The sequence below is a fragment of the Esox lucius genome, chromosome 12, assembly GCF_011004845.1.
Source record: "Esox lucius isolate fEsoLuc1 chromosome 12, fEsoLuc1.pri, whole genome shotgun sequence".
Lineage (NCBI taxonomy): Eukaryota > Metazoa > Chordata > Actinopteri > Esociformes > Esocidae > Esox > Esox lucius.
Window position 1 is genome coordinate 29,720,930 of NC_047580.1, and position 235,337 is coordinate 29,956,266.

The following is a 235,337-nucleotide window of genomic DNA, read 5'->3' on the forward strand; positions in this document are numbered from 1 at the left end:
TTTCTCTAAGTACTTCCCTTTGGATATTCCTGAGTGTGCTCCCGCCACAGTTTTCTTCTCGCCACCTCTTTTCAAACCGTGACCCTGGACAGATGGCTGCAAGCCCCTCCCTCGCAATACCAACTGTTGCCCTGATAGCATCTGTCACGTATAGGGGTATGCTTAGCGAAGAGAGGTGTATCTCGCTGGGGTGCAATGAGCCACAGAACAGGGTGCAGAGGGACACCGGGGTACTCCAGAAGTACAAACTGAGGGAGGCGGGAGGCTAGGGTAACGGTTGGAGTTATAGCTGGTTTGGCAGTTGGTTGTCATGGCACTGTTGCTGTGCGTCTGTCAGGAAGTGTTCAATCGCCGTCCCAGTGCAGGGAATGGGACATGTATCGTAAGCTTTTGTAATTTGCTTGTTGTGTTGCTCTGACAAAGTTTGTGTGTTGGGGGACGGGGTGGCATTAGAGATGTAATCCCATGTCCTTCTGCCTTCCATTTTAGTGAATTAATCATGTTTAATGCAACACAGCCACTGAGCTCGGATCATCTGCTTAATGTTTCTTCATCCACTTGCTATTGACACATTCTCTTCAAAGAAGGGAGGATATCTGTAACGTTAAAACGAATTAATGTTGATAAATGTCATATGTTATACCTAATGGACTGTTCTCTCGGCCTAATGATGGACAAATCTGGCTTTTCCCAAACTATATATTACAGTACCTTCCCTCCTTGGTAAAGACATGTAAACATTTTGACTAGGTGTTTTTATGTTACGTTATTGTTTCTAGGCTTATAAGATCACACACTCAAAATGAATACTCCAACATTTAATTGATCACATCTATTAAGTATATATTTTCAAGCTAATTTGAGTCAGTACTACTGAAGAGGTCACATACTGTTATTATGGCCACATGAAATTAAACATAAGGCCGTTACTCATCTTCTGTATTGTGGCAATTACTAAGACGTTGCAATAAAGTAGATCTGTGATAAACCTGCCTAGAAAAGGACACGTTCATTTGACACTTAGTCACAGCATGGAAGCTGGTTTGAGAGGTGAATGGTTTGCTTTCACCTCAACCCTGACTGGACCTGGATTCTGTAGTCGGATGAGTCAAGGCAGTTCTTGAGGTGGGTTTGAGTTAAAACAACGGATGGTCACGCATGACATAACCCAATCCCCAATGGGATGTATGGTGGCGTGCATGAATGTTTCTGGGTCTTTTGTGAGGCAAAAGGCCCTGGGAACCTTGTAAGGATACATCATGGTTTCCAGTAACAAGAGAGCAGGGTCTGTGTGCTTCTGCCAGATGGCTAAAACCGGGTTGTCATTGGATCTTTCAGCAGGATAATGATCCAAAGCATTTCCACAGATCCGCAAAAAAATGGCTCACAGACCAAAGAATCCGGATTTTGCAATGTCCATCCCCTGACCTAAACCCATTGAAAACATGTGGGGTGAGCTAAAGAGCAGAGTCCTCAAGTGAGGACGAACATAAACAATCTGGAGATACTATGAGTGAAAAGTAAAATATTGGGGAGTGTGCACAACGTACTAAAGGCAGAGGTGCCAACAACAGTGAAACGTTTTGTGAGAATGTTTAGATCTTAAGAATTCCCTTTTTCTCTAAACAATTATACTTCAAATTATGGTTATACTTGACTGTATAATCAAACTGATACACAACAATGCCCTTTCTCCTTGTCAATAATTTTTCAGGGGGTATTTCTGTATATCCAAACAAATTGTATATTTAATTATTTGGTTGTCAATGCAACCTAATATGAAAATGTTTTGCTTTGAAAACTGAAGACATTTCTATACCACATTTGCAATCCAGAAGAAATAATCAATTTACTTGTGAAAGTTAACAAATAACTGTAATGTACCATACCAGTCAAAACTTTGGACGCACCTACTCAGTTAAGAGTACATCTTTATTTTTACAATTTTCCCCATTGTAGAATAATAGATGTTATCAAAACTACGAAATAACACAAGAAAACAAAATAGCAAACAAAATAACAGTTTTTTTCCTAATGGAATCATATAAAGCAAACAAATCTGAATCAGCATTGACCCCTAGTATTAGCCTAGGCTTGTACTTCAAGTGTAACATCAAGGGCAACCCAGGTAATTCACATCTATTGCCTCAGTGATAAAACAATAGTTGTATTTCAATTTGAACTTGTGATTTTAAACGGTTTAAAATATGCTTCACATTGTGATGGCAACTTTTTTTTTTTAAATCCACTGGAATTTCTTTGTGCTTTTAGACATATAGTGATAACAAAAAGATTTTGATAAATCAAGGCTAAAGTCTCAGCCAAGTATTATCCACACTGAAATGACTGTGTGCACAGCTGGCAGACTCCATTGACTTGCATATACTATAGGAATGTGAGTGAAGATGTCTTTACATTGTAGATTTATTAAATGCTCTAAATATTTGTTTGTCTGGGTTATTATCTGTAATAAACAAACAATCTATATAGGCTACCAACAAATATTAAGATCTGATCATTTGAAATGTATTAATTTAAGTTGTGTAAAAATACAATTAAGAAAAATACATCAAGTCATAAATTAAGGAATGGCTGTGCGCTAGTTCACATGCAAGCCCCACTGAATCATAAAGGTGCATTTGAGTTTACAGGGAAAGGTCAAGAACAGCAGGCCTACATTATTTTCAACTAAGTTATTCTGAAACGTTTATCAAAATCATAGGCCAACACATCTGCTAATGCATTTTGTAAACATAGTATTCTCAAAACAAATGTAGGTCTCCTTTGATGGACACAGAGGTTTGACAATCATAAAATATCTGAGGCTTGTCCAGACAATACCATAGTAACACAATGTCACGCATTATCATAGTGAATATGTTTTACTAAATATAGGCCAAATGCAATGACGTGAATGGAGATGAAAGTGTCCACAAATAATTTAATTATAGTATCTGTAGCGAACAGCCAATTTGAAGCTCTTTTGAAAAGTTGTAACAAATGAGTTGGTCAGCTTGTTGTGTTTTGGGTGTGATTTAGCATAGAAAAAGCATTCCCCACATTTTATACTGTCGCAACCTCATTATAGCCACTCTGTCCTAGCATTTGCAATTAATTCTGTTCAGAATTGCTACTTTTACTAACACAAAGAGCAACGGCCGATTCATCCTGAGATTTACTACCTCTTAGCGTCTCACCCGCTCTCCCAATAATCGATGCCCTCCACCCCTCAATGGATTTTCAGCGAAATCCATCGCGCGCTCAATGGGCCTTGAAATCACCGTTTATGTGCCTCAAGTGCCAGAACAATAGCGACATACGACCCTCGCTGTGAGACCAACGGCACTTCTGGCGCTTTAAGCAGATAAAATTGGCATAATTAAGAAAAACGACCACATAAATGAGGCGCGCCTGAACTGTATTTTTTTTCAAACCAAACACAAATATTTAATTCTCGATTTGAAATGTATTTTGATTTAATAGAAATATCACAGATTCCTTTCTTATTCTGTAAATGCATGTGTGGTCCCTGCACGAGACCAGCTGGGGAGGGGTGATGCTTAGATGACGGATAAGGCCGAGTTTGGCGAGCAGTCACTGGGCTCAGACCGTAAGAGATTAGTTCCTCTATTCCCAAACCCAATTAGGAGTAGCTTTGCCATAACCTGTCTGGCAAGTTTATGCTAAACGAAAACTGAAATAAGTTGAAACGAACATTGGAATTGTTTAGTGTAAAAAACATCTTCTGGAAAATCATATTTGAACGCAAAACTAAAATACATTTTTAAAAGATTATTTTCCGTTATTTCACTTTCTGTCCTTGGTCCAGTAATTGTGTTTTTAGTTTTTTCTTTCTTGAAACTGTGAAGGAAGCCTTATTAACACCTGCAACATGTCATTCTGCATCACAAGGTTGCTAAATAAAGACTTCCAGTATGGTTTCCCATCTTTCCAAAAGTATCTTACGAACTGCCTCGCTTTCCACCCATGCTCACATTTCCAACCAGTCCACCCACCCACTACACTACACCTAACCCTAACTGAATAGTTCATAATATCAATACTCTGATATGCTAGTGCTCTATAGTTTGGGGGAACCAGGGCCGGCTCTAACGTTTTGGGGGCCCTAAGCAAAATCTGATTTGTCGCTCATGCCTAAAACAGGCCCTATTCTAGTTCATTCTCCATTTTACAGAGGTAAACATTTTCGAAAAGCCAGGTTAAATGAGTAGAAAACATCCTTTGACGCAATGAGCAATACGTTAGTGTTTAGACCTCGAACTACATGGAGTATCTGTGAGGGAAAAACATCCTCAACACACTAATCTGAACAACACACACAAATTATGAACATCTAAGGACCAAACGATATGAAACAGCCTCCCTCTACCAGCTGCACATCAACCCGAACCAGTGGCCTATTCAAACCTTGAGCACACTTTCAGCCAGCTCCTGTTGCAAAAATAGCTGGCACAGGTCATCCGAAGTCACTGAGAGATTTCCATGCATACCCCATCCTGCCAACTTGGAAGCCAACTTTTATCCAACCCAATTTTGATCCTGGCACATCGCTCAGCAAAGAGCATCATTACCATAGTGCTTCTAACATATTGCTTACTTGTGTTGACGACTGTGTCTGTTGACCTTGCGGGACATCAAACGTAATACCTGGAAAGTGTAAATTGGGGCATCTTTACAGAGTCACTTCTCCGATTCTGCCAAGAAAGCTCGGTTGGTGGAGTGTGATACTTGCAACACCAGGATTGCGTATTGGATTATCACAGGGGCCAAAACTAAAATGTACCCGCACCCAAAGAAAACCGGTAAGAGTGTCTGCCGAATTATTTACATGTAAATACTGTAAGCAACAGATGTGGCATCTGGGTTGCTGCCCTGAATCCCCAGTGTTCATGGAAGGAATATTCTCGTCTTTGAGAAACGTCCACCTCTCTGGAGGTTATTGCTTGTTTTTGTAACAGCTACCTCTTTAATGAGGTTAGTCAGTCATACATGTTGTTTGTCTTAACAACAGGCTTATGTGTCAATTTATTTACATTACAAAACCACTTATTTGCGTGATATTTACACTGCATCCCAAACATTCATTGTGGCCGAAAAAAAATATAATATGCATGTACGGACTGTTGACGTATTATCTCCTCAAACTGTTGAATTTCACTGTAACAATCATTCAAAAAGCACCTGGCAACATCTACAAACGAATATCATTTTTTCCCCCAAGATTAAACAAAAAACAAGCAAATCGAGTCTAAAAAATCTTTTAAATAACCTAGTTGCCTAATTGTTTATGCTAGTACTGAACCCCCTGAAATGAATAGTCAGTCTTTCAGATCATTCAATTGTAAAAACAAACTCCATTCATTTTATTTTCCTTTTCAGAGGCCTGCATGTGGTGTGAGAATAAATTGAATTATTCGAAACTTAGAGGACATTTTTGAACGGTTCCTTGGGGTCCCGTATAAATAATGAAATTAGACCAATTCCCCCAAACGAATGTCGTACCAAATCCCTCCCTGTCATGCTGAATGTCCCCGCCACCTGATTTATTTTTAATGATATTACACCCCTCCCTTTCTCTGTCAGCACTATCATGGTAATCATCGGGCATGTGTCCAAAAGGGCATCCTATTCCCTAAATGGTGCACTTCTATTTTAATAGAGCCCTGGTCAAAAATGGTGCACTACATAGAGAAGAGGGCGACATTTAGGAGGAAGACCCCAACTCCTCCATGCAGCTGCCTCTAGATCACATTAGCCAAGCTTAATATTGACTGTGTGTACACCGAGATGCCAGGGCCAACTGAACAATGAGACAAGAGGACCGAGAGCTTAGAAGGCTTGAGGCAGAACAGGCCCAGCCAATAGTTAGACTGCAGGAGGTAGAGGAGGTGTTTAATCCATGATGCTCAAGTTTTTTTTTTCTGCCCTGGAGGATCAGTTCAGTTCCATCGTTAAAGGGGAATTTCACTTTATTTCGATTTGATGTTAGACCCTGACATAAGTCTATGGGCAAAGGGACATTTCAGCTGACGGTTTTGTTGTCTTTAAACAGACATTACAAACTTAACTGAAACTTCTTCCACAGCTAACTGATAAACTATGAAAGAAACAGGGAACAGTTGAGAAGTAATTCAATTATCTTCAAATCATCAGAAATTAACTCCATATTTGGTTTGATGTAACTTAAAGGTGATTTGTTCATTACAATACAAAATCTCATATTCCCCCATTACTTTCAAATTTTAACATAGCAAAGAAAATTGAACCATGAATTATAGTTATTTCATGTAATATACTGTCTTCAAGGTGAAGAACAATCTAGCATCAAGTTGGAAAACACAAGTGAAATTCTCCTTTAAGTATCCCATCCATAAGGGTTTGTACAGCTTTACCCTCTGAGTTTCCATCCAGATTTAGTCAGTCTCCCCAACATCAAAACCAACATGACAAGAGACCATGAAACAAGAGGCAACTTCGTTCCTTTACTATGCATTGGTTGTCTTTTTTCAGTTTAACACACTTCTAGCTTTCTCCATTAGATCAGACACTGCAGCTGCATTGTGGTGCCAGCTGTAGTGTGACAGAGTGAGTTTAGAAAAAGCAGGGAAAAGTAGTTATTGTGTGAGGAGAATACATAATTCTTGAGAACAATAAAATAAATGTGTGGAAATCCACAGGAAGTAAAATATTTACATGCTACACTTTATTTAGTTCTGTTTTGTATGTTTTTGTTCCTTTTTTGTAACTTATTAATTCACAGTAATTTCAGTATGTATACAGCTCTGGAAAGATTTAAGAGACCACTGCACCTTTTTCTTTCCTTTCCAAAAAAGTTTTGAGTGAGGAACAGAAGCATTCAATTTGCAGTGGTCTCTAAATTTTAACCCTTCTGTTCCTCACTCAAAACCTTCCTTTCCAACTTTTTTGGAAAAGAAAGAAAAAGGTGCAGTGGTCTCTTAATTTCTTCCAGAGCTGTACAGTATGTACTATCAATTTTGCCCATGTACTTAACCAATAATACAATAAAATCAATATAGTCATCTAATTTGTGTGGAAATCTTTTTTTATTGGTCGTAGTTTTGCAGGTAGTTTTCACATAACTGTCCCACAGGGTGGAAGCTGGAAAAGGGGCACTTGTAGGACAAAATATCACTGACACAATATGGCTGCTGTCCCATCACACCAACTCAATAACCTTAATTAAAAAACAAACATTGTCAGAAGAAATCTGGCGCTTTATTTGATCTGTTGTTAGCATGCTTTAAAAAAAAAAGTTAATACCTGGATTTCTCTATTCCTCCCTATTCATCTGCTTTAAAGCTTTGCCCAGTCTGGGCCAGTGGGAATGTTCCTCCTAACCCTTTTTTTAGAGAGAGAGAGAGAGACACAGATTACAGGCCTTGATTAGTGGATGGGTGTAATCTATTCAGCCCCCCCATATCCCCCCAACCTCCGTTCCCTTGCTCCCAAAACCCCCCATGGGATATGCCCGTCTCCCCCATGACTGCTGCCATGGCAGATGGAACCCCCCCCCCCCCCCACACCCCTCTCCCCATAACAGTGTTGATGCTCCCATGGTAGATGGGAGACGTGATGGAGGTTGTGTTGTCTATAGAGATGGACATTGACTGCCACCTTTGTTTTAATGGCTCGCTTCCCTCCACTCTCAGACGTGGAAGCCTTAGGCGGAATCCGCATTCTGTTCACTTCTGGTCACTTAAGGGTGATTCACGTCCCCTCACTGGCCTTTAAGGGATTGCAAAAGGCATTGCGCGTAAACAGACTTCCGCTCTTGCCGACGGAATCCGACTTGGTATGTAGGACAATTCACGTAAAACAGTGTCAACTTCACTTGCCTAATAACTTTTTTGTTCTTTAAACATTTGGTTGGTTTGAGACGCACTGAATAGCACAGAACGTGAATGTCCATTTTGTACGTGTCATCAGACCATCTTGTCTGGCACGGCGCGCTGCGGAGTGGCTGCAAGTCCCCCGGCTGCAGGTGGAAGTGTGGAAATGGCAGTAACGTACTAAATGTGCCTGGTCCCTAATATGAAGCAGTAAAGTAGCAGACAGGAGGCAGGACACGGGCTTAACGTGCCTGGACCTGGTATGAAGCAGTAACACCATTCTAATTTTTGCTTTTTTTTTATTGTACAAAGAGATACAGATTTTAATGATGACAGCAACACGCAGCGGTCAAATGTCCTTGGTCCTACACTGTGTGTGTGTGTGTGGGGGTCTGTGTGTGTGTGTTCGTCCCTAGTGTAGGGCAGATTCACTGAGACAATCCCCCAGGATAGCCAGTATGTAACTATAGTTGGCCTCAGTGAACAGCTAATGGAGAGAGCCGAGTCCTGGGACTGTGGTTTTTGAAAGAGACACACACAGACACAAACTGACAAAAGACAGACACACACACAGATGATGCAGACTGACAGAGACTGAGACACACAGACTGACATGCAGACATGGACTGACAATAGACAGACACACACAGACACAGAATGACAACAGACCGACACACAGACAAGGACTGGCCACAGACTGATAACAGACAAACACTGACTGATAACAGACTGACAAATATCAATCAGACAGCCAGTGAGTGAGTGAGAGGCTGAAACTTTTTTTTGATACTTTTGCAAAATCAGATTAGCAAAATCTGACGGCTATCTTGAATGGGAAATAAAGATTCAACATGTGAATAAGTTAATTTCAGTTAAAAACAATAACACACCCCCATTTTCCCTGGCATAAAAACACCCTCCCCTTCACACAAATCCACGCTCCCTCCAACCTTTCATGGTGACTACAAGGGGCTCAGCTTTCAGGCCGGCCGAGGGAGCATGTGTGCAAGGCTTTAATTCCTATTGTATTCGTGCAGACTCAGTGTGCCTGCGTGTATGTGTGTCTGTGTTTTAGGGAGGGAAAGAAGGAGAGAGAGACAGGAACAAGGACCCATCTGTCAGAGTAGCGTAGAATCCCCCTGTTGCCCTCTAAATCCGTCCCATGGGGCCAGAGCGAGAGACAACTCACTTGTGGCAGGTTTTTTTTTTGGGGGGGGGGGAGAAGGGGGGAGCCCCGATAACAACAACCAAAACTACAGCAGTCCTCAAAAAATGTAAAATTAAAAAAATCAAATAATCTAAGCTCCTTGCCTATGTGAATTTGAAATGTGTTACCATTAGCAGATACATTTAATACAATTCTTTGACAATGTGATATTTGTCAAACTGTATATTTTTCAGAGTAAATGGCAGCAGGGGAGACACAATCCCAATTTCCCCCTCAGGCTGTCATTCCAGACACTGTGAGGGAGACTGCTCCACACAGTGCCACTCAGCACTCCCAGAGCTGCCACTATTCCCAGATCAGGCTGCAGGTGTGATGGGACTGGCATGGACTCTGGGGAGGAGGAGGTTGTGGGAGATTGGGGTCACCTGGGGACTGTGGAGGTTAGTGGGAGCATTGGGGTGCATCGTGGCAGACACTGGGTCTGGGTGCATGCATACTGTTAAAACGCACACATGTAACTTATGGTTTTCACTTGGGTCAATGCCACACAAGAACTCGCGCACGCCGCGCGCACACACTGCCTCATATGCGCGGCACGATGCATGCCAATAACTAAACAAAATCTCACCCACTTCATCCACGCGCCCCCATGTGCTATGCGCGCTGATGAGGAATGAAAAGGGCACGCGGGTGTGGACGTTATTCTATTATGTCAGGGTGCTGTTTCAGCACGAGATATCCTGTGAGGCAGGCGAGAGACGCGTGAACACCCAAGCAACAGATGCACCCCTCTATCGCTTCCTATATTTGACCATCTGTTCATCCAATGAGTTGGCGTTCTCAACAGCTTAGCCCAGCAATTTAGTGTCATAGTAATTTTTTATCTAAATGCAAATTTTACTCATGATGTTGCAATAGGTTATGTTTAGCCTACATTTGTTTTACAAGATCATGCAATGTTTAAATCTTTAGGCCTACATGTACACAGCGTCTACATGTATGTCTAACCATTTTTTTTATAGGGTGTTACTTTTGCATGTGGAAAATAAACTCAACACCAAAACAAAAATGGAACTTAAATATTATGCTGAAGTTTTCATGAGAGAAACAGTGATTAAGGTGCAAAAATGCCCAAGAGCGCAAACGCAAAAGCATGCACAGATGTGAGTCTCGCACAGCATAATGCGATCAATGCGGGGGCACGTGCGACACACAAGCTTCAGTTGTCAATAGCGTCCGACTACAATAGAGCCCCTACTGAGTCGCGGCTCGCCACGAACGAGGACATCCCAAACCTTGCGTTTGTTACGCCTCGGCATTTGCAACGAAATTAGGAAACTGAACGGATCTTGTACTAAGTTAATAATACGTGTAGACAGTTTTAATTGTTTAGTAGCCTATGGTTTAATATTGTTTTTAATTGTTTAGTAGCCTATGGTTTAATATTGTTTTGTTAATATGTGTTTCTAAACTTCACAAATTGAACTACAAATTTAACTAACATTTAAAATAATGACCACTGTAACACTAGACCAATTTAAAAATGTAAGTTGGTTTGTTGGACCTTAATGACTTCAGTCCCAGTATTTTTAGCTGTTATTTACTCCTGCGTTAAAGGCTAATATCTCAAATGTAGGCTAATTCTTTTTGTTTTACAACTTTTATAAATAGGCATTTATGATTAATTCACCTAACTTTGTTTTCGTTTTACTACTTTATTTGTAAATACGATTATGATGATTTATATACAACCATATATCAGATAACATTTTATTGCTGCATGACTCATCCAACTGTTCTTGTGCTCAAAGACGCAGGGTAGGCTACTAGTGGGGTACGGGCTAATATGCGGCAGAAGCAAATTAATGGACGGGTGAACAACGAATACACCTGCTCTTACCACACCAAGCTGTCAAAATCACTTACACACACGCAACCATGAAGCGTCCCTTCTTCAAACCGTTGGTAATTAAAATATCCAAATCGGGCGGTTTGGAACATGATTCCAAACCAATCACACAAGCCTTCTACGTTAATAATTAATATTTGGAGTAGGCTATTGTACATAATTACAACCACTAACCCTTTAGGAAAAGTTGCTGCAAGCATTGGTTGTAGATTTGGAAATACATATTTTGCTAATTACTTTTAGAGAGCAAATTCCGGTATTTTAGTATAGATTAAAATTGCTTTGAATAATAATGAGTAATTGTGGATATTTTCCCAAATCTCAGACACACACACAGACACACACACGCGCGCCTGCTATTGGCGACCCTTGTGCGGTTGTTTGAACGCGATACTTGGCCACGAGCCCGCCACGCGCGTTTGGATCAGCTGTGTGTTCTGGGTGGGGTGTTTGTGGGAGGGGCCAGTCCACCTCGTAAAGGCTAAACTCAGACATATTCATGCCATTCGGAGATGAAAGTCACACGCGCACTGATGGATAACTGAGGGAACGAAGAGTAACTTGGAAAGGACAGATAGCGCAACACAGAAACCGCAGTTTAGGAGTTAAACTACATTTTGGTTCGTTGTTGGACTCTTTAGCAAAATATGACAAATTTGGTAAGAATATTTTATTTTTGTCAATACAATACATGCCTTTCATATGGTCCTTTAGCAGATACTGTAGTATTTATTAGGGGATATCTGAAATGCGTGTAAACTGTATCAAAATGTAACTAGCCGATATATTCGAAGTTGGCCTATATATATATCGGCTAGTATGTATAACTGTACATATATAACACTTTATATGTAACACTTTTCTATAAGAGTAAAATAAATAAATGAAGATGGAAATCTTCCCAATGAGTCTATTGCCATGTCACCAAATAGGTTCAACTTGGTTTTGTAGTATCAAATGGTGAAATAAACTATCAATATAGATACATCTTTATTCGTTGACCTAATATTAACGGCATGTTATGGTTGGTATTTGGTCATATGCAGTACTATTGTAGTTTCAAATACAGTTACTTTTCTTGTTCATCTGAAAACGCGGTTAATGTGTGCGTATACTTTTGTTATTCGTGGTTTATACAGCAGGCCCAGTAAACTGTCCCGCTTTTACGCACGGCTACACAATCATTAAGTAGGACAATTTCGTTTTGGAACAATACTGTTTGTCCTTAGGAAGCATATTGAGGCTATTTTGTAGTGTGCTGGGTTGGAATGTTCGCCCGCCCTTGCTGCCCACAACAAACCTTTTCTCCTTTGGACTCAAAAGTAATTAAGGTTAAGTGTTAAGGCTTTTCCGAAATAAAAAAGAAAATCATCGCAAAATTGCGTATCCAAACGGTAGCCAAATAATTCTGCTCAGCAAATTAAATTCAACAGTTGATGAACGAGATATTTTGCCAAATTGTTCCCGTTTCTGTTTGTCGTTTCTGCAGACTACCCTCAATTTAATCGGAGGATTTTATATGCCGGCTTAATCCCTTCGTGTCCCAGATTGATAGGCGTCTCCAAAACCAAAACACCAACAGTAGACACTGAGTTTATCCCCAAATTGTCTCATACTAGGTCGTCAGACAAAGGACCAGGGATGCCGCTATCTTTTTGAATAAGTTGTTTTTGCTGTCAGAGTCTGAAGTATTTCTGAATCTGTTCATCAATTCCATGAGCAAAGTAAATAACCAGCCCCTATAGGGTCTCCACAAAGTTCTGATACTATTCTGTTTTGTAACAAGGCAACCAGTTTACTTGGAACAGAGATAAAGAGATTTGTCTCCTAAAATCGATCAATCACAAAATGCATGTCTACTCATGAGAGCTCTGCCTTGACTACATGTGTGTAGTCAACAGTAAAAAAAAAGATGCACGCCTAACCAAACTCATGCTTTAAATTTCCCAGATCACAATGATGTCCAAACGAGGAGACATGTCTGAGCTGGTAAGTTCCTTGGGCTGGCTAGAGGAAGACCTGAGCTCCCAGGATGGAGAAGAAGGTCCTGACATGGGAAGCAACAGGAGCATCGGTCAAGGCAGTGAGGACATGGAGGATCCAGAGGAAGATGATGATGAAGATGACAAGGCTGGAATTGACGGAGAGAACAAGGCGCCCAAACGGAGGGGTCCCAAGAAGAAGAAGATGACCAGGGCCAGACAGGAGAGGTTCAAGGCCAGACGCTCCAAGGCCAATGCCCGTGAGCGGTCACGAATGCACGGGCTGAACGACGCGCTGGACGTGTTGCGCAAGGTCATGCCCTGCTACTCCAAGACCCAGAAACTGTCGAAAATAGAGACCCTGCGGCTGGCCCGCAACTACATCTGGGCCCTGTCTGAGGTGCTGGAGAATGGCCAGTCCCCAGAGAGCCATGGCTTTGTGGAGATGCTGTGCAAAGGCCTGTCCCAGCCCACCTCTAACCTGGTGGCCGGCTGCCTCCAGTTGGGCCCTTCCGCCCCCATGCTGATCAACAAGCTGGATGAGAAGCCCTGCGGAGCTCCAGCGATGGGGGGCCAGTCTGGCCATCCCTTAGTCTACCCCTCCCCAGGCCTGCCCAGCCCCCCGTATGGTTCCCTGGAGGCCTCCCACCTCCTCCACATGAAGAGCTTCAAGGCATCGGTCTACGAGCAGCACCCATCCCCTAACGAGTGCGGCAGCAACAGCACCCCGCCTTACGACGGGCCCCTCACGCCGCCCCTCAGCATCAGTGGCAACTACGCCCTGAAGCAAGAGCCGTCCCCGCACGAGGCCGAAAGGAGCTACCCCTCCCATCCGCCCCACTACCTCTCTTCCCTGCCCCACTATGCCCCGTCGGCCGTGGGCGGCCTGCCAGGGCCCCAGGGCCACCTCTTTCAGGCCTCGCGCTACGAACTGCCCCTGGACATCCAGGCCTTCGACTCCTTTCCTCCCCCACACATGGTGGCCTCGCAGATGGGCAGCATCTACAGCGAGTGAGGGCGACCGGGTCGGACTTCGTGGCCCAGGGCGAGATCGGCGCACCGCCTTGCCTCCAGTCCTCCATCCTGCTGCCAGCACCGTGGCTCTATGAACTACTGTAGAGAGACAATGACTTGTAATTTATATTGTCTGGCGTCCAACTCTGGGGAGCATTGGATGCTCTAGAGAGAGACTCACAACTCGACCTACCTGATCACTATGAACTATACTATAAGAGAAAAACAGGCAGCATTTGTTTTATTATTCATTTATACAAGTGTTTGTTTGCTATTTATTGTTTATTATCATTTATTATTTGTTCTCGTTATGTGTTCTGTCATGATCTATTTCTATGTCCGGATATTTCCTCTCTCACTTCCTGTTAGCACTGCTGTTTGTTTTGTTTTTTTGTTTGTTGACCAAATCAGATATCCAGGTATATAACCGCTGCAAACTGTCTCAGTCCTCCGTGGCCAGGCATCTCCATGGAAACACAAGTACCTGGGTGAGAAGACATTCCTCTGCGTGTCGGTGGACGGAGAAGAAATGTCATGTCGTTGTTTTACACTCGTTCACTGTGACGTCTGCACTGAGATCCATACTGTAACCATAGTAACAGAAATGCATTTTATTTATATCCGTATTTAATATTTATTTTAATAACCATTGATTATGTTCTTTTTTTTTTGCATTTTCTCCGCACTGTTTTTGTGTAAATGTCTTCTCTGTCTTCATTTGTCAGTTTCTGACAGCTTTACCGATGAAGTATTTAAAATATTATTTATTCATAGTATGTTTCAGGAATTTGTGTCTTGGTGTCGATCACTATTTATCACACCGTTTTTGTAAATATTTGGCTCTTTCGCACTTAATTCAATAAATATTCTTATATTATATACTATTTCTGTAGCAAACCATTTTGCCATGGTCGTTTATCTTTTCCGCTTGAGTGGACACAGTTCGACAGACATAAGCTGCCAGAGACAGAATGTGAGTTTCAGCAGCGCAATGGTAATGGATAGAAATTGGCTGTTATATTACCGTCTGAGTCTAAAAAAAACTCTTATATGGTCCCATATTAGGACAGAATATGGGACAGTCTCTTCCTCGGTAACCATGACAATACCAGAATAACAAACACACTCAGGAACCACCACCATCATTCAGTCTGTTTAGCATTATAATTTACAGTAGGTAATTGACATCACATCCTCTTCTGCTGAAAATCAAAAAGGGCTGTGCTTGTTTTGGTGCTGGGGTGGTTGATGGAGATCTGGGACATCAACCCTGGGATCGGCCGGGCTGCAGGTTTTCCCACACGTCTGGCCACGCATCTGCCAAGTCAGGAAAGGGCCCAGCGGGCCACTGGGCCATGGGAAAAGAGTCCGGGGAAACAGGTGATTGTGTCATGGATTGTGTCTCTCTACTTTCTCCCTTTCTCTCTCGGCTTTCACTCTCTCTAACCCCCTGACACATTCTCATATACACGGATACCTCACACCAAAACAGGTTTGGACTGAAACAAACGTAGTTAACATTTCAATCATAACATAACCGAATGTGTATTTCTAATTAAAACATGAAAGCTACTCAATCACCACTCTTGAATCCACAGGATCATATTGGAGAATAAAAAAGAAACAATTCACAGTATCTTTATGATATATGAATAACTAAACAAAATACACGTCAAACAAAGCTCAACTGAAAAAAGATTCAGACAATCACAACCAGCACCGCCGCTCTAAAGAAGGCAACGTTCCATTACTCAATTAACTTTGACAAACAACAAAAGTCCCGGTTGCGACTCATTGACTCACTGAAATTTGTTTGGGCGCCGTGTTCACATTGTGGAATAGGATGGATCTTGAGACGGACAAAGACCACGGTGTCAGAGAGCAAAGATGGAGTGCTGACTGCTGAAAGCTAAAGAGAGAGTGTGTGTGTGTGTGTGTTTTGACCATTGTGGTCCTCCTCCAAGCGATGTAAATAAAGAGCAAGGCGTCTCTGTGGCTCGAAGACCCCCCTCCACACGCACACATATAGGTTTAGGTCTTTTTCTGTCTTCCAGTCCCCGGCAACACCAGAGAAAAGCCATAGAGAAAAATGGAGCGGTTGTTCTAGTGGGTACCACTGGTCCATTGTAAGTGCAGCCTGTTCTTTCTCTTGACCTCTGACATGTATTGTTGCTGCGCTTCTCGTCTCCCGAGAGGAAAGACAGCTGGGAGAACCACAGGGGGTTGACAGACAGCTGGGGCCAAATCAGAGCGATGGAAAGAAAGTGGGAGAGAGAGAGAAGCGAGCGCGAGGAAGCGAGATTGGAAGGGAGATGGAGAGAGAAACAAGGAGGGCGGCATGTGAGCCAGTAGACGTGAATTAGGTCCTCGCTCTACCCATTCACAAGCATTTTGTTTGCCTCCTCTCCTCTGCTGTGAGCCAGGACATAGGAATGACACATAGCTCCACACCGGCACAGACAAAATGACTGACTGAATAACTGACCGAATGATTGACTGAACAGACAGGTGGCATGGAGGGTGGATGGACAGTCTGTTAGACGTTTGGCCGTGATAGAAAAGAAAGTGCTGGGAGACTTGATGCCTCTAGTGTCTTTCTTGTGTTGCTATTGTCTGTGTCTTTGTGGCATTTACATATTTCCATGTTGCTGCTTTATGTTCATAAAGTGGTTGGGGGAAGGATTGGGAGATTATCCTTCTAAACTAAAATGAAATGTTGGAGATGGAGATGGGCTTAAGCATTACGAAATATCGAGCAGAAATTTCTGGAACACTATAACATTTTATAAAAGATTATAAAAAGAGTTTGTGGTCAGATTTGAGGGAGGCAGAACAAAAGACAAAAAGAAGCATGTAAAAAAAAAAGGAGGTTAGAAGAACGCCTGCTTACAACCGTCATCGTGGACAGAATGCAGGCAGGCAGGCAGGCAGGCAGCAACCTGTAGCCAGTCACATCAGTCCCAGGGGAGAGCTCACGTCATTGTCATGTGTGACACAACTTAATCCACAAGGCCTGACGTGCCCTTGACCCTGACCAAATACATCTCGTAGATCGCTGGTCCTGACAGAAATCTGTCCTGTGTCTTGTTTTACCATGCCTGGTTAAAAAAAAGAAATGGCACATAAGTAAAAAGCCCCATTTACGATGAAAATCGGAGGTCTTTCTTATACTGAAGTCATATCAATAAGTGAACCTCAGTCCAGTTGCTGAACCTAAATGAGGGATTGAAAAAGGCCGGATGACGGAGCGAATGGAGCAGCCAAGGGCAATCCAACCCACTCTCTTCTTTTGTCTGTCAGGACGGCAACCGCTAATCCACTGGTCAAACAACAACGTCTCCACCTAAAGTGAGGGGTCCTGATCCGCAGGGGCCACAGAGATGAAGGGATGGATGGAGGAAAGAAGGGTGGGGGGGTGGGTGGATGAAGCATTCTGATTAAGATGGTATTAATGGGCCCACAGGAACTGCTGGAAGGCTTTAATCAGCGTCTGCACTATAGTTAATCCCCAGCCTGGCTGCCTTTAAGCCGGGGCTAACAGTGGGATCCTCCTCCCTCTCCTCTCCTTGCCTCCTCTCCATGCCTGCTGGATCATCACATGCAACGCAGGTAGAAGAGAGGAAAGGAGATGGAGATGGAGGGAGGAAGATGAGGAGGGGAGGACCGGGAGAAAAAATAGGAGAGAGACAAGGAGTGCAGAGGTAGAAGACGTGGAGCAGGTCCTAAACCTGAGGCAGCTGGGGCAGAGGGGAGGTGCTGGGGGGAGAAGGAAGGAGGGAGAGTTGGTGGAAGAGATCTGGGCCACAGAAAGACGGAAACAATCAAGGAAATGAGGAGGCGGGACGGGGAGGTTGGCCTGGGGAGGAGGTGAGGTGTGGGGAGGAGAGGAGGCTTTAGGAGGATAGGAGGTGTGAAGAGGAGAGGAGGCGCAAGGATGAGAGGTGTGAGAAGTAGACGAGGTGTGTGGAGGAGGAGTTGTGGGGGAGGCGGGGATGGGACGGGACAAATAGAATTAAAAGCAATGACTGATTAGTGGAAGAGGCAGGCCTTAACTCCATGCCGGAAATAGTTAATCATGAACTTGGCCTGGCACCACCAAGTTCTACATTAGTCAACTGTGTGCCACTATGTCACCACCACCAGACCCAACACTAACAGCACTTCTGTTCCCACAACCTTTGAAACTAGATTCAGCATTGGTAAACTCGTCCTGGAAGAGTGTTCTCCACTTACCACGCGTAAGCACAACACCATCAATGCACTGGGCCCTGGGGGTGGGGGGGGGCTACCGAGAATCAACGTTGGAAAGGAATAATGGAATAAACCGACACCAAAGGGAACGTCAAAAAAGAAGGTTGGAATGGCACAGGGGTTGGTGGGGTTTGGAAAGAGATTTGGAATGGGGGAGGGTAGACTGAGAGAAAGCAGGCAGATCTGCGGACTTAATACGTGTGTGATTGGATATAAAAGGTGATATTGTGAGTTCGGGACAAGAGGGTGTGTCCCTACCCCTCCCAGAACTGCGTGAGAGGTACTAGGGTGTCAGAGTTAAAGAGCTTCTAATGGGCAATGGGTGCTGTCCTGTTTACCCGGGGGCCCCCCTCCTCACGCCCACTGCTTTGTGGAAGTTGCCCGGCTTTGAGGCTCCCACAATGGGGCGAGGAGAGGGACAGATGGGGGTCTCTTTGGAAGGGCCAGGTCACAAAAAGAAGGCAAGGTAGGAGGGCCCAAGGCAGAGACAGCGCGTCTGAGAGAGAAGAGAGCGCTGACGGCTAACAGCATGCACGACTGCCATCGGACGCCTGAGAGAGAGGGAGAAAGAGAGACAGAGATTGAGAGAGAGAGAGTGGAAAGATGAAGGTAAAGCAAGATGGAGAGACACAGAAGTAAAAGGAAATGGAGACAGTGAGGGAAAGTTGAATGATGAATAGTTGATAGATGGAGCGAAAGAGATGAACGTGATGAGAAGAAAGATGGAGGGATGACCGCAATAGAGGGGGGGGGGGATTAGAGGACAGACACTTTAGCAGATTTAGCAAAGTCTAAATATTTATGTAAGCTTGTTGAAGGGAGTCCTGTCTAGTCCTGTCCAAAACAAAAAGGTAATTGAGGTTATGAAGCTATCCTACAGGGTCAAGGTCACTGTGTCTCTGTGACCTTTCTTTGTGTAAAAGCTGCTGAACGTCTCTGGACAATCAATGTTAGTCTCTGAGAAGCATTTAAAGAATGAATCCAGCTTGGTGGAGGCAATGTGCACTTTCAGGAGCCAAAATTTCTAAGAGAATGATGGTTTGAAAGGTCTGCAACATATAGATTTGAGTTCAATTTTACCGAGCTCTACTAAACATAACCAATGGGATTCAAGTGTGTGTTTTATGAATGAAACCAGAGAACGGGGCCCCAAGGGACCCAACCGAACGAAGAGGGGAGGAAGGAAGAGAGGAGCAGGTTAAGGGACGAGGGAGGACTGGAGGAGAGTGATTGAGACAGGGTTGGCGGAGGAGAGAAGAGAAGGGGGTGAAAGGAGAAAGGGAGGGACTAGGAACAGGAGCAACAGATGGACTAATGTGTTCAGCACCTCAGGTTGTAAACTTGCTGTTGGTAACATCTGTCTGTCTGTCTGTCGGACTGTCTGTCCATCTGCCACTTTCAGAACACCGTTGTCCGGCTGAAACTCGATACTTAAGACACTCTGGGAGAAGCTAATTGTGGATAACCTTTTGAACTCATTAATTAATTTTGAATATAGCGTAACCAACTTTTTTGCTCACCATCCACTGTGGCTAGTGGTTTTACAAAGTTATTAGCCACTCAGTATTTTCACTAGCCATATTTTTGTTGTTGGGAAATTACGTTTTATTTGATTAAAGTTGACTATGGTGTCCTTTATGGTTTCGAATTTTAAATTGCTTGTCCCAACCACAAAAGAGACCCCTTCACCTTTTCCCTGGCATACGAGCTACAATCGGTGCAGTAGCCTACATGATTTTCTTGGCTGGATCATACACCAGAAATTCTCAACCGGACCTCGACTTCTCGGAGAACAGTCAGTTTTCCTCTTGGGTGTTGTTGTCTGCTCTCCAGGTTTTCTTACACCTGTTATGTGCCATCACATCGTAGCCTGTCTGGTTCACACTGTCGGTTACTGATGCGCAAGGCAATTGCCTCTAAATCTATGAATGTGTTAAATGGTGTGCCACAGGGATCAGTTCTGGGACCACTCCTCTTTACAATTTACATAAATAACATAGGCATAGATGTACCCCAAGCTAACTTTCATTTCAATGCAGAAAATACTATGATTTATTGTTTGGCACACTCTCAAATGCTGGCCCTTTCTCAGTTACAGCTTGCTTTTGATATTGTTCAGCAAAGAGTTCATCAGCTGAAACTTCTAAATGCCGATAAAACAAAATACATGTTGTTTTCAAACTCAAAGAAAAAATCGATATATCTTCCATTTCTTACTACATGTCCGGGTAATGTAATTGAGTCTTCAGGGTAATGTAACCTTGTATACAAATCTATTGGGATTTTGGTTAATGACACTATCTCCTTAAGACACATATTTTACACTTGGTAAAAAAAAAACTGAGATTAAAGTTGTACATACATGCCTCTATGTCCTCATTATGTATGGTTAATACTGTATACCATGGGGCTTTGAGGTTTGTTACAAACTGCAAATCTCTCACCAAATCACTGTACCCTATATGTGAGAGTGGGCTGGCCATCACTAGCTCTATCGCAGATTATCCCATTGGTCCATTTTTATTTACAAGGCCATTCTTGGAAAGCTCCTAGTTTATTTATGCTATTACATTGTCCAACATACTAATGATAAATATTGCTTGCTCTCTCATAACTGTATTTTATTGATGGTTCCTAGGACACATACTGGAGTAGGGAAAGAAGCGTTCCAGTGCTGTGCACCTTCCACCTGGAATGAGATACAAAATATTTTAAAACTAAATTGTTTAGTGACTCTGATTGATTTTAAGTCCAAAATTGAAATATTGAAATGGGTTGCTGTAAATGTTTTGAATCTTAATCTTAATTGGAACAATGTTAATCTATTTTTATGTTGCGATTATAACTTCTGTGTGCAGCTATTCTTGGCCAGGTCCCTCTTGAGTTTAAAACGAGATTGTTAAACTCAGTCTGTCTAACCTGCTTAAATAAATGTTACATAAATAATTTATACAAGATCGGCTTAACACAAATGGACCAGAATCAAACACTGTATGCAGGTAGTGCTCATTAGAGTTGTAGGGCCGTAGCTCGCATTGTTACTCACACTGCAATGAGATCATTATTTCAGATGTATTTTGAGAAGAGTAAAATAAAAAAATAAAAATATATAGATAGATATATAGGATGCCACCCGCCAAAGTGGCTAGATGGAATTCTACCCACATTTGGCGGGTGAGCGGGTGCTAATGACAAGCCCTGACCGTAACTACTGAGTCAAATGTTGTGGAAACTGCTTTGCTGTTAACTTATTAAAGTCACATCATCTGTCACTGTTCCCTGCACCACACAATAATCAATAACTGTATTGGTTTATAAATGGGAAGGCTTAAGTCCTGATTAAGGCCATAAGGTTCACCAACGTATATGATTTCTATGATCCATTTATGTTATTTTCAGCAACATAGCATTCTGCATCTAATTGCTGACTAGCCCCCGAAGCTAATCACGGTCTGTCCTGTTGGGTTACCAGATGGAAGAAGCACTGTTGCTGGTGTGGGTGTCGGTGAGCACCTCTGGCCAAAAGATCAAATCTCAAACCACGTGTGGCACCTCATTTGGTATGAGCATTGAGCTTGTGGGGTTTGATTCCCACTGGGACCAGTATGAAAATGTATGCACTCACAACAGCACATTGCTCTGGATCAGAGTGTCTGCTAAATAATGTCAAACGTTACCATCTCACGGACATCAATCGAAGGGGCTGCTGTGGTCACCTAAGATCCCATGGCACTTATTGTACGAGTAGAGGGGCTCACCGACGACGGCCTGATAATCATCCCCAGACACAAATCATTCTACCTCCATTCCAATGTAATATTCTCTTCAATATTATAGGTACTCAATTAAATGCAGTCTATGATGTGAGTATGTTGCCGTGTTTTAGAGTGTCAGCAAAACCAATGAAAATACTGAACTCTCAGTGCAGGGCAATGCGTACTGGTTGAGCAACATTGACATCTAGCGGTATGTTCAGGTAACAGCAACTCTGGTGTGTGCCCTGAATCAAATACACCCATAACCAGAGCCGCAATCTCACAAAAGACAGACTTGCGGTCCCCTTCACAATGTGCCACTAAGGCAACTTTGTGTCACGGAAAATAATGTTTTAGTTGGATGACCCTTTTTTTCTGAAAAGGCTGTATTTCCAACTAATACAGCCTTTTCAGAAAGTGAAATATTCAAGTTATATAGCATTATTTGGCGTATTGAACATATTGATGCAAACTAACTATTTTACCATATTCATGTTTGATAAATAATCTGCTTTGGCCATGGAAATAATACATGGCCAGGTTAAGGATAAATCTGAGAGAGAGACAATGTGTGTCCTCCATTTTTTTCTACATGGCTTTGAAGCAGGAGCAAGAGAATATCCGGAGAATAAAGAGAACTTCCGGTATTCCAGATTCCAAAATAGAAATCTATTATTATCTGACTGGTTGTGTGTGTTATTTTCTACACAGACACAAACACAGGCAACCCTCTTCAAAATAGAATTAGTAGAACGTGTATTGGTAATGTGCGGTATAGTAACATTTGAATATTGAGCTCACTCACACAAACGAGCGCTCTCAATGAGACTCCCACAGACGTGTCTGCCTTCCTGCAAGTGTTCGCAGTCATGCAACTTGGCGTTCACTCTCTGGTTGCTCCCCCCACACTCCCCCCATCCTCCTCTCCCTCTCATCGCTCTCCTCCTACGCCTCTGCTTCAGCCTTGCTCACACGCTCCTCTCTTCAGCCTCCTCTCTCATCCACCTGCCTGTCTGTCCCCCAGGCAACTACTCATCACTTTCTCCATAGATATCCCACTCCCCCCTCCATCTTTTTCTCCATTGCTTTCTCTCTCCTGTTCTTCCTCTCTCTCTCTCTCTCTCTCTCATATTACTCTTGTTCTTTGTTGTATTACCCTTTCCGTTCCATCACACACTTCCACACACTCTCTGACACGCTTCCTCTCTGTCCTTCTTCTCTCAGCCTCCACATACCAGGAACTGGTTCCGTTCTGGACTCTGGGAATGGCCCCTAAAAGAGAACCGTCCATTAAGAAGTCACCATCGCCAGTGGCACAGCAGCCCAGACTGGGGCCTCCATTCCCTTGCCTGCCCTCAGCTAACCCAGCCCAGCCAAGGTCAACTCCGGAGCAGAAACCCAGGATGCTGCGACCCTCTGACTCTCCTTTTGACCCCAGCACCATGGAGGTAAGTGGAGGTGTCTACCACACCACCAAACTGTACGTGTATGTTTTTTATGTATGTATGTATGTATGTATGTTTTTTCTGTGCACAGCAATGACATAGCTAATGTGGGCTACTGCTATATATATATATATATATTAGCTACTGCATCTATTGTATACATAACCGAAGGACAAACATTATAATCAATCGGCCATGCTTCAAGGAATCTGTTTGTCGCAGTTTTTATCTCAGGAAATGTTAAAACTACCAAGCAACTCAAATTAGGTTTACCCATGTCATGATGTGAAACAGATTTCACATATTTCTTTAAATATAATGTAATTAGACTAACCAAACTGCAGGTATCATTCAGAGAACATTTTTTATTGAAAACTAGGGCACTTAGAAGCAGTCTATGCCTTATTTCCTCCTCTGGGAAGTGTTCTATTTTCCCTCCAGGAGACACTCAGATGTAACCTTCAACCATCTGCATCACCCATTTTCCTATTTATATTCAGAGCAAAAGGTTTTTAGAAAAAGATTCCAACAATACTTTCCTCTGTCCATTATTTAAATATTCTGTATTAAATGTCTCTGACATCATAAAGACATAATATTTGGCCCATGGACCCCCCCCCCCCCCACACACATTAGGCTTGTCAATCTGTCAGAAAAAATCTATAGCTTTGCTCTCATCCACGCCTTCTGTGTTACTTTGTTAATCCGTGCTCTACATGTCTGTGTTGCAAGAGTTTAGAAAGGGGTCATTATACCCTTATAATGTACATACACCCAGTGCCGGCTCTAGCCTTTTGGGGGCCCTAAGCAAAATTACATTCTGGACCCCCTCTCCACTATCGGTCGAGGGCTCCCTAGCAGTCGAAGGCCCCTTAGTGGTCGGGGGCCCTAAACGCTTATGCCTAGAGCCGGCCCTGCATACACCTCTTGTGCACTGTGCCCACATTGATCAGGCGACAGGTTGCGGCCATAGATAAGGTTTGAGGCCTGTAGTGTCCAAAAGGATGTTTTTTGACGTCGCCATTGATGGGATTCACCATTTTAATGTTGTTCAGTTAGTGGAACTTTCAACTTCGTCCTTCCTTATAAACTCACATTAAATAGGGTGGGATTTCACTGGCTGAACGTTCTTGATGACCTGGTTAGAGTCGTGTCAAATTATTGTTACTATCAGGAAGGATGAAGTTGGAAGTCCAATCCATTTCACTGCGCTAAAAGCACAAGTAACAAACGTGTCCTGGAATACGCTTGGGAGACACCGGGAGGCACTGCTGTCTCACAGGCTGATGTTAAAGCAACTCATCGCGTAGGCAAGAAACTCCACCCATTCCACAGCAACAGCCAATCAAATTCAAATATCATACCTACAAGCCCCAATAAGGTATATCTGCAGACCGCAAGTCAGGGGCGTTACTGAATATTAAGTTGCACCCATTGATGTTCGTCATTGGTCAGTTTGGGGAGATCCTGGTTTGACTTTAAATGTTTTGGTTACAGACAAGATTGAGATACTGGTGGTTTAGAAAGCTGCTGAGTGCAGTTATAATACATGAACATGCACAGTCATACCCACTATGCCTGCCATGGTCAGTTTTTCTTTGAGTAGCTATTGTTTGGTTATATGTGATACAGTAGAGGGCCATAATTAGGAGGTTGATGGTTGAGAATGTTGCTAATTGGAGTTACAATAGATTTATCTGAGCTCTACATGTTACAAAGTGAAACAGGCCTCCCTTTTGCACAAGTTTATACAGGATTACCATGTATGCATTTTCCATAGATTCAACATATAACACAAATGTGAACATGCTGTGTAAGGTACATTGTGTGGTGGACCTGTGAGCAACAACTTCAGTGTCAGCTAAACTGTTCTGAAGATCCATTGCAGAGACCTGTGGTTTCTGCTGTGTAGATCTGACCAGTTTTCATACAAATCATTGTAATGGTTTCTCCTTCCTTGCACTGTTCAATTTAATAGCATTGTTCTAGAAAGTTGAAATTGTTAACTGGAAGTGTTGAATTATTTATAGCCTGTTGCAGAAATAAGTCAAGTTTCAATTTGCATCATGTAGTGGCCAGGTCAACATCTGTTTACAGAAATATAAATTTTTACGGGGGTGCCTGGAACAAGCACATTTGTAATTCTAGAGTAATGACGTGGTTATGGACTTAAAACATTGTTAAGAGGAATATACATGTTACATGTCTTGGAATTGATTATCTGGGGTCTAATTTAACCCTTATCCTAAAAGTTGATTCAATAACAAATTACAAGTAGAACAGGTCCAAAAGAGCACAACAGACATTACTGAAAGTCAACTAATGTAGTCCAAAAGCATGAAGTTAATGGCATAACCTAAAAATACAAAATTAAATGATATGCCAGTTAGACAATTACATTCCAACACTGATCGTTCAGGGGTGAGGTCTCAGAAGAGGCCCGTGTTGGCATTTACCAAGGCAATAGCATCCCCCAGGTCAACAAACTTATCTTGTTTAGTTATGAACTCTGTTTAGGTAATTTAGCTCATCCTTAGCAACTTCCCAAAACTGGTGAAAACAGCCAAATACCTTTTACACCACTGCATAGAAGATGGCCATGACAACTTATTATTATGTTTACTTTTCTAAATAATGATAACATTGTATATGAAGCTAAAACATAAATGGATCTTGCCTGCTTGCATATAGTGACAAGTGCATCATGTATCTTTAGCTAGTTATAACTAGTAGTAGCAGTAGCTATTTTAATCTGAGATTCAGGGAATTTAGTAGATAAGCGATCTAGGTGAACACATTAACTATCCCTAAATATATAGCCAGGGGTTGTCATATGGAAGCACTTACCGAAATCCTCGTAATATACCCTGTAATTCTTCCTTCATAAACGCATGCACTAAATCAAAAACACCAATGGAAACCGTGAATGGGCGTAACTTAATATTAAGGAACCCCCCATATTAAGTAAAGCCCCCGACTTGCGGTCTGCAGATATACCCTACTCTACAAGCCTGCTCCAGAAAGAATCAGAAATAATCACAACTGTGGCATAGGGTGGTCCAGCGATCTTAGCTGCTTTGCTGTTTAGTTATGTTTTCTATCATATTAGCTGACTTTGGTTTAGTTGTAATTGAATTTAACTGGCTGATGCGGAAGAATCGGTGGAATTGCTTACGTTATGGTAAACATTAGCCTAAATATTGGGCAGCAGTAGCTTACCTGCATGCTGAATTACAGAGAAACGTGGTCACTTGTTCTTGGTAGACAAGGTTGCTTGCACTGCTGGGCTGACCATCATCAGCGTAGTGGGTTAACTTTCGATGCGGGACCACTATTGAAATGTATGCACTTTCATACTGTACGTAGCTTTAGTCAAATTAACCCATTAGATATATGTCTGCTAAATTACTAAAATTAAGACGTGCTGGCAAACAGCGCTTGACATGAACTTTTTTGCTCACCAGCCACTGTGGCTAGTGGTTTTCCAAATTTACTAGCCACTCAACATTTTCACTAGCCACAATTTTGTTGTTGGGGAATTACGTTTTATTTGATACAATTTGACTGGTGTGCTACATCTTAGCCTGTCTTGTTCACTGGTTCAGTATTAGGTACCCCACTCTACCGGACACCCCTCTGTGAACTACTATATATGTGTCTACACACTTGAAAAAGACAACTATTACAGTATTAAATCTGCCCTGTTGTCCATGTCAACTTGTGCAGCTAATGCACGCTACAATGTCCTCCCTAATATCAACAAAAACATGCAAGCAATGTATATATATTCTTAACATAACCTAGAAATATCAACATGTCATTTAAAAATACATTTGAAATCACCCATCAGCTTTATAATTAATCGCAGTCAATATTATTGTTGTCTATTTTTGTTATGCTATGTTCTTGTTAATATAGACTTGCATAAAAAACGAAACTGCTTTGTCAAATCCCCCCCCCCCCATCTTTGCCTTGACGCCACATCGTTAATCTCCCTCGATTTTCTTCAAACGTACTAGGCTCTGATGCTGTCGCTGATCCAGCGTCTTCACGTTCATATATTTATAGTTAGTAACTTAAATACGTTTTTTTTTAAACTCTATATATTGCATATACACTCACCTAAAGGATTATTAGGAACATCATACTAATACTGTGTTTGACACCCTTTCGCCTTCAGAACTGTCTTAATTCTACGTGGCATTGATTCAACAAGGTGCTGAAAGCATTCTTTAGAAATGTTGGCCCATATTGATAGGATAGCATCTTGCAGTTGATGGAGATTTGTGGGATGCACATCCAGGGCACGAAGCTCTCGTTCCACCACATCCCAAAGATGCTCTATTGGGTTGAGATCTGGTGATTGTGGGGGCCATTTCAGTACAGTGAACTCATTGTCATGTTCAAGAAACCAATTTGAAATGATTTGAGCTTTGTGACATGGTGCATTATCCTGCTGGAAGTAGCCATGATGGGATGGGTACATGGTGGTCATAAAGGGATGGACATGGTCAGAAACAATGCTCAGGTAGGCCGTGGCATTTAAACGATGCCCAATTGGCACTAAGGGGCCTAAAGTATGCCAAGAAAACATCCCCCACACCATTACACCACCACCACCAGCCTGCACAGTGGTAACAAGGCATGATGGATCCATGTTCTCATTTTGTTTACGCCAAATTCTGACTCTACTATCTGAATGTCTCAACAGAAATCGAGACTCATCAGACCAGGCAACATTCTTACAGTCTTCAACTGTCCAATTTTGGTGAGCTTGTGCAAATTGTAGCCTCTTTTTCCTATTTGTAGTGGAGATGAGTGGTACCCGGTGGGGTCTTCTGCTGTTGTTGCCCATCCGCCTCAAGGTTGTGCGTGTTGTGGCTTCACAAATGCTTTGCTGCATACCTCGAGTTATAACGAGTGGTTATTTCAGTCAAAGTTGCTCTTCTATCAGCTTGAATCAGTCGGCCCATTCTCCTGTGACCTCTAGCATCAACAAGGCATTTTCGCCCACAGGACTGCCGCATACTGGATGTTTTTCCCTTTTCACACCATTCTTTGTAAACCCTAGAAGTGGTTGTGCATGAAAATCCCAGTAACTGAGCAGATTGTGAAATACTCAGACCATGCCACGCTCAAAATTGCTTAAATCACCTTTCTTTCCCATTCTGACATTCAGTTTGGAGTTCAGGAGATTGTCTTGACCAGGACCACACCCCTAAATGCATTGAAGCAACTGCCATGTGATTGGTTGATTAGATAATTGCATTAATGAGAAATTGAACAGGTGTTCCTAATAATCCTTTAGGTGAGTGCATAGCCTAAGGCTTTTGGTCATACCACATACCCTAATCTGATGGTCTTTTCACCTGTTATCTTCGTCGATCTCTCTTTAAAAACAAATCTGTAATTTTAGGTTATTGAAGTCACCTGAAAAGTTTAAAATAATGTTTTGCGGATTATATGTAGTTTGTGGTTATTACATTCTAATTGAATATTTTGACATGCTTGGGTGTGAAAGAAAACTAGGATCCACTTATTTTCCCGACATTACTCATCTTCGCGTAATCTGGACCCGAGAGGCCCTGCATGCAAGGTTGACAGATTTCATTGACCATAACTGTATTCTGCCGCTGTCTCCAGAAAACATATTGACTCGCTAATCTTAGGAAAAATCAAGCCGACGTTTAGTAGTATGCAATGTAGCTATGCTGAAAACAGCTCACCAAACATGAAGGAAGGACAACGGTCTGTTATTGCATTATAATATTTGGATTTAACGTTGCAGGGGCCAGAGCCATGTTTTATGTCTATATATGACTTGTAGGGGCCACTTTGCCCCGGCCACTCCTACACAGAGCTATGACGCGCAAGTAAACACTATTGGGCTATTTAGCTACTACAAGTTGGGCATTCTCTTCCTGTCCATCCGTCACATTTCTCTAGCTCCCGACCAGACCTCTTCGACATACTCGAACAGCTACAGATATGGTGGGTTCCTCAGTAACATGGATTAACCAACTAATCAAGCAAGCTATTCTAAATATATTTGTTTAATCAGAAGTGTGTTCACCAAGTGCTTAATTAACTACCTAGCGGTTAAGTTAATCTACTCTAGCTAAGGAAGCTTGCTAACACGGAACTGTAGTTTTGCTTATTCGCTAGTTTAGCAAACCTAATGACTGTTAGATGGAAAATAACATACGTGTAGCATTCATCTTGATTTAATGCCAATATGTTTCAGGTGTTACTTTCTATCGCTTACTTGTTGCTTTACCTAACTTGTTGGTAGCAAACGCCTTAGTTACTAGCCTAGCTAGCCAGGTAACAACGTCTGGGTGTGATAGACACTAGCTATCTGACCAGCCACTAGTCCTAACAGTGTTTAAAAACATAATGGCTAATTCAATCTTTCTTTGAACAGTCTGACTTCTCAGAAGACCAAATCATGGGTGAGTTACAAACTAGCTTACAACATTAGCTAGCAAATTTACGAACACTTACCCAACCTTTGCATACTACTGTGCTTCAACTCCGAAAGGGTTTTTCTTCCTCGATTTCCTTACTCCCTTACTAGTAGCTATCATCTGCTTCATGCCGTGTTTGTCATTCCTCTTAGTAGTAAATATAGCTACCCCCTTTCCTTTCTGTTTTCTCAAACTCCACATGAAACTGCTTGTTCTTTCCAGATTGAGTTTAACCTGGATCAGATACACGGTGAGTGATTGATGTAAGACCCAAACACTTGGCCAGTGTTGAAAGGCATGTTGTTGGTCTGTTAGCTGAAGGTTGTGAAAGACCCACCATGAATATCAGGGTACATGGTGTAGCTGGTGTCTTTCAAGACTGAGTATAGCCTGTTATTTCAACACATTGTGTCTTGTTTTGTTTCCTCTTTTTGTCAATGTAAAGTCTATTTATCATCCTACGTTATTAATGTTACGATTGGGTCTGGTATTTGAGGTAGTTAACAGGTTTTCGGTGTGTGCGTTGGTGCATTTCCGTAGGTGGAAAAATCCACGTTTTGTAATGTTTTATTGCTCCACTTTGTTTGCATCAAACTGCATGTATTCCCATGTCCCATAAAAGTTTGCATGTTTTCTGAACCAGCTTGTCATCTCTCCCGGAGTGTTCCCTACCCTTTTTTGGAATTAGGCAGACCGTGGTGGATGTCTTCTCTCCTCCCTGGCTTGTTTAAACATGGTTGACACAGTACAATTCTCCCCCCCTGCTCTCCTCCACTACCAAATATGGTGTTGGGAAATGGAACTCAGTGAGCCAGGAGGGAAGAGGGAAGCACATTCCTGAGATCAGGAAAAAGCTGCATAACACACTAGTGGTGTTTAGCTTAGTGTTATACCACAGCAAGGACTGGCGTTAAACATTGCCCTATTGCTCTGTTGACTTGCACCAAGCAGTAGCCCTAGTTAAGCCTGCTTTGAGATTGTCCCATTGGGCTAGTATTTGCACCATTATCTATGCTGAAACTGAAAAGAATTCCAGTTGGTTTAACCGATCTTTCTGGTTCCTGCCCATTTAAGTGAAGAACGACAGTTTCAGGCAGGTACTTCTTCCACAGTGATCGGAATTTACTCATCACCACCACATTTATTTTCAGTATTGTCAGTTTGAGATGTAAGTTTTGTTTCACAGAATTTAACAGTAATGTATCCCGAGTCTATATATTCTAAACAGTGGGACCACCACTATTATCTAGTTGATAATGGTTTCTTGTAGTTAGGGCATCTATGTGCTTCTTTATAAGACATCTGCCACAAAATGGCATATTTTGGGACAAGTCTAGGATCTAGGTCATTTTCAGTGTTTCTGCAACATCTGCGATGGATTTAGTGTTACCTATGCGCTTTAAAGTTTTACTCTGAGATCTGTATGTATCCTTGGACAGCTTAAATAACCTCTCATTACCTTCTTACACAGATCTATTTAAAGGTCATCAAATATTCAGATGGAAGTGAATGAACAAAGGACAAGATCCTGGAATTCAAGATCTCAGTGGCTTAGTGTTGATTACATAGTTCGTATCAGATTAGATTCCATAATTGTTTACATATATTAACTGAACTCATTTTTGTAAATAGTGAGCCTTTGTACAGGACAGCATCTTTTAAGGCAAATTTCCACAATGGAATTTTGACACAGTGAATCATTTACTATTGGTCACAAACTGGTCATAAGTACTGTATAAACTACAAGAGCTTCAATCTTTTTGACAAGGATTTCTTTGTGGGGACGCAGTGGATATTGTGAATAACAGCACTGTATAGAAATAATGATGTGGTGGGTTTGGAATAAATCTCAGCCTCAGTGAGGATGCAGTTTAGACCTAATGTACTTTTGTGAGTTGTTAGGTGGCATCCTCATCAGCGAATCATCCTGATGGCTTTGTAGTTTTACATTGTGTGGCTGCTATTCTCCTCAGATTGAACATTGTCCCTATGTACTACACTCTTTCTGACCAGACACACTGCCAATGAACCCTGTTTGAAAGGAGTACACTACAGGGACACGCAGGTGTTGTTCCCCCCCCACACACAGCTCTGAACTCAATTAATCTAGACAATGGACCCAGTTATCCTGGGTGGACAAATGAGTGTAAGGGGAGATGACTTAGGTCAGTGACACTGTCCAGTGTAACAATGGCGTGTCTGGGTTTACTCCCTCGGTGTTGAGCCCACTTCGAGGGAACTGATACCATGATTTGTTAACGGAGTAGTCTGGTGTTATGAAACAATACCCCGCTGTTGTTTTAGAGAAAAATCGGAGCTGACAGGCATGGTCAGTCTTTTGGACTGAATAGTGCTTCTCTCTTAATCCAGAACTTTCCAGCTTGTTTGCTGCCCCTCCCCCACCCCGCCTGTTTTTCTTCATCTATGCCATTAAACATGCTCTTTTACATACTTCCACTGTCCCTCGAATCCTTGTCCCCCTTTCAAAGCACATTGGAGAACAGGATCCTTGGTCCCCTGGGGTCTTCCTCCAAGATAGCGCTTTGAGAGCCTGATGAGGAATTAAAGGAACAGGGCTGGACATGCGGTAAGGCGGACATTTACTTCATTGTCTCTCTCACCCCCATCCAGAGTTTAAGGAGGCCTTCCTCCTCTTCGACCGGACAGGTGATGGGAAGATCAGCTATAGTCAGTGTGGTGATGTCATGAGGGCATTGGGACAGAACCCCGTCAATGCCGAGGTCCTAAAGGTTTTGGGCAACCCCAAGGCTGAAGGTGAGTGGGATGGATAAGACAGGCTTGACAAGACAGGCTTCTTTTCAAATGCAAATCTTTTTTGCCAGACCGCGTAAGCAGTGCCGGCCAAGAAGAGCGAATGTCTCTTACTGAGTGAGTGACTTTCTGACTACCCATTGTTAAGTAGTGTTGTGGTTAGAGATGCGGACTGCCATTTAGGTGACCAGTGTTTGATCCTCGCCACAGGCAAGACAAATTATGCATTAGGATTTGTTCAGGATAGACTAAAACTTTGCTGGCTACAAGCTTCAGCAGCTATGTTACATCAAGCCTAAAATAAAACAGTTTACAGTTATATTGCAATGGATGTGGGTTTTTGAAGTACGCATGCATGCTTTTTGGGGTAATATAGACCTCAAGCCCTTGCACAGTAAATGAGAAGGGATTTCCATGATTCTCGTCTTTTCACTTGACAAAAAAGTCCGTAATCGTCACCTATATTGATAGTTATTGTATTAATGTCATTCACGAATGAAAGAAAAGCGAACGTTGTTGTGCCATGAAATAGCTTTGGCAGTGTAAAGTTTGTCTTCAGTCTCTCTAGCAGTTGGTAAATTCTTATGACTATTCCAAGAGGTAAGTAGATACTAGTAGGCCTAATACTGGCTAATAAGCTTTTAAAACTGCCAGTGGCAAAAGCCATACAGTTCATAGATGCTATTTATGGTGGAAGTTAACTTAATAAGAAACGTTAGTCAGTGTAGCACAATGCTTAATGGTGTTTAGCTAAATATTCAAATTTGGCCTGATGTTAATGCGTGACAAAATTATCTAATGTAGAGCCAATTTTGTGATGAGGTAGTATGTCCCAATCAGTCCCAGTACTGGCATAGCCTACTAGCTTACTATATAAAAAAAACAGTATGTACAGTACTTGTAGAATGCGATTTGAGATTTCTTTTGATTTACATAGTAGTTCACATAACGTTGTTGTTGGCTATTCAACTGTCATTGTTTTCAAAAGAAATAAACCAGTCATGGAGTGATTAGAGGGATTATTTTCATTCCTCTGTAGCTATTAGCTAGCCATCTATATATAATCTCTTATTTAATGTGTTGAATGTAGTGTAGCAGCCTGTTATACCTGGTGTTTGTTTGGATGTTAACTAATGTAGGGAACTGGTTTCAAGATCTGTGGAGTTTCGACTAATTGGTTTAACAATGCAGAAGTAAACAGACACCATATCTTTGGACACGTTTCATGTGCAACAACACCCACTATTTAAATAGCATATTGGTTAAAGTTTGCTTAAATTCATTTAAAATAATATTGTTAATAGTATGATTAGTAATAATATTGGTGTTATGTTTGTTTCAAACTGCATTTGGATCTGCTAGCACTTTATAGAAATGTGAGCATGATAAAGTTCTTGCAAGGTGTAGTGATTATTAAATAGAATTGTTATTCGGCATGTGTGTCTTAGCACTGCTTAAAATACTGCTCAGCAGCCACACAACCAGTGCTATGTACTTTATTGGAATAATCTGAAAATGTTTTGAAGGATGCTGCAATTTTTGGCATAATTTCTGTAACAACTTGTGTTCAGATTAGTTGGCAGAAAACACATTGTTATGGGAGTTCTGCCTAAATTATAACAGTGAGATTCCACACTTAATTGTTGGATGGTTGTGTATAGTCACTGCAATGACAATTTACAGTTATCCATTGTGGAATCTCAATGTCATCCAATGTAACAACGCCATGTTCTCGTGGCGTAATTTAGTTTTTTTGACTCTATTCATTTGAAGTGATAATCTGAAATCCTCTGACAAGCTTCCTTTTCTACATTTCTCCAGAGATGAACCACAAGATGCTTGACTTTGAGCAGTTTCTGCCTATGCTGCAAGCCATAGCTAAGAATAAGGACCAGGGCTCCTTTGAGGATTTCGTTGAGGGACTGCGTGTCTTCGATAAGGAGGGCAACGGAACCGTAATGGGGGCAGAGCTACGTCATGTCCTGACCACGCTGGGTGGGTTAAAAATACTGTTACCCTTTTAGATCATTGGGGAAAATTGTTTTTTTTTTTAATAAAATATACATTTTGATGGATTTTTATCAAAATATGTTTTAATACAAAAACTATGAAAACAATCCGGATCTTGAACAGTATCTGGTCAAGGTCTTCCTTGGCTCTGTTTTAAGAGCATGTCTCTTGCAATGCCAGCGTAAGTGGGTTTGATGCCGTTCCCCACCCATACCTTAAAAAAAGAAATATATAGCCACTCATTACTGTAAGTTGATTGTGGTAAAAGCATCTGCTAATTAGCATACAGAGGTCTTTATTTATATATATTTTTTAACTTTTCTAACTTTATATTTGCGTGTCTTTCAGGGGAGAAGATGACAGAGGAGGAGGTAGAGACACTTCTTGCCGGACACGAGGATGCTAATGGATGTATCAACTATGAAGGTGAGGTGGGGAGATGGTGGCGGAGAGAGGGTGAGAGTTAAAGTAGAAACATACATAATAATTTAAGATGGAGGTGTAGCAAAAACCATCGGGTGTTTGTTGTGTTGGTCCCAGTCCAGCTCTTCAAACGCTTCCACACTTGTACACCTCTAACTGATATGCCTTTCTCAGAAGAATAGAGAGATGGAAAAAAATATTTCGGTAACCTTTTATGTTTGCCCCAGTGTTTGTGGTGCACACATTTTCTATAGGGAATAGTGGCCAGATTCTGTGAGGCTGTGTGGAGGTTTTACGGTCAGTTCAGTGATTCAGAGTTGAAGAGTGGTTGCTAGCACAGGATGAAATATTTGGCACCCAAAAACGTAAAGTCTTAATGTTTACCTTGTTTGATGAGGAAATCTTATTCATGACATTTTACTTCAAGCTACAGTGTCTTGTTTCCCGGCAAAGTCGGGAAATTATTAATTTTGACAATATTCCGTTATAGCTGCTAGCTAATATAACGTTATAAGTTCCCACAAAGTCAGTTGCCTCGTGTGGCACGAATCCTTTATCTGCTGCTGCGCTCCACGGTGATTATAGTTTTTGTAACATCACAGAGAAACATTTCGATTTACAGGCTTGAATTACAAAGCCCTCACTAAGCACAGCGTGTCTACAACATAACGCAAACCAGTGTCCGGTGTATGTGACTCAAATGTATTGAAATTTGTAGCATTGGCGGATGCAATGTGCTAGCATTAGTTAGACACAAACTACACTTCAGACTATGGAAACATTAAAGTTTTCCTATTGGAGAAAGTCAATAAGATAGCTGGACGTGTGTCATTTCTGTGAAATTTTGTGATTGGTTCCCCCAAGTGGGCATCCTGCATATAAGGACCTAAAAAATTATTTCATTTTCAATAATCTCACTAGTTGTGCTTCATTGCCGCCATATGTTTTGTGTACCTTTTTGATATATGTAAAGGAAAGTTTGTATATAACAGAACACTGAGAGTCTGCCAGCACACCTGGCAAAGCAAGCCCACTGCTCTGACATGACATGATTCCACACGTTTCCTCGCTGTGTGGGGACACGCTATGTGCTGTGTTGTGAACGCTGTTGGGTTCATTGTGAGTGAAATGAGGATTCCGACGTTGCTCTTTAAGTGGCTTCTTAAATGCAGAACTAACAAAGTGCCCGTGTGGACGAATGGGTAGTCAAAGGAACTGGTATTGTTTGCTTATGAAGCTGTGGGTTATGCAAGCCGCTTCACCATGACAGGCGTGTTGGTGACAGGATGTGAACGCAATGTTTTACTTTTCTCCCTCCACAGCCTTAGTGCGTCACATCATGTCAGGCTGAGAGGTCAGGCTGAGAGGTCAGGCTACACGGAGTTGAGAACGGGGACAGACTCTGCCCACGCTCTCCTGCTTAGCCCTGATAAATACGCCCCAGTCAACTAACCTGTGGAATTTTAGCTCATAGTACCGAGAACACCAAAGCTCATAGCACTCGGCAGTCCAACAGAAAACAACAGTCATAACATTAGGTCTCCCAATCTAGGGTGTCTTTTGGTAGCACCGAGACATTTCTGGTCATTAGCCTGACATAAATGCATTGTATGTTTCAGTGGGAACGCGTGGTGACAGAGCCCTGTTGTGAAGTCTTAATTTTTATTTAAATGTTTTATTTTTTACTCTTTCCGTCCCTGGCTTTCATGGGGGGCGTCTCAATGGTGTCTCCTTGATTCCTTGCTTCCTCCAACCATCTCCTGAAATTTGATTTGAGCAGGAGGCAGGAAGAGGACACAAGGAAATTGAGTAAATACAATTGAGATTCCATCTATGGGGGGTGGTTCGTACATGCTCAGCAGGCGGGGTGGTTGTTTTACATTCCAGAGTTGACAAGATATTGCTAATGTTTTGTCACATTCTTTGCCTCTGGTAATTAATTACCCACAATTTGGGCATGTGCATGAATGCCATGCTGAGCTGCACCTAATTAAGCCTTTTACACAGTATGTAGTTGTACAATTTTAAAACATTTGATTTGTACCATTCATTTCTCCAGTTCTACCAATGTAGACCAGTCGCTCAATCCTTCAACAGTACTATCCACAGAATTGCCATGAATTGCTATTTGGCTGTTAGAATCTGTGGCTGGACGCTAAGATCTTTTAATTGTACAGTAGCTGCCCCAAATGTCTTTCCTCCTGATTTTGGATCTGGCTTGACTTCTCCTGAATTTGATTCCGCTGAAACTACATGGCACACAGTCTGATCCTGCCACCCTGGTAGTATTTAGTTCAGACGTCAAATCAAGTGTTGTACAAAACTAATTCCTCAGTGATTAGATTGGGTGTAATTGGTATCAAAGCTAATAAGGTGAATTATGTTTTGTGTGGGCCCAACTTCTTTGCATGCTTCTTCTCAGGCTCCCGAACTCCATCCTAACTAATGTTTCTCTCACTGTGGTGAAGAAATGCTAGTGGGTTTGGCTTTGGCCATAGTGAAGTGGGTGGGCTGTCTGGCTAATCAGCACCTATCTTTTCTTTTAGAGAAAAGGGTGCTGGGTGTGTTTTTTTCTCATTTTTTTTAATCATAGACCTGGGGTATGTTCATTCAACCAAACAAAACGTTTTGGTTCAGAATATTTCTTCAGCATTATGATACAATATTTTCTGTTGGACAACAGGCTGATGGTTCCCTCCAGTTTTCTTTTCCGTTTCATTTTGTTGAAGAAATGTTTGGCAACTGAAATGTTATTTTTATGCTAAATGAACAAACGTTTGTCCCCCCCCTGGCCAATTTAAGAAGAGACTGGAGTAGAACTGATTGTCTCAGCCTCTTTTACTCATACATTTTTCTGATGAAGGGATCTCCTCCCACAGTGTCACAGTTAAAGACAAGTCAGTTGTAAAAATATGTTTAATGTTTTGCTCAAGATGCTGTAGTTGAAGTTAGTTCCCAAATACCAGTGTTTTTCTAAAGATTTCTCTCTCTCTACCTCTGTCATAGAGCTCGTCCGGATGGTCATGAGCGGATGAAGATTAAGAACAATCCTTCCTCGTCTCTGTTTGATTTAACCTGTTTATTTGTAAGATGTTTACTCTCCATTTGGCAACTGGCTTCCAACCTGTTCCTTAATCTTATTGTATTCTTGAAATGTCTTTTATTTTAAAAAGTGCCTTTATATTCAGTCCATTATGACCCCCAGATATTTTGACCTGGTGTTAACTGCAATAACATTCCATGTTCCAGCACTTCATGTCAACCTAGCCTGTGTCCCTGACTGTTTGTGCTCTCTTGGGACCAGGCTAATTAATACCTGTGCATGCACAATGATTATCTTCATTCCAATACATCCACAGGCTGGTCTCTCAGTAGGGAAGGAATGTATTGTTATGGTGGCTCATGTCCTGATACATATATGCACGTGTGTGTGTGTGTGTGTGTGTGTGTGTATAATTTTATACACACATGCCAGGTTTGTTTCAGCTTTTCTTGGCATGACAATGGCAACCAAAAACAACAGGCTGGCTTGACCTTGCTTTTCCTGGGATGTCTCCATTCCTATTGGTTCCAAGAGATATGCAGTTCGCTATTTAACCAACATAAGAAGCCATACAATCATGACACTGTAGAAAAATTATTCACAGTTCTGGGGATTTTTGTTTTATTTGTTGCACCATTCAAATAAATACTTTCCGACAACTGAAAGTTATCTTTTAATAATTCTGTTTAATTTTAATCTATGAACAAGATGAACTTGTAAAAAAAAAAAATACAATAAAAAGGGAACTTTTGCAAATGTTGCTTGAAAATTAAGATCTCATTAACTGCTTTTTTTAAAAATTGCATTTCATTAATTCGACACAGGATGGCAGTGCTGTGTCTATTGAGCCCTAAAGACAACTCATATTCAACACATCCAAGTAACTGGTGCTGTATGTTTAGTGAAGAATAAGCAGTAACCACAATTAAACCATTTTAACAGTCTGCTTTTTATTTAATAGTTTTAGATTATGACTTCACTCCAGGCAAAGGCATGCTGTAAATAACGAGATTTGTTTTCAACAATTTTTTTTCTATTGTCACAGTTTTGTTGTGACCGATAACGGAATTTTTAAATCATCTTTGCATTGAGATTCTACATTCAGTGTGACCCAGTATGCTGGATTAGAAAATTAAACTACGACAGTGTATGACCGTGTTCTGAATTAGAACTTGGATTGTTTGATAAGGTTCTAGAAGAACACTCGGGCTATATTATGATTTTCAGTGTGCCGTTGAGACGGATTCCTAACCACACTAGAGCTACCTGACCTTTTCCTTATTCTCCTCAACCAGTCGCATCTATTTCCTCTCATCAGTTACTACCAGAGGGGGATGTGCGCGTGTGCGAGCGAGCGCGTTCGTGTGAGACATTTTTGGTTTTATAGCCAAGTGGTGAATAGGTTTTCCACTAATTACTGTGGGTGTGTTTGTGTTGGATGGAAGTGTATTGATTATTTTAATCCTGCTATTTGTGAGTGTGTGATCCTTGTGGCTTTGCATTCGACAGGGGAATCTCTAATGACCTCCTCGCAACCTGCCTCACGCCCTCTCCTCCGCCAATTAACTTTGCACTGGAATCTATCTGCCTCAACTGCTGGAGAGAGCCAGTGAGGGAGGGGGCTCTTTCCCCCTCCTTTCCCTCTTGCTCCAACACATACACAGAGCACCCTCACACGAACAGATTTATCGAAAAACATCTGGAAAGCCACTAACTCTCCTGTAAACAAAGAACTCCCTCACCTGGTTTCTGATACAGGTACTATTTTGGAACAAATCGAACTGCCTTTTGATAAGTAAATGATATCTCCCTCTGGATGGCTAAATATTTATAGGAGATGGAAAAGACTAGATTCAACATACACAACATTTTCACATGTAAGGTTGGTGCTAAGTATCTGTGAGAAATGGTGATAGGACATCCCAGAGATTGATGTGTCATTGTCCACAATTGCTATATTGCAGTGACTATTGATCCCTTAGCTGGAGAATGGAAGATCGATCATTGAAGCCAGTCAGGATGTTTGTCATTTTAAAGCTAAATTGAGGATCTCGATTAAATTGCTGCATTAACACTATTTACAGTGTGCAAAATTATGGTGTGAGGTAAATTCTCCATGCATATAATTCATGAACATTTAACTTCTAATTGCCCTTCATTATGAGGCTTAGTATTGATTTAAAGTGACTGTTTCATGGGGTTGACTATTGATAGAAAACCAGTTCAATAAACGCCATATAATGGTGTACATTTCAACCCTGACCAATCTTGCTATTGACATTCACTTGTTATTCCAACCGAAATAAAGATCACACTTTATCCCTTCCAATATAATTAACTGGCATGCTGTTTTTAATTAACCATTCACTTTCGACATAGACCTACCATCTAGCGACAAATCAACACTGGGGGTACACTTTGGACATACAGTCAAGTGCATAAAACTATAATCCTGTTTGTACATGTACATTAAGGGGATGTTTGGGGGCTTAAGTGTATGATTCATGACATGAATCAATGTATTTAAGTTCCTTATAAAAGAATGTTCTACACTACGCCAATTGGAAGTCCATTAACGGTTGCTCTGAGTTACGGTTACATCAGCGCTGATTGGGTTCAAGCCCTCATCCTAGGAAGCTCCGCACTCTTAGGTCTAGGTTGAGTCCTAAGCAGCATCCTACTGTCTTTGGCCCCCATAGTACACTACATAGGAAATAGTGTGCCAGATAGCTGGGAAGACTAAACCTGAAATGGCCTGTCACCCCCATCGTAAGATCAGTTGCATTGCACAAGTAGGGTCCTTACATTAACAACGTGTGCTATATATACTTATTCAGGTTAAACGGTATAAGATGCATTAGGATTCAGTCATTGAGCCAAGGGACGTCACCTGAATGATGTAGTAATGGTGACAACACTGTTGTAACGGGTATTTTAATCAACGGCATCGCTGTATCTTGTAGGTAGCATATTGTCATGTGGTGTACGGTTCTACACGGTACGGTTCTACATAAGACAGTCGACCTCAGCTCCCGGAGCAAACGCCTTGAGACCACAGGTGTCAGACTGATGCCACTGAGGGCCTAGCGTGTGCTGGTTTTAGTTTTTTCCCTCTCGACCAGTGCTTAATGAAGATCAACCCCGATGAAAGGAGATCCTGACTAATTAGTGACCTAATTAATCAGGTGACAGTGACCACCTGCAGATGGGTGTTACTCAGTGGAACGGGTTTGACACCTGTGCGCTTAGACTCCAGGTCAGCAGGCTGACACCACACTCATTCACACTGCAGATTTAATATGTAGTTCAAGCTGTTGAATGGGTGTGAGCGATGGTCATGGTTGTACAGTTCAATTCACAATGCAAGACAACATGGGATTCTTCAATGGTACCGAAGTGCAACTGCGGGCAAATTCTGCATACTGTCTGTTTCTCATATCCTCACACACACTCTTAAAAGGTGACACAGACGAGGGGTTGGGAAACAATTGATTCAAAGTTCACTACACACACTTCCATACTGCACCTTGAACCCGCAGTTTTTTTTTTTTCATTTTGAAGTGGGGGGGGGCTTTTATGTAGAAAACATCTGGGGGATCATTTTGGGACAAATACAGTTGTTTGTGGACTGACCGGGGTTAGAAAATAATGAAGTTCAACAGCTAAGAGATGTGAGTTGGCTCCTGTTGCTAATGATTTGGCTTTATCTGCTTGGTTCAACCCAATCATTTATTTCACACATTTACAACCTCTGGTCCCTCTCTTAATGGGTAGGACCAATGGTCTTGATTTAGCTGTAAGTAAACTCAGTAAAAGTAAACATGATCTATGGAATACAGTATGCTATATATTGTCATGCAACCCTTTATAATACCTACAACATTCACGTTCAAATGTTCGTGTTTCCACACAAGCGGGGGAGAAGTTGACACTCAGTCAAAACTCCCATGAAACACTTCAAAAACCACACTATCAGTCGATCCACAACCTGACCTCAGTTTCCTGTTGTGTGTGTGTGTGTGTGTGAGAGAGTCAGTCAGTGAAACTGAGAAAAAGTGAGAATGAGCATCAGTAGGGTGTGTGCGTGTGCGTGCGTGTGCGCGCATCTGACTGCTGCTTTGCATTCAGCTCCTCCAGTCAGCCCCCAGCGGTGATGTCTAGAAGGGATGGCCGCCAGTGGCAAATTGATGTCGAAAGTGGATTTGATTTGCGTTTAAGGTTAAACCCTAATGTTTTTTTCCCCTAATTGTACTGACCTGTTACGTTAATTCTTCAAACCTGCTGCTATGTTTTAAACTTCTAACGAGGGTCCATTCCGACATCCCAACTAGCCAAAACCGCCTACAGCCTGTCCTGCCAGTTCCAGAGACGGTCGTGGCGGTGGGGTTGGTCGGGGTCAGTCAGTGTAGATCAGGAACCCAGAGAAGGTGCTGTATTTGTTGGTGTTTCCTCCATGGACCTTCCCCCCGTCCAGCTGGACACACACCTCGTCCCCGACGTCCAGGTGCAGGATGACGCTGTTGGAAGCGTAGTCGTAGTTCTGGTCTGCATCCTGGGCTATGGCGCTGGCCCTCACCTGTCCACACACGCACAGAACAGACACGGTTAATACACTGCGACTCCCAACAGTCCGTGTCCTGCAGCAAACAATGGAAGGAAACAGCGCTCCGCTTCTCAACCACGCCACAGACACTTGTCGAGACAGACGCGGGGGTCAAGTCCCAGCACATCACCCCGTGGGGGGGTGAGCGTGTTCCTGGATGAAGGTGCCTCAGCGCGTCGCCCCTGGATGGAGAGCGTGTTGAGGCGTTAGTGTCTTTTCTCAAGGACCCGGCAGTAGGGGGGATGTTTTGATGGTGTGATCACAGTAGCCCGACAGTAGGCTTATCAACCATGCCTTCATCAACTACTCCCGAGTCAAACCTAACACCGATCTGCCTCGACTGGCTTTTTGCATTAAGTCCAAATACTTAGCCCCTGGGCTTATAGTTGTTTGTTTATTTATATTTCTTACATTATTTACATGGTGCTGCGGGTTTTCCAGTCCTTTTGCGATTGTATGCCTTTGGCTAGGTCATAATAAAAAATGTAAATTGATTTTCAACTGTCATAATTGGTTAAATAATGGTAATGTAAAAATAACTAGCGAACCTAATGTTGTGCGTTGGAAAAAAAAAACTTTAAAAACATCAAGGCTAGAGTTTTGCGATCAGCAAGTCTTTCTCCTCCTCTGCAGTGGTGTCTTAATTCATGCATGTGTCTACGTGTCCACACGAGTAAACCCAATTAAATGTGTTAACAAACAAGTAAAGATCCACTGCCTCCGGGTCGATACGCGCTGAGCTCCCAAACAGCATGAAAATGGGAATGTGTCTGAGGCACACGCCTGTCTGGACACAGCGGACCCGTCCTGGATGGAGCCCTATGCCCCTTCAAGTGAACCACTTTTGACCAGCGCCCAATGGGCCCTAGTATGAGTGGTTGACATATAAGCCTGAAAAAAAGTGTTTGTTTTGTTAACTTTCAATATTATGCATGAAAATGTTTCAGTTGTGTTGTACAGACTCTTAGATTTCCAAAAATATAAATGGTCTTTAAGATTCTGTATCGGAATCTGAATCTATTCATCAATTTGTTGTATTAGTGCCTAAAATTGTTATATGGAAGTGACATGAAATTTATTGTATATAAAATTAAAATGGGGTATACTTTTCTTAAGAAACTCACTTTGTCATAATTCTTTATCATTACTGTCTTGAGATACAATATTTCCTTGTGAAGATTCATTACATTATGTATTATTTTCCCTAATCATCATGCAAAATCATCTGTTCTCAATCTTTCAATATATTTAAGATTAATTCCGACAAATCCTGTTATAAATCTAACAAAATGCTTGTGTCTCTGGCAGATACTATTTTACTTGTGTTCCATTGCGATTTTTATGATTCATCACACCTTTTTTTTCCAAAATTATATAGTGCTTCACCATAGGATGAACCACACGGTGCTACAATTTGTCAATGAAAAAACTTGTGTTATATGCATTTAACATTCAAACAAAAACTGTTTAAGAACAATCACACAAAGGTATGAAACATTATGCCATATCATATCCATTTCTGGGACAAAATCTTTTTGATCAGAACCGACTCAGAATATCATGCCCGGTCTTTGAAAATATCAGACTCACAAACAGACATCTGTGTTATTCTGTGCTCTTCTGAGAGTTGCATTTATTTACCTTAGTTTTATTCAAGTTTAAACTTTGTGATACATGCTTGGGACAGACACACCATACGAGCCTTTTTATGTTGAACAGTTTTGAAAACGTAAGTGATGTTTTGCATGAATGTTCAGTGTGTTCACATAAAGCTGCATGTTCTGAACAATATAAAAAAAACTTTTTGATAAATTGTCACATCAACCGCCCATATTCATCATCGGCCAATCAGCCTGACCTAAGAGCCCTGTGTACAGCTACAGCGGCTCTGTGGTGGTCGATGACGGACAGTTTGGGTGTGTTCTTGATAGAGGAAGAGGTTTAAGGTTTAGATTCGAATCCATCTGTTTGTCCAGTGTAGCTCGTAGGAGGCATGGTTGAACAAATTTGATTGGACAGCCTGTCTTTGACTTACAGTCATCTGGGATTTTCTTCATTTGTACAGTGGTATGATTGACCTCAAACAGCTTGGAAATGGTTCTATAAAACCCTCCCAAAGATATGGACATCAGCATTCTTTCTTCTGAGGGCCTCAGTGAGACATTTAGATTTTGGAATGACATTTTACCAAGAGCCTGTGTGGGTAAGACAAAACACATTTTTAAGTTACCTTTATCTGTTGAAGATCAAAGGTCAAATATATCCATGTAGAAAAGTTCAAATATGCTTTCAGGGGGTGTAGCACTTCCTTATAGCACTGTACATGACAAATGTATTTATGTATTATTTACATCTCAACTCCACACACATGCTGTATGTCCATCAGAGGCCTAACTTGTCGTGTGTCCTCGTTCAGGTAGCCTCGGTGTGAGCACTGAGCGTAGACCACTCAATCACTGTCAGCCGCCCAGACAATGGACACCCGTTTCTAAGAAACAGTACACGACAGTCTCAGAATAATATTAGCAGCTCAGCTAATGCCGTTTCACTCAAACCCGCCACTTAACTCTGTCATCAGTAACAGCTACAGCATTATTTGTTTCATTCTCCCTAACAAAGTCCATATAGATATCTGATTCATAGGCTAAAGACGTACATACAAAACTGATAGTCAGCAGCCCTTGTTTAAGCCAGACTGGCCCACAGAGCCTTAACCCCATTACTACTGATTACCCTTTTAATTAGTGATGATCAGTGAGGCCACTGGATACATGTTTCGAGTTTTTGGTATGACTCAACCAGGGTTTGAACCACCAACCTTCCGATCCCCGGTCAGGTACCTAAAAGTGGAATTGGCTGAATGACTTGGTCAAAAGAAGAAGCAAGATGCGAGATTTCCTTCCATCACTGTGACACACAGTCTTGGCATGGGTTTAACATGCCACGCTAGGTGCACGGCACTGCGACTCACCGTTCAACGCTTTTAGATTTGGCGGTTAAGTTTACTCACTATTGTATCGATGTCACCTTTAAACAGCACACTTATTCCATGGCACAGTATTTTCAAAGTTACCAACAGGTGAATAGTCATGTATTGCAAGGGCTTTTTTCCCATTGATCGCTAACATTACTAACCTGTTCTCTCCATTGATTATAGTCACGGAATTTGAATAGATAGATAAAATGAGATGAATAAAGACCGACTTACCTGTGGTGATTGAGCAGAATGGAGGACACAACAAAACTATCATGACCATGGCGCACCACTTAAAACAGAGGTGTCACATTAATCTCGCCTCAGGGGACCACATTCTGTCTTCAGTGAGGTCCGGAGGGCCACACAGGAAAGAGGTTATATTTCTTTGCAGTCAAAACATGCACAACATGGACCTCAAATGTGTGTATAGAGAGAGAAGGGGAGGAAAAATGAGGGATCCAGGGATGAGAGGAAAGGAAGACGGATGTGTAATGGACGCTGGTTGACAGTTTGAGGGACGATTGTTCTGACAGCCAGACTGAGACAGATGTGTGGACACCCACACACTGAACAACATGTCGCCACGGCCAGACGACCGAATAAGAGGACAGACCAAGACGTTGCATTTAAATGCTAATTAAGGACGTCTGTTTGAATTAGGTCAAATCAGTACATGCCAAAAACTGTCACGTCACGCGATTCCTCCAAGGGAAATGTCTTATGTTACCTTGCTGAATGTGATACGGCTGGATCTCCGTTCGATAGTCCCTCTGGCAATGTAAACGTGTTTCCCAGACACGGATCAAGACAAATATTAAAAATAAATTCCCATGGCCATTTTTCATTGATCTTGATTTTTAGTCCTGGACTAGTCTTAGTCTGTGACTGGGGAATCTAGAGGGTAGCGTATTCAAGGTTTCAAAATGCTACCAAAGGTTGTAATTTCCGTTAAAATTACAAACTTGATTTCCCCAAATGAATATGCATCAACCCCTATGAAATCGGTCCATTCATTATCATCCTGATTACCATCTGGATAACATCAGATTTTCTGATTCTGCAGGACTATGTATTCAGTTGTAGCAATCTGGCTAAAATCTGGATACTGCTCCTGCAGTGGTAGTTTTCCTTTTTTCTGTTGGAGAATTATATCACATGATTATAATGGTGAAATAATGATAGCAGAATCCCCTGCTGTTGCCATTAAAATAAATAGAGGTTTGATATTTAACATTTACACCACATTTGCGATTTTCTTCATCTATGCTAATGGAGCTATGTTTAGCAATATATCATGGAGGGGTGATATTTCATCATGTACTTCTTAATCGCATTTCCCACATCCCTTCATTAATGGTTTTACTATTTATCTATCTAGCGATCCACTCTGGTCACATGATCGCCCCACTGAAATGGGCCTCGCTCCTAAAATCAAAACTGTCTGATTGCCTATCTCATCAGCGTCGATGAACTAAAATCTTTGTCTTTGACTTTTCAAATTGAACAATATTTCTGATGGATTATGTGATGGGATTAGACGTTCAATTTATTTGCCCTTGAAGAGAAGGTCTGGCTATTGGATGAAACACCATAAAGCAGGCATGGGAAACTGGTGGCCCGCGGGCCGCATGCGGTCTCCAGCCACTCTTTGTGCGGCCCTCAGATTAATTTAGAAACTAATAAAAGGATATATACACAAATAATAATTGGAATAAATATATATATACATGTATATCATGTTTGACCTGAAATGTGTTGTAAAGTTAGTATTGGAACCAAAATCTATGCTGGAAACACAGATTTTTATTTCAATAGACTTGAAATAATATTTTGCGTATTTACACATAAAACAGTAATTTCAGGGTCTCAGAAAGCTGTTAAGTGTAGCTGAGAGTGTGCTGATGTTTGAGCCATAAAACACTAGATGATACCTATTACAGAAGTCTCTGCACAAGTCAAAATATCTAAGTAGTGAAAACAGCCAAAGAACCTTTAAAGTTCAAAGGATTAATGCCTTTAATAACATGGCAGGGAACGTGCTGAATACCGGTAGAGATGAGCAGTGCGGGAAAACGGCACGTTGACCAATATTTTAAAATTGCCCAGAAAGACGCTAACTAGCATCAGACCTAGTGTACTTTCAATGCATTTGTTAATAATTGTATACAATACACAGACGTGTGTGTGTGTTCCAAGTTAATCTGCGCCCCCCTGATGACCATTAAATACATTTGGCAGCCCCCACCACCATCCAAGTTGCCATCCCTGCCTTAAAGGGATGTTTCAGTGTTTATCATGTTAGAGCCCATTTTTGCTGACTTTTAGTGTTGAAGCATCATCTAGTTGTTTTGGTCAAAGTCCCATCCTCAGAACTGGAACTTCGACCAAAACAACCGTCTAGATTATTATTCAGTGCTAGTGTGGAAAATTACATATAACATTAAAAAACGAAATATCCCTTCAATCCCAGCATTTACCCCTCTAAACTTGGGTACCATCACAGAAATATCTAATTTAGCCAATAACAGGGGCCTTGGAGCAACAGAACAGGGCAGTGTGCGAGCTGTGAGGATGAAAACTTTGTTTATGTCCGGGAGGATTTTCAGTCCTAGTCCATCTCACCGGTCCCTCAGGAACAGTCAACAAAGGACACCAATTATATCTCTGTTACATCATCATCATCCCTTGAGTGCTCAGTCAGGTTTGCGGCTGTGTATAGGTGTGTGCAGTCAATCAGAGATGGGCAGCAAACTGTTAATCGTTAATTAACTAAGTTAACATTTTCTCTAACGATTTAACGTTTAAGTTAACTGTGAAAATCATTATTGGACTAATTAAATTCTGTTAATGTCCGCTAACCCAAAAACTTCTTAAATATACTTTTAAAACCCTCTAGAGTCTAAGCCAATTTTTGCTTCAGTCCGGATCAAATCCAATGCTTGCTGTGATTAATATTTTGATGCTATTTTCAAAGTCAAAAATGTATATCTCTGAAGTAAGACTGCGCGCTATTTGGCAGAATGTGCAGATTGGATAAATAGAGCTTACATTTCCTTCACTCTGCTACATAATCTAGCTCTTGGTCTTTTTAAACTGTCACATATACTCTTTAAATAGATCACCTGGTGAAGGTCAAGTGTTTCCACCCGGTCGTGTTAAAAGGTCAGGCCCACTTTGTAATTACCAGAACCTGTATTAACTCCAGATAAAAGGGACACGGTTGCATCTCAAATAGCACGGCATGCCCTTCACAGTACACTACTTTTATATAGAGCCCTGTGGGCCCTGCTCAAAGGTAGTGCACTAAATTGGGGAATAGGGCACCATTTGGGTGTGACCTGGCTGTAGCAGAGCGTCTGAAATGTGGTCTAATTAGCCTTTGGGGTTCTGTGGGTGAGGATGTTCTTAATTACTATTCACTGTGATCCTCTCTGCACACTGGACCTGAATTAGTGAGTTGAAAACGAGGGAATTACTGTAGAATTTGAAGACACAGGGTAACGTGTATTTGAGAGTCAGAGGCAGCTATTTTCTGAGCAACTAATGGAAATCGCTCAAAGTGGGATTTCTTTTGATGTTTCCGGCCGCTGTCAATGCCTAAGCTGACCTTATAGGTCATGGCTCCAGAGCGTTAGCCTGTAAAACAAAGCCAACTATGAGCAGTCCAAATCCTTGCCACACGATATGATATAAAGTGGCATTATCAAGATGAATTAGCCCAAAGTAAAATAACTTGCAGATTTAAATGTTTTGAATGTGGCAATAATGAAATAGTAAACTGTATTTATAATTCAGGGAAATGCATTGTAGTGGGCCCCTCAGCTGTGAGTCTAGCGGATAGAGAACACCTTGGGGTAGAGAATACCTATTTAATAAATATTATATTTCCACTGCTTTTGGCTTCTCTCTCCCTCAACCCCGTCTCTCTCTCTCCACATCTCACTCCGCCTGTCTTTCTCTCTGTCCCCGCTCGCCTTGTCTTGCCATGTGCCGCAGAAGCAGAGTCCCCTAGGTAAGTTTAAGAGCTACTTTTGTATTGTCTTCACTCTAAGAGGCCAGTATATCACAGCCAATGAATCCTGTCAGTTTTATTACCACTGGACCACAGCAGCATGGATAGAAAACAAGAGTTCGTATCCCCTCACGACTCCCTGCAGGTTTCAGAGAATAGCTGTGCTTGATCAGTTTTTTTGCCCCCACCCCTGCCCCCTTCACCACCCTCGTCCTCTCAACCCTCTGGCCCTTCTTTAGTCCATTTCTCTTTTCGTCTACACTTGTCTGTCTCTTCAGACACACGTTCACACATCTCAGGTTGTATATAAAATGACAGCGCAGCTGCTGCCCCTCTCCCTCCCTCCCTCCCTCACTCCCTCCATCTCTCTCTCTCTCCCACCTCTGTCTCCTTCCCTCTCTCTCTCACTCTCCCCCTACCCCTTTTTCCATCCCCCCTCTCTCTCCCTCACTCCCCCCTTCTCCCTGCCTCCCTCCCTCATTCTCCCCCACTCTCTCTCCCCCCTCTTTCTTGCTTCCTCTCCCTCCCTCCATCCTCCCTCTCCCCCCCCCCTTTCTCTCCCTCTCTCCTCTGTCCCACTCTCCCTCTCTCCACCCCTCTCCCTTCCACTGTCCCCTCCTACTCCTTCCCTTCCAGGTCTGTTTACTAGAGGTCCTATTATAAAAGGACCAGGCCGAGCCAGAGAGACAGCCTCAGGCTCTAGTCTGGCCCCCAGGGGCCCCCTGGCTCCTCACAGCCCCAGATCAGCTCAGTGAGGTGGCCACACATAGAGCAGCTCTCTGCCACTTCCCTCTTCTTCATCCCCCTGTCCCCCTTCTTTCTTTCTCACTCAGTCTGTCCCCCTGGCTCTTTATCACTCTATGCACCTCACTATCTGTTCATTTCTCACCCCCCCTCTCTTTTTCACTCTCTCTCTCTCTCTCTCTGTCCCTATCTTTTTCTCTGTCCCTCTCTCTCCCCTCTCTTTTTGTCGCTCTCTCTTTCCTCTTTCTCTCTCTCTTATTCTGTCTCTATCTCTCTCTCTCTCTCTGTCCACCCTCTCTTTTTTCCCCATCTGTCTGTATGTGTCTCTCACTGTGTCTTGTTTCCTCTATCCCAGCCTTCACTATGATCTCCTTCATAATCCCACCAAACCTCCCTCATTTCCTCGCCGCTATTCCCCTATCTTCATCTCTTGTTTTGAAAACACCATAAATCATAGCAGACTTATATTAATAATCCTTCAACATATTGGAGGGATATTTCTACAATAATAGCCCCTGCACCAGAATCTTAATATAATAAATAATAGGTACATACACATATTTGTAAATGCATTTGTTAACATCTATCTAAATGATATAGCGGTTTTCAATGCAAATCTAAAGTGGTCCACACGACAGTGTTTCTAACGGGAGCCTCCCTCCAACTCTGCCTGAGGGGAAACGCACCCCTTCACAGTCTGACCAAAATAATGAGAAACGAGGCAGATGACATATGCTGTGTGTCAATGGGAAGTCGGAGCAACACAGCATCACTGACCAGCAACACCAGGTACTAATGTCACATCTTGTCGCTACAGACGTCTAGCAGAATGACAAGATAACCTTTACAGCTGTCAATCAATCATTGTCATTGTTTCATGTTTAGGTTGTTTGCTAGTATATTTGTTTTAAACAGTAAGCATATTTAACCTAGATTCATTTGTTAATTGCCAATACCTTGGGCAGACCCGTGGTGTTAGAATAACACAACATATTACCACAAACAGCGCGGGGGAGTGGATAAATGGATCGATTCATCTGACTGTTCTTTAAAACTGTTAACCACCACACATTTATGAATTGTGTCGGCAAGAGCTGTCCCTTTGACTTTTATCACCGTGCATAAACTGTAGCTGTACAGGTTACGGGCCACGGCTCAGGTAGCTCCATAGATACACGAACACACACGCACACCCACCCACACAGAGCCTTAATCAATCTGCTTTAGAGTGGACACTGGCCAGCCACACAGGGCTTAACTGATCCTCTGGCTGACTGACTGCCTGTAGGCATGCCTCATGTTCCGATGTGGACTCCGTGACCTGCATCTCATTGAGAAACAACTGCCAGTGCAGAGTCAATGGTGTAACGACTCCCTCCAAGCTGCCCCCCCCCCCCCTCCGAGCTGCCCCCCCCCCCACCCGTGTCGGGATAGTCTAGCGGTAATGGCTGAGGTAACTCATACCCACCCATGTATAACTTTAAAGTTCACACTGTACACAGTGAACCCTTCAGCTCTAACTGTTCCTGTCGTGGCTCCAACCTGTCAGTTCTAACTGTTCCTGTCACTGATCCAACGCTTCATTCAAACTCTTCCTCCCACAGCTCTAACCTGGTCACTACCTGGTAACTGTAAAAAAATAAATGCTCCCCAAATGAAAACAAATATATATATATATATATATATATACAGCCTTACGCATGCATTTAAAAAATACTACTATACTGAGTACCTGACTGGAGCATGGAAAATAACTGATGAAAATTATACACAAGCAAGAGTCTGGAAACAAAGTGAAACAATGTTAATGATGAGATTGGAGTCATCAATTCGAATGCAGCACCACAAACAAGAAAGGCACAGGGGGATCGTGGGTGTTCACCTGTCATTTTTAAGGATGACTAAGGAGAACACATTCTCACCAAGTTATTTAGCCAGCCCAACTCTGTAGCCTGGTGGTTATGGACTACGAACGTGAGGTACAGTACCGCGCGGGGTCTTTGTTGAAAGAATGGCCGGCCGGATTTGAACCCATGCTGCACCGGTGGCCATTGACCAACCCTGTCATTTATAGTAACGACCCCAACCGTTACAGGGAGGAGGGCGGATGAACGAGCCAACTGGAAGCTGGCCGGCGAGGAGCTGTCCGGGACGCTGTCAGGGCCGGACCGGTAACGTAGACAGGAAACCGGCTCTCCGTATCCCTTCTCCCACAACAGGCAACGTGGGATCCTCAGAGAGCAAACCGTTTCAGGACACCGATTCAACGTCCCATCTGGAAGGGGCCGACCGGGATCTAGCCGGCAATGGGACGCGGGGTGGCGTGTGTCCGGCGTGTGTCATACGGCAAATACGTCGTCAACCAATTGACTGAGAGCGGTGTAGCCAGGTGCAAAGTGAACCATCGCCTCGGGTGTTCAAAACACTTGATGCAAGACAAGACGCAAAGCTCCACAGGACGGGGTTTATTCGAGGGCCGGGGCCAACGGCATTTTCAGTCGGTTCACGTCAGGCGTACACATAAATGCACGCCAGGCATGACTACTCCATTTCTGACCCCTCAGAATAAGTCTGTGCAACAAGAGTGTGGACTTACTGACGCTCCTACCAGATCTACTAAAACGAATCTGCTGTGAACAGATGCACGTAACACAGATGCCGTTGCAGGTGTTAGCGTGTAGTTCTTGTATCTTTGATAATACCCCCTTGCCCTTTCCCCCAACCCCACCAGAATTTAATTGAGTATCTTACATCATACTTATACTCATTCTGTCCTGGGTTTCTGTAATTGACTAGGCTGAAGTTAAGGTAACTAGAAACATTTTCTCAGGTGATTGCATCAGAACCTGCAGTGCTTTCAACAAATTTCCAAGCGAACATAGACACCGATATGCTGGGAGAGATCTTGAGTAAGAGGGTCAAAAGTGGTAGACTGTCCCTACAAACCAATTTCTGATATCAGATCTCATCTTTATAGAGACTCTTAAAGGGAACCACCTGAGGGAGTGAGATGAACCAAGGTCACTGAGATGCTAAATAATTGAGTTGAGTGAAAACCCTAATTAATTGACAATCAATGGACAAGGAGGACAGGAGGTGGAGGTGGGTAGAGAGGTGGGGCAGGGGTGTTAAACGGGGTCGGGTGGTTGAGCAGGGGCGCGAGGTGGTAGGGAATGGGCAGGGGTGGGGTTTCAGCCAGGAATCTAATCTAGAGTAATGAATGATTTAACAGGGTAATAAGATGACTGGAATGACAATACAGATTGACACTAGGAAGAGGCAAGGTAGGTCCCCTAAATACAAAGATGGGTCTACAGCACTGAACAATCCGGAGCTTCCTGAAGCTTCTGTACATGCTTATTGTCTACGCATGCTCTAGTGAATCACATTGGCTGATGATCACATCACTCTACCTCACAGAAATGTGTATAATAGAATGGTATTTAATTTGTGTAAGACAAAACACCACAGCATTTTTAAATAGCAGGTAGGCTATGCCCCAATTAGGTGTACAATTAATTAGACTAAATTTGTTGGAGAGATTCATTCGGTTTTGATAAAAATGTATTAAAAAAGCACCACTGGCTAACTATGAAAAACACTCTCAACCACGCTTAGTTTGATCACTTTTAAAGGACTGAATCGTACATGAGTGCAATAATGTTAAAAAAGAAAGACTATGGTGACTGTGATTTATCCCACACGTTCCTCTCCTCTCCACCTCTTCCTGTCTCTTCCCCCATCAGCCCCCCTGTCTTTAATTAGCACCAGGGGAACGCGGGAATGAGGAATGAGTGGCCTATCTGTCAGTTACATTTTAAATATTTATTTTTCTGAAATGTAAACTGACTGGTTCGCTCAGTGACAGTTTGTGTCCAGAATGGCGCCCTATTCTCTGTATAGGTACACTATTCCTGACCAAGGCTAGAGCTGCCTGTAGAGATCTGGTCAAATGCTGTGCACTATTTAGGGAATAGGGGTCCATTTGGTCACACCCGTGATGGAGGCATTTCTCCTGCGCTCCTTAGTGATTTCATGTGTGTTATAATGAAGTCCTGGAGTAAAATACCAAATGCCATCCTATTTCCTGCGTAATGCACTAGTTTTGACCAACACACTACACTAGGAACAGGGTGCCTGTTGGGACAGATCTGGTGCGTGATATCCACTAATTGGCGACGGCTGACACTGTCAAACTGCCACTTGTCATTTGCTATGCAAATAGTAGCTGTGATTTTAAAGTGTAAAGACTTACTTGTCTTTAATGAGGGATAATATTTCCATTGTATGTTATGAGGCAGTGGTGCCGCCACGGCACACAGATGTACAGAAATGTGTTGTGATGGAAAGTGCCAACTGCGTTGTGAAGAGTGAAAGGAAAACTCTGAGGTTATGGTCAATGGAGTGGTGCTGCTTGCGTGCGCACGCATGCACGCATGCACAAAGACAACCGCACACACACACTCTTAGACACACACCTAGGGCAAACACACACACAACCACAACCACACACACACACACATACACATAAACACATAGCCAAACATATACAGAGACCGCCAACAAACACACACACACACACACACACACACACACACGCTCCATCCAACCTACCTGTCCATTTTTCTTCAGGTCAGCCCACATGCTGGTACCGTCCCCGCCCCTCATCAAGACGTGGTAGGTGAAGAAGTAGATCCCAGGCAGGGGACAGGTGAACTTGCCCGTACTGGGCTCGTAGTAGTTCCCCACATTGGTGACCACATCGTCAAACCTCAACACCTCGCTCCCCTCGTGCTGCTTCCTCAGCCCGGCATAGAAGGCGATCTTGGGGCTGTAGAAGGAAGGGACGTAGCCGTTGGGTCCAGGGCCTGGGGGGCCCTGTGGACCTGGTTTGCCGGGCTCCCCGGGGGGTCCCCGGGGGCCTGGAGGACCAGAGATCCCGGGTGGGCCGCGGTACCCCGTTTTCTTCCGTCCAGGGTAGTCTGGCTGGGGGGACGCGGCGGTCGGCTCCTGGCCCGGTTGTGCGGTACTGTACGGGTCACAGACCATTCTGCAGCTCCCCAGCATCTCATAATGGGTCTCGCTGCTGCCAATCCCAGGGTTAGCCCCTCCCCCTTTGGTGGTGTGGACCAATAGGGGGATGGCGATCAGTAGGAGTAGGACCATGACCACGCCCACGCCGGCTCCGATGACACGCTTCCTGTGGCTGAGTCGAGAGGCGGCCAGGGTCAGAAAGTCTTCCTCCCCTTTCGACGGAATAGTTCCGGGTGCCAGGGTTGGACTGTGGATGGACAGAATGTGAAAGGGGGGAGGAAGGACGAGCCAATGAAAAACTGGACGGTCTGGAGAGATTTGGCTGCCGTATGGATGTGTTGGGTCTCGGACTAGGCAAACAGGTGACAGTCAGCAGGCAGAGGAGTTGTTCCGTTGAGAGACCATGGGAAGAATGTAGGTGTGAAAAGGAAGATGGCGGACAGAGAGAGAGATCAATAAGGAAGGTAACAGAGGAACAACAGTGGAGATGCGAGGTGACAGAGGGAAAGAGATTTAAAACTGGCAGTCAGTATTTAGAAACATGAATATTGGTAGTTGATCTGATTGAGGGTACAATGGATTATGACATCAAATCGTATTCAGAGGTTACCATTCAGAAGTCAGCTGCCAAATTCAGCTAACTATTCACTACAGCAGGCAAATCGTGTTTTGTTTAATAGGCTAATTCCCATGACTCTTCAAGAAAATGCTTCTGGGTCATCCCAGGTCAAAATCTCCCCTCACGGAGGGATCTCTCCTCCGAATGTTCCAAGGCTGAGAGGCAAAAGATGAAAAGAAGAGGTAGAAGACAATCGATGGATTCAGAGTTCACTTCCTGTCAGAATCATTTTAGTCCTCTGTGTTTATCGGGTGGTGGTATTATAGGGTGTCCAGGTCTAAATGGGGTGTGTCGAGGCAAGAAACCAATAACATCTTTATTTTGTGATCCAAGGTCTCTCTCTCCCCCTTCTCTTCTATGGCTCACAAAGTCTGTGATAAAATGAAGAAGAATAAAAAATTAATATACTGTAGGTTATTTATTGTTTGAGATTTTTTTTCTTACCATTATCTAACCATTAACATAAATAGGCTATCTAAGCAAAACATGTCATGCTTATTGAGGCTTGGGACCAGTCCCATTTTAAACAACTGTTAATTCTAGATAAAATATTAGGTTGCATTTTATTAATAGATGTACAAAAGAAACATCTTTTACATTTGTTAGAGGTCCTCCTGGGTCAATATCCAGCAAAACAGACAACAGCATTTAGATTAATCTGAAGCAATCTCTAAATATTTTATTAACTGCATTTTATTGATTTACAATTATTAATAAAGGTTATTTGTTATGTACTTCTCTAATTCTTATTATCGTATAGGTACCCGGCATTTCTATTCGTTATTCTCATCACTGTTAAAACATGTCTCTCCAAAATAAATGAGAGAAATCTACACACACAAACGAGAAGGACGCATGCACAGTCATTTTACTCACTCTGTTCGTCCTAAAACAGTGTAACTGAAGTCAGGAGGATTTCTTCATAAGCATCTCGGACTCGAGTCTATCCAGGTATCATCCTACAACCGCACGAGGAACTTCGCGTGCCAAATGAATAGCCGAGAGGCGCGCGCACTTTTTAAGCAGTAGGTGCCAGGGAAGTGAGGAAAGGAAAGGAGACGTATCAGAAATCATGTCTCACCACCACCGGCTGATGGATAGCGTGCGGGAAATTCCCTTCTCGGCTGAGTTTAGTTGCTAGACCATAATAAAGTTTCAAATAAATAAGCTAATGTTAAGCGTCATCGGTTGAGTGGAACCCTTATTAGCCCAACAGATTTGTCTCCTCTTCCCACAAACCGTTTGAAAAATAACCCACACCCACATGTACAACACCTGTAGGATTACCCCACCGTCATTTTGTTATAAAAGCGGTCTGACTCTAACTCGACAATAAATGGTTGAAATGATATACATTTAAAATGCTCATAATTTATATAATGCTAATAATGGTTAAATCGCCTGGCACGCTCCAACGAGAGACAAACAACAAGCTTGGATGCATCAACCACCTCACTTTGTTCCACATATACCGAGATTTCTGAGTCAAAATCCTTAGATGTTAGACACATACCTGCAGGAAAGGAGGGTGGAGGAATTGAGAAGCTAGGCGAGGATGACTTGTCACAATTCTTGCAGTGCTGATGGGAGAGTTATGGAGAGCACATTCATACTATACACACAAACGCTTTGACTACCGGCTGTCTGTGAGTCACTTTCCCTCTCTATCAGGCCTCATTTGGAAGATACGCTGAACCATCAAGAGAGCTGTTTTTTTCCCCCTCTTATACACAAAGAATTTTGTTTTGTTTAAACTTGCTCTGCTAACAGGTATTATTAAAGCTATACAAATAGGTTGCATGTTACTTAAAATAATTGAAATGATAGTAATTTAAAGTTTAAGTCTAATTAATTTACTCACCAGTTGTGGTTAAAACAGTAAGGAAGCATTGCTGTAAAATACATGTATGCACAATCATTGAGGTGTTAAAATGTAATAGCCCTCAATTATTCTAATAAGGTGTTTTAAATGCTGGTTTATCGCTGTCTCCTCTGAGAGTTGTCTCATCTCTCTCAATGACAGGCTATTCACACATCTGCGTGTTGAAAGTTTAATGGCTGAAGAGGGAACTGGGGGACACTCTTAGGGAATACATATTGATGATGACGCTTTGTCATCAATTGCCCCTCGTTTCTCCCTCTCTCCTCTCTCTCGCTCTCGCTCTCTCTCTCTCTCTCTCTCTCTCTAGATTGTGGGTGAACGTGAGGAGAAGTTAAAGAGTGGGTGTGGGGCCGAGCTAGATTAGGAAACTCAAGCTGCATTGGGTTATGTTTGATGACTTAAATGGGCAATCATCTGTTGTAGAATATGTATTTATATTTTTCTGTTGGTGCTGGGGAAGCTTAGAAGTGAGTATGCCCTGTTATCACAAATAGTTACTCATCTCATCCATAGCTTCCTCAATTCATGTGAAATTGGTACAATTTCCAATTTCATAATAAAAACAGTGAGTATGCTTTAGTATTGTTTCAACTGCTGATTGACACTTTAACTAGTACATGTCTGTCCTATACAACCCAAGGGTGTGCCCAAGAACCATTCCTGGTTGAGCTCTGTTCTCTGAAGTAGCTTGTCCCGATTTTCAACACCCTCAAGCCTTTTAGGAGTCGCTGCGATGAGACAAGGTCTTAAGTACAATATAATGTCATGAAATTGGGGTAAAATTGGTCAGTCTGGAACTATTATAACCATTACAACGCTACAACATCAGAACATAAAAGAACACTGCTTTGAGCTCTAAAAGCACCCTCACCAACAGGATGTCAGAGAACCAGTCTGAAACAATATATTCAGAATTAGATTTTTAGTGGCTGTTAAAATATTACTGAGCTGATTAATATTAAAATATGCGCATGTCTTGGAGCTGTCTCTCTCTCTGTCTCTCTCTTCCTCTCTTGCTCTACCCTTACCTGTCCCTGTTAGCAGATATTTCATTGTTTGTATTTGGGAACCAGGTTTCGTCTTATTTCCGTTACTGAGCAGTTTGTTTCCATGCTCCCATTAGCTTCTCAGGAAGCAGAGGTGTGAGCAGGATCTGTAAAATTTACTGCATCTAGGGGCAGGAGACTGGTTTTGAATTGTTTGTTTATTGTGTCTCATATATCGTGATGCAATACAGATAAATCTCTCTCTTTCTTTTTTTACCAGGATTTAGGCAAAGTCGTTTGTCTCCTCTTTGATTAAAGCAAATGAGAAGTTATGGACATGAACCACAGTTTCTCATGGAAATGTACCTCAATGTCCCAGTGTGTGTGTGTGTTTTGTAGTGCGCAAGAAGTAATGCTGCGCTTTGCATTCAGTTATAGTCAGAACTCAAGGCTCATTTAAAGGGTCAATCCACAATTGAAACAACAACAAAGCATCCTGCACTGATTCACCAAAAAGCTGGGGAAGGAGGCTAGAGGGGGGGGAAAACAAACCTTTTCAGGATTTTCTGTATTGGTTGAAATAGGACAGTGACAAGGTGACAGGAGAGATGGTGAGGTAGATTCAAAGCCATGCCTATTACCCTGGTGTCCAGATGGTGAGGCAGATCCAATCCCATGCCTACTACCCTGGTGTCCAGATGATGAGGCAGATCCAATCCCATGCCTACTACCCTGGTGTCCAGATGGTGAGGCAGATCCAATCCCATGCCTACTACCCTGGTGTCCAGATGATGAGGCAGATCCAATCCCATGCCTACTACCCTGGTGTCCAGATGATGAGGCAGATCCAATCCCATGCCTACTACCCTGGTGTCCAGATGGTGAGGCAGATCCAATCCCATGCCTACTACCCTGGTGTCCAGATGATGAGGCAGATCCAATCCCATGCCTACTACGCTGGTGTCCAGATGGTGAGGCAGATCCAATCCCGTGCCTACTACGCTGGTGTCCAGATGATGAGGCAGATCCAATCCCATGCCTACTACGCTGGTGTCCAGATGGTGAGGCAGATCCAATCCCGTGCCTACTACCCTGGTGTCCAGATGGTGAGGCAGATCCAATCCCGTGCCTACTACCCTGGTGTCCAGATGGTGAGGCAGATCCAATCCCGTGCCTACTACCCTGGTGTCCAGATGGTGAGGCAGATCCAATCCCGTGCCTACTACCCTGGTGTCCAACTGCGCTAGTGGTGGTGATACTAACCACTGGACCACACGGACCACAGGGATGGAGAGGCCCATAGACACCGACTGACCGTCCATTACATCAACATTGAAGTTGAAACAATGTTTCCAGAAAACACTGTGCAGTATATTACCAGACTAGCATTTTCATTTGCAACCGGATATTAACGAATATTTTGTGTATCCGTTTTCTTTTATGCATAATGATTAATTCAGTAATTTTATTAGGTTGTATGTTTAGGCTGCTGTCCCTTACATATGTGATTAGGCTACTAGCACAGAGACATTAGTCTCTATGTTTTTTGTTAATGAAGAAACACCTGCACCGAACAGTGCATTCTTTTATGTTATTTTATCAGGTAAGTAGGCCCAGAACACATCGTTATTTACAACAACTACCTTGGGTTGACTTAACTACTATAGTCTCACTAATAAATAGTGAAGAAAATTGTTGAGTCTTTCACTGAAATTATTCAATTAATTTGAGTCAGTAACACCCAGACCACCAAATGACCCACTGATGGCAAAAACAATTAACGGAATACTCATTTCATGATTTTTCGTACGACCTCTTGTTCAGAGTCAGGGGGTGTTGCTGATATGTTTAAGACTGGTAAAGTGTGGTTTGGATGAAGTACATTTATAACTACTAGGCATACAAAAACAGTATTTCTTACTGCATATGAAACTGCTCTAGGTCTAGTTGCATTTTCAGCAAGATTAGAGGCTGTGAAGGTGTTCAAACTTCAGAGCATTTCTAAAAATAAACAAATTGTTCACTATCCACACATCACTAATATGGCAATTGAGACCAAATCATGAAATTTTGAATAAATAAAAAATTGTTTGTTTTCGAAGGTCACGCAAGTGCAACCAATTAAAAATGTAACTCGAAAAGCCAAGATAAAAGGTCACAAAATGCGACCATTTGGTTTCAGTCTGGAGCCCTGTTGCCTTTGTTTTTGCAAACATTACCATCCAAGTTTATGTTTTGGGCACTAATAGGGTATGACTTTTGAACTCATTTCATGAAGCATTCATAAGTAGTTATTTTCAGTTACCTTTATATAATTAATTGATAAGCCCCAATATTGATGTAGCAACTGCAGATAGCTCCTTTTAGGTGTAATTGGAAAGTATTTAAAAACCATAACGGGCCTAATTGGCCAATGAGCAACAGAAGGTAAACATTCTATAAAACATTCTATAAAAAAAGGTCTGGAACAGTTTCCTCAATTTGTGGAATTTCTTTTATTTAGGCATATCATTCCTATGTATAGATGAGAGATGTGAATTAATGTGAGCTCCTCCAGTGTAAAAGACGGTGATGGAGGGACCATGTCATAATGTTGGAATGATGTAGGATTGAGTGATGGAGAGCGGATGATGACAACGTTGGAATAGTGTAGGATTGAGTGATGGAGAGCGGATGATGACAATGTTGGAATAATGTAGGATTGAGTGATAAAGAGCAGATGATGACAATGTTGGAATAATGTAGATTTGAGTGATGGAGAGCGGATGATGACAACGTTGGAATAATGTAGGATTGAGTGATGAAGAGCGGATGATGACAATGTTGGAATAATGTAGGATGAGTGATAAAGGGCAGATGATGACAATGTTGGAATAATGTAGGATTGCGTGATGGAGAGCGGATGATGACATAATGTGGGGATAATGTAGGATTGAGTGATAAAGAGCAGATGATGACAATGTTGGAATAATGTAAGATTGAGTGATAAAGAGCAGATGATGACAATGTTGGAATAATGTAGGATTGCGTGATGGAGAGCGGATGATGACATAATATCAAATGTTATCCAAAAAAGTTTGGATGCTTTGTAAAATGTAAAGAAAAAACAGAATGCAATGATGTGCAAATCATTTAAACCCTATATTCAATCGAAAATAGTACAAAGACAATATATCAAATGTTGACACTGAGATTTTTATTTTTTTAATATATGCCCACCTAGAGTTTGATACCAGTAACACGTTTCAAAAAGCTGGGACAGGAGCAATAAGACTGTAAAAGTTGTGTAATGCAAAAAAGAACACCTGGTGGAACATCTCACAACTAATTAGGTTAATTGGCAACACATCAGTAACATCACTGGGTATAAAAAGAGCATGCCAGAGAGGATGAGTCTTCCAGAAGTAAAGATATGGACGGGTTCAAAACTCTGTGAAAGATTCATAGAATCTGGAGAAATCTCTGTATGCAAGGGACAAGGCCAAAAACCAATATTGGATGGTGATCTTCAGGCCCTCAGGTGGCACTGCAGTAAAAACAGACACGATTCTGTAGTGGAAATCACTGGATGGGCTCAGGAACACTTTCCAAAATCCATTGTCTGTGAACACAGTACATCGCTGCAATCTGCAAAGAAAAAAAGTTTTTCTAGACAAGATCCATAACCGCCACCGAGCTCATTTAAGATGGACTAAAACTGTCCTGTGGTCAGACAAATCAAAATTTGAAATTATTTTCAGAAATCATGGACGCCGCATCCCCTGGGTTAAAGAGGTGAGGGACCATTCCAGCTTGTTATCAGCGCACTGTTTAAAAGACAGCTTTCGTGATGGGATGGGGGGCATTAGTGTACAGACCATGGGTGACTTACACCATTAATGCTGCACAATATATACAGGTTTTGGAGCAACATATGTTGCCATTCAGACGATGTCCTTTTCAGGGAAGGCCTCGCTTATTTCAGCAAGACAATGCCAAACCACATTCTGCATGTATTCCAACAGCATGGCTCCATAGTAAAAGAGTCTGGGTGCTAAACTGGCCAGCCTGCAGTCCAGACCTGTCAACAATTGAAATCATTTGGCTCATTATGTAATGACAAATACTGCAAAGGAGATTCCCAACTGTTGAGCAGCTGAAATCCTGTATCAAGCAAGGATGGGAAAATATTTTACTTTAAAAACTACAGCAATTGGTCTCCTCGGTTCCCAAACACGTATAGAGTGTTGTTAAAAGAAGAGGTGATGCAACACAGTGTTAAACATGCCCCTGTCCCAACTTTTTTGTAACGTGTTACTGGCATGAAATTCAAAATGGGTGTGTTTATTTCCGAAAAGCAATAACATTTCTGGGTTTAAAAATTTGATATGCTATCTTTGAACCTTTTTCAAATAAATACGGGGACAAATGATTGGCACGTCATCGCGTTCTGTTTTTTATTTGCATCTTACGCAGCGTCCCCCACTTCTTTGGAAACGGGGTTGTGAGATGGAACGGCCGAGAGGGGACCGTGACATAATGTTGTTATTGTGCGGGATGCGGGGATGCAGAGGGGATGATGATATATTGTTGGAACGATGTGGGATGGCACAAAGGAGAGGCGTGTGTTGGATCTCTTGGTCACACCAAGACTCCCTGGAGTCTCCACACAGCTACAGACTATCAAATCCCCATTCAGTGTCTGAGGGACAGATAACCACACACACACACACACACACACACACACACACAATGTAAATATATCTAAAGGGCATTGGATGAAGAGAACATACAGGCTTCAACAGGATTATTTCGGGCCAGGCCAGAACGATGCACGTGTGTACGCAAAACTGAATTATACAAACGGGGGCATCAAAATGGATTCTGCCTACATTTGTATTTAAACAGATTTTAAGTAATGCTAACCATAACCCTGACCTAACCCCAACTGTTAACGCCCCCCCCCCCCCCCAAAAAAACAAAGCTGTAGCCTAAACCTAACCATAACTCTAACGTTTAAACCTAAAGCTTATGGCCAGTTTTGCAGACACAGATTTAACCTAGACATGGACTACAAAATCAAACTTACTGTTTATTTGCCATTGAGTGTCTAGGACTGGACTTAATCTCTTTTTGCGAAACCACCTCCCAGTGTCTAACTCTGGAACTTTTACCCAAAACCTAACATTTAAGCAAAATGGGCAATCGTATGTTCCTGATCGTGCCAGAGTTTGAGGAAATGTGTGTCCCCATTTGTGCAATTAAACCCAAGTACACACACACATACACACAACCGATCTTGGACAGGAGAGACTTACTACTCAGGATGACGATTCTGGGTCTGCAGATGGAACAAAAATAAGAGGAGGCGTCTGCTCTACAAGTGGTGGTCGGAGACACGTGAAAGAAAGAATACCATGGCCTCCAAATAAAGATGGCGAGGATCATGGATGAAGATTTTAGAGATCAGCTGCTCACAGTGCACTCTCAACCATTAAATCAAGAGAAGGAAAGAGAAAGGTTTGAGACCGTTATAGGGGATTATGGATAGTTTGTTTTTAAATGCAGCTCATCTCCATTTGTGTGCAAGTACACTATGCCTGCCTACACAGCAAACGGGTGTTTGCAAGTGTGTGAGCGTGTGTGTGTACAACATGGTTGTGCTGTGCTGTTCCATTAGGCACTGATTAGAAGGACTGATGCAGAGTGACAGTGTACAGATTGAGTTGCACAGCCAGTCTCATTCTCCCTATTAATAATTCCAACTACACACAATCTTTAACCAGTCTCTGGGTTTCTAACACTGTCTCTTTCTGTCTCACTGTCTGTCTCATTGTCTGTCTCGCCATCTCTATCTGTCTCACTGTCTGTGTCTCACTGTCTGTCTCGCTGACTCTCTCTGTCTCACTGTCTCTGTCTGTCTCTTTGTCTGTCTCACTGTCTCTTTCTGTCTCGCTTTCTCTCTCTCTGGCTCACTGTGTCTGTCTGTCTGTCTCGTTCTGTCTCATGGTCTCTTTATATTTCTCTCTCTGTGTGTCTCACTGTGTGTCTCACTGTCTCTTTCTGTCTCCCAAAATTCCTTCTGTAAGGAAATGACTGGAGGGGAAAGCTAATGCTTGTTTTTATGTGTTTGTCCCCCTGGGTTTCTGAGGTGTCTGTATCTTCTCCAGTCCAGGCATTTAGATCCACACAGGTCAGTACATTTCCCTGGGCTTGATAGTTACTGATCTCCTCTTCTAGAATGGAGAAGCTATTTTCCTTGTAGTAAGTAGATTCTAAAGGGGTTAGAGAGGTAGCACACAGAAATACTTCACAATCTGTGGAGATCCTTTTAGATTTTTAGCCAAATAAAAAATGTTTCTCGTTCAAATTTGTGTGCTTGCTATGTTTTGAAAGAAATCAACATTCCTCGTTCTACCCTGGGTAACTCCTCTTAATTTGGTAGATGGGACAATGTCCCCATATTCTAATAGACAGCCAGTGGGCCCATCTCCTCTACTCCATGTTCCCTGTAAAAACAATATTATCTGAATCTTTTACTTGTCTAACCAAATCTTGCTCTCTTAAGACCAAGAACAAATCTTAAACCTTGGATGTTCCAGCACAAGATGGTGAATCATTTAGAATTCATAGGTTTCATATTTGCAGTATTCAAGAAGAGACAGACATTCAGAACATCTCAATCACCATAAAATAGATGAAAGTAAGATTTTACAAAAAGGAAAGACTCTCTCTCTGTTTCTCTCTGTCTCTCTGTCTTATTTTATGTGTCTCTCTTTCTGTCTTACTGTTTCTGTTTGTCTCACTATCTCTTCTTTTCTTTCTCTCTGTTTCCCTCTGTCACTCCTTGTCTTTCTCTCTTTCTGTCTCCCTCTCTCTCTGTGTGTCTCTCCTTTTGTCTCCCTCTCTCTCTATGTGTGTTTCTCTTTCTGTCTCCCTCTCTCTCTATGTGTCTCTCTTTCTTTCTCCCTCTCTCTCTCTATGTGTGTCTCTCTCTCTGTCTCCCTCTCTCTCTATGTGTGTCTCTCTCTCTGTCTCCCCCATTCCCCCCTCACTACACAATTCAATACCGGTACACATTTATTAATCACTATTTGTCAAATGTCCAGTGCTCCTCCCTCTCTCTCTTGCTCTGTCTCTTGTTCTCTTCCTTTTATTTTTTCCTTGCTGCCTCTCTCTCTCTTCACATCTCCCTCTCTCTGTCTCTCTTCACATCTCCCTCTCTCTGTCTCTCTTTACATCTCCCTCTCTCTCTCTCTCTTCTCATCTCCCTCTCTCTGTCTCTCTTCACATCTCACTCTCTCCGTCTCTCTTCACATCTCCCTCTCACATTTTCTTCTCATCTCTGCTCTTTCCTCTCTTAGTCCTTGTCTACCTCCCGCTGTCCAGTTGTCTGATGCTGAACCCATCTTCTCAGACATATTGAGAGATGTTTTACTCGTTTAGTCTTTATCTCTCTCACTTTCCCTTACTTAAATTACTCTCATTCAGCACACATTATTTTTCTGAGAGGACACATGTTGTTAGCGGTCATTTTGTGGCTTATTTTGAACCTTGGGGCAACGTTGACTTAACTTAATAAAGCCAGCAGGTATCATTCTTAATAACGAGCTTATGACATATTTTACATAACATCTTAATCCAAAACTAACACATAATGTAGGTATAATGTCTAGAACATTGTGATTTAGTTGAACTGACATTTTCTTTAATTAACCAAGGTCCATGTTGTCTTAATAAATGAAAGACTAAACACTAAAACAACATTTTGTGATTGTCAAGCAAAAAATAAACGTGCCCTAAGCTGATCAGATTTCTACTCATGTCTCAGTAAGTCGACCTCTGGTCCTGTTCGGAAGAAGATTTATGACTGGATGTCCCCTGTGCCCTGCTCAGACATTTCAATCATCAAGCAGAATTTAGAACCACCCTTAACGTTACTAATACCACCATCTATTGACATTTTTAGGATGTCCATTTTGAAAAAAACTTTTAATTCAAATAAGTCTATTAGGACAAAGGATTAGGCTCAGGTTGGAGAAATGGACGGGCACAATAAGAAGCGTATGGTTACAGAAGGAAAAGCAAAGAGATGCGTGACTGGATGGGAATTTAGATCTTGATAAATTGCTTAAATTTTCCATGCTCTAATTTATAATAATTTCAACTCTGCCCGCACGGGGAGAAAGGTTTTCTCATGTAACTGAAATCTTCAGTGCGAAGGATCATGAAATCCTTGTAGCATGTTAGATGGAAAGAAACGGACAGACAGGAAGAAAGACAGACTGATAGACAGACAAACATCCACATATACCTCACACCACCACACAGGAGTCTGAGGGAGAGAAGGCTAGAGAGAGAGAGGAAAACCGTCGAAAACAATAGAGAGAAATGAAAGGAGGCCTAGATTGAGAGGTGGTGATAGCTGGAGGGGAGAATGGGACTTTGTTGTTGGAATAAAAGGATGGTATGTAAGCTTTGGTCTCCAGTGAGACCTGCCAGTAGGTTTAACACACACACACACACAGGCTGAGGAGTGTGGTGGCTTCCTGACATGTCGCTTACTGCTGAGGTGCTGTGCTGCAAGGTGTTCTGGAGCGCCCTGGAGCTGCAGTGCCGGACCCAGCTGCGGCCCCCTAAACTGCGGACGTCTGCAGGCCGGCTGGTCTCCACCGGCCCCCCCCCCCCCCCACTGAAATGTCACCCTCCTCTGTCAGTCCTCACGCAGCAACATGCTATTGAACCTGGCAGCTCTGAAAGCGCTTTACGCTGGCCTGCCTCTCCGAACACTCACGGAGGAACACTGCCCCTGTTCTGTGGCTGTTAGTGATGGTTCTGAGGTTAGGATGTCCAATACCCACTGGACTTCATGTTTCATATAAAACGTAAGGAGCCAGTTTCAACAACAGCTTTGGACCAGACAGAGACAAACCTCTCATGTAAATAATACATATAGTATATACATTATATATATATATATATATATATATATACATACATATATTATTAAAATTAAGAGACCACTTCAACTTTTTATTTGCTTTCCAAAAAAGTTGAATAGGAACGTTTTGAGTGAGGAACAGAAGCTTTCAATTTGCAGCGGTTTCTTAATTTAACCCTTCTTTTCCTCACTCAAATCATTCCTTTTCGAAATTTTTGGTAAGGAAAGAAAAAGGTGCTGTGGTCTTTAAAGAAAAATCCGGAAGCTGTTTATGTAAAAACACACACTGTTTACTCTCCCACACACACACAGGGGTTCACACACACACACACACACACACACACACAATCTTTCTTTGAGAGCAGAAACAAAGACTTGCTGTGAATCAACTGTAAACAAGCAGAGTGATCTGAGACCAGGATTGTCATCTCACAGCCCCTGAAATCAATATGGCCTCCCTATCACTCCCTAATCCCGCCAACGTGCGGGGAGTGATCTGGGAGTGGCTGGAGCCTGTGGAGAGGCCTGGGCAGGAGGGAGGGAGGGAGGGATGAGAGGTGCGGAGGGCTTGAAAACATACACTGCACCTGCCTTTTCCATCCACTGATGTACCACATTTCATGTAGCAAACCTGTTGCTTCTCTCCTGTGTTATCCTCTCTCGGCCTCAGTCCTGGTCTCTCTATTGCCCTTTGGTCTCATTTGTTATTCTGTACAACATTTGCCTTTTCTTTTTAGGAAGCGTCTCCTTGGTAGCGATGAACCAACCCACACTTCTCTGCATCTAAGTGGTACACAGCTGCCACCGCCCTGTTATAGCATTCATCATGTCTCACTCACAGCCAGCTGTCTCCCTGCCTTATTGACTTCATCAGGCTCCTTTCAAACTAATGGAAGTCTGAAGGCAGTTTGAAGCAGAGGCAGAAAGAGCGAAAGAAGGGACAAAGAGAGGGTGGGAGAGAGATGGAGACATCTATAGTGAACGAGAGGGAGAGAAAGAGGTAGAAAACAGGACCAGAGAGGTGCCTTGAGTTGGGGGGTTTGGAGGGGAGACGCTCCACTGCTTGTCTGACAAACAGAAGGTCCCACCCGGGCAGAGCATATGCGAAGCGAGAGGACCGGGAGAAACAAGTAATAGAAAATAAAAGGAGAGCTTGATGTGGCCAGTCAAAGCCCCTTCACCCGCTTCTCTCTCTTTCCCCCGGCAGAAAGAAAATCTATGCCTGCTTTCTTAGTATTCCTCTCATCCCCTTCTGAAGGCTCTGCGGAGGGAGCGACGCAGACAACTGGAGGGCTGAGGTCCGGGGCAGCCGTGTGTGTGTGTTGCTGCCGCTGGGAGGTGTGTGTACAGGTGTGTGTTTGTGTGTGACAGGGTGTTTGTTCAGGCCTGACAGGACGGACAGGACGGCTAGTGACTTGAAAGGCCTTCACCGGGGACTTGGCCCTGCTCGAGTCCTCCCTCTTTCTTCCCCTCCTCTCACCTCCTACCTGGCCCTGCTCGAGTCCTCCCTCTTTCTACCCCTCCTCTCACCTCCTACCTGGCCCTGCTCGAGTCCTCCCTCTTTCTTCCCCTCCTCTCACCTCCTACCTGGCCCTGCTCGAGTCCTCCCTCTTTCTACCCCTCCTCTCACCTCCTACCTGGCCCTGCTCGAGTCCTCCCTCTTTCTTCCCCTCCTCTCACCTCCTACCTGGCCCTGCTCGAGTCCTCCCTCTTTCTACCCCTCCTCTCACCTCCTACCTGGCCCTGCTCGAGTCCTCCCTCTTTCTACCACTCCTCTCACCTCCTACCTGGCCCTGCTCGAGTCCTCCCTCTTTCTACCCCTCCTCTCACCTCCTACCTGGCCCTGCTCGAGTCCTCCCTCTTTCTACCACTCCTCTCACCTCCTACCTGGCCCTGCTCGAGTCCTCCCTCTTTCTACCCCTCCTCTCACCTCCTACCTGGCCCTGCTCGAGTCCTTCGCTCGACTCTCTCTCATGCCAATCTGCCTGAGCCACAGGCACAGTCAACATCAAACCTCATCTAAGTCTGTGATACGTTTTTTGGAGCAGCAGATGGTAAGAGCATTTGACCGGTAACCATAAAATGGTTGGTTCAAATCCCTGAGCCAAAAGCAGCCAAAACCTGCCTTTGTACCCTTAATCAAGGCACTGAACACTATTTGCTTTTAAACGTCACTCTGAATAGATTTTAGACGTCACTCTTCTAAATTACACAAATTATTTATTATGTATCAGTTATTATATATTTATTAGAGTAATTATTAACCCTACATGTCATTTTTATCAGATGAAGAGAGGATTAGATTAGTTTTACCAAAGGTTTTAAGCAACCAAACACTTTATTCATGAGTTCTGTTATAGGAGTGAAAATATTTTGATTTATTATAGGAAATCCAGGTATGGCCTTTTTTCTTTCAGTTCCGAAGAAGTCAAAACAATATCAGGGAGGTTCAGCTCAACATTTACAGCTTGTTTAAATGAATGAGTGGCCAAACTTATGTTTGTTGGTAGTAGGTAATGCCCTGGTTTACATTGTGAATGTTTTACATTTTTCAATGTACTTTATTCTCTTCTTTTCCTGAGTGCTTGCCTTGTCATAGGAAAATACAGTTATTGTAGGCTACAACTGGAAACTACAGTCTTTATGTTCCATCCAAAAGACGGCATTTCAAACAGAGTAGAGCGCCTCCTACTGGCCTGCCTGCACCACTTCCATCAGTGCTTGGGGGTCCATTCAGGTACCGACAAGAATCAATCATGCTTACCTTCTGCGGCAAGCCAGCAGCATGATGCAGGGTGGTTTAAGGATTAACTAGCAATCATGCCACACAAAATATTTAAAATCTACAAAAAATCATATCTACAATAAAGATAGAGGAATTTAAAGGTAGAGGAATTTACTAATAGGCAGTGACAGTAAACAGTGACAGTAAACAGTGACAGTAATAGGCCAGTTACAGTAAACAGTGACCGTAATAGGCCAGTTACAGTAAACAGTGACAGTAATAGGCCAGTTACAGAAAACCTATTGTGTTAACCCTATTTTCCCAGGTATTCATTCAGGAAAGCTTAACAACCCTTTTGCTTGCTTTTCTGCTTTTCCTCGATACAGCCTAAATACAAGTCCTTTTACTTTTTAATGTATTACATTCTTATGTATTGCACAGACACAAACCGTTGAAACATTCAGTTTGTGAAGTGCACGTTTGTCAACTCCAACCACAATTGTAACTCCATCTACTGAGCACCGGTCATTCAAGTACTGTAAAGACACTTAAAAAAATAAAGAAATATATTTATATTACAATTAGGAAGCAGTACTGAAGTCCATTGTGCTATTATGGACACAGTAAGTGAAGTAAGCTGTACACAAACTGAACTCTAACTACAATATTTATATGTGATGGAGAGAAATTAACCCCTCCCCCCAGTGTTTCAGATATTTTAACATCACATGATTTTACTAACATACATTGCACAACTTTCCCCTCATAAAACAACCATAGTTACCAATACCTTTAGCCACCCTAGCAAAATGGATTTCATTTGGAATAATGCAATTATATTGTCAAACTGACAAATAAAATCTTCCAATTGTTCTAAACAAATTTAAGACTGAAAAATATATATTCAGTGCTAAATGTTCTTATGTCCTACCACTGATCATGCCCCTCCTTTGTCTTCAAGATATAGTTTTCTTTAGGAATTTTACTAACCAACTTTTGACCTCACAATGATAGGTATTTTTAACCTAAAATCATGTGAAACACCTTAACTGCTCACAGGTGGACTCGATCCAACTACTTATTTAAATTCTAAAGACTTATAGCAAAGAGGTTGAATGACCTCAGGAAGTCTTTGGTAGAACGTGGGAAAGTGCATTTAAAATAAATACTATTCCAATATTTATAAAATGGCTGTGATTGGTAGATATTTCTCGGGGTTATCGCATCAGAATCAAATCCTTGGTTCTCCTAGACCTCTCCTTAAGATAAAATGTTCATATTTGTTAGACTGAAGAAAGGTCATACTGATTGGTACAAGCCTTGAAATACAACAAACAGAACATCAGGTAAAGAGACAATGTTGAAACTATGTTTATCAATTCATTTTGCTAATTGGATTTAGATGTGATTAACAGGTTAGTGGAAGGATAGATGGATGTTGTCATAGACGTACAATGAAAAAAATGTATCTCCCAAAGTGGATGTCTCCGGATATATATTTACTGTTATATATAGTCCACATTATATGAAGTCCACATTGCGTCACTCAAGACCAGTATGGATGTGTCGAAACTTCTAAGTTCAGGTTTAGAAAAGTGACTTCTAATGCTACCTCCTGTATCTAAGCTGGTGGCAGAGCTAGCATACAGATATTTGGGGTAGTAATCAATCCTTTCTACAGTGCAGTTGATTGGTGACGATCATGAACATCAATTGGTAGTGACATTGGTAAAGCGTCATACCTCTACACACATTGAATTGCACTTAGAGACAATAGCCTAGATTCTGGATCATATTGTTAGGAAGCAATTAGGAGATTCTGGATCTTTTTCCCATTGCATCATTCCCCCCAGCGTTTCCATGGCATTTTCATTGTTTTGGTCGAGTTTTATTGGCCTCTTTACCGCATCGATGGTCGTCAGGCTTCTCTGATCATTCCAAAGGTCACAGCTTGTAGCCACTGTCATTACCTGTCACTCTTTCCACAGTCCTTCCCTCTCACCATCTCTCCATCTCTTCCTCCTCAAGAAGCTCTCTGTCATGCATTTCATTCCTCTGCTCTGGAAGACCGATCAAAGTGACATCCTTCGTTGGGCTTTGAAGGTTACGAGCAGAAAGAGGAGAGACAGAGAAGTGATCCTACTGCAAAATGAGCAGTGTGTGGTGTGTGTACGTGCGTGCGTGCGTGCACGTGTGTTGAGTTTGGACATGGAGATGAATGGAGAACACGGGGAGGAGAGTTAAGCTGATCAAGGTTACGCTTAACAGAACCTTATTAAAGTTTCCATTTAAGTGTTTCAGTGTATCAGATAGTCTGCCAGTCACAATTACTCTTGTATTGGATGCTTAGTCTATGGTAATCTCAGGATTCATTCATTCTGAAGCTTTTGAATTAAAACAGGCAGTGGCAGAGTCTTAAGTTGACCTATATGTCACATGCAAAGTAATCCTACAGCAGCAGGATTGAAAAGTGCAGTTCACAATGTGACTGCTGGATAGGCTTTTAGCAGTCCAGCTACATGAAAGTGAAACAGCGTTATTACCACTGAGCACCAGGGTTACATCGCAAAGCTGCTAAATCAAAAATCTGAATTTCCTGCAGTTCAGGAAAATGATCAGAGAAAAAAAAAAGATCAAATTCAAATCCCACACCTGTAGTTGTTTGTCAGCGCTCAAGCAGACCGGACTAGTTAGGGCTTTGTGTCGGACTGAATGTTGTTACTGCAGGAGGAAGTATATGTCCTGTATTACTAGCCCTGTCCGACATATATCTAGCCCTGTCCTGCATATAACTAGCCCTGCATATAACTAGCCCTGTCCGACATATAACTAGCCCTGTCCTGCATATAACTTGCCCTGTCATGCATATAACTAGCCCTGTCCTGCATATAACTAGCCCTATTCTGCATATAACTAGCCCTGTCCAGCATATAACTAGCCCTATTCTGCATATAACTAGCCCTGTCCTGCATATAACCAGCCCTGTCCTGCATATAACTAGCCCTGTCCTGCATATAACTAGCCCTGTCATGCATATAACTAGCCCTGTCCTGCATATAACTAGCCCTATTCTGCATATAACTAGCCCTGTCCTGCATATAACTAGCCCTGTCATGCATATAACTAGCCCTGTCCTGCATATAACCAGCCCTGTCCTGCATATAACCAGCCCTGTCCTGCATATAACTAGCCCTGTCCTGCATGTAACTAGCCCTGTCCGGCATATAAATTGCCCTGCATATAACTAGCCCTGTCCGGCATATAACTAGCCCTGTCCGACATATAACTAGCCCTGTCCGGCATATAACTAGCCCTGCATATAACTAGCCCTGTCCGACATATAACTAGCCCTGTCCGGCATATAACTAGCCCTGCATATAACTAGCCCTGTCCGACATATAACTAGCCCTGTCCGGCATATAAATTGCCCTGCATATAACTAGCCCTGTCCGGCATATAACTAGCCCTGCATATAACTAGCCCTGTCCGACATATAACTAGCCCTGTCCGGCATATAACTAGCCCTGTCATGCATATAACTAGCCCTGTCCTGCATATAACTAGCCCTATTCTGCATATAACTAGCCCTGTCATGCATATAACTAGCCCTGTCCTGCATATAACTAGCCCTATTCTGCATATAACTAGCCCTGTCCTGCATATAACTAGCCCTATTCTGCATATAACTAGCCCTGTCCTGCATATAACTAGCCCTGTCATGCATATAACTAGCCCTGTCCTGCATATAACCAGCCCTGTCCTGCATATAACCAGCCCTGTCCTGCATATAACTAGCCCTGTCCTGCATGTAACTAGCCCTGTCCGGCATATAAATTGCCCTGCATATAACTAGCCCTGTCCTGTGAGCCGCCTAATCCTACAATCTTACATGAAGGGTTTTCTACACGGATATCATATAATTTATGATAACACAGCAGTTATCAATCCGGGGCACTATACAAGGCTACCATCTAACCTCTAAACCGCTAGGAAAACAAAGACACTGCAACAGCCTTGTTCGAATTAACTATATTGACGTGAGAAGATGACTGCCTTTCGCAGGCAGGTGTGGTGTCATTTCATCAACCAGGAGTGGAGGTAGAGTAATCATGGGAAAACTTTAATCAAATCAGATAAATTATTAATGCTGAGGGGCCTGGTGGCACACACACACGCATGCACATACCTGAGACAGAGAGACGGACATGAATAATGCAAGCAACATTTACACTGGAAAGTCCATCTCTGATCCTTGCTCTGACAGTGAGAAACATTATGCAACAACAGGGAATGACAATTAGAGGGGAAATGTGTCCTGATAGGAACAGGATAAAAGACAACCCCCACAAAGAAAACGTGCGTCTGAAATTAGTATTTCTAACTTCTTAGTGTGCTGCTTTTGACATTGGTCAATCAATCAAAAAAGTACTTAGGCAAAACTAAGGCATCTGGGAATAGGATGTCAGTTCAGAAGTCTTCAGAGGGGAGGAAAGCAACATTGTAACATATAAGGTTCTGTGGTAACTACTTGAAGGGCTGTCTCTGCAAACAACAATAAGCCAGAACGTCAAAAGGTGGTGGCATAATCCCCTGTTCTCCGAGTACAGTGGGCACGGTCGTAAGTTTATTCCTTTACACAACAGAGAGAAATTACAAAGACAGAATGAAACAACAGCCATTCAAACACAGCCGCTGAGTTTTTAAAGGCACTCCATTATGACGTCTGGGGACTTAAAACTACAAGGGTCATTCCAACAGGGAGCTGGGGAAAAAATACAAAGAGTGGAATGCAGAGGACAATTTCTTGGTAGGATTGGGAAACATGGAGACAGTGGATGTAGAGAAGGGGAGTGAATAAAGGAGGTATAGGGACCGGGTGGGGGGAAAAAGAGTTAGGGGGTGGGAGGAGGGGTACAGAAAGGGGGTGGGGTGGTATAGAGAGGAGAGAGGGGTAGATGGAGGGGGTATAGAAAGATGGGGTAGTAGAAGGGGGTATAGAAAGATGGGGTAGTAGGAGGGGGTATAGAAAGATGGGGTAGTAGAAGGGGGTATAGAAAGATGGGGTAGTAGAAGGGGGTATAGAAAGAGGGGGTAGCAGGAGGGGGTATAGAAAGATGGGGTAGTAGGAGGGGGTATAGAAAGATGGGGTAGTAGGAGGGGGTATAGAAAGATGGGGTAGTAGAAGGGGGTATAGAAAGATGGGGTAGTAGGAGGGGGTATAGAAAGATGGGGTAGTAGAAGGGGGTATAGAAAGATGGGGTAGCAGGAGGGGGTATAGAAAGATGGGGTAGTAGAAGGGGGTATAGAAAGATGGGGTAGTAGAAGGGGGTATAGAAAGATGGGGTAGTAGGAGGGGGTATAGAAAGATGGGGTAGTAGGAGGGGGTATAGAAAGATGGGGTAGTAGGAGGGGGTATAGAAAGATGGGGTAGTAGGAGGGGGTATAGAAAGATGGGGTAGTAGGAGGGGGTATAGAAAGGGGCTGGGTGGTGTAGAGATGAAGGAGGTAATTTGCGACTGCCACCATTTATCGTTACATTCCTGACAGACACCAACCATAAGTCACCAAATAATTGCTCTCAATAATTCATAGGATCCATCACGTCCTCCGTGGTCCTCCGTGATGCCCTTGGTAAAACTGCAGTGTCGGGTCAAGCCTCTGAGAATTGACTGTATGTCCACAATTGGCCAGAAGAACCGAACCAAAATCCCTCCAGCGCACTGTCGTGGGCATGACTTTTGGCCGAGAAAAGATATTTGGGTAGCCAGGCAAGTCTGAAATTGTGTTTCGGGATCTGATTTTATAGTCAGGAGTTGGGTTGAATCTGATATGATTAATAATGTCATAGTAATTTATTATAGGGTTTTGGGATCTGATTTCATAGGAGCTGGGTTGGATCTGCAAACGATCAAAAATGGCAGGGCAATTTATTGTATGTGCATGGTGCCTTTCATTCTACAAGAATGATCTGTGAAATGAAACAAAAGTTTGCTTTCAAACTTGGAATTGAATGCCCGACTGAGGTATGATAGTTATTCTAGTTGTAGATAATGCGCATCTAAACATATTAGACATTCAGGCCAGTATTGGAAATTGAAAAGAAAGTTGGTCATTTGCAAAAGTCCCAGAATGCATCTTTAAACAACGCCAATATGGGAGAACAATATAGTTTGTGATATTATTTTGCATTGTATAGTAATGATGGGTTAGCAAACAAATCTGGTGCTTAAATTTGTTGAGACTCAAGTCAAAAACAAAACCCACAATGCAATGATGCCAACCCAAAGCTGACATATGGTAACATGTAATGCTTTGTGAACACATATGATAATCGGATGTGCAGCAAATACACCAAAGAAAAATTAAAACGAAGCATGAGAAATGTTGATCATATGTTTCATAAACTGATATAAGAGTTTAAAGAAATGTTCCTTCAGCGGGCAGATGCAGACGAAACCCTTTCTATTTCAAGACAATCTAGTTCTGAGGTTCAAAAACTGCCCCATAAACATTTCTTTGAGTTTATGTTTTCTAACTGTTTTTCCTTTTTTCATGAATCATGTGGAACAGTGCACGCAGTCCTTGTTTACAAAATAATGACTAGACTAGGATTTAGATCTAGCCCCCTGCTCATTCAGGAAAAATATCCTCCCTATATGTCTCTACAGTGTCTGTCTGATAAAGCATTACAATGCCCCAACAATATATTTCATATTTTACAGGAAAACAGACTATATAGAAGGGTAAAAGACCACAAGCTGGACAGATAAGACGATGGAATACAGCAGGACCCAGTTTACGACAAGTCACCAGATAGTGATCCCTAGTTCCGGAACTCTCATTAACGAGCCAGCACTGTATTGACATCTCCATGGAAACGTTACTTTGCATTACTAATATTCAATTCACCTGTGTTCTCATCTTACATCCCACTGACGCCTCATGATGTTTGAGGAAAGTATCCTGTTTTCGAAAACATACGTGATACATTTACTTTACAGACACATTGTAGATATTACAAATACACACCAAATGTTACAGTGTACATGATGGTGTCATCCGTTAGTAAGCAGAACAATCAATTCTTAATATGAATCTTATGTAAAGGATGAAAGGTTCCTTTATGGAATCTTTAAAATGATAATCAAACTGTAATTGAACAACACAGTTACTGTAATATATTTGGAACGGCAGAGGCACTGAGCTTTACAATTGTAAGGAGCTGTCGGAGAGTGTCATGTTTATGTCTTGAGTTGTCTTGTAAAGGTGTTGATTGTGTTTCTTGGACAGCACCATGTATCCGTGTAATGTCCCTTTCACAGCTGAGCTTGTGGAGGAGTGATGAGCGGGCTGTTAGGATCACCTACGTGTGCTGTCTCCTTTTGAAACTGATAGAAAGGTAGAGAGCGTCTGACTGTCAGTACGGACAGAGAGATGGATCAATTCTTCCCACAGTCCTCTACCTCGCCGCTTCTCTCATCGATGATCTCCATCTCCCTGCTGAAATGGGATATTTGTAATCTCTCTCTGTGTCTCTGTGTGTGTTTGTTTATGTCCCAGTCTACAGGCAAGGATTAGTATTATCTTGAGGGACGTCTATGAAAATGTCATTGTTTTCCTGTGTTTTGATTTTATGAGACAATTTATAAATAATTTTTGCTCTAGAGAGATACAAAGACATTGTTTTTCAAGGCAATGTGTATGTTTAGGTGTGTGTGTGTGTACAGTACATGTGTATGTTTAGGTGTTTTTGTGTTCATACAGTTAATGTGTATGTGTGTGCACGTGTCTGTTTGTGTGTCTGATATAGATCTATGTGGACCTGTGGGGACCACATGTCATCACAAACATAGTGAAACTGAAAAATCTGTCCCCACAAGGTTTTATTGACCAGTCCTCACAGGTAAGACATTTTTTCCGGCTTATGGCATTACCTTTAGGGTAAAACTTACAATTAGTTAAAGTTTTACAATTGGGGCTATACACTCACCTAAAGGATTATTAGGAACACCTGTTCAATTTCTCATTAATGCAATTATCTAATCAACCAATCACATGGCTGTTGCTTCAATGCATTTAGGGGTGTGGTCCTGGTCAAGACAATCTCCTGAACTCCAAACTGAATTTTCAGAATGGGAAAGAAAGGTGATTTAAGCAATTTTGAGTGTGGCATGGTTGTTGGTGCCAGACGGGCCGGTCTGAGTATTTCACAATCTACTCAGTAACTGGAATTTTCACACACAACCATTTCTAGGGTTTACAAAGAATGGTGTGAAAAGGGAAAAACATCCAGTATGCGGCAGTCCTGGGGGCGAAAATGCCTTGTTGATGCTAGAGGTCAGAGGAGAATGGGCCGACTGATTCAAGCTAATAGAAGAGCAACTTTGACTGAAATAACCACTTGTTACAACCGAGGTATGCAGCAAGGCATTTGTGAAGCCACAACACACACAACCTTGAGACGGATGGGCTACAACAGCAGAAGACTCCACCGGGTACCACTCATCTCCACTACAAATTGGAAAAAGAGGCAATTTGCACAAGCTCACCAAAATTGGACAGTTGAAGACTGGAAGAATGTTGCCTGGTCTGATGAGTCTCGATTTCTGTTGAGACATTCAGAAGGTAGACTCGAATTTGGCGTAAACAGAATGAGAACATGGATCCATAATGCCTTGTTACCACTGTGCAGGCTGGTGGTGGTGGTGTAATGGTGTGGGCTATGTTTTCTTGGCACACTTTAGGCCCCTTAGTGCCAATTGGGCATTGTTTAAATGCCACAGCCTACCAGAGCATTGTTTCTGACCATGTCCATCCCTTTATGACCACCAGGTACCCATCCTCTGATGGCTACTTCCAGCAGGATAATACACCATGTCACAAAGCTCGAATCATTTCAAATTGGTTTCTTGAACATGACAATGAGTTCAATGTACTGAAATGGCCCCCACAGTCACCAGATCTCAACCCAATAGAGCATCTTTGGGATGTGGTGGAACGGGAGCTTCGTGCCCTGGATGTGCATCCCACAAATCTCCATCAACTGCAAGATGATATCCTATCAATATGGGCCAACATTTCTAAAGAATGCTTTCAGCACCTTGTTGAATCAATGCCACGTAGAATTAAGGCAATTCTGAAGGCGAAAGGGGGTCAAACACAGTATTAGTATGGTGTTCCTCATAATCCTTTAGGTGAGTGTATATAGGTTAGGCATTTATTGAGTTAGACATTAAGGCTAGGTTACATTTAGGCAATACATATTAGGTTGTTTAGGATAGGTTTAAGGTTCAAGTTTAGGTTTAGGGCTAGAGGACAGGCAACATGTTGAGTTTCTGGCTTTCCCTTCCCCATAAAGATGGGAAAAAAAACAAATATATTTACCATTACCATTTTCCTCATATTGCAAAAGAACTTGAAATATCACTAATAAAACCAAAACTGTTTTACGCTTTGAAAGGTGCAATTCTGAAGTGTTTTGATGAATAAATAAAACTATGTAAAATAGTGTGCTCCCACAAAATACTTGTTTGAGTTCACCCTGCAGTAAGGAGGATTAAGGAAAGGTTACACATTGCTTAGGGTCTAATAACTGGCATCTTTTTAAATAGCTCAAGTATAGCCTGATGAATAGAGAAAACGTCCCTATAATTAATTGAGATCGACTGGGGATGAATTTTGCTGCAAGTTTATATGACACTGGTGGCATGATCCATCACATTAGTAACGTGGGGAATGCTTAGTTAGCACGCTCGACTGCAAACCAACTGCACGCAAACAAAATAGCCCACTAGTTTGGTGGCGCTAAGTAGCAGTACTGCGAGCACTATATTAGCTTAGCAAAGAATTTCACGTAAGAAAGCGAGTGGTTTTGATGATATAGGGCACGACGTGGCTCTTCCACAACCAGATTCCAAACACTGCGGACTGTATCTTTTAAGGTGTTTGCGCTGCTTCCTAATTGCACACAGTTACCAGTTAGCTCTTAGCACCTACAGTAACCAGTAGGCACCAAGGGGGCAGGGTCCAAGATGGCGCCTATTCATTCTTAATGTAATCTATTCACTGTCGCATACGCCAATCGGTAGCACCAACATGCTCCCGCCCCTTTTTGGGGGTAAGCAGACCATGTAATTTGACTCGCGGTGAATACAAAATCCGACGTTTTGGCCATTCATTAATATAAAATAAGAACACCATATTGCTTTTTAGCTATTAGGAGCACAAACACTAAGGCCATTTAGGCAACAAAATATGTTATATCGTTGCGTTGCCAACGTTATATAGAACGAACGACCCAATCCAGCGGCCGGAGGTGATAGACTTTATAAGTACGTCATTGAATCTCCAGGTAATTTATTTATATCTGTCACTTAATTTTGTTGTTTTGGTAGTCTGTCCAATGTGACGTCACTGTAAATTAATTACACCGCTAACACGTTTTGCACGCTAACTAGCTAGCACCCTGCAACTACAAATGAATGATGTGTATTGCTACAATAGTTTGCAAAGAACAGTTACATCTGTTGCTTAATTACATTTTTGAAGATTAAATTCCCTATCATTTTCTAATCATGGCATTAATGCAGCATTTGGACACATTTTGAATTAAGATTATGATGACGACAGAATGTTCTATGTACTGTTCAATGTACTGCCTTTTCAATGCAGCATCAACATTCACTTCTTTGACCTGTGATGGAGTGTTTGCCACAGACATACACGTGTTGACAGGACGGGTCCCTCTCTGCGGATGGCCTGAAGCCACAGATCTCTTCTTTTGCTGTCCTTCGCTTTTTGGGGGGAAGTAAAGAAAAGCGTACACTAACGTTTTTTCTGTCTTTCTGTTATTCGACGCACCAAACACAAGCGCAGCAGCTTTTAGGCATGGTACCAGTAATATTTCCAATTTTGCGCGGTTGACTTCTACAAGGGGGCGTGTTCGTTCGGACGAGAGGAAAGTGAAGTTTAGCTGCTCTCATCTATTGATGAGTAGTGCGCAGAGGTAACATCACATGACTATGTAGCTGGTAGCTGGCTGGCTGGTATTTACGTAAGCTAAGATGATGATTGGCTACTGAAATAAGTGATCAAATAAAAACAAGGTAGTATACAAATTAGATTATTTTAGATAATTTGATAAAATTATGTCTGATTAACACGGCAGTAATGACCAAAAACAAAACCAAAAAATCATATAATGTCGTTATTTCATAATGCATTTAATGCTATTTTGTTTATAAAAACAGTAATAAAAAAATTCAATTATTTTGTAATAATCAAACCAATATCTAATCAACCTTGAGAAGCTCAAATCGCTCAGCACTATTCCCTGCCCTATAGCAAAAGCAATTGACTTTCATGAAAATCTATAAAATGTTAATAGGAATTTACAAAGTTAAAATGTTCCCTTCATGCCACAACGATTTGCCACAACCAAATTTTGCAAAAGACCCCAAGAAGGCTGGGACCGGCCCTGTGTGCACCTATGCACATGTGCGTTTCGGGCGTCCATGTGTTTGTGCTCGTTGGGGTTTGTTTTCTGTCATCTCTTTGGACGACTGTGACCCCAGAAACACGTTGGCACAGAGCTGCTGTATTATTCAGGCACTGTCTAACCACCCATACTCTGGAGAAGGCCCTACTGTGATTGCTGGGAGCTGACTGACTGACATTTGCACATGAAAATCTCCCCCTTTCTCCAAACACCTACGCTACTTAAGGAAAACAGTGAAGGGACCCAGGTCTGTGTGTGGGGGTGGGGGGGTGGGGGGGAGGGTAATTATGTGATGCAGGTCTGTGTGGTGGTGGGGGTGTGGGGGGGGAATATAACAGGACGTAGCGTTAGATTTGGGGTTTGGTTTCAAGCATTAGCAGTTTGTTTTAGGGTTAAGTGTTAGGGAAAGGTTATGTTTCTGCATTACAGTTTGGGTATAACCTTTCATAGGGTTAGGTCAGGGTTAAGTTTAGGGAACATGGATTTCTGGGTTAAGGTTAGGTCTTAGGTCCCCACATGGATAGAAAGACAAACGTGTGTGTGTGTGTTCATCATGTGTCATGGTAGCTTCTAGGCTTTCATGTTGTCAGACTGAATCTTTGCTCTGCATCGGCAGTCAGTCTCCCCTCTGTTTCCTCAATGAGTATCTCTGTCCCTTAGAGGCAGACCAGGCCTCCTTTAGCACTCTGAATTCATTTCAGATCTCCTCTTCTCACCAGACACCACATTCTATCCTCCTCCTCTCCTCACCAGACACCACATTCTGTCCTCCTCCTTTCCTCAACAGACACCACATTCTGTCCTCCTCCTTTCCTCAACAGACACCACATTCTGTCCTCCTCCTTTCCTCACCAGACACCACATTCTATCCTCCTCCTCTCCTCACCAGACACCACATTCTGTCCTCCTCCTCTCCTCACCAGACACCACATCCATCCTCCTCCTCTCCTCACCAGACACCACATTCTGTCCTCCTCCTCTCCTCACCAGACACCACATCCATCCTCCTCCTCTCCTACTCCTCCGTTGCAGACGCCCCCATAGGGCTCAGGTGTGTGATTGACAGCTGCCTGCCCGGATGATGCAGGAGAACACCAACAGACGGTCTAAACAACACAACAGTAGTTCTGAAACCGAACCAGGTTCAGGTCCTTTTTTTGGTTTTTATATTTTCATAGGCAGTACTTAGATTTGTGAAGATTTCTTACTAACCTCTATATTTGAAGCTTCTGCACAATGATCCATCAAGTTTTTATTGTTACACTCCTTAACGGTGTATATACCACTGCTGTAAATAATTCATTGAATCCATGGGGTTTCACACGACAGCGTTTTGGGACCGTCCTGGGCTCGGGAAGCCTTTAGCCATTTCAATCAAATTAATCTTTTAAAAGTTTTTGTTTTCTAGTAGGGTAGGAAATGAAATGCTCCTTTTAGTGCTCCATGGTAGAACGTTTTGCTGTGAACAAGGTCAACAGCTGCGGTTAAAAAAAGTCACTCCGTGTTTGATTACCATGGGAACAGGCAGCAAATTTAGTCCGGCCCAAAACAACACTACTAGCTGATGAAGACAAATGTGCAAACCCAAGTTGGCAGGATTGCTTTCTCGCTAAGCGTGATCGGCTGCGGTCGGGAGGGCGGAACCAAGGTTGTGGCCAAATTGGCAGCGTATTCCCTCCATTGGGCCCTCCTTTTGACAAGAGCCCGTTGGGCATGAGTGCACTATATGTAGGGAATAGTGTGCCATTTGGGACAGGACCCAAGAGCTGTGATTTATAGTGTTGTGTTGTTGTGTTGTCCATGGATGGTGGATCACCACTGTCTGTTGCTTCCCACTCGACATCCTAATTACAGTGGTTGTCTATTAGAATAAGCATGTCAGGAAGCACAAACACACACACGCGCACACACACCTCTGATTCACCAACCACCATAATTACCGTGTCTGCCTATTAGAATAGTGATAGTCATAGGGGAGAGGAGGGGAGAGGAGGGGAGTGGAGGGGAGGGGCAATTTGTGGGGAAATGGTACTTCCCATTGTTGTTGTACAGTCATTCAAAAATAGATATTTTTTGCAATAATGTGATTGAGGGGATAGGAGGGCACTGCGGGTGATTGAAAGCCAAAGGTCAAAAACCAGAATGGTTTAAAGTGGTATGACTGGAGGGAAAGGTGGAGGGAGAGGGTGAGGGAGAGGGTGAGGGAGAGGGTGAGGGAGAGGTGGAGTGAAGAGAAACTATGGGAGGGAAATCAAATATTACCAAGCTGATACAAGGCAAGTGGGTACAAACTTTGAAAAAGTCCTTTGGAATGCGGTTGCATGGTGCCCGTCGATGCCTCGGAAGTTCAGACAAGCTCAACACGTTCTGTGCTCGTTTGAGAATGCTGTTCTTTATTCAAAACTTTTATTCCTTTAAAACCCGTCACCAATTCCTGGGTCTGGACACCCAGGAATTCCTGATGGATAGATTTCTGGCTCTGAGGATTGGCAACAACACGTTCACACTGACCCTTAATACAGGGTGGATCCTGAGTTCTCTGCCATACTCCCTGTTCCCTGAATGGCTGCTTTACAGTCTGGTACAGGGAATTCTCTGTCCAGCAATGCAGCACAACACCTCCACCAATCCAGGACATGGACTCCATCGTATGCTGTGATGCAATGATTTCACACTTTCATGCAGAAATTGTGCAGTGGTTGATCAACTGGGCATGCTCATGTGTGAAATGGGAAGTTGACAGATTTTGCTGTGGGAACCTGCAAATTAGCATTTCATTCCTATACTGTGTTTCCAGTACATTTGAAAAATAAAACTTGCACTAATTCCTTGGTAATCATATGCAAGCATTCAGAATTGCTGTCTACCAATGATTCCCAAGCACATGCACTGCAAGTGAGCAATTTTGACTATAGCATTGAATACATTTTGCAGTACATCAGTTGTATCTACCAGAGATGGTTTTATTAGTATTAACTCAACCAAAACTATCATTTTATTTTACAGTGAAATTGTGGGGTTGGATGTGCAGATCGGTAGAGGGAAAAATGCAATTACATGTTTTAGATTTAATTTCAGTGCGGCAAAAGGTGAAAGACTCAGCAGTCAGTGATCAGGATCAGCCTCGATCACTGACCATGGAATCTTTTAGCATCACCCAGTGGTCAAAGGGACTATTGTTGACTTTTTCAAAACTCTAATAACAGTGTTCTGGGGTTAACACCTATACCATTAAAGGGCCAGAGACTGTGAAGCAGGTAGAGGTCAGTGCCATCAATACTAATAGGACACTAATTAGCCTGTAGGTGTAGGGCCCCTCACTGTGAAACCAGAGGTGTTTTGAGGAGAAGCAGCTAATAGTGACAGAAAAGTGCTGATGAGAGGATCTGGAAGTGTTTCTGCGTTACATAATATGTCGAGAATATATGAGACCAACACAGGAGTAGTGAATGTCATCCACTTTACTCGGTCTGTACCCAGCACATGCATGGCATAGCAAAGGTGAAGGAGGAAATTGGACTCCTGAACCATTTCCCAACATTCCCCAACATTTTGACCTTGTGACCTGTTTGGTCTTCATCTCTGGTCTATAGCATTCATTATTTCATCAACTCTGACCAGGGCCGCTACAACGCTGACTGAAACGCACTCCCAGACCAGGCCATGCTTCACAGGAGGCTGCAGCCAAGCATCAGTGTACCTCACACAAACATTTCTTTCAAAATACTGGGAGCTAAAATAAAATTTGAAACTTGGACTCATCGCGCTGTTAGATGTTCTGCAACTGGTTGTCGCCTCATCAATCAATCGATTTAAGTTATAAAAAGCTCTTTTTACATCAGCAGTTGTCACCAAGTGCTTTTACAAAACACCCGGCCTGAAACCCCAAGGAGCAAGCAACTTTGTGTGTTATGGTCTTTTGCATATTGCCTTTCTTCTGCTTGCTGCCTTTCCATAATAAGGGTTTCTTAGCTGCACCACACCTTACAAGGCCATATCTTGAAAGGCGTCTTATTACAGTCGAAACATCTACCTTGGTGCCAGATGACTCTGTCAGATCCTGAGCAACCCCCACTGGATTTATTTCTGTCCCTTAAGTGACCTTTATGTACGGCTCATCAGATTTAGATCGCTTTTTTCCTCCTCCACTATGTTTTATGACTTCAACTTGTCGATTTTCTTCATTTCTTTTACTCATCTCTTAAGATATCAATTACCCTTCGGACAAAACAAAACATTATTTTGATTTTTTATTGTATTGGTTTTTATTGTTTTTATTTATTATGTGTTTACAAGAAATGAACACTTACTGCCAAGATGGATAGCTTAAAACAATTTTCCCAGGTGGCCTTATGCATAGTACTGTATACATATAAGGTGAGTAGGTCACATTATAACAATATGAATCTATACAATTTTATTATCAGAAAATAGATTTATTGATCTGTTCGAGAAGAAAAAGCAGGGGTTTGAATTACATTGCACCAGGGAGAGGATTTGGTATATGCACATCGTCAGATGGCGCTATATACAGTATTTTTCATTAGCCGGCCTTCAGTTGAATCTAAGTATGTAAAAGAAAATGTATTCCATGTTTCCTAAACACTGCTTTCAGAAGACTTGCATTACGGTATATCATGAAAAATATTAGGTCATGTTCATTTGTTTCCGCTTGCACCACTTATTTACAGGTCTGTTTTATGCATCTCCGTGGTTTTGTGTGTGTGTGTGTGGATGGGTGGGTAGGCTACAGTTCTTCGATTAAGATTATATGCTGAGGTCGTTTAATATTCCAGCCAGAAGGTGGCAAGAAAGCACTCCTTGATGGAAGAACAACCACAGATAAACTCCACTAAAGAAAAAGGAAAACCGAAAATATAATATTGGATGTGGGATAACTGACACTTTATAAGGCTTCTTTATACCCTAGTGAGTAATTCTCGACTGCCATGTTCCACTTCACAAAGTATTATTTTTTTTTCTTTTAAGGCAGTATATTATACAAAAGGGCCTGTGCATTGTATTCTACGGAAGAGTTAGTGCCAAGCAATAATAAAAAAATAAAACCATCTCGACATTAAACTCGTTACATTCCGAGAAAAAAAGTCGAAATGCAATCTTGAGAATAAACTCATTAAATATCGAGAATAAAGTCGTTGTGTTTCGAGAAAAAACTCGTTATATTTCGAGAAAAAAGTCGAAATACAATCTTGAGAATAAACTCATTAAATATCGAGAATAAAAGTCGAAATTAAATGTAGAGAATAACGCCTTCGATCAGTGTGCATTGCATAGCCTACTGATAGAGGACATGGCAGTTGGATAATTTAGTCAAGCTATATTATAGACTTTCTTTCAATAACAAAGAAATACTATCAACTTTAGCTAATTATGACAGAATTATAATTAGCATACGAACTTTAAAGAGAATTTGCAGGCGGCTAGGTCTTTTTAGAAGAAAAAATCAATCCAATTTGCGCGATGTACTGACAACATGAATTGACAACCAGTGGACAAATGCAAGGTTATCGCTGGCTTCACCTACGCGCGATTCATCGTGGTTTCCCAGGATACCATAAGACGGATTATTAAACTTTATTCTCGATATTTAATGAGTTTTTTCTCAAAATGTATCGAGTTTAATCTCGTATTATAATGACTTTAATCTCGAGATAGTTTTTTTTATTTTTTATTATTGCTTGGCACTAATCCTCTTCTGTAGTATTCTTTACTATTGTTGTTTAAATTATTTTATTTAAAACCTGTTCCATTATTCCATTCATTGTTGCATTCATTAGAAAACAACATAAAAAATGGTCTGTCTTTACACTTACAGTACCCTTTCGAACGAATTATACCAATGAAATATTTTTACACTGGCGCTTGTGTTTTGAAGGTTTCCTCATTATAATACGGTTATGACGTCTTCGTTAGTTCTACTGGCATAATACTTGTCGGTACCAGTGGGTCCGAAATCAAATTTTAACGTACATCTAAGTTAATACATTTGTATTCCCTTTTGTGGAATTTAAATATATATTTTTTTTTTTTTACCACGTACGTATATATATATATGTACACACGGATAACACTACGACTGAGCCTTCAAAGAAGTCCATGTTGACATCATGCTAACAGATCTAGCCAGCGATTCTACAGTAGCCTAGGTAACGTTAACTAGCTAGCTACTGTATGACATTATTGGTCTTGTTCTGTGGACAGTAGTTGTAATTTGTTTATTTCAATATGTAGCTATAACAAACCCGTGGGACAAAAATGACTGATTTGTATGTAAGAATAGCTATCCTTGTTAACAACGTGCTATTAGAGATGTTATGTGTCTGTGTCCTCTTCCTCAGAGGAATCTGGTACTACCGGGCCGTGGTTTACTACCTCCAGAACACGTTGAGGTTTATACCGGTCTGTTTACCATGTCATCCAGGAAAGAAAATGGTTTCAGGTCCCTGTTATCTGGTCTACTGTTTATTCTGCTCTGCGAAGTAGTTTTCTTTGCTAGCGCTAGTAAGGTACGTCAATATTTGGACCGTCGCCTTAGATGTTCCCCATCCTGAGTTCCAGATACAGTATATTTGAGCTGTTTTGCCACATTGTTGCAATTGCCTAAAGCATTTGACCTGACCAAAATGAAAAACCAAGACTAATGAATCAACAGCGTAAATACACTGTACAAAATTATAAACGCAACACTTTTGTTTTTGCCCCCATTTATCATGAGCTGAACTCAAAGATCTAAGACTTTCTCTATGTACACAAAAGGCCTATTTCTATCAAATACTGTCCACAAATCTGTCTAAATCTGTGTTAGCGAGCACTTCTCCTTTGCAGAGATAATCTGTCCACCTCACAGATGCGGCATATCAAGATGCTGATTAGATGGCCTCCACATCCAGCATCTTCACCTCCCAGATCCTCTGAGACCAGCCACCCGGACAGCTGCTGCAAAAATTGGTTTGCATAACCAAAGAATTTCTGCACAAACTGTCAGAAACCGTCTCAGGGAAGCTCATCTGCATACTCTTTGTCCTCATCGGGGTCTCGACCTGACTGCAGTTCGTTGTCGTCGTAACCGACTTGAATGGGCAAATGCTCTCATTCGATGGCGTCTGGCACTTTGGAGAGGTGTTCTCTTGACAAATGAATCCCGGTTTTCACTTTACAGGGCGTCGTGTGGGTGAGTAGTTTGCTGATGTCAACGTTGTGGATCGAGTGGCCCATGGGGGTGGTGGGGTTATGGTATGGGCGGGCGTGTGTTATGGACAACGAACAAGGGTGCATTTTATTGATGGCATTTTGAATGCCGTGACGAGATCCTGAGGCCCTTTGTTGTGCCGTTCTTCCACGACCATCACCTCATGTTACAGCATGATAATGCACGGCCCCATGTTGCAAGGATCTGTACACAATTCCTGGAAGCAGAAAACATCCCAGTTCTTGCGTGGCCAGCATACTCACCGGACATGTCACCCATTGAGCATGTTTGGGATGCTCTGGATCGGCGTATACGTCTGTGTGTTCCAGGTCCTGCCAATATCCAGCAACTTCGCACAGCCATTGAAGAGGAGTGGACCAACAATCCACAGGCCACATTCAACAACCTGATCAACTATGCATCCCTCCAATACAGTGAAACAGCACATTTTAGAGTGGCCATTTATTGTGGCCAGCCAAAGGCACACCTGTGCAATAATCATGTTGTCTAATCAGCATCTTCATATGCCGCATCTGTGAGGTGGATGGGTTATCTCGGGAAAGGAGAAGTGCTCACTAACACAGATTTAGACAGATTTGTGCACAATATTTGAGAGAAATAGGCCTTTTGTGTACATAGAGAAAGTCTTAGATCTTTGAGTTCAGCTCATGATAAATGGGGGCAAAAACAAAAGTGTGTTTATAGTTTTATTCAGTGTAGGAACTGCTGCTTTATTTTATTGACTGTAATGTTCTGATGAATGTCAACAATGGTATGTTTTAAAGAAGTCTGTAGAAACAAGTCATTTTAATTCACAGAGTTTTGAAGATGTTCGCTGTAAGTGTATCTGTCCGTCATACAGAAACATAACTGGACACATCTACAACAGGAATGTCACTCAAAAAGATTGGTGAGGGACTTTCCAGTGCATAAGTTTTACATTTAGTGCCCTATATATATATATTTATTTATTTTTATTGTCATGCAATACAACATTTTCCAGGCAATGTATTTGTTACCTCCTTAACCAATTATAATATTTCATCCATCTGTCCCAAGTAACTGTCTTCATGTGGTGGATCCTATGCCAGTACCAGGCCATGACATTGAAGCCTACTGTCTGCTGTGTGAGTGCAAGTACGAGGAACGCAGTAGCAACACGATTAAGGTACTTCACAGTGTTTCACAGTGAGGTTTTCCACTGGTACCTCCGCTTCAGAACTCCCCACCAGCAATGCAGAACCGGAAATGGTACAGGGAAGGAGCAAAGTGTTCAACACTTTAGGGAAGGGAACAGATTCAATAACGATCCGTTGAGCGTAGACGGGCCAAAAGAGTGGAACGTTTTTGACTGGACGAGTCCATCTCCAGATTTTTATCAGATTTATGATAACAACATGCCTTTCAGTTGGCCTTTAATTTGCTGCTAATGAGGCCAGATGAAGGCAAAAAGACACACAAACTGTGGATGTTTCATCTGTATACTCCTTTCCCAGCTAACAACCGTGACTAAGCTCGCAAGCGCTCTACTGACCACAAGGTGTCGCTGCAGCGCTGCGTGATGAGGCAGCCCAGTCCAACATCCAACTAGAACAATGCTCAATCTAATTGGGCTGCCCTCTGTTGAACCCCTTCGCATTGTCTCTATATTGTGCCTCCAGGACTTGAACGCCTGGCCATAAAAACACTGCTTTACAGCAACGGTTGTCATTTCTGAATGGTGAAACCAGTATGTACATAATTACCCTCAAATATAAGCTGTGAATCTGTACTTTAACCAAATTACATCAGTTTGATTTCAAATAAAATGTCACAAGTATTTAGGCCAAAAAAATTACAATTCTTTGCTGTCCCAATACTTGACTTTCCAAGTGACACATATTAACACCCAAAGCCAAAAAAAACTGTCAGTATTAAAGTGCTATGTTTGAGCTTTTTAGACCAAACAACATTATTGATGACATTTGATTTATTTTGTAGCTGTTTCACATTAATAAGTTGTATGTTAAAGGGAATGTCATTTATGAATGGTGAAAACAGTATGTACACAAAAAAACTAAAATAATGAATCTATACTTCAGCCTAACTGTATTTGTTTGATTTTAAATCAAATGTCACTACTATTCAGCCCAATAAAGTACAATTCCTTTGCTGTCCCAATACTTACAGCAGACACTGTATACAGTGGGGAGAACAAGTATTTGATACACTGCCGATTTTGCAGGTTTTCCTACTTACAAAGCATGTAGAGGTCTGTAATTTGTATTATAGGTACACTTCAACTGTGAGATACGGAATCTAAAACAAAAAATTGCCCAGCGACAGCCCCGAAACCTGAAGGATCTGGAGAAGTTCTGTATGGAGGAGTGGGGCTAAATCCCTGCTGCAGTGTGTGCAAACCTGGTCAAGAACTACAGGAAACGTATGATCTCTGTGATTGCAAACGAAGGTTTCTGTACCAAATATTAAGTTCTGCTTTTCTGATGTATCAAATACTTATGTCATGCAATAAAATGCAAATTAATTACTTAAAAATCATACAATATGATTTTCTGCATTTTTGTTTTAGATCCCGTCACTCACAGTTGAAATGTACCTATGATAAAAATTACATTTTCATAGGTCCAGTAACCACAATACAAGCATCAGGTCTTATGGAATGGTTCTTTGCTGTTGTTCTGTTATATAGCACCTAAATTGGCGGAGTTGAGGAGGAAGTGGCAGAGTTGAGGGGGAAGTGGCGGAGTTGAGGAGGAAGTGGCGGAGTTGAGGAGGAAGTGGCGGAGTTGAGGAGGAAGTGGCAGAGTTGAGGAGGAAGTGGCAGAGTTGAGGAGGAAGTGGCGGAGTTGAGGAGGAAGTGGCAGAGTTGAAGTGGCAGAGTTGAGGAGGAAGTGGCGGAGTTGAGGAGGAAGTGGCAGAGTTGAGGAGGAAGTGGCGGAGTTGAGGAGGAAGTGGCGGAGTTGAGGAGGAAGTGGCAGAGTTGAGGAGGAAGTGGCAGAGTTGAGGAGGAAGTGGCGGAGTTGAGGAGGAAGTGGCAGAGTTGAGGAGGAAGTGGCAGAGTTGAGGAGGAAGTGGCGGAGTTGAGGAGGAAGTGGCAGAGTTGAGGAGGAAGTGGCAGAGTTGAGGAGGAAGTGGCGGAGTTGAGGAGGAAGTGGCGGAGTTGAGGAGGAAGTGGCAGAGTTGAGGAGGAAGTGGCAGAGTTGAGGAGGAAGTGGCAGAGGATGTCAGCAGCAGATTGAATCAAAGCTATCTCCATTCCAGCAGTCATTGCTTGCTAACATCACTTGGCCGGCCTCGTCTGGCTTTCATCCCCAGGATATCCCCAACTTAAAGCTCTCCAGTGACCCCACTCACACCCCCATGTTTGTAATGGATGTTTAAGGAAACTGAACCATTGATTACAGTTTTGCTTGGCCCTTGTAAATAATGATTTATTGGCTATGTATAGTGTATATTCACAAATGGATGTGGGGATATTTCAGTTTATTTCAGAATAAATGACAACAAGAAATGAGTCTTTAGGATGGACTTTTGTCTAACCCCTGTTGTTTCATAACTCTAGTGAAATTGTCAGTTTCCAGGCATCACTAATATTTTGAAATGAGTATTAAATTGTTTCTTGCCTTTCTTCCATAAGCTTGTTAGCTGTCAATCCATTTACCATATTGCAGCCACTGATCTGGCCTAGAAATGTAAGGTATATGCTCTGCTAATATGGATAGACTGGTTTTGTCCAGTAACTTAACGTGCAGATTGTTTATTTGTTTCTATGTTGTTTTAATCCAAGCTGCCATGTCCAATGTTTCCCAGGTGACCATCATCATCTACCTGTCAGTTGTGGGTTCTCTGCTACTCTACATGTTATTCTTGCTGCTGGTTGACCCTCTCATCCGTAAACATGACCCCTACATCCAGCCCCTTCACAACGAGGACGACTCAGAGGTAGAGACACATTAAAATGCTCATGGGCTCAGTTGAATTGATCACGTGTGAATTTGGAAGGACATGAAATTTAAAAAAATCCTATATGTTACTTTCTGTGTGTGTTCTGTTCCAGGACTTGCAGCCTCAGCCTGAAGGAGGCGCTGTTGCACAGGGCAGAGGTAACACCGTACTGGAGAGAGTAGATGGGGCACAGCAGCGTTGGAAGAAACAGGTCCAAGAACAGCGCAAGACTGTCTTTGACCGACACAAGATGCTTAGTTAAACCCAAATGGCTGACTTCAGATCAGTCTTCAGAAGAGACCCCCCCAAGCTTTGTCCACCTCAACTGTTTTAATGTTATTAACCAGCTCCATCGTTGTTCAGGTTTTCTGCCCCTTTTTTCATTTCAATGAATACCATGGGGACAGCCAGGTTAGTTTATGTACCAGTCTTATGGGGAGATTGTTAGGAATGATAGCACACAATGATGCTGTAATGACTCAGCAGCATATGAATATAGATGGGATAGATGTGTACGAGAAGCATAACCAAACTAAGCTTAATGGAAGTTTGTATTGAATGATCATCTCTGCGTCATCTGCATGCAATGGTACCATGAAACTGGATGTTTAAAAATTTATCTTACAAGAATGTAACTGGTTCTGAGTTCCAAACCTTTTTTGGATAGTCATTCACAATTGCAGCACTAATGTTTTTCAACAAGCTCTCTCAGCGGTATAGATCTCGTATGTAGACTTAACAGCTGTGAATTGTAAAATCACTAAAAACAGGCTTCATTGTTTTTCTTCGTTAGCTAGTGCCAAGCAATGGTCATTCTCTAGTTTTAGCATGGTACAGCAGAACCAGTTATTAGTTTGCATCACACTCCATGGAAAGGGATGTTTATGCACTTGAAGACACAAAATGAATATATATTTGCATATTATGATTGGGATTTGTTGGGATGGGATTTGTTGTCTTTGAGAGAGAAGTCTTCAGAGGCTGTTTCTTCCGGCAGTACAGGTAAGTCTATGGATCTTTGAGTATGGTGAATGGCTTATAATGTTTTTGATGATGTAGTAGTACACTGTTAAGTCACTCCTGTGGAACTACAGGGATTCCAATCGCTAATGGATTTACATGATTCCAGAGAAATATGAAATATGCAGTCAGTGTTTCACATCCCATTAGCTTTGCACTGAGATAGTCTGCACTGGACATTTCCAGTCACAATATATTAAGCCATGCTGGTGAGTGTTTTTTGAGTGAACATACTTTGAGAATTGATTAAATTATATGCATTTTATGCTTTGTAAATCTATGTTTTAGCTTGTGTACTTTAACTCGTACAGTAAGTTTTCTTTGAGAACAGGTTTTATTACATTGTTTCTCATTCACACTGTCTTTGGAAAACAATAAAATGTTCTATTGGTTCAGCTTATCCATCCTCTTCATGTGATTCGGTGAAATCAATGTATCGTGGGTTGATTGATTCCGCTTTTGTTTTTACTGACATAATAAACCTCCTGTTGCCTGCTTCTTTAGTCCTTAGCTTTGGATTCGTTCTTAATGTTCATGACCACCAGATGGTGACACAGTACATAATTCGGTCATGTGTATAGGCCTAATAGTGACACTGTTTTAGGTAGAACTGGGATCCATTGATTATAATAGAACACTGGCTGTCAATGGGTAACTGAAACAATGCATGTAGAAAGTCAACACCCGCCTTAAGCTTTCAACACCCATGTAAAGAAAATCTATCTAGAAAGCATACTTCACGCCTTTTTTTGGAAAATGAATATGCAGATGTGCTCATAGGTTTGCATACCCAGGCAGAATTTGTGAAATTTTGGCAATGATTTAAAAAATATGACTGATCATGCAAAAAAAAAAAAACGGTCTTTTATTTAAGGAGAGTGATCATATGAGGCCATTTATTATCACATAGTTATTTAGCTCCTTTTTAAATCATAATGATAACAGAAATCCCCCAAATGGCCCTGATCAAAAGTTTACATACCCATGAATGTTTGGCCTTGTTACAGACACACAAGGTTACACACAGGTTAAAATGGCTATTAAAGGTCAATTTGTCACACCTGTGGCTTTTTAAATTGCAATTAGTGTCTGTGTATAAATAGTCAATGAATTTGGCAACTCTCCCGTGAATGCACTGAGCAGGCTAGATACGGGGCCATGGGGAGCAGGAAAGAACTGCATAACAAGGTAATGGAACTTCATAAAGATGGAAAGGGATATAAAAAGATATCCAAAGCCTTGCAAATGCCAATCAATCAAATGTATTTATAAAGCCCTTTTTACAACAGCAGTTGTCACAAAGTGCTTTTACAGAAACACCCGGCCTTAAACCCCAAGGAGCAAACAACAGTAGTGTTGAATTTCACTGGCTAGGAAAAACTCCATAAGAAGGCCAAATTTTAGGAAGAAACCTAGAGAGGATCCAGGCTCAGAGGGGTGACAAGTCATCATCTGGCTGTGCCGGGTGAGATATTAAGACTCCAATTGGAATAATGAATACATGCATGTGGGCTATATCCAGAGTCTATTTAAATTTAGACTAGGTCAGAAGTATGACCAGATGGACAGGGACAGCAACAGGCCCCCAAACCAGGTACTCCACAGGTGTGAACCAGGACTTCATGTCCTCCTAAAGTTTAAAACGGGAGGAGACTGGGAAAATTCAGAAAATGCATTCCTCATATCCACAACAATTTATAGTGGAGAAGGAGAACTGACCCAATCCCCCAGCACAATAGTATAGCAGCGTAAGACCTTGGAACTGAGACGAGGGGGTCCGGTGACACTGTGGCCATACCCGGGGGAGGACCAGACAGGGCCCAACAGGCAGGAAATCCACCCACATTGCCAGGTATCAACCAAAGGGACACACCCACCAACCGCAACCACCCTGAATGAGGGCCGAGTATTGCCAGCAGAGTACAGCCCAATTGCACAAGTGCGCAATAGTGAGACAACAACAAGCCAGTGACTCTTCCCCTGAAAGGCATTGGAGGGAGGGCATCAGTGGCAATGAGAGCCCACCTGGCAAGAACGCAATACTCAATACAGCAATACAGACATACTCAATGTACACTCACCTAAAGGATTATTAGGAACACCTGGTCAATTTCTCATTAATGCAATTATCTAATCAACCAATCACCTGGCAGTTGCTTCAATGCATTTAGGGGTGTGGTCCTGGTCAAGACAATCTCCTGAACTCCAAACTGAATGTCAGAATGGGAAAGAAAGTTGATTTAAACAATTCTGAGCGTGGCATAGTTGTTGGTGCCAGACGGGCCGGTATTTCACAATCTGCTCAGTTACTGGGAATTTCACGCACAACCATTTGTAGGGTTTACAAATAATGGTGTGAAAAGGGAAAAACATCCAGTATGCGGCAGTCCTGTGGGCGAAAATGCCTTGTTGATGGCTGTGCCGAGTTTCAATTTCTGTTGAGACATTCAGATGGTAGAGTCAGAATTTGGCGTAAACAGAATGAGAACATGGATCCATCATGCCTTGTTACCACTGTGCAGGCTGGTGGTGGTGGTGTAATGGTGTGGGGGATGTTTTCTTGGCACACTTTAGGCCCCTTAGTGCCAATTGGGCATCGTTTAAATTCCACGGCCTACCTGAGCATTGTTTCTGACCATGTCCATCCCTTTATGACCACCATGTGCCCATCCTCTGATGGCTACTTCCAGCAGGATAATGCACCATGTCACAAAGCTCGAATCATTTCAAATTGGTTTCTTGAACATGACAATGAGTTCACTGTACTGAAATGGCCCCCACAGTCACCAGATCTCAACCCAGTAGAGAATCTTTTGGATGTGGTGGAACGGGAGCTTCGTGCTCTGGATGTGCATCCCACAAATCTCCATCAACTGCAAGATGCTATCCTATCAATATGGCCCAACATTTCTAAAGAATGCTTTCAGCACCTTGTTGGGGTCAAACACAGTATTAGTATGGTGTTCCTAATAATCCTTTAGGTGAGTGTATAAAGATTTCTCCACTTGTCCAGTTCTACAAAAACAAAATGCAAAATAGACATTTTAATCCATCTGGCATTTTATTCAAAACATGTTTTGAACAAATAAGGCCCTTGTAAATAATGATTCTTGGCTATGTATACTGTATATTCACAAATGGATGTGGGTCAATCTAGTCACAGAACTGCCCTAGAAATATAAGGTATATGATCTGCTAATATGGATAGACTAGATTGATTTGTTTTACAAACCTGCTTCCTGGTTTCCCAAGATGACATTTCTGGTTTTGTCCAGTAACTTAACGTGCAGATTGTTTATTTGTTTCTATGTTGTTTTAATCCAAGCTGCCATGTCCAATGTTTCCCAGGTGACCATCATCATCTACCTGTCAGTTGTGGGTTCTCTGCTACTCTACATGTTATTCTTGCTGCTGGTTGACCCTCTCATCCGTAAACATGACCCCTACATCCAGCCCCTTCACAACGAGGACGACTCAGAGGTAGAGACACGTTAAAATGCTCATGGGCTCACTTGAATTGATCACGTGTGAATTTGGAAGGACATGAAATTAAAAAAAATCCTATATATCAATGATAGTGTGCTAGCTGTGTGTGTGTGTGTGTGTCTTGTGTAACGAGCTGTGTGTTACTTTCTGTGTGTGTTCTGTTCCAGGACTTGCAGCCTCAGCCTGAAGGAGGCGCTGTTGCACAGGGCAGAGGTAACACCGTACTGGAGAGAGTAGATGGGGCACAGCAGCGTTGGAAGAAACAGGTCCAAGAACAGCGCAAGACTGTCTTTGACCGACACAAGATGCTTAGTTAAACCCAAATGGCTGACTTCAGATCAGTCTTCAGAAGAGACCCCCTAAGCTTTGTCCACCTCAACTGTTTTAATGTTATTATCCAGCTCCATCGTTGTTCAGGTTTTCTGCCCCTTTTTCATTTCAATGAATACCATGGGGACAGCCAGGTTAGTTTATGTACCAGTCTTATGGGAAGATTGTTAGGAATAATAGCCCACAATGATGCTGTAATGACTCAGCAGCATATTAATACAGATGTCCACACCGATCCCTCTTCTTCTTCACTCTCAAAAACCCCTTCAGAAAAGCCTGCATCAACATCGTGGAGTGGAATTATCCTTTATACAGCCATGCCAGTACACACACGCACATATAAGCTACACACACTAACACACACACACACGTGAAAGAAAATGCTCTTTGACAAAAATCTGTCTCTTCGTTTCGGCTGAAAATACTTTCTGTGTAGCTTATACAGAGAAACCTTTTACTTAATTTCTACTGAACAAAGAAAGTGTCCTTGCATGTTCTATTTCACAGTAATGCAGTAGTTTTTGGAGTGAAATGTGTAATTGATATCAAATTGCATAATTTGCCTGCCATGCTAACTGTGTTAACATGAATACAGATGGGATAGATGTGTACGAGTAGCAAAACCAAACTAAGCTTAATGGAAGTTTTTGAATGATCATGTCTGCATTATACAATGAATTGTCAATGTTATTCACTTCACCTGTCAGTGGTAATAATATTATGGCTGATCGGTGTATATAAGCCTATAGTGACACTGTATTAGGTAGGACAGGGTCTCGTTGATTATAATAGATTACAAAGTCTTTGACCATAACAAACAGATGTCCTTTCAAAGCAATTTTTACAACAACCTTTGTTGATCAGCCCTAAAACTACTTTCAATTTAAGTGTTGTGTTCAATAGTGCTCTTTTCATTTGGTTGAACAGGTAACAAGCGCAGTTGAATGAATGGATATAGGGCAACCTGAATGATACTGTTTCAGTGCACTTTATTTATGCTACGTCCCTGACTTCTCTGTGGAATGATAGTAAACCCGTCTCTGGTGACTGACGACGCTAGACAGACCAGTGCGTGGGCACTATTTGATCCTGGGCGCCAAGTAGCTCTGGTGCAGGGCTTTGGCGCAGCCTTCCTACGCTAACCCAGTAAATGGGGGAACTGATCAGACGGTATGTGCTGGGACACAGCTAGAGAGAGATCTCCAACGGCGCCCTATTCCTTATCCATGCACTCCTTTTGACCAGTTCCCACAGGCAGCGTAGGCCTTTGGGATGTGGCCTCTGGCTATCCAGTTGCTGTGCCGTTTCAATGTTATTTATTACGCTGTGGAGAAGTTGGCCGTCTACGGTATAAACAGTGTCCTTCCTCTGCACTGTGTCACAGAAACACAGCAAGTCAGCTGGAACATCTGCATGTCTTTCCCCTCCCGCTCTCCCGCTCTCCCCCTCTTTTCTTCTTCACGAGGGCTGCAGTTGAATCTCCTTTCTTAAATTCCGTTCTTTTCTCCTCCCTCCTCCTGTATTTCGGTAGAGGCCCCCAAAGTGTCGGCCCCACCGACGTTCTTCACCGTCTCCCTCCTCCTCTTCCCTGTTTTTTTCGTTTTCATGTGTTCCAACATGTTGCTAGGGGAGTCTGAAAAATATCCTGTTAGCCATCTCCACCCACACCTCCACCCATCCCTTATCCCCACCTCCACCCCCACATCCACACATCCCTTATCCCCCATCCCCACCTCCACCCCCAGCCTGTCAGTTATCCCCTATCCCCACCTCCGCCCATCCCCTATCCCCACCTCCACCCCCAGCCTGTCAGCTATCCCCTATCCCCACATCCGCCCATCCCCTATCCCCACCTCCACCCCCAGCCTGTCAGCTATCCCCTATCCCCACATCCACCCATCCCCCATCCCCACATCCGCCCATCCCCTATCCCCACCCCCACCTCCACCCATCCCCTATCCCCACCTCCACCCATCCCCCATCCCCACCTCCACCCATCCCCTATCCCCACCTCTACGCCCAGCCTGTCAGCCATCCCCTAGTGTGGATACAGCCAGTCCGTCATTAGTCTATATTTAAACCATGGAGGCAGTGGGGCCAAATGCTGCTCCACATGCAGTTCACAGGCTTTTCCACTGAGTTTCCCCCCTCCTGGTCTCGTATGGGTTTATCTTCCAACCGGATCACTCATCCCTGTTCCTGTTGCTCTCGGTGACAGCGAGTGAGAGAGAGAGAGGCAGGAAGACGGAAAGACTCTGAGCAAGGCGGAGGCAGTGGTGCACAGAGGATTCAGGAACTGTGAAAGGGAGTAGCAGCTGGGATATTCTGTGGTGAGAAGAGGACGTTTCTTTCCAGAATAGAGTCTTTCTCGCGGGCGGGACAGCGCAGAAGGACAGTATGGCAGCCAAAGGTGAGCCTGCAATGGCCGCACTGACATCGTTCATCATGAACGAAGAGGAGCTGAAGAGGAAGCAAAGGGAGAAGTTAAAGAAGTTGCAGGCGACGGGGGGTAACCCTCGTCCACCCCGATCCCTCTTCTTCTTCACTCTCAAAAACCCCTTCAGAAAAGCCTGCATCAACATCGTGGAGTGGAAGTATCCTTTATACAGCCATGCCAGTACACACACGCACATATAAGCTACACACACTAACACACACACACACACGTGAAAGAAAATGCTCTCTGACAAAAATCAGTCTCTCCGTTTCGGCTGAAAATATTTTCTGTGTAGCTTATACAGAGAAACCTTCTACTTACTTTCTACTGAACAAAGAAAGTGTCCTTGCATGTTCTATTTCACAGCAATGCAGTAATTTTATGGAGTGAAATGTGTAATTTATATCAAATTGCATAAGGTATAAAGGCTACCTTCATGCCTGCCATGCTAACAGTGCACAAGTAGCTGAACGAGGAACTCTGCAGCTGTTCCATTTAGCACTCAAGCACAGCAGCTTTCTAAATCCTCTCAAACTCTCTGTTAAGGAACTGTTAGACGTGTTAAGATCTCAGTTATGTGCCCTACCCAGGTTGCCCACTCAAAAGTCAATGTGAAATATGTAACCATAGTCTTTTCACCTTCCGTCATGCTTATCCAAGGATTAAAAATAACAGGTAATGAAGCCAGTTAATTCCATGATACGTGTTATTAAATATATTTATATATATACACACAGTGTGTATATGTGTGTGTATATATATATATATATATATATATATATATATATCTACAATCATTTCACCATTAAGTACCCATGAGTGTTACAATATTAAAATAGCTGATAGTCAGAGCTTAGGGGCTTTCCCACATTCTAGTAGATCTATTTCTATGATAGCTTGATCCTGAAAACAGGCTGTTAAAAGGCTCTGTCCTCCTGTTGGTTTCTACAGACTATTCCTGCCTGCTGATGAACGCTATCTACATTTCATCTACATTTCATCTACATTATCTATTCAACACTAGTTCTTTTTTTATTATTAATTCAACAAAGGCAAAGGCTGGTCAGCCGTGACAGAAATAATATTTTCTTATATTATGAACTCGTTGCTTTGTGTGAACTAAGCCCATGTCTCAGGTAGGCCTACTCAGAGGACTATTATATTTTTCAGAAAAAGAAAAACCTCTTCTCGATTCTTACTGTCCTATCCTGAGTGCACCCCTCCTTCACACTCTTTCACCACGTCTCTTCAATGAAAAGCAACGGAGTTGCACCTGTCCTCATGTGTTCAACTGAGATGACAGTGGATTTTTGGCCGACCAGCTCCCCCTGGAGGTGGGAATTAGCAGGGCAGGGATACTTGTGGGATTTAAGATCAGTCAAGCAAATGTCCTTTGTGAAAAAGTTATCATTTACATTAGTATTTACGTTAATCAGCGTAATATATAGTGTATATTTGTTTAAACTATCCTTTTTCAAAACAGCCAATTTACTTTAGTTAGTGGAGGTTAACATTTTGCAGTTTCAATAATAATTTCTGGTAGTGAGCTGTCCATATTATTCCCCCTCTGGGTGCAGATCTGGCCTGCGATGCTTGTTGCAGTGGAGCCCTTGTGGCAGATTATTGGTTTGTTTGAAGGGCACCGTCAAAGAGGGTCAAATGGTTAAATGGGGATTCTACTACAAACCCGATTCCAAAAAAGTTGGGACACTGTACAGATTGTGAGTAAAAAAGGAATGGAATAATTTACGAATCTCATAAACTTATTTTTAATTCACAATAGAATATAGATAACATATCGAATGTTGAAAGTGAGACATTTTGTAATGTCATGCCAAATATTGTCTCAGTTTGGATATCATGAGAGTTGGGACATTCGAAAAAAGTTGGGACAGGTAGCAATAAGAGGCCAGAAAAGTTAAATATACAGATAAGAAACAGCTGGAGGACCAATTTGCAACTTATTATTTAAATTGGCAACATGATTGGGTATAAAAAGAGCCTCTCAGAGAGGCGGTGTCTCTCAGAAGTCAAGATGGACAGAGGATCACCAATTCCCCCAATGCTGCAGCGAAAAATAGTGGAGCAATATCAGAAAGGAGTTTCTCAGAGAAAAATTGCAAAGAGTTTGAAGTTATCATCATCTACAGTGCATAATATCATCCAAAGATTCAGAGAATCTGGAACAATCTCTGTGCGTAAGGGTCAAGGCCGGAAAACCTTACTGGATGCCCATCACATACAGGAATGATACTGTAATGGAAATCACAACATGGGCTCAGGAATACTTCCAGAAACATTGTTGGTGAACACAATCCACCGTGCCATTCGCCGTTGCCGGCTAAAACTCTATAGGTCAAAAAAGAAGCTGTATCTAAACAGGATCCAGAAGCACAGGTGTTTTCTCTGGGCCAAGGATCATTTAAAATGGGCTGTGGCAAAGTGGAAAAGTGTTCTGTGGTCAGACGAATCAAAATCTTTTCCAAAAAAAATAGTTCATTTCGGAAAACTGGGACGCCATGTCATCTGGACTAAAGAGGACAAGGACAACCCATGTTGTTATCAGTGCTCAGTTCAGAAGCCTGCATCTCTGATGGTATAGGGTTGCATGAGTGCGTGTGGCATGGGCAGCCTACACATCTGGAAAGGCACCATCAATGCTGACAGTTAGATCCAAGTTCTAGAACAACATATGCTCCCATCCAGACGTCGTCTCTTTCAGGGAAGACCTTGCAATTTCCAACATTACAATGCCAGACCACATACTGCATCAATTAAAATGTCATGGCTGCATAGAAGAAGGATCCGGGTCCTGAAATGGCCAGCCTGCAGTCCAGATCTTTCACCCATGGAAAACATTTGGCGCATCATAAAGAGGAAGGTGCGACAAAGAAGACCTAAGACGGTTGAGCAACTAGAAGGCTGTATTAGACAAGAATGGGACAACATTCCTATTCATAAACTTGAGCAACTTGTCTCCTCAGTCTCCAGACGTTTGCAGTCCGTTATAAAAAGAAGAGGGGATGCCACACAGTGGTAAACATGGCCTTGTCCCAACTTTTTTGAGATGTGTTGATGCCATGAAATTTAAAATCAACTTATTTTTCCCTTAAGGTGATACATTTTCTCAGTTAAAACATTTGATATGTCATCTATGTAGTATTCTGAATGAATTTGAAACTTCCACATCATTGCATTCTGTTGTTATTCACAATTGTACAGTGTCCCAACTTTTTTGGAATCGGGTTTGTCTGATACTGTCTGGGACAGACAATGTTCCAAACTCGCTTTTCACGAGCGGTTACCTGTTGGACTGAGAGGTGATTATTTTGCCATTAGGTCCTCAGTGATGATCAAAGTAATCATGTGGATTTAAATAGCAGTACCAATTACACACGGAGACAGAAAACATTTGAGAATCCACCTATTCTTTTAACCTGGAGTAAGTCAGAGAACATCACATTCAAATCCAGTGTTTTATACGTTTTCTTTGACTTTTATAAAAAAAAAAAGATTGACCCTTATTTAACCATTTCAGCTGACTGAGAACACATTAATTTAGAGCAACTACCTGGGAGCAATTTAGGCTAACTGCCTTGCTCAAGGACAGAAAAACATGTTGTTCACCTTGTCTGGGATATGATTTAGCAACTTTTCAGTTGCTGATCAGGTGCGCTTAACCACAACAAAACCATAACATACCTCTAAACAGCTTACAAATACCTGCCTGTTAACATGTTATATCTGTCTATATTTCTCTAGTTTGTTAGGCGACAAATGCCTGGCAATATTCCCCCAAATTCCAAGGTTTTCCAGAAATCCCAATTCCCCTAACATGGATTTAAGGAAAACCGTGTGAACTCATAGAAGGTTCCTAGGAACTTTGCCACCCTGTCTGTCTGGATGTACCAGTTAACTGTCTTCCTGAGCTGCCTGTTCAGGCCTTTTGAGATTATCATCCTCCTGACCATCTTTGCCAACTGCGTGGCCCTGGCCGTGTTCCTGCCCATGCCTGAAGATGACAACAACGCCACCAACACCAGCTTGGTGAGACCCTACCGACACTCTCACTCTGGTGATACGGTTATAACTGTAGCTATAATTCATTGGTCATGACCATGATTACAACTTGACTGTGACATGTTCACAACATCAGGAGACCCTTAAATGATTTTGTTTTGCTAGTGCACGTTGGGAAGTTACTGTGCCGTGTCTGGAGATATTTCAGATTACGGTTGATGGGAGTATTCTGATGATGTGTAATGATGGCATCAGTAATATGACACTTTGAATGGCTGATGACAACAGGCAAATTGGCCTGATGGAAAGTCTACTGTGTGTTTGGTCTGATGGGAAGTCAACTGTGTGTTTAGTCTGATGGGAGGTCTACTGTGTGTTTGGTCTGATGGGAAGTCAACTGTGTGTTTAGTCTGATGGGAAGTCTACTGTGTGTTTGGTCTGATGGGAGGTCTACTGTGTATTTGGTCTGATGGGAGGTCTACTGTGTGTTCGTTCTGATGGGAGGTCTACTGTGTGTTTGGTCTGATGGGAGGTCTACTGTGTGTTTGGTCTGATGGGAGGTCTACTGTGTGTTTGGTCTGATGGGAGGTCTACTGTGTGTTTGGTCTGATGGGAGGTCTACTGTATGTTTGGTCTGATGGGAGGTCTACTGTATGTTTGGTCTGATGGGAGGTCTACTGTGTGTTTGGTCTGATGGGAGGTCTACTGTGTGTTTGGTCTGATGGGAGGTCTACTGTGTGTTTGGTCTGATGGGAGGTCTACTGTATGTTTGGTCTGATGGGAGGTCTACTGTGTGTTTGGTCTGATGGGAGGTCTACTGTGTGTTTGGTCTGATGGGAGGTCTACTGTGTGTTTGGTCTGATGGGAGGTCTACTGTGTATTTGGTCTGATGGGAGGTCTACTGTATGTTTGGTTGGATGGAAGGTCTACTGTGTGTTTGGTCGGATGGGAGGTCTACTGTGTGTTTGGTCTGATGGGAGGTCTACTGTGTGTTTGGTCTGATGGGAGGTCTACTGTGTGTTTGGTCTGATGGGAGGTCTACTGTGTGTTTGGTCTGATGGGAGGTCTACTGTGTATTTGGTCTGATGGGAGGTCTACTGTATGTTTGGTTGGATGGAAGGTCTACTGTGTGTTTGGTCTGATGGGAGGTCTACTGTGTGTTTGGTCTGATGGGAGGTCTACTGTGTGTTTGGTCTGATGGGAGGTCTACTGTGTGTTTGGTCGGATGGGAGGTCTACTGTGTGTTTGGTCTGATGGGAGGTCTACTGTGTGTTTGGTCTGATGGGAGGTCTACTGTGTGTTTGGTCTGATGGGAGGTCTACTGTGTGTTTGGTCTGATGGGAAGTCTACTGGATCACTAAGTCAGAATGTGTCCAGCATTAATCACAGCTAGTGCAAGACAAATGTTAGGCAGGTGTTTGGGCCCTCAGACTGATCTAAGGAGCTGAGTATCATCCAGAGGTTTTATATTTAGATCTGTTGTAAGTGGTCTGTGTTCAGTCAGTGGGTTATACTCATACTCCAGCAAACAACTTAGGGGCTTTCAGAAAGTATATCGGAAAGTGTCCTGGGATAGCTCTTGTTGCTTGCTGTGAAGCTCATGTGATCTTTGGTACCTTTATAAATATTCATTTGTTGATTTTGTGCATAGTCCTGGATTCTATTTGAAGCAACAAAACAAATGAACGATTAGAAATATAGACTGAAGGGATTTTGCTGATTATGTTACATGAAAACAAAACAAACAAAGAAAATGGAATATAGACCCCAGTTGGAGTGCTGAGAACTGGATGGTCGGCTCCATAAGATGAGCGGTAGTCCTTTCACAGTAGTGGGGAGTGGAAATGTAAACATAGCTGGTGTTATAAACGCAATAATGTTTGAGTGGTTGTCTTCCATCATTATATTCCCCAAAAAGGACATCTATTTAAAACAGATATCATCTTAGTGAGGAGTTTGAACTGGCCGGTCAACCCACACGCACGCACAAACAATTCCCACACAAAATGCTGCTTTAAGCACGTCATTAACATTTTTGAATGATGATATTTCATATTACTCAGGACGTTTTGGACCTATTACCACAGGACAGACTATACTCTGGACATAATACTACAGGACAGACTATACTCTGGACATAATACTACAGGACAGACTATACTCTGGACATAATACAACAGGACAGACTATACTCTGGACATAATACTACAGGACAGACTATACTCTGGACATAATACTACAGGACAGACTATACTCTGGACATAATATTACAGGACAGACTATACTCTGGACATAATACTACAGGACAGACTATACTCTGGACATAATACAACAGGACAGACTATACTCTGGACATAATACTACAGGACAGACTATACTCTGGACATAATACTACAGGACAGACTATACTCTGGACATAATATTACAGGACAGACTATACTCTGGACATAATACTACAGGACAGACTATACTCTGGACATAATACTACAGGACAGACTATACTCTGGACATAATACTACAGGACAGACTATACTCTGGACATAAAACTACAGGACAGACTATACTCTGGACATAATACTACAGGACAGACTATACTCTGGACATAATACTACAGGACAGACCTTCTGTTGGATGTTTTACCGTTAGTTTTATTGGCCCAGATGTGTAATAATTCTAAGATGCAAAATATGTTATTCATGTGAAATTTGAATGAGACTTCAACAGTGCCGGTATACTGTAAACAAACTGTGTTGGTGAGTTGGCCTAGAATCACTTCCGCTTCCTGACATTTCTCTTTTAAACTGTTTATAGGAAGCTGTCATGACAGACGAAGCTCAGGCATTTGAACTTTAATGGCACACACTCTCTCCATTCTTTCCCATCACCACGTCACAGTCAACTATTTAACGCTCTGTCTAGTTCTTCTAACTGAGGCTGTAGCTAATCAGAGAACACACTTCCCAAAATTAACCATTAAAGCTTTCCCAGAGAGACCTTTTGTATTTCATTCTACAGCAAATTACATATGAACAGTTTCAGTAGCCCAAAATATATTTGTGTTATCTCATCTTCTACTGATGTATTTTCTTAGTTTGTTTTCCTTGTGTACTTGCATTTTACCGTTAAAACATAAAACTTTAAACAAGATGTAATCAATGTTGTTGAAACCAGGTAGCAAATCTTGTAGAAGCCGAAAGTCAGTTTTATTTCCGGGACCTTCGGGTTGTATCTTGATGTTCGGGTTCTATCAGTTAAATAAATGTGGAAAAATTCAATTCTCAATTGGGCCTTTTGTGTTTTCTTTGTTTTCAGGAGAGTCTGGAGTATATCTTCCTGGTAATCTTCACGTTAGAGTGCTTTCTGAAGATAATAGCTTATGGCTTTATATTCCACGAGGGAGCCTATCTACGGAATGCTTGGAACATACTAGACTTTGTCATCGTCTTCATGGGGTAAGATGAGCCCCAAAAAAATGGATCCCAGGGTGGAAAACTCCCTGTACTATGAGACACTGAACTACTCTGGGTCAATATATGTTTTTAATATACTTAAATTGTAGTAAAAAAATAAAGTCAACCTTAAATAAATACAGTTAAAATGTATTTAGATTTGTTAGCTAAATGTTTTCACTTGGATATTCACTCACCTAAAGGATTATTAGGAACACCTGTTCAATTTCTCATTAATGCAATTATCTAATCAACCAATCACATGGCAGTTGCTTCAATGCATTTACGGGTGTGGTCCTGGTCAAGACAATCTCCTGAACTCCAAACTGAATGTCAGAATGGGAAAGAAAGGTGATTAAAGCAATTTGAGCGTGGCATGGTTGTTGGTGCCAGACGGGCCAGTCTGAGTATTTCACAATCTGCTCAGTTACTGGGAATTTCACGCACAACCATTTCTAGGGTTTACAAAGAATGGTGTGAAAAGGGAAAAACATCCAGTATGCGGCAGTCCTGTGGGCGAAAATGCCTTGTTGATGCTAGAGGTCAGAGGAGAATGGGCTGACTGATTCAAGCTAATAGAAGAGCAACTTTGACTGAAATAACCACTCGTTACAACCGAGGTATGCAGCAAGGAATTTGTGAAGTCACAACACACACAACCTTGAGACGGATGGGCTACAACAGCAGAAGACCCCACCGGGTACCACTCATCTCCACTACAAATAGGAAAAAGAGCCTACAATTTGCACGAGCTCACCAAAATTGGACAGTTGAAGACTGGAAGAATGTTGCCTGGTCTGATGAGTCTCAATTTCTGTTGAGACATTCAGATGGTAGAATCAGAATTTGGCGTAAACAGAAAGATCCATCATGCCTTGTTACCACTGTGCAGGCTGGTGGTGGTGGTGTAATGGTGTGGGGGATGTTTTCTTGGCACACTTTAGGCACCTTAGTGCCAATTGGGCATCGTTTAAATGCCACAGCCTACCTGAGCATTGTTTCTGACCATGTCCATCCCTTTATGACCACCATGTACCCATCCTCTGATGGCTACTTCCAGCAGGATAATGCACCATGTCACAAAGCTCGAATCATTTCAAATTGGTTTCTTGAACATGACAATGAGTTCACTGTACTGAAATGGCCCCCACAGTCACCAGATCTCAACCCAATAGAGCATCTTTGGGATGTGGTGGAACGGGAGCTTCGTGCTCTGGATGTGCATCCCACAAATCTCCATCAACTGCAAGATGCTATCCTATCAATATGGCCCAACATTTCTAAAGAATGCTTTGAGCACCTTGTTGAATCAATGCCACGTAGAATTAAGGCAGTTCTGAAGGCGAAAGGTCACACATTCTTCATTTCAGCTGCAAGTGATTAATAAGGGTTGGAGGATGTTCAGGGTTGGAGGATGTTCAGGGTTGGAGGATGTTCAGGGTTGGAGGATGTTCAGACGCTGTGACTTGTTTTCCCCACCAGCCTCTTCACCATCGCCCTGGACACCATCAACCATCTAGCAGGCATTCAGATGGAGAAGGGTGGAGGGTTTGATATGAAGGCCTTGAGAGCATTCAGGGTGCTCAGACCTCTACGCCTTGTCACTGGAGTCCCCAGTAAGGAGCAGCTCACACATCCACACGTTATCTGGCACCGTCGGTCTTCTGTTCCCCATTACAAAGTATTGGGACAAAACGTCTTTGTCATGCTAAGAGAAACATTCACGAAGGGGGGGTCACAGTATCATATCAGTCTACGATGTTTTCTGTCTGGGTTTTTTGTAAACAGTATGCTTTTTCTGTTGCTCCATAAGTCGTGCTCTATGTAAAGTGGGTCCCGGTTGTTTTCCTTCAGGCCTGCAGGTGGTAATGAATTCTATTCTGAAGGCCATGTTGCCTCTGTTACACATCGGCCTGCTTGTCTTCTTCATGGTCACCATCTACGCCATCGTGGGTCTGGAGCTATTCAAGTGTAAAATGCACAAGACCTGCTACTGGGCTGGTACAGGTATGTCACCGGTATTGGTCAGTCTAAACTGTTAACCACTACCGGATGCCTAATGAAGCCGGCATGGCACAGCCTTGTCACCAAGAAATGCACTTTATCGTCTCCCTCTGTTCTCCAGACATCCTGGCCACGATGGAGAACGAGAAGCCCGCCCCCTGCGCCCAGGCCGGCAACGGGCGCCGCTGCCTCCTCAACGGGACAGAGTGTCGCGCTGGCTGGGTCGGGCCAAACTTCGGCATCACCCACTTTGACAACTTTGGCTTTGCCATGCTCACCGTGTTCCAGTCTATAACCATGGAGGGATGGACAGACGTCCTCTACTGGGTAATTGGTATAACGGGCGCACGACTACTGACTCGCAGTCTGTGACGTGACGTGGTAATGATGTTGTAGTGTTGTGGTGACGTTGCATTTGCGTTGCCTCGTGTTGCAATGACGTTGTAGCAAGTTGGACGTAGTTTCGTTATATTCCAAATATATTTACATTGTTATAATGTTGTACTGACATTGTATTACCATTGGTGATTAAGCCCCACTGTACTTACATGTTAGTAATTTTGTAGTTACGCTGCAGTGACGTTGCAGTGATGTTGTAGCGATGCTGTCGTGACATGAAATTGTGCTAGTGTTCTGGGAAGGAATGTCTGTTTCTGCACACAAAGACTGTGACGTCGTTGTGTTGTCCGGCAGGTGAATGATGCCATTGGGAACGAGTGGCCCTGGCTCTACTTTGTGACCCTGATCCTAATCGGATCCTTCTTCGTGCTCAACCTGGTCCTGGGTGTTCTCAGCGGGTATGATCATGTCCTCCTCCCCCACTCTACCCCCACCCTACTGCACACTTCCCCCAGCCGTCTCACTGGGTGAGTTCCTTTGGGAATGTTACACCTTTTACCCCTGTGTCATCTTGCCGGCACCCAGAGAATTCACCAAGGAGAGAGAGAAGGCCAAGTCCCGAGGAGAGTTCCAGAAGTTGAGAGAGACCCAGCAGTTGGACGAGGACCTGAAGGGTTATATGGAGTGGATCACTCAGGCCGAGGTCCTGGAAAACGACCCGGAGGGAAAAGGTAGCTGCTGACACTGGTCCAATTGTACACTGACTCCTGAGCATGCTGGGCATCTCTCGGAGCTGTACATCAAGGGCGTCTGATTTTTTTCCTGGGTGGGGGTGGAGAGAGGATTTGAGCAATATCTAATGTATACAAGTGCCCCCCTCATTTTCTTTTTTCACATGACAGGAATCCTGCCTTTGACAGAATCAGATACGGACAGTCTGATCGGTGTCGAGGGAAAGAGTCACTTGGTCTACTACTAGTGAGTACCGAGATGAACACGGAAACAATGCCATATTGAGATGTGGAGTTGAAAGAAAACAGTGATTGTCTCCTGGAGACATTGTCTGCCCCATCCTCTCTAATCCATGCTCCTCCTCTGTCCCCAGCCACCTGGCTCGTCGCTGGAACCGTTATTTTAGGATGAAATGCCTTGTCTTGGTGAAATCCAAGGAGTTCTACTGGTCTGTGATTCTGTTGGTCTTCCTGAACACTATTGCCATCGCCACTGAACATCATCACCAGTCACACACTCTTACTGCTCTACAAGGTACACACACACACACACACGCACACACTCGCTCGCACACACACATACACTACTCAAAAAGGTTTGTCTTCTAGGAAGCCATTACTGCAGTCCCCAATCAGAGCTGGGGCCAACCACATAAATCACGAATCATTCAATCACAGATCTCAAGTGAGAATGTCACCCAGCATTAATGTATACCAGTATATCATATGTACATGTGATACCTTTTATTCTAGGCGCTCACTCCTCTTTATGTTCTCTGTTTATACTGATTGGGACCTCTTTATAGTCACTTTTTTGTATTATTTTTTAAATATACTTTTAGCATTTTATTTAAGAGTTAAAATAACGACTGGTTCACACCTAATAAAGAGTGCAGACTAGTAAATACCCAATATTTCACTGTACTGTCACTTTAAGAGCATTAAATGACATATCACATTAAAGAAACCAATCTATCTGGCAAAGCCAACATCACAGCATATGAGAGCAGTGGAGAAGGGGGGGGGGGGGGTGAAGAACTACAGAACAGCCGGACAACTCTGCAAGTAGGGCGGACTATGTTTAGGGCGGACTATGTTTAGGGCGGACTATGTTTAGGGCGGACTATGTTTAGGACAGATGCTCCAACTAGAGCTCTAGGATTCAGAACTTTGTAGACTGGATCAACCGCTTGCGTCGGATAGTTCAGCTCCGCTGCGGCACTTCTATTTTCCGGCACTGCTTCTATTTTCCGGCGCTTCTATTTTCCGGGCACTGCTTCTATTTTCCAGTGCTGCCTGCACAGAGCAATGTCAATGACACAGCTGCACCAAAGGGTTGGAAAGGCAGCAGGTGGCTGTGAACTCCAGTAAATGACCACGGCTTAGGGGATGCTCCATCCAAGTCACAGCTAGTCTATCCTACTGTACATGCAGTGTTTACACTGTATATAGGACATACAAACGTACATACATATGCACATAAAAACCCATACATACATCTGGTTTTTGGGACACACAGGGAGCTAATCTTTCAAGAAACTCACAAAGTTGTATATATGAATCTCTCTGGTGTCAGAAATGATTCGACCAATCCTTGGATTCATTTCTAGTAACTTTTGTGCCCATTGGCTCCTTTGTTCTTTTCCAGATAACGCCAACAAGTTCCTGCTGACGATGTTTGCCCTGGAGATGTTTGTGAAGATGTACGCCCTGGGCCTGCCGCAGTACTTCCTGTCTCTGTTCAACCGCTACGACTGCTTTGTGGTGACTGTGGGCGTCCTGGAGATCATCCTGGTCACGGCGGACATCATATCCCCCCTCGGGATTTCCGTCCTCCGCTGCATACGCCTGCTCCGACTGTTCAAGGTCACCAGGTAGGTGGAATACATGGCTCTGACTCTAAATACTGGAGGACATACAAATGGCTCTGACTCTAAATACAGGAAGACATACAGATGGGTATTAATGAAATACATGGCTCTGACTCTAAATACAGGAAGACATACAGATGGGTATTAATGGAATACATGGCTCTGACTCTAAATACAGAGCCATATATTCCATTAATAACCATCTGTATGTCTTCCTGTATTTAGAGTCAGAGCCATGTATTCCATTAAATACAGGAAGACATGTAATCCATTGCTCTCCCCACTCAGGTATTGGACATCCCTCAGTAACCTGGTCGCATCCTTACTCAACTCAGTCCGCTCCATCGCCTCCCTGCTCCTCCTCCTCTTCCTCTTCATCGTCATCTTCTCCCTGTTGGGAATGCAGGTGTTTGGGGGGAAGTTCAACTTCCCAGACCAGGAGATCAGACGGAGCAACTTTGACAACTTCCCCCAGGCTCTGATCAGTGTCTTCCAGGTAACTGCAGGGTTCTTAGCAACAGACGGAACGATGCATAGACACCCTTTCATTGGATGTATGAAAGGGTGAATAAATGGATGGATGAATTGGTGGACCAGTGGATGGATGAATGTGTGGTTAAATGGATGGGTGAATGCATGAACCAATGGATGGATGAATGCATGAACCATTGGATGGATGAATGCGTGGACAAACAGGTGGAAGAATGGGTGGACACACAGATGGATGAATTGGTGGACAGTCAGATGGATGGGATCAGGTTAACTTCATCCTTCCGTCAGGTGCTGACAGGAGAGGACTGGAACACCATCATGTATAATGGTATAATGGCGTACGGTGGGCCGTCCTTCCCTGGAATCCTTGTCTGTATCTACTTCATCATCCTCTTCACCTGTGGAAACTGTATCCTTCACTATGTTTAAAGCAATGTGATGTCAATGCCCGAGGCAGCGTGGCAAGTCAGGGAACTTTCCTGAAATTCCAGAGTTTTCCAGATATCCTGGTTGGAGGGTTCTGGATTTCCCTCTCGCCTGGATTTCTGGAAATCCTTATGGACTTTTGATGATAGGTAGCTAGTTCATTAGATTATGGTTATATAGTATTGTATGTTAGCATCTATGTAGTTGTATAACTATAACTAAAGTTGACTGGAGTTTGTAAAAAGGTTTCCTGAGTGGACTGTCTCCAGACATCCTCCTCAATGTATTCCTGGCCATCGCTGTGGACAACCTGGCAGAGGCAGAGAGCCTGACGGCAGCGCAGAAAGACAAAGCAGAGGAGAAGAAGAGGAGGAAACTGCTACGGTAAACATAACAGAGATGGTAAACATAACAGAGATGGTAAACACAACAGGGATGGTAAACATAACAGAGATGGTAAACATAACAGAGATGGTAAACATAACAGAGATGGTCAGTCGCGTCATAAGGCCTGGGCGTCTGGGGCTATAGCCCCAGATCTTTTATGAATAGCCCTGGATCTCAAATTGACCCCAAAAATCAGATCTATTCATTTATAATTCCAATCGCGCATGACATTGTAGACGTGTAGGCCGCTAGCGTGTACATAGAAATTTTCCACATGTAAATTCAAAACCTTGTACTTTCTGTCCCGGGTGGGACGGGAGGGTGGGCTAAGCCCTGAATGTATTGAGATCTTAGCAACGCCTCTGGAGATGGTAAACATAACGGAGATGGTAAACATAATGGAGATGGTTAACATAACGGAGATGGTTAACATAATGGAGATGGTAAACATAATGGAGATGGTAAACACAACGGAGATGCTAAACATAACAGAGACCGTAAATTTAACAGAAATTAAATTGTTAAGATGAAAAGCCTGAGTTTATCTGTTTTCATTTCAGGCTGTACGGCAACAAAAGGTGAACATTCTGAAAGGCGGTGGTGACTCCCTATGCCCACCTGTATATTACACCTGTATGTGTTTTAACCTACTCTATCCTTCCCTGTCCCAACCAGGGCCAGTTTACCAGATAAGGCCGAGGAAGAGAAGGCTGCTTTGGCCAAGAAGCTGGCTGAGCAGAGGGCCAAGATAGAGGGGATTCCCACCACTGCCAAGGTCAGTCAGCTAAGAGGATCTAACACTGTGTGTATCGGTGCTAGGTTGCACTTCACTATTTCAGTCGTGCAGCAGACAGTGAAATATACCGACCCTGACACTGTGGCGTTCACTAATATAAATTGTCAGCGAGTGGTTTTTAGCAGGGTGCGTCTTTTGCACTCTGAAATCTTCAACTACTGTGTTAGGTTGTGGGTGTCACAGACATTTTCTCGTCACTTATGCGATGGTTTCTTCCCCAGCTGAAAGTAGATGAGTTTGAGTCCAACGTGAAAGAAGTAAAAGATCCTTTCCCACCTGCGGACTTCCCAGGTTGGTACGGCCCTTTAAGGACACCCGCCCGTCTGTCAGCCCCGGGCCATGTCCCATTTATCTCAAAAACACACACAGAAGTCCACTTAACCTGCCTAACAAACAGGGAACAACCTAGAACAAAGAGACTGTGTTGAATCTCACGGCAAATTGCTGTTGTAACTGCTGCTGGATGTTGAAGTCATAATTGGATTGAATGACTTAGCAGGGTTGTTCTCCTGGCTGTGGTACAGTATACTTTTTGTAGCCTCTATTTATTATTAGCCTCTAATTCCAAAGATCATCATCTTTCGGTCTATTCCCGTACACTGTCTACTGCCTTAAAAAGGCACTGAAGCCACACATGTTTTCTGTGTTATCTATCTAATTATAATTTTGTGTGTATCTGAAATATGTACAGTGATGATTCTAGACAGAGAAATAATGTCTCTTATCATGGCAATATGGATAGGTAGAGTGTCAGGATTGACAGGGTTTACTTTATATGAAATCAACACAACTGATCAGTAACATCAGTCTGCTAACCCTACTGCTCGTTTGCCAGGTGATGACGAGGAGGAGGAGCCGGACATCCCTCAGAGCCCTAGACCTCGACCAATGGCTGACCTCCAGCTGAAAGAGGAAGTGGTTCCTATGCCTCAGACCTACTCTTTCTTTATCTTCGGACCTGAGAACAAGTGAGTCCCACAGATCAACTGACATGACCGGCTAAGTCCCAAACGAAATTTGAAACATTCTTCTCACAGCCTCGTGTCAACATCCACCGTGGCAATGTTCCAGATATGCATCATGTCTTAGAGAGGTCTTGGAGAGGTCATCAGGATAGAGAGCAAGCCAGCTGGAGAGAGTCATTTGTCATTATGGAGTATTGTGTGTAGATTGATGAGCAAAAAACATTGAATACATTTTAGAATAAGGCTGTAAGATATCAAAATGTATAAAAAGCAAAGGGGTCTCAGTTTTTCTCCGAATGCAATGCATATTGCTATTACACAATTACTGACAGTGTTACAGCATCGGATGATAGCTGCTATTTAAGTTCACGATGTGGGCTTTGTGTTGCGTGTCTGTATCCCACCGAGTTTAGGTTTCGTAAGGTGTGTCATAAGATCATCAACGCCACCCCCTTCACCAACTTCATCCTGGCGTTCATCCTCCTCAGTAGCATCTCTCTGGCCGCCGAGGACCCCATTGACCCAAGGTCCTTCAGGAATAAGGTGCTCGAGTTCCATTTCATTATACCATCTAACGTTGAATATTCATCCCAGATTCATCCCAGTGTTTTACCCAAAAACACTGAAAGGCTCAGTTTCCAGCCGAACGCTCCGGCACCTGTCACGCTTTGTCACTGCTGCAGGGGTTTGGTTCCTACTGGGGGATGTGTACACATGGCTGAGCTTAGAGCTTCAAACGCCTTCTCTTAAATCTGTTGTTGCTGCTGAAAGTGTTGATCTACTCGGGTCTTTAGGGTCACAATCATGATGGTAACACGTTTAAACTCTGGATATTCTATGGACGCCAAGGTAGACGTGCTGCATTACTGATGTCTTCCATTGGGTTTAAACCAGACACATAAAAAAACTAGCAATTGCATTCAGAAAACATGAGTAGGGACATAAAATAATTTTACATGAATGACGTCACTAGTGCTATGATGATGACGAAGACTTAACCGTGTGTCCTGCAGGTATTGGCTTACGCTGATATCGTCTTCACAACTGTGTTCACCATTGAGATTGTGTTGAAGGTAAAGTGGTCTTAACTGTCCCTTTGGTTAAAATGCTCAAATTGCCCATGAGAGTCAGTATGCAGGTCAACCTCCGTGTCCAACCCTGTGCCCTCCCCTCGTCGTGTCCCTCCCCCCTCATGTCCCCCCAGATGACGGTATACGGCGCCTTCCTGCATCCGGGCTCTTTCTGCCGGAACTCCTTCAACATGCTGGACCTGCTGGTGGTGGGCGTGTCCCTGCTGTCCATGGGGATGGAGTGAGTGAGGCCACGTTGAAACCAAGTCGATGCCGACTGCTTAGTTAACCACGGGTGTATTTAACAGGGAAATGACTTCCCTATTAAATACACCCGGGCTCTTGTCCCATCGACGTGCCATATCTTCAATAAAACGTTTAAAGATGCACCGCTTCTCTGTTCAGCAATGTGTACCAAGGCATATCCCAGCAGGCTAAGATGTTGTTTCATACGCGTATTGTTGTGTTTATTGTTGTTGACTGTTGTGGTTCTGTTGGTTGTCTTAAGGTCCAGTGCCATCTCATAATGTTGTGGTTCTGTTGGTTCTCTAAAGGTCCAGTGCCATCTCATAATGTTGTGGTTCTGTTGGTTCTCTAAAGGTCCAGTGCCATCTCATAATGTTGTGGTTCTGTTGGTTCTCTAAAGGTCCAGTGCCATCTCATAATGTTGTGGTTCTGTTGGTTCTCTAAAGGTCCAGTGCCATCTCATAATGTTGTGGTTCTGTTGGTTCTCTAAAGGTCCAGTGCCATCTCATAATGTTGTGGTTCTGTTGGTTCTCTAAAGGTCCAGTGCCATCTCATAATGTTGTGGTTCTGTTGGTTCTCTAAAGGTCCAGTGCCATTTCTGTGGTGAAGATTCTCAGGGTGTTGAGAGTTCTAAGGCCACTAAGGGCAATTAACAGAGCCAAAGGGCTAAAGGTACACACACACACACACACACACACACACACACACACACACACACACACACACACACACACACACACACACACACACACACACTACAGTGATGATTATAGTGACGTGTACATAAATGTGGGTGATCTGACCCCTCACATCCCCTTGTTTGCAGCACGTGGTCCAGTGCGTGTTTGTAGCCATCAAAACCATCGGAAACATCGTCCTGGTCACCATGTTGCTCGACTTTATATTCGCCTGCATTGGGGTTCAGCTCTTCAAGGTCTGATTCACCCATTATTTTTAATTATTTTACTAATGATAAAATATTTCCCTGTATAAGAACATCTCTTATGTATTAATGAATATAATTTATATTTATAGTGATGCACAGCAAGACTGGTCATTCTCTTGCATACTTCACTTGAGGCCTTCTTGATGCGAGATTAAGAAATGCAGCCTTGTAGCCTGATGTCCTAACACGTTGAGAAATAGAAACGCCATAGCTAACCCAGTGATTAGGGCTGAGGTTACGCTTCGGTACCCCAGACCCTGTGAAGTGTTTTATTCATGTACCTTTGGCTTATGATTCGGAGGTGTTATTTCTAGGGGAAATTCTACTCGTGCTCAGACCCCTCCAAAGTGACAGAGGATGAGTGCAAGTAAGAAACCTTTACTATCAGTCTCTTTAACTGCCCCTTGTGTATTATACAGTACCCCCCCACACACATACACACACATCTCTTTCTCAGTTTCAATGTTTTAATTACCACACTGGCTGCAGTATGAATTCCCAGTAGGGACCATAAAGTTGATTGATTGATTGATTCCGTTGCCTGCGTGCCTCTCTCCCCCCAGGGGTATGTTCCTGAAGCACCAGCAGAACAGTCTTCAGGAGCTGGTGACGGCACCCAGGGAATGGGTCAACGGTGACTTTAACTTCGACAACGTCCTGAACGGCATGATGGCTCTGTTCACCGTGTCCACGTTCGAGGGGTGGCCACAGTGAGTCACCCAGCCTGGGAGCCAGACTGCCCCAAACCGGCCCAGAGGTCACCTCCATTTCAGCTCAGGAAATGAAACAGAATATCCGGTTTTTATATTATTAAAGTGTAAAAAATCCGGAAATACTGTTTACTTTCAGAATTTCATTGACTTGGAATTGAACTCTGGTATGTCGTTCTGTTTCACTGCTGTTTCCGTAATTCAGCCTGGAGATTCATTGTACTGACTTCTTCTAGGCTTGATGTGTAGACTGAATGAGTAGTGAGACAGAGTGATATTCAGTTTGGATTCCAGGCTAGGTACTGCAAGACATACAGCCATGATTAAATGTATTCTTCTGTCGTATTCCACTAAGTTGGAAGTACAGTATTTATTTAACTCTCTCCTTTTATTGCCTCCTTTTATCGCCTCCTCTACCCGATTTATTTTTCCTGCGCTCTATCCATCCTTTTCCCTCCCTCTATATCTCTTTCTCTCCATCCATCCTTCTCCCTTTTTCTCTCCCTCCTGTCCTTCCCTCTCACACTCCCAGGCTCCTGTATAGAGCGATAGACTCCGACAGGGAGGACATGGGCCCGGTCTACAACAACCGTGTGGATATCGCCATCTTCTTCATCATCTACCTCATCCTCATCGCCTTCTTCATGATGAACATCTTCGTCGGCTTCGTCATCGTCACCTTCCAGGAGCAGGGAGAGTCTGAGTACAAGAACTGTGAGCTGGACAAGAACCAGGTGATCCCTCCGAGCAAACGTCCCATATTACCCAATCAGATTCGTATGTATGACATTGATCCGCCATCACACTTGCTTCTACACTGATCATTCTGTTCTCGGCATGTGCATCGGTTCAACACCATCTCCTCGTCTTCCCTCGCAGCGTCAGTGCGTGCAGTACGCTCTGAAGGCCAAGCCTCTGATGTGCTACATTCCCAAGAACACCTACCAGTACAACGTGTGGTACATTGTGACCTCCTGCTACTTCGAGTATGCCATGTTCTTCCTCATCATGCTCAACACGCTGTGTCTCGGCATGCAGGTAAAAAATGAACACGCGTGTTTTCTCCTGCACTGGTCTGTACGGCGGGATATTACCTCAGTTCCTGGGCTGTTGTGTTTCGTTCCCGCAGCACTGTAACCAGTCGGATCATGTGACCAAGCTGTCGGACACCCTGAACATGATCTTCACCGTCCTCTTCACTTTGGAGATGATCCTGAAACTCATGGCTTTTAAAGCTAAGGTGGGGCTACAATCTGGGCTGGTAGGAATGTATAGCGGACCTCTGAGTACGCTGGAGTTCCTGTCCTTTTCTAACGCAGTTGTCCTCCACTCATCTGTCCACTCTGTGCATCCCAGGGTTACTTCGGAGACCCGTGGAACGTGTTTGACTTCCTCATCGTCATCGGCAGCATCGTTGACGTCATCCTGAGCGAGGTTGATGTGAGTATGTGGAACCACGGTGGCCATGTTTCTACACAAGTAAACGGATCCTGTTCAGAAGGGCACCTCGGTAGCCAAACGGATGGTTGAGATATCGGTGTGGTGGTACCTCCCATGTTTGTCCTGTTTTCTCCCTGGAGACGATGAACCCAAAATGTATCTTAATAAGACATTCTTAGACTTCTGAAGTGATTTTTTAATGTACTCATAACTGTGACCCAGAGGCTCGAACTCCTGGTTCAGCAGCAGGAGCGGGTCAGTACCGCTTTCAGTTAGCTATACTTTCTATTGACATTTTCAACAAATAGTCCTCTGTCATATTTTTTTTTTTTTTACCATGTCCCGTGTTTGCTGACTGTTTAACTTTTGTTTATGTCCTCTACCTGTCTTCCCTGTGCTGATTCGGATGCCCCCTTGAGTCACACGCTTGACCCCCCCCCCCCCCCCCCCCCCCACCCCCCCACCCCAAACTAGTCCATCTCCCCGCACCATCTACCAGAATGTTCCGTCAGTGTTCTGATGTGATGTTAAACCAGTAAATGCATCATCGCCCCAGGACCAGTTTTAAGTCTTCAGAGGAAATATGAATGGTTTATATGCTTTCCCGCGTGGATCTCTGCTCCTCTTCCCTACACTTGGTTGAAGGGCACCGTTTCTCTTCTTTGGAAACACGCTCCTCCATTCTCTCTGACCCGGCACCTCCTACACAACACCTCGTGTTTACCCTCACTTTCATCCCCACTCACCCCCCCCCCCCACCCCTGTCTCCTGTCTCTCGTCCTCTCCCCAGACGGCCCTGGCCTCCAGCGGTGGGTTGTACTGTCTCCATGGATGTGTTGTAAATATCACCCTAATCTGAATCTGCATGGGCCTTGCTGTGTGCTGATCACTGGGCACTGTGAGCATGGTTACTAAACTCCACCCTCGCTGTGACCCTCGCTGTGACCCTGAAGGCGTGGCCCAAGCTTTTGCCGCGTTTACAAAGAGAAGAGGGGACACCCAGTTGTACTGGAAGCTACTTGAACATTGGATTAGTTAGTATGTTACGTAGACATTGGCTTAACATGACGTACATACGTCAGACTGGCTCAGTGTTGTCTTATTGTCTGTTTGTAACTGAATGGTAATTCTCTGAACAATTCTCTCTGCTAACTGATTAATGTCATCAACACAGTAAGTAGTGATGTTTGTGTCTCAGTTTATAAAATGCATTGAAGTATGGATTTCCATTTGGTATTTTTGCATGATTCCCCAAGTGTTGCTGTAACTTCCCAAACTTTAAACTTTGTGTTGAACAAAATGCATGACTTGTCTATTCTAAATCCGAGAAATGACAGTAATATGTCAGTTTGCCATTCATAGAAATGCATGAGTTAGACTAATATGAGTCATCTCTGATTATATTGCAGGCGATAAACCCTATGCAGGCTATCGCGGTAAGATTGTTTTTATTAAGAAATACATTTCTTGTTCAACAAAAAGACTCTGTAATTATACCATTGTAATAAACTGACAAACATGAACGCAGACCTGTCCATTACAAACACCTGTAGGATTCGGAGAATGCCAGAGTCTCCATCACCTTCTTCCGTCTGTTCCGCGTGATGCGTCTTGTGAAACTGCTGAACAGGTCGGAGGGCATCCGGAACCTGCTCTGGACCTTCATCAAGTCCTTCCAGGTCAGTACCGTATCTGTGTTCCTCTAATGTCCGTTTCCACTGTGATGTTTGAGTTGAGTGGCGATAGAGACTTCAGGTATGACATCATCGGTGTTTCCTAAACAGAGGGTTGTCGGACAGCGATGGTGGTTGAGTTAGGTGTCCCAGGTTGTGGTGACCCTGAACGTTTCTCCTCTGCAGGCTCTGCCGTATGTAGCGCTCCTGATCGTCATGCTCTTCTTCATCTACGCTGTCATTGGGATGCAGGTGAATGTGACCTCCGCTCCTGTCAGTCCTCGGACTGTGGATAACACTGTGCAGTGTAACACTGTGCAGAGTAACACAGGCGAAGTGGCCGACTTTCAGGCAAAGTGACCGACAGTTCATTTATGTAATGGGTGTCTATGTGAAACACAATGAGAATCTGTTTCCATTGCAGGTGTTTGGGAAGATAGCCTTAGTGGACGGCACGCAGATCAACCGCAACAACAACTTCCAGACATTCCCCCAAGCAGTCCTGTTGCTCTTCCGGTCAGTCTGTCAGTGATAGGCTTTGTACATTTTGAGAACTTCCCAAGTAAATTCCATGGTTTTCCTGAAATCATTGTGGAAAGATTCCTAGAATCAGGAGATCATTAGCACGGAATGTGGAATCATACAGGATTTCCAGGAAATCAGGGACTTCATTGCAAGTTCATGGAATTTAGAAACCCTAGTCAGTAATCTGGCCAGCTTGTGTGAAAGGTCAGAGTTTACAGGTCAGAAGTGATGCCGGTTCCTCCATCCAGCAGTAAGGAGCATGTATGTCGTTCTATGGGCAGGTGTTCTGTTTCGGCGTGTGCAGTGTTTTCTTCCTGTTGCTCAACTATTCTAAGATGTTCAAGACGCTGTGTCCCTGAGTTTTCTGTGTTTTGTATGTGAACAAGTGTAAGTGTATGCTTTTTTACAGGTGTGCTACAGGAGAGGCGTGGCAGGAAGTGATGGTGGCCTGTATGTACGGGAAGAAGTGTGATCCCAAGTCTGACTTCCTACCCGGGGAGGAGAATACCTGTGGATCCGGCTTTGCTGTCTTCTACTTCATCAGCTTCTACATGATCTGTGCCTTCCTGGTTAGCTTTCACTTCTTATCTCCTCCCCCTCCTCTTTTCCTCTTATCCTCCTGTAATCCTCCTCTCTTGTAATTGTCTTGTTCTCCCCTCATCTTATCCTCCTCTCCTCTTATCTTCCTCCTCTCCATTTATCCTCATATCCTCCTTCTCTCCTGTTATCCTCATATCCTCCTTCTCTCCTGCTATCCTCCTCCTTTCATGTTATCTCCTCCTCTCTCCTGCCCTCTCTTTCCCTTTGAAGTTACCATCTTTCTCACCCACCTCAGATCATCAACTTATTCGTGGCTGTGATAATGGACAACTTCGACTACCTGACGCGTGATTGGTCCATCTTGGGTCCCCATCACTTAGATGAGTTTAAAAAGATTTGGGCCGAATACGACCCAGGGGCCACGTGAGTCAGCCAATGATTTTGGTTCATGTCAGAAGAGACTACTCTTCTTTTAACCATGTTTGGACAGTGCCCCCTGGCATCCACCTTAAATTCCTTGCATGTATTCTAGGTGATGTTTTAAGTCTTGGTCCACAAAGCTGATCCTTTGATCATCTCCATGTATCAGTGTATCTCAGTGATTTTTTTCATGCTGTTCTGCAGAGGGCGTATTAAACATCTGGATGTGGTAACTCTACTACGAAGGATCCAGCCTCCCCTGGGCTTTGGCAAGTTCTGTCCACACCGTTCAGCCTGCAAGGTTAGCCACGTGTTATTTTCAACGTCCTTGCCATGTGAAAACTTACACAGAGAACATACAACGCAAGAACACAATCACCTGTGATGATGGATGCGGTTCTATGTCATGCCTGCCTCTAAGCGGTTCTGTGTGTCCTCACGCTGACCCCGTCCTGATCTTGGCCAGATGTTTACACTTGATGGTCACAGGCAGATCGTAATAACCATTTGAATCATCCAACCCACATCTAAAAGTGTGACCACAATCAGAATGTGGAAAAGATCAGGACTAATAACACATGGTGTGGAACCAGGTGTTAGCGGGGGCCTTTGTGTGGGCTTACAGTATTTTCCCATAAGACAGGCTGATCTGCACTGTCCCACTGTCATTCCCTTCCTCTTCTGCCCGACAACAGCGTTTAATATCCATGAACATGCCTCTGAACAGCGACGGTACCGTCACCTTCAATGCCACCCTGTTTGCCTTGGTCAGAACGGCCCTCAGCATCAAAACTGAAGGTGTCTTATATTTTAATCTTTACCACAAATGACATTCAAAGTTTTTGTCTCATATTTCCGTGAAGCCTGCTTCAATACTTCCAATTCTAGCCTGAATAACAATGTGTCTTGAATAACAGTAATCTTAAGTAAGATTCCGTATTCGTATTTGCGTGTGTTTATTCTGATGTCGTACCGATGTTATTCCGTTGGTCCTCTCTTTTCGGGACTTTTAGGTAACTTTGAGCAGTCCAATGAAGAGTTGAGGGCCATTATAAAAAAGATCTGGAAACGCACCAGTATGAAACTGCTGGACCAGGTCATTCCACCAATCGGAGGTGAGCATTGTTTGTGACCCCGTAAATCGACCCACTTGTACATAGGTACAAGTAGATTGGGCAGTAGAATGGAGCAGCGTGCTGAGAAAAACCCTGATCAAATAACTGAATCCAAACATATTAACCCTCTCTAAATCCTTGTTCCACCAAGCTACATAAACCATAGGTTCCTTCAGATGTTCTCTATGGTCCTCATGGCCTCCTGGTAGCTCTGCTCAGGTTTTGACGGTTTATTTTACTGTGGTCTGTTCTCAGAGGACGAGGTGACAGTGGGAAAGTTCTATGCAACCTTCCTGATCCAGGATCATTTCCGCAAGTTTATGAAACGTCAAGAAGAATACTACGGCTACCGGCCGTCGAAGAAGAACGCTGCTGGCAGGTCTCCGGAGATTCAGGTTAGGCCAGTGTTAAATCTGAAGTAGAGCTACCTGTCCACGGTCTTTAAGCCACTCCCCCACAATGCCATTTCCAACAGCTATGACCTCGTCCACACCTTCATGTTAACTAGTCATACCTATGAGGTGGGGGTCAACCTACTCATAGTCGTAGGTGATTATTACAGTACCAGTGTGACCTTTGACCAGTGTGTAAATGCTGCAGTGCAGTTGTCATTACATTTTTATCCCATCCTTGAGATTCCTCCTCTCTGTTACCCTGGCTTCCTCTCTCCCTCCGCTTCCTCTCTGTTACCCTGGCTTCCTCTCTCCCTCCTCCTGCACTGTTACGCTTCCCCTCTCCAGGCAGGTTTGAGGAGTATAGAGGAGGAGGCAGCTCCACAGCTCCATAGGGCCATCTCAGGAGACCTGATGAATGAGGAGGAGATGCAAAGAGCAATGGAAGATGCTCTGGAAGAGGGCATCTTCAGGGTAATCTCACTTATTTTTTAAACCTATTTTATAACATCAGTCCCCACCAGGTACATTTTGCGATAACTTGGTCTGAAGTGACCTGACGTGACAGGAATAACGCCTATGCTTGTGTTTGCCTGTCCAGCGTCATGGCGGTCTGTTTGGGGACACCACAAACCTGTTCTCCACAGAGACCAGCAGTCCCGCTCCCTCCCAAGTGACAAGGCAGCGCCCGCTCAAGTTCTCAGAGAGCAGCCAGGAGGCGGAGTCACCTGTCAGTCCCTCAGACTCAGTCTTTCTCCCAAATACAGAGTTCTTCCCTGAGACCCCCACTAAAGACAACATCAACAACAACGCGTGGGTAACCAGATGACCAAGCGACAAAATGATAATATTAAAATGAGCTTAATGACCTAATAATTATTTGAATTATTAATTGCATATACACATTTTACTTGTGTAATATCAGCTTTATTAATGTTTAATAAACATTTGTGTATTAAATATTAAAAAATACGACGTGAGTAATGTAACTATAACATGTGTGTAATGTCAATAAAATGTGTAGGTAATTTAAATATAACATGTGGGTGATGTAACGAGAGTGTGGATAATTTAACTATAACGTGGGTTATGTAACTATAACATCTGGGCAATGTTACTAGAGTATGGGTAATGCAACTATAACATCTGGACAACATTACTAGAGTGTAGGTAATGCAACTATAACAACTGGGCAATGTTACTAGAGTATGGGTAATGTAACTATAACATCTGGGCAATGTTACTAGAGTGTGTGGGTAGTATTGCACTAGATGGTCACTTTGCTTGCTGGTATTGATAAGGTGCATTGCTTACATATTGTTCTACTTCTGTACAGGTTTTTCTTCGAGACAGATGACAGTCCAAAAGTGAGCAGGTACCATTCCAGAGACGAAAACTCTGCAGGTCAGTTAAAAATAATCCTCAGTCTGGATTTAATTACACCTGTGTACTGTCCATTTTATAGTAGAACCGACATTGAAAGGGATTTCCAAATGAGTGGAATTAGATCTCCACATCTGAATAAAAATCCTTTAAAAACTTTTCCGGGTCACTGCACTATAAATCCAATCCAGTTCCCTTGAACATTACCTCTTAATCATTACTTGCATGGCCTTTTACATTCAGTTTGTTTCTCTTCTTTCAAGGTCTTTAGTACCTGTGTTTTTCTCTCTCTGTCCCTTGTAGACAATAGACACGTCAGTCAGAATACAATCAGAACTGACATCACTCAGGTAAAGTGATACACCACAGAGTGAAGACCCCCATCCAACCCTCATGAATACTGTATTCTAGAGCTGCCAGATAGGAACATCCACAAGGGATATTTTATATTTTTCATACCTAGTAAGCGTGTGTCTTCCTCGCAGGTCCCGGTGGTCAGCGGTCTCGGTTCGTCTGCAGCTGCGACTTGTAATGAGAGGGCAGAGGCGATGCATATGCCCATATCCCATTTTGAAGACGTGGCCCTGGGCCTACTGAATGAGCACAGCGGCCACAGCAACTCTGACAAGGAAAAGAAGCTCCCGATCCCTGCTACATGCCCCGCCCGCTCCGCAGGGCCCAAACCGAAACCCCAGGAGCGTAGGAAGAGACGGCCCGTTCCCTTGCCTCCCTCTGAACGCCGCCGGGAGGAGGCGGAGCCAGACACCAAAGTGTAGAGGGCCTGTCTTCAGTGCCAAGGCTGTGTGGTAGTTGGTAACATCACACGCTCGCAATGTCAACAAAGCCTGATAAGTTGACATGGAGTTTTATATCAATTGGCTAAATGTAGTTTCCTGTGGAGACCAGAGGAAGTAGAGAAGCACTACTACAGGAAGATGGCCTAGTGTCTGGCCTCTAGCTGGTTGGCTGTTCAGTTTTTACCGTGGTTGATTGTTGTCAAATCTGACTGAATTTGTAAATCGGATTCAGGAGTCTCATGGAAATCTAACCAAAATGGGAAAAGCAATATACTGCTACAGTATCTTCTCAGTTCAGACATATTTAAGCATTTCAACAACAAAAATGTATCAGAATATTTACAGACCTCTTTATTAGCCATACTGTTTGTGGACATAATAATCCATTCCAGAACAGCAATATTTAGTGTTTCTGACTACAGCTCTGACAGATTACAGTGTTTCTGACTACAGCTCTGACAGAGTCCAGTGTTTCTGACTACAGCTCTGACAGAGTCCAATGTTTCTGACTACAGCTCTGACAGAGTCCAATGTTTCTGACTACAGCTCTGACAGAGTCCAATGTTTCTGACTACAGCTCTGACAGAGTCCAATGTTTCTGACTACAGCTCTGACAGAGTCCAGTGTTTCTGACTACAGCTCTGACAGAGTCCAATGTTTCTGACTACAGCTCTGACAGAGTCCAGTGTTTCTGACTACAGCTCTGACAGAGTCCAATGTTTCTGACTACAGCTCTGACAGAGTCCAGTGTTTCTGACTACAGCTCTGACAGAGTCCAATGTTTCTGACTACAGCTCTGACAGAGTCCAATGTTTCTGACTACAGCTCTGACAGAGTCCAATGTTTCTGACTACAGCTCTGACAGAGTCCAATGTTTCTGACTACAGCTCTGACAGAGTCCAATGTTTCTGACTACAGCTCTGACAGAGTCCAATGTTTCTGACTACAGCTCTGACAGAGTCCAGTGTTTCTGACTACAGCTCTGACAGAGTCCAGTGTTTCTGACTACAGCTCTGACAGAGTCCAGTGTTTCTGACTACAGCTCTGACAGAGTCCAATGTTTCTGACTACAGCTCTGACAGAGTCCAATGTTTCTGACTACAGCTCTGACAGAGTCCAATGTTTCTGACTACAGCTCTGACAGAGTCCAGTGTTTCTGACTACAGCTCTGACTGAGTCCAGTGTTTCTGACTACAGCTCTGACTGTGACAACTTTGTGTCCCTGTACACATTCAGAATGTACACCGTATGTGACAGTGGTTGTGATACAAAATATATTTATTTTGATAAGTGTGTGCAGCAGAAGCACAACACATTTGACAAAACTGGTTGTGATACATCAGGAAGTTCTAATAAGGCCACTCATTGTTTTCATTTACAATAGATTTATTTTAAAGCAACATCCTCCAATTTTGTGTTAAAATGCAATGCTTTACATGTTTATATTTAAATCTATTTTAAATATTTCATTCAATCTAGAATTGTGCTACAGTTCTTATCCAGTTTTCACTGAGGGTTTGTGCACTTTAAGTTTCTATTTTTGTATTTTATTTGTTTTACATGTATGATGGTTGAAATGCTGTACGAAATCTGGTTTATACTAGTATTTATTGAAGTAATGACCATCATAATGCCTTATAAAAAAAAAAGGTTTTAGAGGTAAATTATGATTAAGATGATTTCTGTGGAGCTGAACTGAGTAAATTGTTTTATGAATGCAGGTGGATATAGTCATTAGTTACATGAACACAACATACCTGGAGTATGGTAGCTTTAACCTGCAAGTCATAGACATTGGAGAAATGGTACATACCTGGGGCCTCATGCATCAATCGTGCCTACGCACAAACGTGCGTAAACCATGAGTACGCCGGTTTTGACGCAAATGTAGGTGCGTATGCACAGCATAGCGGTTGAATTGGACAAATACCATGCTATTTCGGAAAGCTGGTAGAGGAATGTCAACTGAAACACATGGCAAAAATCTTATCAATAGAAATATGAATAGCCTACATGAATGCGCAAACTGTTTCCTGCAACATCGTAGGCTTATAGGCTACGGATGTAGCAAGCGTCAAAACCCTACAGCCTGTAGATGATCCAAAAACAGTTAAAACTAATAGGTTGTAAAACGTAGCCCTTTCAGTGGACATATTCATCCAGTTTGAAAACAATACGAACAATAGCCCACCGTGCATGTGCGTAAAGCAACACATTCGATATAACATATTTTACCATACACCCGATTTATTTACAGGTGCTCACTTTTACAACCTAGAGGTTCTTTGGTCTCGGCTGTAACGTCACGACCCGGTACAGTCCTCACTCGAAACCATACGGAACGCGGCCAAACTGCAGAGCCCCGCAACCCCACTCTGGTATGCTACTGCCGATCCTTGTTCTGTTGCGAAAATCACGGCTAAGTCCTAGGCCCACATGATTTGAACTGGGCTTGAGCAATTCGCTTTGATTTTATGTCTTTATTGATGTTTCTTGAATGTTACGTTTAAATGTTATGATTAGCCTCATGTCAAATGATCACTTACCGCAACCCTCCCACAGCGACAAGTCGTTGTACCCATCTAGGACTTTTCCACTCAGATCTCCCCAATGATGCCAACGATTTGCTAGTCAATGGGAGAAATATCTGTCACAATTTGCCCACCTCTGTAGTTTGGACTCCGGTTAGGAATGCAGCAAATCGCTTTCACGCGTCCACCTTGATTGATCTCTGACCACTTAATCTTATTTACATATTTATGACTGCTTGTCGGGCTACTTGATACGTTTGGAAAAACGAAAAGTTCCAATTATGTGAAATGTATTTTCTTGTAATATTTTTCTGACCGGTCTCAACCTTGCTTCATGTATCGACTGAAATTAGTCAATAGGGCTCATTGAGATACCTTATATGGGTAATTGTAGGCGTTGTTTGGGCGGAGACCGTAAACTCGTTCACGTACGCTGAAGTATAGCACGGGTCTGCTTTATCAACAGAAGCATGCGTATGTGTTGCGTACGCCAGTTTAAAAATCCCAATGATTTTGTGCGCAAGGAAATCATAGGATTTCCACATACGGCAGACTTTTGTTGGAAACGCACGCAAGATGATACATGAGGCCCCTGGATTAGTATAGAATATACCTGGAGTAGTATGGCAGCTTTAACCTGAAAGTTACCGTCATTGGAGATACCGTTGCTCTTCTAGTCTAGGGAAGACTCTCAAAAGGATTTTCCTTGATTCCGTGTCTTGTTTTCTCGCAGTCTTCCAGCATGTCTGTAATGAGCAAGGAGGGCACTGGAGGTGACATGACATTTGAAAGACACAAGGAAAATAAAGAGATATGAGATATACCCCAGGTACATCTACAGTTAGTCTAGCAGTGGTTTAGGTAGATCCTTTTCACTGTTTTTACAGACATTTCTGCTGTATTACCTTGTGTTATGTTTCTAATGAGACCATGTCCGGTTTTCCCAGTTTGTAGGGTGAGGAGCCGCACAGCGTCTAACCCTGTTATAGAGAGTATATAGTACACCCATTTTCTAACTTGTGCCTTTTGACAACTGCGTTTGTGTCAGTCAGATCAGCTACACAAATAAGAAAATAAAACATCCAAAACATGAATCAATGTAATTCCATTTTTGAAAATGTATTTTACACAGAAAATGTATCAAAAAAGCAATGAGGAGAGAACTGATTGGCACATTTGCTGCATAACATGACATGGCTTGGCGTAACAGCTGAAATCCGCTTAGTGGTGAGTGACAGAACAGCGATGCAACGGTCCGTGTAGGGGAGCCTTACTGAGACTTGTAAATTGAGACTGGTCTCCTTGGGTTGCTGTCCCTCCTTATGGCTGCTGCATTGCGGTGTAAAAACTGAGGGGACGCCTGTTAGGGCTATAAATACGGTGACAGGTCATAGCGAGAGAGAGAACACACACACACACACACACACACACACACACACACACACACACACACACACACACACACACACACACACACACACACACACACACACACACACACACACACACTCTTCCTTTTATGGGCTGGAAACACCTCCTGCCAAACACATCCTTGTTTTTCCTCTTCTAAAATACTTTGCCATACAAAAAAAATTATAATCACATAATTAAACCTAATACAACTTCTAAATACTAAATTTAATCCTGATCCTAGCCTAAAGGATTTGTCAGAATTGGCCAAATCACTTCCCCAAAAAAGAAAATACCAAAAACTTGGAATAATCACTAAACCCACCACTACTAACACACAACTAGCAGGCAAGGTAAAACAGTATAGTTTATTAACTGAAAATAAGCAATACAATGTCACATTAGAAAACATCTTATTCTGAAGTGACCAATAAATGAAAAAGGTTTTCCATCAGCCATGGACAGATTTAAAACAAATGCGGGAGGGGGGGGGGGCATTGTAAAAGCTACTATCAAAAGGCATACTCCTTACCCAAGTGATGGGGCATATAACATCAACTCAAACTGACATTGCATTTGTGAAGTACTAAATAAAAACATGTTCCTAAGAATACAACCAGTGAAAAATAATTGCTTTTCATCATGGTCATGTTTACAAATCACTTTAAGAAGCTCCAAATCACACAAAATAGAGTTTCATGATCTTAACCACTTTCAATCCAATAGGATCACTGAACAGTTATAGTTTATCTAGGTAATGGTCTAGACTCTCAGAAAGCCAACAGGTTGTTTGGTTGAAAGCCGGGATTCGTTCCTCTCCACAGATTTTAGAGTGTCTCAACTCTGGACCACGCACAGGTACATGAACTTCCTTTAGGTTCAAGGACCCATTTGTCTTTGTTCACATCTTTGAACACAGGTTAGCTAGACACCTGATCAAAGCCAAAAGCCAGAGAAACAACAGCCATCAGTGACACTGAACCAATGCGAAGATGTGGAAAAAAAGGCCAATTCAGATAGAGAAAAACAGGGTAGTTGTACTAGGTTTGAAATAAGCAGATGATATCATAGGGAAGGAGGTTGGTCACCAACTAGTTACTATGGGTTCTCCCAATCCTGACAAATCAGACAAAAATACAAAAGTAACACAATAGGATAAGATCAGGATTTAAGATACATAAGTACATTGACCAGTGAAATGAAAAGGAAGAATTCGGAGAAAAGGAGATCAGTAAAAAATGTTTATCACAGACCAAAAGCATGAAGGCGTAATGCATGATCATATCAGCAGTTTCCATAGGAGCCGAAACACCTGATACAATAACAAACATCTTTTTCAAAAATTATTTTTACAATTATTTCCTAAGCCTAATAGCCTTGCTTGCAATTAAAGATTTCTTCCAAGTTAATTAGAAAAAAATGAAATAAAATTGTATAAATGAACATTATATTCACGTTGTAGCTGTATCTAGAGTAGTCTAGAAATACCAACTTTCAGCTGCTTTAACTGTAATCCTCACACCTCCCTACCCCCCCCCCACTCTGTTCAAAAACACACTAAGACCCTAAGCTAACTATAGACTAAAAACAAAATACAGAAATCATACAAATAAAATAAATGACGGCAAAACAACATTTACGCGGTATGTTGGATTCATCACACTACAGAATAATACATTAGATACATTATCCGCCCAGAGACAGTAGAAACATAAGTCATATTCATCAGGCACAATATGTACGAAAACGTCCAGAAAAAGGAGTCCCTAGTTGGATTTGTCCTATTAGAAACAGCCATCTCCATTGTCGGTTACAAAATGTTTTCTATCGCCTGCCCGACTGAACATGACCAAACAGAATGTCACCATGCCAACGTTGCTCGTCGTTGCTCCTCAGTGTCAGTACCATTAAAAGATCTACTCGTTGGGGTTCGGGTTGGCGTCGGGGTACACAGACAGGTCAAAGGTCAGCACTTTACTGATGACGCAATCTCCTTGCTGTTAAGGGGAAGAAAAAAGAAATAAAACCCTGCTGTCAATTTCACCCTGATGGTACTGTACATGGTCAAGAAACGTAAGACATAGCCATTCACCTAAATTAATCAACTAAAACGTTGAAAGTGCGAACACGTAACAGACAAGTTTGTATTTAAAAGCACAGCGGTTTTACGATAGGGGGGGTGTTTCATAGCGTGTGGGTACCTCTGGATAGACTCCGATGAGAGAGTCGGCCTTGGTGTAGAACTCCTCCTTCAGGGAGATCACAATGGCCTGGGTGTTCACTGACTGGTCCTTGATGTAGTTGGCCACCTGCAGAGCAGAACATTCAGAACGTTAGGACGCACTAACATCGCCCTCGCATCGCCGCGACGCACTAACATCGCCCTCGCATCGCCGCGACGCACTAACATCGCCCTCGCATCGCCGCGACTAGTTAGTTACATAGTGAGATTTCATGACAAAAGACAAAGTGAACGCAACAGTATTGAGCGCAATAACTGCTTCACACAGCAGGCTTTTCAGCACAGACCTTGCCAATGTTGGTGTTGTCTAGCGCGGCGTCGATCTCGTCCAGGACAAAGAAAGGTGCGGGCTTGTAGCTGTGGATGGCAAACAGCAGAGCCAGGGCCGCCACGGTCTTCTCCCCCCCAGAGAGGTTGTCCATGGGCCTGAACCTCTTGCCAGGGGCAACACAGTTATAGTTGATCCCGTCCAGGTAGGGTTCCTCCGGGTTCTCCGGCCCCAGAAAGGCCTGTCAGGGAGAGGGAGGTAGGCAGCATTTAACCAGAGTGCAGAAGTGCAGCCAAGTATCCCAGAAAAAATAAAAAATAAAATATATATATCATTTTCCAATTTAATAAAGTGAATGAGCGAAATGAAAACAATGAGCAGGACTTTTAATTGTTCCAGTATATGTATATGTATACTGGAACAATTAAAAGTCCTGCTCATTGTTGTTCTCATTTCGCTCATTCACTTTATTAAATTGGAAAATGATCTGAGAACACTGTCAAAGCACTGCCGATGACACTCCACTAAAACCCAGTAAGACCGAAAATACTCCAACAGTCTCATTCATTTTCATGTACCCCCGTGGATAGACAGAGGGACCCCCCCCCACCGGGTTGTGGACCAGGGTTGAGTATTACCGACCAACAAGGTTCTAGTCAGACCTACCTGGGCACTGCTGTTACGGGACAAGGCTTTGTAGATCTCATCGATGTTGGTGGCTACAGACTCAAAACAGGCGTTGAAGCGGTCAAACCTCTCCTTTTTGATCTGCTCAAAAGCCTGCTTGGCCTTCTTCGCCCTCTTACGGGCCGCCTCAAACTCTGCGACAAACAACGGATTGAAAAAACATGAAGAAATCACGTGACGATGAGGCAGCCACATTTCTGTCAGTAACATTTTCATCATTAGGTAAGGAAGAGGCTACAGGTTTCAACTCAGGCCTCCTCTTCCTCTGGGGTCCAGACAGGTTTCTTCATGGCTTCCATGTTAGATTCTACCCTCCCACCACATCCTTTGGACTCTTTAATATCTCACCCGGCACATCCAGAAGAGGACTGTTCACCCCTCTGAGCCTGGGTCCTCTCTAGGTTTCTTCCTAAATTTTGGCCTTCTTAGGGAGTTTTTCCTAGCCACTGAAATTCAACACTACTGTTTGCTCCTTGGGGTTTAAGGCCGGGTGTTTCTGTAAAAGCACTTTGTGACAACTGCTGATGTAAAAAGGGCTTTATAAATTCAGTTGATTGATTTCCCCATCTCTCCGCTCCCCCCTCACCGTCACTGGTCTCCTGAAACTTGTCCCTGACAGACTCCAGTTTCTCCATGGCCTTCATGTTGGGAGCGCTGATCCTCTGCAGGATGGACTGCTGCTCGTTGAGACGCTGCTGTAGCGTGTTGATCTCAGCCTTGATCTCATCCTCTGCCAGGGCGTCCTGAGGACAGACACACACGTCAGGTGACTCGTACACACACACACACACACACAAAAACACACACGGCTGACCACTGGTACCACGGAAAGCGGCACAACCCGGTGAAACAGAACGGGCAAGAGGCGGACAGTGCCGACAACTAATGCCAAGCAATATAAACTTTAAACAAACGTGAGGCGACGTCAGAGCGCAGCCAAATGGAAACTCATCGTAGCGTCCGACATCTACTGGACGAGGTGATGCTGACCGGTCCATAACCAGCCTGTTTGCCTGGCGTAGGTATTCAGTTATAAAGCATGTTCAAGCCGGGTCTTTACCTTGAGGTCCTCAGCCAGGTTGCTGTAGTCAATCTCTATGAGAGCCTCTTTGGCCAGGACGGTACTGGACGTCCTCTGACTGCTGCTCGACTCCTCCTGCTGGGAGCTCCCCTGAAGACAGACCGGCAATAACAACGTCAGGAGGAACAAAGGTTGAAGGAGAGTGGGGTGGTGGATAAAGGAGTGGGAGAAAGGGAGCAGCGAGAGAGGAGACGCACCTCTCCCTGTCCGATGTCGTCCATGGTCCCGGAGCGTAGGGGCAGCCTGATGTCCTGCATCTTACAGGCCTGCAGCAGGTTGTGCCGGTCGCTGCGTTTCTGCTCCAGCTTGGTCTCGATGGCCGTCACCTCCTTCTGCAGCTGGGTGAGCTCCCTGAGGGAGGAACACACCGCGGTCAGACACAGACACACATGACAACGGCACCAAATAGTCTCTCTGGGTCACCGGGATACCACACATCCACGCACATGTGGGTGGGGAAAAAAATAAATGGCAATCCGACAGATGAAATGTAGTGGGCAAAAGCCAAAGACGACGATAAGGGTTTTGGTGTGTGTGTGGTCACAATTCTAGGGCTGCATTCAGACAGGCAGACAAATGCTTACATTTCCCCCCACTAATTGGTTTCTTTGACCAATCAAATGAGTTATCACCACATCAGATCTTTGTAAACGGATTGGTCAAAGACCATATTTGGGAAGCCTGTCTAAACACATCTTAAGGCCTTAAACACTAATCATGGACTGATTTAGACCGGGTGTACCTGGTGGGTGCAATTAATGATGAGGTAGAACAGAATACCAGCAGGCTCCGGACCTCGTGGGGTCAGAGTTGAATAACACCAAGATTCGAGACTTACTTGTTGGCTCCTCCCAGTTTCTTGCGTATCTCTTCCATTTGGTGGTTCTTGTCATTGACCTCTGACTTCTTGGTGAGGTGCTGGTTCTTAAGGTCCTGCAGCTGGGCCATCGTCTCGTCTATGATCTTCATGTGACGGTGTTCCTCCTGGAAGACACAGGCACAGGAAGAAAATGGTTCAAATCTTCTAATAAGACTTCTCAGTTTGACTATTCACACCATGCTGTGGAATCTGAGCATTGACAATTACAATATGAACGTTCCTTTCATTGGAAGTGGGATGTGCTTAGATAATGAGAACCACAGAAACCTCCCTGTTAAGATTCTCCCTGTAGGTTGCGCTCTGATAACCACAGGAATGTTTACAGTGACCATCACGCATGAGGGTTGACTTCTAGAAACATGATCTGTGCTAGGTAGAAACGCCTTAATGTATAGGCTAGCTGGCAGCTAACATTACAGTGAGAAGATAATGGAACGTTCACCGAATGAAATCTCTGTTGCAATTTTCCAATAAACTTGAGCGAACTACTCCCCCGAATTGATACAGGTTCTACATTATTTGACCACAATACGTAGCCACTGACTTCTAACAGTGCCAAGGTTCAGTTCACATTCACACAACTCACGATGGATTTAAAAGCATTTGAATGGTGGAGTCCAGTGGTTGGGAATAATCTGAAATGTGATTTACCTTCTTCAGTTTCTCTATCTCCGCCTCGTCCTTCTTGACAGTTTGCTCCCACATCATGACCTTCTCCTGGTCCTCCTTCAGCTGGTTCCTCTCATAGTCCAGCTGAATGCCCAGACGGGTCTTCTGGGTCTCAAACTCCAGCCTACAAGACAGAGGTAGAAACAAAACAGACAGCGTCAAGTAAAACCACTTAGAGACACTAAAAAACAAAGGCATGAAGATGAGAAAATAAAAGGCAATCCCACAGGGAAATAGAAAGGTAATAAAATAGATGAGTCTCTAAAAATATGATATATTTCTAAATCATGACAACCTCCACCGGACATACCAAAACACAGGATTTATAAACAACAGCACAAAGACTTGTTTCCACGGTGATGGTTGAGAAAGCGAGGCCCAAAATGGATACCCTCAGTTCATCACAAAACAGCTTGACAAAGTTCACACTGACAGATAGACAAAGACTGGATACTCACCGTTTCTTGGCAATCTCATTCTGCCTCTTGACCTTCTCTTCCTCGAACTCTCTGATGTTCCTTACACCAATCTCCTTACAAAACTCGACAAACACCTCATCTTCAACGACGTTCATGCGGTCTCTCAGATTATTGACCTCCTTCTCCCGGGACTGGATAATCCTCTTGATGTCATTAATACGAGGGCCAAAGTTAGCCAGCTCACTCTCCAGTTTGGACTTCTCCTACAGATGGTTGGTAAAGGATTTGACATTTCAGATATTGGTCCACTTTAGGCTGGGAAACATTTAATTGAAGTCCATGTCCTGAATGTATCAGTAGCTAAATGCAGTATAAGGTATGACCCCAATGCAGTTGGTTGGGCCAACAGCATCAAGATCTGACATTTCTTTTTTTGAATCATCAGGGAGCCATCTCAAACCAAGTCATGACACAGGCCAGGTGGTACCCTAAACAAAACACCTTCGGAGGAAAAACTGGTACTACCATTATTTGGATGACGACTTCATTATCAACAACCTATCACCATGGAGCCACAAACAGGCACTTAGAGAGCCACATGCAACCCCCGAGCCACACTGTGCAGACCCCGGGGCCCTCCTGGAACACAAAACAACCAACCCCCTCCTTACCTGCATGTTGAGGGAGAGGTGTCGTGTCTTGGTCTGTTCCAGGTCACTCTGGGAGTATTTCAGTCTCATCTGGAGGCCATGAGCCTGAGACTGGACCTGGCGTAGCTCCGCCTCCTTCCTCTTGGCCTTCATTTGCTCCTGCAGACGTCGACAGAGAAGGTTATGGCATTGCTGTTCCCCTAGGTAAACGCACACCAATTTGTTTGTTTTGTAGACAAACAAACACAAAAACCAGAAACAAGGCTAGTCTAGTTCAGCCTGCCCGCAACAGAAAGTGTTGCCATCTCGAGATTCGAACCCGGGTCTCTCACGTGAAAGGCCCTGTCATTAACCACTACACCATGGAGCTACATATTTGATGGTGTCAGTATATCCTCTTGTCTCTATCCTGAACAAAATCCTTGTTTGCCACTGGCAGTCATAAGAATTGAGCAACTGCTAGCGAGGCTGACAAAGCTATTTCATTTCATGGGATAAGAACGTATTCTTTCATTCGTGAATTACATTTATACAATAAGTATCAATAAAGGCAACGATAACTTTTTCATCAAGTGAAAAGATGAGAGAATCGTGGAATCTACTAGAAATAATAAATGTCATAACTTAGGTCTTCCACATGAGAGGCCCTGTCTTTAACCACCACGTCACAGTATTACACATTTCAGCAGTCCCTAGACTCCATTGAGGATTGTGTAAAACTGACAAACGTTTCTTATTAAGTTTACCTCCACCATAACATCTTTGAACTGTATTGTTTTTGCCACTGTCCGTTTTAACAGTTTATTAGCCAGTAATAGGCTTACTAGTATCTACTAACCTCCTAGGAATAATCATAAGACTTGAGCAATTGCTAGAGAGACTGAAGATGAACTTTTCCATGCCAGAAACAGTCGCAATATAACTGTATACAGTTTCAGTTAAGGCTTACTATAACGTAACTACTTTATGTAACCTATTTAACAAGAGGTAGTCAGTCAGCAAGAGACATTCGCTCTTTTTGGCGACGGTTCATATGTATTCAAACCCAATTAAATGCGCCGGGCTCAACAGCACCTGGGTTGGGGGTCTTTTCAGACTGGAGGTTCATACCACTGAAAGCCATACATGTTGCAGGTCTCTGAATGCCAGGCAGGACAGTTCACCTTGAGTTCCTCAGTGAGTTTCTCCTTCTTGTCCTTGAGTTTGTCCACAGCCTTCTCATCCCACCGCCGGGCCTTGGCCTTCAGGTCACTGGCTCCCCCAGAGATCACACCCGACTTCTGGAACAGAGTGCCGTCGAGGGCCACCGTCTGTGGGGAGCGGGGGAGGGAGCGGGGGAGGGAGGGAGACCATGTAGGGGATTAATCCTTGGTCTATTTAGTTGTCAGGCCCAATCCAGGGAGAACCAAAAAGTTCAGGAAATGCCTGGAAAATGTGCAACACGTTTCTGGAACACTGTGGATGACTGGTCAAAGCAGAAATTTTTCTAAGTTCTAAACAAGCAAATAGACAATATTTTCCATAGGCAGCCTGTTACATTACACATTAAATTCATTTGTATTACTAGTCAACTAAATGGTCACCTACGCATGGGCAGCCCTGACGGGTGGAAACCTCTACAAACCAGCACTATCAAAAATGCCCGCACAGAAGAGGAACGACAGTTGGAGTTGTTTAACCACCAGCCGGATAGTGAATGGAAAGCCAACAGAGATGCTGAGCGGACAGGTTGTTGGGACGACGAGTCACCCCGGACCTCGGCCAACCCTGAAGCGAGTCTGCCCGCCCCCCCCGACCCCCCCCGCCCGCCCACCTTGTGTCTGTAGGGCCCTCCAAAGGCGATCCGCCGGGCGTCCTCCACGTTCTCACAGACGAGCGCGTTGCCACAGGCGTACTGCAGGGCCTTCTTGATGTGCGGCGGCTCGTAGCGGATCACGTCGATCACCAGCTTGGCCCCGCGCAGCTCACGGAGCTTCTCGTCGGTGGGCTTCACCTGGAGACACGCAAACACAGCAACAGACCATTGAGACGGACAACACCCAGGCACAGACAGTCGAGACGGATACCGCCACAGAGCTACTGGTGAAATGAAAAGGGATTTCACCCTATGGACATGGCCAGAGTGCAGTCCATTAACCCTAGTCTTCTACGGTGTTTCACCTCTAAATAGTCGAGGGGCAGGAAGGTCTCCGGCTCTCCTCTCTGCTCTTTGATGTACTGGATGCAGTCTCTGCCCGTCTTCTCAGAGTCCACGATGATGGCGTCCATGTTCTTGCCCAGCACCTTGGTCACAGCGATCTGGAACTTCTTTTGTGTGGGCTGACACAGATCAATCAGACGGCCGTACTGAAAGACGGAGAGATTGAGACGGCTGGGATATATACGAAAATAACATTTTACAGTCACTTCTGAAACCATAGAGAAGAAATCGGCCAAGAACAAAAGATTAGAGAGCCGACCCTCTGAGAAGTATCCAAATGAATTATCATCTACCAGTTGTAATGAATTCTACGTCCTTTTACAAGGTAAAGCGAATGAACTTTATGTATTTAAAAAAAGTAAAGCTGTTGTATTTTGTTTTCGCACAATAAAAGCAGGCAAATTAGTCAAAAGAAGCCAGAACACACAGTCAACTAACATCAAAGTACAACATGCGAAATGCTGAGCATGTGTGAAAGAGCAATGTGTAGTAAGAGTACATCTACAGATTTATTGACAGTTGCATCCAGACAGTATATTAATTTGCCTAGATGTAGGGAAATGGACAGTTCTGGAAGTAATGTTGTGCTTAATCCAGAGGGCTGATACAGGATATGTCCACATAATCTCCTTTAATGATCCACACGGCAAAACTGATTCTAGGTAATGAACAGACTGACGCCGTTTGTAGATCTGGGCCCTGGGGTGTATGAAATTCCACTATTCCGTTTGAAAAGGTTTCCTAAAAGGATGGAAACTGAAACTTTTCCAAGAAGTTTAGTAAAATAATTGGCTACATTAAAGGACCCCCTGAATATACACTCATTTGAACTGCCGAATGTTCCAGTTTTCCCAAAAACAATGACAGAACGAACACACCCCGGGTGTGCGATGGGAAGAGAAAAGACCACGCTGACAGGCGTAGACCTCCCACGCCATGGTTAAGTCGTGCTAGCCTCCAGCGGTCTTACCACAGATCCGGGATACAGTCTCTTAATGCTCTCCATGATCTCGGCCTTGCGCGCCTGCCTGCTGTTCTCCTGCCTGTCGATCCTGGCATCTCCCAGCTGCTCCATCACCTAGGGAACAGAATCCCAACAGTCAGTCCAATGTCCCCCAGCTAAATCACTGATAGGACGTGACATTTTCTACTAAGCCACGCAGCAGAAAAAGCCCAATAGAGATGAGCAAAATAGAAAAATGACATTATATATCACAGTTGCCTATAGTTTAGTATTTGTGATGCAGTTATGTAATATCAACGCTTAGACTTTCCCCAGGGGGTTTCAGCATTTAAGATTGCTAATACCCAATTGATTTACTAAATGGTTGATTTACTGAATGACTGACAGCAGGTGTTCCGGTACCTGGTTGAGTTCCAAGTTGATCTCGTCGATTCTCTTCTTAGCCGTCTCCACCTCCTCGGTCAACTCCTCCTCCATCCTCTTCTGCTCATCAAGGGACTGCTTGCTGGTGGAGATATAGTCCTCTAGCTTCTCAATACGCTTCTGGTTCTCTTCTATCTCGCGGAACTTCTGCTTGATCTTGGCCTGCAAATTAAAATGTTTAAATCATGATCTCCAGTCTTTCAGTCACTCACATTTTTTCCTTTTGCAGTGTAGATTTGCCATCGACATCCCTATCGAGCACAATCCTGTGTACGATAACCATCATGCCCATTCTTTACCTCAGTCTCCACTTTCTTCCTCTCCTCCAAGTCGAGGCGGTCCTGGTCAGCCTTCTGGTCCCTGTTGAACTTCTCCAGTTCCTGGGCCAGAGTGGCTGCCCTCTTACTGGCCTCCTCCTTCAGGCGGTGGTAGGCCTTGACCTGGAGAGGAGTTAGAGATATTTATCACAGTGACAGTGAGGTTGGCAGGCCCAAACCCTGCCACCTCAACCAGTGACTAGAGTCCTAGAAATACCTCAGTGAAGCTAGAGTAGCTTGTCTGCTTTAACCCTCCACATGACCATCAATATACTACTTGGGGAAAAACTGGAATGAGAGGTTTAATATTTAATGGATATATTATTTTTTTGGGCCTTGGGCCGTGTTGGTTGTTGTTGTCACAACGTCGTCAAACAGGCAGTGTCATGCTGCTGTCTCAGTGTGGCAAGTTAAGGTATTTCATAGCTCAATTGAAGAAAAACTGCACCCATCCTGGCTATGACATTGCAGAGAGAAAATGTAATACATCACAGCCTCTAACCCGGTTCCCCACCACTCTCTAACCTGGTTCTCCTCCAGCGTGAGGTCCTGTCCCTGGCTCTGAGCCTCCTCCTCCATGCGGTCGTCAAACTCTTGCCGGGCCATCTCCACGGCCAACTGTTCTTTCTCCAACTCGTCCATGTCCCCCTTCCTCTTCTTGTACAGTTTCTGGGCGTTCTGGAGGGACTTCTTGGCCGCCTCCAGTTTCTTAATCTTGTGGGAGGTATTCTCTTTGGCCTTGATGTACTGGGGGCGCTTCTGGTTGAGCTCAGCGTCCTTCTCCCTGTAAGGAGAAGAGGAGGAAGAATAAGATACTCCTGACAACAATTCTAGCCAGTAACAACAATTCTCTAATGTCCATCACGTGGAGGGCTCTCAGCCCCTTCCCTACTCACTTGATTTCTTTCTCCACAGTCTGTTGGTCCCTCATCATCCTCCCAAGCTCTTTCTTCTTCTCCTTCAGCTCCTCCTCCACGTGGTCCATCTTCTTGCGGTCCTTGTCGATCTCCTTGTTGCGATGCGCCAGCTCGCGGTTGAGCTTCTCTATCTCTGCATCGTTGTGGTACAGCTTGAACAGCTGCATTTGGACATGGGCCTTCACCACCTCGTCCTTCAGACGCTGGTAACGCTCAGCCTGGACAGGTGAAGAAGACAGTGAATGTCTTCATATTCAAGAAACCAAAAAGGCTTCAACATCCCTTCACATCCAGTAATGAGAAAAAGTTGATCCCATTTCAAAGGATACCAATTGTTTTTTTGGGAACTAGGCTTCACCAAACTGCGACGTATAGTGAAAATGTGTCTGTCATAAGAACAAGAACAAAGGACTATGTGAGGAAAACAGTTTTTCCTGTGCCCCAATACCGGGATCATGGATAACAGAACATCTATATTTGCTTCACGTCCATGACCGGCAGGCAGTTGCTGAATCCACATCCCCACAGCAAAACCATTTTATATTTTGTCTGAGTTCCAGCCTAGTGATGACTGTCTCTGATATGAGGTTACTAGACATGGTGAAAAATAAGGACATAAGGCAGCTGGACAACTACAAAAAAGATTATATATGCTGTGAAAGAATCAGAGATCATGAAAGAATCAGAAAGGCTGATTTATTTTTTAATATAGCTGCCACTGTGACTGGAAAACCAAAAAGGAGTCATTGATTTAGTGTTTCGCCGGACCGCGTAAGAAGAGTGTCGGTCTCTCTGACTGACTGACTCTTGTTAAATAGCATAATGGTTAGAGACGCGGACTACGGAACAGGTCCCGCGTTCGACTCCTGTAGCAGTCAAAACGCATTACGCCTGAGGATTTGTTCAGGACAGACAAAAGCTTTGTTAGCTACAACCTTCAGTAGCTACATAACAGGAAGCCTAAAAACTGTTCTAGTGGATATTAGGATGTGTTCAGGATAGACAAAACGTTGCTGGCTACACGATTCTCTCGTCAGTAGTTACTGTATCAATGTCATGCATGAACGGCTAATAAAGCAGTTAAAACGTCCAGCGTCAAAAGCCATACAGTTCATAGATGCTATTTGTGGTGGAGGTAAACTTAATAAGAAACGTTACTCAGTTTAACACAATGGTTAATGACATCCAACATGATATTCAAACTTGGCGTGAAGCTATACTGACACCTGGAATATATAGTTCTGTGGCATAGAGTTTAAAGACACTGCCTTTCACGTGGGCGAACCGTGTTCGAATCTCGGGAGGGCAACAACGATCAACACTTTATGGCGGGCCGGCTGAACTAGGCTTGCCTGGTTTCTTGTTTCTATTCTCATCTAAAGCTTCTTTATTATAATGAACATGTCTAACAACTAGTTGCCTAGAACATGTGTGGAAAAGCAAGAATGAATTATCATTATCACGTACAAACAAAACAATATCAACCCTCAGGATTAATTTTGTAATTCTTCATTTGTTGTCACCGTAAACAAAAAATATGCCTTGGCAGAAGCGACTGCCTGACTGCTTTTCGACAGAAAAACAAGTGCCCCCAGACCCCTCTGCAACCCCTCAATGCCACGGGGGTGAACTCAGATTCCTGTCAGAAACAGTGCCCGCACGCTTTCTTTTTTCTGAGGCGGAGAACTGCGTATTGGTGGGGCCGTGTAAAAGTACATTCTCAAAGTCCCAACAGGAAGTTTCCCCGGCCAATTAAAAGGTGAATGACAGGGAAAGGTTGCCAATTAATGAGAAGAGAAAGGAAGAAAAGCATTGGCCGTTTGGCTTTGAGCTCCATACCTCCTCTTTCTCCTGCTTTGCCTCTTTGCGCTCAGCGGCAATGTTCTTCTTGCGATGGTAGTTGAACTGTGTGTCCTCCTCAGCTTTCACCATCTCCTTCTTCCTGCGATCGTACTCCTGAGCCAGCTCCCCAGACCGGGAGATCTCTTCAAACAGAGCAGTACGCTCCTTGGGGTTCTTCATGGCTATTGACTCTACTGCCCCCTGATGGGGGAGTACACAGATGTAAGAGGTCACAAACAAGTACATTGAATAACAGTTTCTAGGGGTACATATTTATTAAAAACATCTACACATGTTCTGCAAAAAGATTACATCTTTTACGCATGACATTTTGCACATAAGGATGCACCAATACATATAGCCCATTTTCATATAACACAATCTGCCAATGCTGACACCGATATTTTGTCATTTCTGAACCTTCATAACCTAGTATATATCAAAAGACAACTGTGCTTTTGATGTTGCTTCTAAATTCAATAATACAAATGTTATCTTTCTGTATATTTTAATAAAACATTACTTGCAATAATAAGTCAGATAATAAATTTACAATTTATAATAAATACACACTCTTTTTGAACTTTATACAGTTCCTGAAAACAAACATAGTAAATAAGGTATTAGACTTCATCAAAACTGACAAAAAAATGTATAAATAAATTATATATATAGCTAGCAATAAAACAATAGGACACAAGACAAGAAAAAATTTAATTTAACATTTCTGGAGCATATTGAACAGCTATTCATACAAAATCATAATCAGCCTGAAATTATAGGACAACTTTAAAGCAAACAACCGACATAGATTACATTATGCCAATAATCAGATGATGACAATTATTCAATTTCTGCCAATTATGAGCCGATGCTGAATGCTGATAGAAATATTGGTCCACTGTACAGGTTAGTTGCGAAGCAAGTTAAAGAAAACCACATTACACATGCATCAATATATTTGCATATAATATATTCCTGTGTGTGTGTGTGCCATGTCACCTGGAAAACAAGGAAGTTCCTGGCCTTGATGAGGATGCCTAGTTTCTCCAGCTCCTCACTGTACTCAGCCAGAGCCACCACCTTACTGTTGATACGGTACTCTGATGACGAGCCTAAAACAGACAATTACACAGGTCCACATGTTAGATCTACACTTTGTGTGTCCTCTGCCAAACACACCACCAGTTATTTATGGTGCTATATAATTTATAATACTAGTCTTAGAGCCCCCCGCCCCACCACCACCACCACCACCACCACCCACAGACACACAGGTGAATGCGGAGACCGCCAATGCTTACCAATGATGATTCTGGTGAAGGTGCGCTCTTCTCCACTATCCTCGTGGTACACCATGCTCACAAACGCTCTGTTGGCAGCTGGCTTCCCTACTGGGGCTCCATGGATCAGGTCCTTCAAAGTCTTCACACGCAGGTTACTGGTTTTCTCGGCCAGTACAAAGCTGATGGCGTCCATAAGGTTGGACTTGCCTGGGAAAACAAAGATGTGAGTTTAGTAAACAGTCCAGAAAATATGGTTAGTTTCTAGAGTTGACAGTGCTATGTAAATAATTTACATATATGCCCGGTCTCATTCATTCTATCATCTGGGTATAGCAGGTGAGTGGGAGTAGCAAACTACATTGCTGTTATGGAGGAGTGGCTAGGTACAGATAGTCACAAAATGCAATGTTAAATTGAAGTTGAGTCTTCATATGCTGCAAACACATTGTTGGCATAGTCAACATATAAAGCAGTTCGTGCATTCATTGATCACACCTGCAAACTGAGTGCAAATAATCAACCCGGGTAAACTAGCATTAGCGAACAAGCTACATTACTAACCAGTAGTACAGTAAGCTAGCTAGCATATTTGACCATCACTTACCGGAACCATTGGGTCCAATAATCGCGGTAAACTTGTGAAAGGGACCGATAATTTGCCTGCCCTTGTATGATTTGAAGTTTTCAATCTCTATTAGTTTCAAATAACCCATTCTGATCAGATCTCTTGGGCTGCCGGAAACAGAAGGAATATGAGTTGTTGTGCTAGCAGCTAATGTCGCTAATGCTAGCTAGCTATTAAACTCAAACAAGAAACATGCAAACAAATTAAATCTAAACACTTAAAAAAAAGTATTTATCGAAAGACATAATCGATTGTTGTTCCCAATCAACTAACTCTATTAGCCTGCAAGTTAGCTTTCAAAATGTACGACTGCAACAACAATGCGCCATTTTACAGTCAGACAGCGGTGAGCTGAGCGCGCGCTAAGTGAACAATTCTCGCGAGATGTTACTGCGAAAATGTATCAAAATCCTTCCTAATGATGCCATAATAATAAACATTAACGTTTAAGAATAAAATGCTGTTTTTAGCTCTGTAACAGAGCATTTCATTGTAATGTTGCGATGCAGTTGCACTGCGCAATGTGAAACTGAATAGGTATTGTATTATAATGTTTCAAGTTATCATTAGTAAAGGTTACCATGGTGATTTGAAGTATCTAAACAAGAGACGGAGTTAAGTTTGTGACGCTTAGTTAACAGGGCCTTCTTTTGTCAAAAAAAAAATACACTTGCACTTAGTTAATGGTACATTTTGGTACGTTATTCATACAATGACGGAGGTTTAATCGCAAAAGAAACCTCACTTAATAAAGCGTTTCAAGCAGCAACCTTGAATCGTGTATAACATGGATTTGCGGGTGGACAACTCCGCTGATGCGGCAGTAGAACGCCGAAGAGCGGTTGAGGCCACTCGACAGGCTCGGATCTTCAACACACGACAGCGAGTGATGGGCCTGGATCTAAAAGCCCTGGAGCAACAGGTAGCGGAACGAAAAGAACGTGAGGAGATGGAAGCGCAACGAGAGAGGACCTTTGGTAAGCACACAGAAAAACCTGTTGGAGGGGATAAGAGGAACAACCATGTTAAAGCGTTTTAACATGGCTAAATTGCCAATGGATTTTCAGATTTGTTGAGAGTGAATCAAGATCAAGTGTTGATGCAACAGCTGCACGAGGAGGAGGAAAGGAAATCTGAGTCCAACAGAGACCTCATCCATTACCGGGCCATCCGACAGCGGGCAGAAGACACCAGGGATGCTGATCTCAATTTTGACCGCCAGAGGGCACGTGGATTGTCCATTCCAGTCCCAAACTCCGAGCTGGGACCTGCCAGTATGCAAGTGTTTCAGGTTGGGAAAAAATTAATGTTATAAGCAACACAATATCAATGTGTTAATGAAAATTCAGTATATTATTCTTAATTAATAATACATTTCTCAAATGGTAATACTTTAGGCTAGAATAAAGGACAAGCTAAAGAAGTGCATCCAAATCTCCTAGCCCGGATCTGGTGATCGCATTGTCAATTTATCCAATTTGACCAAGAACTACAAAGCTCTGGTTTGAATCTGACAAAGCATATTTCCTGGCCGTGTGTTTATTTGGCTATACTGTGCATGTCGTGCTCAGGGAGAAGGCCTCGGGGACAAGGAGAAGAGGAGAGCCCAGATGGAGCAGACAGAGAGAGTCCTGCGAGCACAAAGAGAACAGAGTGAGCAACTGCAGAGAAAGAACACACACAGAGGTGAAAACTCCTACACACACACCCTCACACGCACTACGCAAAACTGCATTGTGTGCACCTACACACTACAAATCACCCACACAAATACCACAACACACTATCATATACACGACTGCACTCTAAACATTAGCATCATCCATCAGCATCGCCCTGGGGGAACCGGCCCTGGGAACGTAGGAGTACATGAGTGGTATTTGTGCACAATGACAACAAGCATTTGGTTGATTTAGGGGCATTAAACTAAATGTGTGCGCTTGTGTGTATGTGTGTGGGTTGCAGAGCTACTGAAAGGCAGGGAGTTGGTACAGCAGGATCTGAGGGCTGTGCAGTTGGACACCCTGGAAGAGGAATGCAAGAGGGCGGCCTGCATCGCGCTCAGCAACTACCACCTGGCTCAGGTACGCGAACGCTGACTCTGTCAGCCGAACGGTTGAAACCTTTTTGCGGAACAGAGCGCACAGCCAGGACGTACGACACATTGCGGGGAACGTCCTCGCGTGGTGAACGCAGCTGAACTCACTGCGCCATAACACCGTACAAGGCCAATGAGTTGTGGAGCCTAATCACGGCTCAGTATCAGTCTGAACAATAACCACAGTAAATCAGTGGGACCATGAGATACAGTTTAACTTCTTTTACTGCTCAATGTCGGGTCCTAGAAGGCCCAAAACAACACTGCGCAGGTGCAGCACACCATCAGTGTGTATTAATACTAACATAAAACAGTGCCTATGTAATTACGGTTTGTTCTGCGTACATAACACTCTGAGAAGGAGCATGTTAGGTCTTCTCTTGGTGCACTCTGAAACCCAGAGATTGAAGGTCCGCTGGACTCTGCCACCACCAGCCAATCGTCCGGCTCCAATACTCTGAGCCCAAGTTGAATAAATGCAGGGAAATACAGAGACTGATAAGGAGGAGTTCGTAAGCTTCAGCCTCTAAGTACAATTTTCCAAACATCCTGTGCTGGGGGTAAATTGCCAACATGGAAGTGTCAGACCGAAGTGTAACCCTGTGTCACGGTCCTCCGTGTACAAGGCAACACTGAGCATGTGTGTCATCAGTGTGTCATCGGTGTGTCATCAGCAGACTGACAGGGCTGAGCCCACTCCGCGCGGTTGAGGGAACACCATTCCATTCTCTGTTCAATTCTCTGATAAGGTGAGTCACTGGCTTCATTGGACCATTGGATTCACCTTATCAGACTTGCGTGTTTGCAGAACCTTTTTGTGCCGTTTATCAGGACGAACCTGGACCGGAGAAAGGAGAGAGAAGACTGTTGGCTGAAGGCTTTTTCTGAGGGACAGTGCCCTGGGACATTTGAGGACAGTCTTCTTGCAGGGCTTCCACATAGTGGCTCTTGACATTTAAAACCCTGCTGAGTTCTCACCAACAGGGCTTTCTGTGGCTCAGTTTTTAAGAGCACAGCGCTTTTGCTGTCAATTCCCACGGTGCAGCTAGCACCATAGTTTGCTCTTGGCTCCAGACCAGACCTGCATCTTCCAAACCATCCAGCACTAAGCAGTACACTCCAGGTATCCCTCAGCTTGTCCAAGACACACCCAGCTGTCCCTAAGCATATATTCTGGAAAAAGGGAGAGCCACTGTTTTTGCCAAAAGCTGGACCAGGACTGGTGGCAAGGAAACACTGCTTCTGCAAAGGGTGTAGATTGTCAGTACACCTGTTGATGCTCCACCTTCCAGCCCTTATATTCTATAGTAGCATATTTCATCAGAGAATAATAGTATACAATATTATATCTCTTATATAACAAAACGCAATCAAATTGACACAAACGAGGATGACACATTTGTGCGTGTCACAGTTTCATTTGTGAGCTGGGAGCACTTACACAGTGCTTTCAGTCGGTCAGGTCGATCTGACCGACTGAAAGCAAATGCAGAAACCAGTCCAGGACACACACAGTGGGTCACCACATGGTGTGTAGTCAGACAGCATGTTTTATTGTAATTCTAGAACAAACTGGAGAAGTTAAACGATGCAAACAGACTCACTCAGGGGACATGAGAAGCGCATTAGAGGCACTAAACACTGGGAGTAAACGGCTTCACACACACACACACACACACATACTAACTGCTTTGATGTATGCGTAGGCAGAGTGACTGAGTCTCCTTTTGTAGAAACATTTTCCCTGGTCTAATTTTCTTGACTGACTGGATATGAACAGATTTATCCCTGTGGGAGACATTGTTATAAATGCTTCTGGTCACACTGGTTTTCTTGTCAATTATGTGGTTTCTGTTAATTACCCCTAGCTTAGCTACAGCACAGACGCAGACATTGTGCTCCGGCTGGAGAGACCTCCAGGGGCCTCTTAGCAGGTATTCTCTGAGGAGGTTCTACCCGCATGATCCTGTCAACTTACATTCTGTATCACCGAATTGCAAAGAAACACAAGCAAAGCCGTTGGAATGGTTATGAGGCTAATTTAGTGTATGTCAGACTAACCTCTACAGCACCAGTTTCAACACACAGACTGGAGTTTGTTTGCCACTCAAGCCACCCTTGACTCCCATATGGATATTGAAACATATGCTTCCTCCTTTCTGGATTACATCTGAACCAACATCGCCACCCATAAACTAATAAAGACCTTCCCCAACCAGAAGCCGTGGATGAACAGTGTAGATGTGTTGTCTGCACTGAGCAGGGTGAATGCACGCAAGGCTGCTGGTCCTGATGGTGTGTGCTCAGAGCATGTGCTTGGCAGCTGGCAGATGTCTTTACCGACTTTTTCATCAGCCCCTCTCCCCGCAGCTGGACTCTGGACTTCCTAACCAACAGAATCCAGTCTGTCAGGTCAGACAACTTCACCTCGTCCACCCTGATCCTGAATACTGGTGTTCCACAAGGTTGTGTGCTGAGCCCTCTCCTGTATTCCCTCTTCACCCACGATTGCGTTCCTGTACACAGTTCCAACACCATCGTCAAGTTTGCAGACTACACCACGGTGGTAGGCCTGATCAGTAACAATGATGAGTCAGCCTACAGGGAGGAGGTCATGCGCCTGGTGGCATGGTGTGCTGACACCACCCTGGCCCTCAACGCAAAGAAAACCAAGGAACTCATTGTGGATTACAGGAAGTCTAAAAGCAGCTGTCACGCCCCAGTCATCATTGATGGTACTGAGGTGGAGCGTGTCCAGCTACAAATTCCTGGGTGTCCACATCTCCTCGTCCTTCAACACCTCAGCTCTGTTCAAAAAGATGCAGGAGCTGAGGAGGCTGAAGAAGGCCCATCTGTCTTCCAGGATCCTTGTGAACTTCTACCGCTGCACAATCGAGAGCATTCTGACAAACTGCGACACAGTGTGGCTTAGCAACTACTACATGGCCGACCAGAAGGCCCTGCAATGGTTTGTGAAAACCGCCCAGCACATCACTGGTGCCCAGCTTCCTGCCATCACAGACCTCCAGCGCAAGCGGTGTCTGCGCAGGGTTTGCACAGGATCACCAGGGACCCTTCACATCCATGCCACAAACTACCATCAGGCAGGCGGAACAGGTCTCTTCGGTCCCACACCACCAGGCTCAGGAACAGTTTCTTCCAATCCACTGTAACCCTGCTGAACTCTGTGACCCAGAGAACTCTGTGACCCATCACTCACCACACCCACCCACCTACCACTCTCAGATACTGCCTTGCAAGCCTGATCATGAAAGTTGTACTGTTCTTGTACTGTTCCATGACAATAAAGTTGAAATGTAATCTAAGGTTTGGCCCTTGTTCTATGTAGCAATTGATCGTAATGACACATTTTTCTTATTTTGTATTTATATTAATCTATCTCCCCTAGCACATCTTGACAAGCCTTTCGGCTTGCTCATCTTGGTTGTTTTCTGTGCCACACTCTCAATGTGGAGGTGAGCACAATCCAAAGTCCAAGCTGGCAGGCGTTAACCTATCATGGGGAGTCGCTGGAGCACAGCGAGGCCTGAGCTCCACCCTCCGGCAGCTCTGAGCCAATGCAGTGTTGATGTCACATTCTCTTGAACAGTTTGGGAGAGGAGTATACAGGGCTTTACCAACTTCTCAGACAACCCTCTAGTGGGTGGGCTGTCGTCTCTTCAGCGGTACTCACACCCATTTAATCTCGCTAACCCGTGGCCCTTGACCTTTAACCCTATTATGACCCCTACTCGCAAGGCTGCAGAGCGTGCAGAGAAAGAGAGGAATGAGCAAATGAGGAAGGAGGACGAGGACATGGCGGAGGTGCGGCACATGGTGACGTCGGACATCCTGACGGAGCGTCCTGAGGCTGCACAGAGAGAAGGGGGCAGGGTCGAGGGGTCAGTGGGCGGGCCCAAGGTGCTGACTGACAGGTGGAGGGGGATGGGCCCAGAGCAGCTGAGTGCCATCCACAAGCAGAGAGAGGAGCAGCGTCTAGAGAGAGAGGTACTGACCTTTTGTGCAAATCTTCCACCAGTAAACACTAAAAGTCAAATTGTCATTCACTGCAAAGTGGTCACATTCATGGAGTCTTAATTTATTAAGATTTAGATTTATCTGAATGGTTGTGACATCATCACAGCTGATTAATATACAGAAACAATGTCATTGTGACGCATTCCTTATTCACCCGGGTGGTATTTCGTCTGTTTTCCCCCGATGGCCCTCTAGAGACTGAGGGAGATAGACAAGCAGAGAGATAAGGCCTGGGACCTCCAGCGGATGACTGTGACACGGGAGGCGGAGGAGGAGGAGAGGAGAGCGACAGAGCTGCAGAAGGAGAAGAGGACTGAGATGGACCGACACAACGAACAGCTGGCCAGAGAGCAACGGCAACAGTAATCATTCATATAGTGGCACAGTCACCGTTTAAAATGTCTCTTTAAAGACAGTGAGAAACATCTAACCACATAACAGCACTCAACACATTTCTCTGTCAATAGTGTCCAGATAGTCCATACCGTGAAAAGTTACAGATTTTTGTGACATTTGTTTCGTAACACAGACTAAATCAGTCAATCAAATTTAGTTCAGAAAGTCCTTTTTTTTATCAGCAGTTGTCACAAAGGGCTTTTACAAAACACCCAGCTTGAAACCCTAAGGGGCCAGCAACAACAGGGCTGATGCACAGTGGCTAGAAAAAAACTCCCTCATAGGGTCGAAACTTAGGATGAAACTTAGAGGAACCAGGCTCTTAGGGGTGACCAGCTCTCTACTGGCTGTGCCGGGGGAACATTTTAAGAGTACAAATTGTAATAATTATATGTGGCCTGTGACCAGAGTCTATAAAACATAATCCAAGTAAGTTCACTGTGTTTCCCCCCCGTCTTCTCTGCATCAGTCAGCAGTACCTGTCCAAGCAGCTGTACACCAACAAACCTACAGCCAAGTTCTTTGACCAGTTCAACAGGAGCTCCCGGTGATGGGCGACTGCGATCAACCTCAAATGTCTAGAGTTTGTGTGTGTGTGTGTGCGTGCAACATGCAAACAAATAGTTTAAATAATTAGTGTTGTCTTGTCTTATCTCTAGGATTTGCCACTAAATGTGATGCAGTCACTCCTCTGTCTCTGTCACTGTAACTCTAACTGTACATGAACTGTACACCCTCCTTAAAATAAACTACAAATTAAAAGTATTGTTTCTTTTTAATAATGATGACGCAAACTCAATTATGCCCCTTAATGGTTTCAAATTGTTCAGAGGTTTTTTTATTTCATTAATTAGTCACATATTCAGTTACAAGTGGCTGACTGATAATGCAGACAGTTACAATGCCATTGGACCTATAGCATACAGCACAATACCCAGTCCATTTAGTACCCCCCCCCCCAAACATCAATCAACCAACAACAGGAACACATCGGTCCGACCACAGATCTAGTTGTGCCAGCGCGCCCTCTCGGCTACACGCCAATAGCAACCATAGGTAGGATCTGGCTGATCGGCACAAACGTGTCTGGGGCGAACCGCTGCACCCTCAATCCCACAGTACACTAGTTTAACCCCCAAAACACACCACAGAGGCATTCTGTCTCACCACAGTCAGTGAAATACACTGTAAATCCATACATTTTGGGATCTAAAGTAGCTGTTGCTGTCATTTAACAATATATGAAATAATGATTCACTTTGTATTTGATTTTCTGTTGTACGTTAAAAAAAAAACAAGAAAAGGAAAGGAACCGATGGGAAGTTACAAACGCAGCACTAAATCCTGGCTCCAACGTCACCCTAACCGACTACGTAAAAAGCAAAGCAGAGCGAGATAGATGGGTTAAAAGGCAGGCAGGCTGGCAGTAAAGTGAGTATCTGTGTCCAGTAATTGACTCATTCAAAGCTAATCACACCTTGACGACCACTGACATCACATCCTGACCATATCTGACGTCACACCTTGACGACCACTGACATCACATCCTGACCATATCTGACGTCACACCTTGACGAGAACTGACATCACACCTTGACAACAACTGTGAAGTCCCACCTTAACAACTACAGGGGGTTAGCAGCTAGTTACGACAAATGGCACCCTACCATACTCCCTGTGTAGTTCACTTCTTTTCCCATAGGGCTCTGCTCAAATGTAGTGCAGTTTATAGGTGACAGGGTGGTGTTGGAGACGCAGACCGCAGTCTTGACAGAATAGTTGGCCTGTCTTTTAATATTGTCATTTTATCATTCCTGTATGAAAATAGGTTTCTTTTTGTCCTGAGCGTGTCAGTGACAGCCCAACCGCTCACTGTTACCGCGAATGAAAGCTCGGTCTGCAGTCCTGAACTGGCTTCAAGTGGTCTCCCCGTTTGAGTTTGCCTGGCACGACGGAACAAATGTCCCGTCCGAACGAGGCGCTGGGCTGGTTTGAGTGGCGTGAGCGCTGAGAGCTTGTTGCACCCCCTTGAGGCTTTATCACAACGTGGCTCACCACCTTCCACCCTGCCTAATCATCACACTACCTCAGCACAAACACTGTGCCCGTTTGCACTCTATTCACCACACACTGCACTTGCACCTGCCCTGCACGTCACAGGCTCGGTTAGAAATGTGGTCCACCATATGGGGAATATGTTGGCTTTTCGGACTGTACACAGACTCTTGGCCATGAGATACTCACTGCACTGCTTTCAGAGACAAGTCAGGACTGGTGGATGCACACGGAGAACATGCACTTTACCCTCAGCTTTTACTGGGTTGCTTTTGATTCTACTTCAGTAGCTACTGGTTTAATCTCTGATGTAAAAATAAAATAATGTGATCTCACCAATCAAAAACCAAAACACATACGAATTCTACCACTAGTAAAAAAAAAATTTACTTTTATTTTGTTGTTTTGCATAAGCAACTTCCAAGGAATGGTGAGGATTTTTTTTTTGTCTTTTAATGTTTTTTCCCCTTATAATCTAAAACAGCCAAATCACTGTAATTGTTGGTAAACACACAGGAAAATATATATTCATGAGTTCTGTTAAACAATTGAAATAAAATGACTTTTAAATAAAGTTATGACAGTCCAACACGTTATTATCAAGTTCAGTGATAAGACAGTTGTTTGGATTGTATTTACATTCAGTGAAATTCAAAAATCTTTCTGTTTCTTCACTCAATACCAATACAGACGTTTTTCTTATTTCCCTATGCTGCTTCTTGTCACATCTCCTGTTTCATGTCTAATTCAATATGCTTTTTGGGGCATTTTGCCCCAAATAATACATTCCATACATTGAATGCAAAAACCAACCTATCTACACATTTGCTTTTCATTCCAATTTGATAGTCTGTTAAGCCTGTTTTGGATTGCCAGCGTGCATTGTTCAGGGCCTGAATATCGTGTGTGTGTGTGTGTGTGTTTGTGCATTTGTGTATGTATGAGTTTGTGTGCATTTCACTCCCTGCTAACTGTAAATATATAGTAATGCTGCTCCCTAGCACAGATCGCAGTATGGAGTTGTGTTATGTCATGACATGAAGAGGTATGGGAAAGATAACTTTTAATAGCTGACATAGTTTAATGCACAGTAGAAAGAGACACAGACAGAATCAATACAGAGAGTTTGTACACAAAGAGGTCTACACACACAGTACAATGTTATAACGATAAAGACGTCACACTTTTGGTGAAAAGGCGAGAGTAAAGTAGAGTAGAGATGAGAGAATAGAGCAGAATAGGGAATAGAAGAAAATTGTATAATGGAGTTTTAAGTAGAATAGGGCAGAATAGAGTATAGGTTTGAGTAGAATAAACAGTTGAACTAGTGAGTGGAGAGTACAGAACTGAATAGGGTCAAGAGTACAGAGTTGAATAGAATAGGGCAGAAAATGGAGTGGAGAGTCCAGAGTTGAATAGAGTCAAAAAGTGTAGAAAACAGAGTGGATAGTACAGAGTTGAAAAACGTAGAGAATAGATTGTAGAGTACAGAGTTTAATAACGGAGAGTATAGAGTTGAGTAGAATAGGGTAGAGTAAGGACGTATCTGGTGCTCTATGTAGAGGACCAGCAGGCACTGGAACTCATAATGAATATGTATATCTATATGTATTTCTATAATACTGTATATGGCTAGAAAGAGAGATGTAATGCACAAATATACACAGATTGGCTTGTTTGCTGTACAGCATTTTCACAGCAAATTCTTTCTCATATGCATTCAATTTATTTATAGTATATGAAAATCTGGCTAGGGTAAAATTATTATCTTGAAATAATGATTATCTGGGAAAGAAAATCTCTAAATATGAATAACCTCATGAAAAACCTTTAAAAAAAAAAACAGCAGTAACAAAAGATTTTGTTGACTTTTCGTATTAAAACCTAGTAGAAAAATAAACCAATCATAGAAAATGATGTTGCCAACAAAAACAATTGACTTTGAAATCATGCGAAACAATCTAAAATATGATGAACACATTTGTAAGACCTTCCTTTTCTCCCACATTAGGTTGTGCTGTCAGCCAGTCTCTTGCCATGTACCCGCAGCTTCCCTACACGTTTGTGTTCCAGCATACCTGAATTACTCTGGCTTCTCTTCCTGCTTTTTACAAAGTTGTCCCTGACCCTGTCTCTCCCTGGCTGATATGTCACAATGATTTTTACAGAGGATGAGAGAGAGAGTGGGGAATTTGAGGAGTTTGTCAATGAGACATGCTGTTAAGTAAACTATATGGAGAAGATACAGAGAAGGACATCTTTAGGTTGGTATGTGTCAGTCTGTCAGTCAGTCAGTCAGTCAGTCGGTCTGTCTTATCAACAGTCAGACTTCTTAGCTGAAGTAGCGTGCCTGACCGTTGAGAGATAACATCGCCGGACAACACAGATGGATCTGATGGCCAGACGTTTACTGGTCATATAGTCAGTGAGATATTAATGGAGGTCAGACATACTACAGATAGCCGGGACTGTGTGGGCAGTTGGCGTCTTGCTATTGGCGACATGTGTTTTACAGACAGTCCCATTGCCTTGAGTAGCCTTAAATCTAAAATGGCTGCCCCTACTATTTTCAGCCTAATCTAAGATGGCGGCCGAGTTGGGTAGGCCATTGGTGGTGGGCGTCGGAGTGGTGACGCCGGGATTCAGAGGGGAGCTGTCCTGCAGGGTGCCCAGGTCCGGGGTGGCTTCGCTCGGCCGGCTGTACTGGCTGACCAGGGAGTCCTCCATGTTCACCTCGGTGACAGCGCTGCTGCCATTATAGCCGTCCAGGTGGTCCTCGCTAGTGCACAGCTTGCTCTGATCACACAGAGAAGGCTGGCTGGCCGTCCGCTTTTCCTCGTTGTCGCTAAAGGGGTAAGGGGACAGAAATAAATCAGAGAGAGAGAGAGAGAGAGAGAGAGAGAGAGAGGGACGTGAAAGTGTTGCAGAACGGCGGGCAAGACTGTGGCTGTGCACGGTGGGTTCGTCGTGACCAGGTCAGACGTTGCACTGTGGAACAACACACTGCCAAATAAGTCCGAGCTGAAGAGGGGAGTGAACAGGAGAGGCACACCACGGACGGACAAGCATGCAAAACGAGGCAAGCAACAGCGTACCTTTCCAGAGATCTGGCAAAGCAGGGGGAGGCATTGGGGGGGAGAAAGGGACAGCGTGAGGAACACCAGGCATGTAAGGATAAAAGGAACAAGGTCTATTCAACCAGGCAATCCAAGGGAATCATGATGATTTAAAACATGCTGGTTTGGGCGGGTATTGACTTGCATTGTGGTTGTGGTTGGAAATGCTATGGTTAGGGTTTGGTGACAGCGGTCGTGTAGGAATGGCCAAACCATGGATTGCTGTCTTACCTTGTCCAAAGACTGCTTACAGGGTGAGGAAACCAATATTTGTTTTTTTTAACTTGGGTGAACTATCCTTTTAGCTCTGTGTTAATATTTGATGATTATGAATCAACAGGCTTGAGTTAGTTAAGGCATATTTAGATGAGCAACTCAGAATAATCAAAACACAATAAGATGTTCCAACCTGTACTCCCCGAATGTTTCGTCCTTCATAGGGCGTGCCTCTGAGTCTATCTGCCCCTCCTCCTTGTCTTTAACTGAGAGAGAGCGAAACAGATGGAGGGAGGGTAGGACAGAAAGAGAAAAGCTCAACGTGAAAAGTTCAACATCCACAGAACAATCAAGCAGTGTGGTCTTGAATTATTAGCCACGGCCAAAGCACTGGCTACTCTTCCTGAGGTCACTCAAATTACTTTATTGACAATATTTACGCTCTTAACGGTTTTTATTGGTGTTTTTATACCTCTTATTGTCATTGTACTATTTACTCCTATTTTTATCATTACTGTGTACCACTTGGCATTGGCAGCATTGACCAGTCATTTATGCCAATGTGGTGTTTTAAATTTGAGAGAGTGGGCTCGAGATAGACAGAGCGAGAGAGGACGAAGGAAAGAACAGAAGAGACAGAGAGAGGGAGAGGGATTTAGGGACTAGGGAGAGATAGATGATTGAATTTCAATCTGTTCATTGATCGTAGAACCTCTGAGCTGCCGACGGTTGGGTAATAACATTGCTACTGGCCAGGCAGTGAACTGGCAGCAGACCACTGTGTTTTCTATACTCCTTTTCATACCTGCTCAAACATGCATTCTTTGTCCTTAGATTGTCTACAATCTAACTGTAGCCACACTTGAAGAGAAATATTACAACCTGATAAGTGTAAGACCGAGGAGATCAGTAGAGCAAGATGAAGAGTGCGTGTTAAAAGCCATGTTTAAACTGGGCTTCAAATCATCCGGATCTGCAATGCATTGTCTGTCGACGTGTAAATGTGGTCTGTTAGAAACAACATGACATGTGAGGTAGCACACAGGAAATGATGGTCCTGGTTCCTTTTGGTATGTGTAGGAAACATGATTCTACTAGATAAGAGGCTGGTAGGACCTGATGTGTTCTGTCTGGTGTATGCTGGGTTTTGCTGTAGTTCCACCAACCTGAATATCTCCCCCCTTTGTTCCTCTTGATGAAGCAGAGGAGGAGCAGTACCAGGAATAGCAGAACGGTGGCGCTCACGAGCCCAATGAACCAGCCCCGGGTGGCAAAGCTGGCCCGGACATCCATCTCCGCTGCAGCAAGAGAAGAACGAGGAGAGGGAGGGTTGTGGCGACGGAATCGGAGAGAGGGAGGGAGGGACAGGGAGAGGAAAGAAAGGATGAAAAGGAAAGAGAAGAGATTAAGATGAGAGGGTGGATCTGGAAAACACACACGGGAGCTTACCCCCCCCCCCCCCCAACACAAACACCATTGCTCAGCTGACACACACACTGAAACACACAAAAGGGGCTCAGTCCAGACATACACACCAATCACAGACTGGGGCCATGACACTAGGGACGTAGATAATACAGTCTCAGGCCTCAAACAAATCCCACTAATGGTGTGTTTCATATTGCCACGGAGATGCCTTGACATCCAGTCTCTCTCATCTGAGACGTTTCAAAGTGAACCACTTCACACCTGCAAAGTGCTGCCTTCTATACATCATCAGACAGAAACAGCAGACAGGCACAGGAGAGGCTGCGGGTTCCTGTGCGCGCGCGCGCGTGTGTGTGTGTGTGTGTGTGTCTGTCGGCTTTCGTCTTTGTGTGGCTTAGTGTAGCTCTGTTTATGTGTGTGTGGCTTAGTGTAGCTCTCTTTGTGTGTGTGTGTGTGTGTGTGCCTCCTAACCCTGTGTGAACTGTCTCTGTGGACCTACTGTACTGCTTCAGTCTCATTCTCCCACAAGGCCTGATTAAGGTCAAGCATTAGTGTGTGTGTGTGTGTGTGTGTGTGTGAGGCATGTGTCTAGGTGTGTGTGTGTGGCGTGTGTCTAGGTGTGTGTAGCGTGTGTCTAGGCGTGTGTGGCGTGTGTCTAGGTGTGTGTAGCGTGTGTCTAGGTGTGTGTGGCGTGTGTCTAGGTGTGTGTAGCGTGTGTCTAGGTGTGTGTGGCGTGTGTCTTGGTGTGTGTGGCGTGTGTCTTGGTGTGTGTGGCGTGTGTCTAGGCGTGTGTGGCGTGTGTCTAGGTGTGTGTGGCGTGTGTCTAGGTGTGTGTAGCGTGTGTCTAGGTGTGTGTGGCGTGTGTCTAGGTGTGTGTGGCGTGTGTCTAGGCGTGTGTGGCGTGTGTCTAGGCGTATGTGGCGTGTGTCTAGGCGTATGTGGCGTGTGTCTAGGTGTGTGTGGCGTGTGTCTAGGTGTGTGTAGCGTGTGTCTAGGTGTGTGTGGCGTGTGTGGCGTGTGTCTAGGTGTGTGTAGCGTGTGTCTAGGTGTGTGTGGCGTGTGTGGCGTGTGTCTAGGTCTGTGTAGCGTGTGTCTAGGTGTGTGGCGTGTGTGGCGTGTGTCTAGGTGTGTGTGGCGTGTGTCTAGGCGTGTGTGGCGTGTGTCTAGGTGTGTGTGGCGTGTGTCTAGGCGTGTGTGGCGTGTGTCTAGGCGTATGTGGCGTGTGTCTAGGCGTATGTGGCGTGTGTCTAGGTGTGTGTGGCGTGTGTCTAGGTGTGTGTAGCGTGTGTCTAGGTGTGTGTGGCGTGTGTGGCGTGTGTCTAGGTGTGTGTAGCGTGTGTCTAGGTGTGTGTGGCGTGTGTGTAGGTCTGCGTAGCGTGTGTCTAGGTGTGTGGCATGTGTGGCGTGTGTCTAGGTGTGTGTGGCGTGTGTCTAGGTGTGTGTGGCGTGTGTCTAGGTGTGTGTGGCGTGTGTCTAGGTGTGTGTCTAGGTATGTGTGGCGTGTGTCTAGGTGTGTGTGGCGTGTGTCTAGGTGTGTGTGGCGTGTGTGGCGTGTGTCTAGGTGTGTGTGGCGTGTGTCTAGGTGTGTGTGTGTCTAGGTGTGTGTGGTGTGTGTCTAGGTGTGTGTGGCGTGTGGCTTGGTGTGTGTGGCGTGTGTCTAGGTGTGTGTGGCGTGTGTGTGTCTAGGTGTGTGTGGTGTGTGTCTAGGCGTGTGTGGCGTGTGTCTAGGTGTGTGTCTAGGTGTGTGTGGCGTGTGTCTAGGTGTGTGTGGCGTGTGTGGCGTGTGTCTAGGTGTGTGTGGCCTGTGTCTAGGTGTGTGTGGCGTGTGTGGTGTGTGTCTAGGCGTGTGTAGCGTGTGTCTAAGTGTGTGTTACGGTGCACGTGAGGTACCTGCTCCGCCAGTGCTGATCTCATTGTCCCAGAAGGTGTTGTTGCTGAACAGGATGCGAAGGCGGTACTGTGACCCCGGGGTCAGACCCTTCAGCTGGTAGAATGATGCAGATGAGTTCACCTTCTCAGTCTGCTGCCACTTCCCACTGCCTGAAGACCAAATAAGCCACACTTACAGTGTCCATGTATCTGGTTAACACATGGAAATCACCAACATATTCATTTCCCTTGTTCACAGACTGGTGGGTGACGTTGTATTTGTTGATTTTTATTTATACAAGTCTCGTTCCAAAGACTGCATTTCACTTTGTCGACTTTCAGTTCATCTTGTAGAGCACGGTGCTTGCAATGGCAATGGTTGTGGGTTCGACTCCCACAGGGAGGCAGTGTGACTAATATTGTTGTACATATTGGTGTTCTTTCTGAGGTGTTGGAAGTCAACACTCCATTTTCTCGGCCATCACATGCACACACACTACACACACCACAAACAACATACACACTACACACCACAAACAACATATACTACACACACCACAAACAACACACACACCACAAACAACACACAGACTACACACACCACAAACAACACACACACCACACACATAACAAACACCACACACACCACAAACACACTACACACACAACAAACAACACACACACACTACACACACCACAAACAACACACACACACACACACACCACAAACAACACACACACTACACACACCACAAACAACACACACACACTACACACACCACAAACAACACACACACACACACACTACACACACCACAAACAACACACACATACTACACACACCACAAACAACACACACACACACACACACACACCACAAGCAACACACACACTACACACACCACAAACAACACACACTACACACACCACAAACAACACACACACACACACCACAAACAACACACACACACCACAAACAACACACACACACACCACAAACAACACACACACACCACACAGCTCATATGTACCTTGCTTCTTGAGGTATTGGACTTGGAAGACCACACTCCTGTGTCTCTGCCCAGGCACCCAGCTCAGGTTCACATACTTCTCTCCTGGCGACATGATGATGTTGGAGGGAGGAGCTGGACCGGGTGGACAACAGGAAGTTACAATCTCTTCCACCCTCCCTTCACAACCTCAGGCATCTTTACGGTTTCCTACTGGTGTAACCCCTGGTGGTCGCTGTCTTTTAAGTTCACCGGAAATACTTCAAAATCCAAATACTTCAAATCCAAAATGCAGCAACCTTATAAATCCACAAACAAGTAAAATCTTGTAAATGTGTGTTTTTATGCCTGAAGCTAAAGACAGGCCTCCACATTACGAGGACAATAAAACAAATCCGACTACACATTTCAAAGCTCCTCCTGCGCAACATGGTGGCGCCGTGCCTGGGGACACGCCCCTCAACCAATCAGATGGCTACTGTTGACCCTCTCAGAATGTCAGTGTTAACATTACCTCCATCCAGCGTAGTGACTCCCTCCCGGGTGATGGGCTCTCCGTCCCCGGCCGACGTGCGTCCCCGCAGGGAAAATCGGTAGCGGCTGTGAGGGTCCAGCTGCTTCAGGGTCAGCTGGGTAACCGTATGATTGTCAATGGTCTCCTCCTGCATTGGGCTGTCGTTACTCTCCACGACTGGAGGAACAGGAGGGTCGCGAAATGTCAGAAACTCTCGTCTCCGACGACATTTGAGGAATAGTCAGTTATTTTATATGGGGTTACTTCAGGATACTCCAGTGGATTTTTTTATTAGGGGACATTATTTAGAGACATAGTCGTCAACATGTTCAGTAAAGGTGCCAGTTTTGGCCAGCCAACAAAACCCCAACCGTTGTCGCTTCCCTTCAGGGAACCTTAGAGATATTTACACGTGGCGCTTCTAGCGATGTTGCCAAAAGGTGATTGATGTCTGAGCCCCTAGGCATCTCGTGAAGTGACTGGAAGCACATCAACAGTGTTTCACTGTCACTGGGAAATGTCAATATGAAGATGGCTTATGGCATTACATCAATAATATGATATCTCAAGTAACATTGTTGTCTTTCGCAAATCCCAGGGCTATTATTTAGGTGCAGTTGCTCTTAAGGGATGAGCAGAGATGGCTAGATCAATGGCTCTGACCCTGCTGGCATAGACATTATAATGGCACATATTCATATCTGAGGCCTCTTGTTAAAGTAGTGCATTTCAGTGAAACTCATTGGCTGGGCCCTCTTGACAACCACATTGGTGTTGCCTGGAGTGAAGACACCGGCAGGTCATTAGCAGGGATTAACCAATGACCAGAGGTGTAACAGCACAAAGTAAAGGTAATTGGCAGTTTTTACTAGGTTTTTACCAGGTGAAGGATGCTCCCAATTAAGACCTAAATGACCAGGAAAAGGGAGTTCATTTAGGTCTTAATTAGGAACTTCCCTCACCTGGTGAACACTGGAGAAGTGCTTGAACTTTGTTCATCTGCAGATGACCAACTGGGTCATTAGGAGGCGTCAGCTAAATTTTGCCGGACGTTAGTGTTAAGGTAGGGGTTAGTGTTAAGGTAGGGGTTACTGTTAGTGTTAAGGTAGGGGTTAGTGTTAGTGTTAAGGTAGGGGTTAGTGTTAGTGTTAAGGTAGGGGTTACTGCTGGTGTTACGATTAGGGGTTAGTGTTAAGGTAGGGGTTTGTGTTAAGGTAGGGGTTAGTGTTAGTGTTAAGGTAGGGGTTTGTGTTAAGGTAGGGGTTAGTGTTAAGGTAGGGGTTAGTGTTAGTGTTAAGGTAGGGGTTTGTGTTAAGGTATGGGTTAGTGTTAGTGTTAAGGTATGGGTTAGTGTTAGTGTTAAGATAGGGGTTAGGGTTAAGGTAGGGGTTAGTGTTAAGGTAGGGTTTTGTGTTAAGGTAGGGTTTAGTGTTAGTGTTAAGGTAGGGGTTAGTGTTAAGGTAGGGGTTAGTGTTAGTGTTAAGGTAGGGGTTAGTGTTAAGGTAGGGGTTAGTGTTAGTGTTAAGGTAGGGGTTTGTGTTAAGGTAGGGGTTAGTGTTAGTGTTAAGGTAGGGGTTAGTGTTAAGGTAGGGGTTAGTGTTAGTGTTAAGGTAGGGGTTAGTGTTAAGGTAGGGGTTAGTGTTAGTGTTAAGGTAGGGGTTAGTGTTAAGGTAGGGGTTACTGTTAGTGTTAAGGTAGGGGTTAGTGTTAGTGTTAAGGTAGGGGTTAGTGTTAGTGTTAAGGTAGGGGTTACTGCTGGTGTTACGATTAGGGGTTAGTGTTAAGGTAGGGGTTTGTGTTAAGGTAGGGGTTAGTGTTAGTGTTAAGGTAGGGGTTTGTGTTAAGGTAGGGGTTAGTGTTAAGGTAGGGGTTAGTGTTAGTGTTAAGGTAGGGGTTTGTGTTAAGGTATGGGTTAGTGTTAGTGTTAAGGTATGGGTTAGTGTTAGTGTTAAGATAGGGGTTAGGGTTAAGGTAGGGGTTAGTGTTAAGGTAGGGTTTTGTGTTAAGGTAGGGTTTAGTGTTAGTGTTAAGGTAGGGGTTAGTGTTAAGGTAGGGGTTAGTGTTAGTGTTAAGGTAGGGGTTTGTGTTAAGGTAGGGGTTAGTGTTAGTGTTAAGGTAGGGGTTAGTGTTAAGGTAGGGGTTAGTGTTAGTGTTAAGGTAGGGGTTAGTGTTAAGGTAGGGGTTAGTGTTAGTGTTAAGGTAGGGGTTAGTGTTAAGGTAGGGGTTAGTGTTGGTGTTAAGGTAGGGGTTTGTGTTAAGGTAGGGGTTAGTGTTAGTGTAAAGGTAGGGGTTAGTGTTAAGGTAGGGGTTAGTGTTAGTGTTAAGGTAGGGGTTTGTGCTGAGGTTCAACATATAATGCAGGGAGGTATAGGACCCACTCTGTTGATACTGCAGCTTGTATCCTTTGAGGACTCCATTGGGTTGGGCAGGAGGTGTCCAATGCAGAGTCATCTCCGTCTCTGAAGGGCTGTCCAGGTGTAGGGACATAGGAGGGCCGGGAGCTGATGGGGACAACACAGACAGGCTCCATTTCAATATTGACGGAGTACTAACTAGGTTATGATTCCACTCCAGTCTACACTGTGTCTGTCTGTCTCCATTACAGACTCATCAAAGACTAGCCAGGCAGTTCATTTGTCAGACAGTTCCTTTGTTTCTTTAGCTGACGTGTCTCACAGCGCTCTTTCCACTTTCTGCCAGATTAAAACCCCACAGTTTATTTCCCCCCAGTTCATCCGTCAGTTTTCTCACATCCCACCCATATTCCTCCTTCTGCTCCATTAGCCTTTCCCTGTGAATGTTACACCACCCCTCCTCTCCTCTCCTCTCCCTCCACCCAACCCCCCTTTTCCTCACCTCCTTCGTCTGTTTTGAAGGACAGCGTCTCAGAGTGGGGCCCCTCTCCTTTGTTGTTGAACACAGTGACAGTGAGGGCATAGTGAGAGTACGGTGTGAGACCGCCAAGGACCTTCTTCTCCTCGTTGGGCCCCGTCACCACCACCAGGCTTCTCTCTGGCTCCCTGGCCCTGCGACCTCGATGGTGGCTCCTGGAGCCAAACCTCCTCAAGTGGATCTGGGGGGCAGGAAACACGTTCTAATGGGTTACAAGACTCATTTACAGTCGGTTAAAAAGCCCTGGGTTAAAATGTGTTATAATACTATGGGTCAAAAGTCTTTGTGTTAACATGGCTTACACTGACTTATGTTATAATGGTTTACAAGACTATTTTACAATGGGTTATAAGACTTTATTTTACAATGGGTTATAAGGATATGTGAAAATGGGTTAAAAGACAATTATAATGGGTAAAAAGATGCCATATTGCGGTGGGTTATAAGACTCTATGACATGTCATAGGACTATTCACCCTGCACATTTGTTGACATTGATTGGTGAAGGACTAAGCAAATTAAATAAGTGCCTGTCTATTGCGTGAGGTTAAGCTGTTGTTGTACCAGAGCAGGGGACAGACAGGGGACAGACATGTTGTTGTACCAGAGCAGGGGACAGACAGGGGACAGACATGTGGTTGTACCAGAGCAGGGGACAGACAGGGGACAGACATGTTGTTGTACCAGAGCAGGGGACAGACAGGGGACAGACATGTTGTTGTACCAGAGCAGGGGACAGACAGGGGACAGACATGTTGTTGTACCAGAGCAGGGGACAGACAGGGGACAGACATGTTGTTGTAACAGAGCAGGGGACAGACATGTTGTTGTACCAGAGCAGGGGACAGACAGGGGACAGACATGTTGTTGTACCAGAGCAGGGGACAGACAGGGGACAGAAATGTTGTTGTATCAGAGCAGGGGACAGACAGGGGACAGAAATGTTGTTGTATCAGAGCAGGGGACAGACAGGGGACAGACATGTTGTTGTATCAGAGCAGGGGACAGACAGGGGACAGACATGTTGTTGTATCAGAGCAGGGGACAGACAGACAGGGGACAGACATGTTGTTGTATCAGAGCAGGGGACAGACAGGGGACAGACATGTTGTTGTACCAGAACGGGGGACAGACAGGGGACAGACATGTGGTTGTACCAGAGCAGGGGACAGACAGGGGACAGACATGTTGTTGTACCAGAGCAGGGGACAGACAGGGGACAGACAGGGGACAGACATGGATCGTACCTTGTATCCCAGCAGGTTTCCTCTCACTGTCTCCTTGTCCACTGGCGCCCAGGTCACAGTGACGGCTGTACTGTTGAGCAGCATCACGCCCACATCCATAGGAGCCTCCATGGGAACTTAAGGGAGGGAGTGGGAAGGAGGGAGAGAGGGAGGGAGGGAGGGAGGGAGGGAGGGAAAGGGATGGGAGAGAGAGAGAGCGAGCGATTCAATCATTAACTTGCTCAGCATCATAATTACCTGAGTGCTGATTTTTTTAGGGTTTGCCAATGCACACAATAGACTAATGGGTCGTCATTAGTTGGAGAAGAAGAGGACAGAGGGAACAAGATAGAGGCAGAGGGAGGGAGAGAAAGACAGAGCTGGGAGGGAGAGAAAGAGAGAATGAGAGAGGTAGAAAGTGGTACTGCGAGAGGCAATGAGAGAGTCATTAAAGAAAAAGATTCATTCGAAAACATCATCTCACAATCCTCTCCGGAGTAGCCAATGACAGAGCCTGGCTCAGGTCCCTCCCCTTCCTGATTGGCAGTCTGAACTTTGATTTCGAAGGCAGAGAAGTTGCCCACGTCAGTGATGGTGTATGGTGGCTCAATGGTGACATTAGAGTGCCAGGTGGGTCCATCGCCTACCACCCTCCTCCAGAACACCCTGTAGTGGAATTCTGGACCATTGAACTCACGCTTGTCCATCTCCTGTGATTGACAGGGACAGGAGCCAATCAGATTGGGAGTAAATATATAAGTCACTTTTATGAAAATAACAACTGACATTTTGGATGTGAAGCAATATCTGTCCAGCACACGTTTCTTTTTCTGCCAGATTACTTTTGGTGGAAGGTGACTTTTAGGTAAAACTTGACAAAACAATCTTGGTCTACCCGTTTCATTAAGAAACAGCACAGGGGCACCTCACCTTCCATGTGATGACCAGGGTGTCTGGTTCTGTGGAATTACTCCTCACACCCTCTGGGTTTTTGTCTGGAGCTGGGGAGGGATGGGGGATAGCAAATCAGATGGAGAACCCTTTGATGTTCAGCCCATTCTGGGAAGCACTGCAGGTCAACATTCTAGGAAGATACTAGTAGGTGTATATATTCTGGGTACTAGTAGGTGTATATATTCTGGGTACTAGTAGATTAATATATTCTGGGTACTAATAGGTGTATATATTCTGGGTACTCATAGGTTAATTTATTCTAGGTACTAATAGGTGTATATATTCTGGGTACTCGTAGGTTAATTTATTCTAGGTACTAAGAGGTGTATGTATTCTGGGTACTAGTAGATTAATGTATTCTAGGTACTAGTGGGTGTATATATTCTGGGTACTAGTAGATTAATGTATTATTGGTACTAGTAGGTGAATGTATTCTGGGTACTAGTAGGTAAAAATATTCTGGGTACTAGTAGGTGTATATATTCTGGGTACTAGCATGGTATATATATTGTGGGTACTAATAGGGGTATATATTCTGGGTACTAGTAGGGGTATATATTCTGGGTACTAGTAGGTGTATATATTCTGGGTACTAGTCGGGGTATATATTCTGGGTACTAGTCGGGGTATATATTCTGGGTACTAGTAGGTGTATATATTCTGGGTACTAGTCGGGGTATATATTCTGGGTACTAGTAGGTGTATATATTCTGGGTACTAGTCGGGGTATATATTCTGGGTACTAGTAGGTGTATATATTCTGGGTACTAGTCGGGGTATATATTCTGGGTACTAGTAGGTGTATATATTCTGGGTACTAGTCGGGGTATATATTCTGGGTACTAGTAGTTGTATATATGCTGGGTACTAGTCGGGGTATATATTCTGGGTACTAGTAGGTGTTTATATTCTGGGTACTAGTAGGGGTATATATTCTGGGTACTAGTCGGGGTATATATTCTGGGTACTAGTAGGGGTATATATTCTGGGTACTATTAGGTGTATATATTCTGGGTACTAGTAGGGGTATATATTCTGGGTACTAGTCGGGGTATATATTCTGGGTACTAATAGGGGTATATATTCTGGGTACTAGTAGGGGTATATATTCTGGGTACTTGTAGGTTTATTTTTCCTTGGGTATGAGTTCAAACTGTTAGGCATTTAAAATTGAATATCTCACACAGACATAAAGGACACACACGCACACTTGTGTATCTAACCTTGAGGTGGGGGGCTGTAAAGGTCAGATTGCATGCTTGGGACACTCTTTCCGATATCGTTGACGGAGATGACCCGGAAGCGGTAAGACAGGTAGGGCTGCAGGTCTAGGGTTACACTTTCTTTGGATCCAGTAACACGTTTCAACTCCTCCCAACCCCACTCCTTAAATCTTTGTTCCTCAAACTCTACCACAGATTCTGGAGAAAGGGAGACAAATAGAGAGACAGGGAATTGAAAGAGAAATATAAAGAAAGTGAGTGAAGGGGAAAGAGCGAGATAGAGAGATGGATTGTGAGGGAAAGTAGAGGAAGAGGAAAAGGGAGAGAGAGAAAGAGAGAGAGATCAGTGATGATGCAGTGGGCCAATAGTCCAATTACTTTACCCCCAAGCAGAAATGATGAGTGAATATACAGTCTGACAATGAAGAAATCACTCAAAACTAGTAATGAGATAAAGCAGGTTCTCAGAAAAGATAGAATTACACTGTTATATAACTCCATGATAAAGTATACATTTGTAATTTAAAGTGTGAAGCCTCAAAGGGATCCTGACATCAAAGGCAGACAGGCATCAGTGTCCATTCCTTCCCCGTCTCTGGACATCTGTGGTGCTCAACAGTTTAACTAATCTCAGGAGACCTTAGAAGAGGTACATGCTAAGATGGCTATGGGCATCACAGTGATCTAGGATCTATCTAAACCAGGAACTTCATTAAAAGAAATAAAAATGAAGAAAGTGTTTAGTTGAGCCTGCCCGAGATTTGCACTTCTAGCTTGGCAGATAGATGAACCGAAATATATTAAATTCAATTTCAACCCAGGTCATGCTGTGTTCATGTTGTGGTCATGGTGTGGTGATGGTGTGGTCATGTTCCGGTCATGTTGTGGTCATGGTGGGGGCATGGTGTGGTCATGGTGTGGTTATTATGCAGTCATGTTGTGGTCATGCTGTGATCATGTTATTGTCATGGTGTGGTTATGTTCTGGTCAAGGTGCGGTCATGTTGTGTCGGTGTGTTTTTTGCACAGCGTACCTATGACAGGACTGTTATGGTCGTCACCCATGGTCCAGCTAAGGGTGACACTGCGGTCCCTTTGGTCTGAGATAAGGATCTTGGTGGGTGGGTCTGGGCGGTCTGGGAGAAGAGGGAGATGGGTATCATTAATCACAAACGTCATATTTACATACACCAACAAAAAACACAGTTGGCCAGAATGACACACTTCATTTGCAAAATGCATCTTGTCATCTTGCTTTTTCCCTTGTAGACTGAAGCCCATGCCCTTATCATTTTTGTGTCCTCCTTGAACTGAATAAATACCAAGTACTACTGAATACGCGTGGAATAGATTATTCTATTGATGAGATCAAAATAAATTATTTTGGCCTCAGCACTAAGAGCTTTGTTCAGCAGCCGAACACAACACATCATCCTGAGAACACCACCCCTACCAGGAACTAAAAGGCCATGCTGGCAGCATCATGCTATGGGATGCTACTCTGCATCAGTGTAAATAGAAGGCAAACTGGATACTGCCAAGAACAGAGAAAATCCTGGAAGAAAATATGCTGAACTCTGTAAGAGCCTTGGGAGAAGATCAATCTTCCAGCATGACAATATCCCAAACAAACATCCAAAGCCACCCTGTGTCAATGTCCAGGAATGGCCCAGTCAAAGGCAAGATATCGAATAAAGGGGGAGAGTAGTTTTGTTTAGAAGAAGGAGAACTGTTTTGCAAACAGTTAGTTGTTAAAAGGAAGTTTAACTTGACCCCAGTTTCTTTAGAATTAGGCTATCTTACATTTTTTTTCAGATGATTTGGTAGAATCACACAAGTATGTGGTAATATTTCACCACTCTCACAGAACACAACATATCATCAAAAAAGCCCTTTTTTCACAACTCTAAGATAGGGTGACCAGTCGTCCCGGTTTCTAGCTAGGTGTCCCGACAAATATCTGTAAAACAATAAAATGTCCCGGTTTTTGACATTCATAACCAAATAACCATGTGAACACTGGCAATGTCTTTCAACTTGAAGCAGGATAGACAGCAAGGCAGAGGAACAAGTCATAGAGCCATGGGGTCAGAACTTCAAACTGAACTGCTGTTAACCATCACAAGTACATTTCTGTTGATTAAGCAGGCTTCTACCAGTCCAAGACTTAAGAGTGTTGACGCAAAGATCCATTTGCCTGGGTAACGTGGGAGAAACATTCCTGTGTGTAACCATATCTGAAGATGGGGTGGTAGGACATATGCCCTTTCTTGGGTCTTACAATGCTGTGGCTGCACACCACAATCAGTTCCTCAATGAAATTGTTTGAAATTATGTACGGTTCCACCATTCAGAGGTGATTCAGGAATGGTTTTGGGCCAATCTCTGATTCCTGACCCTAGACCTGCCCCATAATATCCTTTTCATTATGGAGAGGAAGGTCTATGACCGCCATTCCCATGAGAATGTCACCCTCTTACAGCTCATGAATAAGCCATGTCATGACATCACTGGTTTGGATTTGCCATGCAAAAATTATTCCTGCAGTGCATGAAAAATTACAATATTAATTTGATATCATGGCCAAATGCCAAAGACAGAATTGATGCAAATTAGTGTAGTGTGTGTTAACATTGAATTTTTTTAATTTCTTTCTGATAGTATTTGTTACAATTGGTTAGAAAAAAAAACAAGTTGCAATAGAAGTAACTTTTTGCATCAATGATTTTAGAATATGTCTTAATTGATCACACTTGATTATAGGCTAGAAATTACTTTCTGTAAATTTTGATGAGTAATGTATTGAGTTTTGCCTAATGTGAAAACAGTGAAATAAACTGTAACAGATAACTTCAAAGAGTCATTTTGAAACACGTTTCTTACATTGCTTGGTCTTGGACAAATTGTTAAAATGATTGTTAAAATGATTTAACTGACAGAATTGATTGTTAAAATGATTTAACTGACAGAATTGCACTATGTTATGTTTTGATGACTTAACAAATGTACTCGTTGTATTTCACCAACATTTAATGGTTGAATCACTGATCTTGTGTTGAAAGATGTTTACAAACCAAATTAGAGCAAAATCAGTTGTTCTGCATTCAAGATTTAATGATTTACAAGTATGATCTGTTTGGAGTCTTGTACTAAGAGTTTTGAAACACTGCACCCTACTATTGATAATAGTACCAAAGTGACTGAAAGAAACTGTAACAATTGAGAATAAGTGTAAACAGATAACACAATCACAGCATAAGCTTCAGAATGAAGACCATGAAAAAAGTTCATATATCCAGAAACAATAGGCTTTGCATTATTTTATCTTTTCTACTATGTCCTTTACAAATGCTGAATATACAATTAATCTAAAAAACACAAAACAAAGCCATTTCAACTGGATTTTACAGATATACTGTACTGCATGTGGCGTGGTGTAACACGGTAAATAACCTATTGTCATTCCTGAATATATTTGCCATTGATGTCGTAGTTGATCTGCTGCTAAAATTGGGCTGGACACACTGCCCAGCCTCTTTCATGGAAAGGCCATTCCTGACAACATGGTCAACAATCGTGGCACAAAATTAATCGGAATCTATTGTTCTTTTACACCACCACGAGCGACTCCATGATAGAACCCATTTTGAACTTCTCCGTTTAGTAACTTGAAGTCCCCTGTGAATGGACTGTATTCATGACCACATTCACGATACATGTGAAATGTAAACGCTCTTGTATAATGGGAGACAATAAGAGATGTGTGTGTATTATTACTGCTTATTAGGACTGTCATAGTCATGTTAATACACACTGTATGGGGCTGACCTTCACCTGGACACCTTGTCTACTGGCCTCAGACATGTTTGGAAGCAAGAGGACCAGACATGGAGAACAGACGGCAGCTGGACATTTCAGTGGACGTCTTTTTGAACCTTGAAAAACTGCAAGAATGCATTTCCTGGTGGGCAGGGAGACTTTGGCAGCAGGAGGACCTCACATAGGGTGCAGGAGGCACTGCGAGCTGAATTCACGAGTTCCCAAGGTTATGCTTATGTGGCTGACATGTAGATGAGTCCATAGCAACTATATGGAATCTAAAATGAACATATGGACCCTTACAGTATAGTGACACAATACTGAAGCAGCATCATGTGGAATATTTTGAAATACACATAAAAATATGGCATACAGAGTGGAATGAAATAGATGTTTCCATACCAACTACAGTGATGGACCCGCTGGCCTCAACCATGTCCAGACTGGTGATGACCTGACAGGTGTAAAGGCCTTCATCCTCTGCCTGCACATTCGCCACAATCAGGTACGGACCTTCAAAAGTGAACCTGGAAAGAATGTTATTATTCATCATTATCACTAAACGCACACACGCGTGCGCGCGCACACACACACACACACACACACACACACACACACACACACATAGCCATCGCGACCCAGACATCAACATGTCCTCACTTGTCCTCAGAGGATGACTGGAAGAGTTTCTGTCCGTCCTTCCTCCATTGGATGTGTGGGGGGGTCAGTTTAGAGTCCACCTGAGCCAGGCAGGAAAAGGTGGCCCTATTCCCAGGTTGAACACGCAGGGGGCCGGGAGGGGACAGGATCACTGTCCTGTCTGAGAGAGAGACACTGGGGTAGGATAGGTGCTGGCATGGTGGAAAGAGTGTGTGTGTGTGTGTGTGTGTTTAAGATGTACATATTGTCCATGCATCCCTGCGTCTGGCTCAAAGCCCACTCACTCAGCACTTCCAGCTCTGCGTTGATTGACAGGTTGCTGTTCACAACGGAGCAGGTGTACAGGCCCTCGTCGCCAGAGGAGACGTTTGTTACCTGCAGGGTTCCATTGGTCAGCAGATTAACCCTGGGCTCATCCAATAGAACAGCACCACTCTCCGCTTCCCTGGATAACAAACACAGAGACTGTGATTAAAACAATGTCAGTCATAAGCCTCTCCTGTTTCTACAATGAAACATATTAAAATCAGATTTCCAAAGCTAAACCCTAATGTTAATCACACAGATTCCTGTTTCCCGAAGCTTCCGCGAATCACGTCATGTGGATGCGTCATTCTACACAACAGAACTGTTTAATACCACAGTTTAATGATACCTTGAGACATTTTTAATTTGTCATGTGGCCAAGACTCAACCGAGTATATCATTGGGCTCGGTAACACAGGTAGAATAAGCACCATCTGGTCAAAAATGTGTTCACTGTTCATCATTCAAAACAACACTGAATACAATTTAAGGCAGATCTAAATGCATATATCCACAAATATTCCAACTGATTGAGCGTAGTATAAAAAAGCAGAATGGTACAGAATTGAATGCAGTACAGTTTGTGTCTTAGATGTTCTACTATGCTATTCTATTTGTTTATTTTAAGTAGAATACTGTGCCCTTCGTTTGATCAGAAAGATATTGATTCATTGTTTGTTGTTACTTTGTTAAATTAGCTTCATTCGCCAAGCTACACACATGTGTGATTGTGCAGAAGCTTTAGGGACAACAGGAAATTTTGCAACTGCAGACACAAACAATAGATACATGTGTCTGTGTGTGTGTGTGTGTCAGTGTGTGTGTGTGTGTGTGTGTGTGTGTCAGTGTGTGTGTGTGAGAGAGAGATTGCGACCGTATATGTGACTGCTAATGCTCCTGTCTCACCATGTGACTTTGGGTCTGGGAGAGCCGTAGGTCTGACAGGGGAGTAGAGCTTTCTGTCCCTCAACGAAGGTGTACATCTGTCCATCAGCAGTCAGGATCTGAGGAGGAAGCTCTGGGCCGGGTCACAGGGTACAAGGCTCATCAATGTTATGTATGTCATGCCGACAAACGGATGAACACACACACACACACACACACACACACACGCACGCATGCAGGGCGTCCCCTCACCGATGACATAGATGTAGGTGTTGACCAGGATGGTTCCGTGTTTGTTGTGGGCCTGACACTGGTAGACCGCAGTGTCATCGAACGCCACATCTTTCAGGATGAGTACCCCGTCACGAACTAAGCGCCTGTGGTCCGGGTCTATTCCTAAAGAAGCACGCGCAGAGCCAGAAGACACGCACGCACACGGTACCTCACGTCATCATTCACGACCGAAACGCAACCCTAAAGGCCTAATTATTAAAACGCCTGCGTTCCAGACCTGTGATTGGGATTCCATTGATGCTCCAGGAGACGACAGGAGAGGGGATGCCGTCCGCCTTACAGTCCAGCCTCACGGTCTCTCCTGGGGCGTATAGCTGGCTCACTGGCTCCTTGGTCCAGTATGGAGCCGCTAGAACATAGCCACACGGTATTACACAAAACAACACAACGACAAGGGAAAAGGTGAGAGAGAGTGTGTGTGTGTGCACGCATGTCACTCACCCTCCACACTGACAGTGTATGTGTGTATGGCTTTGCCCTGTGGGTTGCTGGCTGTACACTGGTACTCTCCGGCGTCGCTCTCTGAGACGCTACTGAAGCGCAGCAGGCGGTCGGACAGCACTCTGGAGGTACGCACCTCAGACAGCTCACCGTCCTTCCTCACCCACTGGATGGTAGGGGTGGGCCTGGTTGGGGAGGGAAGGGAGAGAAGAAACAGAGGGAGGGGGAGAGGGAAAGAAAGGGGGGTCATCGCGGTGGCTGACGCACGCACGCACACACACACACACACACACACACACACAGTTAGACGTACAAGCCCTGGACGATGCACTCTAGTTCGAGGCTCTGCCCCCTGAGGGCGTGGTAAGTGCTGTGGCTCCCAGAGGGTCTCATCATCAGGGGCCTTCGGTTCCGCACCAGTGAGTTAGCTGGAGAGGGAGGGAGGGGGAGGGAGGGGGGTGGGGGGGGGTGTGGGGGAGACACACAGAGGTGTTCATACATATGTATGGGTGATTGCAAGGTTGCCCTGTGTTGTTCAGCGGGGCGTTGTTCACAAGAACACACACACCTCAGAGCTGACAGGTGACCCCGGAACAACGTGTCTCCGCCCACCCACACACACAGACGCACAAACGCACAGACCACACACACACACACACACACACACACACACAAAGAGGAGGACGCATTTCACCGCGCCAGCCCTCATCCCCTCTAACACGTTCCCAGCAGCCCTGCCCCAGTGTGTTTGGCGGTCGTGAACCCAGCGTGTGTAGATCATCTCATTAGCAGTGTGACATACAGCACCGAGCCCCCCCCCCCCCCTCACAGGTGGTGACGGTCAGGGTGATGGGCTCCTTGGAGAGGATGGTCCGGGCGTTCATGTACTGGGCGTTGCACGTGTAGTCGTTGCGGTTGTCAGCGGCGGTGACGTGGGCGAAGTAGAGGTTCCCATCCCGGCCCTGAGTCACACGGTCATTCAGCTTAATGTGAAGCAAGTCTGGATTGGGGAGGGAAGAGGGGTGGGGTGGGGGGGGGGGGGCAGGGAGGTGAAGAAGGAGCAGAGAAAATCGAGGAGCAAGGCAGAACAGTGTATTTACATTAGACTGAAGGACATGTTTTAGCCCCCAAAACTTTTTCAGTTACGGGTACCTACCCCAAAGGGGCACCCCTGAAGGAGCCCCCCTGAAGGAGCCCCCCTGAAGGAGCCCCCCTGAAGGAGCCCCCCTGAAGGAACCCCTCATGCTAAATTCACTAGTAAGTCTATAGTGTCTTGAGTGTTTTCAAGTACCCCCTGTGGAGAGGCCAAGTACCCCCAGGGTCCTAGAACCCCTGGTTGGGAACCACTGGGCTAGAGTACGACAGATACAAGTCAAATTTAAAGATAGATAAAGGACAAGTTAAACAGGTGTCAAGAGAGCGAGAGGGAGAGACAGAGAGGGAGGGAGAGGGAGGAGAGAGAGAAGGAAAGAGAGGATGGAGAGAGAGGGAGAGAGAGAGGGGGGAAACAGACAAAGAGAGAGATACACAGACATAGAGATACAGTCGGATAGAGACTTACGTCTGTCCATCCAGTGAATGACAGGAGGAACGGTACTGAAGGGAGGGTTACATTTCAGAACCACGCTCTCCCCTTCCTCCACCTTCTTGGTCACCTTCTTCTCCTTCTGGAGGGCCGGTGGGTCTGAACGGGGGGACATTTTAAAGAGAGATGTCAGTAGGTCTTCAGAGACAGATCAATTCACTCAATAAGGGCCTGTTAACCTTATGCTCGTTAACAATTGTCCAAGACTAATCAAATAAAACTGGAGATGCTATATTATTTTGTTGTGTAAACTTGCAGATATAGATAGGTCGAGACACCTCCTTCTGAAGGTAGTGTGTGCCACGTAGAGCGCCCCCCCCCCCCCCCGCCCCCCCATCGGAGCAAGAGTGGAGAGAAGAGTGCCTCTTTTGCAAGGGTGAAGACTATTCAGTGGGTACTGTATCAAGTTTCGGTGCAGTTCGTGCGCATATCGCTCGATTTTCCCACGACTGTCAGCTACAATCCTGCGTGGTGCGTCTCAAACACGCCGGGGGAAATACAAACGCTATAGAAATGATCATGCAAACTAAGAGACGTCTGTCCAGCCTTTTATTTTCTCTCTTGTAATGTAAACAAGCCCTAAAACTGTGAAGTCAACAGAATTCGTAGAGCCTGGTTTGGACTAGGCTACTGATGTACCGGGCATTAAAAGCCTGTGATGAACGAGCCTTCAGACCCGCTGTTGTTAAAGTGTCACCGAGACAAACGTTTCAAGCACAACTCAGAACTCAATAGCTGGTTTACAGGCAACCTGCCGCAATGCACAAGAATAATTTGACAAGTTAGACCTTATTTATAGATCATCAAGTTCAGGAAGTTTAAGGAATTTTTCGAGAAATCTTCAAAGAGCTTTCAAGTTGCAGTGTTTTGCTCCAGCAGGACGCTGGGTGCTTTGTGAGTCATGTGTTTGCTCGTCTGTCTGCGCTGATTGTAAGTCCTCCCAGTAGACCTGGTGGAGTGGAGACGTGTTGTCGTTCTACTGCTGCATGACATCAACTAGACCTCATTTCTGGGGAAACCGTTGTCAGGGAAACTGAGAAGGAGGTCGCCAAAGAGAGAGAGAGAGAGAGACGATATACAGGTAGATAGAAGAGAGGATGTGTTCCTCAGTTACAAGGGTGTGCCAGAAAGAGAGGTTGTGTGTGCCCGCGTGAGTGTTTCAGGTGAAGTAAGATGTCTTGATGCACAACAGTAGACATTGAGTAATAACAGCTTAGAGCTCAATAAAACACACACTCAGCTTTACAGGGGATCTGGCCATGCCTCTATAAATTGCACATGTTATTACCCATAAGGCAACCAATAGCTTTGCTCACATTATATCCATTCTAACAGAAATGTAGGCCAGGGAGACATTTGCCAGCGGCTGCATGTCTCAACTTAAATCTCCTTGACACTAAAAACCTCTCAAGTGTACGAGTATCTTGAAAAAAAGGGATTTAACTGCTTTGGTCTTAGAATACCTGATACATTACGTTCATTGGAGACCGTTTCAATTGTCTTTCTCAGTGTGATTTTATCGTTATGCGTACGCTCACTAACCAGTAGAAACGAACCACTCGGTCGACACTAATGTGCAAAACAGAATAATCCAACAAACTGTATCCACACTAGCACACAATACAGAAATGTACTGTGTTTGGAGTTCTCTCTTACTCATGTGCGGACTTTGGAATATTCCTGCCATATCTGGGTAGTTATTAGAACGCTGGATTAAAGATCTCGGCTAACTCACTCTCCGCGATGAGCTGAACTTCGTTAGACACAGCGGTCCCAAGCTCATTAGAAGCGTAGCAGCTGTATTTTCCCTGATACTGGCTCATGGGGCCTGACCCCGCCCCTGTGGTCGCGAAGCTTCCGGAACCTGGAGTCACCGACAGACCCGGATCATTGGCCGGAATAAACTCCTCCCCGTCTTTGGTCCAGCGGAACCTGAGGGAGGCGTGGGGGTGGAGGGAGAGACAGACATTTGCACAGCTTGACTCCACATTCCTCTGTGTGTTATAAAGGAAGATGAGATGAGTTAAAGGACAAGTCAGGCTAAGTGTGTGTCCAAACCAGCCCACTACTCCCTTCATGTTTCCCCATGTCAAAAGTAATGCACTACGTTTGAGATTTAGCCCGCAGTCTTATTTAAGCTGATATTAATCTCTTGCTCTGCAAATTGAGTAGTTTTTTCCCCCACTAGTAGAGGCATTAAGAGACATCCCCTTGAGGACACAATGACATTCATCACTTGTTGTAATATGCAGTCTGACAGCGGAGACCTGTGCTTTCATGTCATGCTAATGTTTCTCCAGATGTTGGTTACGCTGCAAGAATACAGGGACGTCTAATTCAGGGGAAAATATTGCAGTTAAACCGCTTTGCATTAAAGCATTTACCTTAAAGACTGTCTTAAAACAACAACAAAAAATATGTCAGGCTATTTGATGGATGTCATATATTGTTGACATGTTAATCTCAGAACACAGAACCTACTCATGAAAGACTACAGAGAGAAACAGAAATGTTGTGTCTGTGTGTGTGTGTGTGTGTGTGTGTGTGTGTGTGCTAAACCAAATTGTGGTACAGTAACTAACTCAGGAGGAGGGTTTCCCGATGCTTCACAGGTCAGGCTGATATCTTCAACTCCAAACACAGTGATGGAATCTGGCTGGTTGGTGATCACTGGGGGCTGCTTAACTGCAGGGGACGAACACAAAGAATTAGCCAACATAGACATACACACACACAAACACAAACACACATTTAGGCGAACAAAAACAATCCAAAATGTCTCTACGATACAGTATCAAAGTTAACAAAAAAACAACGCTCAACAAGTGAAGTGGGTCTTCACTTTAGCTGTAATGAATACATGAACTACTTTGATGAAAAGTATCATTAGAAAACAAAAAACGGACTCTTCCTTAAATAGTTATAGTCCCCAAAATCTCCTGAACCTCCCTGACCAGGTGTCAATGGAGAAACTTGAATTTTTTTATCCCGTATCACTCGACACATTCACTAAATTTGTAATGAGTTCTAAACACACAAATTGTCAGCTAGACCCGATTCCAGCAAAATGACTCAAGGAGCTATTTCCTGTGCTAGGTCAGCCAATGTTGAACATAATAAATTGCTCCCTTTCCTCCGGATGTGTACCAAACTCATTAAAATTGGGCAAAAATTAAGCCTCTTGATCTTAGTGCTGCTATTGACACTATTGATCACTCCCTTCTCTTAGAGAGACTGGAAACCCATATTGGGCTACGTGGACATGTTCTTGCCTGGTTTAAATCTTATTCATCTGAAAGATATCAGTTCGTATGTGTGGGTGGCATATCCTCTGACAAGGCTCGGTTCTGGACCCATTATTGTTCTCACTATATATGCTGCCTCTGGGTGATGTAATCTGGAATCACAATGTCACAATGTTTTCACTGTTATGCTGATGACACACAGTTATATATTTTAAAACTCAAGAAATTTGCTTTTAAACTCAAGAAAAACAGAAATGCTTGTTTTAGGACCCAAAAAACAAAGAGCTTTGTTGGCAGATCTCACTGTGAACCTCGACGGCTGCATGGTCGTATCCCAAAAAACTGTAAGAAACCTCAGCGTTACCCTTGACCCTGACCTCTCCTTTGATGAACATGTAAAATATGTCTCAAGAGCTTATTTTCATCTTTGAAACATTGCAAAAATCTGAAACTTTCTATCAAAAACTGATACATGAAAACTAATCCATGCTTTTTTTACTTCTAGATTAGATTACTGCAATGCTCTTCTTTCCAGGTACCCTGACAAATCAATAAATAAACTTCAATTAGTGCTGCACACGGCTGCTAGAATCCTAACTAGAGCAAAAAAATTGAACACATTACTCCAGTACTAGCCTCTTTACACTGGCTGCCTGTTAGGGTTAGTGCTGATTTTAAGGTTTTATTGTTAACCTTTAAATCAATACATGGACTTGCTCCTACTTACCTTGCTGAAAAGATACAGGTAACCTTAGATCACAAGATGCAGGCCTTTTATTTGTACCTAGAATTTCTAAACTAACAGCCGGAGGCAGGGCCTTCTCTCATAGAGCTCCACTACTGTTGAATGATTTGGCAATTAAGGTTAGAAATGCAAACTCAGTGCAAACTTTCAAGTGTCTACTCAAGACTCATCTCTACAGCATGGTCTATGATTAAGTGTAGTCTGGCCCAGGGGCGTGAAAGTGACCAGAATGGCTTGATACTGTCCACCTTCTGTGGCAGCTATGTCAGGGAGAAATGTCACGGAAGCATTTTCACTACACCTTTCATGCCTGCTGTTAACTGGGACGTGAAGAAAACTATTTGATTTGTCCCAATAGGTCCCACGGTGAGGCTGTTTTGAAGAACCCAGAGCCCTACAAGCTACCGTGCTGCCAGGAGATCATAGCCCTTCCCTTTGTGCTCCCTAGCCTACATCAAAGTTGATACCACTGACTACGCCCTATGAATGATGTGCCACTGCCTTTGTCCGTGGTCGGATTACTGACAAGAATCCGCCGCCAGCATCTTCAATAGCCCCTGCTGGGCCTCCTGAAGACGTTCCATTCTGGTCTTTGTTTCAGGTTAGGTTAGGGGTACGGTCAAGGTGGTTAGGGGTACGGTCAGGGTGGTTAGGGGTACGGTCAGGGTGGTTAGGGGTACGGTCAGGGTGGTTAGGGGTACGGTCAGGGTGGTTAGGGGTAGAGTCAAGGCTGTGGTTACGTGTTAGATACGATTGTATGTAGTTTGTCATTATTTCATATTTCGTATTCATATTTGAATACAGTTTTTGAATTTGTGATAGATTTTTTTGACTGCGCTGGACATAATTGTTTCCCCTGACCGTGACTTGACCCGTAGTCTGATTATGTCGGCATTAGGGAATGTGCGAAGGGCCCTTCAAGAAGGGAAACTGTGATAACAGACAGGGGTGTTTGCCATTAACCAGCGATAATAATGACATATAAAGACATCCTCTGTGACAAGACCAAACTCAGCAGACATGTCCACCCTGGCACAGTGGAGGCTGAAATATTGGCCCGATGTAGGCAAAGCGCAGTGGGCTACTGGTCCTTGGCTCACCGGCCCTGTGTCGCCATGGTGCCCTCAGACCAGGGACGCTTACTGAGCACAGCTCTCACTGTGCTGTGAATAAGCTCATCATTTAAACAAACCCTCTGTCTTAATATTACCTCGTAGCCTGTGTTGGGTTGTTGTGGGGTCGGCGTGGCCTAAAGCCTAGTCTGCCTGGCGCAACAATGACCCAAATGGGACCAGTAGTGTCCATGCTTGCCCTGGGCCCAGTCCTACTAACAGAGGAGTCCACAACCCAAACATTCCCTGGTGCTACCTACAGTGTCACTATCTGACAGCTTCTCAGGGACCTCAGCTGTTCCTCCTACAGTATCACTATCTGACAGTGTCTCAGGGGGAGCTCAGCTGTTCCTTTTACAGAATCACTATCTGAAAATGTCTCAGGAGGAGCTCAGCTGTACCTCCTACATTATCACATTCGGAAAGTGTCACAGGGGGAGCTCAGCTGTTCCTCTTACAGTATCAATATCTGGCAGCGTCTCAGGGGAGCTCAGCTGTTCCTCCTCAAGTATTACTTTCTGACTGTGCCTCAGGGGGATGTTCAGCTGTTCCTCCTAGAGTATGACTATCTGGCAGCATCTCAGGGGAGCTCAGCTGTTCCTCCTAAAGTATTACTTTCTGACTGTGCCTCAGGGGGAAGTTCAGCTGTTCTTCCTAGAGTATTATTATCTGAAAGCATCTCAGGGCAATTCGGGATATGCCAAAAAATATTTCCATTTCAAACCAATGTAAAACACACTTGTACGTGTGTGAACTAGGGCAATATACAGAAACATCTGTGAGTTCCATTTCGGAGAGATGATGGGGAATGTATTCATTCATATCACTTAAAAGTCCCCTGTGAGGATAGAAGAAATGATGGCTGGGGAAGCGAGACAGAAGGTGAGACAGAAAGAGAGAGAGAGAGAGAGTGAGCGATAGCACTGCAGAGAGAGAAAATTAGTTCAGATGCTAGGAAAGTCATAGTGTATATTAATGCAAAAGAGTCAGTATTGTAATAATAATATATACACGTTATATATGGCTGAGTGGTAGGGCCGAGAGGGCCTTGGGGAGAGGAGGAAAAGAACAGAGGGATTTTACCGCCACACTGTGCGGCTATAAAACACCCTCTTATATCAGACACGGAAACACCACATACAAGTCAGGCCGTAGTGCAGAAATAGAAAAACATGGTCCCTTCACTGACCCAGGTAGTACACTATATAGAGTACGGGGAATGAAGTAGTACACTGTATAGGGTATATGGAACCAAGTAATGTACCCATTTTGGTAAGAGAATTTATTCTATATATTGTCTACTACCATGTCTTTTATAGCGGCTATCAAACGCAATCACCTTCCTTGGACTTTTCCACATTTGTATTACATTAAATCACAATTGATTTAATTAGTCGTTTTTGCCGGCGATCAACACAAAGTCCATTATGTCAAAGTGAAAAATAAAATCTGCTAATGGTTAGGGTTGAAAATAAAACCTTTGCGATGACAGACCTTAATGGTGCAACCAATTAGCTTTAGAAGTCACGTATTTAGTTGAATAGAGTCTATCGGTGAGCAATTAAGGTGTTTGCCTTCAGGTTTTGATTTCAGGTTAAATAAACCTGTCTTTGGGAGTTCCCACTATTGGTTAGCATAATTCCTAACAAAAACTACATCATGAAGATGATCGCATGATCATATGGTCTGATGATGCCAAAATGTAGCTTTTTGGCATAAATCGAACACCGCACATCATCCTGAAAACACCCTCCCTATTGTGGAGCATGGTGGTGGCAGCATCATGCTATGGGGATGCTTTTCAGGGCCTGGAAAGCTTGTTTAGAAAGAGGGCAAAATGGATGCACCGAAGTATAGAGAAAATCCTGGAAGAAAACCTGCTGAAGTATTCAAGAGATATGTGACTTGGGAAAAGACTGGTCTTGCAGCAGAACAACTGACCCCAAACATACAGACAAAGTCAGAAGTGGCATAAAAAGGTCAATGTCCCGAAGTGGCCCAGTCAAATCCCAGACCTCAAACCAATTGAGACTGTTTGAAGTAGAAAATTGTTGTTCACCAAATGTACCCATTGAACTTGACAAGAGCTTTTGCAATTTTGCAAAGAATAATGGGTAAACATGGCTGTTTCCATAAGTGCAAGATTTGTCCAAATGACGTCATGCCTCATAGTGCAGTCAAAAGTGGCTCCTGAAATGTTGACTAAAGGTGAAGACTTAAGCAATCAATTATTTTCTGTTTTGTAAATACCAGAGGCGTCAGTAGGATCACAATACATTCGGGGCTTAGCCCCTAATGCACTGAAGTATAGAGAGAATCCTAGAAGAAAACCTGCTGAAGTATTCAAGAGATATGTGACTTGGGAAAAGACTGGCCTTCCAGCAGAACAATGACCCCAAACATACAGACAAAGTCAGAAGTGGCATAAAAAGGTCAATGTCCCGAAGTGGCCCAGTCAAATCCCAGACCTCAAACCAATTGAGACTGTTTGAAGTAGAACATTGTTGTTCACCAAATGTACCCATTGAACTTGACAAGAGCTTTTGCAAGAATAATGGGTAAACATTGCTGTTTCCATAAGTGCAAGATTTATCCAAATGACCTCATGCCCCCCCATGTAATGTACTGTGTGTCATTGTGGCTTTGCCTGTTTGAACTTAATTCTCTACACACGTCTGATTGTATAGTATTGGAAGACAGGTCAATGGTACTTGCTGGTTGGGTACTGACTGGAGTCTGAAGGAAAGACAGAGACCTAGTCTCATACACATTTACATTATGTAATAGGTAAATGAGTAAAATAAAGAATGGAATGAAGGAATAAGAACACAGGTGAGAGATAAACACGGAGGAACACATGGAGAGGGAGAGAGAAACGAACAGAAAGAAAGATGGAGCAAGAAACAGAGTGAGATGGAGGAAGAAACAGATGGAGAAGGAGAGAGAAACAGATGGAGATGGAGGGGGAAACAGAGGGAGATTGGAGGGAGAAACTGAGAGAGATTGGGGACAAACAGAGAGAGACGGAAGGAGAAAAGGGTGGAAACAGGTGGATGGAGGGAGAGAGAGAAGGAGAAACAGGGAGATAAAGGGATGAACAGAAGGAGAATCAGTGGGACAGAGAGAGAGACAGGGAGACGGAGGGAGAAAGAGAGGGAGAAATCGAGTGAGAGACCCAGAGAAAGAGGGAGAAACAGAGGCAGTAACAGGGAGCAGGAGGGAGCAAATGAGCTAAAGGGAGGATGCCAGAGACCAGAGTAGAACGGACAGAGGGATACGAGAGAGAAAGAACGGGACGAGAGTCGAAAGAGAGAAAAAGAGAGAGAGGGACGACAGAGAGAAAAGGTGGGAGGAATGAAAGGGGATAGAGGACAGAGGTAATGCCCCAGTGCTGTCTGCGGGTCAGATGAGGAAGGAGCTGCAGCACCAGGCTTCTCCATCACAAGAAGAAAAACGGTTAGGTTGCAGTTAACGTCACACACACCTTTTTCAAACGTTTCCTTTGAGTCCCGTCACCTTTGTAAGACCCCCTTTTATTTCCATCTGACTACACTTTTACAGTTTGGGAGACAGCTGTGTCCCTTTAATTCTGCTCGGTATTATCTCCTCCAAGACGACATTTAGACCCTGTGAGGTAAAAGAGACACTAATCCCAGTTTAATAAAGGTGCTGAGGGAAGCTGGGGCATTGTGCATCATGTCTGCAACATTCATTATAATCTCGTATGAAAGTGTTTACTAAAAGGCTTAGGCAACAGTTGCCCTTCGACAACAGAAAGACGTGTAAGGTGAAAACCAACAGACAGTACGGTGAAAACCACCCGTGGCTTTGTGAGAGAGATGAAATGTAGGAAAAGTTTCACATGGAAACATACATAGTGTTGTGTTTGTATATTTGGGTGTTTGGGTGTACATTTGTGCATGTGTATTTGTGTATGTGTGTGTGTACAGAAGTAAATAAAGCACTTACATTCACTTATTTGGTCTGTTAGTCCAGAGCAGTAGAGCAGCAGGAAAGAGATTGACAAAAGAATGTTATTCATCAATCCCGTCAACACTTTCTGACAGATAATATCTGAGACAGACAGACCGGAAGAAAGGTCCTAGCTGGCCACCAGTGACACAACAGTTATAATCCAGCAACACTGACCGTAGCTATAAAGATAGCCATTGTCCATGTTTTTTAACCCCCGTCTCCCTGATTATGTGAGTAGTGTATTGATTGCGGAGACTGTCTCACAGACCCTCCTTGACATTACGGAGGCCTTGTTAATTCAACAGGGGAAGCCTTGACCTTTTAGGTTTTAGATTAGACAACCCTTCTTTCCTACATTCCCCCTCTCTATGCCCCCATTTTCCTTTAACTCCCTCTTTATTCAGTATACTCTGCACTACCTCTGACTGTAGGAAACTCAGCACCTCAGAGTTGAAGAATCACTGTCCCTGTAGGCCACAAACTCAGCTCTTATTTAATGCTGAAGTAGATAACTGTTAAAGAGAGAATTCTGTACTCACCTACTGCCCGGCCTGTTTCCTTGTTGGTCATAGGGTGTCCAATATGTCTGTGTGTGTATCTGTCTGTCTAAATGTGTGTGTGTGTGTGTATCTGTCTGTCTAAATGTGTGTGTGTATCTGTCTGTCTAAATGTGTGTGTGTGTGTGTGTGATCTTTCTGTTGTATATCTCAATTCCCTGGTGAGTTACTGGGCCTTCAAATCACAGTCTGACCAAGGAAGCCAGATCAATAGAATGACTAATCAGTGAGTTGGGGGCGATCAATTACAAAGCAATTAGACACATTGTGCATATCAACCACAGACCGACCCCCCCCCCCCCATTTTATCATAAACCGCTTGGTTTGGACCATGAAGGCTGAACACTTACTTGGGGTTTATTTACATTGGCAACCCTTTTAAAACAGCAGCGTGACACCTCGGGGTGTTTGTGGTTTATAGCCATGATATCACTGCTACAGGCAGCATCCAGACACTGCTTAACCAAAACCATTTACCACACCCAGCCTACCACCTCACATTTCAATTATATAACTTGATGTGTAAATCAGGACAAGAGGGTTGTACTCACAGTTAGGAGGGATGTGTATTGCTGCTCCGCTGAGCTGGGACAGGAGGAGCAGGAGGAGGAGGGGGAGGAGGAGAGGGGCGCGCTGCCCCATGGTGTCAACCTGCTGTCGTTGTGTGTGATGCATCGCTCACTGTCCCATCAAAGACCCAACTGCTCGACACACACGTGCAGTGGCACGCACACACCCTGGCTGAGCAAGAGTGTTCCTCTCTCTCCCCTTTCTGGTTTCACGGTCGGTCTAGTCTTCCTTTATTCCACCTGGTTTCCTTTGGGTCTCTCTCGCTGTTTCTCCCCTCTTCGGCTGAGGTTGTATGCCCTCCTGCAGTCTTATATCTGATAGATGAAATAAGGCGGGAGCGGAAAGGGGCGGGGGGCGGGGGGGGGGGGGGGGGGGGGGGGGTAGGAGGGGCATGTGTCAGAATGAGAGAAGACTCACCCTGGACCATGTGGTCAGGCAGAGAGAGAGCCAAAGACGCTATCTCACACACAAACACACGAACACACACGCAGATGTTAATGAACACACACACACGCATACACTCAACCATGCACCACACACACACACATATACTCAACCACGCACCACACACACACGCATATACTCAACCACGCACCACACACACACGCATAGACTCAACCACGCACCACACACACACGCATAGACTCAACCACGCACCACACACACACGCATACACTCAACCACGCACCACACACACACGCATACTCAACCATGCACCACAAACATACGCATATACTCAACCACGCACCACAAACACACGCATAGACTCAACCACGCACCACACACACACAAGCATACACTCAACCACGCACCACACACACACGCATAGACTCAACCACGCACCACACACACGCATGCACAGACATCCAGGAAACATATTAATTCATAGCTTTAAGAAATGACCGAGAGAAGACTCACCCTGGACCATGTGGTCAGGCAGAGAGAGAGCCAAAGACGCTATCTCACACGCAAACACACGAACACACACGCAGATGTAAATGAACACACACACACACACACACGCATATACTCACGCTGCATATAGTCTGGCAGCGCACAACCGTGCGATTAGCAGTGGGGGATTGTGGGGGATTGGCACAAAGCGGCGCTAGCCAGATGACAATAACGACCACAATAATAATTAGGTGTGTACTTCCAAGTTTCCCTTTGTCAAACATGGTAGGTGTGTTTTGGGCAGGTTTGTATTAGAAATGTGTTTTTCGTCAGTCTTAGCTAGCCGGGGATCAGCCTTCGCAGACGAAATTCTAAATCACAAGATACGAGACAAAGACTGGACACTACCACCCTGATTGGGACGGCGATAAGTAACCGTTGAAAACCATCAGTCATGTTCTGAGGGAGTGTCGGGGGACCATAGGGCCCGTCGGTTCCCTCACGAGCCCACACAGAGACACAGAACACGGCCGGCTCATCCTTCCACCGACGGCACGCGGTTACGACGGAGAACGGACCAGCGTTAGTCACACCGCAACAGCACTGGACGATAAGAGTGAGGCCTTGTCAGAGACGGCAGAACAAACAGTAGTGGAACACTACGGAGAGAGAATGATCTGGTGAGGTTACAAACGCCAACGGCGATAAGAACAGCTGCCAGTAATGAAGAAGTGTTTTGGCAGTAAACACAGCTATGTGTGTGTGTCTCTGCGGGGATGGATGTGTGTGTGTGTGTGTGTCTGTGTGTGTGCATGTGTGTGTTTGTGTGTTTGGAGAGTTTTGGCTCTTAGCACCCCTGTTATCTGGCAACGCCAAACTAGAGTGATGGGCGACCTTGGGGAGAAGCAGAAGATTGGAGGTCAGTAGAGGAGGCAGAGAGGAAGAGAATGAGACATAGAAGAAGAGAGGACGAGAGGATGGAAGGAAGGCTGTTGTGTGTTAAAGAGAGAGACCAGGGGGGAACGGAGAGAGAAAGCGAGAGGGCAGCCAAGTCTCATAAGGGAGAGAGAGAAGAGAGGGAGACAATTATCTGCATGCAACAGAGAGCGGCCAGGAAAGAGACAAGGGAATAGTGATTATCATCCATTCTGTTTTATCTCTGTCAGTAATGGCTGCTACTGGTCAGTTAATTGGCATGGGAATCTTCCAGTCAGTCAGCCAGCCAGGCATTCAGGCAGGCAGTCAGCCAGCCAGGCATTCAGGCAGGCAGTCAGTCAGCCTCAATGATGCAGGGAACATGGTCTATGTAAAACCTTTGAGTGAATGAGCAGAATGATATAGATGAAACACGCTGAAACCATGTGTTTGATACCTACCTGTTCCTTCCATTTCAGTCATTACAACGAGCCTATTCTGTGATTTCAACTACTTTCTGCCTCCAGCGACGCAAAACCTTTTCGACAACAAATGGCCAGGAATCAAACAGACCAGTAAAAAACCTACTTAGGGACTATAGGCAGTAGGAAAATCCAGTTGGAAAAAATCTATTCAACAAGTTCGATTACAGGGGAAACTGAGACAATGGTGAGAGATATGCAGTCTACAAATCCACTAAGAAAGGTATTGAAGAGATGAAAGAAGAATAATTACCAGTCCAAAAGAACATCTGAGCCATTTTTAGGTTACAATGTCAAGCTTGAAAAAATGACACTTAAGTATAAATAACATAATTAAAGTGTATTTATGTTTTTCTGTATTTAATAACCAAGTAAGCCTTAACTGATAGCTTTTCAAATAGAACTTCAGTAATCTACACAAAATAGATGTAAAAAATATTTTAACTGCCAAAAATGATATCTCAAATAATGTATTATAAGAATACTAAAGTATGAAATGAGTGGTTCCATTTTATCACTCTGAAGTATAATTATTACAATTTAAAAGGTACAGAATTAAAATACTATTTATACATAACATACACCTCGGTTTAATTACAGCGAATAAAAGGAAGAATACTTGAGCGTACAGTTCAGCAGTTCGTCAGGTTAAAACGACTTCACCAGTCTGTTTGCTACGGGCCAACGACCATGGAAGCACAGGTGAGAGATTGAGGAGAGGAGGGGGAGGGGGGAGGGAGGGAGGGATGGGTGTGTTGGGGAGGACTGAAGGTGTGTGTGTGTGTGTGTGTGAGTCTGTGTGTGTTGGGGAGGGGGTTTGCTGGAAGGTGACAGCTGTGACAGTAACCCCCCCTACACATAATCACACACCAGCTCTCCCAATCAATGTGTCAGCTTTCTCTGCTGCCTTCCTCTCACATGCACGTGCACTTGCGTGTGCTCACACACACACACACACACACACACACACGCGCATACACACACATTCTGGGGACCAATTACCAGGAAGGGAAGTTTGGACTTTTACAGAGAAGAAGATAACGTGTGAGAGAGAACGAGTGAGTGAGACTCAGTATGTATGGGTATGTCGTGTTAGTAAGAGCGTGCACGGTACGGACCGATCATCAGATACACCCAGACATCCCCCTAACGTGATGAGGTGTCGCTGAGAGGTGCTGAGTGAACACCTAATAATGACACACGCAGACACACACAGACACACACACACACACACAGACACACACACACACACTACTGTACACGGCTGCTCAGGAAACTAGCCAATCAAACCTTAATACATAAATATTAAACGAGATACACACACACACACACAAACACACACCTATAAACCAGACGGAGAGACATGTGAGACACACAAACACACGGCTGATCAGAGCGATCAAGCGGCACGCTAAAGCAGTTCGTAGTGAAAAGGCGGGGGGGGGGCTGGTGAGTACAGAGAGGCAGCAAAGGAGAACATTATAATGGGTTAAGAGGAGCAATCGAAGAGAAGGAGAGGGAGAGAGAGAAGGAGGGAGGGAGGGTTGGCGTGTTGGCTTTCCATGTAATGAGATTTAACACTGCGCACACACCTTCCCAAAACACCACACACACCTTCCCAAAACACCACACAAACCTTCCCAAAACACCACACACACATCCTAGTCCAGGCAGTACGGTCACTTCCCTTCTCACAGGGGTGAGTGACCCTGACATTACAGACACACGACTCACTTCACCTCCGCTGTCACTTCAATTGTTTGTCTGTTGTTCTGTCTGTCGTTCTGACCGTTTGACGGTTTTTCTGTCTGACCGTCTGTCTGTCTGAATGTCTGTCTTTCTGACCGTCTGTCTGTCCTTCTCCATCCATCTGTCCGTTCGTTCCTCTGTCTCTCTGTCTCCCTGCTCTGACATCTCTCTGTCTGCCTGTCTCTCTGTCTCCCTGCTCTGACATCTGTCTGTCTGTCTGTCTCTCTGCTCAGACATCTGTCTGTCTCTCTGTCTCCCTGCTCTGACATCTGTCTGTCTGTCTCTCTGTCTCCCTGCTCTGACATCTGTCTGTCCGACCATCTGTCTGACTGCCTTTCTGTCCACAGCCGTTGATCCAATCTCAGCCCTGTTACCTGCCTCATTGGTTCAGGTCAGAGGTCAGATGGACAATAGAGACTAGAGCTGGGAGACCGGCAGCGTTGTGTTTGACTTAACCCTGACCATAATCTCCTGGCCTCCTGTATGACCTAACCATTTCAGGTCCTGTCTAAAAAGCAATTAACACGGTAAGAGCCAAAAACCGCATCTTTGTGCCGTCACCCTGACACCTGACCTGGTGGTGCCAAGCAGCAGCAATCAACCATCCTAAAGAGTCTGTCTGGAGCGGGAGACAAGGTGACAGAGATGAAGAGAAGGAGAACAGAAGAGAAAGGACCAGAGAGCAACAGTCTCCTACAGACTGAAACCTTCCACAAGCTTTGCTGCAGACCGAAGAAAATCAAATGACGAGCCAGCAAGCCACATCAACATAAATCAATGTAGTGTGACTTGGTGCCTTTATAAATAATTGATGTGCTGCATTGAGGCGTTCTGAGATGAAGTGGACAATACAATAAGGAAATGCCACAGCCTAGTGTAGCCTGTGGGATATCTACATTTACATTCGACTCATTTAGCAGACTGTCCCCATCTAGAGCCAGTCAGCACATTGAAGTGATATAAAAACAGCTATTTTAAACGAACCAACAGTACATTATACATAAAGCCTTGTTCTGATTCTGCAAAGGCCAACGGCTGTTTGAATGGCTTCTGATGTCTCATAGAGGTTATTTTTGGTTTCAATTGCTCTGATAATGTGGTGGGGGAAAATGTTATTGCAAAATGCAATGCAACATACCTCTACATATATGATAATTCATGGCAACATGTAATATAAGTTTACATATATGATACTTCATGGTCTTTATATATATGATATTTCACAGCAACAGGTAATATACCTCTATGCATACAATAACCAGAGACTTTATTAGGTACACCAAATTAGTATCCTTACGGCTCCATACGGCTTCAAGATTCAACATGTTGTGTATTCAGAGAAGCTCTTCTTCACACTGCTGTGGTAAAAAGTGGATATTTAAGAATTTATGGCTTTTCTGTCAGCTTGAAACGAGTCTTGGCCATCCTCATCTGACCTCTCTCATTAACGAGGTGTTTTCACCCACAGAATAGGTCACTCTATGTGATTTCTATTGCACAATTCTCCGTAAAATCGAGAGACTGTAGTGTGTGAAAATCCCACAAGGTCAGCAGTTTCTGAGATGCTGGAACCACCTTGTCTGGCCCCAAAAATCACACGTCATCCCCATTCTAATATTTGGTCGAACTCAAACCTCTTCACCATGCTTTATTCATTGAGTTGCATCCATGATTCTTGCTTTCACAAGCAGGTGTGCCTAATAAAGTGGCCAGTGGGTGTATTCGATAATTATTGAGAAGATTTATTAAAAGCAATATCTGTTGTACAACTGCATAACTGGAGTTGTGGCTCCAAATTACTTCTGTCTGGCTCATCCTGACATTCACTGGATGTGGGAGCCAGTGATTAGCATTAGTGTCACACTCAGAGGGGCCTTTTGGACTGTCACATTCAGAGGGGGCCTGTTGGACTGTCACACTCAGAGGGGCCTGTTGGACTGACAAACTCAGAGGGGGCCTGTTGGACTGACAAACTCAGAGGGGCCTGTTGGACTGTCACACTGAGAGGGGCCTGTTGGACTGTTACAATCAGAGGGGCCTGTTGGACTGTTACAATCAGAGGGGCCTGTTGGACTGTCACACTCAGAGGGGCCTGTTGGACTGTCACACTCAGAGGGGCCTGTTGGACTGTCACACTCAGAGGGGCCTGTTGGACTGTCACACTCAGAGGGGCCTTTAGGACTGTTCCGTAGACCATTTTGTCAAAGACAGGAAGGAGAGATAAATGGATGGATGGATTGATGGATGGGTGAAATAACACATTCTACAGTACAACAGCTCAGCATCCTAAAATGTAACTGCTTAAACATCGGTTTAGATTTAGCTCTCAAAATGTAGCCCCTCAATATTAATCTGTTCATTAAAGTGTTCTGCCCGGGCTCATTTGTTACCTGAAAAAAAGCTCTACCTCAAAAATACTGAGGCAGATATACTATTTCTAAAAATATTATTTGCTAAAAGAAACATCATTCTGGTAGCATATAACCCGACACAGAAATAACCAAATTGCATATTTGAAAATACTCTTTGTTATTACATTCCACTCTCACCCAGTCACGTTAATACACGTAAGGGTATGTCTGTGTGTTTTTATGCATGTGGTGTGTATATTTGCAGGTCCTGTGTTCTGTCATGCCTTCTCTTTAAATATTAACCACCTCAAGCTGTGTGAAGATGTGTGGGAAGAGGGGGAGAGGGGAGAGGGGGAGAGGGGGAGACGGGGAGAGGGGGTGAGGGGAGAGGAGATGAAATAAATTAATACATGCCACCCTTTACCCCCTCATCCCCTAAGGGTCTGTCTGGTAAACCAAGAGAGTAGAAGAGACAGAGAGAAGGACATAGTGTGATGAAGGGATGTGGGATGGTGGGGAAACGAAAGAGATACAGAGAACGAGAAGAGGGAGAAGGCCAGATGGAAAAACTGGGAGAGGATTTCACCCGTCATAACATGAATAAAGAGGAATTAGGACCAGAAAGGAGGTGAGAGCAGAGAGGTCAACAGGAGCTTCTATAACCACAAACCGATATTCCCCATAGCCAAAATAATCTGATTCCACAGCCAGAAGGTTAGGGTTGTGATGTTAACCTTATGTCCGGTTAGGCAGAAGGATAACAGCACGGTTAAGCTGGGGTTACGGCTCATTTAAAAAAACAACTAATTGTAGGTTGGGCTTTCTGGTTTGTGTTTGAAGAAGCTAGTGAGATGTACAAACAAGACCCATGTTGTGGAAGGGATAAAGGTTGAGAGGAGGGGAGAGTAAGTCGGGGACCCCCTGTGGAGTTAATTATTTATTCCCTTCTCCTTCCTGTCGCCATAATTTGCCCCAAATTCACCCACATTCATAATGTATGTGTACCAGCGGCATTTGGTACACCATGCATTTGGTTTGGTCCTCAGGCCAAGAACGATCACCTATTGTACATGTGTCATCCTCTGCTTCTCCCTGTCGTTCTGTCTAATGACCAACCTCTTCTGTCTTCATCCCTCTTTCTCTCCCTCCCTTCTCTGTCTTCATTCCTCTCTCCTCCTCCCTCATCCCTCTCTCCCTCCCTCCCTCCTCTATGTCTTCATCCCTCTATCTCTCCCTCCCTCCTCTGTCTTCATCCCTCTATCTCTCCCTCCCTCCCTCCTCTCTCTGTCCTCATCCCTCTGTCTCTCCCTCCCTCCTCTCTGTCTCCCTCTATATCTTCATCCCCTATCTGTCCCTATCACACCCTACTTCTTTATCCCTCTCTCCCTCTCCTCTCTGTTCCTTTCTTTCTCACTCACTCATTCTCTCTCTCTGTCTCCTTCCATTTATTTTGTTTCCCCTCTTTCTCTGCCAGGGGTCAATTTAACATTTCTAATTTCTATTCACCAAATATATGATTTAGTCAACTTTAGTCACAGACAAATCACTCCTACATGTACAATACATGGCTCTGTCTCTCTTCCTGACAGGATCCATTTGACCCAAATGAATAATTCATATTCACCCCATACTGTATGTGGTCTCCAACCATACCAGATCCCCTTTTAATACCTGCCTTCTCTTCTCCGTCTCTAGCCTCTCCAGCAGGGATACATCCATAATTCATTTTCACCATTGGCATTCCCCTTATATTTGGTTTTGTCCCAGACAGATTACCAATAGCTGCCTGGATGCCTTGGTCTTTCTTACCCATTCTGTCTCCCTCTCTTTCCCTGTCTCTCTTTCCTTCTCTCCCTCTGTTCCTCCTCCTTCTCTCTCTCTCTCTCTCCCTCTCAGGGTCATTCGTAATGCATGAGGTTGTAACAGAGAGAGTCCTCTCAGAGCCCTCGGCCTGGTATCAGCCAGCTACCTGTTTCAGCTCCTTCTAAGGCGTGGTGGATGATACTGTACGTAGTCACCACTATGTCAGTCGTGTCCTACACTCTTACTAAAAAGGTGCTACAGCTACTGTAAGTGGATAAGCAATGGGTTCTTCGGTTGGTGCTGATCTACCTAGTACCCCAGGGGTGACGTTCCTACCTAGTGCCCAGGGAGTAAAGGGGTTCTACTGAGAACCCTTTTATATTTGGAGGGTTCTGAATGATTTCACAAGCCCTATTAGCCTGCACATTTGAATTATTTATGACAATTCATTACATACGTCATAATGTGTTTGCAGGCCTAGTTTTCCACACGAAGTACTGAAAGAACCTCCTGCATGACAGGCCAACCAGCAGGTACACCACCTTGTACTAGTTTGCAAAGTGATGTGGAATCCCTATTGGAATTCAGCCCTAGATATGATACCCAACAAGCAGAATCACCTGTAACCTGTATTCAGAGGTACTGTTGGGGTACGGAACGGAATCATCTGGCGCTGAATACTACCGGAATCATCTGGCGCTGAATACTACCTGAATCATCTAGCGCTGAATACTACCTGAATTATCTGGCGCTGAATACTACCTGAATCATCAAGGGCTGAATACTACCAGGAATCCTCTAGCGCTGAATACTACCAGGAATCATCTAGCACTGAATACTACCAGAATAATCTAGACTGGAACAAAATATCTCAGCAATTCAAAAATGGTTTTGTGGTGAGATAACATCAATAGATAATAACTCCTCCAAGGTTTTGTTTGAGGAGCTAACAATATTTGACAGTGTCCCAAATGGCGCTTTGTAGTGCTTTGACTAGGAATCTGGCCCTAATAAGAGCACCATGTAGGGTAGTGTGGGGCTGTGATTGGTTTTCACTGGAATAAAAACCGGCCCTATTGCCTCCCTCACTCTCCACCATTTTCAATTCCCTCTCCCCCATTCAATATCTCTCTTCTCCATTATCAACCCTTATCTCTTCTCCTCCTTTATTAAATCATTCTCTCGTGCTCCTCCTCCTCCATTATCAACCGTTCTCTCTCCATTGCCGTTGTCTGTTCTCCTTTCTTCTCCTCCATTATCATTCTTCCTATATTCTCCAACAGGACACCTGACACTTGGCTTAAAACCTTTTCCACTTCCATCCCTCCAACTCTCCCTCTATATTGAGCACTTAGCTCTGCTCTGACCCTTTAATTAAATACACTCCTCGCTCCATATTGCCTAGGAACCAAAAGGTAATATTATGGGATTCATTTGAGATCCTGCAGCTTCATTGGATGGGGGGGTTCTTCACAACATATAGACCAAAACCAATATTCCAGGGCTTCCCTCTGCATTTAAAACGATTTCTGCCATTTTCTTTCTTGATTTAAAAGGCAAGAGAATCCAGGGGTTAAAGTAGGCTGGATCCCAATGGGTCTGAAACCTGTTACCTATGATCCAGACCGGAGACAGGCGGTCTGAGACCCAGGACCATTGGTAATGCATATTTTTATTATCTAATTAAATATACATGCACTCTCTCCCTGAATGAACAACATGAGCGCTCAACAATCATTCTATCCCAGCATAGTCCAGCTCGTCTCTGTAACTGATTCTTGTTTTCTGACTACTGCCTCAGGACGTGTCCTCCCCAGCCTCGGCGTCGGTCCATCGCCCCAGGGAAAACTGCCTGGCGGAACCAAAGGGAAAGGAATACAACCAGGAGAGGAAGGGGAAAAAGGTGGCCCAAGATTGGACCGCCCCACCCGTCCCTCCAGAACCGCTGCAGTAAGGCCTCCCCAGACACCTCCGCCCCACCCACCACCAGGGGTTGGCTTTTCCTCCATACCTCCAAGCACCTGGACACTTGTTCTGGGTCGGTTCTGCGCCCTCCCCATTACAATGTATTGTTATATTGAAGGAATTCAGCAGAAACTCTTATCCAGAAGTGCCTTGATCAAGGGCACAACAACAGACGTCTTGTCTTTCTGTAAACGGTGTCCAGCCCCTAACATCAATACTTCATTTCCAAGCCAAACCTACCACGGACCAGTTTGAATAAGTTAGCGGGCCAGATAAAGGATTAGGGAGAAGCTATTTTAGTTTTTTGGGAGTTTTATTCAACAGGAAAACTTTCGCTGATATTCCTTGGCTTTGAAAATGTGGAGCATGGTGTGTAGATCTTTAGGGAAAACATCAAATGTAATCCCTGTTTCATGCTAATTCTAAGTCAGCAGAATGTGAAGACGAGAAATAACACAGCACTACGCAGAAACATACATCCAATTGGCATTCAAGTCACTGTAATGGGAAGTCAAGCAAGTGCTTATATACAGCCCCACCCCACCAACACACACACACCCACTCCACTCCCCCGATCCGTCTTGTCACACACACACCCCACCCCTCCTTGCTGTCTTGCCAGGGGTAAGGGCTAATATAGGAGGGACAAAAAGATGGAGAAAATAAAGGTTGTCGTGGGGACCAAGAACCTCCTACTCAACCCTCTCCATCCACGTTGCCATGACAACTGAGTCTCTCCACACAGCAACAGCATCAGTATCCCCCCTTCTGACAACGCATATATATTCAGTTATTCATACACACGTACAGACAACCAACATGTTCCCTCCTGGTTAGCCGTTATCACTCATAGTCACATGCGTGCGCACACGCACACACACCCACCCACCCACACACACACACACACACACACACACACACACACACACACACACACACACACACACACACGCTAACAGTGAGAGAGATAGCACGGGAGCACTGCAGAAATACTCAAAGGATTTTCTTCTTTGTGAGACTTAATATTTATTGACTCTTTCTAACGTATCTTGATTGAAAGTCAAAGGAGGTAAAGAGTGTAGAGAGACATAATATCCTCCAGGCACTTTCTCACTCCCTCTACCTCCCCCTCAACTCCCCCCCATCAAACGTTCTCCTTTCACCTCTCCTCAACTCCTACTGCATCTACTGTTCTCCCTTCACCTCTCAATCTGTCCTGTATCTAGCGTTCTCCCTTCACCTACCCTCAACTCCTACTGCATCTACTGTTCTCCCTTCACCTCTCAATCTGTCCTGTATCTAGCGTTCTCCCTTCACCTACCCTCAACTCCTACTGCATCTACTGTTCTCCCTTCACCTCTCAATCTGTCCTGTATCTAGCGTTCTCCCTTCACCTACCCTCAACTCCTCCTCCATCTGTTCTTTTTTTATCTCACTCTCTCTTCACCACACCTCCCTCCCTCACTTTTCTCTCCTAACATAATCTCTCGTTTTACCTTAGCAACCTCTCTCCTCCTGTCTCGCTCTCTCTCACTCCGTCCCTCCCTCAGTTAGCCTATACGGTCTGTCTATACTGCAGGAGGAGAAAGCTACCGGTGGCCAGTTTGTTTATTTATTGATGTTTTCCCCCTCAGGACACAATAGGAGCAACAGAGGAATGGAGGAAAGAAAAGAAGGATGAATAATTAAAGTAAAGGAGAGGACTCATTAAAAGAACAGTTTGAAAGAAGAGGAGGGGGATAAGAGGAGGGCTTTAAATGTTGTGGATGCAGGGGGAGGAGAGGAGATGGGGGGATCGAGGAGAAGTGAGTCCGGCCTGATGGGCGGAAGAAGAGAATCCAGGGCTGAGAGAGAAGACAGGGCTGAGAGAGAAGACAGGGCTGAGAGAGAAGACAGGGCTGAGACAGAAGACAGGGCTGAGAGAGAAGACAGGGCTGAGAGAGAAGACAAGGCTGAGAGAGAAGACAGGGCTGAGAGAGAAGACAGGGCTGAGAGAGAAGACAGGGCTGAGAGAGAAGACAGGGCTGAGAGAGAATGGGCGAAAGACAGTGTTGGCTAGAGATCCAAAAAGATCTTCATACACCTCAGACTGAGGTTACAATGGAAGCCTAAAATATTTATAAGACTTAACAGAGAAGACAGGAAAAACGGTGAGAAACAAAGGAAAAAAGAAAGAAGAAGGAACCTCCAGAAAAAAACCTCCAGAAAGAAATCAATGAATAATTCAACCAATAAGAAATGTAAAATCTATAAAAATCATAAATGTCTCAACTATGGGTTCATTGACGTCCACGGCCCATAATCAATCGACTGCATTACAGACATGACTGAATGGTCCTCCATGTTCCCTACATAGCACATCTATGCTCTATTTGTCTTCACTCCATTTATGTCAGCTAGTTCATCCTCTGTGTGTGTGTGTGTGTGTGTGTGTGTGTGTGTGTGTGTGTGTGTGTGTGTGTGTGTGTGTGTGTGTGTGTGTAGATGGGTGCACAGTAGGTTTACCACAGTGTGGTACTGACAGTAGGAGCAGTGTTGTTAACCCTGGTGTCCTGGCTACATGTCCAATCTGGCACTCATATGATCATGGCCACCAAGTCATCCCCAGCTTCCAATTGGCTCATTCATCCCCTCTATTCTAATTCTAGTACTTAGTACTGAATGTTAAAATGTATGCAATCCATAATGTAATTTGGTCTGGATAAGAGTTTAAGCTGAATGATTAAAATATGAATGCATGTATAACCTTCTAGTTAACTGTATCCCCACATACAGGAAGTTTGTTTTGGTAATTTTTCTGTTTGGGCCTTGTAAGTAGATGTCTGTAAGTAGATCAGCTGTCACAGAGCCAGACAGACAGCTAGTCATTCAATAGGTTAGCTAATCCTCTGGTCAGATAACAAAGAGAGGGACTTCTACAGATGGACACACACATCCTGTGATCTCTACTAGCTTGTTAGCAGGGCTTAAATAGTCTGGATAGTATTGATAACAACACTGGAGTGAAGACTGATACTTGATTATGTGACCGCAAAAGATTACATTGGGTATAGTGGGCGGGATTAGATAGATTCCCTGGCAAAGATCTTTGGTAATCTTCCTGGTTACTTTAATATAGATCAGAAATTAGATTCAGAAAATAAAGTGAAAAACCGTTGTGCTTTTAAGAAAACAGTGGAATAGCTTCATAAATCTGAATGAAAATAGCATGATTAAAATGCATAAGATGTCGAGTCAACATTGACTTGTTGGAGCGTCAAACAAACCAGCCATTTCCAGCCTCTTAACAGACTACACACACACAGACACACACACACACAGACACACACACACAGACACAGCCTCTGGGTCTTGTTAGCTTGCTTCGTTAGTGTCACCATCAAAGAGACACACCATATGTCCCTAATGGAACCCTATTGCCTACATAGTCCAATGCTTTGAACCCTACTCCTTACATAGCGCTCACCAGGCCGAGTGGTCAAAAGTAGTGTTTCAGGTGGGGAAGAGTGTTTCATTTGGGACGTTCAGTTTACTGAGCCTGTAGGACAAGCTCCCTAATTACTAACTGACACACCCTTGCTGCCATGGAGATTATACACACACACACACACACACACACACACACACACACTCGCTCACAAATGCTAAACATTTTACCCAGCCTACACATCCACACTAAATGGTTTCTCATATGATGCAACGGAGAAACAAATATGAACGTTTAATTCTCGTTCCACGGGAAACAGGAGTCGGCAGGTTTTTATTTCTCCTTTAGGGACACTTCACAGCCACAGATTAGTTAGGAACTCCCCTCACCTGGTTGTCTAACTGTTCACTGGAGATGAATGGAAAGGGACAACCCAAAACCAGCAGTTACTGGTCTGTCTGTGGATGAGTTTGACCCCTTGCTTAGAAACTCCAGACTTGATTAGCCCTTTGCATTCCTCCGTTCCCCACATTACTTCTTAAGTTCCTGTATTTCTAATGAGTTTTTACTTTGTCACAGCATTGTCACAGTGTTCCAGCCTTCTCTTTGGGGTTTTAGTCCGCGCATCTGCCAGGATTCATTCCCGACAACCGTACAAAAACACATTACATTCGTTGTTTATTGGAATTTTGGAAGAAACAACCCCTGTAACGTCCGCTCTACCTGCCTCAGCTATGCCCCGCCCACCCCGGTGCCCCGCCCACCCCGGTGCCCCGCCCACCCCGGTGCCCCGCCCACCCCGGTGCCTCGCCCACCCCGGGGGCTCTCTGTCTTGCAGGTATACTAACCACCGAGGGCTGCAACGCTTCTCTTCACACACCTGTTTCCTATTCCTCATTTCGAATGGTATTTAAGTCCCCAGTTCTTCACCATGTTTGTATGGATTGCTGTGTTTCCGTGTGTTGTCCTGTGTGCTGCTGCTGCCAACTACCAAAACTGTGAAATGCAGCATGTATCCAGCTCTATACATCAGCCTAGACCCCAGAGATACCAGACCAGTGAGGGTCATAAAGCATGACCCAATGAAGGAACTACACAAGGAAAGAGAACGCGTGGGAACGTGTCCGCTCTCTACTGTAGCTCACTCTGCATAACAGTGTCTTCTATACGAGTTAAAGGTCCATGTCACTCAGTGGCCCATGCAAAGGTGTGCAGACACATGAGATAGAGGCCAGTTGTGCCGCCCAGGTCCCATAACAGTGGGTGGAGACAGGTCATTAACATGTTGTCATGAGAACAAGGAGACGCAGTGCAGAGGGCCCAGCACATCCGATGAAGGTCCCCAATCAGGCCTCGAGACGGGCCAGGAGAGAGGGGCCACACGCACCCAACATGCCTGCAAATGCCGCCTGGGCCTTTGTCAACATTAGCCCGGGTAAACAGAAGCAATCATGACATTATGAAATTAGGCGGAAAATCCATTACCAGTGACCTTCTCTCCCTCTCCCCCCCCCCCCCCCCACCCCTTTATCTCCCTCATCCAACTCCCTCCCTGTCTCTCTCCCACTCATGTCGCTCCTACTCTGTCATTATCTTGCTCAACCGCACTCTCTCCTCTCTCACCACCTCCCCCACTAGAGCTCTCCTCTTTTGCCACCTCCCCCACTACAGCTCTCCTCTCTCGCCACCACCCCCACTAGAGCTCTCCTCTCTCGCCACCTCCCCCACTAGAGCTCTCCTCTCTTCCAACCACTCCTTTTCCTCCTCATCCAGCCGTGCTGTGTCTCTCCTTCGTACTGCTCTTTATTCTGTTTTTCCCTCTTGAATTTAATGGAGACAAACGGCTATTGTGCGTTGATATATTGGGGATTTACGAAGCGTGTCTCCGTCCATCTGTATATCACTATGGTTTGAGAGATCATGAAAGAGATTATCCAGTTGAGAAGCTGAAAACTGTAAGGACTCTTGGTAGAGAGAAAAGGGTAAGGGAGGAGAAGAGCGAGGGATGACAGGAGGAGGAATGCAAAGGTTCGGAGGAGAGAAACAGCTATAGGAGGAATCAGTAGACGGTATATACCAGAGCTGGCCAGGGAGAAAAGCTGACATCAGCTTCACAGTCTCCCCCAGCGTTAACTCTAACATCATCAGGTCCGACTGTCAGAGGGAGAGAAGAAACACAACTGTAATCCAACGGGGAAACCAGAACCGTAAACAACATTAATGTCTACAAAACCGTAACAGCCAAATAAAAAAAAACACAGTCACACAATCGGCAAAACAAAGAGCGCGCACGAATCGCCCAGATCAGGAAGAGGAAGAGCTGTACGCAACATTGTCATGGCAGCAAGGAGCTTCAGGTCTGTGCAGTTCATTTGGGTCACAGACAGAGAGGACAGAGAGGACAGAGAGGACAGCACGGACGCCAGGCAGGGACAACAGGACAGCGTGCAGAGTGTTTCTGGGAGTGGATGAGTCTGGGAGAGGATGAGTCTGGGCAAGTCCCCAGGTCCCCAGAGTTATGTGATAAGTGGCCTTTGGCAATGAACGGAACACACAGCTGCCATCACCACAAGCTCATGTGACAAGGCATGCAAAAACAGACAGACACACACGCACGCACGCACACACACACACAGTCGTCTCCACATGGACTGTTACCACGCGATCCACACCCCAGGAACCAGCAGGTGTGATGGACGAAGTCACTCGCAATATTGTCAACTCCCACCTTTGACTCCCACACACAACAGGTCGGCCATCACAGACGTTGTCCCCGTGATACACCCCCCCCCCCCACCCCACCCCACCCAGGAACAGGCCAACTGTCACCTGGGATGCCATAGCAACATCAGATCACAATTCATTTAAACGCCTCCTCACCAGGTCCCCACTCACTTCATAGAAACAGGGGGAGAATTGAAAACATATTTGCAGTTCTAACCTCTACGGATAACAGAAAGATATATTTACTCACTTCGCTTTTATCTTCCTTCCCCCGCACACTGTTTTTCTTTCTACTTTTAGGGGTGGGCATTTCTCTTCTGGGAAGACAATTTATTCTGTAGGATTGTTTTTGGGGGGTGTGTTCAATACTGTGTGACCTTACTAGAACTCAATTTCCCAGAGCTCATTGTTAAGCAGATGCTTTCCCTCAAGCTTAACACATTACAACATAAGTTGGAAGCCTTGGTAGGCACTTGCTGGGTCAGCCTTAATCCAAGTCATTCCCTTCTCTACCACCACATGAGCTGTAGGCAGGCCAAGGTCAGGACAAGCAAAGCATTTGTAAAGCATTTGCATGGAAGCCCAGTGGCCAATCTACTGTGGGAAAATGATGTGCTGACATGCTCACTAGCACGCACACACACACACACACACGCGCGCACACACATAGGATGATGCAACACAAACTGAAAGCGGATCCTTTCCAGGATATGGCATTACACAATTGAAGTCTCTGTTTAAAAACATTGATGAGTTTAGACACAAGATGTAAGAGATACTGATGAGGGAAAACACTTGGGATGAAATTAATATCCCCAGTCGGTACCTAAAATAACCCTTTGCATGTTCCTAGCCCACCTCATAATATTAATTATTCGGTTAACAGAAAACCCCATCCTGTGTAGAACAGCTTCTGTTGCAGTAGCTCCAGAAAACCTACCAAACATACCATATTAACTAAATAAATCCCAATGTGACGGTACCTTTCAAAGTCTGTGGCATCACACATCTCCAACAGTTCCTGAAAACAACCATATCGCATGAAACCAGAAGTCTGCAACCACACTAAAGGAAGGCACCCAGGCGGAGGGGATCTACGTTTCAGGAAAACGGAAAACCTCTTCTGACTTGATCAGCATCATCATCCTCGCCATTCCCATTACTGCCATCATCACAATGCAATTAACCAAGTCAGGAAGACACGTCTTCTTCTCTAGTGGCCCCATTAACTTGGATAAAAAGTTGCACTGGCAGCACTTACTGTGTAAGTGTTCCTGATGAAATCACACTAACAGGTGAGCTGGGAGCAGACAGAACCTCCACTTAGGCAGTCTATTAAGGGAAGGAGAGAGAGAGGAAAGGAGAGCGCATGTTGTATGTTGACTGTGGGTGTGGGTGTGTGTGGGTGTGTGAGTGGTGAATGTGGGTTTGTGTGTGTGGGGGGGGGTGATGTGCATGTCTTATGTGTCATGTCCCCAGAGGAGACTTCCCAACATATCTATTAAATCTATCATTCATCTTCACCTACACCACAGAATATTAGACTATGATTCTGGTGACTCTCAGCGTTTCTTCTGCACAAAACACACACACACGCACACGCACACACACACACACACTAGAAAGCACACACTGAACAAAAGCGACGTCAGACCAAATGGTTTGAGTCATTATATTACATCCGAAGTCAGTTTAAGGGGATTTGCTTGCCATTCGAAGGCTGTTCAGAGAAGTTCAAAGAGGCGAGCAGTTTCTAACTGATGGGAAATTATGACAGTGTCTGTTAGCTGGTGGGTGAGGGTGGCAGTGTCTGTTAGCTGGTGGGTGAGGGTGGCAGTGTCTGTTAGCTGGTGGGTGAGGGTGGCAGTGTCTGTTAGCTGGTGGGTGAGGGTGGCAGTGTCTGTTAGCTGGTGGGTGAGGGTGGCAGTGTCTGTTAGCTGGTTGGTGAGCATGAGAGTCTATTTACTTAAAGAACCGGTGTAACTCAGAGTCAGAACTAATTCTGTTTGTTCTGGTGTGTGTGTGCGTGTGAGAAAGACAGAGACAGAGAGAGAGAGTGTGTGTCAGAACAGTCAATACCACCCATTCCTTCCTCCATACCTTTTCGCAACCCGTTATCACCATGGCAACCCTGACTCCAGCCATAGCATGCTGCAATCCCCCCCCCTCCCCCCTAGACAATCATCCCTTCATCCACTGCTAGACAATCATCCCTTCATCCACTGCTCGTTATGTCTCTCTCTGCATCTCTCTCTCTATATACTTCAGAAAAAACTAGATATTGTTCATATATAGGCGGGAGAACAAGGGACGAACAAGCCAATTGCAAGCTGGGGATGATGTTGGTTTGAGGAAATATTGGACATTCAGCATGGGCACCGAGATTAACGCCTCTCCTGCAGTAAATGACCACAGAGAGTCAGGACACCCATTAAACATCCCATCAGAGAGACGGCACCCGGCAGAAGGCAATGTCCATGATCACTGCCCTGGGGAGGAGACCTCCTCACCTTCAGGTGGGAGCAGCAGTAGGATGAAGGGAGCTGCGGACAGATGAAGGGTAGGAGAATTAGCGAGGACATTTCTTCAGATTTTTGAGATGCTACTGACTACATAAACCCCTGCTCAGTAACCAGACCCCCCCGCAACAAGTTGAAACTGGCGCGTGTCGATGTGTTCCCATCGGCATGGACAGAACCTCGGTGCTCCTCCTCTGTAATGGCTTTCTGTAACGCCTGCACGTAACGCCTGCCCGTAACGCCTGCACGTAACGCCTGCCCGTAACTCCTGTCCGTAACTCCTGTCCGTAACGCCTGCATGTAACGCCTGTCTGTAATGTGGTCTATAAGGGCTCCCTGTAACGTCTGTCTGTAATGTTGTCTATAAGGGCTCCCTGTAACGTCTGTCTGTAATGTTGTCTATAAGGGCTCCCTGTAACGTCTGTCTGTAATGTTGTCTATAAGGGCTCCCTGTAACGTCTGTCTGTAATGTTGTCTATAAGGGCTCCCTGTAACGTCTGTCTGTAATGTTGTCTATAAGGGCTCCCTGTAACGTCTGTCTGTAATGTTGTCTATAAGGGCTCCCTGTAATGTCTGTCTGTAATGTTGTCTATAAGGGCTCCCTGTAATGTCTGTCTGTAAAGTTGTCTATAAGGGCTCCCTGTAATGTCTGTCTGTAATGTTGTCTATAATGGCTGCCTGCAATGGCAGTATGTAATGACAGTCTGTAATAACCTGTGTGTAAGGCCTGTCTGTAACGCTGTCTCGAGTCATGAGATTACGGTCCCTCCCTCACGGCAGCACCATCTCAATCTTCACATCGGCTCCTACAGTGATTGACACCCTCTAGCCCCACCTCCACACTTCTCTCTCTTTTTTAATCTCTTAGAAAGCCTACGAACGCTGGATATTATATTTGTTCTGGGAATTGTCCTGCACAGCATGAAATGCAAACGTGTATATTGGAAGGTTTGTCGTGTACCACTCCCCCCCACCCCCCGGTTCTGTCTCCCCCCAAGGTCTGTCTCCCCCCATATATGTCCCCATGCGTCTGCCTCCAGGCATCTCCAGGTTAGGTTACGGTTAATTTCAGGGACAGGATTGTTAGAAGTAGGATTATGACTAGAAGAGGGAGAACATTGATTCCTGGGTCAGGGTCAGGCCACACGTTGTCACAAGCATAGAAAAACAGAAGTGGCTTTAGGGGAAATTGGAACATGCAACAAAACACGTTTTCCATTTCACACACCAGCTTGTATTGCAGTCCCATCACATCTCTTATCATCATCATCATCACACCAGCTTGTATTGCAGTCCCATCACATCTCTTATCATCATCATCATCACACCAGCTTGTACTGCAGTCCCATCACATCTCTTATCATCATCATCATCATCACACCAGCTTGTATTGCAGTCCCATCACATCTCTTATCATCATCATCATCACACCAGCTTGTATTGCAGTCCCATCACATCTCTTATCATCATCATCATCATCACACCAGCTTGTATTGCAGTCCCATCACATCTCTTATCATCATCATCATCACACCAGCTTGTATTGCAGTCCCATCACATCTCTTATCATCATCATCATCAACACACCAGCTTGTATTGCAGTCCCATCACATCTCTTATCATCATCATCATCAACACACCAGCTTGTATTGCAGTCCCATCACATCTCTTATCATCATCATCATCACACCAGCTTGTATTGCAGTCCCATCACATCTCTTATCATCATCATCATCAACACACCAGCTTGTATTGCAGTCCCATCACATCTCTTATCATCATCATACAGTACAGTCAATTATTTAAGCATAGCAGCAAATCCAATCATTAGCAATAGAGGCCGCTACGGAAATCTAAGGCGAAGCAGCCTTTCTCTGTTCCTTAGTGTTAAGACTTAGTTCTAAATGGCTCATCATTCCCTTCCTGCTGGTGCGTGACGGGTCAGAAGTCAGCCACTACATAGTCAGTAGGGTGGCATTTGGGAAGCATTGCGAGCTAGGCTCCATCAAAGACACACTGTTATCTTCAGATGGCAGTATTGCCTTGGTCCGGGAAAATCCCTGTATGTATGTATGTGTGTGTGTGTGTGTGTGTGTGTGTCTGGACAATCCCCCCCCGATCGGTCACAACATTAGTTTCAGAGCCACGGCTCACAACACTGCTGTTATGAGGATCAAGAATGTGACATTTGGTTTCACTCACACCAATTTAAATAGCCCCCATACGCAAAGCATCCCAGCGACAAGCATGAACTTCAACAAACACACAAAACCTGTTCCACCATGTCCATCCGCCCATCTGCCATTTTCTGGTTGGCACCCTGTATGTGATTGTACTGTGTGTATGAAGGAGAGAAAGAGAGAGCGAGTGTTGAGTGACTGTGTGTGTCTGTCTTTAGATAGCTGAGGGATATGAAGTATCTTTAGCCCGTCTCCTGTGAATACAGCGAAAAGGCAGAGTGGAGATTTCAGTGTCTCGCTCTCTCTTTCTGTCTCTCTCTGTCTGTCACAGTCCGTCTCTCTCTCTCCCTGTCTCTCTCTCTCTGTCAGTCTCAGTCTGTCTCTCTCTCTCTGTCTGTCTCAGTCTGACTCTCTCTCTCTGTCTGTCTCAGTCTGTCCCTCTCTGTCTGTCACAGTCTGACTCTCTCTATCTCTCTCTCTCTCTCTCTGTCCCTCTCTGTCTGTCACAGTCTGACTCTCTCTATCTCTCTCTCTCTCTCTGTCTCTCTCTCTGTCTCTCTCTCTGTCTGTCTGTCACAGTCTGACTCTCTCTATCTCTGTCTCTATCTCTGTCTGTCTCAGTCTGTCTCTCTCTCTGTCTGTCTGTCACAGTCTGACTCTCTCTATCTCTGTCTCTCTCTCTCTGTCTCTCTCTCTCTGTCTCTCTCTCCATCTCTCTCTTCATCCCTATTATTTTCAGTGTAGTCTGGGCTGGTTTCTCTATTGGTCCATTTTACTTCTTTCCCTCATTCCTCTCCTTTCTTTCTTGCTAAAATATGAAATACGACAGAAGGGTCTCCCCCTTGCCTCCAACCTACCCCGGCTCCCCCTTAACTACCCCAGCTCCCCCTTAACTACCCCAGCTCCCCCCTACCTACCCCGGCTCCCCCTTAACTACCCCAGCTCCCCCCTACCTACCCCAGCTCCCCCCTACCTACCCCGGCTCCCCCTTAACTACCCCAGCTCCCCCCTACCTACCCCAGCTCCCCCCTACCTACCCCAGCTCCCCCCTACCTATTCTGCAAGAGCCAAAAAGAAACAGACAGTGTAAGAGAGAAACAAAGAGGAGGGGGAGGGAAAGAGGGAATAATATATATAGAAAGTAAATAAGAAGACCAGAGAGAGAGTGAATAAAATATCTGCTGACCTTTCCCTGGGGCTCGAAGACCAGTTGAAGATCCAGAGATGAAGAGCTCTGCTGATGTAGCCGGGCCAATTCTGCTTTGTGTGTAATATAATGAATGTGACCCTGAAGACAGGGATTGGGCTGATATTGGACTTTTATTTTTCACCTGTACAACATGCACCACAGCATCAGTTTACTTGCATGCTCTCGCGCACCTTCTCCAACCCAGAGTACACCAAACCCAGAGCTAGCCTTTAGGTAGAAGTATCGCTGTGCACGCACCTAGCACACATTACAGAGTTATACAATACATTTAATACATTAAGTAAAATACACAACTATATCGATTGAAAATAATATACAAAAAAACATACCCGCACAGTGGACGACAAAACATGCCCCACAGCATCAGTTCACTTGCACGCTCTTGCTCACTTGTCAGATGGAAGCATCCCAAGTATATGAAAACCATCTACCGTCGCGCTGCGCAGCTAGCGTTGCTTTCAAAAAGAATGTGCGCCTCATAAATATAATTACATAAAATTGGTAACTAATATGTTTACAAAAACTGACAAACTATTCTGACAAGTGTAAAGAACACAAGACTAATTTTGTATAGTTATCCACGTTAACAAACTCCAGCAAAAAAAATCCCATACTTTCTCCAATCGAGAATAAAAAAAAGAGGACGCACAAACCGGATAAAACAGGTAATCAGGCAAAATGATGCACAATACAATGTGACGTCATCCTGATTCTGAAACTTGAGGCAAGACCATAAAGTGCTTATACAATTAATAAAATGACAGCCACCCAGCAATGATAAAAAATAAACGTATGTACTGTAAATAAATGCCCAAAATGAAAATAACCTCACGGTAACCTGTTGAACCACGCACACACAAAGAACATGGGGGCATAATCATCCACCTGTGTACACAGTAACACATATGCAAACACGTACGCTTTTCGCCTGCAAACACGCTTACGCACATGCATACAAACGCTTTCCTTTTTCTATCCTTTTGGAAACCAGAAAACCCATCCCCTAAACCTAATCGTAATCCTAACCTCAACCTCAATAACCAAATCGTTATGCCTAAACTTTACCTAGTCCTAATGCTTAACCCTAAACCTAACCTGTAATGCCTGAACCTAAAACTGACTCCAATTCTAGCCTTAACTCCAATTGCAGATTTTACATTAAAGCTTAACCCTAAGTAGAAAATATAATTTTTCCTAGTGTGGTCCTGATGTAAAAACTTGCGGAACAATGTCCCTGTCTGTTATTACATTTGTAGGAACTTCTAGCTCCAATGTGTTGTTTGACCTAGATCACACCCATACAGAGCTGGTTAAACACCACCATAATTCCACTAAATGGCTTCTAACTGAATGAGTATGTGCTGTTTAGCTGTGATGCAGCTCTGACCACACTGGTTAGGAAAATACAGGGCATGATAGAAGTGAGCTAACCACTCCAGTCATTGTTACATGAGTAGATAAACCATGCCAGGTACATTTCCTGGTCAAGCCATGACTGGGCAAGCTTATTGGCCAGAAATAGTTACTTCCTGCTCAGGTTAAACCAAATACTCCAACAACCAGCTGTCTGTTCCATAGGGACTAAATAGATTTACCACAGTAGGCCACCGCTAAACTGTTAACTACAAATATAATTCATCTCACTGCAATACAAACAGGCGTTTTATTTCCTGACTTCAGAGAAAAACAGTGGCGGGTGGGAGGGATTAGAATCAGAACGCCACCAGGGCAAGTGGTGACAAAACAAGACATAGAAACTCCAGATACGGTTCTACTGTGGCGTGCTCGACTCCTTTGTGTTGTCTTGTTGTCCCTATCAGTCAGTCCCGTCTTCTTTCTGTTGCTCACTAATTACCGTCACAGTTTGGTGGTGTCTGCAGCAGGTGAGTTGAGAAGCATTGCAGTTTGTGTGTGTGTGTGTGTGTGTGTGTTTGTGTGTCTGTGTGTTTGGATGCCAGGTGCGTCACTGCCTTCCTCTCTGCTTCTGTCTGACATTTCAATCGCTGCAGGCATCTCTTCTCTCCTTCTCACTCTGGCTCCCCCTCGTCTACACTGTACTCCTCTACCCACCGCCAGCCTCACTCCATCGGTCTCTCTCCTCCCCATCCCCTCCATCCCTCTTCCCTGTCTCCCACCTTCTCTCTCCTCCCCTCTCTCACCCTCCTTCTACATCTCAATACAGACACCAAATGATCTCCCCATTTCCTGTTATCTCTCTCTCTCTTTCTCTCTCTCTCTCTCTCTCTCTCTCTCTCTCTCCCTGTCTTAGTCTGGCCCAGAGTGGATCACTTTCGAATAACAGAGTCGATACTGATAAGAGGTTACTGATAATGGAGCTTCAGTTATTAAGTTATCAAAGCCGCCCCCCATCCTTGCCCAATCACAGGCATGTTTTACAAATTAATATTCTCCTCCTGTCTCCCCAGATCCCCCCTCTACCCATCCTCTACATAACCCTACACCCCCAGATTCCCCCTCTACCCAGCCTCTACATAACCCTACACCCCCAGATTCCCCCCTGTGTAACCCCAGTAGTCCTGTAGCCTGGGGGTCACCCTGTAACTTAACTAGAGAATTATCTCATTAGGCTCGTTAGTGTGGACTGGGGCCTGTCTATACTCTCCTCCTCTAATGGCTTTGTCTGTCACCCCTCCTCCCACCCTGCCGCGGACCCCATCTGCTCCCAAATTCTAGTCTCCTTGGCTTCCGTTTTCCTCCCGGTCTTCCACCGCTGTCACCTCCTCTGAAATTAAAACATTCCGGTTTTCCCACAGTTTCCTTTTACTGGTGTGTTCTCCCGTCCCCCATGGTCCTGTCCTCTCTCCTCACCCCAGCCTCACTCCCTTTCTCCCTTCTCCTTCATTCCCCTGGGCAGACACAGCAGCTTATTCACCTTGCTACGGTTCAGGAGAGAACGCGTTCAAATCCAGGACTCGCTTGGTTCACTTCAGTGAGACAGCCGGGCCCCGGCGCGCTTTACCCTTTGCCGCTAATAATGTGTGTTAAACAAGAGTTAGTTCTCAGGAGAAATTTCCTCCATAAGCATTAAGTGTAGTTGTCGCTCTGTCTCGCTGTGAGAGGACGTTTGATGCTGATGCAAACAGACACCTTTGTAGGTGATTATACACCGACAAAAACACAGTGCATTATGGGTGGACACAGACTGCCTCATTATTTTGTCTCCTGTACGGTTCCCTCACATCCACACATGCAGTTGAACTCACATCCTTTAGTCTGAAGGCTCGGCAGTGGCACTGATGAGAAGACACAAACACAGTCATTGGCTCACCCACATTAACACAAAGAATTCATGCTGCGCACACACACTCACACACACCACACACACACACGCACACACGCACACACCATTGCTGACCCCATGTAGTGGTGTAGTGATAGCTGTAGATACAGCAGCTGCGTGACCTGATTCACTCTGACCTTTAGGGAACAGAAAACTGAAAAGACTGAGAGCAGGAGATCTACTCTAAATCCATGAACTCTTTTCTCATTCAAACTCAACCACCTACAAAACAATATATTCACAGCACACGTTTTCTCAAATGCTTACACACTGTCCTCAAAACGGTTAAAAACACATCCAAAACAGAATGATGGCAACTGGTGTGCATTTCTGCAGTAACCAGATTAAAATATAAAGAAAATGTTAATTATGTTAGAATATGTAGTCAACCTAAACACAGTTGATCGCAGTTTCAACTGAAAACCGACCCAAGTGTTGTACACTGTGCCCTTTGAGAGAAACGGCGAATGTAGATTTTACATTAAAGCCTAAGTAGAAAATAGCATTTTTCCTAGTGTGGTCCTGATGTAAAAACTTGCGGAACAATGTCCCTGTCTGTTAATACGTTTGTAGGAACTTCTAGCTCCAATGTGTTGTTTGACCTAGATCACACCCATACAGAGCTGGTTAAACACCACCATAATTGCACTAAATGGCTTCTAACTGAATGAGTATGTGCTGATTAGCTGTGATGCAGCTCTGACCACAATGGTTAGAAAAATACAGGGCATGATAGAAGTGAGCTAACCACTCCAGTCATTGTAACGTGAGTAGATAAACCATGCCAGGTACATTTCCTGGTCAAGCCATGACTGGGCAAGCTTATTGGCCAGAAATAGTTACAAGAGGAGAAGAATTCTTCAATTGGATTCAGGAAAGGAGAATATGGTGGAAGGAACACCATCCATGAAATGTGGGTGATTTCATGGATGGCGTTAATTGAGGTAAGTAACTAAATCATTCTACCTCTACAATGAGAGTCCATGTAGTCTTGTTTGACATTGGTCTAGATTTCCACAGTAAATATTCCTGCTTGTCCAAAAAAAATTCAGAATTGAAGTTAGAGAACATTCAGGTGGACGAACAAGACTTCTTTGTATTGAACAAGAGCATGCCATTGTTGACATGGTGGTCCAGAACAACACCCTCCGCCTCAAAGAAATTCAGCAAAGAATAACACAGGACAATCAACTGTTCCACAATACCCACCAATGCAGTCTCTCCACAATTGATCATGTTCTAAGGAGAAATGCAATCCGTATGAAGCAAGTATACAAAGTGCCCTTTGAGAGGAACTCCGTTAGAGTGAAGGAGTTGCGATTCCAGTTTGATCAAGTATGTGCAACCCAATAACTGCACTTTTACTGTCAACACAAAGATATATTTTTCCTGAATTTTAAGTATGTGTCCGTAAACTATTCCATGCTGCTGTACGTGAAAATATTTAGGCATATCTATGTATACTGCTGTTTCAAAGTGTGAACTCAAACTTCAGCAACAGTTTCACAGTAGTATTGACTGCAATCAATGCCATTACTGTAAGACACTAACTTACTGTATTGTACCTTGTGTTCTTTTGACTCTAGAAGCAGTGCAACTCATTATGAGTACCTGTATATTGATGAAGCAGGCTTCAATCTTCACAAAGAAAAGAGAAGAGGGAGAATTGTGATTGGCCATCGTGCTACAATGTCCCTAGACAACGAGGAGGTAACATCACTCTCTGTGCCACAATTTCTACAACTGGTCTTGTGCCACACAATGCTGTCTTGGGACCATACAACACAGCAAGGCTCCTACATTTTTTTTAAACATCCTCAATGAAATCCTCTTTCCTCAGGGTGATCAGGAGCAAATGGTGCAGAATTTTGTAGTTTGTTTTGGGACAATGTCCAATTCCACCATTCAGCACTAGTGCCAGAGTGGTTTGAGAATCACCCACATTTCATGGACGGTGTTCCTTGCACCATTTTCTCCTTTCCTGAATCCAATTGAGGAATTCTTCTCCTCTTGGAGATGGAAAGTACATGATGGCAGCCCTTACAACTAAGTTAGTCTTCTTCAAGCGATGGAGGAGGCCTGTGGAGATATTGGGGCACAAGCAGGTCAAGGATGGATACAGCATTCAAGGCGTTTTTTCCCACGATGCGTGACTCGTGAAAATATTTGCTGTGATGTTGATGAAATTCTCTGGCCAGATGGAATTGAGAGGCATGATCAATAAATTAATTGATTCAATGAATGCAGTACATTTTATATTGTAATTTTTTATTTACCTATGTATTTATTTGCATAATGTGTTTTTTTGTGGGGTGACAACTCATTGTTATACACCTGAACTCCTCATTAAAGAACTTAATGAAAAACATGTATTTTCATTTATTTCTTTGTGTATCTTCAGCTGAATTTGTTCTCAAATCAACAGAGAACACACTTTTAGTTTTGATGTTAATATAGAATTTTTATAATGCATTTCTAGAATAAAATGCTGTGTTTCATTGTGCAGTGAATACTTAACTGTTTCGCCAACATAAGAGTGTGTTTAGTTTGCTGTGTTAACTGTTTTAAGATGCAGTTACCTGAGATTGGAGAAATGTACCAAATCGATTGAGAAAAACTGTCATTCATCTTTGTCGATGAAGCTGGATTCAATCTGGCAAAAACACACCGCAGGGGATGAAATGTGATTGGATAGAGAGCCACCATGGATGTCCCAGACCAGGGAGGAGCTAACATCACAATGTGTGCAGCACTGTTACACAAACCATCCATTGCTGTTACACAAACCATCCATTGGCCCCTACAATACACAGAGGCTAGTGATTATAGAGGGTTTTTTAGGTCAGTGTGTTATGAGTGACAGTTGGTGTTTCTGAGTGAGAATTTTTGGCAGTGTTTTGGTGGATCAAGATTGTTTTGCATGAAGCATTTTGGTGGTTTTAGTGAGTTTTGGGGGTGAGATTAACTGTTTTGCAATGATGCATGTTGGTAATGCACACTGTGTGAAGAGTTTTGTGGTTTCAGTATTGACAGATGTTTGTAAGCAATTGAGGAAATCTGTAACTTGCGGTAGCAGCCATTACCTACAGCAGCCATTACCTACAGCAGAGGAAACAACTGGGCCGTACATGTCATCAACCTGTAATGGATTCAAATGGATTCAACAGTCTTTTGTCTCTCACTCCTGGATGACAACTGAAGAGGATGAGTGACTGGCTGCCTGGTTGACAGCTTTCCATCTCCTCCCCACCTCTCACATCCTTCACTATTCTCTCCTACTAATGTCCTTGTTGCTCGTCCTCACCCCTCCCCCTATTTTCTCTCTTCTGTAACTCACAGCCAGCCAGTCATTCAGCCAGTCATTCAGCCAGTCATTCAGCCAGTCATTCAACCTGCCAGCCAGTGAAAACACTAAAACACACAGGCAGCTTGACAATGCAAAGAAAAGCTGTAAACTCTGTTGTATCAACATTGCATTTTTCACTGTCAAATAAAATAGACTTTAGAGGTTGTCATCCGCACTCCCTCGTCCCGCTGGCTGTCGTCTCGTCAAGCGTCGCCCTCTGTTGCCCCCATGCAGTTCTCGGGGAAAAAGATGTGAGAGCGTTTTATCAACAGGCAGTATTATCAAGTACTGTTGACTGGAGGAGATGCTGCGGTTCCCCTCTCTCTCCTCTCTCTCTCTCTCTCTCGCTCCCTCTCCTTTCTCACCCTCTTTGTTGTCTTTCATTGCTCTCTCTTTTCTCCTTGTCACCCCCCCCCCCCCCCCATCCAGCAGTGGCGAGTGTCTGGCTGGTATAATGGGACCAGCTCAGTAGGTGAGATTAAATTAGCAACAGTGTATTTGGATTACACACTCGACACGACTGATCCCCCACCCACGTCACGTAATCCAAGCCTAATGAATCTATCATGGCTGACACACACAAACTGAGAGGGAAGATCATAGTGGCATTTCCTTAAATAACAGCCAGGGTCTTCAGCTCTCCCAGTTAGAGAGATCTTTTTCTGGTTCCAGGGAGAACCCTTTCTGAGGGTGTATATGGAAAACAAAAACGTTCTCCCTGGAACCAAAAATATGCTGTCCCATAGAAGTACCTAACAAGTAAAGGTCACATAGAGTAGAGGACACATCCAACCTACCACCTTATTAGAAAACCTTTTATTGTGCCGTCACACATTTCTAATAAGCAATTCATGAGTACTGAATTGTATGGAATTTAAAAACCTGTGACATTTGTGTTAGGGTGTGTCTACGTTCATATTCATAGTGTTTCTACATTCACATTCAATGAATATTAAATTAAACATTAATTATACATTATCCTGATGTTATAGCAGCATCATTATAATCAGCGATGGCAAAACACTTGACATAAATCCACGATGTATTATCATTTTTAAGCTGTGTGATATTTTGTGTAGATTTTTGAATGAGGAAACGTTAGGTGAAAGAAATAAACTGTGGTTTTTCTAATTTGGGCTAGTCATTTCATGTGAACACATGCCACGTCCTAACCTTAGAAACTAATGCTCCACGCACTAGGAAATGTAAATCGTGGACTCGCAGAAGGCAGATAATAGAAATGCTGATACACGTTCAGTTTTGCCTCGTAGATCAGAACAAAAGGAGTGGGTGTCTGATCCTGGATCAGCGCTCCCACACACCAGGAAACAGTTCAGGGCACTTTATTCGCTCCTTCACTGGAGTCAACAAGACAACGGTCACCACCTTCATCTCTGGCTGACACATTAAAGTTGGGAATATGCACGTCCCCTGCACGTGTGTAGAGTCCAGGATGCGCTGGCGTCAAAGACAGGGATGGGGAGGAGAGTTGGGCTGCGGGGATGGGGGGGTTCAGAAGGATGAAAGTGATTTATTAAGAACTGTCACGGGACACACACACACTTGTGACACATTCTATTATTTCTGACAATGTGACACGCGTGTGACACATGCGCACGAACACACTTACTCACAGGAGCTCACACAGACTCACACACACTTCCTGTACGGTCAACAGAACATTTTTCTGAGCCCACAGGGCAGACGTAAGCCACACTGCAGAGGACAGAGTCGTGATTCAGTCTAATTTTAGATCCATTGAGTTGGCCCATAAAGCCCCTTTGATAAGGAGTAGCGTTTGGTAAAAGGGAACAGAGGAAGGGCAGAATTCTGTCAGTGATGCTGAGACAAAGACAAATTTGTCAGAGTAACTGAGCAGAAGAGGAGACAGCAGGAAGATGGGGGGTGAAGGGTCAATGTGTCTGAAAGACGGGGGGGGGAGTCAGACGGGCGGACGTCGTTTTTGTTCATTTTACTCCATTTCCTTTTATGAGACTACAGGAACTCTTGTACATTTACGGAGTTATATTGATTTTAATACAATGTTGGATTAAATAAAGGATTCGTTAATTTCACAACGTAAATCAAATATGAGTCTCTCCGTTCTACACTACTGTGCTCTGTGAATTACACAGAGGTTTGAAGTCGTAAGGCATATTGTACATTATTAGGCTTTCATTTATCTGGTGTATTAAAAATTCTTTATGCAGTTTAAATTTTTTACTCTGTCTCTCTCTCACTCTCCCTCACTTTCTCTCTCTCACACACACACACACACACACACACACTGGCAACCCCTTCTAGAGAGAGGGATTTAATCAGGAAATCTACTCCATCAAATTAACTCCATAAAATCTCCATATTTACCTTCAGTATTAATCTTAACCCCTATTCCCTGTTTAGAGCACAATCTTAGAGCAGGGCCCTATGGGAGAATAGGGTTTCATGTAGTACACATCCCATGGTCCGGTTGTGCAATTGGGTCCATTTAATTGGTCTTTGTGTCTGAGGGCTTCTGAGAAGTTCAATAATAATCTCCCAAGTAGCCATTATTCTGATTAAGTCCTGGACTGGCAGGCTTTGGTTTGCTACCAGACTGCACATGAATCCAGACTTGACATATGAAACCATCCTTGGCACAGAAAAGAAGGGAGAAAGATGGATGGATGGATGAAAGGATGGATGGATGGGAGGGAATTAATTCTGTACTTGACAGAACTGCTCAGGATATGTAAGGAGAGACCTGCTGAAGAGTGATGACTGGGGTTTGGTGAGTTCATGTTGTTGCTGTTATTGACAAACCTTTCATTTTTTCTGTCCTTCTCTATTGTTTATTCATGCATTATTATTTCTATTTCTCAAAAAAAAATCTATGATGTTTTGTTATTTTGTCTCTCTCTTCAAGGTTCACCTTCACACCTTTTCACCCTCCCTCCCTCCCTCCCTCCCTTTTTCATAATCATGTCTTCCTGGCTTGCCTTTCATCACTCGTTGCCTGACCCTTCACCCTCTGAATCACAGTAACGTATTCTGGACCCCACCCCGACACATGTCTGCCTGATCCCTCACTTGACACACGCCAGTCAGTTTAGCAAGCCCCATCTGCAGAATCTAAATCAAACAGGCTTCATTCATCACACGCGCAGACAAGCGCACGTCTGCCTGCGCACACACGCGCGCACACACCGTCACTTCACTTCATCGCGGCTAACAGCAGAAGAGTTGTCTCAGCTCAGCAGTGTGCAGAACCTGACACACCACGAGTGTTTGATCCTGTCAGAGCATAGTCACACCTGTTAGTCCCAGCGGGGAATTCACTGAAGAAAACTGGAATAAAAGATGAGAGATGAACCAGGAAGCTCAGATATGAAACAGTTTCCCATAAACAGAACTCCATTCTTTACAGACCTTGGTCAGACTTGTGTACTAAGTAGGGAATATTGTTTCATTTAGGAGGTAGTCTTTAGTTACAGTATCCATCTCCTAACTAACCTGTTGTTTATCTTTGTTCTGACAGTTGTTTTCCTTGGAACAGAGAAAGACTTTGATGTGGTTTAAAGGCTTGGTAAATTGGGTGTTGTGTGTGTGTGTGTAAATGTTTAATTGTGTGTGGGCTATATAATGTGTATTGTTCTTGCATGTGGGCTATATTCTGCTTTAGCATGGTTATGGAATGTATTCATTTCACTCTACAGTGAGTATTTGGGGAGCTGATGTTTGTTGCTGTGGGTAGGGCCTAATGCAAATTAATTGAGGGCTTTGGAGCATCTAGCTAGCATAAAACCATGGAGCATATAGCTAGCGTACAACAACTGAGCATCTAGCTAGCATAAAACGACAGAGCATCTAGCTAGCATAAAATCTTGGAACATCTAGCTTGCATAAAATCTTATAACATCTGGCTAGCATAAAATCTTGGAAAATCTAGCTTGCATAAAATCTTGGAACATCTAACTAGCATAAAATCTTGGAAAATCTAGCTTGCATAAAATCTTGGAACATCTGGCTAGCATAAAACCTTGGAAAATCTAGCTTGCATTAAATCTTGGAACATCTAGCTAGCATAGAATCTTGGAACATCTAGCTTGCATAAAATCTTGGAACATCTGGCTAGCATAAAATCATGGAACATCTAGGTAGCATAAAATCTTGGAACATCTGGCTAGCATAAAATCTTGGAATATCTACCTAGCATAAAATCTTGGAACATCTAGCTAGCATAAAATCTTGGAAACTCTAGCTAGCATAAAATCTTGGAACATCTGGCTAGCTTAAAATCTTGGAACATCTAGCTAGCATAAAATCTTGGAACATCTGGCTAGCTTAAAATCTTGGAACATCTAGCTAGCATAAAATCTTGGAACGTCTGGCTAGCATAAAACCTTGGAACATCTAACTATGGTAAAACAGAGAAGCTGCTACGTAGCTACAGTAATAATGCAGAGCCTGTAGGGTGTATAAGGATGTGTGTAAACAGGTCTAGCAGAAACACTGCTTTTCAGTCGCTATCACATCTCTTCAGTTTAAAAGGGAAAGCATGGGTTGGTATTGTGAGTTAGGCCATTGCCTTTACATAAAAAGTAATAGTGCACAGAAATACATGTAAACAAGGCCATACATAAATAATAATGCCCAAATGTCCCGTGACGAGAACCTTTTTGGATCATTAACATAGATCTGTATGTCATATCAGCAGTTCTTCACTACCTCCTCCTATCACCTCTCCCTTATTCCAGTTTTTCCTCCCTGCTGCTATCTTTACAGCCCATCCTCCATGTGACCTTGTCCCCCTTTTTACTCCTCTAGTGCTTTCTCTCTATTTTCCTTTCTCTCCAACTCTCTCTCTTTCTCCTTCTCTCTCGATCTCTCCTTTCTCCCTCGCACCAGACTATCAGCATTTACACCAAATATTGCCGGATTGTGAGTCCCGTCCAAATGAGAGCCCCCCCCTCTCCTCCATTCCCCCTCTCCTCCACTCCCCCTCTCCCCCACTCCCCCTCTCTTCCTACACACCCCTCTCTGTTTGTCCCTGGTCTCTCTTAAATCACCTCTCCATCCATCCCTCTGCTACAACAGCTCAATTAAACCACGGCTGACATGAGAAGGAAGAGATTACATTCTGCTGCAGGGTCGCTATAAAGCCCTGCCCAGGTCATCACACACTACAGTAGATAGCCCTGCCCAGGTCATCACACACTCCAGATAGGTCTAGTAGGATGGTATGTATGTCTGTAGGACATCTGGTATAGTAAGAGTCTGTCTGTAGGACATCAGGACTAGTAGGAGACTGTCTGTAGGACATCTGATCTAGTAGGAGACTGTCTGTAGGACATCAGGACTAGTAGGAGACTGTCTGTAGGACATCTGGACTAGTAGGAGACTGTCTGTAGGACATCTGGACTAGTAGGAGACTGTCTGTAGGACATCTGGACTAGTAGGACACTGTCTGTAGGACATCTGGACTAGTAGGAGACTGTCTGTAGGACATCTGGACTAGTAGGAGACTGTCTGTAGGTCATCAGACATCTGGTCTAGTAGGAGACTGTCTGTAGGACATCAGGACTAGTAGGAGACTGTCTGTAGGACATCAGAACTAGTAGGAGACTGTCTGTAGGACATCAGGTCTAGTAGGATACTGTCTGTAGGACATCAGGACTAGTAGGAGACTGTCTGTAGGACATCAGGTCTAGTAGGATACTGTCTGTAGGACATCTGGTATAGTAAGAGTCTGTCTGTTGGACATCAGGACTAGTAGGAGACTGTCTGTAGGACATCAGGTCTAGTAGGAGACTGTCTGTAGGACATCTGGACTAGTAGGAGACTGTCTGTAGGACATCTGGACTAGTAGGAGACTGTCTGTAGGTCATCAGACATCTGGTCTAGTAGGAAACTGTCTGTAGGACATCAGGACTAGTAGGAGACTGTCTGTAGGACATCAGAACTAGTAGGAGGCTGTCTGTAGGACATCAGGTCTAGTAGGATACTGTCTGTAGGACATCAGGACTAGTAGGAGACTGTCTGTAGGACATCAGGACTAGTAGGAGACTGTCTGTAGGACATCAGGTCTAGTAGGAGACTGTCTGTAGGACATCTGGACTAGTAGGAGACTGTCTGTAGGACATCAGAACTAGTAGGAGACTGTCTGTAGGACATCAGAACTAGTAGGAGACTGTCTGTAGGACATCAGGTCTAGTAGGATACTGTCTGTAGGACATCTGGACTAGTAGGAGACTGTCTGTAGGACATCAGGACTAGTAGGAGACTGTCTGTAGGACATCAGGACTAGTAGGAGACTGTCTGTATGACATCAGGACTAGTAGGAGACTGTCTGTAGGACATCAGGACTAGTAGGAGACTGTCTGTAGGACATCAGGACTAGTAGGAGACTGTCTGTAGGACATCAGGACTAGTAGGAGAGTCCCACTGCCTGCAGTAGCAATCTCCTCTCTGTGGTAATGTGGCGAGGAGCGGCAGGTGGATGGAGCAGAGAGAAGTCTCCTGGGTATTCTGCCTTTTTGCGCACACTCACGCACACGCTGAGACACTCAAAGCAACAACACACACACCACACGCTCAACAACACACACACTTCTCATCTCTCCATTTTGTGTGTTTGCGTTGTGCAGTATGTTTATGGACGTCCTACAGACGGCAACAAGTCATTGTCAACTTGCATTCCACATCCCCAGTGCTCCTCTGATCTGGGACAGGCTGGAGGTTACGAGACACGGAGAAAGGGAGGAGAGAGAGAGAGGAGGACCGTGGGAGGAGCGCGAGCGAGGGACATGAGAGAAAGAGATGGGAGAGAAATAGACGATGATTGAGGGAGGAGAGAAAGATGGTAGAGAGAGAGAGAGAGAGAATGTGGAAAGAGGAAAGGTTCATTCAACATGACAAGTATCACACACAGGTGACTAACGAAGAACCACAGCATGTTAACTAAAAGGCTAATAACCTTTGTTCTAGAACGCCAGAATGTTCTACAGTGTAATCGACGTGTTTGCCTGATGGAGATGTGAGGCCTCGTTGCCCAGTGTTTGCATCTTTCCACAGCCACACCTATAGACCTACTGTCTGTTGGGTGAGCCGCCGGCCACACCCTTATTTTCCTGCTCCAAGGTTTTCTCTCTGGTCACTCCTCCCCCTCTCTCCTGTTGATGGCATCTCTGTCTTTACGGCTCTACTTTCCTCGCTCCCCTTCCCTCTTTTCTTCTCTCTTCCTCTGTTCACCCTCTTTCTCTATCTCTCTAACCTTCTCCATAGTCATCCCTTTATCGCTATGTCTCTGTCCTGTCAGACGGCACTGTAGTTTGTGTGGGGTATCTAACGTAGACGGATGGAGGCACCACAGAGTAGCACTGGCCCAGATATCATCCTTTTCCCAGAGAGATGGGGAAAGAGAGACAGAAAGACGCAGACAGGGAGGGAGGGAGAGAGACAGAAAGAGACAGACAGACAGGGAGGGAGAGAGGGCGAGAGACAGAAAGAGACAGACAGACAGCGAGGGAGAGAGGGCGAGAGACAGAAAGAGACAGACAGACAGGGAGGGAGAGAGAGAGGGTGAGAGACAGAAAGAGACAGACAGACAGGGAGGGAGAGAGGGCAATAGACAGAAAGAGACAGACAGACTGGGAGGGAAGGAGAGAGACAAAGAGACAGCGAGAAAAGACATAAAGAGACAGAGAGACACTAGAGAAAGAGACAGGGAATGAGGACAAGGTTCAGAGAGAGAGAAAAAAGACAAGGAGAAAAGAGTGAGAAACAGGCAGAAAGGGAGGAAGACAGAGAGAGACTGCAGTAAGATAGTCAGGACAGAAGAGCTTGTACTAACAAAGCAGGAGTGTTTATTGATGATCAGTCCATATTAATGTATGTAGTATCATGTTAGTATCATATTAATGTATGTAGTATCATGCAAAGGGCATCTCCACATTCACCATCCCCACTAGCCTGGTTTCAGATCTGTTTGTGCTGTATAACTAACCTCAGATGATTTTTGACAGACCATGAACTAGCTTGGTCCCAGATCATTTGTTGTGGGTGTGTTGCCTTTAGCCAACTACCCAAAGAACACTGGACTACCAGACCAGTACAAATATAATCAGAACCAACAGCATTAATCCAGTCAGACAGACAGGAGGTTTCCAGTTTAAATTAAAACAAGTAATTAAAAAGTAGCATCACAAAAAATATCCTCAGATACAAAAGTAGAGAGACATAATTGCCTCCAAATTATTTACAACCGATTTGTAAATGTACGCACTGTCCAAGTAACATTTCTCACACTGGGGAATACTGATTTTGAAACTTGCAGCAGGCTAACCCTATTAATCTTCAATCTGCGGAAAATACAGTGTATAATATCAATATTAGATGAACGTATGTCTCAAAATGCACTACCAACAGAATGTTAAATGAAAGTCGTATTTATTCCTGTTAACAAAACTACGTCGAATACAGTTTCTTCCAGCCAGTCAACCCACAGCACGGCGTTGCGTTCAATATTAACGTCAGCCTGTTGGATCCTGTTGCACGCTACACACTGTAAGAAAGTGAACCAGCCAAATGTACTAAACACATCCAATAATATCCTTTCCCTGGAGCATTAATTCAAACTGTTCAAAAAGATTACTTCTCATTGCCAAATTGAGAACTACAAATTCATACTTTTCAAATGAATTAAACTACGGAGGCGATACTACGGTACAAAACCGACAGCCACTTCCACTGCCACACATTTACCCAATTGAAAAATGTACATCTCCACAGGAGTCTTAGTGAAATATCAACACTCGTAAAGCCACCATCTTGTGAAGGGAGTGGAACTGCAGATGTCACCAAGGTGTGATGAAGCTGTAACCACCCAGCCACCTCTCCTCCACCCAGCCAGCATTCTTAAGAACCTCTCTCTATCCCTCCCAGTCATCCCGTCTTTCTAAGGGCTTTATTCTCTTACCTAAACAGGTTTACAGATGGCCTCAGGGATGTTGGTCCTCCTCTTCCTCTGGCAAGTGCTTGTCCTTCTTTTTTCCCTTCTTTATCTGTTCTTCCTCTCCCTCTATCACTGTGACTGTGTCCTCCCTTTCCTCTCAGTGCTGATGCTGCAGTGATACAAAAAAAACACACCCTCTTTCTCTCCCTCAGCCGCTCTCTGGCTGCCTCACTCTGATTGGCTGCCTACTAGGGGTGACATCACCTTTCTTCTGCTATGCCTCCACCCATCCCTCCCTCTCCTGCCCCCGTCCTTCCTTTTCCTCTCCACACTCGCTCTTTCTGTGGATTCTGACCATTCCTTTATTGTCTTCCTCCCCGCTGCCTCCCATGTTCTCTCCATTCCCTTGGTGGTGCCCCCCCCCGATCCATCCGTCTTTAGCTGGATTAGCCTTGATGGGGTTCCAGTAGTCAGCCAGCCAGCTAACCAATCAGCCAGCCAGGCTACCAGCAAGCCAGTCGGCCAGCCAATCAGTCAGTCAGGTTCCAGTAGTCAGCCAGCCGGCTAACCAATCAGCCAGCCAATCAGTCATTCATTCATCCGGTCCACCAGCCAGCCAATCAGTCATTCATTCAGCCGGTCCACCAGCAAGCCAATCAGTCATTCATTAAGCCGGTCCACCAGCCAGTCAATCAGTCATTCATTCAGCCGGTCCACCAGTCAGTCAATCAGTCATCAATTCAGGCAGTCCACCAGCCAGCCAATCATTCATTCAGCCAGTCAACTGGTCTGTCATTCAGCCAGCCAACCAACCAGCTTGCGAGTCAGTCATTCAGCCAGTCAAAGAGCCAGCCAGTAATACAGCCAGCCAGTCACCTCTGCTGCCAGACAGAGAGCAGGTCTCCCTCTTTCTACATGCAGATCAGTTCAGGCATAACAATACATTGATTAGCATAGTGGTGGAACCTGGCCCTGCCCCGCTCTACCTCTCTGTGCTGTCACCCTCTCCAATGCCTCAGTGGCTCTCTGTTACCTAGCCAGGGGACATGTTTTAAACCAATCCCAAGGGATCAAGTCCTTGGGACGGCAGTGCTCTGCTGAAAGGTTGTGCACTAAATAGGGAATAGGTTGTCATTTAGGATGAACAGTATACTGCACGTACAGGTCTTAATGGGAAAGATGAATTAGCCTTTATACTAATAACATGGACTACTCTCAGCTGGGTCCATCACTCTCTTCCTGTTTCCCAACTGGGGCTTCTTTTAGGCGAACTAATGCAGACACACATTTTATGTTTTACTGTACATGTGGGGTCCCAGAAATGATTCCCATTCAAATCACATGTTTTCTAACCATCAACACAAAAACATAGCCTTTTCCTGATTCTAACCCCAGTTTTTACTCTTGACTCGAGGCGTGACAGCGGGTCGCTGTGGCAGAGCCGGGAGACGCTGAGATGTGTTGATTGGGGGATAATCGTTGTGAGATGGGCTGATTGGAGGATAATAGTTCTGAGATGTGCTGATTGGAGGATAATGAGGAAGTCTCTCAGTAGTCAGCAGGTGGCCCCTGTGTGTTGTGACACGATAACAGACACACAAGTCAGGGTGATAACAGCAATACAACCCGGGGGTGATGTGATCGCCGACTTGGCCGCGGTGTTGTGGACTGATCAGCCTTTTCTTCTGGTCGTTAGAAGTGGAAACATTTAGGGGACACAAAAAAACTAAACAAAGAGGGTGATTTTTGCAGGGAAGGGGGGACAATATGTCCTCATGGGGGGACCTGTCGTCCTCATGTTTCGACAGTCCTGTCTGTTGTCCTTTTTAATCAGGGTACCTGAAAACTGTGTGATGAAAAGCCAGTGAAAAAGAGAAGGACAGAACGAGAGACAGAATGAGACAGAGAGTGGTAGATGTATGGGACAAACCTCAGATCCACAACACCAATATGAAATGTTCCAGACTACCGCCCTGGAATGGTCGTATTATCCCAGTCTAGGGCTGCAAAAATTACACAAACTTTCAATAAAACCCCAGATAGTTCAAAAAATTCCTATCTAGAAGATTCCTGTCCCCTGTTCCCTTGTGATTCCGGGATTCCTTCTACTGAGATTTTGGGGGAAGAGCAGGCAATTCATTGAACAATTCCCAGTCATCCCAGTTCCAATTTGATCCATGTTTTCCAACCCCCATGGTGCCAGTGCATTGGGCAGTGCCAGCTTCATACCAGCTAGGTCCAACTGAGCTCCATGTTGCCAGTCAGAGTGCCAGGCATTCCATCTGCCACACAAGAAGTAATCTAGGGGGTAATCTAGGGGGTTCAACCTGCACTGTTAAACCCAACCTATTTCCCCAGTTTACCTTCTTAAATCCTTGTCCATATAAATGATACACAATTGGGCATTTCATGTTTTACTGACAGAGGAGGGACATTAGGGGAGATGTAGGATAGTGTGCTGAAATGTCAGTAGGCAAGAATGCAGCAATTGAAAGGTAATGTAGCATACGGAGGCAGCGGCTTAGACAGCTGGGCCACCATAGGCCACCATAGGCCACCATAGGCCACCATAGGCCACCATAGGCCACGAAAAATCATCCTTTACCACAACCCAGACCTCAACCACTCTGCTAACTTTATGAAATTCAGTTATTTCCATGACTGTTTACGAAACAGCTTGTGTTGAGTTATGATCTAGTGGAAATCACGAAAGAGCTGCAGTCCTGCTGGCAGATACAATTGATTGCACTGAGTGTAGATGAGGGCCAGGCAAATCCCAAGGGGGGTTGTCCATGTGAGGGGGTACCGCCGTCCTGGAAATCCAAGGGCCCTCACTCGTGGTGTCCCAGAGCCGAAGCTGTGACATACCATCAGATTTGTCTTTGCGACCACACTGAATAAGACATCAGTCCTCCTACTCCGAGGCACTTTGTGACTACGGGCTGTAAAGTGCGAGGCTGGAGATTAGATGTTTAAACCGCTGACATCAGAAAAGGACTGTCCCGCAAAGGTTTGTTCCTTGTCATCAGGCTTTGAGAGGCATTTGCAGAACAGAGTTGGATTTGTCTCTGGAGATACTGTAGTTGTTATCTGGGCCAACAGTGAGGAGTTTCACCAGGTAACGTGCTGCAGGAGTTGACATTTAAAACCAGAACGCCGCCCCAGAAAGTGACAAAAGTACATGAAAACAAATACATTGATCAATAAAATGTCTAGGGGGAGACCCCCTAAGTGTTTTTTATTAGATTTCCCCAGATGGGCAGTACAGGAAAACTAAAGGCAGATCTATCAAATTCAGTAGTGGCCCAATTTACTTTGAACATTATACATTTATCACACGACTTTATACATTTGCCACACGACTGCATGTCTGCAATGTAGTGTGGTCCCGCGGGAGCTCCTGTCAGAACAATCTATAAACCAAAGGGTCCAGTGGATTAATCAATGAGACTTCAAAGTATCAACGATAAAAGTCCAGTAAGGACTGAAGACCTATTTACAATGTGGTCCTCGGCTCTGAAGTTCACTGAGGCCCGTTTACAACAATGGTCGTCTAATCCAGACAGACTCTGATGAGAACAGCTGAGAAGACACTACTGCTTAATAATGTAACATCAGTAACATCTCAAGAGCAAGCTGAGGCCACACTTCATTACAGAGTGGTTGAAGGGAAGCAATGGGCAGCTTGTAGGAAGTCAAGCTCGGACGGACAAATCAATATGGATAATGTCTCTGGACTGTCTGTGTTTGTTTCACTAATACACCAGAAGAGTACTTTGCTCCTTCCTGCTGGATTTTAATTTGAGCCAGTTATCTACAGGAAAAATATTATCTTACAGCAGCAATGTGGAATGTGAAATATTATGTGGCTTGTAAATAATGGATGACGGATTTATAGAAGATGATGCATCATTCATGAGGAAATAAAGAAAACTTAAATATGACATGTTTTAAATGTCCTTCAATGTATGAATGTTCTGCAATATTTCTGCAAATGTTTATGAATCTATTATTGTCTATTATATTAATCTATAGTATATTTTAGCAATGAAGCATGAGGGGGGGTGGTATGTGGCCAATATACAATGGCTTAAAGCTGTTCTTAAGCACGACACATTGCAGAGTTCCTGGCCTGGACACAGCACTTGGCTGTGTTATATTAGCTATACACCACAAACCCCCAAGATGCCTTTCTACAATTAAAAAGCAGTTCCCAACACAATTAGAGCAGTAAAAAGTTTTGCAACGTCATAACTATAGTATATATTCTCATATATTACAGCCAATCAGCATTCAGGAGTCCAACAACTTGGTTCATAATAATCCATATTTAACCAAGACGCTTGAGCTCAATTTCCATTGCAAAGCAACCGATAAAACTAAAACGTTAATTGAGCTTTTGCAGATCTTCGCCTTTTATCAAGCTTCCTACTTTCACTTATTTTATTGGCTTAGTATCTCTAGCTGTCAATCAATGTCTCACAATCTCCCATACTCTTTTGGTGACCTAATTTTCTTTCATCTTAATCCCGATATCTATGGTCATCACCTCTCATAAACCCCTCTCAGTCTCCCTTCCTCGTCTCTTTCTCTCGTCATCCGTCCATATTCCTCTTCCTCAATTTACAGTAAGACTGAGTCAGCTGGCAGACGAAAGGCAATGTGGAAGGTATGAAGGCAGAGAAGAAGAAAAGAGGAACGGAGAGAGAGAGGCGCTGGAACAGAAAGGAGGCACTGGAGAAGACGTATGAATGAACAATTGTAATAACGGGTTTTGAAAGGAAAGAGGACTGTCAGCAGAAAGAGAGACAAGGAGAGAACGCCATTAGCCTGAAGAGCAAATGAGACAGACGGGTATTGAGTAAACAGCATACACAGGCTTTGAGATAGCAGGAGAAACAAGGATCAAAATCAAAACGGAATCAAGTGTTATTTGTCAACAACTAGAGGAGACCAATACTGATATAATACATTTTATGGGCCTTTTATTAAATAACGCAGAATAAAAAAAGGAGATGAGAGAGACAGTATCATGGAAGGGGGCAAAAGTAGTCGGCGTGTGTGTGTGTGTGTGTGTGTGTGTGTGTGTGTGTGTGTGTGTGTGTGTGTGTGTGTGTGTGTGTGTGTGTGTGTGTGTGTGTGTGTGTGTGCGGTTTAAGAGAGAGCAGCACGACAAGCCTTAAATCTTAAAGTGAGATATACAGTATGTGCATCGAGGTCAATCAGAGATTTGCTGGTAAACTAGTTAAGCATGGCGAATCTCAAGATGCGTTCCAGCCAAAACGAGAGATGGAACAACATGGCGGGTGTGTCCAGTGATCGTGTGTAAGGGGAACGAAGCGAAAGAAGGATGCTGGAGAAGAGGGAGAGGAAAACTTTGAGGGAGAAACAAAAAGCCAAGAAAGGCAGAGCCACAATGTGCCCAGATCAGGGAGCCTGTTCCACAGTGAGGGGGCTGAGCTGCTCCGGAGGCCAGTGCTCTGCATTGATCGGGTTAAAGTCATTATGTAGCTCCACGGTCATCCAGTCATCACCAGCCAACCTTAATCACTCACTAATTGAAGGGAAATTACTGATTCAGTTTGCTTGCTTGTATGACTCACAAAAATGTGGCCTTACTGTCCGTTCCGTTTCTCTGGGAGATATGACCGCGCCGTGTCCAAATGGCAGCCTATTCCCTCGGTAGTGCGCTGAAACATGGATCGAGTGTGTTCACCGCACGCACGCAGTGAAAAATGCACGGATCAGAAGTGCTCTAACATCTATTAGGACGAATAAACACTGATCATTATTGTCACTGACTGCGAGAGGAGGAGCATTTTAGAAAACGAGTTTAGTCATTGAAAACCGACGTTAACAGCGTTTGCATATCACTGATATACAAACGGGGGGGTTTTGCATAGTATTTGTCCTTGAACTCAGAGCTGATATGACTGACATCACAAGATCAAGGCCCCAAAATGCAAATGTACAAATTATCCAATGACAGAGGAACTTCATAATGTCATTTAGACCATTTGTTCTGTCGGATCACTTTGACCTCAAGGGAATTATAATGTGCTGTTGCTCAATGAACAGTTCGCACCTGCCAATATGAGAAGAAAATATAACAGCTAAAATCTTGTCTTTATTCATGCTTATCTTGGAATCTCATATTTTCTTATCCTCGGTTCCACTTTTGTGCTGAATTTCTTCAGGGAAAATAACAGGTTTAAAAATATATCTTTTAAAGGTTTTGCATAGCCATTCAATAACCTTTTAGAGTTCTCTAAAGAGCAGAGAGAATACCCCCAGGGTGGAATTGCTCCAAATTGTCTAACAACTGATAAGTAATATATTGTACATCACAGGTATTCAAATCTTACCCTATGAGGGCCAGAGCCTGCTGGTTTTCTTTTCTACCTCATCATTAATTGCACCTGGTGTACTGTTGGCTGATGTAGGATGGCGTCCCAGGCTGATGTGGTGTATCATTTCCACATTCTGACTGTACTCATACTATTTTAAAAGTCGACAACTAAAAGAAATGTGATCAGATCGTATCATTGTAAACAGACCAGATCAGGACTGAGGACACATCTAGACAGAACTCACCCTGGTTGATCAGGAGAGGCAGTGGAGCTGGGAGAGGGGGGAGGTTTGAGGAATAGAGGGGTGAGATGGAGAGAGAGATGCAATGAGAAGAAGGTAGAAAGAGAAAGATTGAAAGGTTCAAGGGAAAGAGGCTTGGTGGAGAGGGCAAGGTTGGTGGGGGGTGGGGGTTCTCTGTGGAAGGAGAGAGAGGGGGGAGATAAGGTGTGGTTGGGGGGAAGGGGAGAGGGGGAGATAAGGTGTGGTTGGGGGAAAGAGAGAGGGGGGAGATAAGGTGTGGTTGGGGGAAGGAGAGAAGGGGGAGATAAGGTGTGGTTGGGGGAAGGAGAGAGGGGGGAGATAAGGTGTGGTTGGGGGAAAGAGAGAGGGGGGAGATAAGGTGTGGTTGGGGGTAGTAGAGAAGGGGGAGATAAGGTGTGGTTGGGGGAAGGAGAGAAGGGGAACATGGGTATTACGGGGTAGTAGAACAGGGAGAGTCAGGGGGCAGTAGAGAGGAGGGACACAGTTTTGTGTTTCTCCCTCCCCCATCACATTCAGCAGGCTCATTTGATTCAAAAGTAGAGTTCAATTCAATACAAAAAGGAACAGAATTCCTCCTTATAATTCCTCCTTATAATGATCCATGCGGGACTCCGACAAACAAACTCAGGCGTTCGTATCACACGGTTCTACAGTGGATTTACATTCAGTGAGACTGGGGAATTGGGTTCTGTCAGACCTAGGTGACATCCCTGTCAATCAAGAGGGATTCTTCCACATTCTATGGGTTGATTTCCTTCTGGAGTAGATTTCCTTTCAATATCCCCAATAAAAAGGGGATAGTTCAAAAGAAAAAGGGACACAATTTCAATCACCCACTGGCAAAGTATGTACCCACTTATTAATCGAAAGGGATTTTTCCAAAAAGGACAAAACTTACACAGACCCCTGCAGGATTCCAACACACAACCTCCGGCTGTAGTGGCACGCCCCTCTGCAAGCTGAACTACTTAGTTGATAGTGTTTGTCCAGTAATTATATGGGATAGAGTACCATTCAATGAAATATCTGTGTCAAACAAGAGGGATTTTTCCCAAAATTACTGAAACTGTTTTGTCTCCCTCCTTCACCAACACATTCAACAAGTTCATTTCATTCTAGAGTAGATTCATTCAATAGAAAAAGGGACACAAATTCTGTCAGCCTCCTATTAATCGAAACAGATATTTCCAAACATTACTAAACTTGCACTGAACCCTGGGTTGCGGACCTCTCTCCGTTGTGGTGAAATTCAAACTGAGAATGACAGTGAATAGTGTTTGGCCAATAAATACCATATATGGAGTAGGTTATCATTCAATGAAACTGGGGATGGTTTCTGCTGCCGGCAAAATCCATGGTCCTTACCAATCAAAAATTATTGAACATATACTGAATTGTATCCCTCTCTCACCAAAACAATCTACAGGTTGATTTAATTCTGAAGTACATTTTCATTCAATAAACAAGACACACCGTTGAAATCCGTGCCCCCTGTCAATCAACAGTGATTCTTTGAGAAATATTTTAATTAATACTGTTTTCTGTTCTGCACTCACCAACGCATTCAACAGGTTCATTTCGTTCTAGAGTTGAGTTTAATTCAATACAAAAATGGTAACACCATTTATGTCAGCCATGCTGTGCCCTATTATTTGTTGAAATAAATAAACTTATATTGACTTAAATAACAAAACTTATATTGAGAACAGGGACGACTTTATATGAAAAACCCATGGAGACTCAATGTCTTAAATAGCCCTATATTCCAAATAGAGAAGTGAAACATAGAATAAGGTGTAATTTGGTATGCACCATTTGATTTCATAGGCGGAAGACTCAGCTTCAGACATCTTGACCTTTATAATAGACCAAAAAATGTCACTATGGTTGCCCGTCAGATAGGTATGGTCCACCTGTGTGTACTATAACTAAATGTCACTTCATATGTCCATGATAACTTGCAGAGCCCAGTGAATCCAATGACCCCAAGACAACAACAAAAAACATCTCAGTTCACATTGAATCACTAGGGTAGATACATTTCAAGAACTGAAGTGAAAGTATCAGGGTAGAGTCTGGCCCTCTCCTGTGTTGTGTTCATTAGGGTGAATTGTAACAAAATGTTAAAATATATATATATCAAAAACAAGCTTAGAAAAATAAACATAAACAATAATACTTTTACCTCTGTTTTGGAATATTTGTCATGTTTGGTTTTTAATGACTTAAGTCCTGGCTGGGTTACAGGGCTGGAGGACTCTGAGAACCTCTCATCCAACCTCTGCTCAACATCTGGCCCTCGACACGGCGTTCGGCTCCTCTCCTTCAGGGCAAGGATATTCTTCACAGGCAGAACACAAATAGCATCCTAATCAGAAAGTGATGACAAGCTGTCCAGCCAGACATACAAATACATGGCCCATAGCCCAAATGGCTCCCTGCACAGCACACTCTAGGGACTCTGTTCAAAACAAGTGCATACACTATGTAGGGCTACTTGTGAGGTTTTGAAGGCATGACAGCGCAACATAACACCTTTACGAATGTTTGACCTTCTGTTAATGCTGGAGGAGCCTTTCTTAGACCTGTAGCAGTGCCATTACAGACAGGGTAGGATATACAGTATGTTATGATGTTGAATGGGAGAAATCAATTAGTTTTCTTACTAAAAGCCACCGCACATTTCCAGGGTTAAATTATTAATTTCATAAAACCAAGAGCTTCGTCATTTTACAGTGTATGTATCTGTCCGCCATCATCTGATCATCATCTACTCTCACAACCAAAGATATCCTGTAAACACAGCTATAATAAGAGAAATGACTGCATAGTTTAACTGCAAAGCCTATGATAAGGGCTAACTTCCTGTATTTACAATTAAGCCTAGTTATGAACAAACATTTTTTTTAAAGTATCAGTAAAGAAACTTCCGGGATATAGTCAAAAGCATATCAAGAGAGGTGTTGTCCCCTGATCAAAAACATGGTTTCTCAGACCACCATGGAGAAGACGCC

The 235,337-nt window shown here is 43.9% G+C and overlaps 9 protein-coding genes across 20 annotated transcripts; 6 read left to right on the forward strand and 3 right to left on the reverse strand.

Annotated features, from left to right (window-relative positions):
* Positions 1–11,462: 11,462 nt before the first annotated feature.
* Positions 11,463–14,789, forward strand: neurod4 (neuronal differentiation 4). The gene is made up of 2 exons (XM_010875101.3): positions 11,463–11,607; positions 12,899–14,789. The coding sequence occupies exons 1-2, from the start codon at positions 11,596–11,598 to the stop codon at positions 13,943–13,945; spliced, it is 1,059 nt and encodes a 352-aa protein (XP_010873403.1). The 5' UTR covers positions 11,463–11,595; the 3' UTR covers positions 13,946–14,789.
* An 8,335-nt stretch (positions 14,790–23,124) lies between these two features.
* zgc:153867 (uncharacterized protein LOC337226 homolog) lies at positions 23,125–38,790 on the forward strand. 4 transcript variants are annotated; one of them, XM_020051571.2, is made up of 7 exons: positions 29,296–29,386; positions 29,820–29,847; positions 30,085–30,112; positions 32,494–32,637; positions 34,456–34,629; positions 34,993–35,070; positions 38,074–38,790. In XM_020051571.2, exons 4-7 carry the CDS (start codon positions 32,568–32,570, stop codon positions 38,100–38,102), a joined length of 351 nt encoding a protein of 116 aa, XP_019907130.1. In that variant the 5' UTR covers positions 29,296–29,386; positions 29,820–29,847; positions 30,085–30,112; positions 32,494–32,567; the 3' UTR covers positions 38,103–38,790. The 4 variants fall into 4 exon arrangements, with proteins under 4 accessions (XP_019907129.1, XP_010873402.1, XP_028979911.1 ...); XM_020051570.2 differs by lacking the exons at positions 29,296–29,386; positions 29,820–29,847 and adding an exon at positions 23,125–23,398; XM_010875100.4 differs by lacking the exons at positions 29,296–29,386; positions 30,085–30,112 and adding an exon at positions 23,127–23,398.
* A 67-nt stretch (positions 38,791–38,857) lies between these two features.
* On the reverse strand, positions 38,858–55,841 carry c1ql4a (complement component 1, q subcomponent-like 4). The gene is made up of 2 exons (XM_034295863.1): positions 55,061–55,841; positions 38,858–42,686 (listed from the first exon to the last, which is right to left on the reverse strand). The coding sequence occupies exons 1-2, from the start codon at positions 55,610–55,612 to the stop codon at positions 42,507–42,509; spliced, it is 732 nt and encodes a 243-aa protein (XP_034151754.1). The 5' UTR covers positions 55,613–55,841; the 3' UTR covers positions 38,858–42,506.
* A 32,197-nt stretch (positions 55,842–88,038) lies between these two features.
* On the forward strand, positions 88,039–94,787 carry LOC105013532 (putative protein 2). Its single transcript, XM_010875098.4, has 6 exons — positions 88,039–88,276; positions 88,469–88,636; positions 90,138–90,229; positions 90,379–90,487; positions 93,130–93,261; positions 93,377–94,787. Exons 2-6 carry the CDS (start codon positions 88,541–88,543, stop codon positions 93,524–93,526), a joined length of 579 nt encoding a protein of 192 aa, XP_010873400.1. The 5' UTR covers positions 88,039–88,276; positions 88,469–88,540; the 3' UTR covers positions 93,527–94,787.
* Positions 94,788–97,599: 2,812 nt separating this feature from the next.
* On the forward strand, positions 97,600–98,124 carry LOC105013531 (putative protein 2). The gene is made up of 2 exons (XM_010875096.3): positions 97,600–97,764; positions 97,938–98,124. The coding sequence occupies exons 1-2, from the start codon at positions 97,615–97,617 to the stop codon at positions 98,085–98,087; spliced, it is 300 nt and encodes a 99-aa protein (XP_010873398.2). The 5' UTR covers positions 97,600–97,614; the 3' UTR covers positions 98,088–98,124.
* Positions 98,125–100,216: 2,092 nt separating this feature from the next.
* LOC105013561 (dihydropyridine-sensitive L-type skeletal muscle calcium channel subunit alpha-1) lies at positions 100,217–130,896 on the forward strand. Its single transcript, XM_034295998.1, has 44 exons — positions 100,217–100,694; positions 104,479–104,584; positions 107,870–108,009; positions 109,489–109,622; positions 109,861–110,013; positions 110,132–110,337; positions 110,704–110,807; positions 110,935–111,080; positions 111,252–111,327; positions 111,455–111,615; positions 112,729–112,954; positions 113,240–113,447; positions 113,732–113,852; positions 114,139–114,253; positions 114,932–115,031; positions 115,274–115,343; positions 115,888–116,020; positions 116,431–116,560; positions 117,031–117,090; positions 117,222–117,328; positions 117,918–118,005; positions 118,160–118,267; positions 118,594–118,646; positions 118,843–118,989; positions 119,522–119,723; positions 119,869–120,027; positions 120,119–120,229; positions 120,346–120,429; positions 121,220–121,267; positions 121,839–121,865; positions 121,983–122,108; positions 122,289–122,354; positions 122,527–122,618; positions 123,037–123,196; positions 123,463–123,590; positions 123,792–123,888; positions 124,283–124,385; positions 124,601–124,702; positions 124,958–125,097; positions 125,443–125,568; positions 125,696–125,907; positions 126,431–126,498; positions 126,781–126,827; positions 126,963–130,896. Exons 1-44 carry the CDS (start codon positions 100,498–100,500, stop codon positions 127,251–127,253), a joined length of 5,478 nt encoding a protein of 1,825 aa, XP_034151889.1. The 5' UTR covers positions 100,217–100,497; the 3' UTR covers positions 127,254–130,896.
* Positions 130,897–131,569: 673 nt separating this feature from the next.
* smc1a (structural maintenance of chromosomes 1A) lies at positions 131,570–146,997 on the reverse strand. The gene is made up of 23 exons (XM_029124149.2): positions 146,665–146,997; positions 146,079–146,267; positions 145,777–145,889; positions 144,772–144,975; positions 142,912–143,150; positions 142,541–142,799; positions 141,998–142,138; positions 141,678–141,860; positions 141,282–141,389; positions 140,272–140,457; positions 139,925–140,104; positions 139,275–139,421; positions 138,133–138,270; positions 137,501–137,724; positions 137,025–137,166; positions 136,332–136,477; positions 135,691–135,844; positions 135,473–135,583; positions 134,999–135,155; positions 134,392–134,546; positions 133,745–133,966; positions 133,417–133,524; positions 131,570–133,212 (listed from the first exon to the last, which is right to left on the reverse strand). The coding sequence occupies exons 1-23, from the start codon at positions 146,771–146,773 to the stop codon at positions 133,132–133,134; spliced, it is 3,696 nt and encodes a 1,231-aa protein (XP_028979982.1). The 5' UTR covers positions 146,774–146,997; the 3' UTR covers positions 131,570–133,131.
* Positions 146,998–147,038: 41 nt separating this feature from the next.
* ribc1 (RIB43A domain with coiled-coils 1) lies at positions 147,039–153,950 on the forward strand. Its single transcript, XM_010875094.5, has 7 exons — positions 147,039–147,662; positions 147,753–147,976; positions 148,257–148,371; positions 148,651–148,769; positions 152,543–152,791; positions 153,017–153,183; positions 153,687–153,950. Exons 1-7 carry the CDS (start codon positions 147,473–147,475, stop codon positions 153,766–153,768), a joined length of 1,146 nt encoding a protein of 381 aa, XP_010873396.4. The 5' UTR covers positions 147,039–147,472; the 3' UTR covers positions 153,769–153,950.
* Positions 153,951–154,039: 89 nt separating this feature from the next.
* Positions 154,040–225,881, reverse strand: l1cama (L1 cell adhesion molecule, paralog a). 9 transcript variants are annotated; one of them, XM_034295912.1, is made up of 31 exons: positions 210,462–210,681; positions 210,109–210,253; positions 187,895–188,227; positions 186,781–186,795; positions 180,292–180,394; positions 179,445–179,641; positions 177,686–177,808; positions 176,954–177,124; positions 176,438–176,552; positions 176,125–176,309; positions 175,901–176,032; positions 175,642–175,785; positions 175,411–175,522; positions 174,483–174,643; positions 174,199–174,358; positions 173,941–174,065; positions 170,754–170,855; positions 169,721–169,918; positions 168,474–168,544; positions 168,028–168,253; positions 167,565–167,680; positions 166,282–166,498; positions 165,804–165,926; positions 163,426–163,602; positions 162,933–163,046; positions 161,923–162,072; positions 159,771–159,902; positions 158,798–158,870; positions 158,620–158,634; positions 158,368–158,379; positions 154,040–158,117 (listed from the first exon to the last, which is right to left on the reverse strand). In XM_034295912.1, the coding sequence occupies exons 3-31, from the start codon at positions 188,016–188,018 to the stop codon at positions 157,847–157,849; spliced, it is 3,864 nt and encodes a 1,287-aa protein (XP_034151803.1). In that variant the 5' UTR covers positions 188,019–188,227; positions 210,109–210,253; positions 210,462–210,681; the 3' UTR covers positions 154,040–157,846. The 9 variants fall into 9 exon arrangements, with proteins under 9 accessions (XP_034151803.1, XP_028979969.2, XP_034151802.1 ...); XM_029124136.2 differs by lacking the exons at positions 210,109–210,253; positions 210,462–210,681 and adding an exon at positions 225,736–225,881 and having other exon boundaries at positions 158,620–158,631; XM_034295911.1 differs by lacking the exons at positions 210,109–210,253; positions 210,462–210,681 and adding an exon at positions 225,736–225,881.
* Positions 225,882–235,337: the final 9,456 nt, after the last annotated feature.

Coding starts and splice junctions, on each gene's coding strand:
- LOC105013531 (XM_010875096.3), top strand. CDS start 97,615: ATGTCCAATGTTTCCCAGGTGACCATCATCATCTACCTGTCAGTTGTG. Junction 97,765..97,937: donor ACAACGAGGACGACTCAGAG/GTAGAGACACGT, acceptor GTTCTGTTCCAG/GACTTGCAGCCTCAGCCTGA.
- LOC105013532 (XM_010875098.4), top strand. CDS start 88,541: ATGTCATCCAGGAAAGAAAATGGTTTCAGGTCCCTGTTATCTGGTCTA. Junction 88,637..90,137: donor TCTTTGCTAGCGCTAGTAAG/GTACGTCAATAT, acceptor TTTAATTCACAG/AGTTTTGAAGATGTTCGCTG. Junction 90,230..90,378: donor AATGTCACTCAAAAAGATTG/GTGAGGGACTTT, acceptor ATCTGTCCCAAG/TAACTGTCTTCATGTGGTGG.
- smc1a (XM_029124149.2), bottom strand. CDS start 146,773: ATGGGTTATTTGAAACTAATAGAGATTGAAAACTTCAAATCATACAAG. Junction 135,845..136,331: donor AAACTGGGAGGAGCCAACAA/GTAAGTCTCGAA, acceptor TTCCTCCCTCAG/GGAGCTCACCCAGCTGCAGA. Junction 134,547..134,998: donor GTTTCAGGAGACCAGTGACG/GTGAGGGGGGAG, acceptor TGTTTGTCGCAG/AGTTTGAGGCGGCCCGTAAG.
- l1cama (XM_034295911.1), bottom strand. CDS start 188,018: ATGCATCACACACAACGACAGCAGGTTGACACCATGGGGCAGCGCGCC. Junction 176,033..176,124: donor ATACACTGTCAGTGTGGAGG/GTGAGTGACATG, acceptor GCTATGTTCTAG/CGGCTCCATACTGGACCAAG. Junction 175,523..175,641: donor CACCTACATCTATGTCATCG/GTGAGGGGACGC, acceptor GACCCGGCCCAG/AGCTTCCTCCTCAGATCCTG.
- zgc:153867 (XM_020051570.2), top strand. CDS start 23,216: ATGGCCCCTAAAAGAGAACCGTCCATTAAGAAGTCACCATCGCCAGTG. Junction 30,113..32,493: donor TAACCTGGATCAGATACACG/GTGAGTGATTGA, acceptor ACCCCCATCCAG/AGTTTAAGGAGGCCTTCCTC. Junction 34,630..34,992: donor TCATGTCCTGACCACGCTGG/GTGGGTTAAAAA, acceptor CGTGTCTTTCAG/GGGAGAAGATGACAGAGGAG.
- ribc1 (XM_010875094.5), top strand. CDS start 147,473: ATGGATTTGCGGGTGGACAACTCCGCTGATGCGGCAGTAGAACGCCGA. Junction 148,372..148,650: donor GAGAAAGAACACACACAGAG/GTGAAAACTCCT, acceptor TGTGGGTTGCAG/AGCTACTGAAAGGCAGGGAG. Junction 148,770..152,542: donor GCAACTACCACCTGGCTCAG/GTACGCGAACGC, acceptor CCTACTCGCAAG/GCTGCAGAGCGTGCAGAGAA.
- c1ql4a (XM_034295863.1), bottom strand. CDS start 55,612: ATGGTCCTACTCCTACTGATCGCCATCCCCCTATTGGTCCACACCACC. Junction 42,687..55,060: donor ACCTGAAGAAAAATGGACAG/GTAGGTTGGATG, acceptor GTGTGTGGACAG/GTGAGGGCCAGCGCCATAGC.
- LOC105013561 (XM_034295998.1), top strand. CDS start 100,498: ATGGCAGCCAAAGGTGAGCCTGCAATGGCCGCACTGACATCGTTCATC. Junction 118,990..119,521: donor ACGTTCGAGGGGTGGCCACA/GTGAGTCACCCA, acceptor TCACACTCCCAG/GCTCCTGTATAGAGCGATAG. Junction 123,197..123,462: donor ACATGATCTGTGCCTTCCTG/GTTAGCTTTCAC, acceptor CACCCACCTCAG/ATCATCAACTTATTCGTGGC.